Source organism: Anolis sagrei, chromosome 10 (genome assembly GCF_037176765.1).
Source record: "Anolis sagrei isolate rAnoSag1 chromosome 10, rAnoSag1.mat, whole genome shotgun sequence".
Lineage (NCBI taxonomy): Eukaryota > Metazoa > Chordata > Lepidosauria > Squamata > Dactyloidae > Anolis > Anolis sagrei.
The window spans coordinates 25087278-25366710 of NC_090030.1; the positions used below are offsets into that span (position 1 = coordinate 25087278).

A 279433-nucleotide genomic window follows, 5' to 3' on the forward strand; every position below is an offset into this window, starting at 1 on the left:
TAAACAGAGGCTGGATGGCCATCTGTTAGGGGTGATTTGAATGCAATATTCCTGCTTCTTGGCAGAATGGGGTTGGACTGGATGGCCCATGAGGTCTCTTCCAACTCTTTGATTCTATGATTCTATGATTGTAGGCGAACTATTAATCCCAGCAATTAAAACTCCCAAATGTCAAGGGCTATTTCCCCCAAACTCCACCAGTGTTCACATTTGGGCATATTGAGTATTCATGCCAAGTTTGGTCCAGATCCATCATTGTTTAAGTCCACAGTGCTCTCGGCTATAGGTGAACTACAACTCCAAAACTCAAGGTCAATGCCCATCAAACCCTTCCAGTATTTCCTGTTGGTCATGGGAGTTCTGTGTGCCATGTTTGGTTCAATTCCATTGTTGGTGGAGTTCAGAATGCTCCACCAACAATGGAATTGACTATAAATCCCAGCAACTACAACTCCCAAATGACAAAATCAATCCCCCCAACCCCACCAGTATCCAAATTTGGGCGTATCAGGTATTTGTGGCAAATTTGGTCCAGTGAATGAAAATACATCCTGCATATCAGATATTTACATTACGATTCATAACAGTAGCAAAATTACAGTTATGAAGTAGCAACAAAAATAATTTTATGGTTGGGTGGTCACCACAACAAGAGGAACTGTACTAAAGGGTCGTGGCATTAGGAAGGTTGAGAACCTCTGCCACAGATATATCAACCTCACTTGCCTAGTTTCCAACAGACGTCACAAGCTCTGAGGATGCTTGCCATAGATGTGGGCGAAACGTCAGGAGAGAAAGCTTCTGGAACATGGCCAGACAGGCCATGTTCACAGCAATCCAGGTTCTTGTGGGTTTTTCGGGCTATAGGGCCATGTTCTAGAGGCATTTCTCCTGACGTTTCGCCTGCATCTATGGCAAGCATCCTCAGAGGTAGTGAGGTCTGTTGGAACTAGGAAAATGGGTTTATATATCTGTGGAATGGCTGGGGTGGGGCAAAGACCTCTTCCCTGCTGGAGCTAGGTGTGAATGTTTCAACTGACCACCTTCATTAGCATTTGAAGGCCTGGCTGAGCCTGGGAAAATCTTTTGTTGAGAGGTGTTAAGATGTGCCTGGTTGTTTCCTCTCTGCTGTTTTGCTGTTGTAATTTTAGAGTTTTTTTAATACTGGTAGCCAGATTTTTGTTCATTTTCATGGTTTCTTCCTTTCTGTTGAAATTGTCCACATGCTTGTGGATTTCAATGGCTTCTCTGTCTAGTCTGACATGGTGGTTGCTGGTGTGGTCCAGCATTTCTGTGTTCTCAAATAATATGCTGTGTCCAGGCTGGTTCATCAGGTGCTCTGCTATGGCTGACTTCTCTGGTTGAAGTAGTCTGCAGTGCCTTTCATGTTCCTTGATGCGTGTTTGGGCGCTACGTTTGGTGATGCTAATGAAGGTGGTCAGTTGAAACATTCACACCTAGCTCCAGCAGAGAAGAGCTCTTTGCCCCACCCCAGCCATTCCACAGATATATAAACCCATTGTCCTAATTCCAACAGACCTCACTACCTCTGAGGATGCTTGCCATAGATGCAGGCGAAACGTCAGGAGAAATGCCTCTAGAACATGGCCCTATAGCCCGAAAAAACCCACAAGAACCTAGTGATTCCAGCCATGAAAGCCTTCGACAACTCACAGCAAACTATTTGCATATTGTTCAGTTTAACGAATATGTCCTTTTCAACTACAGAATGCAAACGAGGGCCCTCTGTACACAGTGAAACAGCTATAATTCCTTATTTGAAGGGAAGACGAGTGAACATTCATCCGGTTCGCTTGTGCAAAATTCGGCACGCAAATGAAAACATCTGATATATTTCACACATTCTACCATAACAGGATCTCCTCTAAGAGTATTTAACTTAATCTCTTGAAAACCAATTCTGGGCACTAAACATGGAGGTTGTTTGTTTGTGAGTCTTTCCAAAATATTCTTCAAATACTTGGTTGAAAGAGTAACACAAACAAGGACTGAATCTTAACGGACTGGATGAGTTCTTATCGATGGATGGATGGATGATGAGGGGTGTTCATTAAAGATAGAGTTACAAGCTGGGTAGATGCGGGGAATGCCGTGGATGTAGCATACCTGGATTTCAGTAAGGCCTTCGACAAGGTCCCCCATGACCTTCTGGCAAGGAAACTAGCCCAATGTGGGCTAGGCAAAGCTACGGTGAGGTGGATCTGGAATTGGTTAAATGGACGAACCCAGAGGGTGATTCTCCCCAATGCTTCCTCTTCATCCTGGAAAGAAGTGATGAGTGGAGTGCCACAAGCAGGGTTCCGTCCTGGGCCCAGTCCTGTTCAGGATCTTTATTAATGACTTTGATGAAGAGCTAGAAGGCAGGATCATCAAGTTTGCAGACGACACCAAATTGGGAGGGATAGCCAATACTCCAGAGGACAGGAGCAGGATTCAAAACGATCTTGACAGATTAGAGAGATGATTGGCCAAAACTAACAAAATGAAGTTCAACGATGACAAATGCAAGATACTCCACTTTGGCAGGAAAAACGAAATGCAAAGATACAGAATGGGGGACAATGGCTGGCTCGAGAGCAGTACGTGTGAAGAAGATCTTGGAGTCCTTGTGGACAACAAGTTAAACATGAGCCAACAATGTGATGTGGTGGCAAAAAAAGCCAATGGGATTTTGGCCTGCATCAATCGGAGCATAGTGTCTAGACCTAGGGAAGTAATGCTACCCCTCTATTAGACCACACCTGGAATATTGTGTCCAATTCTGGGCACAAGAGAGATATTGACAAGCTGGAATGTGTCCAGAGGAGGGCAACTAAAATGATCAAGGGTCTGGAGAACAAGCCCTATGAGGAGCGGCTTAAGGAGCTGGGCATGTTTAGCCTGAAGAAGAGAAGGCTTAGAGGAGACACGATTGCCACATGAGAGGAAGTCATAGGGAGGAGGGAGCAAGCTTGTTTTCTGCTTCCCTGGAGACTAGTACGCCTTTCAAACACTGCACCACAATTCAAGAGAGATATTGACAAGCTGGAATGTGTCCAGAGGAGGGCGACTAAAATGATCAAGGGACTGGAGAACAAGCCCTATGAGGAGCAGCTTAGGGAACTGGGCATGTTTAGCCTGAAGAAGAGAAGGCTGAGAGGAGATATGATAGCCATGTATAAATATGTGAGAGAAAGCCACAGGGAGGAGGGAGCAAGCTTGTTTTCTGCTTCCTTGGAGACTAGGACACGGAACAATGGCTTCAAACTACAAGAAAGGAGATTCCATCTGAACATGAGGAAGAACTTCCTGACTGTGAGAGCCGTTCAGCAGTGGAACTCTCTGCCCCGGAGTGTGGTGGAGGCTCCTTTTTTGGAAGCTTTTAAATAGAGGCTGGATGGCCATCTGTCAGGGGTGATTTGAATGCAATATTCCTGCTTCTTGGCAGGGGGTTGGACTGGATGACCCATGAGGTCTCTTCCAACTCTTTGATTCTATGATTCTATGAAGTTGGTCTGGGGAAAATCTTTAATGAACGCCCCTCGTAATTCGGATCCAACCTGCCAAAGTCTACCAATGAATAAAAATGAATGATTCTAAGGAAAAAGCATCCCTTGATTTCAAGAGGATAGAAATAGATATTGCAGCAGGTCTATTATTATTATTATTATTATTATTATTATTATTATTATTATTATTAAGGATGGGAGAAACTGAACACATTTTCCTGATTATCTGAGAAACGAAGTGCAAATTACCTTTGGTTTTTACCTGATTGTGATTCAAGAAACCATTCCTTCCCACACGCCCTCCCCATCAATAAATAAAGTCAAAGGCATCGAAAAGAATCAAGAAAAGGAAAAAGGAAAGGCAGAGAAAAGCTTTTCTTTCTTTTTTTGCATTTCCTGTGAAGTTTCCACTCTGCAATCTTCACCCAGAACAGCAAAAGTCCATATTCCTAGAAGAAGGTGCACTGAAGTCACGGAAGTTTGAATGACTCAAAGGGGCGGAAGTGGAATATTTGTTATCAAGCAACCATCACTGGTTACCACTGGTGTGGAAAACGGACTTCTTGAATGAGGCAAACGAAAGAGGAGCGCAGCCGTTGTCCTTCCTTTCTTGCTGGCAAACGAATGGAAACCAAACTCAGGAGCAAATAAAATGCACACACAGAGGCACACAAAAATATAAAGAGCGAGAGGCATCCAACGCTATGATCCGACTTCCTAGGAATACCTGCTTTCATGTCCAACCCGGCATTAAGAAATCAAGCCAGGACCGAAGATCTCCGGACGGTTTCATCCCGAACGCATTCATCCGTCTGCTTCAGCAACCGCCGAACCAACTTCTCCAATTCTTTCCTCGACTTCAGTTCTTCTTCCAAGCATTGCCGCATCCGTTTATTCTCCTACAGCACAGCAAAGAGAAAGGAACAAAACTAATCAAGGTGGTAAGTTGAAACATTCACACCTAGCTCCAGCAGACAAGAGTCCTTTGTCCCACCCTGGTCATTCCACAGATATATTCCCCAGGTTTCAGCGGTGACCAGGGGAGCATTTGCACAGCTTAGGCTCGTGCGCCAGCTGCGCCCGTACCTCGGGAAGTCTGACTTGGCCACGGTGGTACACGCTCTGGTCACATCCCGCCTTGACTACTGCAACGCTCTCTATGTGGGGCTGCCCTTGAAGATGGCCCGGAAGCTCCAGCTAGTCCAGCGCGCGGCAGCCATGTTACTAACAGGAGCGGGACGCAGGGAGCATACAACGCCCTTGTTGTTCCAGCTCCACTGGCTGCCAATCTGCTACCGGGCCCAATTTAAGGTGCTGGTGTTATTCTACAAAGCCCTAAACGGTTCCGGCCCAAAATACCTTTCGGACCGCATCTCGGCCTATGAGCCCACGAGGGCCTTGAGATCGTCTGGGGAGGCCCTTCTCTCGATCCCGCCTGCTTCACAGGCACGTCTGGCGGGGACGAGAGAGAGGGCCTTCTCGGTGGTGGCCCCCCGGCTGTGGAACACCCTCCCTGTTGACATCAGACAGGCGCCCTCCCTTATGTCTTTCCGTAAGAGCCTAAAGACATGGCTATTTGAGAAGGCATTTAACTGAGTGCTACATTAATTGGTAATGACAACTGGAACGGAATATGGATTATGAGATTGGTTATGATTCTACGATGAGATGGAGCGGATTATTTAGTGTAATTATATTATTGTGTATTAGTGATATGTTGATTTTTCGTTATGCTTTATTGTAAATTGTCTTTTATATGTTGTACACCGCCGTGAGTCGCCCTAGGGCTGAGAACGGCGGTCAACAAATGCAGCAAATAAATAAATAAATAAATATATAAACCCATTTTCCTACTTCCAACAGACCTCACTACCTCTGAGGATGCTTGCCATAAATGCAGGCGAAACGTCAGGAGAAAATGCCTCTAGAACAGTGGTTCTCAACCTTACTAATACCGCGACCCCTTAGTACAGTTCCTCATGTGGTGGTGACCCCCAACCATAACATTATTTTCGTTGCTACTTCATAACTGTAATTTTGCTACGGTTATGAATCGTAATGTAAATATCTGATATGCAGGATGCACAAATGCCCAATACACCAAAATTTGATTACTGGTGGGGTTGGGGGGATTGATTTTGTCATTTGGGAGTGTTGGAGTTGCTGGGATTTATAGTTCACCTAAAATAAAAGAGGCTTCTGAACTCTACCAGTGATGGAATTGAATCAAAGTTGGCACACAGAATTCCCATGACCAACAGAAAATACTGGAAGGGTTTGGTGGGCATTGACTTTGAGTTTTGGAGTTGTAGTTCACCTACATCCAGAGAACACTGTGGATTGAAACAATGATGGATCTGGACCAAACTTGGCATGAATACTCAATATGCCCAAATGTGAACACTGGAGGAGTTTGAGGAAAATAGACCTTGACATTTGGGAGTTGTAGTTGCTGGCACCTATAGTTCACCCACAATGAAATAACATTCTGAACCCCACCAACGATAGAATTGGACCAAACATTCCACACAGAACCCCCATGACCAACAGAAAACACTGTGTTTTCTGATGGTCTTTGGCGACCCCTCTGACACCACCTCGCGACCCCCACAGGGGTCCCGACCCCCAGGTTGAGAAACACTGCTCTAGAACATAGCCATATAGCCCGGAAAATCCTACAACAACCCAGGAACAAAACTGTTGCAACTCAGGGTAGTTTTCACCTTGCTCAAGACACCAGCTCTCACCAGGACTGTAGGTTTTGTAGTTTATTGAGAAAAAGCAATATCAAAACAGAGAAATAGAAATGCAAAGTTCCATAGGCAAAACAGAGTCTTAAATGTAAAGGCAAACTTCCCAAGATTCAAAAGCAAAACCATGAAGCATAATCCCTAAGCAACGGTCAAACAAGAGTCCATGGTAAACAGGTACAAACAGGAACAAGATCCAAGTCTCAAGAAGCCAGAGGCATGCTGCCAAAAGCCAAGGTAAATCCACAGAAGTTAACATGGGAAGAGTAACGTTGGACTGACAGGGATTGCCTGTCGGCTGCATCATTAAATAGTTTTCCCAAACATAAAAGCATTGCGCTGACCTTTGGCTTCACGCTTGCTGGCCAGACGTGAACTTCTACGGACTCTTAATTGAATTTTTAAATTTATTTCGTAATTGTTTTGTAATTGTTTCGTAATCGGTTCGAAATCGTTTCGAAATCGTTTCGAAATCGTTTCGAAATCGTTTCGTTATTATTTCCGTATGTCTGGTGCAAGTTTTATAGTTGTTGTTTGTTTTATCAGTGATAAAAAAAAATAAATTATCACACCAACAGTCAACAACAGAGGGAGAGGGAAGCTTCAGAAGTTCCCCCTGTCCCATTTGAAGGGTTTTTTAATGTATTGCGCAATCGTGTCCGCCATTAATGAATCGATTCGTAATTGTTTCGTAATTGTTTCGTAATTTACGAAATTTCGTATATTTCGAACTTTTTTAAAGAAAAATTTCGGAATTCTTTTAAAAAACGAAATGCAAAAACCCCCTAAAAACGAATCGAGTTTAGAAACAAATTTTTCTGTGGTTGCCCAGCCCTACTATTTTCCCCAAACACCATCAGTGTTTACATTTGGGCATATTGAGGATTCGTGCCAAGTGTGGTCCAGATCCATCATTATTTGAGTTCACAGTGCTCTGTGGATGTAGGTGAACTACAACTCCAAAGCTCTAGGCCAATGGCCACCAAACCCTTCTGGTATTTTCTGTTGGTCATGGGAGTACTGTGTTCCAAGATTGGTTCAATTCCATTGTTGGTGGAGTTCAGATGCTCTTTGATTGTAGGTAAACTATAAATTCCAGCAACTACAATTCCCAAATGACGAAATCAATCCTCCCCACAACCCCATCAGTATTCAAATTTGGGTGTATCGAGTATTTGTGTCAAATTTGGTCCAGTGTATGAACATACATCCTGCATATCAGATATTTATGTGACAATTCATAACAGTAGAAAAATTAGCAGTTATGCAGAAGCAAAAAAAATAATTTTATGGTTGGGGGTCACCACAACATCAAGAACTGTATTAAGGGGTCGCGGCATTAGGAAGGTTGAGAAACACTGCTATAGTTGAACATGGATTTGCACCCAAGTCTTCTCAATCCTGTTGCAGTACTTTAACTAACTATACTGAATGGCTCATTTAGAAACAAACCAAATCTGGGTATCCTGTCATTTGGTGCCCATTATAATATTCTGGTTTGTGCATAATGGTTTTGTTGGGTATATTGGGGATACTTTCGATTACCTGCTTCAGTTCCTTGACCTCATCTTTCAGTGCATAGACAGTGTCCACGAGGCTCCTAAAAAAAAAAGCAGATGGTACAAATATAATAAACATACAGTGGAAATAAATCCTTGCACTTCAAAAACTGTGAACTAAAATCTCATCCCTTTGATCTTTGGCTCTATCTAGCCTAGAAATCTGGTCCTTGAGTCTCCCATTCTTGATTTGAAGACCATCCTATGCCTTAGACCAAATGTGGTGAGTCTGAAGGGCTGTTTGGGGTAAGCTCTGTAGAAAGCTCTCCCTAAAGAGGCTCACTTGGCACCTTCATCGAGGTCTTCCTGGCACCAGCTAAATGTTGTAGTTCAGCCTGTGACTGTCTGATGTTCATGATGGTAATGGTTTTTCAGGCACTGGGAATGAGAGTTTTCCTGGTCCCGAGTTAAGCCCAGGCAAGAGACCTGAGGTGTCTTATGAATGGAGCGTTTCTCCTGCAGATTCACAAGGTCACATTCCTAAGAGGGTCCCCCTTGAATGTGGGGTCCCTCAGGGGGCTATCCTTTCCCCCTGTTGTTTAACATCTCTATGCGACCACTTGCCCAACTGGTGCGAGGTTTTGGACTTGAGTGCTATCAGTATGCTGATGACACTCAACTCATTCTGAGGATGGAAGGCCGACCAGACTCCATACCCAATAATTTCCATCAATGCCTTGAGGGCGTTACTGGATGGTTGCGTGCCAGCAGGATAGGCAACCGCCAGGGCAGGCAACCGCCATCCAGGGTAGGCAACCGGATCACTCCTCCGTCTGGGCGACCCAACCAAAGGATCTCCGTCTTGCTGGATTCACCAATCCAGCAAGACGGAGATCCTTTGGTTGGGTTGCCCGGATGGAGGATTGATCTGGTTGCCTACCCTGGATCCTTTTAGACCCTCTGCTGACGATGGAGGCCCAGGCCTCCGCTGCGAGCAGAGTTGTATTTTTCCATCTGCATCAGGCTAGGTGTCTGGCTCCCTATCTGTCCAGGGATGACCTGGCCACAATGATCCAAGCTATGGTCATCTCAAGGTTGGACTACTGTAATGCCGTCTACATAGGCTTGCCTTTATCGGTGATCCGGAAACTTAAACTAGTGCAAAATGCTGCTGCCTGGTTTCTCGCAGGGGTCCCAGAGAAGTGTTATATCACTCCAATCTTGCAGCAACTGCACTGGTTGCCGATCGAGCACCAGATTACCTTCATGAGGAAGAACTTCCTGACTGTGAGAGCCGTTCAGCAGTGGAACTCTCTGCCCCGGAGTGTGGTGGAGGCTCCTTCTTTGGAAGCTTTTAAACAGAGGCTGGATGGCCATCTGTCAGGGGTGATTTGAATGCAATATTCCTGCTTCTTGGCAGGGGGTTGGACTGGATGGCCCACGAGGTCTCTTCCAACTCTTTGATTCTATGATTCTATGATTCAAAGCGCTGATTCTTACCTTTAAGGCAGTGGTTCTCAACCTGGGGTCCCCAGATGTTTTGGCCTACAACTCCCAGAAATCCCAGCCAGTTTACCAGCTGTTAGGATTTCTGGGAGTTGAAAGCCAAAAAACATCTGGGGACACCAGGTTGAGAACCACTACTTTAAGGTCTTATATGGCCTGGGGCCGGAGTACCTGAGGGATCGCCTCACCCCCTACCAACCCCCGAGATCACTCCGTTCAGACAATCAGAATCTCCTTGAAGTTCCCAATTTTAGGACCTTTCACCTGATGTCTACTAGGCGTGGAGCCCTCACAGTGGTGGCTCCTTACCTGTGGACTGCCTTGTCAGCGGAAACACGAGCTCTCAGAGACTTACTATCTTTTCGTAGAGCTTGTAAAACTTATTTATTTAGGCTGGCATTTGAATCTTGCTGATAGAAATTCTTCTTTGATTTTAAATGTAATGTTTCGCATATGTATATTGTAAACCGCTCCGAGCCTTCGGGGAGTGGCGGTATATAAAATTGATTAATAAAATAAATAAATAAATAAATTTATTGGAAACCAGCAGAACTTTTACCACAACTCAACTCACTTTTCTTCTGTGACGGTTTGCCCGTTGCTTCGTGTTTCCTCAATGATGATTTTCTCTTCTTCTGGAAGCAGGACTTGGGCAACGGAGTCTTTACGGGAACCTGAGCGGAAGGAGAATATGTTTTCACAATAAGAATGTAAAGACATCTCAGTCCTTCCCTTGAGTACAGCATGCATTTTCCTACATCTTGGCCTTCAATTCAAGAGTCAAGGACTAGCAATAAAAGAGACGTCATTTGACAAAACCCCCACATATCTTCCTCTATCTGGGTGCAATTTTTTTTAATGTACCATCTCAACATCTCCAACAAACGCTTGTCTCTCTGTTCCATCTCTTCAGAAGATGTTTACGCCTCACCCAGGAAGCTGCTTCTCTGAAAGGTACGGCAGATGAAGTGATAGCATATTTTGGGCTTCCTATCCAAAGCTCAAATCACATCCTGAGATTACTATCAGTTTTACTCTCAGTGAGTTGAGAAGGAACTGAGTAAGAAGGTTCTGTTTTCACTCCTCCACTTCCTCCATCTCCTTTGTGACCATTTGGCCTGCTCTTTCTAGGACCGTTTTCAGACACTGGACCTTTTCAAAACCCTGGGCTTTGTCCCACCAGAGTCCAAGGGCAGTTGGCTACATATCAAAATAAAACAAACTACCGTATGTACTTGAAGATAAGCCGAGTTTTTTCAGCCCTTTTTATTATTGGAGCTCCTGGTGGCACAATGGATTAAACCCTTGTGCTAGCAGGACTGAAGACCAATGGAATACAGAACCAGAAGGAGAAAAAAACTATATGAGAAGATGATCAGAAACTATGGGAAAAACAATTAAAAAAGAAAAACGGAAAGAAATATGGAAAACAAAAATCAAATACACACAAGCAACTGATCTCAAAGAAAATTGGATTAAAGTCGCACATAGATGGTACACGACACCCCAGAAACTTGGAAAATGTTATAAAAATATAAATATTAAATGTTGGAAATGCGGAAAGATAGAATTTACGTACTTCCATATGTGGTGGTCGTGTACCAAGGCTAAGATATATTGGAGAAATATACAGAAGACAGTACAGGAAATATTAAATATAAGAATTCCATTTGAACCAGAAATATTCCTATTAGGAATAATAGACCAAGAAATAGAGAAGAATACAGATAAAATTCTCTTTCTGCTAAATACAGCAGCGAGAATTTGCTATGCAAAACTATGGAAAAAAGAAGACATACCAGAAATTAGCGATTGGATAGAAAAAGTGGTAGATATCAAAAACATGGACAGGTTAACATATTTAATAACAAAAAATAAAGGGACCCCAATAAAAGAGACCGACTGGACAAAGGTAACAAACTACCTAAAACAGAGAAATGGGTACACAATAATATGAAGGGAAGAGAAAACAAGACTGAAGAATGAGAGAAGAAAGAAAGAAGAGGGAAAACCACCAGAAAGTTACTCAGGAAGTCAACAAAGGAGCCATAACATTCTGCTCCTATTTTTAGCTCTACTTTTTTTCTTTTTTTTTGTATTTGTCTATTTGTCTTTTTCCTATTTTCATTTCTTATTTGTTTGTTTGTTTTTGCACTATTTTTTGCACTATTTTTTCTCTGCACAAAATGGAAAAAAAATCTGTTTTTCAATAAAGATGATTATTAGGGCTGGGCGGTTTCGTTCGTTAATTTCGTAATTCATTAAAAAATTCGTTAATTTTTCAATTACAAAACGATAACGAACCAGTCTGGAGCAATTTAAAAAAAAAACACGAATTTTTAAATCGTTTCATAAATGTTTTGTATTTTGTTATTGTATTCGTTTCGTTATCGTTTTGAGGTCGTTTTGTTATTATTTCCGCATGTCTGGGGCAAGTTTTATAGTTGTTTTTGGTTTTCTAAGGGTTTTATAGTTGTTTTTGCTTTAATTAAGCTTCAGAAGTTCCCCCTGTCCCATTTGGAGGTTTTTTAGCGTATTGCGCAGTTGCGTCCACCATTAACGAATCGATTCGTTATTGTTTTGTAATTTTTTACCATTTACGAAATTTCGTAAATATCGAACTTTTTAAAATTAAAATTTCGGAAATATTTTAAATATCGAAACGCAAAAAACCCCAAAAAACGAATCGATTTTGGAAACAAATTTTTCCGTTGTTACCCAGGCCTAATGATTATATATAAAAAAGAAAAGACCAACAGGTCGGAAGTTTGAATCTGGGGAGAGCGTGAATGTCATTATCTCCTGTCTAGATCTTCCCTAGATCTAGACAGGAGATAATGCTTCTCGAACATGGCCATACAGCCCAGAAAAATAAACAACAACTCACCCCATGTTCAGTTTCTACCATACACAGTTGATGCATTTAAGCCACCAACCTGAACTCAAAGTCTGCTGAAAGCTTGCGCCGGTGCAATAAGCCTCAATCACTTTGAGAATTTGCGCATCTTCCTCCAAGGCAGCAGTACCTGGAAAAACATTAACTTTTGAATAGCGAAAAGGTTGGAAAGTACTTCAAAAATCCATATTGCTCAAGTGAAATTTTCACAATCCAGGACTGATTCTATGCAAAATTCGCACGGGATTATTTTGCACCGAAAATAGCATTTTCTGCACAGGAAACTTTTGCACACAAAAAGTGAGGATACGTAGGTTTCTTGGGATGGAAGACATACTTTTCCTAATGACAAATTCCTCATCGGACGGTTTCCTCTCCGTTTTCCTCTTGGGAAGAAATTTCTTCATCGTTTTTGGGCTCTTGCTGGAATCCTACATAAACAAAGAGAACTGACTTAAGGCCCATTGGTAACTGAAGGAAGTTTCAAAGAAGCAAAGATAGGAATGTGTTGTTAAACAAAATCTGAACTGTTTCCCAAGTGAGTAATTGTTGATATACTTTCCTAATATGTTTTCTGTCCGTCTTTAGGATTTTCTCACATACTGTGTCTTCAGTTTCGAATCCTAGTTTTTTATCTGAGTTATAACTTTCTTTAATCTGATGGTATTGGAACCATGAAAGCTTGGAATGATATACTTTTAGTTCTTCCTGGGATTTGAGTGTGGGTCCTAGCGGTGAGTTTTTTAATATGTCTTTGTACGTTAACCAGTCTTCCCTCGGGACTCCCCTAATTTGGCTGGCTTCGTTAGGTGAAAACCATAGCGGTGTTTTTTGGTAGAGTTTTTAGGAGGGGGTCACGGACAAAGTGATTTTTAAAATTGCTCTCTCCCTTCGCATTTCCCCTCCACAGGTAATTATGCCATCCTTGCATCTCTCTACAGCGGCCAGAATAAAACTGGCGCAACTTTGGAAAACTAATGAAATACCAACACTAGAGCAGTGGACTCTGAAGGTTTATGACCTGATGAACATGGATTTATTGACACAAAGACTTTCAAGCAATAATGACAAGAAAAAAATACGAACTGGGACAGGTTCCTGAATTATTTTAAGAATATAAAGATTTAAAGGTAAAGAATGATTAACATTGCTTAAAGAAGATTAAAACCCGGACTAATGTTCGAGTTACGAAGAGAATTTGCACATACCAAGCTGCACAGACCAACCTGGAAGTTCTTCTACCCCCTTTACCTCCACTATCCCCCCCACTCCCCTTCCCCCGCCCTGGTTGAAAGAAGAGGTGAATGGCACCAGAAGTGAATGTTAGAAGGAGCGAGTGCACCCCAGCATCTCCCCCCCCTCTTTTCCTCCCCTCCCCAAGATTTTTATGTGTACATTTAAAAGCTTAATAAAAACATTTATTAAAAAAACAAAAACAAAATCTGAACTTAACTTAGGAAAATATTATTTGTGGGATGAGGTGGAATTTCCACCTCTTTTTTATTTAAGAAAGGAAGAGAATGTTGCAAGCTGAGGCTTACCTTCAAGATGTAAGACATCCGCTAGGAAGGAATATGAAAAGAAAAAGGAGACAAGTATGAGGGGAGGTGGTCAATGTTTGCCAAAGAACTCTACTATAGGTTGAAGGTTGCTTATCTAATGTTTCTGAAATACTCCAACCCTGTTTAAGAGAGTGACACCATTGCTTTCTGGTGCATTTTCTGCACAGGAAACTTTGTGTGTACAAACTTTGTGCGTACAAATGTGTACAAACTTTGATGCAAAATTATCAAAACGTGTAATACATTTACCTTTAGGCTATGCAGTATATCTATATAAATAAAAATGTAATGTTCGTTTGTGGGATTAACATAACTCAAAAACTACTGGACGAAATGACACAACATTTGGACACAACACCCCTAACAGACCAATGAGTGACCATCACTCATAACCCCCCCAAAAAAACAGTGGAAAGGACTTAAAACCCCCCAAAGGTTAAATGATGAAATGCTAAATGACGAAACAGAAAAAAGAAAGGAAGAGGGAGGGAGAGAGGGAAGGAAAACATGAAGGAAGGAAGGGGAGAAAGTAAGAAGGAAGAGGAGAAGGAAGGAAGGAAGGAAGGAAGGAAGGAAGGAAGGAAGGAAGGAAGGAAGGAAGGAAGGGGAAGGGAAGGATGAAAGAAAAGAGCGAAGGAAGGAAGGAAAGAGGTAGAGAAGAAAGGAGAGAAAGAGGAAAAGAAAAAGGGGGAAGGAAAGAAAAGGGTAGAGAAGGAAGGAAGGAGAGAAGGAAAAAAGGAAAGGAAGGAAAGAGGGAGCGAATGAAGAAGGGAAAGAAAGAGGGAGGGAAGGAATGACAGAAGGAAGGGTGGAAGCAAAAAGCAAATGAAGGAAGGAAAGAGGTAGAGAAGGAAGAAAAGAGAAAGAGGAAAAGAAAAAGGGTGAAGGAAAGAAAGGGGTAGAGAAGAAAGGAAGGAAAGAAGGAAAGGAAGGAAAAGGGAATGATGGAAGGAGGGAAAGAGGTAGAGAAGGAAGAAAGGAGAGAAAGAGGGAGGGCAGGAAAGACAGAAGGAAGGATAGAAGCAAAGAGCAAAGGAAGGAAGGAAAGAGGTAGAGAAGAAAGGAGAGAAAGAGGAAAAGAAAAAGGAGGAAGGAAAGAAGGGGGTAGAGAAGGAAGGAAGGAGAGAAGGAAAAAAGGAAAGGAAGGAAAGAGGGAGTGAATGAAAAAGGGAAAGAAAGAGGGAGGGAAGGAAAGACAGAAGGAAGGGTGGAAGCAAAAAGGAAATGAAGGAAGGAAAGAGGTAGAGAAGGAAGAAAAGAGAAAGAGGAAAAGAAAAAGGGGGAAGGAAAGAAAGGGGTAGAGAAGAAAGGAAGGAAAGAAGGAAAGGGAATGATGAAAGGAGGGAAAGAGGTAGAGAAGGAAGAAAGGAGAGAAAGAGGGAGGGCAGGAAAGACAGAAGGAAGGATAGAAGCAAAGAGCAAAGGAAGGAAGGAAAGAGGTAGAGAAGAAAGGAGAGAAAGTGGAAAAGAAAAAGGGGGAAGGAAAGAAAGGGGTAGAGAGAGAAGGAAGGAAGGAGAGAAGGAAAAAATGAAAGGAAGGAAAGAGGGAGTGAATGAAGAAGGGAAAGAAAGAGGGAGGGAAGGAAAGACAGAAGGAAGGGTAGAAGCAAAAAGCAAATGAAGGAAGGAAAGAGGTAGAGAAGGAAGAAAAGAGAAAGGGGGAGGGGGAGGAAAGAAAGGGGTAGAGAAGAAAGGAAGGAAAGAAGGAAAGGAAGGAAAGGGAATGATGAAAGGAGGGAAAGAGGTAGAGAAGGAAGAAAGGAGAGAAAGAGGGAGGGTAGGAAAGACAGAAGGAAGGATAGAAGCAAAGAGCAAAGGAAGGAAGGAAAGAGGTAGAGAAGGAAGGAGAGAAAGGGGAAAAGAAAAGGGGGGAAGGAAAGAAAAGGGTAGAGAAGGAAGGAAGGAGAGAAGGAAAAAAGGAAAGGAAGGAAAGAGGGAGCGAATGAAGAAGGGAAAGAAAGAGGAAGGGAAGGAATGATAGAAGGAAGGGTGGAAGCAAAAAGCAAATGAAGGAAGGAAAGAGGTAGAGAAGGAAGAAAAGAGAAAGAGGAAAAGAAAAAGGGGGAAGGAAAGAAAGGGGTAGAGAAGAAAGGAAGGAAAGAAGGAAAGGGAATGATGAAAGGAGGGAAAGAGGTAGAGAAGGAAGAAAGGAGAGAAAGAGGGAGGGCAGGAAAGACAGAAGGGAGGATAGAAGCAAAGAGCAAAGGAAGGAAGGAAAGAGGTAGAGAAGAAAGGAGAGAAAGAGGAAAAGAAAAAGGGGGGAAGGAAAGAAAGGGGTAGAGAGAGAAGGAAGGAAGGAGAGAAGGGAAAAAAGGAAAGGAAGGAAAGAGAGAGCGAATGAAGAAGGGAAAGAAAGAGGGAGGGAAGGAAAGACAGAAGGAAGGGTGGAAGCAAAAAGCAAATGAAGGAAGGAAAGAGGTAGAGAAGGAAGAAAAGAGAAAGAGGAAAAGAAAAAAGGGGAAGGAAAGAAAGGGGTAGAGAAGAAAGGAAGGAAAGAAGGAAAGGAAGGAAAGGGAACGATGGAAGGAGGGAAAGAGGTAGAGAAGGAAGAAAGGAGAGAAAGAGGGAGGGCAGGAAAGACAGAAGGAAGGATAGAGGCAAAAAGGAAAAGGAAGGAAAGAGGAAGAGAAGGAAGAAAGGAGAGAAAGGGAAGGAAAAGAAAAAGGGAGGAAGGAAAGAGGAAGGAGAGAGAGAAAGAAAAAAGGGAAGGAAGGAAGAAAAGAGGGAGCGAAGGAAGGAGGGAGAGAAGGAGAGAAAGAGGGAGGGAAAGTTGGCTACAGCAACGCGTGGCATTTTATATAAATAAAAATGTAATGTTCGTTTGTGGGATTAACAGAACTCAAAAACCACTGGACGAATTGACACCAAATTTGGACACAAGACACCTAACAACCCAATGTATGTCCTTCACTCCAAAAATTGACTTTGTAATTTGGGAGATGTAGTTGCTGGCATTTAAAGTTAACTTACAATCAGAGAGCATTCTGAACTCCACCAATGATGGAACTGAACCAAACTTGGCACACAGAACTCCAATGACCAACAGGAAATACTGAAAGGGTTTGGTGGGCCTTGACATTGAGTATGGGAGTTGTAGTACACCTATATCCAGAGAGCACTGTGGACTCAAACAATGATGGATCTGGACCAAATTTGGCACGAATATTCCATATGCCCAACTAGGAACACAGATGGAGCTTGGGAAAAATAGACTGTGATATTTGGGAGTTGTAGTTACTGGGATTTATAGTTCACCTACAATCACAGGGCATTCTGAAGTCCACAAACGATAGAATTGGAGCAAACTTCTCACACAGAACCCTGATGACCAATAGAAAATACTTAAGGCTATCCAGTCCAACCCCCTTCCCCAGGGCAAGAAAACATAATCAAATACTGTTTACACACAATCATAAAGAAATTACTAGTAAGTGAATAAAAGTTTTTGGAGAGACAGAGCACCCAGCAGTGTTGCCTTTCAAACACTGCACCACAATTCAAGAGAGATATTGACAAGCTGGAATGTGCCCAGAGGAGGGCGACTAAAATGATCAAGGGACTGGAGAACAAGCCCTATGAGGAGCGGCTTAGGGAACTGGGCATGTTTAGCCTGAAGAAGAGAAGGCTGAGAGGAGATATGATAGCCATGTATAAATATGTGAGAGGAAGCCACAGGGAGGAGGGAGCAAGCTTGTTTTCTGCTTCCCTGGAGACTAGGACGCGGAGCAATGGCTTCAAACTACAAGAGAGGAGATTCCATCTGAATCTGAGGAAGAACTTCCTGACTGTGAGAGCCGTTCAGCAGTGGAACTCTCTGCCCCGGAGTGTGGTGGAGGCTCCTTCTTTGGAAGCTTTTAAGCAGAGGCTGGATGGCCATCTGTCAGGGGTGATTTGAATGCAATATTCCTGCTTCTTGGCAGAATGGGGTTGGACTGGATGGCCCATGAGGTCTCTTCCAACTCTTTGATTCTATGATTCTATGATTCTACGGGCTTTAAATAGGACAGGCGTGCCCGTGACACAATTTAAAGAGAAAGGAGAAGGCACAAAGAGTGTGGGCAAGCTGTTTTTGTGATGCTTCCTGAAAGCGGTCAGTGGCAGGAAGAGAAACGCCTCCTTCACAAAGCGTTGGATGGCCTCCCAAGTTGCTACAACCAGAGGAGGACCTGAAAGAAGTGTTTCCTACTAGAAGCAAATCTTCTGAATTGTCAAAAAGGATCAAAAGGTTGATTTTGTTGGTTGTTGCATTGCTCTGGCGTTGCGATGCCAGCTTCCTGTATGATGCAAACCCAATTTCCTGTGGGTTATGATTTGAGTAATGGTGCATTTTGAGACAACGCGGACTGATGTAAGTAAAGGAGAAAGCAGTTAAACTATCTCTACCATAAACACGGCTTCTAGAAGAACTAAGAAAAACCTAACAACCCCGAAGATGAAAGGTTTCAAGTTGGCAATTTGCTGACGAGTGGATTTTTTTTTTTTAGAAGTGTGGCTTTCATGGGTTGTTGTAGGTTTTTTCGGGCTATATGGCCATGTTCTAGAGGCATTCTCTCCTGACATTTCGCCTGCATCTATGGCAAGCATTGTGCTGGTACAGCTGTACCAGAAGCTCCTACTTTATTTGCTTTGTATTAAGTCAGTGGTTCTCAACGTTCCTAATGCCGCGACCCCTTAATACAGTTCCTGATGTTGTGGTGACCCCCAACCATAACATTATTTTCGTTGCTACTTCATAACTGTCATTTTGCTCCTATTATGAATCATAATGTAAATATCTGATATGCAGGATGTATTTTCATTCACTGGACCAAACTGGGCACAAATACCCAATACACCCAAATGTGAATGCTAGTGGGGTTGGGGGAGGATTGATTTTGTAATTTGGGAGTTGTAGTTGCTAGGATTTATAGTTCACTTATAATCAAAGAGCATTCTGAACTCCACCAGCAATGGATTTGAACCAAACTTGGCTCCCATGACCAATGGAAAACACTGGAAGGGTTTGATGGGCATTGACCTTGAGTTTGGGAGTTGTAGTTCACCTATATCCAGGGAGCACTGTGGACTCATGCAATGGTGGATCTGGACCAAACTTGGCACAAATATTCAATATGCCCAAATGTGAACACTGGTGGAGTCTGGGGAAAATAGATCTTGTCATTTGGGAGTTGTAGTTGCTGGGATTTATAGTTCATTACAACCAAAGAGCCCCCGGTGGCGCAGTAGGTTAAAGCACTGAGCTGCTGAGCTTGTTGATCGAAAGGTCGCAGGTTCGATCCCAGGGAGCGGCGTGAGCTTCCGCTGTCAGCCCTAGCGTCTGCCAACCTAGCAGTTCGAAAACATGCAAATGTGAGTAGATCAATAGGTACCACTCCGGCAGGAAGGTAACAGCGCTCCATGCAGTCATGCCGGCCACATGACCTTGGAGGTGTCTACAGACAACGCTGGCTCTTCAGCTTAGAAATGGAGATGAGCACCACACCCCAGAGTCAGACATGACTGGACTTAATGTCAGGGGACAACCTTTACCTTTTTACAACCAAAGAACATTCTGAACTCCACCAATGATAGAATTGGCTCAAACTTCCCACATGGAATCCCCATGACCATCAGAAAAAAACTGTGTTTTCTTAAGGTCTTTGGCGACCACTCTGACACCCCCTCGCGACCCCCTCAGGGGTCCCGACCCCCAGGTTGAGAAACACTGTTCTAGAGGCATTCTCTCCTGACATTTTGCCCACATCTATGGCAAGCAATGTGCTGGTACAGCTGTACCAGAAGCTCCAACTTTATTTGCTTTGTATTAAGTGTTTGCTTGCAGCCCAAGGCTTGGGATTCTGCAGAAGGGTGGCTTCCTGTTGAAGTTTGCAGTTATAGGGCAGGCCCCCTGTCCATCATCGTTAAGTTTGGTTCCGCCCCCTGTTCAGGACAATTGAGAAGGGAAGGGAGCCATTTTCAGTCAGTCTCAGCAAGGAAAATCAGTGTACAGGACGTATACAGACTTCTCCTGTACAAAGGCTTCAACCCTTAAGACTTCCCAGGGGAGAACAGTCTTAAGAGCATCTAAAGATTCCCAAAGGTTCCCAGGGAAACAGCCTTACATCCCCGAGGAATTTTGGAGGGAATAACAGCTTTAAACATTAAGAACTCCAGCTAAGTAACTACAGGCCTACTGGTAGGTCCACTCGGTTTTGAGACGCAGTTCAGCCCGGTAGTGGATCCGCATCAGTTAGGTTTAGGTTCACAGTTAGCCTGGGAGAAGTTTGGAAAGGGATTTTCCTTTAGAGTAAAAGTAACAGTTAGAAGCCACCAGTTGCACAAAAGACTAGAAGCATTGGTTTAACCTTTTGAAGACAAAAGAAGTTTCTGTTGCTTGTTCATCAATAAAAGACTTTGTTATATTTTACAAGCCCTCTAGAGACTGTTTATGGTGAAAATCCTTAAGAATTTCTCTTCGGGCCCCCTGGCTTCCCGCTGGGCTAAAGTTGCACGTCCTGTTTTAAAAGGAATTCGTTTCAAGCCCAGCGCGCGACAGAACAAGCATCTTCAGAGGTAGTGAGGAGGCTTGCCATAGATGCAGGTGAAACATCAGGAGAGAATGCCTCTAGAACCTGACCATATCGCCCGAAAAAACCTACAACAACCCAGGGATTCCGGCCATGAAAGCCTTCGACAATTCATTGTGGTTTTCATGTTCATAAGAAGCGAACATTAGCCAATGCTTGTTTATATGATGGCACAACGGGTTAAACCATTGAGCTGTTGAATCTGCCTACCTAGAGGTTGGCAGTTCAAAGCCATGGGTCATGGTGAGCTCCCGTTGTTAGTCCCTGCTCCTGCCAACCTAGCAGTTCCAAAACATGCGAATGTGAGTAGATCAATAGGTACCCCCAGTGGCGCAGTGGGTTGAACCCCTGTGCTGGCAGGACTGAAGACCGACAGGTCGCAGGTTCGAATCCGGGGAGAGGCGGATGAGCTCCCTCTATCAGCTCCAGCTCCTCATGCGGGGACATGAGAGAAGCCTCCCACAAGGACGATAAATAAGGTTTGAATCCAGGGAGAGAACGGATGAGTTTCATCTATCAGCCCCAGCTCCTCATGCGGGGACATGAGAGAAGCCTCCTACAAGGATGATAAAACATTTGGGTATCCCCTGGGCAACGTCCTTGCAGACGGCCAATTCTCTCACACCAGGTAAATAGGGCCAGAGCCATTTAGGGATTTATAGGTCAACACCAGCACTCTGAATTGTGCTCGGAAGCTGATTGGCAGCCAGTGGAGCTGGCGCAACAGAGGAGTAGTATGCTCCCTGTACTCCGCTCCTGTTTGTAATCTGGCTGCCGCTCGTTGTACTAGTTGTAGCTTCTGGGCAGTCTTCAGAGGCAACCCCACGTAGAGAGCGTTGCAGTAGTCTATACGGGATGTAACCAGAGCATGTACCACCGTGGCCACCGTGCCTTGGTCCTTTCACTAGTGGCTGTGACTTCCCAGCGGATGTCAGGTAGCAGCCAATAGTGAAAGGACCAAGGCAGCGACATCTCCAGCTCATCCCCTGTTTGGTTATCAGCCAGCACGTCAATGGCATACATCAAGAAATAGTTTTCTAAGATCTACAGAGACACTCACTGGAACACCTCAGCAAGCGAGAGTCGAAAAGTGGCAGGCTCAAACCCAGAACCTCAATCCATGGCTGATACCAAATGAGACTCCCCCCTGGGCACACAGAAGACTGGGCGACTTGGAAGGCGCTGAACAGACTGCGCTCTGGCACCACGAGATGCAGAGCCAACCTTCAGAAATGGGGCTACAAAGTGGAATCCTCAACATGTGAGTGTGGAGAAGAGCAAACCACTGACCACCTGCTGCAATGCAACCTGAGCCCTGCCACATGCACCATGGAGGACCTTCTTGCGGCAACACCAGAGGCACTCCAAGTGGCCAGGTACTGGTCAAAGGACATTTAATCAACTACCAAGCTTGCAAACTTTTTGTTTTGTCTGTCTGTTTGTTTGTTTTGTCAAAAATGTAGTACAAATGTCTGGTTGCTCCTGGTTGACACAATAAATAAATAAATAAATAACCTCCCCATGGCCAGAGTTGAGCACCATCTCCAAAAAGCCGGAGATGAAAAGAAAAGCCTTTACCTTTGTTCTGTGTATTTGTGTGTCATTGTTATTCCACTGCATTAAAAAGCACTGAATGTTTGCCTATCTGTGTATGTTGTAATCCGCTCTGAGTCCCCTCGGACTGTTTTATTATTATTATTATTATTATTATTATTATTATTATTATTTACACAAAAGCACAGTATGTCACAGCAAACGAGATCTATATGCTGGATTTCGTATCACAAAATCACAAGTCGAACACTTCCCAAGCGTCTAGGACTGAAAATAATAATAATAATAATAATAATAATAATAAATATACTGATTATTATTATTATTATTATTATTATTATTATTATTATTACTACTAGCTGTTCCCTGGCAGGCATTGCTATGGCTCAGTCTGGTGATCTGGAAAATAAAGTAATGAGAAAGTGTTGATTTCTAATATATGTAATGTCTTGATGCTTGTGGGTAAACAGTATTTCTTGCTGTTTCTTTGTCAGTGTTGATGTGGAGATTGCCTGGTTTGCCTAGGCAACATAGAATTATCCTTCTTTAGGGGTCCCTTTCCAATCTATGATACTATATCTGTGTGTGTGTATCATATATATCTATCTACATCTTCATAGACTTGTCAGCAGCCTATGATACTGTGAACCACCGCCTCCTCCTGAGAAAAATGTATCATATCACAAAGGACTACCACCTCACCTGCCTCATAGGAAACCTGCTACAAAACAGGAGCTTTTTGGTTGAGTTCCAGGGACAGAGAAGCAGATGGCGGAAACAGAAAAATGGCCTGCCTCAGGGGAGCGTGCTTGCTCCATCCATGTTCAACATCTACACAAATGACCAGCCACTGCCAGAAGGGACAGAGAGTTTCATCTATGCTGATCCCCAGGTATTGCCATTACTGCTCAAGCAGGGAGCTTTGAGATGGTTGAAAAGAAGCTCTCCGAAGCTCTAGGTGCTCTTACTGCCTATTTCAGGGGAAACCAACTGATCCCTAATCCATCTAAAACACAGACATGTGCCTTTCACCTTAAGAACAGACAAGCATCCCGAGCTCTGAGGATTATTACCTAGGAAGGAATCCCACTGGAGCATTGCAACACACCCAAATACCTGGGAGTCACTCTGGACCATGCTCTGACTTACAAGAAGCACTGCCTGAACATCAAGCAAAAAGTGGGCACTAGAAACAACTTCATAAGAAAGCTGACTGGCACAACCTGGGGATCACAACCAGATACAGTGAAGACATCTGCCCTTGCGCTATGCTACTCTGCTGCTGAGTATGCATGCCCCACGCTAAAACAGTAGATGTGGCTCTTAATGAGACATGCCGCATTATTACGGGGTGTCTGCGCCCTACACCACTGGAGAAATTACACTGTTTAGCTGGTATTGCACCACCTGACATCCGCTGGGAAGTGGCAGCCAATAGTGAAAGGACCAAGGCAGAGACATCTCCAGCTCATCCCCTGTTTGGGTATCAGCCAGCATGTCAACGACTTAAATCAAGACATAGTTTTCTTAGATCTACAGAGACACTCGCTGGAACACCTCAGCAAGCGAGAGTCCAAAAGTGGCAGGCCCAAACCCAGCACCTCAATCCATGGGTGATACCAGATGAGAGACTCCCCCCTGGGCACACAGAAGACTGGGCGACTTGGAAGGCGCTGAACAGTCTGCGCTCTGGCACCACAAGATGCAGAGCCAATCTTAAGAAATGGGGCTACAAAGTGGAATCCACGGCATGCGAGTGCGGAGAGGAGCAAACCACTGACCGCCTGCTGCAATGCACCCTGAGCCCTGCCACATGCACAATGGAGGACCTTCTTGCAGCAACACCAGAAGCACTCCAAGTGGCCAGATACTGGTCAAAGGACATTTAACCAACTACCAAGTTTGCAAAATCTGTTTTTTGTTTTTTTTAATCTGTGTGTTTGTTTTGTTCTGTTAGAAATGCAATACAATGGTATGGTTGCTGATGACACGATAAATAAATATCTACATCTATGGCTAGATGTTTCTTTGTCAGAAGGGCTTTGATTATGTTTTCTTGCCCTGGTGAAGGGAGTTGGACTGGATGGCCTTAAGTATTTTCTGCTGGACATGGGGATTCTGTGTGGGAAATATGGCCCAATTCTATTGTTGGTGGAGTTCGGAATGCTCTTTGATTGTAGGTGAACTATAAATCCCAGCAATGACAACTCCCAAATGTCAAGGTCTATTTTCCCTAAACTCCATCTGTGTTCACATTTGGGTACATTTGAGTATTCATGCCAAACTTAATCCAGATCCCCATTGTTCGAGTCCACAGTTGTAGATGAACTACAACTCCCAAACTCAAGGTCAATGCCCACCAAACCCTTCTAGTGTTAGGTTCTTGTGGGTTTTTTCGGGCTATAGAGCCATGTTCTAGAGGCATTTCTCCTGACGTTTCGCCTGCATCTATGGCAAGCATCCTCACTACCTCTGAGGATGCTTGCCATAGATGCAGGCGAAACGTCAGGAGAAATGCCTCTAGAACATGGCTCTATAGCCCGAAAAAACCCACAAGAACCTAGTGATTCCAGCCATGAAAGCCTTCGACAATACCTTCTAGTGTTTTCTATTGGGCATGGGAGTCCTTTGAACCACATTTGGTTCAATTCCATAATTGGTAGAGTTCAGAATGCTCTTTGATTGTAGGTGAACTATAAATCCCAGCAACTACAACTCCCAAATGACAAAATCAGTTGTTTGAGTGAAGGACATAAATTGGATTGTTAGGTATCTTGTGTCCAAATTTGGTGTCCATTCGCCCAGTGGTTTTTGAGTTCTGTTAATCCCACAAATGAACGTTACATTTTTATTTATATAGATTATTATTATTATTTGCCTTGTGATCCTTACCTCCTTGTAGCTGAGTGCCACCGAAGGTCGGAGCGGCGGTGCAGGTCGGAGGCAGCTTAAGGTCCAGGGCTTGAGGATTTTGGGGGGCTCCAGTGGGCCTCGTGATTGTCCAAGGGAGCTGAAAGTCTGATAAAAATGACACATTTGTTTATTCATTGGGACCTTTCGTTTCAGTTCTGCCCTAGTAAGCTAAAGGCATTCAAATGGTTCGGGTCTCCCCTATCTCCCCTATCTCCGGGATCGCTAACAAATTGAAATTGAATCCAGACAAGACAGAGGTCCTACTGGTCAGTTGTAAGGCCGAACAAGGTATAGGGTCACAGCCTGTGTTAGACGGGGTTACACTTCCCCTGAAGACGCAGGTTCGCAGCTTGGGAGTGATCCTGGACTCATCTCTGAGCCTGGAAGCCCAGGTCTCAGCGGTGGCCGGGAGAGCTTTCACACAATTAAAACTTGTGCGCCAGCTGCGCCCGTACCTTGGGAAGTCAGATCTGGCCACGGTGGTCCACGCACTTGTCACATCCCGGTTGGATTACTGCAACGCACTCTACGTGGGGTTGCCTTTGAAGACTGCTCGGAAACTCCAACTAGTCCAGCGAGAAGCAGTCAGACTGCTCACCGGAGCGTCATACATGGAGCATACCACCCCTCTGCTATGTCAGCTCCACTGGCTGCCGATCCAATTCCGAGCACAATTCAAAGTGCTGGTTTTGACCTACAAAACCCTATACGCTTCCGGCCCAGTGTATTTGTCCGAACGGATCTCCCTCTACATCCCATCTCGAAGTTTAAGATCTTCTGGGGAGGCCCTGCTCTCGACCTCGCCACTGTCACAAGTGAGGCTGGCGGGCACGAGGAGCAGGGCCTTCTCAGTGGTGGCCCCTCACCTGTGGAACTCACTCCCCGGGGAGATTAGATCGGCGACTTCCCTTCTGGCGTTCAGGAAAAAACTGAAGACCTGGATATGGGACCAAGCCTTTGGACAGTCTGGTAGTTAAAATAAAGATCTGACGATAGACAAGGACAATTGGAATGGAATGGATAATGGAATCTGAACTCTGAGCATGAGATTGTTTTATTATTTTTTCATGTATTGATGTTTTAATGTGTTAACTGTTTGAATTGCTTTTGTATTGTTTGTTAATTGATTTGGCATCGAATTGTGCCTTCCTCTGTAAGCCGCCCTGAGTCCCCCCCGGGGTGAGAAGGGCGGGGTAGAAGTAAGTGAAATAAATAAATAAATAAATAAATAAATCTCCTTCTACGAACCAGTGCGAGCTCTAAGATCTTCCGGGGAGGCCCTCCTCTTGGTCCCACTACCGTCTCAAGCGCGGTTGGCAGGGACGAGAGAGAGGGCCTTCTCAGTGGTGGCCCCCCACCTCTGGAATGCCCTTCCAAGAGAAATAAGACAGTCCCCATCCCTCCCCTCCTTTCGTAAGAGCTTGAAGACCTGGTGGTTTCAACAAGCCTTTGAAAATGACCAGTTCTAACTCATCCCCACACATTGTCGAATATGGCCTTATTCTTCCTACCAATTATCCAATTTTTGGGCTTGCACAATTTATTTAAATTGCCTTGAACAGGCAGGATTACTTTTAATATATGTGTGTTATGGCTACAATTTTTATGCATATTTTGTTTTGTTAATCTTATGGTTCTGTTGTTTTTACTTTGTATGTTCTGTGATTTTTACCTGGGAACCGCTCTGAGTCCCCTTGGGGAGATAGAGCGGTATATAAATAAAGTTATTATTATTATTATTATTATTATTATTATTATTATTAAGTGGCCAAGAACCATGTTAAAACAGCGAGACCTTTGTATCCAAATTTTCAGTTTTGGTTATCCCTCTGGAAAACTTTTGGGCTGGAATGAAATACAAATAAATAAATTGATCTATCTATCTACCTAAGCTTGAAGAAGTAACCTTTTTGATCTCTAAATCTCTCTCGTTCAAAACAGAGACAGGCGAAAACTGCCCTTCGAATAACCAGGTTTTTTTTTTTGTCGTGTCAGGAGTGACTTGAGAAACTGCAAGTCGTTTCTGGTGTGAGAGAATTGGTCGTCTGAAAGGACGTTGCCCAGGGGACGCCCGGATGTTTTTGATATTTTATCATCCTTGTAAGAGGCTTCTCTCATGTCCCCGCATGAGGAGCTGGAGCTGATAGAGGGAGCTCATCTGCGCTCTCCTGGATTCGAACCTGCGACCTGTTGGTCTTCGGTCCTGCCGGCACAGGGGTTTAATAATAATAATAATAATAATAATAATAATAATAAAAAACTTTATTTATACCCCGCTACCATCACCCCAAGGGACTCGGTGCGGCTTACATGAGGCCGAGCCCGCAATACAACAATAATAAAGCAATACCAAGCAAACAATACAAAACAATTAAAATATAACTCATAAACCAAAATAATAATAGGCAAAATAACCCACTGCACCACCGGGTGAGAGATCAGCATTGCTAGCATCTTGATCCTTTTCGAAGGATCTCTGAGGATAAGGTCAATATCATCAGCGATTTGATTAGATTTTGGTAATCCTTCTAGAGAACTTTTGTGGTTGAATGAATTACAAATATACATAATACACACAATACACATAATAAAAGTCAAAATATGTATGTATGTGGCTGTTAGGAATTGTAAGAATTTGCCCATATCTACCCTAAAAGATATTTATTATATTTATTTCTCTTCTACCCTGCCCTTCTCACCCCCCGAGGGGGGACTCAGGGCGGCTTACAAAAGGCACAATTCGATGCCAACACAACAATAGGATAAAAATAAAACATATATAAACAGTAATTAAAACAATCCATTATACATCATAATCCATAAAAACCAATCTAGTGCTCAACATTTGCCAACTCAGAGTCCGTAAATTCAATTCCACATTGTCAAATCCTATCAATTCTAGTTGTCGCTTGTCCCTTGTCTATCTGCCAGATTACCCAAAAGCCTGGTCCCAAATCCATGTTTTTAATTTCCTTCTAAAAGAGAGGAGGGATGTCGATGACCTAATTTCCCCGGGGAGTGAATTCCACAGGTAAGGGGTCACCACCGAGAAGGCCCTGCTCCTCGTCCCCACCAATCTCACTTGTGATAGAGGTGGAGCCGAGAGCAGGGCCTCTCCAGAAGATCTTAAACTCCGAGGTGGGACGTAGAAGGAGATGCATTTGGACAGATATGCTGGGCCGGAACCATATAGGGTTTTGTAGATCAAAACCAGCACTCTGAATTGTGCTCGGAACTGGATCGGCAGCCAGTGGAGCTGACATAGCAGAGGGGTGGTATGCTCCCTGTATGATGCTCCGGTGAGTAATCTGGCTGCCACCCGCTGGACTAATTGAAGTTTCTGAACAGTCTTCAAAGGCAACCCCACGTAGAGTCCGTTGCAGTAATCTATTCGGGATGTAACAAGAGCGTGGACCACTGTAGCCAGATCAGACTTCCCAAGATACCGAGGACTCATTGTAACAGGAGAGAAAAAGAAGAGGAAGAGGAAGGAAAGGGTGGTCAAAGCGAATGGATGGTTGGGCCGGACCTTTAGAAGATTAGGGTCGTAGTGAAACGATGAGAGAGAGAAAGGTGCCTTCCTAAGAGGCTGCGGACTTACAGAATGGGGGCTCCAAGAGTGCGTCTTGGAGAGAGTGCTGCTCGGAGCCGCTCCTCGCATCAACCTTTGCAAATGGTCAAGCCACTCGTGCAAGTCATGGCTGTTGTTGCAATATACCGTGATCCGGTCTATCATGCCTCCTGGAAGAAGGGAAAGAAGCACAGCATTAAATTGAGAAATCACATCCCAGCAACCCAGCGAGATTCTTCAAGAGCGATGAAAAGATGTATTTTGGATGTTGGTGGCTGGAATATCAACTCCAGTGAGCCCTAGCCAAGATGCTTGATGTCTAGCTTTTGGGAACGGAAGTCCAAAATTTCTAGAAGATGGAAAGATAACCATTGGATATGCGGAAATTGGAGACTAGTGGGACCTTCAAATTATCAGAGGACCACATTCTGTTACAAATATAAATAAGGGACAGAGAGTTTCATCTATGCTGATGATCGTGCCATTACTGCTCAAGCAGGGAGCTTTGAGATGGTAGAACAGAAGCTCTCCGAAGCTCTAGGTCAGTGGTTCTCAACCTGGGGTCCCCAGATGTTTTTTGCCTTCAATTCCCAGAAATCCTAGCAGTTGGTAAACTGGCTGGGATTTCTGGAAGTTGTAGGCCAAAAACATCTGGGGACCCCAGGTTGAGAACCACTGCTCTAGGTGCTCTTACTGCCTATTACAGGGAAAACGAGCCGATCCCTAATCCATCTAGAACACAGACATGTGCTTTTCACAAGAACAGACAAGCATCCCAAGCTCTGAGGAATACCTGGGAAGGAACCCCACTGGAGCATTGCAACGCACCCAAATACCTGGGAGTCACTCTGGACCGTGCTCTGACCTACAAGAAGCACTGCCTGAACATCAAGCAAAAAGTGGGCGCTAGAAACAATATCATACGAAAGCTGACTGGCACAACCTGGGGATCACAACCAGACACAGTGAAGACATCTGCCGTTGCGCTATGCTACTCTGCTGCTGAGTATGCATGCCCAGTATGGAACACATCTCACCACGCTAAAACAGTGGATGTGGCTCTTAATGAGACATGCCACATTATCACAGGGTGTCTGCGCCCTACACCACTGGAGAAATTACACTGCTTAGCCGGTATCGCACCACCTGACATCTGCCGGGAAGTAGCAACCAATAGTGAAAGGACCAAGGCAGTGACATCTCCAGCTCATGATCTGTTTGTGTAACAGCCAACACGTCAATGACTTAAATCTAGAAATAGTTTTCTAAGATCTACAGAGACACTCACTGGAACACCTCAGCAAGGGAGAGTCCAAAAGTGGCAGGCTGAAACCTCAACCAATGGCTGATATCAAATGAGAGACTCCTCCCTGGGCACACAGAAGACTGGGCGACTTGGAAGGCGCTGAACAGACTGTGCTCTGGCACCACGAGATGCAGAGCCAACCTCAAGAAATGGGGCCACAAAGTGGAATCCACGACATGTGAGTGTGGAGAAGAGCAAATCACTGACCACCTGCTGCAATGCAACCTGAGCCCTGCCACATGCACAATGGAGGACCTTCTTGCAGCAACACCAGAAGCACTCCAAGTGGCCAGATACTGGCCAAATGGCATTTAATCAACTACCAAACTCACAAATTTTGTATTTTGTCTGTTTGTTTGTTTGTTTTGTTCTGTTAGAAATGTAACACGACAAATAAATAATGTTATAAATATTTCCCAAAAAACGCATACATTTCAGACCTTGATGATCCACTGACCACATCTATTCATGACCGTACATCTGGCATTGTGTCCCCATCTATGGAGACCAGTGACCCTAAGTATTTAAGTTCATTTTCCGGTCCCAATTCAAGGTGCAGGTTCTTACCTACAAAGCCCTGAACGGTTTGGGACCCGCCTACCTACGTGACCGCATTTCTGTGTACGAACCCACACGATCTCTTCGATCATCTGGAGAGGCCCTACTCGCGTTTCCACCTACATCGCAGGTGCGATTGGTGGGGACGAGAGAGAGGGCCTTCTCGGTGGTGGCTCCTCGACTCTGGAACTCACTTCCTAAGGACATCAGGCATGCCCCAACTCTGGCAGTCTTTTGGAGGAGCTTGAAAATGTGGTTGTTCCAGTGTGCCTTCCCAGAATAAGGAAACCTTAGCACTTTGTCCTCCAAAAGCACTTTATACTGATTTAGGCCTGCTTGTATCTCTCCACTAATGCCCCACTTCCTTAGCTTGTCCATGTCCAGCATTATTTTTAAATTTCGATGACATTTGGCCTAGCCACAGATTTTAAAGGTGTATTGTGCTATTATTAATGTTTATGCTATCTGTGTATGTGATTTATTTTAATTGCTTGTATTGTTGTTGTTATTGCTTTTATTGATGTATTGTGGGCTCGGACTCATGTAAGCCACACCGAGTCCCTTGTGGAGATGGTAGTGGGGTATAAATAAAGTTTTATTATTATATTTGAAGAAGATTGGGTTAGTATTTTGTGTAGTATTCAGGGTAGCTATTGAGTAGATAGCTAGAATACTGTTTTGTGGAACAGTACCCCGTTAGTGGTCTGTTCAATTCCTAAGGAAGTCTAGTTCAGGATTTTTGGCTAGATTCCTAAGGGGCATTTTTGGGAGTTACTATCAGAGATACATTTCCTGAAGTAATTTTCTGTGGTGGAACTTTGAAGACTTGCAACCCAGAAGTTTTTAAGATCTTTACTCTAACGCAACCACAAGCTTTTTATGCCAGTATTTTACTGAAACCATTAAGCATTTGTACCTGAATATTTCAAGCCTGTTCAATTAACGTTCTTGCTATTTTTATCAACTTATACCAGCCTCAGTGTGAATACCTTTGTGGTCAAAGTATTACAAAAGTCAGCTTCACAACAGCTTCTAAGAAACTATAGTGGCACGGGGTGTGTTACAGAACAGACTCTCAATATTACCTCAGCCTGAATAATATTGAAATGATGGCAGCAGAAATCTTTTGAAGAATCATTTTAAGTCTCTCAGTTCTAGTGGTTTACAGTTCCTAACTTTTAAAAAAATGCAGGAAGCAAGGCTACATTGGTACGGCTAGATAATGAGAAGAGAATCAACATCAGGAGCAAAACAGCACTGCATCTGGAGATTGCAGGACGACGACCACAAGGCTAAAGAAAAGATGGACACCATCAACGAAGACATGCATGATGCCAACCTGGCACCTGAGGATACCCAAAACAAAGCCCCGTGGAAATGGCACTCACAATGCTCACCCCTCCATTGGGAAAATAGCTTAGAAAGAAGGAGGAGGAGGAGGAGGAGAGAAGGAGAAGGAGAGAAGAAGGAGAGAAGGAGAAGGAGAGAAGGAGAAGGAGAACGAGAGAAGGAGAAGGAGAAGGAAAAGGAGAGAAGGATAAGGAGAGAAGGATAAGGAGAGAAGGAGAAGGAGAGAAGAAGAAGGAGAGAAGGAGAAGGAGAGAAGGAGAAGGAGAGAAGGAGAAGGCGAGAAGGAGAAGGAGAGAAGGAGAAGGAGAGAAGGAGAAGGAGAAGGAGAAGGAGAGAAGGAGAAGGAGAAGAAGAAGGAGAAGGAGAGAAGGAGAAAAGGAGAAGGAGAAAGGGAGAAGGAGAAAGGGAGAAGGAGAAGGAGAAAAGGAGAAGGAGAGAAGGAGAGAAGGAGAAAAGGAGAAGGAGAAAAGGAGAAGGAGAAAGAGAGAAGGAGAAAGAGAGAAGGAGAAAGACAGAAGGAGAAGGAGAGAAGGAGAAGGAGAAGGAGAAGGAGAGAAGTTGATCCACTGACCTGAAATCTCAAAGGAGTGCTCAGTCCCGTCCGCATCTTCTAGTTTAGTCACCACCATCCCCATTAAAGGGAGCTTTCCCTATTCTCCGAAAAGGAAAACATCATAATACAGCCATGATATCAACAATACTACGATCATCACCGACTGATGTTTGTCTGAATTTTCCAATGAATCACTTCATTGACTGAAAATGCATCTACACCAGGCATGGGCAAACTTTGGCCCTCAAGTGTTTTGGTCCTCCTACTGGCTGTTAGGAACTGTGAGAGTTGAAGTCAAAACACCTGGAGGGCCAAAGTTTGCCCATGCCCAATCTACACCGTTGAATCAATGCAATTCGACACCACTTTAACTCCTTGGCTTAATGCTATGGATTTCTGGGAATGACAGTTCGGTGAGACACCAGTACATTTTAGCAGAGAAGGTCTTGCAAAACTACAGCTCCCATGATTTTAGCATTGAGTCGTGGTACAAAACTGCATTAATCCCACAGTAGAAAAAGACGGAAGAAAGGAAATTAAATTCATAGAATCATAGAATCAAAGAGTTGGAAGAGACCTCATGGGTCATCCAGTCCAACCCCATTCTGCCAAGAAGCAGGAATATTGTATTCAAAACACCCCTGACAGATGGCCATCCAGCCTCTGCTTAAAACTTCCAAAGAAGGAGCCTCCACCACACTCCAGGGCAGAGAGTTCCACTGCTGAACAGCTCTCACAGTCAGGAAGTTCTTCCTCATGTTCAGATGGAATCTCCTTTCTTGTAGTTTGAAGCCATTGTTCCACTGAGTCCTAGTCTCCAAGGAAGCAGAAAACAAGCTTGCTGCCTCCTTCCTATGACTTCCTCTCACGTATTTATACATGGCTATCATGTCTCCTCTCAGCCTTCTCTTCTTCAGGCTAAACATGCCCAGCTCTTTAAGCCGCTCCTCATAGGGCTTGTTATCCTGACCCTTGATCATTTTAGTCGCCCTCCTCTGGACACATTCCAGCTTGTCAGTATCTCTCTTCAATTGTGGTGTCCAGAATTAGACACAATATTCCAGGTGTGGTCTCACCAAGGTGGAATAGAGCATGGGGAGCATGACTTCCCTGGATCTAGACACTATGCTCCTATTGATGCAGGCCAAAATCACATTGGCTTTTTTTTGCCGCCACATCACATTTTTGACTCATGTTTAACTTGTTGTCCACGAGGACTCCAAGATCTTTTTCACACGTACTGCTCTTGAGCCAGGCATTGTCCCCCATTCTGTATCTTTGCATTTCGTTTTTTCTGCCTAAGTGGAGTATCTTGCATTTGTCACTGTTGAACTTCACATTGTTGGCTAAATTATGCAATAGTATATCTGATTTAGTGACCAATAAATGGAAGAATCTTTATTGGAAGCATTTCAAAAAAGCCAGATTCCTGTTCATTTTAAGTGGGATCTACTCACCTGATACAGAAACCCACTCATTCGGGGACTTGCTGAAAGCATCAGCAGAACGTTTGAAAACAACATGAAATATCTTTCTTCCTTCTCCTAAAAGAAAAAAACAAAACAAAAATTCTTACGCTGGCCACAGAAAGTAATCTCTCCAACAACAACAACAACAGCATTTATTTACACCCCACTTTTCTCTCTTAATTAAGACCCAAGTCTAGAAAGGAAGCAAATAGTCATTTCACAAATGAATATCGAAACATAAATGTAAATGTATAGTTGGATTGATTGGTTATTTATAGGTGTCAATCAATGTTGTTTGCACCAGTTAAATTGCTCCTCCTGCTTCATTGTTTGACCCCACCTCTTCCTAGAGAGCAGGACAGTGTTTCCTTTTACATTCCACCATCAAACTTTCTATCAGATGGACATGAGAGAGAGACTTGGCTCCGAAGTCCTTGATTGAGTTACCTCTCAGCACCAATTCTGAGGTTCTTACCCTTGAGACTTATGCTTCATGTTCAGATCAACCTGGACGGCACTGAGAAGTCTCAAGCGTCTTCAAACCAGTTCTTTGGCACCAGAGGAAGGCTTTGTGCCTTCAAAATATAGGTCATTGGAACTGGGGTTGTGATTATTCCAATATTCACAGCCATTGAGAAAGAGGGACCTGGAAAAGCTTCTCAGCTGCAAAACTCCTTTACCCCTTTGAAACGTACAGTTTCTTGCCTTAAAGGGATAACTCTTTGTGAACAATTAAACCTATTTTGAGTTATCTACAGTGTTTTGGTCCCTGGGAATTCCAGTTTTCCTAAAGGAGGGCAAGAAGCAATCCCCTGAGAGAAAGATGTCATGCCCATGCCTCTTTCACTAAGAGTCATAGCCCCCAAGCGCGACGGCACAGCGCAGGTGTTTGAGAGTCAGCTGCATTAAGATTACTATTGACCAAAAGGTCATTAGTTGGAAGCCTGCCTGGGTCAGAGTGAGCTTCCCGCCAATTTTTGTAGCTTGCTGTCGACCTTTGCAGCCTGAAAGACAGTTGCATCTGTCAAGTAGGAAATTTAGCTACCGCTTATGCGGGGAGGCTAATTTATGGTGCCATAAAAATCTCCAGCAAGCATACAAAGAATGAGGAAGTACTTTATCAATGTCACAAATGGACAGTGAAGTGACAGCTCCCCTGGTGGCCAGAATACCCTCATGAAAAGCTGGAATGTTAAATACCCTCTGTGTGTCAGTCTATATATGTTGTGTGTCTATGGCATTGAATGTTTGCCATGTATATGTACATTGTAATCCGCTGCTGAGAGATCCAAGAGAACCAGCAGATGAAATCCCATCTTCCTTACCTCACTTCCTCCATATTGGACCATGACTTGGGACATGTAAAGTACGCTGCCCAGGGACTTTATATCGTCGCCTTCCCATCCTTGAATGGATTCGGAAAGAATCTGGAGCTCGAGCTGTTTTCGCTTCCTCATCTCTTGACATTGGGACTGTCAAAAAAGAGACAACGCTTTGGTTAAATTAGATCACCAGATCACAAACAAAAATAAAATCACCAAAATCTAGGGATTCGGACAAAAATATTGAATCCAGGTATCAAGTGGGCTGACTTGGATGGACACAGAAGACATTCAAAGAGCAGGAAGTGTCTGGGTCCTACTCAAGGGTGCATCTACACTGTTAGAAGTTGGATACTAATTGAGCTGCCATGGCTCAATGGTATGGAATAATGAGAGTTGTAGTTTTACAAGGTCTTTAGCCTTTTCTGCCTGGATCTACGCTGCCAAATAACACTGTGGCCAGGACAGAGCACTCCACTCATTACTTTTTGGATGGAAGAATGGGTGAGCACCCTTTGGGTTCGTTCACTTAACCAATTGCAGATCCAGCTAACTATACTTTTGCCTAGCCCACATTGGACTGGTTTCCTTGACAGAAGGAATTGTTGTTTGGGCTTGGCCTCATGTAATTGTTGTCTGGCCTTGGCGTCATGTAAACCGCTCCGAGTCCCCATTGGGGAGATGGTGGTGGGATATAAATAAAGATTATTATTATTATTATTATTATTATTATTGTATTGTTGAAGGCTTTCATGGCCGGAATCATTGGGTTGTTGTAGGTTTTTTTGGGCTATATGGACATGTTCTAGAGGCATTTTCTCCTGACGTTTCGCCTGCACCTATGGCAAGCATCCTCAGAGGTAGTGAGGTCTGTTGGAACTAGGAAAATGGGTTTATATATCTGTGGAAAGACCAGGGTGGGACAAAGGACTCTTGTCTGTTGGGGCTACGTGTGAATGTTTCAACTGACCACCTTGATTAGCATTTGATGGCCTGGCAGTGCCTGGGGCAATCTTTTGTTGAGAGGTGAATAGATGTCCCAGAATGTTTCCTCTCTGTTGTTATGCTGTTGATATGCCATCAAATGCTAATCAAGGCGGTCAGTTGAAACATTCACACCTAGTTCCAGCAGACAAGAGTCCTTTGTCCCACCCTGGTCATTCCACAGATATATAAACTCTTTTTCCTAGTTTCAACAGACCTCACTACCTCTGAGGATGCTTGCCATAGATGCAGGCAAAAAGTCAGGAGAGAATGTCTCTAGAACATGGCCATATAGCCCGAAAAAAACCTACAACGACACAATTATTGTTGTTGTTGTTGTTGTTGTTGTTGTTGTTATTATTATTAGATCATGGGGGACCTTGTCAAAGGAATGCCTTCCTGAAATCCAGAAATGCTACATCCATGGCATTCCCTGCATCTACCCAGTTTGTAACTCAATCAAAAAAAGAGATCAGATGAGTCTGGCATTACTTCTTTTTTATTTATTTATCATGTCATCAGTAACCATATCATTGTACACATTTCTAACAGAACAAAACAAACAGACAGACTTTTTTTTTTACAAATTTTGCAAACTTGGTAGTTGATTAAATGTCCTTTGACCAATATCTGGCCACTTGGAGTGCCTCTGGTGTTGCCGCAAGGAGGTCCTCCATTGTGCATGTGGCAGGGCTCAGGGTGCATTGCAGCAGGTGGTCAGTGGTTTGCTCTTCTCCACACTCGCATGTCGTGGATTCCACTTTGTGGCCCCATTTCTTAAGGTTGGCTCTGCATCTCATTTTGCCAAAGCGCAGTCCATTCAGCGCCTTCCAAGTCACCCAGGGGGGAGTCTCTCATCTGGTATCACCCACGGATTGAGGTGCTGGGTTTGAGCCTGCCACATTTGGATTCTCGCTTGCTGAAGTGTTCCAGTGAGTGTCTCTGTAGATCTTAGAAAACTACTTCTTGATTTAAGTCATTGACGTGCTGGCTGAAACTCAAACAAGGGATGAGCTGGAGATGTCTCTGCCTTGATCCTTTCACTATTGGCTGCTACTTCCCGACGGATGTCAGGTGGTGCAATACTGGCTAAACAGTGTAATTTCTCCAGTGGTGTAGGGCGCAGACACCCTGTGATAATGTGGCATGTCTCATTAAGAGCCACATCCACTGTTTAGTGTGGTGCTGCATACTCAGCAGCAGAGTAGCACAGCGCAAGGGCAGATGTCTTCACTGTGTCTGGTTGTGATCCCCAGGTTGTGCCAGTCAGCTTTTGTATGATATTGTTTCTAGCGCCCACTTTTTGCTTGATATTCAGGCAGTGCTTCTTGTACGTCAGAGCACAGTCCAGAGTGACTCCCAGGTATTTGGGTGCGCTGCAATGCTCCAGTGGGATTCCCTCCCAGGTGATAATCCTCAGAGCTCGGGATGCTTGTCTGTTCTTCAGAAGAAAGGCTTCTTGATGACTGCATTCCTTTCTAAGTGCTTGCAGACCATTTCCTTAAATATCTTTTCCAGAATCTTGCCTGGTATCGACATGAGGCTGACCAGACAGTAACTGTTTCCTTTTTTCATCCTTTTTTCCCTTCTTGAAGACAGTTAGGCACCATATTGGCCCTCCTCCAATCTTCTGGAACTTCTCCCGTTCTCCAAGAGCTCTCAAAGATGGTTCCGAAATGACTTCTGCTAGTTTCTTCAATACTCTTGGGTGTAACTGATCTAGTCCTGGGGACTTGAATTGGAGGGCATGAAATAGTAGGACGTGATCTAATGGGGCTACATTTCAGGGAAAGGCCTTTCAATTGAACGTGGTAGTAAGAGGAGTTTAGGAAGAATTGGCCGAAGGCTCTTTCTCCCACCAGAGGCCTTTTAGAAGAAATTGGAGAACCATCTGCTTAGCAACGGATCTGCAGTGACAGGAAGAGATAGTCTTCAAGCCTCCTGCCAAGTCCATGATTCTAATAATTATCCCATATGTCTTGGCCGCCGGAAGGAAGGAGACAATTAGACAAATTCAAAGCGAGACAGAAAGATGGAGAGGCAGAAAGAACGCTTAGGGACAGAATCTCAGCAAGATCTTAAAACAGCCTCAAAGTTGCCAACACAGTAGTTTCAAAAAGTCCTCTGGGGAAGTCACTTTGAAGGAACGCAGTAGATCTGCGTTCCTTCGTCCTCGTGGACAACAAGCTAAACATGAGCCAACAATGTGATGTGGCAGCAAAAAAAGCCAATGGGATTTTGGCCTGCATCAATCGGAACATAGTGTCTAGATCTAGGGAAGTCATGCTCCCCCTCTATTCTGCTCTGGTTAGACCACACCTGGAATATTGTGTCCAATTCTGGGCACCACAATTGAAGAGAGATATTGACAAGCTGGAATGTGTCCAGAGGAGGGCGACTAAAATGATCAAGGGTCTGGAGAACAAGCCCTATGAGGAGCGGCTTAAGGAGCTGGGCATGTTTAGCCTGAAGAAGAGAAGGCTGAGAGGAGATATGATAGCCATGTATAAATATGTGAGAGGAAGCCACAGGGAGGAGGGAGCAAGCTTGTTTTCTGCTTCCTTGGAGACTAGGACGCGGAACAGTGGCTTCAAACTACAAGAGAGGAGATTCCATCTGAACACGAGGAAGATCTTCCTGACTGTGAGAGTCGTTCAGCAGTGGAACTCACTGCCCCGGAGTGTGGTGGAGGCTCCTTCTTTGGAAGCTTTTAAACAGAGGCTGGATGGCCATCTGTCAGGGGTGATTTGAATGCAATATTCCTGCTTCTTGGCAGGGGGTTGGACTGGATGGCCCATGAGGTCTCTTCCAACTCTTTGATTCTATGATTCTATGATCCATTGCGACCTTAAATAAAGATGCAGAAGGATGGTAGGGTATCAAGAAAGAAGTTTGGGAAGAAAAAAGAGGAGGGAAAGGAAAAAAATGGAAGAAAAAGAAATGTGTAATGCTATTTGGACAAGCTGGAATTTTACAAAATTAGAAATAAGTGATTCCTGAAAAGGTTAAATATGAGATGCATCCACACTGCACCATTGGAGCTGATTTGCACCACTTCCAGGCCTTCATCCTATGGGTATGGCACCCATATTATATTTGTTAAAATAGTTCTTCATTTTAATTATTGCAATGGGTTAAACCAGGGGTCCTCAAACTACAGCCCGCGGGCCAGCCCCGGCCCCCTGAGGGTATTTATCCGGCCCGTGGGGTGTGGAGAAGGGTGAGAGGCGGCGGGCAAAGTGGCTTCAGGGCCGCTTCACCCGCCGCTTCCCTGGGCCCAGCCTGCTCTTTTCCTGCCTAAGGAACGTGGCCTCACCACATCCCGAAGGCAGGAGAAGGGGGAGAAGCGGTGGGCGAAGCAGTTTTGGGGCCACTTTGCCCGCCGCCTCCCTGGATCCAGCCTGCTCTTCTCCAGCCTTCGGAACGTGGCCTCACCACATCCTGAAGGCAGGAGAAGGGGAAGAAGTGGTTGGCGAAGTAATTTTGGGGCCGCTTCACCCACCGCCTCCCTGGGCCCAGCCTGGTCTTCTCCTGCCTTCAGGAGCAGCCTCGCCACATCCCGAAAGCAGGAGAAGGGGGGAGGTGGCGGGCAAAGCAGCTTTGGGGCCGCTTCACCCGCTGCCTCCCTGGGCCCAGCCTGCTCTTCTCCTGCCTTCGGGATGCGGCCTCACCACATCCCGAAGGCAGGAGAAGGGGGAGAGGCAGTGGGTGAAGCAGTTTTGTGGCCGCTTCACCCGCCACCTCCCTGGACCCAGCCTGGTTTTCTCCTGACTTCAGGACACGGCCTCGCCACATCCCAAAGGCAGGAGAAGGGGGGAAGTAGCGGGCAAAGCAGCTCTGGGGCCGCTTCGCCCGCCGCCTCCCCAAGTTTATATTTGTTAAAATGGTTCTTCATTTTAATTATTGTATTGTTTTGAAGTGTTTTTTTGGACTACAAATAAGAAAGGTGCAGTGTGCATAGTAATTCATTCATGTTTTTTTCAAATTATAATCCGGGCCTCCAACAGTTTGAGGCCTATTCCCCGGTGGCGCAGTGGGTTAAAACCTTGTGCCGGCAGGAATGAAGACCATCGCAGGTTCAAATCCGGGGAGAGGCAGGCGAGCTCCCTCTGTCAGCTCCAGCTCTTCATGTGGGGACATGAGAGAAGCCTCCCACAAGGATGATAAAAACATCAAATCATCCGGGCGTCCCCTGGGCAACGTCCTTGCAGACGGCCAATTCTCTCACACCAGAAGTGTACAGAAGTTATTGAAACTATGTATATGTTTAACTGTAAGAATATATTTGTTTTGGTAACAGTAGCTGAAAGCTAGAGTTAACTGGTTGTCTCCACAGGAGGTTGCCAAGGAGACCAGGCAGGAGAGAGAGAGAAGTGGGCAGAGCCTAGTAAGAAAGTGTTATCTGCATTTTAAAAAGAAGAGTCAGTTGGGGGGTTGGAGTCGGAGTTAGCAGTTGAGAGAGAGAGAGAGTGGGAAGCAGAGAGGCAGTGTTTGTGAATAGTCAGAGGTTTCTTCAGTCTAGGAAGGCTGAAGGGGGAAACCTAATTAGTTTCATTAGTCAGAGAGGACTAAGGGAAGCTTGTTTAGATCACTAGTTAGAAAAGAACTAGAGATCTGGGGTTTGATCACGAAGAGATCAAACCAGAAGGCTATTCACCTCAGGAAACATTGTTTAAGAAAGTGCTTCACCACAGTAAAAGTAAATTACAAGTTGTATCATCCAGAAGTGTGGACTGTATTGCAAACCAAGTTACATTTAAAGTTCTACAAGTTCTCTAAGTTATTCCAAGTAAAGCAACAGCCTGCAACCATACACTTTGTACAAAATAAACTTATTAACTTTTGTTTGAAGACCGTGTCATCTCCATCTATCTGCGTCTGGGGAACTAGTTCTCATCGGCAAGACCTCACGTTGGTAGCAGTTACCTGAATTAAATCTATAATCATCCAGACCTATTTAACTGGTAGCAGAATTTAAGAACAGTCTTTACATTTGGTGACAGAGGGTGGGTACTTTAAAGTTAAAAACCCTGTACCCTGGTTGTTGTTGGAATTGCAGCACCTTCGCAATTAGCACAATTGTACAACTGGTGCGTGCAGACTTCGCAAACTGGTGGTAGCCCTGTACAACTGGTGCACAACCTTTACAATAGGGTTAGCATCTCTGCAAGAAGCAACTTGCAGTTTCTCGTCGCTCCTGACACGACAAAAAAACAAAAACCAAAACCAAACCCCCAGATTCCAATGAAATGCCCTTGCCCCCTTTGCTTCAACCGCTCCACTTTCCCACTCCAATTTTGGCATCCTTCTTCTGCTGAGGAAGGAAGCACTCTTTTCTGGTCACAAACAAAAGCGAGAGGAGAAATGGAGAAAAATAAACCCTTTCCTTTCTGAAACAGTTTGCTGGAGGAACAGCCCCTCCTGGTGGACACTTACTTTCCCACCTCTGAGACCTACCACAAGTGTCTTGAAGGATGTGACTGCTTTCAAGACATCTTCATGGTCCGGATGTGCCTCCTGGAAATAGGAGGAAACTGGAATCAGTTTGGAAGAGAAGTGGAAAGGAATCAGAATTGCAGAAACTCACCCATCTCTAGAGGGTGCCAACAACATGGCATGTAACATAGGCAGTAAGATCACCTAAAGCAGTGGTTCTGAACCTGGGATCCCCAGATGTTTTTGGCCTACAACTCCCAGAAATCCCAGCCAGTTTACCAGCTGTTAGGATTTCTGGGAGTTGAAGGCCAAAGCATCTGGGGACCCACAGATTGATAACAAATTTTCTACAAATTTTCAGTTTTTCTCAGTTATGGAAACGAAATGTGCCGTTTCTTAATAAATTTAACATGCTGAATTCAAATATAATAATTAAATGTGTTAATTGGCTCTGGTTTTTATGCAACAGCTATTTCAATTTTGATAATGCGCCTAACCTTACTGATAATATTATGAAAATGCGCCTAACCTTACTGCATGTTGTAACGCCAGGGAAGGAGGACACCAGTTTGTTAAAGAAGCATGCACCTATGTGCAGTCTTCTGTCAAAGCTTTAATAGCTGACTTGCTATGAGTGTTATAAAGCAGAAGCCTCTTGGCTTGGAATCACAAGCTTGAGTCTCTCTTGTATGAAACAAAGTAACAAGTTTATTTAAACATTCCAAGCTCCAAACGATTGTGGTTACAATTACTATTTTTGTTGCAAACTTGAGTTTCAGTCACTTATAATATACTTGTTGCACTTTCCTGAAATAGGCTTTCAATGTTTCTCATTTATCAAGATGATATTTGCTTTACACATACAGGACTAAAATTACTTTCTGATTCAAGCACCACTGGCTTTTCTTTAGGTTCTCAAAACTTGTACTCTATTTGACTAGCGGCTTACTTTCCTAACAGGATTTATTAACTACCATTCATGAACAGGAGTCCCTAACTCTCTGTCCTTCACAAACTGCAATCCCTACTCAACTCACTCTCTTTTCTTTTAAACTCTGTTCCCAACTCCCCTCCTTTTTGAACTTAACTCCGCCCCTTTAGAATGTTCGGCCCTGCTCTTCCCAACTGTCATTTTGTCTCCCAACCTTTTGAAATCCTGGGGCTATGCTAATCTGCATATGACCAATCAGCCTCCATATGCAAATAAATCCGGTCCCTCTGTTGCTATCCTCTCCTGTCTATAATCTTCCTTATCTGCCCCCTGCGAACATAGATCTATACACTAAAATTTTATTATAGAGTAACAAATTCGCTACATACGCCCCTTCCCTATAAAAATATTGCTGGAGGTGAGTGTTTTTAACCTCATCGAAAGCAATATTGTTAACTTATACCTTATCTAACAATTCTATATTAAATTCACTTTTAAAAACATACATTTAAATACTTACATTTTTATCCTATACCACATGAAAACATTCTTTAATAATGATACTATACAGTTACTCTACCAATACAATTATATATAAACACACATATTATATATCTTAACAACATATATCACTAATATACATTACCAATAGTCATCTTCTTGCATTCATTTATTCTTCTGTTTCCTGTTGCTCATCCTTTCCTGGAATTCTAGAGAGCGCATCCGCCACAATGTTTTCTTTTCCCTTAATATGTCTTACATCAAACTGATAATCTTGCAGCATTAGGCTCCACCTTATCAGTTTGCTATTGGTGTTTTTTACTTGATTCAACCACCTCAGTGGAGAATGGTCTGTATATATTAGGAACTCTCTTCCCCAAAGATAAGGTCTTAATTTGTCAATAGCCCAAATTATGGCTAGACACTCCCTTTCAATCACTGCTAGATGTTGCTCTCGCTCCAATAACTTTCTACTTAGATATAATATAGGCCTTAGGTCTCCATTTATATCTACTTGACTCAACACCGCTCCTAGTCCTATCCTTGATGCATCTGTGGTGAGTATGAACTGTTTATCAAACTCAGGTACCTTTAATATGGGTTCATTTACCAATGCATTCTTTAACTCATCATAGGCTTTTTGACACCCTTCATTCCATTTAATTATATTAGGTTTGTCTTTTTGTAGACACTCAAATAAAGGAGAAGCGATAGCGCTAAAATTAGGAATAAACTTCCTATAAAAGCCTACCACTCCTACAAATGCTCTAATTTCTTTTTTAGTTCTAGGCCTTGCCCAATTCCTAATAGTTTCTACTTTGTTCCATTCAGGTATTATTTCTCCACTACCAACTACGTGTCCTAAATATTTAACCTTTGTTTTTGCTAATTGGCATTTTGCAGCTTTTACTGTTAACCCAGTTTCTTTAATTCTTTGTAACACTTTAGAAATATGTCCTAAGTGCATTTACCAATCGGTACTGTAAATTGCAATGTCATCAATATAAGCCTGAGCAAACTCTCTTAAACCTACCAACATTTTGTCAATTAATCTTTGGAAACTCGCTGCGCTATTTTTTAACCCAAAAGGTAAACGTGTGAACTCATGTAATCCCTCTTTTGTCACGAAAGCTGTTTTACACTGATCCTTAGGATCCATCCCCACTTGCCAATATCCTTTGGTTAAATCTAAAGTTGTTATAAATTTCGCTGCCCCAATGGTCTCCAATAATTCATCAATTCTGGGCATCGGGTATACGTCAGACACAGTTACCGCATTTACTTTCCGATAGTCCACACAAAATCTCATGGTGCCATCCTGTTTCGGTACTAACACTACAGGGGATGACCATGGACTTTCTGATGGTACTATCAATCCCAACTCTAACATTTCTCTAATTTCTTTTGAGATGATTCGAGCTTGTTCTCCTGTTGCTCTATACGGGTGTGAAGTTATGGGTTTTGCATCACCCGTATTGATCTTATGAGTTACCAGCTCCGTTTTTCCTGGCACATCCTTAAATACATCCTGATGCTTTATCAATACATCTCTCAGTTGACATCTTTGACTTTCTGACAATTCTAAACCCTTAGACACATCAGGTATGATACTTTGTTCCCTTAATTCTCCCCATTCTGTTACTGAATATGCTTTTGCTTCTTTTGTTACTACCCTAAAAATCAAATTTGTTCTCACATAATAGGGTTTTATCCTATTAACATGCACACGCTTATATTTTCCTTCCTCCCCTACTTTCATTATCAGATAGTTCACATCAGACAGTTTCTCAAATATTACATAGGGACCTTCCCATGCCATGTCCATTTTCTTATGGGATTTAGGCTTGAGTAACAGCACTCTGTCTCCTTCTTTAAAATTCCGATGTTTGGCCTTCGCATCTCGACTTCCTTTCTGTTTTCGTTGAGCTGACTCCAGATTTCTTGATGCCTCACCACGTACAATGTCTATATGTTCCTTTAGTTTCTCTATATAGTCCATAATATCTTCCTCCTGGATCTCCTCATCACCAGTCCAACTTGCACTTATGATGTCCATGGGTCCTCGCACTTTTCTACCAAACAGAAGTTCAAAAGGGCTATATCCCGTGCTCTCCTGTGGGACTTCTCGATATGCAAATAAAAGATGTTGTAACTGTCTATCCCAGTCATTAGGGTTTTTGTTGACATATGTCTTGATCATATGTTTTACTGTCTTATTAAAGTTTTCAATTAATCCATTGCTCTGCGGATGATATGCCGTTGTGTTGTGATGTACAATGCCACAGCCTTTAAATAATTCTTTGATCAGCTTGGACATAAAATAAGTTCCTAGATCTGTCACAATTTCCTTGGGAAATCCCACTCTGGCAAAAATATTAAGTAGTCCATCAGCTACTGTTTTAGCTTGTAAGTCTCTTAAAGGTATTGCCTCTGGATACCTCGTAGCATAGTCAATGGCTGTTAAGATGTACTTATTTCCTTCTTTAGTGGCTTTGGATATGGGACCTATGATGTCAATTCCCATCTTCTCAAAGGGCGTTGTTACCACAGGCACCGATTGTATAAGTCCTTTAGTTTTATCGTTGGCTTTCCCAATTAGCTGGCACACTTGGCAGGACTGACAATATGCTTTGACCTCCTTTCCAATATTAGGCCAATAAAATTTTTCTTGAATTCTTGCCTTCGTCTTTTTAATTCCCAGATGTCCTCCGAATGTTGTGTCATGGGCCATCTTTAATATTCTTAATCTGTACTTCTCTGGTACTACTAGCTGTTTGTTCACTTCAACACTATCACCACTCTTCCTCCTTCCGACAACTCTATACAATCTTTCATTTATAACTTGGAAAGAACTAGACCTTTCAGCTAATGGTCCACCAGCCTCACTTCTGGCCTGTTCCCATGACTCTCCTAAAGATTTATCTTTCTTCTGTTCCTTTAAGAACACTTCAGTCTGCTTATCTGAGAATTTCATTTGCATAAGTTCACCACTCTCTTCGTTGTCTCGTGAAGTACTTGCTTCATCAGAATCACCGTCCATCTCCTCTGTTTCTGTTCTTCTAGTAATTACATTGACTCTTTGGCATTCTTCATATAGGTCATTTCCTATAATGAATGGAACTTCCAATTCCTTCATCACTCCAACTTGCCACATTCCTTTGTATTTTTTATAAGTTACAGGGATTTCTGCTACCGATGTTTCGAATGCTGGCCCATAGATTCCTTTTAATAGATATTTCTTATCAGGCACTATCTGCTCCGGGTTTATTAGTTGACTTTGGATTAGGGACACTTGAGCTCCTGAGTCTCTTAATCCCAATATTTTTCTTCCATTTATTATTATCTCCTCTCTATAGTCATACTCTTCAACCTCTCTCACTTTCCACACTCGGAATACTTTACTGGTCTCATCTGTGGACTTCATTTCACTCTTAACCTCCTCTGTATAGTGACCAGTCCCTTTATCTTTCTGTACCAGACGAATGTTTCTTAGAGGTGAAGTAACACTCTTTTCATTCCTCAACCTAGGGCACCTTGCTCTTATATGCCCTGGCTCTTGGCAATGGTAGCATATGATCTTCACATCACCCGGTCTTGTTACTTGCTTATTATAGTAATTACTCTTTCTCCCATATTGTTGGTCTGCCTTGTCCCTCCCTTCTTGGTCTTTACTTTTCCATAATGGCTGTGAGGGACTTGTAGCATTTTTGTATATATATTTGTTTCCTTTTTCCTCATACGATCTCTTATACGCCATGCCCAAGTTTTTCATTTCGTAATCAGTTTCCAGTTCATCAAGGACAACAGCCACTTGGGACACACTCTCAATTTTTTTATCTTTGACATACCAGCGCATGTTTAGGGGCACCATTTTATAAAACTGTTCCAACGCCACCAGATGTTTTAGCTGTTGGAATGTGCTAACCCGACTTCCTTCTATCCACTGGTCAAGGGCTTTGTCTAATCGGGCTCCCAGCTGGACATATGTTTCACCATTTCTTCTTTTTATCTCTCTAAAGTTCTTCCTGCACTGTTCAGGAGTGATCCCAAACCTAACTTTAACTCTTGACTTAAACAATCTATAATCATTTATCTCATCATCCCTCATATCAGCCAATATCTGATTTAGCTCGCCAGATATTAAAGGCTTTAGATATGACATTTTACTTTCTTCTGGAATCTCTAGTTCCAAAGAAGTTCGTTCAAATGCCAGAAGGAATGCTTCTACGTCGTCTCCCTTTTGGTACTTAGCAAATCTCTTCACTTTGGCAGAGAAGTCATTGTAACTATGTAGACTAGTATTTTCACTGGTTCTATCTCTTTCTTGCATTCTTAACTGCATCATCAGTCTTTCATGTTCTCTGGCCTTCTCTCTTTCCTCAGCCGCTCTCTCTCTCTCTCTTTCTTCAGCCTCCAACTTAGCTAACTGTAACCTTTCCTGTGATTCCATTCTGCTTATTTCAAACTGAATTTGTAATCTTTGCAGTTCTACTGATGTAACTGTCTGCTCCTGCCTTTCCTCACGTTCTTGTGCTCCCTCCTCTACCACTTCTCCTTCAGTTCCAGCTTTCTTGCCCTTGGGAGGAGCCATTTTTTCTTACTTTTTTTCTTTATGAGGTAAATTTTGTCTCTTTCCGATGCACTGGACCAGATATATTCTACTTATCCCTCAGCTTTCTGAGGCACTAGATTAGATGTATTCTACGCATCCCGCAGCTGCCACCAATTATGTAAGGCCAGGGAAGGAGGACACCAGTTTGTTAAAGAAGCATGCACCTATGTGCAGTCTTCTGTCAAAGCTTTAATAGCTGACTTGCTATGAGTGTTATAAAGCAGAAGCCTCTTGGCTTGGAATCACAAGCTTGAGTCTCTCTTGTATGAAACAAAGTAACAAGTTTATTTAAACATTCCAAGCTCCAAACGATTGTGGTTACAATTACTATTTTTGTTGCAAACTTGAGTTTCAGTCACTTATAATATACTTGTTGCACTTTCCTGAAATAGGCTTTCAATGTTTCTCATTTATCAAGATGATATTTGCTTTACACATACAGGACTAAAATTACTTTCTGATTCAAGCACCACTGGCTTTTCTTTAGGTTCTCAAAACTTGTACTCTATTTGACTAGCGGCTTACTTTCCTAACAGGATTTATTAACTACCATTCATGAACAGGAGTCCCTAACTCTCTGTCCTTCACAAACTGCAATCCCTACTCAACTCACTCTCTTTTCTTTTAAACTCTGTTCCCAACTCCCCTCCTTTTTGAACTTAACTCCGCCCCTTTAGAATGTTCGGCCCTGCTCTTCCCAACTGTCATTTTGTCTCCCAACCTTTTGAAATCCTGGGGCTATGCTAATCTGCATATGACCAATCAGCCTCCATATGCAAATAAATCCGGTCCCTCTGTTGCTATCCTCTCCTGTCTATAATCTTCCTTATCTGCCCCCTGCGAACATAGATCTATACACTAAAATTTTATTATAGAGTAACAAATTCGCTACACATGTATATAAACCGTGAATATTTACTAAATTTTTGTCAAATTATATTGCCAATAGCTTATACATGAGAAATATTTATTTAGTTAGTCTATTGTTTATGTTTGTGCAGCAAGAAACTATCTTAGTAGGCCTAATGCAGTTGAAAAGTCTGAAAGTTTAAATGTCGCTTTAATCGTGACTTTAGTTTATATCCTGTTTGCTTCTCTTGACCTTTCTTTTGTATTCAAGGAAAGGATTGTCTCTTACAATGCTCCAGCAGTAGTCTGACAGCATTGACGGAGTCCATTGGCCTTGATCTCTTTTTTCCATAGTGCTTTATTTACACACGTGCGAGGCAGAACTACAGTAAAAAGAACAATGCAAAACAATGTTTAACGATACTGTCTCGTTCTTCAACTGACTGACCCTCACCGTTCAAAAGTCTGGCCTTATATAGGGCTTTCTGGCTTTTGCACACGGCACTAATACTGCATCATCAAACTTTCTAGAGTATTCTAGAATCTTCCATAGTGTAAGTCGCAACATGCATTTTTTCAACCATACGTGATCACGTGATTGCTTATATCATAAAAACTAGAGCCAATATACATTTTTAAATGTCATTTTCATTTTCAGCACCCCAAAATCATAAAAGAACAACTATTTTCAGGCCTGCAACTTTTTCTCCGTTGAACAGTGTAACCACTGATCTAAAGCTTTGGAGAGCTTCTGTTTAACTATTTCAAAGCTGCCTGCTTGAGCAGTGATGGCACGATCGTCAGCATAGATCAAGAAGAAAGACCAGACGATACGATTATTCTGTTACTAAATGTGTTGGTGAAGTGCAACCATCTGAGACCCAAAATGTATTAGGCCTTAGCATATTCAGAGACGAAGGGTTAAATTCATCGAAACAAAGTGAAGAACATCAACATGTCAAGATGGGACCAATCTGGGACTTCTTTTGCTAATAGACCAGACTTCCTTACCTCCATGTGTCGCTCGAGTTCTTGCAGAAGGGAAGTGTATTTATCCAGGCGGGTGAAGGGTTTGCTGAGGCTCATGGTTAAGGTCAAGATCCCTGAGCAGGTGGCCCCTTGAAGCTCCATGAACTTCTCCAGTTCATCGCTGGAAGAGGAATGAACATTCCATTTCAATCATTGACCAGCACTACAATGGAAGGCAAAGACACGGCAAGATATGGACTTGGAGAGAACAATAGGGCCACCTTTGTGTGGTCTCATGGTGGCCATTTTGGACATCGGAGCTACATTATGGACCTAATGTAAGAAGGTCAAAAACAAGACAACAGCAGTCCCTGACAGATGGCCATTCAGCCTCTGCTTAAAAGCCTCCAAAGAAGGAGCTTCCACCAGACTTCCAGGCAGAGTTCTACTGCTGAACAGCTCTTCTTATGGTCAGGAAGTTCTTCCTAACGTTCAGGTGGAATCTCCTTCCTGGTTGTAGCGAATGTGTTGATCTATGTTAAATTTTTGATGTATAGCTCTATGTTGCAATGTGGCAGAATTGGCAGAAATAGGGTAGCAACAGTAGAGGTAAGATAAATTTGCATACGTGCAGCCAATTGGTCATATGCAGATGAGTGTGGGTCAGGATTTGAAAGGGTCACTAGCCAGAATGGCAGTTGGGGGGAGAAAGCTGAACATTCCAAAGGGGCAGAGTTAAGTTTAAAAATAGGCAGTTAAAGAGTCAGAAAAGTGGAGTTAGGGATTCCTGTTTGTGAAGGACAGTTAGGAACTTCTGTGAGAGAAAAGCAGTTAGGAAAATGGAGCTTAAGTTTTAAGGAAAATAAAGAAGTGCTGGTGTGGTTTAAGGCGGGATATAGTTCTGTCAAGAGTGTATAAAAAAGTAACATAGTTGTTGATGTGAAACAGTGGAAGTTTGATAGGAAAGTTAACTAAGTGAATGATATTGAATGTAAGACTCAAGACTGTAACAGAACAAACGAATGTAACCATAAGCGTTGGAGCCAGAAACTATAAATAAACTTTGTTACTTCATTTACTACAAGAGTGTCTCAAGCCTGTAATATAAAAGCCTCAACGTAAAAGCTCACAAGACCGCCCCAGCCAATTTAAAAAGGGGAAAATATATCAATACAAGGCAGTAAAAAGATTTAAAATAAAATATTTTTCCCCTCACATTGTCACACATAAAAAGACACCTGTAAAAGGACTGAAGTAGTGAAAAGTCGTCCCACCGGTCATTTGAACCCATGGCTCCATTGAGTCCTAGTCTTCAGGACAGAGGAACAGAAGCCTTGCTCCTCTTCCTTTCAGATATTTGAACATAGCTCTCATGTCCTCTTCTCTCCACCTTCTCTCCTGAGGCTAAAAAGACCCAGCTCCTCTTTAGGCCACTTCTCAGAGGGTTTCATTCATGGTCTCCCTTCGATCTTTTTAGTTACCCTTCTTTAGAGTCAATATCCCTCTTGACTTGCTTTGTCCAGAACTGGCCACAGGGCTATTATTCCAGGTGAAAAGGTCTAACCAAAGCAAAATAAAGGGGCACTATGACTTCCCTTGGTCTGGACACTACACTCCTTTGGATGCAGCCAAGAATCCCATTGGCCCTTTTAGTTGCTGCATTCCATTGTTGGCTCGTGTTCAGCTTGTGGCCTACTAAGACTCCAAGGTCCCTTTCCCATGTAACACTGTGGAGCCTGGTGTCACCCATCCTGTATTGAGGCATTTCATTTTTCTGCCCCAAAAAGTATCTCACATTTCTCCTTGTTGACATTGGCCAATCAGCTCTCTCATCCATGAAGGTCATTTTGGATCCTGACTCTGTTTCCTGGCGTTGTAGTTCTCCCTCCTAATTTGGTCCCATCAGCAAACCTGATAAGAAGCATCCCCTCAAGATCTTCCTCCATGTGTTTAATAAAGACCCAGGACAGGACCCTCTTTATGGCTCCCAAAGAGTCCCTTCTTTCCAGGATGGAGAGGAGGAACCATTGGGGAGAGCACCTTTGGGTTTGGTTGCTCAACCCATTGCAAATCCACCTCATGGGAGTATTGTCCAGCCCAGATTTTACTCCTTCGTGAGCTTTCTCTGCCAAAGTGGGCTGGTGCCTCTCCAAACTACAACTCCCAGGATTCCATACCATGGAGCCATGACAGTTTAAAGTGGTGTCAAACTGCATTGATTCGCCCAGAGACAACACTACAAGTAGAATAAGTCAACCAAGGAAGGCACTGCGTTTGCAAGACTTGAGCAGACCAGTTGAGGATCTGCTTGCTGTAAGTTGAGGACAAACTGATGCCAGGTAACAAAAAAAGTGTTGTTTCTACCTGTGTTGGGTCAAGACATTGACAGCGGAAGGGTGGTTTGCACAGTAGGCAAGGTACAACATCCGGAACTGCGGCATCAGGTTCATGAAGCAACCTCCGACTTTTTGCAAATGCTCTGGAAGCCTATGGAAGGAGAGAGAAAATTCCAGTTTAAGTCATACAGAACATATTGCATAGGGTTTCAGAGAAATGTCTCTCAACATTTAAGTCTCCCAGTGTTGTGACTCAGTCTGAGCCTGAGTCTGAACTGTCTGGGCCTTTTGCTGGGCCTTCTGAGCCTGACTTTCTGCAGGATGACGAGGAGGCTGATGGGTTACAGATTTCTGTACATGTTCCAGACAGGGCTGATAGTGTGGCTTCTGAGGAAGAAACAGCAAGTCTGTTCCCCAGAGAAAGGAATGTGCCTTTAGATAAAGATAGTGAAACTCCACAAGTGCAGGTGGAGACTCCTTTTGGTTCCCTGGGTGATCAGGCCCAGCTGGGCCAAGATAATGAGTTGTCCAGCCTTGAAGATAATAGTGAATTAATGAGTAGACAGGATCGTTTACAATTAAGAGTTCACAGAAGCACACGCCTTGCCAACAAGCGTGAAGCCAAAGGTCAACGCAATGCTTTCATGTCAGGAAAACTTATTTAATGATGAAGCCGATAGGCATTTCCTGTCACTTCAATGTTGCTCTTTTCCTGCTAACTTCTGTGGAATTACCTTGGCTTTTGCGGAACGCTTCTGGCTTCTTTGAGACTTGGATTTTGATCCTGATTTTACCTGTCTACCATGGGCTCTTGTTTGACTATTGCTAGGGGATTATGCTTCATGTCATTTGCCTTTGGATCTTAGGAACTTTGCCTTTGCATTTAAGACTCTGTCTTGCCTATTGAACTTTTGCATCTTTATTTCTCTGTTTTGATTTTGCTTTTTCTCAATAAACTACAAAAGCTACAGCCTTGGTGTGTGGTGGTGCTTTGAGCAAGGTGAAAACTACCCTGAGTTGCGACACCCAGATGCTTTGAACTCCCAAATAGATTTTAATATGATAAAGGATATCCCTGGGTGTGTCTACAATGCAGAATTAACACAGTTTGACCCCAATGGCTCAGTGTTATGGAACCATGGGAGTCTGAGAAGCTCTTTAGCCTTCTCGGTCAAAGAGTGCCAAACTACAACTCCTATGTTTCCATAGCATTGAGTCATTGCTGTTAAAGTGGTATTGAACTGCATTCATTCATTAGTGTAGATGCACCCCAACACTTTGCTAATTTTCTAGATCCTCCATGGTAAAAGTATTCAAATGCAATAGAAGACTGTCTCAACTTACTTAGCAATTTCTTCCAGAGCTTGGTTGAGATTTTGTTGAAAGGTACAGATCTCATCCACATTTCCGAGTAACAAGGCGATGTCCCCAGCGCTCAGCCTAGAGGGATTAAAATAAAAATCATGAAGATCTCTCTGGCCGACACTACAATCCATGAGACGGCCAATATCATAGCAATAGCCGGGCTTTAGCACAACAGGTTCACCACCAGCTGCAATAAATCTTGCTAATCAAAAGGTTGGCAGTTCAAAGCCCGGGTTGGGGGTTAGTGCCCAAACTTCAGCCCAGATCACTGCCCACCTAGCAGATCGAAAATAGCAGTGAGTAGATGAATAAGTACCACTTAAGTGGGAAGGTCAGCATCCTCCAAGACGCCAAAGATGGAAAAAGCCTATATACCTCTATCTGTGTACTGTGTCTGTCCTGTTAGTGTATAACAGCACTGAATGTTTGCCGTGTATGTGTTCTGTGATCCACCCTGAGTCTCCTTCGGGGTGAGAAGGGCAGAATCTATATAAATAAAAATGTAATGTTCGTTTGTGGGATTAACAGAACTCCAAAACCACTGGACGAATTCACACCAAATTTGGACACAAGACACCTAACAACCCAATGTATGTCTATCACTCAAAAAATTAATTTTGTCATTTGGGATTTGTAGTTGCTGGGATTTATAGTTCACCTACAATCAAAGAGCATTCTGAACCCCACCAACGATGCAATTGAACCAAACTTGGCACACAGTTTTCCCACGACCAACAGAAAATACTGGAAGGGTTTGGTGGGCAGTGTCCTTTGGTTTTGGAGTTGTAGGTCACCTACATCCAGAGATCACTGTGGACTCAAATAATGATGGATCTTGACCACACTCTACACCAATACTCAATATGCCCAAATGTGAACACAGATGGAGTTTGGGGAAAATAGAATCTTGACTGGGATTTGTAGTTCACCTACAATCACAGACCAATCACAGAACCCCCATGACCACCAGAGTGGGCCAAAGCAACCTTTCAATCTTTTTAAACTCCTGCCTACACTGCCATATAAAATCCAGATTATCTGCTTTGAACTGGATTATATGGCAGTGTAGGCTCATATACTGTATATACTCAAGCATACGCCTAGTTTTTCAGCCATTTTTTTAAGCTGAACAAGTCCCCCTTGGCTTATACTCGAGTCAAGGTTATTTATTATTTTACTCTATTATTATGATTGATTTCTATCTAGGGAATTACTTTCCATCCAGAATTACTTTCTAATCCAAGAAAATGGAGGGACTTTTAGAAATGTTGCTCTTACCTGTCATAGGACTGGAGCGGCCTCAGGTAGGTACTTAAAAGAGAGTGCAGTTCCTTGGCGTAATCCCGCTCTGTTTCCAAAATATTCTGAAGTACCTGAAACAGGTGAGGAAGAGACACCAACTCAGCTCATGGTGCATTACAGACTGAAATGGGTGCATCTCCACTGCAGAATTGATGCAGCGGCTCAGTGCGATGGAACCCTGGGAGCTATAGCCTGACATCCGTAGGGAGACCAAGCTATAAAGCTATTGTCCTCCCAACCCTGCTATATGCCTGTGAAACGTGGACTGTCTACAGACATCACATGCAACTCCTGGAACGATTCCATCAGCGCTGCCTCCGGAAAATCATGCAAATCTCTTGGGAAGACAGGCGGAGAAACGTCAGCGTGCTGAAAGAAGCAAAGACCACCAGCATTGTAGCAATGGTCCTCTGCCATCAACTCCGCTGGACCGGCCATGTTGTCCGGATGCCCGACCACCATCTCCCAAAGCAGTTGCTCTGCTCCAAACTCAAGAACGGAAAATGGAATGTTGTTGGGAGGAAAAGAGATTTAAAGATGGGCTCAAAGCCAACCTTAAAAACTCTGGCATAGACACTGAGAAGTGGGAAGCCCTGGCCACAATTACAATGATTCATAAAGAAAACTCAGATGGAACTGATGTTAGGAACTACCGTCCAATTTCTCTGCTGAATGTCGATTACAAGTTCTATGCATATATATTGGCAGAAAGATTAAAACAACTAATAAAAGTTGGGTTGTTGTAGGTTTTTCCGGGCTATATGGCCATGTTCTGGAGGCAATTTTTCTCCTGATGTTTCATCTGCATCTATGGCAAGCATCCTCAGAGGTAGTGAGGTCTGTTGGCAGTAGGAAAAATGGGTTTATATATCTGTGGAATGCCCAGAGTGATACAAAGGACTTTTGTCTGCTGGGGCTAGCTGTGAATGTTTCAGCTGATCACCTTGATTAGCATTCAATGGCTTGGAAGTGCCTGGGGGGAATCTTTTGTTGAGAGTGATTTTATGTGCCTGTTTGTTTCCCCTCTGTTTTTTTGCTGTTTTAATTTTTGAGTTTTTTAATACTGGGAGCCAGATTTTGTTCATTTTCATGGTTTCTTCCTTTCTGTTGAAATTGTCCACGTCAACAGAAAGGAAGAAACCATGAAAATGAACAACGTTGCCTCCAGAACATGGCCATACAGCCCGGAAAAACCTACAACAATCCAGTGATTCCGGCCATGAAAGCCTTCGACAATACAATACAACTAATAAAAGATTGGATCAAAGAGGAACAATCAGGATTTCTCCCCCAGCGCCAAATTAAGGATAATGTAATAACTATAGTAAACATCGACGAATACTATGAAAAAAAACGATAAAGAATGTGCCTTACTAGCATTAGACGCCGAAAAGGCATTCAATATGCCAAACTGGGATTTTTTCCTCGCACTTATGCAGGTCAAGAATAGGGCTCCACAGCCACCTACAGACCCACCGCCAGGACACCGAACTTGGAGGACCATTATCCTCGGACTACGAGGGATCGCCTAAATAAGTAAGTAAGCCTGACAAGGCTGTTACTCCCCCCCCCCCCCCAAACTGCAGCTCCTGGGATTGCATAGCATTGAGCCACAGCAGTGTCAAACTGGGTTAGTTCCAAAGTGTAGATGCGCCCTCTAACCGATCCCATCTAATCGTGGATACTTCTCCATGTTGTGCAATCTGTCCATTGAAAGCGGAGGAAAAGTTGACTCATTCTCCTCCGCCAAACTGGGAAGGATCCCAGCTGCAGAGTCACAAAGGAAGGAGGGATTCTGTCAGTCAAGGAACGGACCCTTTCATCTCAGCTGCTAATAATAAAACCTTCCCCACCCCCCACCCCCCCAAAAAAAACCCAGAAGAAAGGCATTTAGCCCTCAACATCCCAATGCAGTGAACTCTCTTCTGCTGCCAGCATTTTGGCTTCGGAAATGAAGGACACACTATTTAGGTCTTTTGTCCTTTTTTCTGGCATTATTTCATGCAGTTTTCCCTTCATTCTGATTCAGAAGAGTGATGATTACACCGGAAATGCCAAGAAGCGGAAATCAAGATTTGCAGATTCCAGACATCCAAATGTTTGCAAGGTTTGCTCCATTCTCTAGCTGGAGTAGTTCTTGCCCCCAGGTTTAGCAATCCATTCTGTAATATATGTTGCTGTTGTTGCTGCTGCTGCTATTATTATTATTATTATTATTATTATTATTATTATTATTATTTCTATCCCCTAAAAGAAACTCAAAGTGCCGTCAGCTTCTTCTTCCTTCCCTTCCTTTTCTTCTTTCTCCTCTTCTTCCTCTTTCTCTTCTTCTTCCGCTCCTCCTCTTTTTCTTCTTCAGCTCGTCTTCTTCATCATTTCTTCCTCCTCTCCTCCTCTTTTTCTTCTTCAGCTTGTCTTCTTCATCATTTCTTCTTCCTCGCCTCCTCTTTTTCTTCTTCAGCTCACCTTCTTCATCATTTCTTCTTCCTCTTCGTCTCCTCTTTTTCTTCTTCAGCTCCTCTTCTTCATCATGTCTTCTTCCTCTTCTCCTCTTTTTCTTCTTCAGCTCGCCTTCTTCATCATTTCTTCTTCCTCTCCTCCTCTTTTTCTTCTTCAGCTCGTCTTCTTCATCATTTCTTCTTCCTCTCCTCCTCTTTTTCTTCTTCAGCTTGTCTTCTTCATCATTTCTTCTTCCTCGCCTCCTCTTTTTCTTCTTCAGCTCACCTTCTTCATCATTTCTTCTTCCTCTTCGTCTCCTCTTTTTCTTCTTCAGCTCCTCTTCTTCATCATTTCTTCTTCCTCTCCTCCTCTTTTTCTTCTTCAGCTCGCCTTCTTCATCATTTCTTCTTCCTCTCCTCCTCTTTTTCTTCTTCAGCTTGTCTTCTTCATCATTTCTTCTTCCTCGCCTCCTCTTTTTCTTCTTCAGCTCACCTTCTTCATCATTTCTTCTTCCTCTTCGTCTCCTCTTTTTCTTCTTCAGCTCCTCTTCTTCATCATGTCTTCTTCCTCTTCTCCTCTTTTTCTTCTTCAGCTCGTCTTCTTCATCATTTCTTCTTCCTCTCCTCCTCTTTTTCTTCTTCAGCTCTTCTTCATCATTTCTTCTTCCTCTTCATCTCCTCTTTTTCTTCTTCAGCTCTTCTTCTCCTTCCTCTTCCTCCTCCTCCTCATTCCCACTTGCCTCCAGCAGACAAGCGTTCTGGGTTGTTGTGTGTTTTCTGGGCTGTATGGCTACATTCCAGAAGCATTCTCTCCTGATGTTTTGCCTGCATCTATGGCAGGCATCCTCAGAGGTTGAGAGGTCTCTTTTTCCCACCCTGGACATTCTACAGATATATAAACCCCACTTGCCTAGTTTCCAACAGACCTCCCAACCACTGAAGATGGCTGCCGTAGATGTGGGTGAAATGTCAGGAGAGAATGCTGCTGGACGGAGCTGCCCTAGGTAATTTTCAATGGTAAGCAAACAGTATTTTGCCCCCCCCCCCACCCACCCACCACCACCACCACCACCAATCACTGATATATATTTCCTGTTTGTCGTGGGAGTTCTGTGTGCAGAGGCGGCTCATCCATTACGCAAAGTAAGCGGTTGCGGTACACTTTTTTTTGCCAGGGGCGCAGAGGCGCCTCTGTAAATACCCCTCGACTGCCACTTGAGGAGGGCGTAATGGGTTTACCGCCCTTGCTGCTGGAACATGGCCATACAGCCCGGAAAACTCACAGCAACCTAGTGATTCCGCCATGAAAGCCTTCGACAACACAATAATAATACTAGTCAACAAAACCAGGTAATAAACCAAGCGCATCCCACGTACCACTGCATAGTAATTCTTGGTAAGTTGGGGGCTTTCCGCATTTTTCAAAGCTTTCGGAGAGAGAGGTTTATCTGGAGGAGAAAAAGAGGAAGCGGTTATACAAAACTGCCCTTATTCTGTCAAGGGAGGGAAAGAAGACATGTTGGCATCTCGGGCAAAATGTAAACAATCGCGGCGACAAGAAAGGCATCTCAATTGCAAAGCAGAAGAGACGTTTTGGTTGCTTCTAAGAGAGGTGTTAAACCACCTTTGTTGCTCTGGGAATGGTGGGGTATAAAAATTAGTAAATGAATGAATAAATAAACAAACCCAGGCGCATCTATAGTGTATAACTGATGCAATTTGATGCCACTTTCATTGCAGTGGGTCAATAGTTTAGAATCGTGAGATTTCCATGACTTTTTCCCAGAGTAGACTGGCCCCGGTCCTGTTCAACATCTTTATTGATGAAGGGTTAAAAGGCCTGATCATCAAGTTTGCAGACGACACCAAATTGGGAGGGAGAGACAATACTCCAGAGGACGGGAGCAGAATTCAAGACAATCTTGACAGATGAGAGAGATGATTGGCCAAAACTAACAAAATGAAGTTCAAGAGGGACAAATGCAAGCTACTCCACTTAGACAGAAAAAACGAAATGCAAAGATACAGAATGGGGGACAATGCCTGGCTCGAGAGCAGTACGTGTGAAAAAGATCTTGGAGTCCTCGTGGACAACAAGTTAAACATGAGCCAACAATGTGATGTGGCGGCAAAAAAAGCCAATGGGATTTTGGCCTGCATTAATAGGTGCATAGTGTCTAGATCTAGGGAAGTCATGCTCTATTCTGCCTTGGTTAGAGCACACCTGGAATATTGTGTCCAATTCTGGGCACCACAATTGAAGGGAAATGTTGACAAGCTGGAATGTGTCCAGAGGAGGGCGATTCAAATGATCAAGGTCTGGAGAACAAGCCCTATGAGGAGCGGCTTAAAGAGCTGGGCATGTTTAGCCTGTAGAAGAGAAGGCTGAGAGGAGACATAATAGCCATGTATAAATATGTGAGAGGAAGCCACAGGGAGGAGGGAGCAAGCTTGTTTCCTGCTTCCCTGGAGAGTAGGATGCGGAACAGTGGCTTCAAACTACAAGAAAGGAGATTCCATCTGAATATGAGAAAGAACTTCCTGACTGTGAGAGCCGTTCTGCAGTGGAACTCTCTGCCCCGGAGTGTGGTGGAGGCTCCCTCTTTGGAAGCTTTTAAATAGAGGCTGGATGGCCATCTGTCGGGGGGTGATTTGAATGCAATATTCCTGCTTCTTGGCAGAATGGGGTTGGACTGGATGGCCCATGAGGTCTCTTCCAACTCTATAATTCTATGATTCTATGTTTCGAAGACTAAAGACCCTGTCAAACTACATAGGTATTAAATGAAGAAGCACAGACAAGCGAAGAGAGGGTGCAGCAGTATGCTTTTGCCTGAGCTGACTGGAGAGGGCAAGGTTGCGCTTCCTGCTTCCCTCTCCTTGCTAAGCAAACTATTCTTGCAGTCGGAACTATAGAAGAGGAGCGTGGAAATCACAGATGGAAGCAGGGAAGACGCTTCCGTTTCCGGTCCTGCCTCTTTCCCCCCTTTCCTCCCTCCTCCTTGTCTTGCCGTTTTCCCTTCTTGGGAATGGAGAGAGGGTCGGGGAGCGCTCCTTTAATTGAATGAGAAATGCTGGAGGAAAAGAGGGGCATCAGATAAGATGGAATGTCGGATAAGCGAAGGTCGGATAAAAGAGACTATGCTCAACAGGAAGATGGTGCAGCTGGCTTTGAGTCAGATGCATTAAGATCACTACTGACCGAAAGGTCATGAGTTCGAAGCCAGCCTGGGTCGGAGTGAGCTTCCAACCAAATTTGTGTAGTTTGTTGTCGAATTTTGCAGCCTGAAAGACAGTTGCATCTGTTTTTTGTTTTTTTTTTGTCGTGTCAGGAGCGACTTGAGAAACTGCAAGTCGCTTCTGGTGTGAGAGAATTGGCCGTCTGCAGGGACGTTGCCCAGGGGACGCCTGGATGATTTGATGTTTTTATTATCCTTGTGGGAGGCTTCTCTCATGTCCCCGCATGAGGAGCTGGAGCTGATAGAGGGAGCTCATCCGCCTCTCCCCGGATTCGAACCTGCGACCTGTCGGTCTTAGTCCTGCCGGCACAGGGGTTTAACCCACTGTGCCACCGGGGGCTCCAGTTGCATCTGTCAAGTAGGAAATTTAGGTACCACTTTGTGGGGAGGCTAATTTAACTAATTTACGAGGCCATAAAAATCTCCAGCAAGCATGCAGGGAAATGAGGAAGTATTTCATCAGAGTTGCGGATGGATGGTGAAGCAACGGATCAGTGTTGCGGATGGATGGTGTTGCGGATGGTGGCCAGAAACAGTTGGAATGTTGAATACCCTCTGACTGTATGTCTATATATGTTGTGTGTTTATGGCATTGAATGTTTGCCATGTATATGTACATTGTAATCTGCCCTAAGTCTCCTGCGTTTGTTTGTTTTTTGTCGTGTCAGGAGCGACTTGAGAAACTACAAGTCGTTTCCAGTGTGAGAGAATTGGCCATCTGCAAGGACACTGCCCAGGGGACGCCTGGATGATTTGATGTTTTTATCATCCTTGTGGGAGGCTTCTCTCATGTCCCCGCATGAGGAGCTGGAGCTGATAGAGGGAGCTCATCCGCCTCTCCCCGGATTCGAACCTGCGACCTGTCAGTCTTCAGTCTTGCCGGCACAGGAGTTTAACTACTGCGGCAACGGGGGCTCCAGTTGCATCTGTCAAGTAGGAAATTTAGGTATCACTTTGTGGGGAGGCTAATTTAACTAATTTACGAGGCCATAAAAATCTCCAGCAAGCATGCAGGAAATGAGGAAGTATTTAATCAGTGTTGCGGGGTGAGAAGCATGGAATATAAATACTGTAAATAAATAAATAAGATAAGATAAGATAAGATAAAATAAAGTGGGATATAAATAAAGTGTATTATTTGGGTTGTCTGGTGTGACGCAACGGAGGCCAAGAGGGCTCTGCATCAAGCTGTCTGACACTCACCGGTGGGTTTGATCTCCCTGACGTAGTTGCTGGGGAACCAACCGGTCTTGCCGTTGAGGGTCCCTTCCCACCAGCCGCCTTCCTCGACGCGGGTGACACAAATGACGTCCCCTTTGTTGATGGACAGCTCGTCCTCATTGGTCTGCTTGAAGTTGAACCGGGCCCGGACCACCAGCTGGTGACCGCCGTTCTCTGTCATGTCCTGAGAAAGAAAGGCACGGGAGAGGGACAAAGGACCATATAGAATCCTGAAAGAGAACCCAAGGGTTATCTAGTCTAACCTCCTTCTTTTTGCCATACAGGAAAAGCACAATTAAAGCATCCCCAACAGATGGCAATCCAGCCTCCAAAGAAGAAGCTTTTACTCAGAAGACTCAGAGGCTTCTAGAGATCATCTAAGCCAGGCCTGGGCAAACTTCAACCTTCCAGGTGATCAACTCCCATAATTCCTAACAGCCTCAAGACCCTTCCTTTCCCCCCTCAGCCACTTAAGCCTGATCTAGACTATAGACATAATGCACTTTGATACCACTTTCCTTGTCATGGCTCAAAGCAACTGAATCCTGGTAAGTAGATGTATGCCATCTATTGCTGTGTCTCCCTGAAACTATGACTCCTAAGGTTACCCTAACATTGACCCTATGGTCAACTTACACCAGGGAGTTGTACTGAAGGACATACAATTTTTGCATTTTTCAAAACAGCTTACCACTGCTTTGGACTGCCTGCGCAAGGCTCTGGGAGACTTGGGAGACGTAGTTTGCCTGGAAGGAGGGCAGTCCTCCGACGGGGATCTAGCAGACGACAGGCGGGAACATGGCCTGGCAGATGGTTGATCTGTTTGGAGACAAAACGAAAACACGTTGCTTCAGAACAAAGAACATCAGAGCAGTTCAACTAGCCAGCAAGGCAGTCTGCTTTCCTATATCTTCCAAAGGAAACTCACTGCACTTGAAGTCAACATATTGTTGGACTACAACTTCCACAATCCCCCCGCCACAGGTCAAGCTATGGTTCAGGAGTCACCCCTTGACTTGCCATGGCGGAATGAGAGTGAGAAGGGCAGAATATTAGTACTGTATGTGACAGCGCGAGTGGCGCCACCTATATGTATAACTGTTAGTTGCAAGATTTAAACTGTTGTATCATGCTTAATCCTGCCTTTTTACCCTGCCTATGTATAGTTGGATTGATTGGTTATTTATAGCTGTCAACCAATGTTGTTTGCACCAGTTGAACTGCTTTCTCAGCTCAATTGTTTGGCTCCACCTCTTCCTGGAGGAGGGGAGTGCTTCCCTTTTTCATTCCACCATCAGATTTTCTACCAGATGGACATGAGTAAGAGACTTGGCTCTAAAAGCCCCTGATTAAGTTACCTCTCAGCACCAATTCTGAGGTTCTTAACCTTGAGACTTATGCTTCATGTTCAGATCAACCTGAACGACGTTGATCTGAACAAACCAGTTCTTTTGGCACCAGAGGAAGACTTTGTGTCTTCAAACATAGGCCATTTGGACTGGGGTTGTGGATTGCTCCGGCATTCAGAGCCATTGAGAAAGAGGGACATGGAAAAGCTTCTCAGCTGCAAAACTCCTTGGACCCAAGACAACCAGAGACTGTAATGTATGTTTTCCTTCACCCTTTTGAAACTTCCAGCTTATTGCCTTAAAGAGATAACTCTTTGCGAACAAAAAAACCTATTTTGAGTTATCTATAGTGTTTGGGTCTTTGATAGTTCCAGTTTCCCGAAAGGAGGGCAAGAAGCAAAGATGTCACGTAAATGCCTCTTTCACTAAGAGTTATAGTCCCCAGGCGCAACGGCACACTGTAAATAAATATATAAATAAATAATCTGGATTATACAGCAGTGTAGAAGGGCCCTATGTCTCCAATGTTTGACTCTCTTTACGGCCATAGCTTTTCTCCTCCGTCTGCCTTCCCTTACATCAGAATTTCTCAACCTGAGTGTTGGGAAGGGTCACCAAAGACCATTAGAAAACACAGTATTTTCTATTGGTCGTGGGAGTTCTGTGTGGAAAGTTTGGCCCAATTCTATCATTGGTGGGGTTCAGAATGCTCTTTGATTGTAGGTGAACTATAAATCCCAGCAACTACAACTCCCAAATATCAAGATCTATTTTCCCCAAATTCAACCAGTGTTCACATTTGGGCATATAGAGTATCTGTGCCAAGTTTGGTCCAGATCCATCATTGTTTGAGGAGCCCTTGGTGGCACAGGGGGTTAAACCCCTGTGTCGGCAGGACTGAGGTTCAAATCCGGGGAGAGGCAGATGAGCTCCCTCTATCAGCTCCAGCTCCTCATGCGGGGACATGAGGGAAGCATCCCACAAGGATGATAAAAACATCAAATCATCTGGGCGTCCCCTGGGCAACGTCCTTGCAGACGGCCAATTCTCTAACACCAGAAGTGACTTGCAGTTTCTCAAGTTACTCCTGACACGACAAAAAATAATAATTGTTTGAGTCCACAGTGCTTCCTGGATGTAGGGGAACTGCAACTCCAAAACTCAAGGTCAATGCCCACTAAAACCCTTCCAGTATTTTCTGTTGGTCATGGGAATTCTGTGTGCCAAGTTTGATTCAATTCCATCGTTGGTGGAGTTCACAATGCTCTTTGATTGTAGGTTAACTATAAATCCCAGCAACTACAACTCCCAAATGACAAAATCAATCCTCCCCTAACCCCACCAATATTCACATTTGAGTGTATTGGGTATATGTGCCAAATTTGGTGGAGTGAATGAAAATACATCCTGCATATCGGATATTTACATGATTATTCATAACAGTAGCAAAATTACAGTTATGAAGTAGCAACGAAAACAATGTTATGGTTTGGGATTGGAAATCATAAACATTTCTGCTACCTTGGCAGCCACCTCTCTACCACAATCAACATTGACACCGAAATACAACACCGCCTGAGCTCTGCGAGTGCAGCATTTTTCTGAATGAAGCAGAGAATGTTTGAGGACCGGGACATCCGTAGGGATACCAAAGTGCTTGTTTATAAGGCTATTGTCCTCCCAACCCTGTTGTATGCCTGTGAAACATGGACTGTCTACAGACGTCACATGCAACTCCTGGAACGATTCCATCAGCGCTGCCTCCGGAAAATCCTGCAAATCTCTTGGAAGACAAGCGGACAAACGTCAATGTGCTGGAAGAAGCAAAGACCACCAGCATTGAAGTGATGGTCCTCTGCCATCAACTCCACTGGACCGGCCACGTTGTCCGGATGCCCGATCACTGTCTCCCAAAGCAGTTGCTCTACTCCGAACTCAAGAACGGAAAACAGAATGTTGGTGGACAGGAAAGGAGATTTAAAGATGGGCTCAAAGCCAACCTTAAAAACTCTGGCACTGAGAACAGGGAAGCCCTGACCCTTGGGCGCTCCAGCTGGAGGTCAGCTGTGACCAGCAGTGCTGCAGAATTTGAAGAGGCACGAATGGAGGGTGAAAGAAGGAAACGTGCCAAGAGGAAGGCTCGTCAAGCCAACCCCAACTAAGACCGCCTTCCACCTGGAAACCAATGCCCTCACTGCGGGAGACGATGCAGATTAAGAATAGGGCTCCACAGCCACCTACAGACCCACCGCCAGGACACCGAACTTGGAGGACCATCATCCTCGGACTACGAGGGATCGCCTAAGTAAGTAAGTAGTAAGTATGGTTTGGGATCACCACAATGTAAGGAACTGTATTAAGGGGTCATAACATTAACATTAATGATATAAGACAAACACATTCAAGCATATTGAGTATTCATGCCAAATGTGGTCCAGGTCTATCATGGTTTGAGTCTACTGTGCTCTCTGGATTTAGATGAACTACAATTCCAGAACTCAAGGTCAATGCTCACCAAACCCTTCCAGTATTTTCGGTTGGTTATGGGAGTTCTGTGTGCCACGTTTGGTTGAATTCCATAGTTGGTGGAGTTCAGAATGCTCTTTGGTTGCAGGAGAACTATATCAAACCTTCTCCAGCAAGAACTTTGTAAAGGTAAAGGTAAAGGTAGTCCCCTGACATTAAGTCCAGTCATGTCTGACTCTGGGGTGTGGTGCTCATCTCCATTTCTAAGCCGAAGAGCCAGCGTTGTCCGTAGACACCTCCAAGGCCATGTGGCCAGCATGACTACATGGAGCACCATTACCTTCCCACCGGAGCGGTACCTATTGATCTACTCACATTTGCATGTTTTCAAACTGCTAGGTTGGCAGAAGCTAGGGCTGACAGCGGAAGCTCACGCCGCTCCCCGGAATCGAACCTGCGACCTTTCGATCAACAAGCTCAGCAGCTCAGTGCTTTAACCCACTGCGCCACCGAGGTCTCCAAGAACTTTGTAGCCAATCCATAATGTTTTTTGAGAAGAAACTGGAGTTTCGGTTCGGTTTGCTCACCCGCATGTCTATGTATCCGCTCCCCCCCCCCCCCCAATCAAAAAGGACCCTTCGCTTTCTGGCAGTACAACGGGTGCCACCGAAAACCCACACAAAGAGCTCAAAAACAGGCTGACATTTGATGCATGTTGTTGCCACAGCTGTTTTCGCTTTGCGGGCATCGAGGGAGGGATCGCAGCTTGGCACAGATGGAGTTTGGGTTTTTTTCCTCCGCTCCCTCCCTGACTTGATCAAGCAAAACACGTCAGCAAGGGAGACCCAGAGAGAGAATTTGACAGCACAACATCAAGAAGCCTAACCTTTTGCAGATTCGGGGGGAACGGGATCCGAAAAGGCCGAGCGCAACGCTTTCCCTGGCGCCTCGACGGAAAGAGTCGGACTCTGGCAAGACGTGGCTCACAGCCGCCTACAGCCTCCTCCTTGCTGCCAAAAAGGCAAGCTCGCCATACGATGCAGAAAGATGCACTAGCGAGCACAGTGCTTTCTGTTCCAAATGCTGGTTTTGAAAATTTTTATTTTAGGAGCTCAGGCTGTTTATTGTTTACCTGCGTCTTGGGAACAAGACTCAGGTGCCAGGCAGTTCCTCCGCTCTTTCGTGAATGTGCAAAAGAGTCATAGACTATATTGACTCAAGTCTAATGCGCCATCGAATCTAATGCGCACCCCAATTTTCAAAACCCTGAACCCAAATAATAATCTATATATATAAATTTGTTAGGGGCATCCAACGGAGCCACAAAACTCAAAAAAACCCCAACGAAACTTAACCAAAATTCCCATGCCCATAACACAACCCACAAGTTACAAACATATCTATTCAAAATGAAAAACAACACAACAACACACTCACAAAACGCAAAACAACTGAGCATGCGCATTGGCGCCCAGCCGCAACAAGGCCCAGGTGCCAGGCAGTTCCTCCGCTCTTTCGTGAATGTGCAAAAGAGTCATAGACTATATTGACTCAAGTCTGATGCACCATCGAATCTAATGCGCACCCCAATTTTCAAAACCCTGAACCCAAATAATAATCTATATATATAAATTTGTTAGGGGCATCCAACGGAGCCACAAAACTCAAAAAAAACCCAACGAAACTTAACCAAAATTCCCATGCCCATAACACAACCCACAAGGTACAAACATATCTATTCAAAATGAAAAACAACACAACAACACACTCACAAAACGGCAAAACAACTGAGCATGCGCATTGGCGCCCAGCCGCAACAAGGCCCAGGTGCCAGGCAGTTCCTCCGCTCTTTCGTGAATGTGCAAAAGAGTCATAGACTATATTGACTCAAGTCTAATGTGCCATCGAATCTAATGCGCACCCCAATTTTCAAAACCCTGAACCCAAATAATAATCTATATATATAAATTTGTTAGGGGCATCCAACGGAACCACAAAACTAAAAAAAAAACCCCAACGAAACTTAACCAAAATTCCCATGCCCATAACACAACCCACAAGGTACAAACATATCTATTCAAAATGAAAAACAACACAACAACACACTCACAAAATGGCAAAACAACTGAGCATGCGCATTGGCGCCCAGCCACAACAAGGCCCAGGTGCCAGGCAGTTCCTCCGTTCATTCGTGAATGTGCAAAAGAGTCATAGACTGTATTGACTCAAGTCTAATGCGCCATCGAATCTAATGCGCACCCCAATTTTCAAAACCCTGAACCCAAATAATAATCTATATATATAAATTTGTTAGGGGCATCCAACGGAGCCACAAAACTCAAAAGCCCCACAACGAAACTTAACCAAAATTCCCATGCCCATAACACAACCCACAAGGTACAAACATAGCTACTCAAAATGAAAAACAACACAACAACACACTCACAAAACGGCAAAACAACTGAGCATGCGCATTGGCGCCCAGCCGCAACAAGGCCCAGGTGCCAGGCAGTTCCTCCGCTCTTTCGTGAATGTGCAAAAGAGTCATAGACTATATTGACTCAAGTCTGATGCACCATCGAATCTAATGCGCACCCCAATTTTCAAAACCCTGAACCCAAATAATAATCTATATATATAAATTTGTTAGGGGCATCCAACGGAGCCACAAAACTCAAAAAAACCCCAACGAAACTTAACCAAAATTCCCATGCCCATAACACAACCCACAAGGTACAAACATATCTATTCAAAATGAAAAACAACACAACAACACACTCACAAAATGGCAAAACAACTGAGCATGCGCATTGGCGCCCAGCCGCAAGTTCCCTGGCGCGCGCACACGGCCTTCCGGCCAATGTTCCCTCTGCAGAAGCCATGCCCACTCCAAGCCCCGCCGTGCCGCTTCCCGCACACACACCCCCGCCGCACACACACACACAATCCAACGCTCTTTCACTCCCCCCCCCCCCCGCCACACGCACACACTCCCCACCGGTAAGACACGCCCCCTTCCTTCGCCTCCCACCCCTTCCCTCCCTGTGTCACTCCTTCCCTCCTCCCACTCCCCGCTGGTAAGACACGCCCCTCCCTCCCTTCCCCCCACCCCTTCCGTCCCTGTCTCACTCCTTCCCTCCTCCCACCCTCCGCTGGTAAGACACACCCCCTCCCTTCGCTGCGGCGGGCCCAATCACACTCACGCCGGTAAGACACGCCCCCTTCCTTCCCCCCCCACCCCTTCCCTCCCTGACTCAGGAAAGAGGTAAAGAAGGAAGGAGAAAAGGAAATAAAAAATGAAAGAAGGAAGGAAACATGGAGAGAAGAAAGGAGGCAAAGGAAGAAAGGGGGAGGGAATGAAGGAAAGAGAGAAGGATGAAACCAAGGAGCGAAAGAAGGAAAGAAAGAAAGAAAGAAAGAAAGAAAGAAAGAGGTAGAGAAGGAAGAAAGGAGAGAAAGGGGGAGAAAAACGGGGAAGGAATAGGTAGGTACCTCTCTTTCATAATACTCCAGATATCTACCTCTACTTTGAAAAAATTTCCTATAGGCCACAGCAACGCGTGGCAGGGTACAGCTAGTAATAATAATGATGATGATGATGTTCCGTCTTCCAGATGTGCTTATGGTCAAGCTAGGCAGCTCGGACAAGCCATTGTGAGTACTTACTTACCCTCTTGCCTTTGAAACTGGTGCTGAGCTCAGATAGGGGAAGACCTACTCTTTCTAATTTCTATTCTCAGCGCTGGGGCAGAGAATATCTCAGGATTTCCCTGCCATTGGGAGAGGCTCTATTACTTCACCCCCAAACTAACCTTGAGCTTAGATAGGGAAAGACCTGCAGCTCAGGGTTAGGGTAAAGAATCCCAGGATTTTTCTACCGCTGGGGGAAGTTAACTCAGCAGCTGAAGAAAAAGGGAAGGAACATCTATATAATTTCACAAGTTGACTGTTTGTGTTTGTAACTCCAACAAGCTGTGCCAAGTCTGTCAAGGACTTTGAGAAATAAATGTTCTGTTTGATGTTCAAATCTGGAGTGGCCTCAGTTGCTAAGAATCCTAAGCTTCTAAGTAAGGCACCCGCAGTTCGCCCAGATAAAGAGAGAAGCACATCAACAACTTAAATCAAGAAATAGTTTTCTTAGATCTACAGAGATACTCGCTGGAACACCTCAGCAAGAGAGAGTTCAAAAGTGGCAGGCTCAAACCCAGCACTTCAATCCGTGGGTGATACCAGATGAGAGACTCCCCCCTGGGCACACAGAAGACTGGGCGACTTGGAAGGTGCTGAACAGACTGCACTCTGGCACCACGAGATGCAGAGCCAATCTTAAGAAATGGGGCCACAAAGTGGAATCCACAACATGTGAGTTTGGAGAAGAGCAAACCACTGACCATCTGCTGCAATGCACCCTGAGCCCTGCCACATGCACAATGGAGGACCTTCTTGCGGCAACACCAGAGGCACTCCAAGTGGCCAGATACTGGTCAAAGGATATTTAATCAACTACCAAGTTTGCAAAATTTGTGGGTTCTTTTTATCTGTCTGTTTGTTTTGTTCTGTTAGAAATGTAATACAATGTTCTGGTTGCAGATGACACGATAAATAATAAAAAATAAATCTTAGTTTTAACTTTATAGGGTCTGGGTGTGTCAGCACAAATAATAATAATAATTGCTGCTGAACGTGTGCCACAAATACCATCCGCCTGCGACAAAGAACTGGTGGGATCACAAGCTGGAAAAAGTTACAGAAAATGAACATGCTAAACTCCTCTGGGACTTCCGGATTCAGACAGACAGAGTTTTGGAGCACAATACTCCTCACCTCACGATCGTGTTAAAAAACAAAGTATGGATCATCACTGTCGCAATCCCAGGTGACAGCAGGATTGCAGAGAAATAACTGGAATAGCTGACATGATATGAGGATTTAAAGATCGAACTGCAAAGACTCTGGTACAAACCAGTAAAGGTGGTCCCAGTGGTGATCGGCACACTGGGTGCAGTGCCTCAAGACCTTGTCCAGCACTTAAACACAATCGGCTGACAAAATTACTATCTTCCAGCTGCAGAAGGCCACCTTACTGGGATCTGCACGCATTATTCGCCAATACATCATACAGTCCTAGACACTTGGGAAGTGTCCGATGTATGATCCAATTCAACAGCCAGCAGAGTGTCTGCTGTGGTCTCATCTTGTTGTGTTTCAAATAATATTAATTGCTGCTGAATGTAATTCACTAAAAGCAATCAAAGATACGCTCTGTAATTTGGCCAAAATAAGGTGTGCATGGCAGCTGTTGCTAGTATCTGTGGGTAAACTGTGATCCCTGGGGGTACTATTATTGTTGTTGTTGTTACATGTACACAGCAACAGAGCACACATACGCACATGCACATTAGGTCCAGGTGTTTGGGATTCATCTCTGATTCGTCTAGGCTTTTCCCAAGCACCTAGGATATTGGAGATACCGTATATACTCAAGTATATGCCGAACCGAATTTAAACCGAGACACCTAATTTTACCACAAAAAACTGGGAAAACATATTGATTCGAGTATAAGCCGAGGATGGGAAATACAGCAGCTAATGGTAAATTTTAGAATGAAAATAGATACCAATTAAATTCCATTAACTGAGGCATCAGGAGGTTAAATGTTTTTGAATATTTACATAAAACTGTAATTTAAGATAAGGCTGCCCAACTCTGATTAAACTATTATTCTAACCTTCTTCAATGTAAATGTGCTTACGTATCCTTCCAATAATAATAAAGCGAGTAAAAAAATAAATATAATAAAGTCAAATAATAAATATAATAACAATAATAAATAGAGTAAAATAATAAATGTAATGATAATAATAAAGTAAAATAATAATAATAATAATAATAATAATAATAATAATTTTTGTCATGTCAGGAGCAACTTGAGAAACTGCAAGTCGCTTCTGGTGTGAGAGAATTGGCCGTCTGCAAGGACGTTGCCCAGGGGACGCCTGGATGATTTGATGTTGTTATCATCCTTGTGGGAGGCTTCTCTCATGTCCCCGCATGAGGAGCTGGAGCTAATAGAGGGAGCTCATCCACCTCTCCCCGGATTCGAACCTGTGACCTGTCGGTCTTCAGTCCTGCCGGCACAGGGGTTTAACCCACTGCGCCACTAGGGGCTCCTAATAATAATAATAATAATAATAATAATAATAATAATAAATGTAATAAAATAATAATAATGTCAGAGTAAAATAATAAATAACCTTGACTCAAGTATAAGCCAAGGGGTACTTTTTCAGCTTAAAACAGGGGTTGAAAAAATAGGCTTATACTCAAACATATAGATTATTATTATTACTATTACTATTATTATTATTATTATTATTATTATTATTATTATTATTATTTGAAGCATAACAAAATTAGTACACAGAAAACAAGGTCACTCTGCTGGCTGTTGTATTAGATCACACGTCAGACACTTCCCAAGTGCCTAGGACTGTGTGATGTATCGGCGAATAATGTGTGCAGATCCCAGTAAGGTGGCCTTTTGCAGCTGGCAGATTGTAATTTTGTCAGCGCTGATTGGGTTTAAGTGCAGGCCAAGGTCTTTAGGCACTGCACCCAGTGTGCCCATCACCACTGGGACCACCTTTACTGGCTTGTGCCAGCGTCTTTGCAGTTCGATCTTTAAATCCTTGTATCATGTCAGCTTTTCCAATTATTTCTATTCAATCCTGCTGTCAACTGGGACTGCAACGTTGACAATCCATACTTGGTTTTTTAACATGATTGTGAGGTCAGGAATATTATTAGTATTATCATTATTATCATTATTATGCTTTTCCTGCATGGCAGAAGGGATTTGGACTGGATGATGCCTGGAGTTGTTCCTGTTATTATTACTTTAGATCAGGGTTTCTCAACCTTCCTAATGCCACGACCCCTTAATAGAGTTCCTCATGTTGTGGTGACCCCCAACTATAAATTATTTTTGCTATATAATATTATATAGATCTAGATCTAGATCTAGATAGAGATTATATATATATATATATATATATATAATAAAATATAAATATAAATTATAGTTGCTGGGATTTATAGTTCACATACAAACAAAGTGCATTCAGAACTCCACCAATGATGGAATTGAACCAAATTGGAACACAGAACTCCCATGACCAATAGAAAATATGGGAAGCTTTTGGTGGGTATTGACCTTGAGTTTTGGAGTTGTAGTTCACCTACATCCAGAGAGCACTGTGAACTCAAACAATGATGGCTCTGGACCAAACTTTGCGCAAATACCCAATATGCCCAAATGTGAACACTGGTGGAGTTTGGAGGAAACAGACCCTGACATTTGGGAGTTGCAGTTGCTGGGATTTATAGTTCACCTACAATCAAAGAGCATTCTGACCTCCACCAATGATGTAATCAAACCAAACTTGGCACGTAGAACTCCCATGACCAACAGAAAATAAGGGAAGCTTTTGGTGTGCAATGACCTTGAGTTTTGGAGTTGTAGTTCACCTACATCCAGAGAGCACTGTGAACTCAAACAATGATGGCTCTGAACCAAACTTTGCACGAATACTCAATCTACCCAAATGTGAACACTGGTGGAGTTTGGGGGAAACAGACCCTGACATTTGGGAGTTGTAGTTGCTGGGATTTATAGTTCACCTACAATCAAAGAGCATTCTGACCTGCACCAATGATGTAATCAAACCAAACTTGGCACATAGAACTCCCATGACCAACAGAAAATATTGGAAGCTTTTGGTGTGCAATGACCTTGAGTTTTGGAGTTGTAGTTCACCTACATCCAGAGAGCACTGTGAACTCAAACAATGGTATGGAGCAAACTTTGCACAAATACCCAGTATGCCCAAATGTGAACACTGGTGGAGTTTGGAGGAAACAGACCCTGACATTTGGGAGTTGCAGTTGCTGGGATTTATAGTTCACCTACAATCAAAGAGCATTCTGAACCCTACCAATAGAATTGGAGCAAACTTCCCACAAAGAACCCTTACGACTAATAGAAAATATTGTGTTTTCTGATGGCCTTTGGTGACCCCTCTGACACCCCCTCACGTCCCGACCCCCAGATTGAGAAACGCTGCTATAGGTGCTCGATGGCCATCTGCTGGGGGTTCTTTGATTGTGCCTTTTCACACAGCAGAAGGAGGTTGAACTGGATGGCTGGTAAGTTGATGTAGACTGAACTCATTTTTCTGGACCATATTGCTTCAGAGAGGCTTCCCCTGAGGCTGAGAGAGTGAGACTTCCCCAAGGTCAACCCATAGGTTTGGGTGGCTCAGCAGGGATGATTCAAAGCCAGGTCTCTTGGTAGTTTCAGTCTCTGTTCCATATTTATTAAACCTGCTTTGGAGATATTACTGTTCAAAATGCGAACACAAACACAGCACTTTTTGCCTTACCTTCAGTGGCTTTGCAGATGGCTGCAAGGGTATTCAGCACCTGGGGGAAGTTGTCTCCGGCGTAGAGATCATGTGCATCAAACAGCTGCGCAAAGAGACAAGGAAAAGCCCTGCGTCAGTCTTCACAGTGCACGGAAAAAGAGATCGGGAGAGAAGGACAAAGATAAGGCAAGCGGAGAGCTCAGATCAATGTATAGAAGAGGGTGAGTGGATGGACTGATTGGATATGTTAAGACTCAAAGCAGCTTGCAATATAATTTCAAGTACAACATCCAAAGCAATACGTTCAGCCAAGTCCTGGGCCTTCTCTGCCAAAGAATGCTTGTGCTTTACTGTACTAAATATCCCAGGATTCCATAGCATTAAGCCATGACAGTTAAAGAGGCATCAAACTGGATTCATTCAACAGTATAGATCAGTATTTCTCAACCTGGGGGTCGGGATCCCTGGGGGGGTCACCAGGGGGTTTCAGTGGGGTTGCCAAAGACCATTAGAAAACATATATTTCTGTTGGTCTTAGGAGTCCCTTTGGCAGAGAAGGCTGAAGATCTCTCCTCCTGCCCTTCTCTTCCTTTTTGGAAACAGACAGCAAATCCTCCTACCGAAAGCACTCCTCCACTGTGATTGGTCAGCCCCTCAGCCAACTGTGCTATAAAATTCAAAAGAGACATGCACAAGAACTGGAAAAAGGGAGAAATCACCAAAGAAGAATTCAAACAAATAGCCAACTCCTGTAGGAAAAAGGTTTAAAAGGCTAAAGCAAAAAATGAGCTCAGGCTTGCCAAGGACATTAAAAACAATAAAAAGGGGCTGTGACTGGCCAGTTCCTCAGCCAAGGGGAGGGCTGTTTCCGAGACTCCAAGCAAGGAGGGGAGAGCAGGCATGCTTTGCGTATGGCAGCATAGTACGCATGCATGCGTGAGGGAGAGCATGCAAGGCTGGAGGGAGGTTCATGCCAGCGAGTCCCTTCAAGGCATGAGGGTTCTGTTGGGAAGTTTGGCCCAATTCTATCATTGGTGGGATTCAGAATGCTCTTTGATTGTAGGTGAATCCCAGCAACTACTCACGGCACAATTGCAAACAGTACCAACAAAGAGAAAAAAATAGGACAAGTGCAAAGAAGCAAGAATGGATGTCCAAAGAACTTCTAACTGTGCTATAAGATTCAAAAGAGACATGCACAAGAAGTGGGAAAAGGGAGAAATCACCAAAGAAGAATTCAAACAAATAGCCAACTCCTGTAGGGAAAAGGTCCGCAAGGCTAAAGCACAAAATGAGCTCAGGCTTGCCAGGGACGTTAAAAACAATAAAAAGGGGCTGTGATTGGCCAGCTCCTCAGCCAAGGGGAGGGTTGTTTCTGAGACTCCAAGCAAGGAGGGGAGAGCAGACATGCTCTGCACATGGCAGCGTGGTACGCATGTGTGCGTGAGGGAGAGCATACAAGGCTGGAAGGAGGTTCATGCCAGTGAGTCCCTTCAAGGAATGAGGGTTCTGTTGGGAGATTTGGCCCAATTCTATCGTTGGTGGGATTCAGAATGCTCTTTGATTGTAGGTGAATCCCAGCAACTACTCAAGGCGCAATTGCAAACAGTACCAACAAAGAGAAAAAATAGGACAAGTGCAAAGAAGCGAGAATAGATGTCCAAAGAACTTCTAAATGTGCTATAAGATTCAAAAGAGACATGCACAAGAAGTGGGAAAAGGGAGAAATCACCAAAGAAGAATTCAAACAAATAGCCAACTCCTGTAGGGGAAAGGTCCGCAATGCTAAAGCACAAAATGAGCTCAGGCTTGCCAGGGACATTAAAAACAATAAAAAGGGGCTGTGATTGGCCAGCTCCTCAGCCAAGGGGAGGGTTGTTTCTGAGACTCCAAGCAAGGAGGGGAGAGTAGGCATGCTCTGCGCATGGCAGCGTGGTACGCATGTGTGCATGAGGGAGAGCATACAAGGCTGGAAGGAGGTTCATGCCAGTGAGTCCCTTCAAGGAATGAGGGTTCTGTTGGGAGGTTTGGCCCAATTCTATCGTTGGTGGGATTCAGAATGCTCTTTGATTGTAGGTGAATCCCAGCAACTACTCAAGGCGCAATTGCAAACAGGGCCAACACAGAGAAAAAATAGGACATGTGCAAAGAAGCCAGAATGGATGTCCAAAGAATTTCTAACTGTGCTAAGACTCAAAAGAGACATGCACAAGAAGTGGAAAAGGGGAGAAATCACCAAAGAAGAATTCAAATAAATAGCCAACCCCTGTAGGGAAAAGGTTCGCAAGGCTAAAGCATAAAATGAGCTCAGGCTTGCGCTACTGAGGGCCAGATTCAGTCCCTGGGGCTTGAGATGTCCCACTTTGGTTGCAAAAAAAAAAAGTCATGAAAGCAAGAAGCTGGCCCAGAAGTCTCTTGATTTGCAAAACAAAACTTGTGGGATAGAAACTTTCTCTCTCGAGTCAGCAGTTGTGCAGCCGAACCCATGAACTGCCAAACATCTCTTTGTGGTTTCTTTTGCAAAGAGCAAATGCCACATGGAGGCCTCTCAGCAGCGACACACATCCTGCAGAATGTGTCCCGATGCACATTCTCTCTGTCCCTCTTTAGCAACAACAGAGCTATAATTTAGACCGAAAAGGCAAGGGAGTCGTTTCCAGGGCCCTCCATCCGCTGCAGGGTCAGCCGTAAACTCATCCATGAATCACACAGCATGCGAACTGGGTAATTTGTGCTCTGCCTTCTCCTTGTCAGAAAAGGTTTGTTTCATTTAGAGCATCTGCTGAATCCACGCAGGCAATTTACAGTCCTGGACTTACCAGCTCAGGCACTCTGCGCATGCCTAATGCCCTGCAGTCTTTAGCTGGGAGGGAGCAATGCAATGCGACTGGCTGCAGTTATGAAAGTAATTTATCTCCCTTCCTCTTTTCCATGCTTTCAAGGATATACGACACAGGCGGCGACACATAAACATGGTCGTAAATATGAGTAACACCAATGAAGTCAAATTGGGGAAGTGATGAATTGAAAACCAAGAGATGAACAGAAAGAAAGCCAGGTTGATGTGAGTTTTCCAGGCTGTATGACCATGTTTCAGAAGCATTCTCTCCTGACATTTCACCCACATCTATGGCAGGCATCCTCAGAGGCAGGAGCCCATGGTGGCGCAGTGGGTTAAACCCCTGTGCTGGCAGGACCGAAGACCAACAGGTCGCAGGTTCGAATCCAGGGAGAGGCGGATGAGCTCCCTCTATCAGCTCCAGCTCCTCATGTGGGGACATGAGAGAAGCCTCCCACAAGGATGATAAAAACATCAACTCATCCAGGTGTCTCCTGGGCAACATCCTTGCAGACGGCCAATTCTCTCACGCCAGAAGCAATCTGCAGTTTCTCAGGTCGCTCCTGACACGACAATAATAATAATAATAATAATAATAATAATAATAATAATCCAGAGAGCACTGTGGACTCAAACAGTGATTGATCTGGACCAAACTTGGCATGAATACTCTATTATATATATATATAATCAGAGGCTGTGAGGTGTGTTGGAAACAAGGCAAGTGGGGTTTATATATCTGCAAAGTGACCAGGGTGGGAGAAAGAACTCTTGTCTTTTTGAGGCAAGTGTGAATTTTGCAATTCCTATTGCTGCTTTATTGCCCTGTCCCGAAAGCTTGGTCCCACAGCCAAGTTTTGACCATCCTTCTAAAGGACAGGAGGGATGGGGCCGACCTGATCTCACCAGGAAGGGAGTTCCATAGCTGGGGAGCAATCACCGAGAAGGCCCTGTCTCTCATCCCCACCAATCGCACCTGTGACAATGGCAGGAAGGAAAGCAGGGGCTCCCCAGAGGATTTTAATCTCCGTCATGGTTCATAGGGGGAGATGCGTTTGGACAGGTAATTTGGGCCGGGGCCGTTTAGGGCTTTATAGGCCAAAGCCAGCACTTTGAATTGTGCCTGGTAGCAAACTGGCAGCCAGTGGAGCTGGCGTAATATGGGAGTTGTGTGCTCCCTGAATGCCGCCCCAGTTATTAACATGGCTGCCTCTCGTTGGACTATTTGAAGCTTCCGAGCAGTCTTCAAAGGCAACCCCATGTAGAGTGCACTGCAGTAGTCTATCCTAGATGTAACAAGAGCGTGGACCACTGTGGCCAAGTTTAACTTCCCAAGGTACGGGCGCAACCGGAGCACAAGTTTTAATTGTGCGAACGCTCCCCTGGCCACTGCTGCAACCTGGGATTCCTGGCTCAGTGATGATTCCAGGAGAACTCCCAAGCTGCGAATCTGGGCCTTCAAGGGGAGTGTAACATGCCACATTATCACGGGGTGTCTGTGCCCTACACCACTGGAGAAATTACACTGCTTAGCCGGTATTGCACCACATGACATCCGCCGGGAAGTAGCAGCCAATAGTGAAAGGACCAAGGCAGAGACATCTCCAGCTCATTCCTTGTTTGGGTATCAGCCAGCACGTCAACGACTTAAATCTAGACATAGTTTTCTAAAATCTACAGAGACACTCGCTGAAACACCTCAGCAAGCAAGAGTCCAAAAGTGGCAGGCTCAAACCCAGAACCTCAATCAATGGCTGATACCAAATGAGAGACTCCCCTCTGGGCACACAGAAGACTGGGCGACTTGGAAGGCGCTGAACAGACTGTGCTCTGGCATCATGAGATGCAGAGCCAACCTTCAGAAATGGGGCCACAAAGTGGAATCCACGACATGCGAGTGTGGAGAAGAGCAAACCACTGACCACCTGCTGCAATGCAACCTGAGCCCTGCCACATGCATCATGGAGGATCTTCTTGCAGCAACACCAGAGGCACTCCAAGTGGCCAGCTACTGGTCAAAGGACATTTAATCAACTACCAAACTCACAAATTTTGTATTTTGTCTGTTTGTTTGCATTGTTCTGTTAGAAATGTAATATAATTGACTGGTTGCCCTGACACGACAAACAAACAAAGGGGAGTGTGACCCCGTCCAGCACAGGTTGTGACCCTATACCCTGTTCGGCCTTGCGAGTGACCAGGATTCAACTCGCCCTCATCCAGACCATCTCAGCAGTCAGGACTTGGACAGCCTCCTTCTAGTGGAAATTAGTGATAGAGTTGGACGTCATCTACGTAAAGATGGCATCGAACTCCAAAACTCCGGATGATCTCACCCAGCGGCTTCATGTAGATGTTAAACAACATGGGGAACAATATTGAGCCCTGTGGGACCCCACAGGACAATGGCTGTGGGGCCGAGTCGGACATCTTCTGGGTACGACCCTCCAGGAAGGACTGGAGCCACTGCAGAACCGGACCTCCAAGACCCATCCCTGCAAGGCGCCCCAGAAGGATACCGTGATCTAAGGTATCGAAGGCCGCTGAGAGGTCCAGGAGAACCAACAGGGACACACTCTCTCCGTTGAGCTCTCTGCGGAGATCATCCACTAAGGTGACCATGGCTGTCTCAGTTCCATGTCCCGGTCTGAAACCCGACTGCGACGGATCCAGATAATCAGTTTTGTCCAAGAATCCCTGGAGCTGCGAGGCAACCACACATTCCAAGACTTTGCCCAAAAAGGGGAGATTCAAAAACAATCACCACTCCAAAGGCCAGATAGGTAGGTAGTCCCCTGACATTAAGTCCAGTCATGTCGGACTCTGGGGTGTGGTGCTCATCTCCATTTCTAAGCTGAAGAGCCAGAGTTGTCCGTAGACACCTCCAAGGTCATGTGGCCGGCATGACTGCATGGAGCGCCGTTACCTTCCCGCCAGAGCGGTACCTATTGATCTACTCACATTTGCATGTTTTCGAACTGATAGGTTGGCAGAAGCTAGGGCTGACAGCGGAAGCTCACGCCGCTCCCCGGAATCGAACCTGTGACCTTTTGATCAACAAGCTCAGCAGCTCAGTGCTTTAACCCACTGCGCCACCGGGGGCTCATACTGGGATTTATAGTTCACCTAAAATCAAAGAGCATTCTAACTCCACCAAAAATGGAACGGAACCAAACTGGGCACACAGAACCCCATGATCAACAAAAAATACTGGAAGGATTTGGTGGGCATTGACCTTGACTTTTGGAGTTATAGTTTGCCTATATCCAGAGAGCACTGTGGACTCAAACAATGATAGATCTCGACCAAACTTGGCACGTATACTCAATATGCCCAAATGTGAACACTGGTGGAGCTTGGGGAAAATAGACCTTGATTTCTTGGGAGTTGTAGTTTGCGTATATCCAGAGAGCACTGTGGACTCAAACAATGATAGATTTCGACCAAACTTGGCACAAAAACTCAATATGCCCAAATGTGAACACTGGTGGAGCTTGGGGAAAATAGACCTTGATTTTTGGGAGTTGTAGTTTGCCTATATCCAGAGAGCACTGTGGCCTCAAACAATGATAGATCTCGACCAAACTTGGCACAAAAACTCAATATGCCCAAATGTGAACACTGGTGGAGCTTGGGGAAAGTAGACCTTGACTTTTGGGAGTTATAGTTGCTGGGATTTATAGTTCATTACAATCAAAGAACATTCTGAACTCCACCAACGATAGAATTGGCTCAAACTTCCCACATGCAGTACAAAACGTAATGGGTATTTTCCCCTGATACCAATGAGCGGGAAGATGCCCCGTGAGGAAGGTATGTCTTTAAAATCCTCCACATCGAGGCTGGTTCGGGCTTGAAAGGTTAAATCGTGCCCTGAGCGATTGCTCCACGCTGCTATAAAAATATCTCGTGGTTTTTTTCATCTCTCTTCCAGGTTTTCCAGCCAGAAATTTGCCACGGGGAGGTTTCTGGAACGGTTCCTACAGAGCGAGGATGGGCACGAGCCAGCTCACATGGCAGCATTTTCCCAGCCCTTTTCAAAAACTATTTTTACCCAACAGCTCCAGCCAACTTGGCTTTGGATGTGCCAGTTGAGGGATTCTGGGCACTGTCGTCCCAGGAGAGCAGGAATTTTGAACAGGAAAAACCTTGGGTTCCTGATATCTCCAAAACAGATTGGAAACGTTTTCTGAAACACTGCCAAGGAGACCAATTTCCCATGGCAGTGGCTCTGGAGGAGGCTTCACGTTGTAGTCTGAACTTCAGAGGAACTATCCAAGGTACTGAACCCAACAAGAAGGTTCAAATGCCTAGATCAGTGTTTCTCAACCTAGGGGTTGGGACCCTTGGGGGGGGGGTCATGAGGGGGTTTCAGAGGGGTCACCAAACACTATTAGAAAACATATACTGTATATACTTGAGTATAAGCCTAGTTTTTCAGCCCCTTTTTTAGGCTGAAAAAGCTCCCCTCGGCTTATACTCGAGTCAAGGTTATTTATTATTTTATTCTGTTATTTGTATTATTTTTATTTCATGTATTATTTTACTTTCTTTATTATTATTACATTTACAGTATTTTACCTTATTATTATTATTACATTTATTATACTTTATTATTATTGCATTTATTATTTTACTCAATTATTACATTTACTATTTTGCTCTATTATTACTGATAGTATTGCATTTCCATTATTTTACTCTATTGTTATTATTACATTTATTATACTTTATTATTATTGCATTTATTATTTTACTCAATTATTACATTCACTATTTTGCTCTCTTATTACTGTTATTATTGCATTTCCATTATTTTACTTTATTGATATTAGAATTAGATTTATTATAACTTATTATTATTGCATTTATTATTTTACTCAATTATTACATTCACTATTTTGCTCTATTATTACTGTTCTTATTGCATTTCCATTATTTTACTTTATTGTTATTATTATTACATTTATTATACTTTATTATTATTGCATTTATTATTTTACTCAATTATTAAATTCACTATTTTGCTCTATTATTACTGTTCTTATTGCATTTCCATCATTTTACTCTATTATTATTATTATTACATTTATTATACTTTATTATTATTGCATTTATTATTTTACTCTGTTATTACATTTATTATTTTGCTCTATTATTACCGTTATTATTGCATTTCCATTATTTTACTCTATTGTTATTATTATTACATTTATTATACTTTATTATTATTGCATTTATTATTTTACTCTATTATTACATTGATTATTTTGCTCTATTATTACCATTATTATTGCATTTCCATTATTTTACTCTATTGTTATTATTATTACATTATACTTTATTATTATTGCATTTATTATTTTACTCAATTATTACATTCACTATTTTGCTCTCTTATTACTGTTCTTATTGCATTTCCATTATTTTACTTTATTGTTATTATTATTATTACATGTATTATTTTATTATCTTTATTATTGTTGGAAGAATGTGCAAGTATATTTCCACTGAAGAAGGTTAAAATAATGATTTCATCAGAGTTGGCCAGTCTTATCTCAAATTATAGTTTTATATAAATATTCAAAAATATTTCACCTTCTGATGCCACAATTAATGTAATATTATTGGTATTTATTTTTATTTTGATATTTACCCGTAGCGACTGCATTTCCCACCCTCGGCTTATACTCGAGTCAATATGTTTTCCCAGTTTTTTGTGGTAAAATCAGGTGCCTCAGCTTATATTCGGGTCGGCTTATACTCGAGTATATATGGTATTTATGATGGTCTTAGGAACCCCTTTGGCAAAGATGGCTAAAGATCTCTCCACCTGCACTTCTTCTCCTTTTTGGAAACAGTCGGTGAATCCTCCCACCAAAAAGCCCTCCTTCACTCTCAGGTGGCCTCTCAACCAAGGGAAGAGCTTTTTCTTAGACTCCAAGCCAGGGTGGGAGAGCAGGCGTGCTCAGTACATGGCACATGTGCATGTGCTGGCAAAGGAGAGCATGTGAGGCTGGAGTGAGGCTTGCGCCAGCAAGTCCATTCAAAGCATGAGGGTTCTGTGTGGGAAGTTTGACCCAATTCTATCACTGGGGTTCAGAACTCTCTTTGATTGCAGGTGAACTATAAATCACAGCAACTAGAACTCCCAAATGTCAAGGTGTATTTCCCCCAAACTCCACTAGTGTTCACATTTTGCCCTATATTTGTTTGTTTATTTATTTACGACATTTATATGCCGCCCTTCTCACCCCGAAGGGAACTCAGAGCAGCTTACAAGATATATAAACATACAATATATTATATTATTCGCATAGTACAAAATCAGTTTTACATATTGCTATATTGCACTATACTAATTATATTGTAATGTTATTAGTAATATTACATGTAAATAAATATTATATATACCTATATATATAAAAATGCTCGGTGCATAATGAGTACCTTAAAAACAAACCAATGAACCAAATTTGGCAACAAAACATCTCACAACACAAGGAGTGACCATCACTCAAAAAATTATGATTTTGTCATTTGGGAGTTGTGGTTGATGGGATTTATAGTTCACTATAGTTTGCAGCTTCAAAGCCTGGGGGAATCATTTGTTGGGAGATGTTAGCTGGCCCTGGTTGATTTTTCTGTAACATGGCCATACAGCCTGAAAACTCACAGTAACCCAGTGATTCCGGCCACTTCGACAACACATTGAATCACACATCCTCCATATGTCAGAAATGGCCTGAAGGTGCACGACAACACAGCTGCTCAAAACTGATCTGGTTTCATTGGCAGGAAGACGTGAGGTTGATAGGACTTTGGCCAGCAAGCCATCACTGCTCTTGGATGCTCTGGAGCTTTGCCCACTTCTGTGGTTGCATTGTACAACGGATACAATTTGTCACCACTTGAACTGCCATGGTTCAGTGCTATGGAACCTCAGGAGTTGTAGTTTCCAGGCCGAAAACCTTGCAAAACTATGACGGACCTGGATGAAACTTGGCACTCCCTAAGACCAACAGAAAATGTTGGAGATGTTTGGGGGACATTGACCTTGATTTATGGTCGATATAGTTCACCTGCATTCAGAGAAACTATGACCCTCATCGACAATGAACTAGGACCAAACTTGGCATAGAGAACCCCCATGACCAACTGAACATACTACTGCAGTTTGTGGGAATTGACCTTGATTATAAGTTGTAGTTCACCCTTATTCAGAGAGCAATCCATTGAGCCGACGTTAGATCTGGACCAAACTTGACACACAGACCCAACATAGGCAACTGGGCATATAGGCAAGAGTTGGGGTGACTGCTCTGGGAATCTGGGAGTTGTAGTTCACCCTTATCCAGACAGCATTAAACCCAGCTGAAGATGGATCTCAACCAAACTTGACACACAGACCCAACATAGGCAACTGGGCATATAGGCAAGAGTTGGGGGTGACTGCTCTGGGAATATGGGAGTTGTAGTTCACCCTTATCCAGACAGCATTAAACCCAGCTGAAGATGGATCTGGACCAAACTTGACACACAGACCCAACATGGCCAACTAGGCATATAGGCAAGAGTTGGGGGTGACTGCTCTGGGAATGTGGGAGTTGTAGTTCACCCTTATCCAGACAGCATTAAACCCAGCTGAAGATGGATCTCGACCAAACTTGACACACAGACCCAACATAGCTGACTGGGCATATAGGCAAGAGGTGGGGGGTGACTGCTCTGGGAATCTGTGAGTTGTAGTTCACCTGCATCCAGAGAGCACTAAACCCAGCCGACGATGGATCTGGACCAAATTAAAGTGATATTACTGATCACCCCAAAATAAACAATGCATTCTTCTAATAACCTGGGTACCACTGGGTCCCCAAGATAGTGTGTGTGTATGAAAATACGTATGTATGTATGTTTCTATCTATTTTCTAAGATGGCACCCACTTTCAGAGAGCCCTGCAAACAACGAATCGGGACCAAACTTGGCACACAGACCCAACATACCCAACTTTAATCGTTGGCAGTGTTTGGGGTGGGGGGGCAGATCTGGGATGATGGGAGCAGGGGTGGCTCAACCATTACGCAAAGTAAGCATTTGCAGTATAGTTGATTTTGCCCAGGGGCGCTCTTGAGGCGCTCTTGGGGGAAAATAGACCTTGACATATGCGAGTTGTAGTTACTGGTGTGTATAGTTCACCTAAAATCAAAGAGCATTCTGAACTCCACCAATGATGGAATTGAACCAAATATGGCACACAGAACTCCCACGACGAACAGAAAATATATATCAATGATTGGTTTTGGGGACAAAATATTGTTTGCTTACCGTTGACAATTACCTAGGGCCACCTCTGGATGGGAGTTGTAGTGAACCACTCATCAAATCCAAAAACAAGCAAAGATTTCTCCTAGTATCACAAATGACCTAACCCAGGCATTGCTGGATATCTAAGTTAGTAAACAATGTCTTGTACAACAGAGAATGCCTCTTCGAAAACAGTGTTAGCAAGGATTTGATTCAGGCACAACGGCACACATATAGGCACCAGATCTCATCTGATTTTGGAAGCTAAGCAGAGTCAGTTCTAGTTGTACTTGGATGGCAGAACGTCAATGAACACTGGGCGTTCTAGCCTCCATTTCAGAGGAAGGAACTGGCCAAACCACCTCTTGAGGAACCCTTGCCTAAGAAAACCCTACGAAATCCATGCAGTTGCCATAACACAACAGAAAGGCGTGCACTGACACTGACATACATGATTCCTTGATTAAGCGAGGTGCCTTTTTAATCTAAGTTGGGATCATGTGACCCATATTGTAGGATTGCAAGTCCCAACATTCCCTATCTGGCTGGGTGTTGGCAGTTCAACAACTACCACTAGGTTGCAGATTTCGCACTCTGGATCAAAATGTTTCCCAAACAAGCCATGAGAGTCAAGACAAGGATCCACCCAGAGGAAAAGTGTTCTTGCCAGACATCAAGGGAACCACTGACCACAGAGGGAAGCTGATGAGGAAACACAACATCCAAACTATCTACAGACCCACTGTTCTGTCGCCGCTGGACCTGAAATGAAGTGTCTTTAAGAGAGGATGTATGGCTTGGATCCAGCCTTTAGAGAAATTTCCCTTATTAAACAGTCTTTATGAGGCTTGAGCTTAAATATAACAGTCTTTTATTGATCAACAAACAGGAATTGTAAAACTTTCTTAACAATCTCTTGGCTCTTGCAATCTTGTTCACAGGGAACAGGCACCATCTTCAAAAACCTTGTTTAAAGGAAAATTCCCCTTTCTAGCTCCTCCCAGGCTGCTGTGAACCTAAACCTTATTGATGTGGATTCACTACTGGGCTGAACTACGTCTCAACGCCGAGCGAACCTATCAAAAGGCTTGTAATCACTTAGCTCAGTGGTTCTCAACCTTCCTAATGCTGCGACCCTTTAATACAGCACCTCATATTGTGGTGACCCCCAACCATAAAATAATTATCGTTGCTACTTCCTAACGGTAATTGTGTTATGAATCATAATAAAAATATCTGAAATGCAAGATGAATTTTCATTCACTAGACCAAATTTGGCACAAATACCCAATAATGGAGCTCCATGCAGTCATGTCGGCCTTGGAGGTGTCTATGGACAACACCAGCTCTTCGGCCTAGAAATTGAGCACCAACCCCCAGTCTTGGACATGACCGGATTTAATGTCAGGGGAAAACTTTTACCTTACCTTACCCAATATGCCAAATTTCAATACTGTTGGGGTTGGAAGGGTTGGAAGGAGAATTGATTTTGTCAATTGGGAGTTGTAGTTACTGGGATTTATAGTTCACCTACAATCAAAGAGCATTGTGAACCGCACCAATGATGGAATTGATCAAAACTTGGCGTATAGAACTCCATGACCAAGAGAAAATACTGGAAGTGTTTGGCAGGATTGACCTTGAGTTTTGGAGTTGTAGTTCATCTGCATCCAGAGAGCACTGTGGACTCAAACAATGATAGATCTGGACCAAATTTGGCATGAATATGCAATGTGCCCAAATGTGAACACCGGTGGATTTTGGGGAAAATGGTCCTTGACATTTTGAGAGCTGTAGTTGCTGGGATTTATAGTTCACCTACAATCAAAGAGCATTCTGAACCCCACCAATGACAGAATTGGGCCAAACTTCCCACATAGAACCCCCATGACCAACAGAAAATACTGTGTTTTCTGGTGGTCTTTGGTGACCCCTCTGACACACCTTCATGACCCCTCCAGGGGTCCCGACCCCCAGGTTGAGAAACACTGTTCTAAACCATCTCTTGGCTCTTGCAATCTTGTTCACAGGGAACAGGCACTATCTTCAAAAACCTTGTTTACAGGAAAATTCCCCTTTCTAGCTCCTCCCAGGCTGCTGTGAACCTAAACCTTATTGATGTGGATTCACTACCGGGCTGAACTACGTCTCAATGCCGAGCGAACCTATCAAAAGGCTTGTAATCACTTAGCTGCTTTGATGGTTAGAGCTGTTATTCCCTCCGGAATTCCTCAGGGCTGTAAGGCTGTTTCCCAGGAATCTTCAGATGCTCTCAAGACTGTTCTCCCCCAGAAAGTCTTAAGGGACGAAGACTTTGCACAGGAGGACGTCTGTATACATCCTCTGCATTGACTTCCTTTTCTGAGACTAACTGAAAAATGGCCCCTTCCTTCCAAAAATCCCAGGGGGGGGGGGGACCAGGGATCCTAACTATTATTAACAGGTGGCTTGCCCTATGAATGCAGCCAAAGGAAGCCACCTATTTGCAAAGTCCCTGCAACTTAGGACTATGAACAAACACTCAGTGCAAAGCACACAATTGGAGCCCCTGGAACAGCCGTTCCAGAACACCCACCAAGGAAATCCAACAAAAGCTACGTTCAGCAAAGGACAAGAGGGATCCTCTCACTTCTGCAGGAGTCTACCGTGTACCATGCAGCTGTGGACAAGTCTACAGAGGGACCACCAAACGCAGCAGCATTGACCAAACACGAATCAAGGAACACGAAAGGCATTGCAGACAACTTCAACCAGAGAAGTCAGCCATAGCAGAGCACCTGATGAACCAACCTGGACACAGCATATTATTTGAGAACACAGAAATGCTGGACCACTCTCATAACCACCATGTCAGACTACACAGAGACGCCACTGAAATCCACAAGCAAGTGGACAATTTCAACAGAAAGGAGGAAACCATGAAGATGAACAAAATCTGGCTACCAGTATTTAAAAAAACTCTAAAATTACAACAGCAAAACAGCAGAGGGAAAACAATCTGGGACATCTAATAACCTCTCAACAAAAGATTGCCCCAGGCACTGCCAGGCCATAATAATAATAATAATAATAATAATAATAATAATCCTTTATTTGTACCCCGCTACCATCTCCCGAAGGACTCGGTGTTTCTTACATGAGGCCGAGCCCAAAAACAACAATAAAACAACAACAATAATACAGCAAAATAAAGCAAAAACAAGCAATAACATTAACAACACACAATGACACAGTTAAAAACAATGGCCGGGCCAAATGTAATAATTAAAATTAAAATTAAAAAGTGCTGAGCATGACAGGTGGGTTGTTTGAAGGGGGGTGGGCATGCAGATATCCTAGATCTCTGAATAAAGTGCGTTGGGACATAATGCTAGGAGTTTCCTTATTCTGGAAAGGCACACTGGAACATCCATGTTTTCAAGCTCCTCCTAAAGATTACTAGTGACGGGGCCTGCCTGATATCCTTAGGGAGAGAGTTCCAGAGTCGAGGGGCCACCACTGAGAAAGCCTTATCCCTTGTCCCCACCAATCGCGCCTGCGATGCCGGTGGGATCGTAAGCAGGACCTCTCCAGATGATCGAAGGGAACGTGTGGGTTCGTACACTGAAATGCAGTCATGAATCATTTAGGGCTTTGTAGGTAAGCACGTGCACCTTGAATTGGGGCTGGAAAATGAATGGCAGCCATCAAGGTGGTCAGTTGAAACATTCACACCTAGCTCCAGCAGACAAGAGTTCTTTGTCTCACCCTGGTCATTCCACAGATATATAAACCCCTTTTCCTAGTTCCAACAGACCTCACTACCTCTGAGGATGCTTGCCATAGATTCAGGCGAAACGTCAGGAGAGAATGCCTCTAAAACATGACCATATAGCCTGAAAAAACCTACAACAACCCAGTTTTCCAAACCATTTTTATTTTGTTCGACGAGGCAGTGCAACCATGTCAACCTAAGAACAAAATGTGAAACTGAAGACTGAAACTTAAGACAGATCGGTTCAAAGGCACCAGGAGGATTGCAAGGAGGAGGAGGAGGAGGCAAGAGTATCTGGTGATCTTGTAGGTGAAATATCACAACCCCCAACTTGTTTTACTCTATAACTTCATGCTAAAGGTATATCATTATTTTTTTGAGTAATGAAACAGAAGATAGGATTTTAGCAAGAAGAGAGGAAAAAAACACTATTTTGCTGTCTCTGGATGGAAAGGTGAAAGGGGATGCAGAACAGGAATGGCAGGTGATGTGGATATAATGCAGGCATGGGACAACTTGGGCCCTCGGGGTGTTTTGGACTTCAGCTCCCACAATTTCTAACAGCCTCAGGGCCTTTCCTTTCCCCCCTCCGCTGTTTAACCTGCTGCACCACCAGGGGGCCTGCAACGATGACAACAACAACAACAACAACAACAACAACAACAACAAATCCAGTCCCTGAAATCTAGTCATTGACCAACATGGTCAGAATCTTCGCGCTGACATCAGTATTGAGTTCGGCCTAGACCAGTGTTTCTCAACCTGGGGGTCGGGACCCCTGTGGGGGTCACGAGGGCGTATCAGAGGGGTCGCCAAAGACAATTAGAAAACACAGTATTTTCTGTTGGTCATGGGGGTTCTGTGTGGGAAGTTTGGCACAATTCTATCGTTGCTGGGGTTCAGAATGCTCTTTGATTGTAGGTGAACTATAAATCCCAGCAACTACAGCTCCCACATGTCAAGGTCTATTTTTTCCAAACTCCACCAGGGTTCACATTTGGGCATATTGAGTATCCGTGCCAAGTTTGGTCTTGATCCATCATTGTTTGAGTCCACAGTGCTCTCTGGATGTAGGTGAACTACAACTCCCAAACTCAAGGTCCATGCCCACCAAACCCTTCCAATATTTTCTATTGGTCATGGGAGTTGTGTATGCCAAGTTTGGTTCCATTTCATCATTGGTGGAGTTCAGAATGCTTTTTGATTGTGGGTGGACTATCAATCGCAGCAACTACAACTCCCAAAATCAATTCGTCTGAACCCCACCAGTATTCAAATTTGGTCGTATTGGGTATTTGTGCCTAATTTGGTCCAGTGAATGAAAATACATCCTGCATATCAGATATTTACATTACAGTTCATAACAGTAGCAACAGTTGTGAATTAGCAACAAAAAATAATTTTATGGTTGGGGGTCACCACAACATGAGGAACTGTATTAAGGGGTTGCAGCATTAGGAAGGTTGAGAAACACTGGCCTAGACAAATGTGCTATAGTGGCATTAAAGAAAGGGGAAATTACAGCAAGGGCACAGAGATGCCAAATGGCCAAACCATAAAAGACTATCAGCCTGAAGCTTAAAAATATCTGGGCATACTACAGTTGGACAATATCAAGCCTGGGCATGTGAAATAGGTGGTCAGCAAAGAATATGGCCAAAGAGTCAGAAAGGTTTTGAAGAGCAAATTAAATGGCAGAGGCTATCATTGCCTGGGCCATCCCCATCATTAGATACACTGTTGGAATTGTGAACTGGACACACACAGAGCTGGATGATCTGGACAGAAAAACAAGAAAACTGATGACAATCCACTCCTCCTGACATCTGCATAGTGATGTCAACAGACTTGACCTGCCCAGAAAATCAGGAGGCAGAGAGAGGGCTTCTGCAAGTGACACAAACGGTAGAAGAAGAGAAACACCACTGGCAGATGATGGGAAAGGCAGTCCAGAACCAACAATGAGGGAAGTCAATAGTAGTAAACTGCTTCAAGTGCAAAAGACAAAGAGTGAATATCATAAAAACACAATCCAGAGCAGAAGAGAAAACTGGCCAAAGAAGGCTCTCCATGGACAGTTTCTGGGAAACATTGAGAACCAAATTGACAAAGAAAAAACATGGCTGTGGCTCATAAGTGGAACTTGGAAAAAGGAGACAAAGGAGGGCCTGATTCTGGCACCCCAAGAACAAGCCATTAGAACCAAGGCCATCAGAGCCAGAATTGAAAAGTCGGTAAAAGATCCCAAGTGTAGACTCTGCAAGGAAACAGATGAAACAATAGATCACATCCTCAGCTGCTGCAAGAAAATCGCGCAGACAGACTACAAGCAGAGGCACAACACCGTTGCTCAGATGATTCATTGGAACTTGTGCCACAAATACCATCTGCCTGCAACAAAGAACTGGTGGGATCATAAGCTGGAAAACGTTACAGAGAATGAACACGTCAAGCCACTCTCGGACTTCTGAATTCAGACAGACAAGAGTTTTGGAGCACAATACTCCTGACCTCACAGTTGTGTTAAAAAACAAAGTATGGGTCATTGATGTTGCAATCCCAGGGGACAGCAGGATTGAAGAGAAACAACTGGAAAAGCTGTCACGATATGAGGATTTAAAGATCGAACTGCAAAGACTCTGGCACAAGTCAGTCAATGTGGTCCCAGCGATGATCGGCACACTGGGTGCAGTGCCTAAAGACCTTGGCCTGCACTTAAACACAATGGGCACTGACAAGATTAGCATCTGCCAGCTGCAGAAGGCCACCTTACTGGGATCTGTACACATTATTCACCGATACATCACACAGTCCTAGACACTTGGGAAGTGTCCGACGTGTGATCCAATACAACAGCCAGCAGAGTGTCTGCGGTGGATTCATCTTGTTATGTTTCAAATAATAATTATAATAATATAATAATAATAATAGAAGGAAAAGCTGACAAAGGAAAAGACTTGGTTATGGCTCACAAATGGAACCCTGAAGAAGGAGACAGAAGGCTGATTCTTGCAGTCCTGGAGCAAGCCATTAGAACAAATGCAATTAAGACCAGGATCGAAAAATCAGCTGATGACCCAAAATGCAGATTGTGCAAGGAAGCTGATTGAAACCTGAACATAAGGAAGAACTTCCTGACTGTGAGAGCCATTCAGCAGTGGAACTCTCTGCCCCGGAGTGTGGTGGAGGCTCCTTCTTTGGAAGCTTTTAAACAGAGGCTGGATGGCCATCTGTCGGGAGTGCTTTGAATGCAATTTTCCTGCTTCTTGGCAGGGGGTTGGACTGGATGGCCCATGAGGTCTCTTCCAACTCTATGATTCTATTATTCTATATATCTCTCATTTGCTGTGTCATACTTCGTTTTTGTGTCAGATTTATTTATAACCCACCCTTTCTTCCTGAGGAGACTGTAGTATGTTATCCTCAATTTGATTTTGTTGTCTGCTGCTTTGCGATCTTGGGATGTAGGGAGGCATTCAGTGTTTTCATAAATGGTTGCATTGTTGCTGTGTGCCTTCAAGACATTTCTGTCATATGATGGCCCTGTCATGGGGCGTCCTTGGCATAATTGGTTCATAGAGTGTTGCCTTTGAGGTTGAGAGAGTGTGACTTGCTCAGGGTTCCATGGCTGAGTTGGATTTGAGCCCTGCCCAATGCTCAAACCACCATGCCCTGCTGACTCTCATTACAATGTGACATTATAGCAGGCATGGGCAAACTTGGGCCCTCCAGGTGTTTTGGACTTCAACTCCCACAATTTCTCACAGCCTCAGGCCCTTTCCTTTCCTTCCCCTCAGCTGCTTAAGCAGTTCGAAAACATGCAAATGTGAGTAGATCACATGTGGCGCTCCATGCTCCATGCAGTCATGCCAGCCACATGATCTTAGAGGAGTCTATGGACAACGCCGGCTCTTCAGCTTAGAAATGGAGATAAGCACCAACCCCCAGAGTTGGACTCAACTAGACTTAATGTCAGGGGGAAACCTTTACCTTTACTAACAATACAGTAAATAAATAATTACTGTATATATTCGAGTATAAACCTAGTTTTTCAGACCTATTTTTTAGGCTGAAAAAGTCCCCCTCTGCTTATACTCGAGTCAAGGTTATTTATTATTTTACTGTGTTATAAATACATAATAAATGCATTATTATATTATTATTATTATTATTATTATTATTACATTTATTATTTTACTTTATTGTTGTTATTATTGCATTTATTATTTTACCCTATTTATTATTATTGTTAATATTACATTTCCATTCTTATTATTATTATTACCTATATTATATTATATTATATATCTCATATATTTATATTTTATATATTTTATAACATATTATATTATATTATATTATTATTTTATATTATATTATTATTACCTTTATTATTTTAATCTATTTATTATTATTTTTACCTTTATTATATTATATTATTATATTTTATATATTTTATTATATTATATTATTATATTATTATATTATTATTTTATATTATTATTACCTTTATTATTTTAATCTATTTATTTTTATTGTTAATATTACATTTCCATTATTAGTATTATTATTACCTTTATTATATTATATTATATTATTATATATATCTTATATATTTTATTATATTTTATATATTTTATTATATATTATATTGTATTATATATTATATTATATTATATTATATTATATTATATTATATTATATTATATTATAGGAGCCCCCGGTGGTGCAGTGGGTTAATCCCCTGTGCCGGCAGGACTGAAGACCGACAGGTCGCAGGTTCGAATCCGGGGAGAGCATGGATGAGCTCCCTCTGTCAGCTCCAGCTGCTCATGCGGGGACATGAGAGAAACCTCCCAGAAGGATGATAAAAACATCAAATCATCCGAGCGTCCCTTGGGCAACATCCTTGCAGACGGCCAATTCTCTCACATCAGAAGCAATTTGAAGTTTCTCAGGTTGTTCCTGACACAACAAAAAAAATATTATATTATATTATATTATATTATATTATATTATTATTATTACCTTTATTATTTTAATCTATTTATTATTATTATTATATTTATTATATTATATAATATTATATTTTATATATTTTATATATTTATATTTTAAATATTTTATTATACTTTACATTATAATATTATATTATATTATAATTTTATATTATATTATTATTACCTTTATTATTTTAATCTATTTATTTTTATTGGAAGGATACACAAGCACATTTACACTGAAGAAGGTCAGAATGATTTAATCAGAGTTGGGCAGTCTTATCTTAAATATTCAAAAACATTTCACCTCTTGATGACTCAATTAATGTAATTTTATTCGTATCTATTTTTATTTTGAAATTTACCAGTAGCTGCTCCATTTCCCACCCTCAGCTTATACTTGAGACAATCAATTTTCCCAGTTTTTTGTGGTAAAATTAGGTGCCTCGGCTTATATTCGGGTCGGCTTATACTCGAGTATATACGGTAGGTAGCAGGGAAAACCTTTACCTTTACCTGACAGGTCTTCTTTGGCCTTCTTGGCTACAGAGTGCTGATGCCTCACTAAACTACAACCCCTGGGATTACTTGGTATGGAGTTATGGCAGCTCAAGAGGTGTCAAGCTGGATTAATTCCACAGTGTAGATCAGGCCTGGACACACTTTGGCCCTCCAGACAGGGGCGGCTCATCCATTACGCAAAGTAAGCGGTCACAGTAAACTTATTTTTGCCAGGGGCGCAGAGGTGCCTCTGTAAATGCCCCTCGACCGCCACTTGAGGAGCGCCCCCTCAGCTCACAACAGCCCTAGCAGTCCGGGGGAAGCCTCAGCAACCTATTACGCAAAGTAAGCATTTGCAGTATAGTTGATTTTGCCCAGGGGCGCTCTTGAGGCACTTTTGGGGGAAAATAGACCTTGACATATGCAAGTTGTAGTTACGGGGATGCATAGTTCACCTACAATCAAAGAGCATTCTGAAGTCCACCAATGATGGAATTGAACCAAATATGGCAAATAGAACTCCCACGACGAACAGAAAATATATATCAGTGATTGGTTGGGGGGGGGGGGGGCGCTAAAATACTTTTTTCTTACCATTGAAAATTACCAAGGACCGCCTCTGCATGGAATTATGGCAGGTCAGGAGGTGTCAAACTGGATTAATTCCACAGTGTAGATCAGGCCTGTACAAATTTTAGCCCTCCGGATGTTCTGGACTTCAACTCCCACAATTCCTAACAGCCTACCGGCGTAGATGCACTCTAAACTTCACTGCGCATAGAGAGAGAGAGAAAAAGTATGGGGAAGGTGTGGGTTGATCCCAAAACAGACTATAACCAGAGACGGCTCATCCATTACACAAAGTAAGCGGTCACAGAACACTCTTTTCAGGAGAAGAGGTGACTTTTGGTGCACACACCAGGGTCTTCAGGCACGCCTCCGGACCCAAAGCGGGCCAGGCAAAGGAGCAAGTGCGGCAAGTGTAGTTACTGGGATGTATAGTTCACCTACAATCAAAGAGCATTCTGAACTCCACCAATGATGGAATTGAACCAAATATGGCACACAGAACTCCCACGACGAACAGAATATATATATCAGTGATTGGTTGGGGGGGGGGGGGGGGCACCAAAATATTTTTTGCTTACCGTTGAAAATTACCTAGGACCGCCTCTGCATGGAATTATGGCAGGTCAGGCGGTGTCAAACTGGATTAATTCCACAGTATAGATCAGGCCTGTACAAACCTTGGCCCTCCAGATGTTCTGGACTTTAATTCCCACAATTCCTAACAGCCTAGTGGCGTAGATGCACTCTAAACTTCACTGCGCAGAGAGAGAGAGAAAAAGTATGGAGAAGGTGTGGGTCGATCCCAAAACAGACTATAACCAGAGACGGCTCGTCCATTACGCGAAGTAAGGGGTCGCAGAACACTTTTTTTGCCAGGGGCACAGAGGCGCCTCTGTAAATGCCCCTCGACCACCACTTGAGGAACGCCCCCTCAGCTCACAACAGCCCCAGCAGTCCGGGGGGAGCCTCGGCCTTCCTCCCTCGCTGCCGGGCAATCCTCTTCCCAAAGGGGCCGGGCCCTTGAGCCTCGCCTCGCCCCTCTCGTTCCTGTTCCACCTGGCCACCAGGTGCGCGAGCAGAGCCGGTGCTCAATCGTTCTCTGCGTTCGATCCCTTCCCCATGACCGGCTCCCTTTCCCGATCCCCCAGAGCTCCACCCGCCTCCTCTCCTCTCCCCAATCCGCGGGTGGGCCAAGGGGCGGAGCCGCCGTTCCTGGCCCGCTTTGGGTCCAGAGTCATGTCTGAAGACCTCAGCGTGCGCACCAAAAGCCGCCTCTTCTCCTGACTTTCTCTTCAGCCATTGGGACCGAGAGAGAGAGAGAGAGAGAGACCCTCCGGCTGGAGGTATCTCCCACCTCCGCTCCCTCCTTTGTTTTTGCATCTACCTTCACTGGCGTAGATGCACTCTAAACTTCACTGCACAGAGAGAGAGAGAGAAAGTATGGGGAAAGTGTGGGTCGATCCCAAAACAGACTATAATTATGGCAAATCAAGCGGTGTCAAACTGGATTAATTCCACAGTATAGATCAGGCCTGTACAAACTTTGGCCCTCCAGATGTTCTGGACTTCAACTCCCACAATTCCTAACAGCCTGCTGGCGTAGATGCACTCTAAACTTCACTGTGCAGAGAGAGAGAGAGAGAGAGAGAAAGTATGGGGAAGGTGTGGGTCAATCCCAAAACAGACTATAACCAGAGGCGGCTCGTCCATTACGCGAAATAAGCGTTCGCAAAACACTTTTTTTTGCCAGGGGGGCAGAGGTGCCTCTGTAAATGCCCCTCGACTACCACTTGAGGAGCGCCCCCTCAGCTCACAACAGCCCTAGCAGTCCGGGGGGAGCTTCGGCTTTCTTCCCTCGCTGCCGGGCGATCCTCTTCCCAAAGGGGCCGGGCCCTTGAGCCTATATCAGTGATTGGTTGGGGGGGGGGCACCAAAATACTATTTGCTTACCATTGAAAATTACCTATGGCCGCCTCTGCATGGAATTATGGCAGGTCAGGTGGTGTCAAACTGGATTAATTCCACAGTGTAGATCAGGCCTGTACAAACTTTGGCCCTCCAGATGTTCTGGACTTCAACTCCCACAATTCCTAACAGCCTACTGGCGTAGATGCACTCTAAACTTCACTGTGCAGAGAGAGGGAAAAAGACTCAAGTATGGGGAAGGTGTGGGTCATCCCAAAACAGACTATAACACTGTGGAATGAATAGGGTGGAATGACAGTGGCTCAATGCTATGGAATCCCAGGAATTATAGTTTGGGGAGGTGCCAGCTTTCTTTGGCAGGGGAGAGGGAAGACCTTGTGAAACTACAACTCCCATAATTCCATAACACTGAGCCGTAGCAGCTCAAGTGGTGTCACAAGGCGTCAAAACCACAGCAGGGGGGTTCCCCAGAAACGTTTGGATTAGGGGAGCAAAAAGGCGCAGGAGGAAAAACTGAGGTTGGAGAGGGGCGCATTGGAGAGGCACAAGAGCGGCTCAGGAAGGGCACAAGAGGTCCAAAGAGTGGGGGGATCTGGGGGAGGAGGGTCAGATGGATCCAGTGGATGGGGGGTCAAAATGGGGGTCAAAAACAAAAGACTTGGAGACAAGAAGGGAGCCCCAAAGGGAAAGCGTCTCCGGGTTGGCGCGGTGCGTAAAAGCGCGACTCTCTTTTACGCACGGGGTTTCTCCTCTTTTGGGGACCAAAAAACCCACGGATTTGGACCAAGGGGTCGCAGAAAGGGTCCCAGAAGCCACCCCACTGAGGCTGGAGTGGAGAAGAAAGGAAAAAGGGTATGGACAAGGGGAGAAATGGAGAAGAAGCAGGGAGAAAGAAGAAGGAGATGAGGCTCTCCTTACCAGGGCGCAGGCTCTTCTTCTCCTTCTCCTTTTCTTCCTCCTCCTCCTCCTCCGCGTCCCATGGCAGGAAGGGGGCGAGAAGCTTGGAAGGAGACCCACGCAGGAGTGGAGTGGCCGAGGGCCCGGGTTGGGAGCCTCTGACCCGGAGCCGGATCGCGCGAGAAGGGGAAGTGACAGGCAGCGGCTGCCTGCAAAGGCTGCAAGGCTGGCGAGGTTGGGGCTCCGGAGCGCCTCCCCTCTCCGCCACGCTGGGAGTTCCCTGGGGCTCAAAGGGAAGGAAAGAAGGAAGGAGAGGAAGGAGAGGAAAGAGGAGGGAGCACGGCCGGGGAAGACACCCTCTCCATCCTTGGTCGTTCCGCAAATCCTTCTCATCCCACGGAAACTCCGAGAAAGTGCTTTCCTGGTTCTCTTTGGATGACATTCGATGAAATTCCCAGACAATAGGGAATCACCTCTCAACAAAAGATTGCCCCAGTTCAGACCTCTCCATTTCATAGAATCATAGAATCAAAGAGTTGGAAGAGACCTCATGGGCCATCCAGTCCAACCCCATTCTGCCAAGAAGCAGGAATATTGCATTCAAATCACCCCTGACAGATGGCCATCCAGCCTCTGCTTAAAAGTTTCCAAATAGGGAGCCCCCACCACACTCCAGAGCAGAGAGTTCCACTGCTGAATGGCTCTCCCAGTCAGGAAGTTATAGAATCATAGAATCAAAGAGTTGGAAGAGACCTCATGGGCCATCCAGTCCAACCCCATTCTGCCAAGAAGCAGGAATATTGCATTCAAATCACCCCTGACAGATGGCCATCCAGCCTCTGCTTAAAAGCTTCCAAAGAAGGAGCCTCCACCACACTCCAGGCAATTGGGAATCACCTCTCAACAAAAGATTGCCCCAGTTCAGACCTCTCCATTTCATAGAATCATAGAATCATAGAATCAAAGAGTTGGAAGAGACCTCATGGGCCATCCAGTCCAACCCCATTCTGCCAAGAAGCAGGAATATTGCATTCAAATCACCCCTGACAGATGGCCATCCAGCCTCTGCTTAAAAGCTTCCAAAGAGGGAGCCTCCACCACACTCCGGGGCAGAGAGTTCCACTGCTGAACGGCTCTCACAGTCAGGAAGTTCTTCCTCATGTTCAGATGGAATCTCCTCTCTTGTAGTTTGAAGCCATTGTTCCGCGTCCTAGTCTCCAAGGAAGCAGAAAACAAGCTTGCTCCCTCCTCCCTGTGGCTTCCTCTCACATATTTATACATGGCTATCATATCCCCTCTCAGCCTTCTCTTCTTCAGGCTAAACATGCCCAGCTCCTTAAGCCGCTCCTCATAGGGCTTGTTCTCCAGACCTTTTATCATTTTAGTCGCTCTCCTCTGGACACATTCCAGCTTGTCAATATCTCTCTTGAATTGTGGTGCCCAGAATTGGACACAATATTCCAGATGTGGTCTAACCAAGGCAGAATAGAGGGGTAGCATTACTTCCTTAGATCTAGACACTAGGCTCCTCTTGATGCAGGCCAAAATCCCATTGGCTTTTTTTGCCGCCACATCACATTGTTGGCTCATGTTTAACTTGTTGTCCACGAGGACTCCAAGATCTTTTTCACACGTACTGCTCTCGAGCCAGGCGTCCCCCATTCTGTATCTTTGCATTTCATTTTTTCTGCTATATTTGTATCCCGCAACCAGAGGCAGCCCTAGGTAATTTTCAAAGGTAAGTGTAAAGAGGTTGTTAAACTGCTGCCACCAATTGTAAAGAAGACCGTATTAATGCCACCGAATGCCACCAAATGTGAAGGTGCGAGTGGTAAAACACCCACTGCCACCTAATCTATGAGGGAAGCCGGGCAACGATCAATATCAGCCTAGGAACTATTTTATAAAGGGACTGTTTCTGGCTGACTTTGTTATTGCAGGCTGTTCAACTTAGAAGAAACTGTATCAGGCAAGGCTTGAGGAGAACAGTAACAAGTTTATTTTAACAGCAGTATAATAAGTTTAACTGTTTCTTCAAAAGAGGCACAAATCTTGATGGTTACAATAGTAATGTTTCATGAGTAATCTCAGGCACAGTCTTCAAGAAGTTTCTTTAAGCAGATGTAACCCTTCTGGACAACTGCCCTAATATAACAACTAAGCTAAAAGGCTTATTTTCACAGAATTCCCTATAGCACACTGGCTACAGACACATTCCCTGAATCTCCACCTAGAGACTCAGTGTTCTCTCAGTAGCTCTCCGGCCACTGACTAACTCCCTGTTTCTCCCACTAGAGAAATCAGGCCCTTCCTGTAGCTCACCGGCTTACAACTACATTCCCTGAATCTCCACCCTGAGACTCAGTGTTCTCTCAGTAGCTCTCCGGCCACTGACTAACTCCCTGTTTCTCCCACTAGAGAAATCAGGCCCTTCCTGTAGCTCACCGGCTTACAACTACATTCCCTGAATCTCCACTCTGAGACTCAGTGTTCTCTCAGTAGCTCTCCGGCCACTGACTGATTTTTTAAAACACAGCTGCCTCATGAAGAGGCAGTTGGCTCCGCCCCTGTTGCTATGGCAACTCAGCTAACACCAAGCCACCCTCTCCCACAAAACATAATCTCCCATACTTACCATCCCTAAGCCACTGTCCAAACTACACATAACCAAAGAAATAAAACTTACACATCGTCACAGTAAGCAAACAGTATTTTGGCGCCCCCCCCCCAACCAATCATTGATATATATCAGAGTTTCTCAACCTGGGGGTCGGGACCCCTGGGGGGGTCACGAGAGGGTGTCAGAGGGGTCGCCAAAGTCCATCAGAAAACACAGTATTTTCTGTTGGTCATGAGGGCACTGTGTGGGAAGTTTAACCCAATTCTATAGTTTGTGGGGAATGCTCTTTGATTGTAGGTGAACTATAAATCCCAGAAACTACAACTCCCAAATGTCAAGGTCTATTTTCCCCAAACTCCACCAGTGTTCACATGTGGGCATATTGTGTATTTGTGCCAAGTTTGGTCCAGATCCATCATTGTTTGAGTCCACAGTGCTCTGTGGATGTTGGTGAACTACAACTCCAAAACTCAAGGCCAATGCCCACCAAACCCTTCCAGTTAGTCATGGGAGTTCTTTGTGCTAAGTTTGGTTCATTTGTTCAATTTCATCGTTGGTGAAGTTCAGAATGCTCTTTGGTTGTAGGTGTACTATTAATCCCAGCAACTACAACTCCCAAATGACAAAAACAATGCCCTCCAACCCCATCAGTATTCCAATTTGGGTATATTGGTCATTTGTGCTAAATTTGGTCCAGTGAAAATAATTTTATGGTTGGGGTCACCACAACATGAGGAACTGTATTAAGGGGTCACGGCATCAGGAAGGTTGAGAACCACTGATATATATTTTTTGTTCGTCGTGGGAGTTCTGTGTGCCATATTTGGTTCAATTCCATCATTGGTGGAGTTCAGAATGTTCTTTGATTGTAGGTGAACTATACATCCCAGTAACTACACTTGCCGCACTTGCTCCCTAGTCTGTTTTGGGATCGACCCACACCTTCCCCATACTTTCTCTCTCTCTCTCTCTGCGAGCAGACCTAAAAAATGTAAAGTGCTTTGGAGGACAAAGTGCTATGGAATCAATTATTCCGGGAAGGCACACTGGAACAACCACGTCTTCAAGCTCCTCCTAAAGACTGCCAAAGTTGGGCTGATGTCTTTAGGGAGTGAGTTCCAGAGTCGAGGGGCCACCACCGAAGAGGTCCCCGGTGGCCGGGGGGGGCATTCGCACAGTTAAAACTTGTGCGCCGGCTGCAACCATAGCTCGTGAAGTCTTACTTGACCACGGTGGTCCACGCCTTAGTTACCTCTAGACTGGATTACTGTAATGCACTCTACGTGGGGCTACCCTTGAAGATGGCCCGGAAACTACAACTTGTCCAAACTTCGGCAGCCAGACTGGGGCTAGCTATAGGGAGCGGTCAACTCCCATGTTTAAGGAGCTCCGCTGGCTGCCATTTATTTTCCGCGCCCAATTCAAGGTACATGTTATCACCTAAATGGTTTGGGACCCGTCTACCTTCATGACCATATCTCTCTCCATGTACCAACCCGGGCCCTTCGATCTTTGGGGGAGGTCCTCCTTTCACCCCTACCAAACTCACAAGCTCATCTTGTGGGCATAAGGGAGAGAGCCTTCTCCTTTGTGGCTCCCCGACTCTGGAGCTCATTACCTGGAGAGATCAGGAAAGCCCCTTCACTAGAAACGTTTAAAAAGGACCTTAAAACCTGGCTCTTCCACTGCGCCTTTGGCGAGTAGGTGCACAACATGACACTATTGCTCTCCTTTACACTTTCACCACTGGAGTACACGCCCTCCAAATGGGAAGTTTAGTTCCACAACTCTGTGTGTTTTTATGAGGTCCCTGCAAATAACTGCTCCTATTTTTATCTCATCAGTGTTTTTAATAATTTTATCCTGTACAGAAATCACTGTTATCGTGATTGTGTTTATTGGAATGTTTTTTTTTTTACTGTGTTTATACTTTTTTTCCTATGTAATTTTGATGATGTTGCTTGTTGTTTATGTTCTGGTTTTATTTTGCTGTAATATGTTGTCCGGGCTTGGCTCCAAGTAAGCCGCTCCGAGTCCCCATTGGGGAGATGGTGGCGGGGTATAAATAAAGATTATTTATTATTATTATTATTAATAATAATAATAATAATAATAATATATCTGTGGAATAATGGCCAGGGTGGGAGAAAGAACTCTCCCAGAATCATTGGGTTGCTGTGAGTTTTCCGGGCTGTATGGTCATGTTCCAGAAGCATTCTCTCCTGACATTTTACCCACATCTATGGCAGGCATCCTCAGAATGTTATTGGAATGTTATTTTTTACTGTGTTTATACTTTTTTTCCTATGTAATTTTGATGATGTCGCTTGTTGTTTATGTTCTGGTTTTATTTTGCTGTTGTCCGGGCTTGACCCCATGTAAGTTGCTCTGAGTCCCCATTGGGGAGATGGTGGCGGGGTATAAATAAAGATGATGATGATGATGATGATTTTTGTCATGTCAGGAGCGACCTGAGAAACTGCAAGTCACTTCTGGTGTGAGAGAATTGGCCGTCTGCAAGGACGTGGCCCAGGGGATGCCCTGATGATTTTTTGATGTTTTATCATCCTTGTGGGAGGCTTCTCTCATGTCCCCGCATGAGGAGCTGGAGCTAATAGAAGGAGCTCATCCGCCTCTCCCCGGATTCGAACCTGCGACCTGTCGGTCTTCAGTCCTGCCGGCACAGGGGCCACAGATATTATTATTATTATTATTATTATTATTATTATTATTATTATTATATCTGTGGGATAATGTCCAGGGTGGAAGAAAAACCTCTTGTCTGCTTGAGGCAAGTGTGAATGTTGCCATTGACCAGCTTGACTAGAACTGAATGGCCTTGCAGGCAGGAAGCAGCCAGGCTTTGAAACTGCAAGGCTATTCAATGCTGTCTGGAGGTTTCCATTATCCTTGCATGTTTGACAACACCTGGAGCTCGGGGAAATTCTTGCTTTCAATCCCAGAATCCCCAGGTTAGATCATTGCACTTTCCAAAGTCCCCAGCCAACATAGTTGGGGGTAAAAGTGTGGAAACTTGGCAAGAATGATGGGAAGGGGAGAACAACAAGAGACAATCTATGGCACGCCACTTGGCGCAGCCGTTTTGACATTCCATGTGGTTCTCTCCCCGAGCTGCCAAAGCACCCACTTGAACGACAGCCGGAGAAACGCCAGACATCTGTTTCCATTTTTTCCTCGGGTCTTTGCCTTGGTGCAGAGATCTGGGAGGATAGTTTTGCAAGAGCAAGCACATACCACGCTGCTCAAGCGGTCTTCCCACCCCCCTGCTTGGGAAAAGCATTGTGGGCCTTCCTCGTGTGGCAAGGCTACCGCTTGTCGTCTCTTTCCTGCTCCTTATTTCCTCCCTTTCTCTCCTTGTCTTTGCCACCATGCCTGCCAAAACAGCCTCTCTCAAGGGAGAGAAAGACAGCGCTGGGATGTTGCAATGTATTTGTCTAAAAAGGGAAACCTGTAATTCTGGATTTCACGTCGCCGGACCAAAGAGGCCAGGAATCCTTTATTTGCAATGCTGCAGTTTGCCGGTTTCTTCCACTGAGCTGTCACGAAGAACATCACAAGGGCTCCAACTCAGGCAGAGCGGGCACATATCTATTGACCTAAAGGTCAAAAGCAGACTGGCTATGAGCATTGTGTTTACTTGTTTATGGGAATACTTATATACTAGCACAATGTTTCTCAACTTTCCTAATGCTGCAACCAGGGCCGTAGCCAGAAAAAAATTTCGGGGAGGGTTGACAATTTTGGGGGGGGGGGGGGGGTTGACAATTGGGGGGGGGGGGGGTTGACAATTTTGGGGAGGGTTGAAAATTTCGGGGCGGGGGGGGGGGTTGAAACCTGCCTCCTAGCTCATGCTGAAGCAAAGAGCACAGCAGAGGGCAGAGCAACCTTCAATAGCCTGCAGCTCCACCCCTGTCAACCACCTCCACCAAGTCTGGCCTCCTTAATGAGTTGCTTGGTTGCTTCAGTACATCGGCTATTGCTGCAAGTAATGACAGTGTGAATAAATTGTCAATATTTGCTTGAGATAGTGTTTACAGTTCTGGAGGAACTCTTAATTTTTTGCTTCTCATAGACTTAGCATGGGGATTTGGTTAGCCAGTTAAAATTCATGAGTAAACCAGGTTTTTTAAAAAAAATCTGAAACATTTCGGGGGGGGGAGGGTTGAACCCCTAAAACCACCCCCTCGCTACAGGCCTGGCTGCAACCCCTTGATACAGTTCATTATGACCGCCACCCCCCCCCCCCCCATAAAAGATAGTAACTTATAGTTTTGCTAAGGACAAGGACACCAGAATGGATAATAAGGGTTAAGCCTTGGCCAATTTGCCAAGACACTAACAACAACAAGGACCCTTCCCATGTTAGATAGTGTGTACATTTAAACAAGGTTTTATGCCCTAGGTTTCATATATAGCAGAAGGTAGCATGTTTATTACTGAGAAACCACCTCCTTTTACACTTATGTGCTCTCTTGAACTTTTGTGGGACTCTGGTGGGAGGGATAATAAATAATAATAATAATAATAATAATAATAATAATAATATTGTCGAAGGCTTTCATGGCTGGAATCACTAGGTTCTTGTGGGTTTTTTTCGGGCTATAGAGCCACGTTCTAGAGGCATTTCTCCTATATGTCTACCGTGTACCATGCAGCTGTGGACAAGTCTACATAGAGACCACCAAACGCAGCGCCCAGACACGCATCAAGGAACATGAAAGGCACTGCAGACTACTTCAACCAGAGAAGTCAGCCATAGCAGAGCACCTGATGAACCAACCTGGACACAGCATATTATTTGAGAACACAGAAATGCTGGACCACACCAACAACCACCATGTCAGACTACACAGAGAAGCCATTGAAATCCACAAGCATGTGGACAATTTCAACAGAAAGGAAGAAACCATGAAAATGAACAAAATCTGGCTACCAGTATTAAAAAACTCTAAAATTACAACAGCAAAACAGCAGAGAGGAAACAACCAGACACATCTTAACACCTCTCAACAAAAGATTTTCCCAGGCTCAGCCAGGCCTTCAAATGCTAATGAAGGTGGTCAGCTGAAACATTCACACCTAGCTTCAGCAGAGAAGAGCTCTTTGCCCCACCCCAGCCATTCCACAGATATATAAACCCATTTTTCCTACTTCCAACAGACCTCACTACCTCTGAGGATGCTTGCCATAGATGCAGGCGAAACGTCAGGAGAAATGCCTCTAGAACATGGCTCTATAGCCCGAAAAAACCCACAAGAACCTAATAATAATAATACTTTATTTGTACCCCGCTACCATCTCCCCAAGGGACTCGGTGAGGCTTACATGAGGCTGAGCCCACAATACAACAATAAACAATAACAGCAATAATACAAAAACAATACATAAACTCATAAACAAAATAAGCAAAAAAAACATTAACAATAACACAACGCATATAAAAACCTATGTAATAATTAAATTTTAAAAATAATGCTGGGCATGAACAAGTGACATGTAATTAGGATAGAGGTTTTGGAGAGGGAAGAAATGTGCAGACAATCTTAAATCATTATTAAAGTGCGTTTAAGGACATATTGCTGGAGTTTCCTTATTCTGGGAAGGCACACTGAAACAGCCACGTTTTCAGGCTCCTCCTAAAGACTGCCAGAGTTGGGGCTTGCCTAATGTCCCTGGGGAGTGAGTTCCAGAGTCGAGGGGCCACCACCGAGAAGGCCCTCTCCCTCGTCCCCACCAATCGCGCTTGCGATCAACAGGGCCTCTCCAGTTGATCGAAGAGATAGTGTGGGTTCGTACACAGAGATGCGGTCACGCAGGTAGACGGCTCCCAAACCGTTTAGGGATTTGTAGATAAGCACCTGCACCTTGAATCGGGACCGGTAAATGAACGGCAGCCAATGGAGCTCCTTAAATTAGTGGAGTTTGATTTTGTCATTTGGGAGCTGTAGGTGCTGGGATTTATAGTTCACCTACAATCAAAGAGAATTCCCAACTCTCTAGATTCATAGAATCATAGAATCATAGAGTTGGAAGAGACCTCGTGGGCCATCCAGTCCAACCCCCTGCCAAGAAGCAAGAATATTGCATTCAAATCACCCCTGACAGATGGCCATCCAGCCTCTGTTTAAAAGCTTCCAAAGAAGGAGCCTCCATCACACTCCAGGGCAGAGAGTTCCACTGCTGAACGGCTCTCACGGTCAGGAAGTTCTTCCTCATGTTCAGATGGAATCTCCTTTCTTGTAGTTTGAAGCCATTGTTCCATTGCGTCCTAGTCTCCAGGGAAGCAGAAAACAAGCTTGCTCCCTCCTCCCTGTGGCTTCCTCTCACATATTTATACATGGCTATCATATCTCCTCTCAGCCTTCTTTTCAGGCTAAATATGCCCAGCTCCTTAAGCCACTCCTCATAGGGCTTGTTCTCCAGATCCTTGATCATTTTAGTCGCCCTCCTCTGGACACATTGATAGGATTGGGCCAAACTTGGCACACAAACTCCCACAGGAGGGTTGACCGCTCCCTGTAAGGAGCTCCAGTTAACAACCTGGCCACCGCTCGTTGAACTAGTTGGAATTTCTGTGGGTATGTTTTCTAGAACATGATTTCTGTATTTCTGTATTCCTCCCTGTGTATCTGACCTTTTCCTGACCCTTTTGCCCAATCCCCCTTTATTGAAAAATGTATAAAATTACAAGGCAGCCACCCCTGCATGACCCTGGAAAGAAGGAAATCTCCAGTTGAAAAAGACCCTTATCAAAAGATGCTATTTGCATGGACAATAACAAAGGACTGTGACCTCTGGGCTCGGAGTTGGTCCCCCAGAGGAAGTGGTCATTTGGCAATTATGATCATGTCTCAATAGGATGGAGGGGGCCTTTGGAAAGCCGCACCTCATCCTAATCTGTCGCCCATTCAACTTTTCTTTCACTAAAGACTTCAGCCAAAGTTCCCCATTGTTCCCATATCCGCACTGGAAAAATCCAGATCTTGGCAGGATCACCAAACATCAATGTTTATTGCAGCCACTTAATGACAATAGGAATGGCTGGCTCGCAGGCCCCAGGACTCGCTGGCCGCATGGACATTTCCTACCTCCATAATCCTCTCAAGAATCCATTGTTTCCCTCTCGTCCCGTCTCCCTCTCTCCTGGAACATATCTCACTATGCTAAAACAGTGGATGTGGCTCTTAATGAGACATACCGCATTATCACGGGGTGTCTGCACCCTACATCACTGGAGAAATTACACTGTCTAGCCGGTATTGCACCACTTGACATCCGCTGGGAAGCAGCAGCCAATAGTGAAAGGACCAAGGCAGTGATATATCCAGCTCATCCTTTGTTTGGGTATCAGCCAGCACGTCAACGATTTAAATCAAGAAATAGTTTTCTAAGATCTACAGAGACACTCGCTGGAACATCCCAGCAAGCGAGAGTCCAAAAGTGGCAGGCTCAAACCCAGAACCTCAATCAGTGGCTGTTACCAAATGAGAGACTCCTCCTTGGGCACACAGAAAACTGGGCGACTTGGAAGGCGCTGAACAGACTTCACCACGAGATGCAGAGCCAACCTTCGGAAATGGGGCCACAAAGAGGAATCCACGACATGTGAGTGTGGAGAAGAGCAAATCACTGACCACCCGCTGCAATGCAACCTGAGCCCTGCCACATGCACAATGGAGGACCTTCTTGGGGCAACACCAGAGGCACACCAAGTGGCCAGATACTGGTCAAAGGACATTTGATCAACTACCAAGCTTGCAAACTTTGTGTTTTGTCTGTTTGTTTTGTTAAAAATATAATACAACTGTCTGGTTGCTCCTGACACGATAAATAAATATGATGGCAATGATGATGGAGTGGTGCTGTCTCCAGTTCAGGGAGCTTCTGGTCAGAGAGTGGGATTAATTAATTAATTAATTAATTAATCGATTGATTATTGTTAACTGCATTTACTCACTTCCCATGCCCTGCCAGCTACCTTTGTTTTCGCTCTCTCCTTCTGTCGAAATGCAGAGCCAAAGGACCTTGGGGCAAGGAAATGTTTGTTTTGGGGCTTACGTAACTCTGCAAAATGCCATGTCCATCAATGTCACTCAGGACTGTCTTACAGTCTCTGAACAGATATCCTAAGGGGCATATAGGATGTTTCGAACGAGAGAGGCCTCGAAAAAGAGATCTGACCTTGTCAATCAACAGCCCCGACATCTTGTTTCTATGTCTGCAAACCTTCGTTTCACCATTATCTGGAATGCCCTTCAATAAACTACGAGAGTCCTGAATCCAGAGGCGATACGTTACCAGATTTGGCAGAGAGATGCACAATTGCGGACGATAGTGAATCATATTGAAATGAAGCCCCTCTGGCCCAAAAATTCATGCTGGAGGACCAGAGGTGGCTCTAGGTAATTTTCAACGGTATTTTGGCGCCCCCCCCCCCCCAACCAATCACTGATATACATTTTCTGTTCGCCATGGGAGTTCTGTGTGCCATATTTGGTTCAATTCCATCATTGGTGGAGTTCAGAATGCTCTTTGATTGTAGGTGAACTATACACCCCAGTAACTACAACTCGCATATGTCAAGGTCTATTTTCCCCCAAGAGCACCCCTGGGCAAAATCAACTATACTGCAAATGCTTACTTTGCGTAATGGTTGAGCCGCCCCTGTGGAGGACCAAGTAAATGCCTAGTGAGGGCATATTTTGTCAGATGTGGGTACATTAGACCGTGGTTTGTACTGATCTCATGGGTTAGGCTCTATAAGGGAACCCAATGAAGGCCTTTTCCTGTTAGATGGCTCCACTGCCATCCTTTTCAACATTTCTCAACCTACTGAACCCTCTCATGAGGTCTCCAAGGGCTGCCCGTAAACAAAAATACATTGCAGTAGTCAAGCTGCAAGCATTTCCTATGAGACCACAACTTGGAAAGACCTCTTTGCTTGAAATCTTGAAAAGGCGTCAATGCTTTATGGATAGTCAAAGGTGTGATTGGATCCTATCTTAGAGTACATCTACATTGTAAAATTGTTGTGGTTTGACACCACCTAGAAATGCCACAGCTCTGTACAATGGGAATCCTGAGATTTGTAACCTGAGAAGGCACCAGCAGGCAGAGAAGTAGTAGTGTCCTCTCCCCAATCCGCGGGTGGGCCAAGGGGCGGAGCCGCCACGCCTGGCCCGCTTCGGGTCTGGAGGCGTGTCTGGAGACCCCAGTGTGTTCACCAAAAGTCGCCTCTTCTCCTGACTTTCTCTTCAGCCATTGGGACCAAGAGAGAGAGAGAGAGAGAGAGAGAGCCCCTCCGGCTGGAGGTATCTCCCACCTCCGCTCCCTCCTTTGTTTTTGCGCCTACCTTCAGGAAAGGTGGGCATCTCCACCTCTGTCTCTGTCTCTCTCTCTCTTGGTCCCAATGGCTGAGGAGAAAGTCAGGAGAAGAGGGGACTTTTGGTGCACACTCCGGGGTCTTCAGGCATGCCTCCGGACCCAAAGCGTGCCAGGCAAGGGAGCAAGTGCGGCAAGTGTAGTTACTGGGATGTATAGTTCACCTACAATCAAAGAGCATTCTGAACTCCACTAATGATGGAATTGAACCAAATATGGCACACAGAACTCCCATGACAAACCGAAAATATGTATCAGTGATTGGTTGGGGGGGGGGGGCAAAATACTGTTTGCTTACCGTTGAAAATTACCTAGGGCCGCCTCTTGTCATTTGGGAGTTGTAGTCGTCGGGATTTATAGTTCACCCACAACAATATAATAATAATATATAGAAATTATATATAGAAATTGAGCCCCCGGTGGCGTAGTGGGTTAAAGCACTGAGCTGCTGAGCTTTTTGATCGAAAGGTCGCAGGTTCGATTCTGAGGAGCGGCGTGAGCTTCCGCTGTCAGCCCTAGCTTCTGCCAACCTAGCAGTTCGAAAACATGCAAATGTGAGTAGATGAATAGGTACCGCTCCGGCGGGAAGGTAACGGCGCTCCATGCAGTCATGTCGGCCACATGACCTTGGAGGTGTCTACGGACAACGCTGGCTCTTCGGCTTAGAAATAGAGATGAGCACCACACCCCAGAGTCAGACATGACTGGACTTAATGTCAGGGGACTACCTTTACTTACATATATATATATATATATATAGATAGATAGATAGATATATAGATATATAGATATATAGATATATAGATATAGATATAGATATATATAGATAATATAAAATATAAATATAAATTATAGTTGCTGGGATTCATAGTTCACACACAAATAAAGTGCATTCAGAACTCCACCAATGATGGAGTTGAACCAAATTGGAACACAGAACTCTCATGACTAAAAGAAAATATGGGAAGCTTTTGGAAGGTGTTGACCTTGAGTTTGGGAGTTGTAGTTCACCTACATCCAAAGAGCACTGTAGACTCAAACAATGATGGATCTGGACCAAACTTAGCACGGATACTCAATATGCCCAAATGTGAATACTGGTGGAGTATGGGGAAAATAGACCTTGACATTTGGGAGTTGTAGTTGCTGGGAGTTATCGTTCACCTACAATCACAGAGCATTCTGAATCTCCACCAACGATTGAATAGAACCAAAATTAGCAAACAGCACTCCCATGACTAACAGAAAATACGGGAAGGGTTTGATGGGCACTGACCTTTAGTTTGGGAGTCGTAGTTCACCTACATCCAAAGAGCACTGTGGACTCAAATAATGATGGATCTGGACCAAACTTGGCACGGATACTCAATATGCCCAAATGTGAATACTGGTGGAGTTTGGGGAAAATAGACCTTGACATTTGGGAGTTGTAGTTGCTGGGATTTATAGTTCACCTACAATTAAAGATAATTCTGAACCCCACCAACGATAGAATTGGACCTATTTTCCCACACAGAGACCCCCATGACCAACAGAGAATACTGTTTTCTGATGGTCTTTGGTGACCCCTCTGACACCTCCTCACGACTCCCCGAGGGGTCTCAACCCCCAGGTTGAGAACCACTGTTGTAGAGGATCTGACTTGGTATCGAGAGCGTTGATCGGATGGGACTTACCTCCACTTTCAGCGCTGCGCACCCGCTCAGGAAGGCCTTGATGTTGGCAACACAGTCAGCTTCTGTCTTGGGCTCTGGGCAATGCTAAAAGAAATCAAAAGCCGGTAGGAAACATGAGCTCCTTGACAGCTTCCATCAAGAAGAGCTTGTTTTGTTCTCCTCTGCCAGAAGCAGCAGCCGGGCTGGAGATATTAGACCGTCATGTGTGTGTAATGCTGAATGAGGATGAGACAGCTTGGGGGTGGGTCGCTCCTTGCAAGAAAGTGGGATGGGAAGTGGGAGGCTGGTGGGGACAAGGAGGGAGGGAGGGAGGCAAGCTGTCATCCCATGGAGAGGAAAGAACAGCCCAAAAAGAAGAAGGAGGAGGAGGAAGAGGAGGAGGAAGAGTAGGAGGAAGGAGGAGAAGAAGAAGGAGAAGGAAAGGAGGAGAAAGAGAAGGGAAAGGAGGAGGAAGGAGGAGAAAAAGAGGAAGAAGAAAGAGGAGAAGGAGGAGGAAGAGGAAGTAGAAGGTAGAAGAGGAAGAAGAGGAGATGGAAAAGAGGAAGAGGAGAAGGAGGGAGAGGAAAAGTAGAAGGTAGAGGAGAAGGAGGGCGAAGAAGAGTATGAAGAAAGAGGAGGATGAGAAGGAAGAAGAAGAAGAGAAGGGAAGAGGAGGAAGGAGAAGGAGGGCAGAGGAGGAGAAGAGGAAGAGGAGAAGGAGAGAGGCGAAGAGAAAGAAGAGGTGGAAGAGAAAGAAGGGGATGTGAAAGAAAAGTAGGAGGAAGAGAAGAAGGAGGGAGAAGAAGGAGAAGAAGATGACGAAGAAAGAGGAGAATGGGAAGGAGGAAGAAACAGAAGGGAAGAGGAGAATGGGAAGGAGAAGAAGAAGGAGGGCAGAGGAGAAGAGGAAGAGGAGGAGGAGGAGGAAGAAGAAGAAGAAGAAGGACAGGCGAAGAGAAAGAAGAAGAGGTGGAAGAGAAAGAAGATGTGAAAGAAAAGTAGGAGGAAGAGGAGAAGGAGAAAGAAGGAGAATAAGTGGAAAAAGAAAGGGGGGAAGGAGGAGGAGGAGGAGGAGGAGGAGGAGGAAGAGGAGAAGGGAAAGGAGGAGGAAGGAAAAGGGAAGGAGGAGGAAGAGGTGGAAGAATAAGACGTTGAAGAGGAAGAAAAGGAGGAGGAGGAGAAAATGTAGCAGTGTAGAAGAAGGGAGTCTAGGAACTTCACTTTGAATGACCTACAGCCAGGACTCAATGCGAAGGGAACCTAGAAGTTGTAGTTCGGCAAGGCACCAGCATTTTTTGGTAGAGTAGGCTAAAGTCCTTGCAAAAACAACAACTGCTAGGATCCACAGCATTGAGCCAATGGCAGTTCAAGTGGTGTCAAAGTGCATTAAGCCTAGAGTGTAGATGCACCCCTGTGAAATGCTGGGGGATGTGAAGCCCTTTTGCTAGGTTGTTGTAGGTTTTTTCGGGCTATATGTCCATGGTCTAGAGGCATTCTCTCCTGACGTTTCGCCTGCATCTGTGGCAAGCATCCTCAGAGGTAGTGAGGTCTATTGGGTTTTGCTAAGCTTTGCTCCAGGCCTTGAGCCTTGCAAGCGTATGCCGAAAAGCACGCAGGCTCTGCATGATGAAATCTCAGAAACCGAAAGCATTGCACAATGCGATCCGCCTGCTTTCCTTGGGCGAAAGGCTTATCAGAAGCAGCACAAAGGAAGCCACAAAATAGACACCAACTTAGAACTCCAGAATGTCTACTCATTGGATTTGTATCCTGACAATAGCACATTTTGGCACAGTTTTCCAATGAATATTTCAACCTATTCCACCTAGTTTGTGACAGGCACAAAAATGCATTTTCTTGAGTAGAACAACTACTTTCAAAAAGTAAGGACCACACAATTAAATACTGTATATACTCGAGTATAAGCCTAGTTTTTCAGTCCCCTTTTTCGGCTGAAAAAGTTCCCCTCGGCTTATACTCGAGTCAAGTTCATTTATTATTTTACTTTGTTATTATTATTATTTTATTACATGAACTATTTTGAATATATTAATTATTATTATCCTATTTACATTACTTTATTGTTATTTTATTACATGTATTATTTTACTCTATTTATTATTAGTATTATTATTTATTTACTCTATTATTATTACATTTATTATTTTACTCTATTTATTAGTATTATTATTTATTTACTCTATTATTATTACATTTATTATTTTACTCTAATTATTAGTATTATTATTTATTTACTCTATTATTATTACATGTATTATTTTACTCTATTTATTATTAGTATTATTATTTATTTACTCTATTATTATTACATTTATTATTTTACTCTATTATTAGTATTATTATTTATTTACTCTATTATTATTACATTTATTATTTTACTCTAATTATTAGTATTATTATTTATTTACTCTATTATTATTACATGTATTATTTTACTCTATTTATTATTAGTATTATTATTTATTTACTCTATTATTATTGCATTTATTATTTTACTCTATTTATTATTAGTATTATTATTTATTTACTCTATTATTATTACATGTATTATTTTACTCTATTTATTAGTATTATTATTTATTTACTCTATTATTATTACATGTATTATTTTACTCTATTTATTATTAGTATTATTATTTATTTACTCTATTATTATTACATGTATTATTTTACTCTATTTATTATTAGTATTATTATTTATTTACTCTATTATTATTACATTTATTATTTTACTCTATTTATTATTAGTATTATTATTTATTTACTCTATTAGTATTACATTTATTATTTTACTCTATTTATTATTAGTATTATTATTTATTTACTCTATTAGTATTACATTTATTATTTTACTCTATTTATTATTAGTATTATTATTTATTTACTCTATTATTATTACATGTATTATTTTACTCTATTTATTATTAGTATTATTATTTATTTACTCTATTAGTATTACATTTATTATTTTACTCTATTTATTATTAGTATTATTATTTATTTACTCTATTAGTATTACATTTATTATTTTACTCTATTTATTATTAGTATTATTATTTATTTACTCTATTATTATTACATTTATTATTTTACTCTATTTATTATTAGTATTATTATTTATTTACTCTATTAGTATTACATTTATTATTTTACTCTATTTATTATTAGTATTATTATTTATTTACTCTATTATTATTACATTTATTATTTTACTCTATTTATTATTAGTATTATTATTTATTTACTCTATTAGTATTACATTTATTATTTTACTCTATTTATTATTAGTATTATTATTTATTTACTCTATTATTATTACATTTATTATTTTACTCTATTTATTATTAGTATTATTATTTATTTACTCTATTAGTATTACATTTATTATTTTACTCTATTTATTATTAGTATTATTTATTTACTCTATTAGTATTACATTTATTATTTTACTTTATTTTTATTGTTACTGCATTTATAATTTTACTCTGTTATCACTGTTATTACATTTCCATTCTTTTACTCTATTATTATTATTATTATTATTATTATTATTATTATTATTATTATCCTGACACAAAAACACAGTATGCTGGATTTCATTATTATTATTATTATTATTATTATTATTATTATTATTATTATTATACTATCTTTAGTGTCAGCTCCAGCTTCCCATGTGGAAATGTGAGAGAAGCCTCCCACAGGATGGTAAAACATCTGGGTGGCCCTTGCAGACAGCCAATTCTCTCACACCAGAAGCAACTTGCAGTTTCTCAATTTGCTCCTACCACAAAAAAACAAAAAACAAAAAAACCAAACACAAACATTTCAACCACAGACCTCACAACCTCTGAGGATGCTTGCCATAGATGCAGGCGAAACGTCAGGAGAGAATGCTTCTAGCACATTACCTTGACCATTTAGCCCGAAAAACCTACAACAACCCATTTCAACCACAGTCGCCCAAAGCTATGGAATCATTGGAAATAATAGTTTGTAAATAATAAATGGTAAAACATCCGGGCGGCCCTTGGGCAACGTCCTTGTAGACAGCCAATTCTCTCACACCAGAAGCAACTTGCAGTTTCTCAAGTTGCTCCTACCACACACACACAAATAAACAAAACAAAACAAAAACAAAAACATTTCAACCACAGACCTCACAACCTCTGAGGATGCTTGCCATAGATGCAGGCGAAACGTCAGGAGAGAATGCTTCCAAAACATGGCTATATATATCCCGACAAACCTACAACAACCCATTTCAACGACAGTCGCTCAATGCTATGGAATCCTTGGAAATAATAGTTTTTCCAAGTTTTTAGCCTTTCTCTGCCTCAAGAGGATTGGTGCCTCAGTAAACTACGACTCCCAGGTTCTCTAAGTGGCGCCAAACTGCAAAAGCCATTCTCCAGTCTAGAATGAATGAGATTTATAGATTCGCGGGGCACTTCTGCTCTGTCTTGAGAAACATATAGCACTGCCCTCCTTCAAATACAAACCCCAAGAGGCAGTGAAAGCAGAACTAAACAGAGTTATAGTTCTGGAGTCTCGAAGCATGCAAACAGAGCTTGGAACGCCTTCCACTGCAAGGTAAGAGAGCTCTTATTACGTTAATGAATGAGAGGAAAGGGAAGCCAAACAATAGAGAAACCCCCAGTTTGCCTCCGTCCTTCCCGCCTCTCTCTTGCATGGCCTTTTATGGAATGGCTCTAGCGCAAGGCTAGCCAATCTGAGCCCTGTTTCGCAGGTTTAAACACTTCCTCTTTTCTTTTTGAAAGAGCCAGCAGAAGAACACAGGAAAGGAGCAGGAGAGATTTGCTTTCCATCTCCATTAATGCCCCAGTTCCTCTTTTCGGCCACGTTCCTGCTCTCTCTGGCCTCCTTTCGACAAGACAAATATATTGTTGAGCATCCCATCTCCAAAACACTTGAGTGCTTTGGAATTTTGGAATCTCGGTATCTGCATATAATGAAATCACGATGTCCCCTCTGCCTCGGAGTCTTGTGGAAGCTCTGGCCATTTGTTGGGGGTGCTTTGTGTTCTTCCTGCCTGGAAAAATGGGGTTGGACTAGATGGCCTCTGGGGTCTCTTCCAACTCTAGGAGTCTATGATTCGGCTATGCCTTTGAGTCCTTCCTGACCTAAGGTCACCCCAAGGTTGAAGTCGAGCATGTCCCCCCCCCCAAAAGGGATGGTAACTTATAGTTCTGCAAAGGGGTTAAGTCTTGGTCAATTTGCCAAAACACTAACAACAACAAGGACCCCATGAAGCTTTCAGGGAAGAGCCTGGCCTTGAGGTCCCAGTTCTTGGAGGGAGTTATAGTTTCCCAAGGACTAAGGACCAGCTTGATCTTGGTGCTGCAAGAATCCCTTCCTTGGCTCAATGGAAATCATCAAGCACCCTTTTGTGACTTTTGGACTTTCTTCAAATTATTTTTGGCTCTAATTAACTCATTTTCACATCTGAACTTTCCCAGTATGAACTATGGACACATGTTTTATTAAAATTATTATTTTAATCCATTTCTCTGGCGGGCGGGGGGTGAGCAGGGATGCTTAATATGAATTTCTTGGGATTCCTATATTTCCCCATGTATTCTTCCCTCATACTTCCCTGACCTGGCTCTGAATTCCTTGCTCCTTTCCCCCTCCCCTTGGGGAAATCAATCAAGAAGCTGCCAGCTGAGTGGAAAGGATAATTAGCAATCACAAAGAACTCTTATCATGATAACTCGTGCATGGAAGACATGGAATTGAAATCCTTAAGTTGGGGCTCGGAGTCGGTCCCCCCGATGAAAGGATTTCTTTGGCAAACTTTGATCACTTCCCATCGGAATTGACATATTCTTTCAAAACTTGTCACAACGGACATTCACCCCAGTCTCTCCTTTGTATCATATCTGATGGCGACAGGAAAGCCCGGATAAAGCAATCTACAAGACCCATCAAAAGACAATAGACTGGCATCCTCTGCAGGTTGGAATTCTCAGAACTCAGGACCCCCTGGGCATGAAATCCATTAATCCACTCATGAACCCATTGTTTCTTCCTCGTCCCGCCTCCCTCCTCCTGATTCGCTAGAGCGCTGAGGCGGTAGGAGCTCTCCCATTGGTTCCTGAGCAGCGGAGGAGCTCTGTGATTGGCTCTGACACAGGGCAGGCAACCAAGCCTCCTCCCAGCTGTTATCGCGTCAGCCAATCCCCTGTGAGCCGGGCAGAGGGCGGGGATTTTGAAACTTCTAAGCCTGTTTTTCCTATAAAAATGTCTCTGATCCCTGTAACCACATGCTCTGTAAGCGAATGATTGCTACATTGCATCCTTTTCAGCTGAATCGCAAATAAACCACCTCGGTGCCGCTTCTTCAACTTTGGTGAGATTTATTTGGAATTTTTAAAGAAATAAAAGTTGTTGAAATCAGGCTTCTCCTAGCTCACCAAAGTAGCGATCCCTCTTTGGTGGGGTCTCACTTCACTTCACTTCACTTTATTTCTTAATTAGTCGTTCTCCACCAAGGTGCTCCGAGTCGTCATTTTCAGACCAAATGAGATGGCTCGAGAAATATGCTGCCTACCGGGGGCAAAAATACACCATATCACTCAGAGGCTCACCAGGCTCCTCAAGCCCCATCACCATCTTCCCCTCATGTTGATTCATGTAGGAAGCAATGATACTGCTAGGCATACTTTTCAAAAGAACACAAATAATTCTTGAGCTCTTGGAACAAAGCTAAAACAATGTAATGTACAGGTGGTCTTTTCAGCCCTCCTCACAGTTGTAAGACACGGTCCTACAAGGGCCAAAAAAATAGTACAGGTCAATGACTGGCTTAGAAAATGGTGTCAGGAGGAACGCTTTGGCTTTCTCGACCATGGCCTGCTTTTCCAGGAGGACGGCCTACTGACAAGGGATGGGGTGCATCTCACACAAGTAGGAAAACACCTTTTTGCTCACAGACTCGCAAACCTCATTAGGCGTACTTTAAACTAGGTTCACCGGGGGAGGGGGACAACAGCCTTGCGAACAGTACTTTACCCACAATGTCAGGGAACCGCCATAAGGCTAAACAGAGGGCTGCACAAACACAACAAGGACCAAGTACCGAAAGCAAAATAATCCTAAATAAACAGCTCAGGGGAAAACCTCAGGGCCTCACATGTCTTTACACTAATGCACAGGGCATGGGAAATAAACAAGACGAACTCCAACTTTTAGCACAACACCACAAATATGATGTCATAGGCTTCACTGAAACCTGGTGGGATGACTCCTATCGCTGGAATGTAGACATGGAGGGCTATGACCTCTTTCACAGAAACCGAACAAAGGGGAGAGGAGGCGGAGTAGCCTTATATGTCAAAAACTGTTACGCTGCAGAAGAGATGCAAGACAGCATTCCGGGAAACCAGCTTGAAAGCATCTGAATAAGAATCAGGGGAACTGGGACTCAAAAAGATCTTATTGTAGGCGTCTACTACAGACCTCTAAGCCAGGAGGAAGAACTTGATGAAGTCTTCTGCCAACAGTTGACCAAACAGGCACAGAGAAGAGATGTAGTAGTCATGAAATTTCAACTATCCCGATATTTACTGGAAAACAAACTCGGCCAAGAGTACAAAGTCCAACAAATTCCTCACTTGCCTTGCAGACAATTTCATGGTTCAGACGGTAGAGAAAGCAACAAGGGGGTCGGCTACTCTTGATCTCATCCTAACAAATGCGGAGGAACTGATCGATGCGGTTGAAGTGGTTGGATCCTTAGGGGCAAGTGACCATGTGCTCCTGCAATTTGAGGTACAAAGGAAGGCCGAAACGAAGACAAGTCAAACCTGCATTTTGGACTTTAGGAGAGCTGATTTCCGAAAAATGAAGGAAACACTGAGCAGCATTCCGTGGGCACAGATACTAAAAGACAAAGGAGTTACAGATGGATGGGAGTTTCTCAAGAGTGAAATACTCAAGGCGCAATTGCAAACAGTGCCAACAAAGAGAAAAAAATAGGACAAGTGCAAAGAAGCCAGAATGAATGTCCAAAGAACTTCTAATGGTTATAAGACACAAAAGAGACATGCACAAGAAGTGGAAAAAGGGAGAAATCACCAAAGAAGAATTCAAACAAATAGCCAACTCCTGTAGGGAAAAGGTCCGCAAGGCTAAAGCTCAAAACGAGCTCAGGCTTGCCAGGGACATTAAAAACAATAAAAAGGGCTTCTTTTCTTATGTCAGTAGAAAAAGGAAGAACAAGGAGGCGATAGGGTCTCTTCGAGGAGAAGATGGGGCAATGCTGACAGGGGATAGGGAAAAGGCAGAACTACTTAATGCCTTCTTTGCCTCAGTCTTCTCACAAAAAGAAAGTCATCTTCAACCTCAGCAAGATGGAATGGATGAGGGATTAGAGGACATCCAGCCCCAAATTGGGAAACAAGTCGTCCAGGAATACCTGGCCACTCTAAATGAGTTCAAGTCCCCTTTCAGGGCCAGATCAACTACACCCGAGAGTATTGAAGGAACTAGCAGAAGTAATCTCGGAACCATTGGCAATCATCTTTGAGAGTTCTTAGAGAACGGGAGAAGTTCCAGCAGATTGGAGGAAGGCCAATGTGGTCCCAATCTTCAAGAAGCAAAACAAGGATGACCCAAACAATTACCATCCGGTCAGCCTCACGTCGATACCAGGCAAGATTCTGGAAAAGATTGTTAAGGAAGTGGTCTGCAAACACTTAGAAACAAATGCGGTCATCGCTAATAGTCAACATGGATTTATCAAAAACAAGTCATGCCGGACGCATCTGATCTCTTTTTTCGATAGAGTTACAAGCTGGATAGGTGCGGGGAATGCCGTGGATGTTCTTTCAAGGTGCTTGGCGATTTATGATGACTCTAAGGCAAATATTCATAAATATTGTTTAGAGGCAAATGGCTTTCCCTTTCCTCTGAGGCTGAGAGAGTGTGACTTTCCCGATGGATTTCTGCGGCCAAGTAGGAATCATAGAATCATAGAATCCTAGAGTTGGAAGAGACCTCATGGGCCATCCAGTCCAACCCCCTGCCAAGAAGCAGGAATATTGCATTCAAAGCACCCCTGACAGATGGCCATCCAGCCTCTGGTTAAAAGCCTCCAAAGAAGGAGCCTCCACCACACTCTGGGGCAGAGAGTTCCACTGCTGAACAGCTCTTACAGACAGGAAGTTCTTCCTCATGTTCAGATGGAATCTCCTTTCTTGTTGTGGTGACCCCCAACCATAACATTATTTTCATTTCTACTTCATAACTGTAATTTTGCTACTGTTATGAATCATAATGTAAATATCTGCTATGCAGGATGTATTTTCATTCACTGGACCACATTAGCACAAATATCTGATGCATCCAAATTTGAATGCTGTTGGGGTTGGGGGAGATTGATTTTGTGATTTGGGAGTTGGAGTTGCTGGGATTTATAGTTAACCTGTACTCCACCAACGATAGAATTGAACAAAACTTGACACACAGAACTCCCATGACGTACAGAACATACTTGAAGGTTTGGTGGACATTGCCCAAACGTGAATACTGGTGAAGTTTGTAGAAAATAAACCTTGACATTTGGGAGTTGTTGCTGGGATTTATAGTTCACCTACAATCAAAGAGCATTCTGAACTCCACCAACAATAAAACTGAACATAACTTGACACACAGAACTCCCATGACCTACAGAACATACTCCAAGGTTTGGTGGACATTGCCCAAACGTGAATACTGGTGAAGTTTGGAGAAAATAAACCTTGACATTTGGGAGTTGTTGCTGGGATTTATAGTTCACCTACAATCAAAGCGCATTCTGAACTCCACCAACAATAGAATTGAACAAAACTTGACACACAGAACTCCCATGACCTACAGAAAATACTCAAAGGGTTTGGTGGACATTGCCCAAACATGAATACTGATGAAGTTTGGAGAAAATAAACCTTGACTTTTGCGAGTTGTTGCTGGGATTTATAGTTCACCTACAATCAAAGAGCATTCTGAACTCCACCAATGATAGAATTGGGCCAAACTTCCCTCACAGAAGCCCCATGAACAACAGAAAATATTGTGTTTTCTGATGGTCTTTGGCGACCCCTCTGACATCCCCCTCGCGCAGAGGCGGCCCTAGGTAATTTTCAACGGTATTCAAACAGTATTTTGGCGCCCCACCCCACCCCACCCACCCACCCAACCAATCACTGATATATATTTTCTGTTCGTCGTGGGAGTTCTGTGTGCCATATTTGGTCCAATTATATCATTGGTGGAGTTCTGAATGCTCTTTGGTTGTAGGTGAACTATACATCCCAGTAACTACAACTTGCATATGTTAAGGTCTATTTTCCCCCAAGAGCACCTCAAGAGCACCCCTGTGCAAAATCAACTATACTGCAAAGGCTTACTTTGCGTAATGGTTGAGCCGCCCCTGTGGAGGACCAAGTAAATGCCTAGTGAGGGCATATTTTGTCAGATGTGGGTACATGAGACAGTGGTTTGTACTGATCTCATGGGTTAGGCTCTATAAAGGAACCCAATGATGGCCTTTTCCTATTAGATGGCTCCACTGCCGTCCCTTTCAACACTTCTCAACCTACTGAAGCCTCTCACGAGGTCTCCAAGGGCCGCCCGTAAACAAAAATACATTGCAGTAGTCAAGCCACAAGCATTTCCTATGAGACCACAACTTGGAAAGACCTCAAGGTCTATTTTCCTCCAAGAGCGCCTCAAGAGCGCCCCTGGGCAAAATCAACTATACTGCAAAGGCTTACTTTGTGTAATGGTTGAGCCGCCCCTGTGGAGGACCAAGTAAATGCCTAGTGAGGGCATATTTTGTCAGATGTGGGTACATGAGACAGTGGTTTGTACTGATCTCATGGGTTAGGCTCTATAAAGGAACCCAATGAAGGCCTTTTCCTGTTAGATGGCTCCACTGCCGTCCCTTTCAACACTTCTCAACCTACTGAAGCCTCTCACGAGGTCTCCAAGGGCCGCCCGTAAACAAAAATGCATTGCAGTAGTCAAGCCACAAGCATTTCCTATGAGACCACAACTTGGAAAGACCTCAAGGTCTATTTTCCCCCAAGAGCGCCTCAAGAGCGCCCCTGGCCAAAATCAACTATACTGCAAAGGCTTACTTTGCGTAATGGTTGAGCCGCCCCTGCCCTTGCGACCCCCAGGTTGAGAAACGCTGCCTTACCTTCTCTATAGATCCTGGAAGGAGTCGGAGAAGGAGTTTGCACAAGACGACTCCATCTTTGAGGGACGTTTTGAGGAATTGCAGGGGGTCCCCGACCTTCATTTTCGGGGAGTTCAAGGCTCCCAGTGAAATCAACCAGGTCACAATTTGCTCTTCGGGGTTCATGCTGGTAGGGTTTCTCCGTCTCGATGAAAAGGCCGAGCCACCTCCACAACACTGCCTTCCTGCTTCTTCTGGGCCAAACCGCCCTGAGATGTCACAGATTGCCCTGCGCTGAAAGCCACTGTCCTTTTCTCTTTTTTTTTCCGGTTTACAAAGTCACCAGAAACTGACTTCCCTCTTGACTAGAGGAACGGGTTTGTGCGCATTTGCACACATGGCTTCTCGTCTGCAGAAGTGCCAAGGAGGGAAGCTTCTGGGGCTAGAAGTCGTGCCGTAAACACGGATTTCCTGTGTCGCTGAAAACAGAAACTTCGTGCATCGATAGCTTTCTACATCCTTCCTTCATCTTCAAGGATAGAAGCCTTGGTTACACCTGGAGAATGAGTTGGGACAGGGGCGGCACAATCCAGTACGCAAAGTGAGATGGCAACTACAGATTACTGAAGTCGAACATGACCCCCCCCCCCCCATAAAAGATAGTAACTTATAGTTTTGCTAAGGACAAGCACATGAGACTTGATAATACGGGTTTGTGGCGCAGCTGGCTGAGTGTCAGCTGCATTAAGATCACTCTGACCAAAAAGGTCATGAGTTCGAAGCCAGCCCGGGCTGGAGTGGGTGTCCAGCCATTGTGTAGCCCGTTGTCGACCTTTGCAACCCGAAAGACAGTTGCATCTGTCAAGTAGGAAAATAAGGTACCACCTTGTGTGGGAGGCTAAATTTAACTAATTTATGAGGCCATAAAGAAAAAAGACTCCGGGGAATGTGGAATGCGGAAGAACTTCATCGGTGTTGTTGATGGATGATGAAAAGCAGCAACTCCCCTGGCGGCCAGAAAAAAGTTAAATAGCCTCGGTGTATTTGTCTGTTAAATGTTGTTTGTCAAACTGGCATTGAATGTTTGCCATATATGTGTTTACTGTAATCCGCCCTGAGTCCCCTGCGGGGTGAGAAGGGCGGAATATAAGAACTGTAAATAAATAAATAAATAAATAAATAAATTTATTTATCGTGTCATCAGCAACCATACCATTGTGTTACAATTCTAACACAACAAAACAAATACACAGATTAAAAAAAAACCCACAGATTTTGCAAACTTGGTAGTTGGTTAAATGTCCTTGGACCAGTACCTGGCCACTTGGAGTGCCTCTGGTGTTGCCGCAAGGTGGTCCTCCATTGTGCATGTGGCAGGGCTCAGGGTGCATTGCAGCAGGTGGTCAGTGGTTTGCTCTTCTCCGCACTCGCATGCCGAGGATTCCACCCTGTAACCCCATTTCTTAAGATTGGCTCTGCATCTCGTGGTGCCAGAGCGCAGTCTGTTCAGCGCCTTCCAAGTCGCCCAGTCTTCTGTGTGCCCAGGGGGGAGTCTCTCATCTGGTATCACCCATGGATTGAGGTGCTGGGTTTGGGCCTGCCACTTTTGGACTCTCGCTTGCTGGGGTGTTCCAGCGAGTGTCTCTGTAGATCTAAGAAAACTATGTCTTGATTTAAGTCGTTGACGTGCTGGCTGATACCCAAACAGGGGATGAGCTGGAGATGTCTCTGCCTTGGTCCTTTCACTATTGGCTGCTACTTCCCGGCGGATGTCAGGTGGTGCAATACCGGCTAAGCAGTGTAATTTCTCCAGTGGTGTGGGGCGCAGACACCCCGTGATAATGCGGCATGTCTCATTAAGAGCCACAGCTACTGTTTTAGTGTGGTGAGATGTGTTCCACACTGGGCATGCATACTCAGCAGCAGAGTAGCATAGCGCAAGGGCAGATGTCTTCACTGTGTCTGGTTGTGATCCCCAGGTTGTGCCAGTCAGCTTTCGTATGATGTTGTTTCTAGAACCCACTTTTTGCTTGATGTTCAGGCAGTGCTTCTTGTAGGTCAGAGCACGGTCCAAAGTGACTCCCAGGTATTTGGGTGTGCTGCAATGCTCCAGTGGGATTCCTTCCCAGGTAATCCTCAGAGCTCGGGATGCTTGTCTGTTCTTAAGGTGAAAGGCGCATGTCTGTGTTTTAGATGGATTAGGGATCAGTTGGTTTTCCCTGTAATAGGCAGTAAGAGCACCTATAGCTTCTGAGAACTTATCTTCAACCATCTCAAAGCTCCCTGCTTGAGTGGTAATGGCACGATCATCAGCATAGATGAAGCTCTCTGTCCCTTCTGGCAGTGGCTGGTCATCTGTGTAGATGTTGAACATGGATGGAGCAAGCACGCTCCCCTGAGGCAGGCCGTTCTTCTGTTTCCGCCATCTGCTTCTCTGGCCCTGAACTCAACAAAAAAGCTCCTGTTTTGTAGCAGGTTTCCTATGAGGCGGGTGAGGTGGTAGTCCTTTGTGATATTATACATTTTTCTCAGGAGGAGGCGGTGGGTTAAGCCTTGGTCAATTTGCCAAGACACTAACAACAACAAGGACTCTTCCCATGTTAGATAGTGCGTACATTTAATCAAGTTTTTATTCCCTAGGTTTCATATATAGCAGAAGGTAGCACATTTATAGTGGAGCCCCTGGTGGCGCAGTGGGTTAAACCCCTGTGCCGGCAGGACTGAAGACCGACAGGGGAGAGGCAGATGAGCTCCCTCTATCAGCTCCAGCTCCTCATGTGGGGACATGAGAGAAGCCTCCCACAAGGATAAAAACATCAAAATCATCCAGGTGTCCTTGGGCAACGTCCTTGCAGACGGCCAATTCTCTCACACCAGAAGTGAGTTTCTCAAGTCGCTCCTGACACAACAAAAAAAAGCACATTTATTGCTGAGAAACCACCTCCCTTTACACTTATGTGCTCTCTTGAACTTCTATGGGACTCTGGTGGGAGGGATAAGTGGGTATGCTTTCTATAACATGATTTCTATTTTTATATATTCCTCCCTGTGTATCTGACCTTTTCCTGACCCCTTTGCCCAATTCCCCTTTATTGAAAAATGTATAAAAATATAAGAAGCCACCCCTGTGACCCTGGAAAGAAGGAAATCTCCAGTTGAAAAAGACCCTTATCAAAAGACACTATTTGCATGGACAATAACAAAGGACTGTGACCTCTGGCCTTGGAGTTGGCCCCCCAGAGGAAGCGGTCACTTGGCATTTATGATCATATCTCAACTTGGCATTTATGATCATATCTCAATTTGTCCTATTCTGTTACTGATTCAACTTTTACCCACTGAAACCACAGCCAAAATTCCCTCATTGTTCCTGTCTCTCAGCACTGGAAAAATCCGGATTATGGCAGGCTTGCCAGACAATCAACGTTTCTCAATGACAATAGGAATGGCTGGCTCGCACGCCCCAGGACTCGTTGGCCGTTTGGACATTTCCTACCTCCATAATCCTCCCAAGAATCCATTGTTTCCCTCTCGTCCCGCCTCCCTCCTGATTTGTCAGGATGCCAAGACGGCAGAAGCCCAGCGATTGGCCCAGGTGCTCAGGAGGTGGCCAAGCCTCCTCCCAGCTGTAGAGCGCCAGCCAATCATCGTCGAGCCGGCAGAGGGGCGGGGAATGGGAGATTCAAACCTGGCAGCTCTGTTTTATGTATAAAAAGGCCTTTATTTTTGTACACTGTATGCTCAGCTTGGTGAAATATTGCTGCTTTGCATCCTTTTCAGCTGAATCGCCATAAAATGATCTTGGTGGCACTTCCTTCAACTTTGGTGAGATTTCTTTTGGGAACTTAGGAAAAACCTTTTAAATTGGGCTTCTCTTTGCTCACCATTGTAGCGAACCCTCTTTTTTGTGGGTCCGCAGGGTCTCTCCTTCAGGGCCAGACCCTTTTAAATTCCTCCATGATTTCAATAGTGCTATAAGAGGTCGGATTATACAAAACACTGGGGAATTTCTGTGGGGTTCAGCATGAACTTTAAAGGCTGGGTAAAAACAAATGTATTTTCATTACAATAGTTATTTAACTGGCCAACAGCACCACCTACTGGTAGCTTCACTTTACTCTATCTATGGATTGAATCCATAATTATGAATGCCACAGAAAATCTGTTCTGGTTGCTAAGTTACCACTATGTAACAAAATTTCAAAAAAATATGTTCCTTGTTTGAAAATGTTGAAGTGTGTTACTTAATTGCTAATATTGAACAGACAGAGGTCAGTGTATGGAGATTCAGTGACCGCATTTCTGTGTATGAACCCACACGATCTCTTCGATCATCTGGAGAAGCCCTGCTCACGCTCCCACCTCCTTTGCAGGCGCGATTGGTGGGGACGAGGGAGAGGGCCTTCTTGGTGGTGGCTCCCCGACTCTGGAACTCACTTACCAGGGACATCAGACATGCCCCAACTCTGTCAGTCTTTAGGAGGAGCCTGAAAACATGGTTGTTCCAGTGTGCCTTCCCAGAATAAGGAAAACTCTCCGCAATATGCCCTCAAAATGCACTTTACCATTGATTTAGGATTGACTGCGTTCCCTCATTTCTCTCTGTAAATCCTATCCCAGTTATATCCTACCTTGTTCACATCAGCATTATTTTTAATTTTTAATCTATTACATTTGGCCTGGCCATTGGTTTTAAATGCTTATATGTCACTGTTGATTGGTTATTGCCTTTTTAATGTGATTTATACGATTTGTATTGTATTGATTGTTTTATTGATGTTTTGTTTATTGATGTATTGTGGGCTTGGCCTCATGTAAGCCTCACCGAGTCTCTTGGAGAGATGGTAGTGGGGTACAAATAAAGGTTATTATTATTATTATTATTATTATTATTATTATTATTATTATTATTATTATTATTATTCTGAAGCCACCCCTAAGCTTACAGCAATGTATCCTGTCTTTGAAGTGTTGCAAAACTTTTTACACAACTAAAATAGTCAAGATTGGTATGTTTATACTTTGACTTAGGCGATCCCTTGTAGCTTGAGGATGATGGCCCTTCAAGTGTCGTGTCTTGGCGGTGGATACGTAAGTGGCTGTGGAGCCCTATTCTTGATCTTCTGCAGTGAGGACATTGGTTTCCAGGTGGAAAGCGGTCCCTGTCAGGGTTGGCTTGATGCACCTTCCTTTTGGCATGTTTCTCCCTTTAGCCCTTCATTCGTGCAGCTTCGAATTCCGCAGCACTGCTGGTCACAGCTGACCTCCAGTTAGGGCGCTCAAGGGCCTAATTTGTGTCTATACCAGTTTTTAAGGTTAGCTTTAAGTCCATCTTTGAATCTCTTTTCCTGTCCAACATCATTCCATTTTCTTTATTTAGAGTTTATTTATTTATTTATTTGTTTGTTTACTTTATTTATATACCGCTTTTCTCAGCCCTCAGGCGACTCAGCTGGGAGTAACTGCTTTGGGAGATTGTGATCTTTGGGCATTTGGACGTGCCAGTTCAGTGGAGTTGGTAGTATAGGAACATCGCTTCAATGCTGGTGGTCTTTGCTAATTAAGATAGGTAAGGTAGGTTTCCCCGACATGAAGTCCAGTCGTGTCCGACTCTGTGGTGTGGTGCTCATCTCAATTTCTAAGCCGAACAGTCGGTGTTGTCCGTAGACACCTCCAAGGTCATGTGGCCGGCATGAGTGCTTGGAGTACCGTTACCTTCCTGCTGGAGTGGTACCTATTGATCTACTCACATTTGCATGTTTTCGAACTGCCAGCATTGTGTACAACCCGTTTCCAACGATGTGGAAGTTGTAGGACACCTGTTGCAGCATCTGTTCTGTTGATAGTTTGAAAGGAGCGGTCTACTGCTGCAAAAATCTCTGGAATAGTTCTGAAGCGAATGCCACAAAGTGGTTCCTTCATCTTAGGAATTAAGTCAAAGTCACAGGGAGTATGGTGGATGATACAGCACTTCCCCCTCTCATCCCTTTTTAGAGCTTCCCAGTTGTCTGATATTTGTTATTAGCCACCCCCCCTATTTTAGATTCATACATGCACTTTAAACTGTAAGTTTAGCCTGTTTTATTTTTTTAATTTGTCTCTTTTATAACATGTTTTTAATCTGCTTTTATACTTGACTTGGGAACTGTGATTCCCTTCCTTGGGCACTGGTGCCCCATTCTATACTGTGCTGGTCAAAGACCGTAATAAATCATTGATAGATAGATTGAGCATTCCCCAGCCCCATCGATCGAGCAAATCAGCCACAGCTTACGCTGCATGTGGCCAAGCATTGTCATGCAAAATGATAGGGGCGTTCTGCAGAAAGTGTCGGCATTTTTTCTCAAAGCTGGTCTGAGATGGCGTTCCAAAAATGAGCAGTAATACTGCGCATTGATGGTCTGACGTGGAGGAATGGTATGCGTTAGGATGACACCATCACAGTCGTACACGAGAATCACAACTTCTGGGGTTCTGACAAAATGTCAAACTTCGTGGTGACCCGTAATGACACCATTCATTCGATTGGCGTTTCAGCTCTGGCTGGTATGGTATAAAGATTTCAATATAATATCCCACCAGTTGACGCCACTACAAAGAAATTCTTGTAATATCACAGCACAAGCCACCAGTATAAAGGAATCAAGCCCCAGCTGATCTATATTATGGTAGCGATATGGTGTTATATATTATATGTAATGGTAGAGTGCAAAGTACTTGTCTTATATTTATATGCTGCCACCAATCCAAGCTGTCTTAGGATCTTTGAAATGCCGCTCTGAGGTAAACCTTTCCCTCTTCTCACTACCTCTGAGAATGCTTGCCATAGATGCAGGCGAAACGTCAGGAGAAATGCCTCTAGAACATGGCCCTATAGCCCGAAAAAACCCACAAGAACCTACTTTCCCTCTTCTGCCACCACTGCCCTTCCTTTTACTCCAAACAAAGGATTGTCAGGGTAAGAGTTCTTTTTGTGATATCAGGATGTTGAACTGCCTGCAATTTCTGCTCAAGGATTACTGGTAAAATGAGTAACAATAGAGGCTTCTTAAAAGTCAAACAGAGAAAAGATTTATTTATAAAAAACAGACAACTGATTCCTTCTTTTAAGAGGCACAAACGCTTGACTTGTTACTATAGCACAATATCTTAATGGTTGATTAAAAAGAGTTTCTTGGCTTGGTTACAAACAGAGCTTATCTCAGAGATAGAACTACTGGTTACAAAAAAAATCCCTCACTCTACTTCAGTGAAATAGCAATGAGTTCTTGACTAACCTATCCCAGGCTGTCTTCTGAGTAATTAGCTAACTCTCCCCAGAGTCCTTATAGCGAACTTACTCAAACTAGAGAGCAAATCCCTTGTGTTGTCTCCCACAAGTAATCAGGATGCTGCCTGACCTTTCTTGTCAGCTATTCAGCCCTGCCCTGACACAACTCTCTCTCTCATAAATACCCAGCCTCCAAATCACTTCTTCTCCCTCCAGTTCCCAAATCTCTTCTCTCTCAGAAGCTGAAATTCTTTTCCCTCCCAAGACTTGGCTCCTCCTCCTCTGCTCTAGCCAATCCCAGAAGACCTCCAACTCCTCCCATCTTCTATCTATCCTCCCTCAAGATGGCCGCTTTACTGGCAGACATAAAGATCGGATAAATCAAATCTCTGTATCCTTAAATCAGATCTCACTCGCTGCCACCAATTATAATATACCGGATCACTAATGGATCCCACTAGCTGCCAAATTAAATAATAAAGCTTCACAGACCAGTTATGTATGCTGTAAAACAATATAATGGATCCAATCAATCCACTGACACCAATATGTAGAGCAGCCACCAATTGACAAGGGTTAACCAAATTTTAAAAGGCTTATTGCGAAGCAGGGAGCTGAGGGATAATTTATTGTTGCCACCAATTTGATAGGAACCAGTATTCAGGAGATTTTTTCCCAGTTCCCACTTTTAAAAAGAACTGGCCGATTTGCAATGGAGGTTGCTGATTAGGAACCAAATTTACTATCAAGTTGGAAGGGAGGCTGTTCAATCGCACCTCCTCCTTTATTAGGAATGTAATAACTTAGTAATAATTACACTGTATATATTGTAGCGTGACTGGAGAGAAGAACATAGATTTATTTGGTTACTTTCCCCTGGCGTTTCTGCCACCACGTGAGGTAAGATGTATTATTGTGAGAAATGGCACACTGGACACAGAATTGATGGAGATGAGGCAGTCTTCAAACTAAAGTTAATAAGTTTATTTTGAACAAAGCGTATGGTTGCAGGCGGTTGGTTTACTTGAAATAACTTAGAGAACTTGTAGAACTTTAAATGTAACACGGTTTGCAATACAGTTCACACTTCTGGATAATACAACTTGTAATTGACTTTTACTGTGGTGAAGCACTTTCTTAAACAATGTTTTCTGAGGTGAATAGCCTTCCTTATTTATTTATTACTTGCACTTGTTAACCGCCGCTCTCAGCCCTAGGGCGACTCGTCCTTTCTTGATCCTTTCTTGATCAAACCCTAGATCTCTAGTTCTTTCCCAACTAATGATCTAAACAAGCTTCACTTAGTCTTCTCTGACTAATGAAACTAATCAGGTTCCCCCCTTCAACCTTCCTAGATTGAAGAAACCTCAGACTATTCACAAACACTGCTTCTCTACTCCCCCTCTTCTCTCTTGACTGCAGACTCTGAACTCCAAACCCTAACTAACTGCTTCTTTTTAAAACGCAGATGGATTTCTTTTGCTAGGCTCTGCCCACTTTCCACTCTCCTCTGCCTGGTCTCCTTGGCAACGCCACAATGGATACAACCAGTTATTTCTAGCTTTCAGCTACTGTTACCAAACAAATAGTTAAACAGTTCAAATACATATACCTAGTTTCAATAACTTCCTTACACTTATTTACTTTGAAAGGAACTATTCTTATCTTTAACAGGGAGAAATACTAACTGTAAGTTTTTACTGTATAATGGGTAATGACTGAACATTATTGAAACCGTTTCTTCTAGCCTGGCTGATGCTGCTAAATTTTTATTTTCAGGGCTGAGGGAAACCACGTACCACACTTCTTTGTGATACAATGCTGTTGAATTCTTCAGAGCAGTTATATTCTTATCTAATATATCCACACACAGTCTGTGGTAGTGTGAAAATTGAACTTTATTAAACAATCTTGAAAAAAAATATTTCAGGCACAAAAAAAGCTTGTCCGTTGCATTCAATAGTACAGTGCTTGGATTCAGTTACGGTCACAACTTTAAACTGGGAATTTACTTTCCCCTCAACAAAGATTTCTTCACTACAAACAGCCCAATACACAGGGTCTGCCTAAAAAATAGTCCTTCCTCTGAAGTAACTATCTAAAGTCTATTTTCAAGTTAAACTTCTCACTAACTCTTCACTGCTCCTTCAACTACAACTGCTCTAACTCTTCATTCCAACTCCTCTCTAGCACACAAGCCTCACTCTCCTTTTAAAATGCTATTTTTTTCCTCTCAGCTTCTCCTAAACTCCTCCCCCTTTCTCTACACCAATCCTGGCCATTCCCTGCTGTCTAATGCCTAGGACACGCTCCCCTGCTCTGAACTACACTCAAGATGGCGTCTCCCTTCTCCAAAATGGCCGCTGATGCTTCACCTTGCCCATTCCCTATCTTTCTAGTCTTACAGGCTTTTCCTGGCCCTGCATCCTGGCTGTAACTAAGGTAAGGGTTCTTCACAGCAGACACTCTCAAAATTGAGGTTTCTCCTCCTGTCTTCTATTCTGGCCTATTAGGTAAGAATCATTACACCCCCCTAGTGCTGCATCACTGCACTTGTTTCCCCAAATTCAAAATACTCAGTGTCAGGCTTCTGCAATAACACCTTACATGCTACCACGATATCTTAATGAATTGAGGACTCTGAAACGTCTTCTCTGAACTTTGCTGTCATATTTCCTCAGATCTCTCAAAAGACATCCTCTCTTCTCATTCTCGTCGCCATGAACCTTGCACCTGAAAGACAAAGAGATGTATCCTCAGCACAGTGCATTGGAAGAGGTAGTCAGAAAAATCTTGACCTGCTTAGGGTGTTAAGTCATGGTTAGATTCACTTTCTCGTGGATACAAACATCAAAGGTCTAAATTGTATATGAGAAATAAAACAATCAGGTTAAGTCAGCCTTCAATGAAAAACAAATACACGTAAAACCTTCTGCAGACCACCAACTGAAAGTGGTCTTTCAAAAAGCCTCCAGGGATGAGTTTAGAACAGGAGTCCTCAAACTTTTTAAAGAGAAGGCCAGGTCACAGTGCCTCAAACTGTTAGAGGGCCAGATTATAATTTGAAAAAAGCATGAATGAATTCCTATGCACATTGCACATATTTTATTTGTAGTGCAAAAACACATAAAAGCAATACAATAATTAAAAAGAACAATTTTAACAAATATAAACTTATTAGTATTTCAATGGGAAGTGTGGGCCTGCTTTTGGCTGCTGAGATATGATTAAATTTTTTTATTATTTTATCATAGTTAATACATTTGTTATACATTTGTTTTACAGCAGATACATATTATTCAATACACCTAACATACTTTGGCATCTAGTATTCTTATTCTGCTTAAACATATTTTCTATTCCTCACCGCTGTGCTCCCCCCCCCCTCAAGCCACAACCTTTACATGTTGTCTGTCCAAAATCTCAATTCTTCTTGTGGTGGTAACTTTCCTTCTTTATTTTTTAATCCTTTTACAATAAATTTTCTCCATACATCATCAAAATCACGTTTCCATATACCTCTTTTAACTTTTAATATACATGTCAGCTTATCATTTATTGACAGTTTCCATACTTCCTTGTACCACTCCTCTATTTGTATATTTATTTCTTTTTTCCAATTCCTTGCTATAAGCAGTCTTGCTATTGTTAATAAATTTGTTATCGCTTCTTTATCCTCTTTTTTCAATTGTTTATTGCTATATAATGATAATAAAGCTATACTAGGACTTCTCTCTATTTTAGTATTCATTATATCTTCTATTTCTCTAAATACTTTCCCCCCAAAATTATTTACATATTTACATTGCCACCACATATGTATATATATTCCTGGTTCTTGACACCCTCTCCAACAATTTTTTGAATAATCTTTATGTGTGCTAATTTTACTGGTGTTAGATACCATTTCCATATTAACTTATAATAATTTTCTTTAACCCATATTGATAAAATTTTTTTATATGTCTTTGTCTCCATAATTGTTGCCACTCTATTTCATTTATTTTTATCCCTAAGTCTTCTTCCCAGACTTCCTTGAGGGTGTTATTTTTTGTGTTTCCTTCTTTTATTTCAATTATTATCTTATATATTTTACTAGTTATTCCTTTTACATTTTCATGCTCTTCTACAACCCTTCCATTCTGTATTATTTGTTCAAATTGATTAAGCTTGCTTCCATTTTTGTTATTTTTCCCCCAATGTTTAAGCCATTGTTCTAATTGTATACAATGGAACCATGTCAATTTTATTTCTCTAAATTCTTCCATAATCGTTTCCTTCTTCATTCCTGAGATAGGATTGTTGTATGCTTTCAAGTTGTTTCAGACTTAGGTTGATCCTGAGTGAGGGCTGGGTAAATGACCTTGGAGGGCCGCATCTGGCCCTCGGGCCTTAGTTTGAGGACCCCTTTGTTTAGAACAATTTGACACACACTATCAGTGGTTCTCGACTTGTAGGTCACCAGATGTTTTGGCCTTCAACACCCAGAAATCCAAACAGCTGGTAAACTGGCTGGGATTTCTGGGAGTTGTGGGCCAAAACACCTGGGGATCCATAGGTTGAGAACCACTGATTGATGAAGTATGAATAATAATAATGATGATGGTGAGATGAAATTCCCTGCCCACCTTTGCAGTTTGAGGTGGGATACACGATAAAACAGAACACTATTTAAAAAAAAACATGCAGTGTCTACATAGAAAGGATTAGAAGGCCTCAGTGGGGGAATCCATCCCATAAGAAGGTATTATTTATTTATTTACCTTACTTATATACCGCTGTTCTCAGCCCGAAGGCGACTCACAGCGGTTCACAACAAATAAGAACAGCAAAAATTCAATGCTACAGTGTAAAAACAGTTAACAACCTAACACATTACACAAGGTAAGCAATTAATAATTAATAATATTAATTATTATTTATTATTATTAACTTTATTTGTACCCCGCTAACATCTCCCGAAGGACTCGCTAACATCTCCCGAAGGACTCGGTGCAGCTTACAAAGGCCAAGGCCCTCAACAACATAACAAAACAACAATAAAACTCAAAGAGCAAACCAATAAACATTAATTAATAATCAATTTATATTTTGGAACCACGATGTGTGCTTGCACCTTGCTCTGAGGCTGAGACACTGACTGCCAGGAAAAGACCCAGCATGAGGCCTTGATTGAGACAGAAAGATCACAGCCTTGAACCTCTTCACTAGTCAAGGAAACCATCAATGTATTACAACTTATTTTAAATTATTATTATTATTATTATTATTATTATTATTAACTTTATTTGTACCCCGCTAGCATCTCCTGAAGGACTCGATGCAGCTTACAAAGGCCAAGGCCTCAAAACACAACATAACAATACAAAACCTAAAGCAAATTAAAAACAATTAAAGCAATATTAAACAACAAGCAATAAACAATACACCAAGACACTATAAAACTGGGCTGGGCCAGAGTAATGGGTACAGGATTAAAAGGGCTGATGTGACAGGTGATATGTAAGGATTATAGGGTAAGTGCAGTGTGCGGATGGGGATGTGATGATAAAAGTCAGGCTGAGAGAGTGACTCAAAGACAAAAAAGTGTGACCAATGTAGACATTTATTTAAAAGGAAATTGTCTGCATAATGAGCAGCAGCTTAAAGAGCTGTTTAGTCTCCAGAAAAAAAGGCTGAGATGGGATATGAAAACCATGTTTAAATATCTGAAGGGCTATCAAAAGGAAGAAGGAAAGGGCTTTGTTCTCTGCTGCAGTGGAGACTGGGACTTGATGGAGCCATGGGTTCGAATCACAGGAAAGGAGATTCCACCTGAACACTAGGAAGAAAGTCTTGACTATAAAGCTGTTCAGCAGTGGAACTCTCTGCTTCAAAGTCCCCTGGCTTTGGAATGCCCTCCCAAGGGAGATCAGGGTACCCTCCAAACTTTCTGCACACAATTAAAGACCTGGCTTTTCTGACAAGCCTTCGACCATGTTTAGATTCTCCAATAATATAAAAGGTAAAGTTTTTCCCTTGACATTAAGTCCAGTCATATTTGACTTTGGGGGTTGCTGCTCATCTCCATTTCGAAGCCGAAAAGCCAGCGTTGTCCATAGACACCTCCAAGGTCTTGTGGCCGGTATGACCACAGGGAGATTTATTTATTTGGATGCTTTTAAACAGAGGCTTGGGGGGGGGGGGGGAAATCTATTAATAATAATAATAATAATAATAATAATAATAATATCAGTTGAAACATTCACACCTAGCTCCAGCAGAGAAGAGCTCTTTGCCCCACCCCAGCCATTCCACAGATATATAAACCCATTTTCCTAACTCCAACAGACCTCACTACATCTGAGGATGCTTGCCATAGATGCAGGCAAAACGTCAGGAGAAAATGCCTCTAAGAACATGGCCATATAGCCTGAAAAACCCCACAAGAACATAATAATAATAATAATAATAATAATAAATCCCACTTTTCTCCCTCACAGGACCCAAAGCGGCTGACAACATATTAAAATCATGCAAACAACAATCCAGATACATCAATAATAAATATAAAACATAACAATTTAAAACAACAATATACATTTACATTTTTGTGGCATTAAGGAAAGTTTGATTGTACTTTTCCTGCCTGGCAAAATAAAGGGGGGCTGCACTGGATGAACTCAGGGGTCCCTTCCAATTCTGTAAATCCTATCCCAGTTATATCCTACCTTGTTCACGTCAGCATTATTTTTAATTTTTAATCTATTACATTTGGCCTGGCCATTGGTTTTAAATGCTTATATGTCACTGTTGATTGGTTATTGCCTTTTTTGTTTATGTGATTTATATGATTTGTATTGTATTGATTATTTTATTGATGTTTTGTTTATTGATGTTTTGTTTATTGATTGTGGGCTTGGCCTCATGTAAGCTGCACCGAGTCCCTTGGGGAGATGGTAGCGGTGTACAAATAAAGACTCTGGAGCCATCTAAAGTGTATGCCAATATTTCCTGATGTAGAGTATTGCAAAACTTTTTACACAACTAAAATAATAAATGTTGGGAAGTTTATACTGTCAGAAACATTAAAAATTAAAATTAAATATTAATAATTTAAAAAGCACTGAAAGAGTTAGCATGCGTTAGAATCAGTAAGCAAAAGCTAGTGTTGTCCTGAGGAGAGCGAGTAGGCTGAAGAATGTTAAAAGTTAGTGAGCCAAAGCTAGTGGATTTACAGAGAGGCCACATGACCTTGGAGGTGTCTATGGACAACGCTGGCTCTTTGGCTTAGAAATGGAGATGAGCACCACACCCCAGAGTCAGACATGACTGGACTTAATGTCAGGGGACTACCTTTACCTTTTTTCTTTTTTTTTTACTAATGCAATACAATATACTAGTAATAATAATTCAATATTATAATTATAATTATGTATTTACATTACATGTAATATTACTAATAATATTACAACATAATGGTATAGTGCAATATAGTAATATATACTGATATTGTACTATGCTAATAATATAATATATTGTATGAAAATATATATTGTAAGCCGCTCTGAGTCCCCTTCGGGGTGAGAAGGGTGGCATATAAATGCCGTAAATAAATAAATAAATGGTATTACTAGTCTTTGCTTTTCTTTGAAATATTTTTTTAAAATAATTTTTATTGAGGGTTTTTTTTATAGTGGGGAGAATTACAGAGACAGACTTGGAAATAAACAAAGAAAAACTTCTCAACTACCTAATAACTGCAGCCCGTATCTGCTATGAGAGATTTTGGAGAACTAAGGAGATCCCTACACAGGAACAGTGGTTACTTAAGATAACTGACATGAACATGGACAGATTGACCCACCTGATGAAGGCGAATCAAAAGATGAAGATAACAAGAACAGATTGGTCCCCAGTAAGAAACTACTTAATTCAAAAAAACTATAAATGGATGATAAAAATATAAAAAACAAGCCAAAATACAAAGATACAACAAGATAAGATGCAAGCGGGTCAGCCACCTACTATTTGAATACTCAAACAAAGAGACCAGAAGCCAAAGATGGAGACAACTAGTCTTTGCTTTTCTTGACATAAGAGACACATACCTAGGATTTCCCGGTTTCTCCTTCTGCAGCTCTTATGTGTGTTGCTCATTCTATCTCAGCCCATACTGTGTCCCAGGGGCCACATCATCTTAAAGGCAAGGAATGGGCCATCCTGCAACAACAAAGAGAGGTATGAATGATCCTGCCGACCCAAGTTACCCAAACCCCGCCACCACTCCCCCCAGAAGCACACTCATCCACTTGGGCTTGCCGATTTAATCAAGTTTCAAGCTAACCGTTTAGTTTTGAGAGGTGGAAGGTTCACTGGAATGAACTGGAATGGCTTAGTGACAAGTCTCGTATGGCTTATGGATTCTTATTTTCCTTTCCAATGGTGCTCTTTCATGGTAAATCCATTAGCTTGACTGGCAAAATATGGCTTTTTTTGGAGGATTACAGTAGAACTTTAGTTGGAGATCTTCGAGTTTTACTACATTTGCAAGCACATCTTTGGAATTTCCCAGCTGCCCCTGGGTCATAACAACTGGTTCTGCTATTTGCGCCAGAACTCCCCAGACAAAAGACTATATACATAAAGGGGGAAAAAGTGGAAGAAAAGCCAGGCATCTAAACATCAGATTTGCATTACGGCTTGGCTTCACATTAAGTTGGTATAGACTTTGGCCAATTAAGCCATTTCTGATTACGGTTTTTAAAAAAATATATAGTACAGAATGCCTTTTACTTTAAAAAAAAGTATCTTCCTTTGATAAACAATGGGCAAAAAAAGCCATCCCTCCCAACCATTTACTGAAAAACTGGTCTAAAGTGAGCGGATTTCTTAGGATGACTTTTCAAAGGTTATGTGCCATACACACTTTCATCCAAGACATGGTTAGGTTGAATTTAGAAGGCTATCCAGCACAGTTTTTTCCATTGAGTGCTGCTTTACAATCTAGATAGAACTTCGGTTGTTATGACGGACAGTATTATGGACGGCATTTTTTTTTTTTTTGGTTTCACGTTTTGACTTAGACTGAAAAACTAGTTTGCTTTTGCTTACCATCTTTGCTGTTTTCACACAGGCATTGGGTGCTTTAAATCTGTGGTGGAATGCTGAAAGTTTTCACTTGTTACTATTGAAGCCATAAGCCTTTCAGAGGCTGGAGAGAGAAAGACTTCTTTGCTTAGCGCTATTTTCTCCATTTTGCCTTTGGGCGTTCAAAGCTGTTCCTTTAAAAATGAGACACTACAGGGTTGCAAAAATTGGAAACAGTAAGAGCAAGTACCGTTTTGTTTGTGCAGCTTCTTTGGATGGACCTAGACAAACCTCGTACTTACAGAACTCTGTAGCCTTCCTGCTACAGGTTCGACACGTTACTGGGGAGACCGAGGTTGTTGCAAATTCCCAAATGAAACAGGTGGATAGGTACCATTGTACAGCCATTTGTTGGATATTACAGGGTTGCAAAAATTGGAAACAGTAAGGGCAAGTACCGTTTGTGCAGCTTCTTTGCATGGACCTGGTCAAACCTCGTACTTACAGAACTCTGTAGCATTCCTGGCTACAGGTTCGACATGTTACTGGGGAGACCGAGGTTGTTGCAAATTCCCAAATGAAACAGGTGGAAAGGTACCATGTACAGCCATTTGTTGGATACTACAGGGTTGCAAAAAATGGAAACAGTAAGAGCAAGTACCGTTTGTGCAGCTTCTTTGCATGGACCTGGTCAAACCTCGTACTTACAGAACTCTGTAGCATTCCTGGCTACAGGTTCGACACGTTACTGGGGGAGACCGAGGTTGTTGGAAATTCCCAAATGAAACAGGTGAAAAGGTACCATTGTATAGCCATTTGTTGGATACTACAGGGTTGCAAAAATTGGAAACAGTAAGGGCAAGTACCGTTTCTGCAGCTTCTTTGCATGGACCTGGTCAAACCTCGTACTTACAGAACTCTGTAGCATTCCTGGCTACAGGTTCGACACGTTACTGGAGTGCCGAGGTTGTTGCAAATTCCCAAATGAAAGAGGTGGAAAGGTACCATGTACATTCAGCAATTATCCATTTGTCGTTCTGATTAAATGACTGAATGGTATCCTGATTTTTTTTTTAAAAAAACACACAAGACTGGTAAAATTTGTGTAACTAGGAGAATTGTGTGCATTTCAGGATTACAAGAGAACATTTAAACCTTTTCTGAGTTTGGCACACATCCCCAAAACACCACCCTCCATTAGCTAAACATGGTTTTGGCCTCAAAAGAAGGCACTTTTCTCATGAGTAGAGGGATCCATGGCCATTTTAGACGGCTCTGCGTTGTATGGGGAGGAGGCTTTTAGGGCTTTGCCGGTCTCATTGATGAGGTGAGAAGCGTGGCATTTTTCAGGGTTAACGCTTTACTCGGAAAAAGGTTACAACACTAGTAGGTACACAGGCTAAAAAGGTCATACATTAACATTGGCTTATTAACAATTTTGAAATGAAATTAAAACATGTTTACGTTTTCCTCACCAAAAAAAAAATACCGATCAGTAATGGAAGGGAACTTTTAACAAGCAACAATAAAAAAGGGGTAAAAACAATGTGTCGGTAGTCCTCTTGGGAGTGAAGGTAAAACTTCCACGCTCGTTTTTTGTTGAAGGAACAAAAAAAAAAGATATATGACTGATTTGGTCCAAAGTTTTGTTGCCGGGGTTCCTTTCAGTATCGGCTTCGGCCCCCGCCCCTGTCGGAGCGGCTTCCTCCACGGCCTCCGCCCCTGGGGCCCCCGCGGCTGGAGTTGCTGTAGGAATCGCGGGGAGGTGGGTAGCCCCTTTCCATGGAGGGGGGCAGGCCTCGGTCTTGCCTCCCGACCCGGTCACGGCCGCTTGAGTAGACATCGCTCCTGCTGCTTGAGTAACTGTCCCGGCTCCCGCCGTACCCATCCCGGGCGCTCCCGTAATCATCATAGCGACTGCTTCCACCATAAGATGGCGGGGGGCCTCGTGCAGGTGGAGCACTACGTGAGTTACCTGCAGGTTCAATGGTCAGGTAATAGGGCAACACTATAAATCATATCACCACAATTCTCTTTTTTTACATCTGTGTTTTTTTTAAAGTACTGAATCAATGGCTTCTCTGTTAACTCTTTTTTTGTTCTAAGATTTTAAATATTATATCTCACATCTTGGGGGCATTTGGAAGTATCAGGCAGTGAACGAAACAAATAAGCTGTTTGAAGACGCTGGTTTGTTTGTTTTTTCTCAAGGCAGCAGCTCTTTTTGGGGTTTATTCCAGAACAGCTTGCTATTTTACAGAAGAAATTCAGCCATTTTTCCAGTGATAGATGCAATTCAGAATGGTTGAACTTTTTTGCTTCCTTAGGTTATAGGAACTGTAATTCAATCGTTTTGTTAAAAAAAATAAGGTAACAATGTTTTCTCACTGCAATGGGCAAGCCCAGCATACTATTCCCCCCTTTAAATAAAAGCAGTCTAGCAAATCAAACATGAGAGATACTTGCTTATATTCTCTAAAGCCCACAAAATAACCACTTACCATAACTCTCATAAGAATCTCGGTAAGAGCCTCCGCTCGGGTGATCCGAGTAATCTCGGTCACGGCCTCCATAGCCATCCCGATCGTTGTAAGAGGAGTAGCTGCTGGGATTTAAATATTAGATCAAGACTAATTTTTAAGGCCATCTTTTCTTTAGAGAAGAAACCAACAAAACCTTCCCTAAGAAAACACTATGAATTTCATGGAGTCAGATGGACAGCTAGAACGTTCACACACGCCAAGGCGTTCTTTTGAAAAATGATGTGGCTCCCTTCCAGATAGATTAAGGGTAAAATTGTCCCACTGTTTTTTTTGGAGCGACCTGAGAAACTGCAAGTCGCTTCTGGTGTGAGAGAATTGGCTGTCTGCAAGGACGTTGCCCAAGGGACGCCCAGATGATTTGATGTTTATCATCATCCTTGGGAGGCTTCTCTCATGTCTCTGCATGAGGAGCTGGAGCTGATAGAGGGAGCTCATCCGCCTCTCCCCGGATTCGAACCTGTGACCTGTCGGTCTTCAGTCCTGCCGGCACAGGGGTTTAGCCGTAACATGGCCTAAATCAGTAGTTCTCAACCTGTAGGTCCCTAGTTGTTGTGGCCTAAAACCTCCAGAAATTTCAGCCCGTTTATTTATTTACTTTACTTATATATTTTTAATTTGTAACTGTTTTAATTGCTTTTATATATGTATATGTGATAAAGGCATCGAATTGTGCCTTCCTCTGTAAGCCGCCCTGAGTCCCCCCTTGGGGGTGAGAAGGGCGGGGTAAAAGTGACGGAAATAAATAAATAAATAAAATACTGCTGTTCTCAGCCCGAAGGCGACTCACAGCGGTTCACAACAAATAAGAACAGCAAAAATTCAATGCAGCAAATAACAGTAAGTAAAGAACAATACTAAAAAACAGGGGAATTCTAGACAAGAAATAATCAGATCCAGCTAATCACCTCCCAATAAAGGATCCCCCAGGCAGTAAGAAGCCACCCCATGAAACTGCCAGGTCATTAAATGCTAATCAAAGTGGTCAATTCAAACATTCACACCTACCTCTAACAGACAAAGAGTTCTTTCTCCCACCCTGGACATTCCACAGATATATAAAACCCATTTTCCTAGTTTCAAACAAATCTCACAACCTCCGAGATTGCCGGCCATAGATGCAGGCGAAATATCAAGAGAAAATGCTTCTGGAACATGACCATACATCCCGGAAAACTCACAACACCCCAGTTTGCCAGCTGTTAGGATTTCTGGGCGTTGGAAGGCCAAAACAGCTGGGGACCCACAGGTTGAGAACCACTGATCTAAATACATGTACTGTATTGTACTTGTATATTTATGTGTGCCCCAATTTCTTTATAAATTCTGCTAAGCTCCTTTGTCAAGCATAATGTACACTAACAGTGAATTCATAAACACACAGTAACAAATGTGTCATCACTGAAATATGTCCTATATATCTTTCAGAGAACTGATTTATGACATTTCATCAAAGATGTTTTCTAACATGAACCACCATGAAAGGCAATAAAGATTAAGTTGAGCCCCCCTCATTCCATAACTTGGATGTCCAACTGCCAATGCAATTATACTACTTTATTTGTTTTCTGATTATTAATATAATAATTATAGTAACAATGCTTTGAGTCTCCTTGTGCAGACAAAAAGCAGGATATAAACAAATATAATAACAATAACATTTTTTTATTCATTGCTTGCCTCTCCTTATGGCTCAAGGTATATAGTTAAAAATATATCACAATTATATATCTATCTACCTCTCTCTCATGTATCTGTATTTCTATTTTTCAAGATATCACCAGGGAGCACTGATTCCTGCCAATGATGGATCTGGACCAAACGTAGTGCGCCCCCCCCCCATGACCATCTTAGACTCAAGTTGGGGTTTGGGGGCAATGAAAGAGGATAAAGGGAGTTATAGTTTATAGCTCCACCATGACCAATGTTCAGTACAGGCATGGATTGGTTGGGCGGGGGGCAAAAATAGAGGATGATGGCAGTTATAATTTTAAAAGGTAAAGGTGGTCCCCTGACATTAAGTCCAGTCATGTCTGACTCTGGGGTGTGGTGCTCATCTCCATTTCTAAGCCGAAGAGCCAGCGTTGTCCGTAGACACCTCCAAGGTCATGTGGCCGGCATGACTGCATGGAGCGCCGTTACCTTCCCACCGGAGCGGTACCTATTGATCTACTCACATTTGCATGTTTTCAAACTGCTAGGTTGGCAGAAGCTAGGGCTGACAGCGGAAGCTCACGCCGCTCCCCGGAATCGAACCTGCGACCTTTTGATCAACAAGCTCAGCAGCTCAGTGCTTTAACCCACTGCGCCACCAGGGGCTCCTAGTTATAATTTACCCATATGCAAAAAGCAATGTGAACTCCACCAGTGATGGATTTGGACCAAACCTGGCCCAGAAAACCATGACCAAAGTTAAGTACAGGCATGGTTTGGGGAGCAATGACACAGGATGGCATTTTTTAGTTGTATTTTATTTTATTTTGTCTTTTTGTAATTGCTTGGGCATGGCCCTGTGTTAGCCACCCTGAATCCCTTCGGGGAGATGGTGGCAGCGTACAAATAAAGTTGTTGTTGTTATTATTATTATTGTTGTCTTTTTTATGGGAGTTAACAGTTCACCCATATGCAAAGTGAACTGCGATCAATCAAAGATAGATCTGGACCAAACTTAGCACACAGATACAACATGACCAACTTTAAATACTGGTGGGGTTTTGTGGCAATGGGGAATGATGATGGGCATTGTAGTTTACCCACATCCTTATTGATTTTCTAATGAATCCATTTATAAAATCCAATAACAAAGTGACTTTTTCTAATACACCTTACCCAATCATTGCGGGGTACCCAAGCTAGTACTAAAACATTCCATAAAAGGACATATTAAAACATACATACATGAAACAAATATTAAAACACATGTAAATACACTTTGGTATGATTGAGTGCCAGTGTGCATACACCGATGTGCACACATGATCTTTCCTATATTAATTTATTCCCACAACATGTTATCCCATCTTTTTTTAAAATAAAAGAAAACTCTACCAAAATCTATTAAATACAATTTTATAGCTACATGGCTTCTCTACGTTATCCAGTCTTACTTAAATATCAACCAATCAAAGATCAGTTGCTGGCATCACATTTTTTTTGGTTCCATCTCATTATTAGCAACTACCCGCCATGCACTGCTGTGGCCAACCTTCTCTCCCGCTTTCTCTCCTTCCTTCCCTCTTTTTCTTGCCCTAATTCTCTTCTTTCTTCCATCTCTACCTCTTTCTTTCCTCCCCTTCTTTGCTCTTTGGTTACATCCTTCCTTCTCTCCTTCCTTCCCTCCCTTATCTTTCGTTCTTTCTCTCTTTCTTTCTCTCACTTTTTCCTTTCACTTTTTTACTTCCTTCCTTGCTTCTCTACCTTTCTTTCCTTCCCTCTTTCCCTCCTCTCATTACTTCTTGGCTGTCTCATTTAATATTGAATTTATATCTTACATAGAAAGAAGGAAAGGAAGAAGGATGGAGGGACAGAAAGGAAAAAGAAAGGTAGAGAGGGAGGGAGGGAAAGAAGGGAAGGAAGGAAAAGAAAGGAAGCACAGGAAGGAAGGGAGAGAAGAGAAGGAGAATGAAGGAAGAAGGAAGGGAAAGGAAGGAAGGGGATGAGGAAAGGAGGGAGGGAAGGAAATGAAGGGGACGAAAATAAAGAAAGGGAAAAAAGGAGGAAAGGAAGGGAGGGAAAGAAGGAAAGGAAGGAGGGACAGGAAGGAAGGAAAGGAGTGAAAGGAAGGAGAAGGACGAAAAAGGAATGAAAAGGAGGAAGGAAGGAGAGGGAGGAAAGAAGGGAAGGGAGTGAGGGAGAGAAGGAAGGTCCTTCACTCAAACACCATCGACCTTCCTCGCCTCTTCCCTTCTTCCTTGCCTGGGGGCTCCACTGCCGCCGCCACCACTCATCCATCCCTTCCTCTTCCAACAGGGAAAGGAGGAGGAGGAGACCGCCCTCCTGACATAGCAGGGAAAGAGAAGGGGCTCCATGCGGCAAGCCTCCACCTCCACTCCCATGGTGCCCACTCTCATTTGTGTGTGTGTGTGGCTGTGCATGTGCGCCTGGCTCCTCATACTTTAATGGCTAGCTGTTTCCCTGCGAGGAGGGGGCATGGCCATGGGTCTCTTTGAGGACATGCAGTTTAGAAGTCTTTTCCGCTTTTTGTTTTTGTTTTCTTTTTTTTTTGAGTGAAGGACATACATTGGCCTGAGAGGTGTTTCATGTCCAAATTTGGTGTCAATTCCCCCAGTGGTTTTTGAGTTCTGTTAATCCCACAAACGACCATTACATTTTTATTTATATAGATGTATTTAAAAGAAAACAAAGCTCCAGATACCTGTAACCTCTTGAGGGATACTCATCGCGAGAACTGGAGTGGCCGTAATCACGGTAGGCATAATCCCTTGGGGGTGGAGCATAATCACGGGTGTCCCTGGAATTCGGGTAGTCTCGACTCGAATAACTAAGGAGGTAAAGATGACATTACTTTGAATACTCAAAAGCAGTGGCAGAAAATTCAAGAATATCGCAGGTTCTCAATCAGATAACCTTCAACAGGATCAGAGCATACCTGTCTTTAGTACTATAGCCATCATCTCTAGGAGACAAGTAGACATCCCTTCGTGATGGAAGCGGCTCTCTGCGTGGAGGTCCGTAACTGTCTCTGCCACGTGACAGGGGCGCTGAAGATGAGCACAAAATAAAAAAAAAGGTGAAACCAATGAGTTTTACCAAGCTACAAAAACACAGTGCATGACGGAGGGAAAGTAATACATCTGCTATATCAGCAAGTTGATGAAGCAGAAAGGCTAATCAAAGGGAGATAAAAATCACTGCAAATGAAAGAGATATATCGGATAGGGACTACTTCGTTCATGTTCTGTGACAAAGGACTTGTTTAACTGTGAATAAGCATGTGATTTTTTTTCATGGCATAGTGTGTGGGGCAGTGGTTCTCAACCTTCATAATGCTGCGACCCCTTAATACAATTCCTCATCTTGTGGTGACCCCCCAACTATAACATTCTTTTTGTTGCTACTTCATAACTGTAATCTTGCTACTGTTGTGAATTGTAATGTATATCTGATATGCAGGATGTATGAGGGTGGATCAAAACGTTTTGCCTCCTCTATCATAAAAACATTCGAAATGAGCATAGAACAGCAGAAATTGCTACAGATCATAGCCTAAACTATCTTCTACACCAGTGGTTCTCAACCTTCCTAATGCCGCAACTCCTTAATAGAGTTCCTCATGTTGTGGTCACCCCCAACCATAAAATTATTCCCCTTGCTACTCCATAACTGTAATTTTGCTAGTGTTATGGATTTATTTATTTACTGTATTTGTATACCGCTCTTCTCAGCCCTCAGGGCAACTCAGAGGGGTTCACAATAGCAAATACAATACTTAAACATGATAAAGACAGTTAATAACAATGTAAAAGAATAACATTGTAACAATCAATAAACATCATAATATCTTTTGTGATGTAAATATCTGATATTCAGGATGTATTTTCATTCACTGGACCAAATTTGGCACAAATACCCGGAAAGCCCATATTTGAATACTGGTGGGTTTGATTTTGTCATTTGGGAGTTGTAGTTGCTGGGATTTATAGTTCACTTACACCCAAAGAGGACTCTGAAGTCCACCAACGATAGAATTGAGCCAAACTTGGCACACTGAACTCTCATGAAAATACTGGAAGGGTTTGGTGGGTATTGACCATTGATGGATCTGGACCAAACTTGGCATGAATACTCAGTATGCCCAAACATGAAAACTGGTGGAGTTTGGGGAAAATAGACATTGACATTTGGGAGTTGTACTAGTTGCTGGGATTTATAGTTCACCTACACTCAAAGAGCGCTCTGAATCACACCAACAACAGAATTGGGCCAAACTTCACACACAGTACCCCCATAACTGACAGAAAATACTGGAGGAATTAGGGATGAACTGACAGTGATTTAGGGGAGATGTACACCTACATCTAGAGAGCAGTGTGAACCCAAACGGCTATGCCAAAGGGATTCTTAAGACCATCAGAAACATGTGTTTTCTAATGGTCTTTGGCGACCCCTCTGAAATCCTCTTGTGACCCGATCCCCCAGGTTGAGAAACACTGTTCTGCACAAAACTACAGTTAAAAATAGTCACCATCAATTTGTACACATTTGCACCATCATTTAACCCAGGCATCAAACCCATTTTGGAAAAATTCAGGGTTTTGCTTCGTGACCCATGATTTCAAAGCTGTATTAACGTCATTCAATGTCAGACTACACAGAGAACCCAGAGATCCTCTGAAAGACAACCAACAGGGTTTCAGATTCAATGACTTGGAATGGCATCAAAGGAAGAGAAGAGATTGCCAGCCTTCTCTGCCAAAGGGGTTCCTAAGACCATCACAAATATGTATTTTCTGATAGTCTTTGGCAACTCCTCTGAAGTCCCCCTTGTGACCCACAGGCTGAGAAATGATTGTGTGGGGAGTGTGGTTTACTGGCAAGATTATGCAACAGCACCAAGGACTTTGGAATCTATGTATGTTTTATTTATCACATGCATTTGTGAGGCCTGTCCTGTCAATTCTGAGGAGAAAAGGATTCCCCCACCTTAGTATAATGCTCTTGAAAGCAATGATGTTTCACTGTAGTAGTCAGGAGTAGCAGAATCAGGGGCAACTGCGAGAACTCAGAACTTGTGCACTTCTGCTACAGACAAGCTGAAGAAGTAACTGAGCTCTTCTTAGTTAGCTTACACATTGAGAAGCCCTTGGTATCGAGTGCTTGAGGGAAAAACCTTACCTCTGCCACCCATTCCACTGCTGCTACGCACAGGCCCTGAAGGAGTGGGTCTTTTAGGTGGTGGGCCCCCACTGCGGGGCGGTGGGCCTCTCTTCATGGGCAGAGGGCCTCTAGAGGAACCTAGGACAATGGGAATCCATAGGTCAGACTTCCACTGCTATAACAACTTCAGCAAGCAAAGTGTCATGTAAAGACACCCCCACTCAAACAGAATTAAGAAGCTCATTTGTTTAATACAAGGTTGCAGAGATCCAAAGAAAATGACAAATAACTAGGAGGTAATTACTTGTAACAGTTTGCTGCATTTACAATTAAAATGTCCACTGAACATCTTTTAGCACAAAGGAGGCTTGTTTTAAAACTCTTCTCTTGTTCTTTGTTCGGCTGGCTTTTTCTCATGTAAAACATAATGTGCTGATTACAATTAATGTCTTATATAACTAATCCAAAACGACCCATTATTATTCTAGTTGAAACCCCAAAATCCAAGCAAGCAACAGACTATATACGCCTTCTGAACTAGGTCCTCTCCATGTGTTTGGAGCTTCAACCTCCACTAGACTAATTAACAAGAAAACTAATTCAGCCTGTTGAAAAATAAAAGCAAAATATTCCACTTTGGCTGCTCAATATTCCAAAGCTGCTTACTAATATGGATTTAAAGTGGGTAATTTTAAGTGGATATTCTGTGAACGTTCCAAGAAATATACTGTATATACTCGAGTATAAGCCAACCCGAATATAAGCCGAGGCACTTATCACAAAAACTGGGAAAACGTATTGACTAGAGTATAAGCTGAGGGTGGGAAATGCATCCACTATGGATCAATTTCAAAATAGATAATAAAATTACACTAATTGAGGCATCAATAGGCTAAATGTTTCTGAATATTTACATAAAACTGTAATTTAAGATAAGACTGCCCAACTCTTATTAAACCATTATTCTAACTTCCTTCAATGTAAATGAAGTTATTATTAAAATAATAAATATAATAAAAATGCAATAAAAACAGTAATAGAGCAAAATAATAAATGTAGTAATAATAGGGTAAAATACTGTAAATGTAATAATAATAATAATAATAATAAATGTAATAATAATAATAATGTAAATACTGTAAAAGTAATAGAGCAAAATAATAAATAGAATAATAGAGCAAAAGAATGTAAATATAATTTTTTTTTTTGGTCGTGTCAGGAGCAATCGCTCCTGTTGTGAGAGAATTGGCCATCTGCAAGGACGTTGCCCAGGGGACGCCTGGATGATTTTTGATGTTGTTATCATCCTTGTGGGAGGCTTCTCTCATGTCCCCGCATGAGGAGCTGGAGCTAATAGAGGGAGCTCATCCGCCTCTCCCCAGATTCGAACCTGCGACCTGTCGGTCTTCAGTCCTGCCGGCACAGGGGTTTAACCCACTGCGCCACTGGGGGCTCCATGTAAATATAATAATAGAGTAAAATAATAAATGTAATAATATAATACCAGTGACAGAATAAAAGAATAAATAACCTTGACTCAAGTATAAGCCGAGGGGAGCTTTTTCAGCCTAAAAAAGGGGCTGAAAAACTAGGCTTATACTCGAGTATATACTGCAAACCGTTTAGAACTTGTATACCCAAGAGTTGCAGGATTTCAATGTAAGAAACTGCAATTTGCCTGATCAAAAGAGGCCAAATGAGGAAGCAAATACTGCATCAGTTCTTTGTGTTGTTTAAGGAATGCTGCAAAGTCGTCACACTCTTTAGCCAGATTCAAGAGCTCAGTTAATGCAAGAACAGTTTTTACTCTTTTAAAGGAGATACAAACAGAGCAATCACCCCACAAGTTTTTCCCCCATCAGAGTTGATCATTTGTATTGTGCCTGGTGCTCACCGCCTCCATATGCTGCCCATGAGAATACAAACATACCCAAGTGACTCCCTCTGGAAGGAGGCCCCCGTGTTCCACTTCCGCCTCTTCCACCTCTAAGACCTCTTGGAGGACCTCTGCTCCTTGGAGGGGGTAAGGGCCCTCGTCTACCGGTTTCAAAGGTTGGCTTGGTAGCTTGTTCAACTTTAATAGCTTTTCCATCTAAAGACTGAACAAAGGAAATGCCTACATTCAGGATAGAGGTCCTCTAAAACCAGGTTATCTAAGGCAGTTGTATCTACCATCATGAAGTATGAAAATTGGACTGGCTCCTTGTGGAACAAACTGAACAACCAGCATTGGGACATTTTCAAAATGATACAGGCTAAAAGGATCAGTAAGATAACTATTGTGGGACAATTCACAACTCTGTTTGCTCTTTCAGCCTGCTTTGTGAAATTCCTCACTGATTTTCATTCAAATATTTTTCTGAACTACCCTTTCTGCACTAATGTTAGCAGATGTTTTTGATTGGATGACTGCTTATTTTGGAAATTAAAATTGAAGCTTTGGACATTAGTGTTATAATAAATCACCAAGCTTTCCTTATCTATATAAAAAAAATGTAATGTTCGTTTGTGGTATTCACAGAACTCAAAACCCACTGGATGAATTGACACCAAATTTGGACACAAGACACCTAACAACCCAATGTATGTCCTTCACTCAAAAAAAAAAACAAAAAAAAAAAAAAAAACACCCCTGATTTTGTCATTTGGGAGTTGTACTTGCTGGGATTTATAGTTCACCAACAATCAAAGAGCATTCTGAACCCCACCAACGATGGAACTGAACCAAACTTGGCACACAGTTCTCCCATGACCAACAGAAAATACTGGAAGGGTTTGATGGGCAGTGTCCTTTGGTTTTGGAGTTGTAGTTCACCGACATCCAGAGATCACTGTGGACTAAAACAATGATGGATCTGGACCAAACTCTACACAAATACTCAATATGCTCAAATGGGAACACTGGTGGAGTTTGGGAAAATAGAATCTTGACATTTGGGGGTTGTAGTTGCTTGAATTTATAGTTCACCTACAATCACAGAGCATTCTGAACCCCACCAACGGTAAAATTGGGTGAAACCTCCCACACAGAACCCCCATGTGGGCCACAGCAACGCGTAGCAGGGGACAGCTAGTTGATGGAATAAAAACAACACTGGAGCAGAAACCCAGAAGCCAAGCTCAGCTTCACAAGCTGCAACAAACAGAGTTCAACACATCAGTCTTCCTACCTTTCCATTCATATCTCTGGCAGCATCCTTGGCATCTACTGGGCTCTCAAAGGTGACAAAAGCAAAGCCTCTTGACTTGTTGGTTTCACGATCTTTCATGAGGAGAACTGAAAAGAGAAAGAAGTGTCAGCCAATTCTTAACCCATGGTAGCTCATCCCAGCTTTCACAAAGACCTGCTCAGAACTTCTTAGAGGACACATGAGCCCTATCACTTCAGCTGATCAAGGCTGTTACATTCATCACAGCAGACCCAAAAATACACAATTCATTTTAAGATACTTTAAGCTTACCTTCCACTATGCGACCATATTTGCCGAAGACAGCTTCAAGAGCCTTCTCATTTGTCTCAGTGTTTAGGCCACCAATGAACAGCTTCCCTGGACGATCTGCTTCAACCATTTTGACAATGTTTGGGATCTAGAAAACATATTTTAACTCAAATCAGTGGAGGAAGTGGAAACATTTCCATACTAGTCACATACTTTTGAGATTTTACACTTGAAATATCCTGTCCTGATGTGATAACACCAACACTACCCAAGTTTGTCCTATCCATCAACACTAAGGCACCATTCTTTGTTGCAAAAAAGATGCTGCAAGAACAAAGCTCCCAAGAATGATTGTCGATTGCTTCCCTGCCAATCGAGACAATGGAAATAAAAAAGTATGTCAGGATCAATAATAATACCTAGTCCAAGCAAACTGAAAAAGGTAAGTATCGTGAGGAATAATTTTTCAGGGAGAATGTATTTTCTACTCAAAGTACTTCATCACACTTGAGAATGGATCCACTTCAAATCCACTGTCTGCCTTCTGCAGAATTCTGGGGTTTGTAATTTAGTGAGGCTGTTAAAATCTCCTCCCTAAACTACAAAACCCAGAATTCTGCAGGAGGCAGCAACCAGATTTAAAGTGGATTCATTATCTAGTGTGATGAGGTCCAAAGTCTCAAATAAGAGAAATATTCAATAGGGTGGAATGTTAAGACAGATAGTTGCCCGCTTCCCATAGGGAGAACCTAGTCCCACCCCCTGGATTTTCAGCTTCAACTCCTTAAAATAGAGGAAGAAACTGAAGCCATCGAGTTGTGATGTTTAATTAAGAAGCCATGCATTGCAGCTCATAAAACCGACAACCAAGCTCTCTACAAGACAAAGCCATCAAAGCCCCATATCCCCCATGTTTTGATCACTCAGAAACATCCCCTGACCTATCTTCCAAGCCCATTACAGATATAAATTAAAAACCAAATTGAAACTGTAATTATTCACATCCCCACAGAAACAGGAACTCAAAGCAGTTCAGTTTTACAAATCAAAATTAAAGCCAGACACAAATTAAACATTTACAACAGGACTTACAGTATTAAAAGAATTCATTTCCAAGTAAAAGATTAAAATGCAATTAATAAAAAGAATAAAGAGGTCATACGCAGTTCAGTTAAATGATACAACTTATAATTGTTTTATCTAATTTATTATATTATTATATAATTTATTATATAAACAATTATTTATTTTATTATTTTAGGTGATTGAATACAGGATCCCAGTCTGTTCTTTAAAAAACCCTGGTGGGCAACTACTCAAAAGATCTTGGCGCATCCATATCTGTGTATATGCACCTTCAGTTCTCCCCTCTCCCAATATTTTAATTATTTTTAAAAACAACAAAGGAAAAACAGTATTTATGCATGCAATCATGCACATACTTAAATTACATAATAAAGTAGACAACATGTATCTCTATTCAAATTACAATTAAAATTTGATTTAAAACAGAATTTTCTGCTTCCTTTTAATCAGTGTCTCTATAAATTAACATTTTTTTCATCCATCTTATAGCCAAGAAGTTGCTTATTTCTAGTTTTAACCAACACATGAATGCTCCAACAATTTATATTCCTAAACAATGAATTTTTACTTTAAATTTGTGTTTTAATTTTGGCTCTGTGTATTGGAATACATGTGTTTTAATTGTATTATGTTTCATCTGTGTTGTAACCCACCTTGAATTGTGTGGATATTTTGTATTATTTACAAATTTATTATTTAAAGATTATTATTTTTAAAAAATCTACATTTTTATATATTATTTTAATAATTTTTGAATTTATCATTTAATGCTCAATTTATTATTTTTAAATTTAATTTTTTATTTTGTTTTACTTAATTCTTGATTTTCTATTAATTCCTGAATTTATTATTGAATACTTAATTTATTATTTTAATTTTCATCATTTTGTTTTAATAATTTTTGAATTTATTATTTAATGATTAATTTATTTTTAAATTTAAATTTTATTCATTATTTTAATTAATTCTTGATTTACTATTTATTTTTAAATTTTAATTTTGTTATTATGATTAATTATTTGATTATATTATTATACAACTTGTAATTGTTTTATATAACCAATTCTTTATTATTTAATATTAATAAAACAAAATGATAAAAATTAAAAATAATAAATTAAGTGTTCAATAATAAATTCAAGAATTAATAGAACAAAATCATAATAAAATAACAATGAAAAAGCATGCATTAATATTAAACAATAAAGAATTGGTTATATAATAAATGAGATAAAACAGTTATAAGTTGTATAATCAAACCATCAAATAATTAATCATAATAACAAAATTTAAAAATAATAAATATTTAATATTAATTTATATTTATCTAATTTATTATATAACCAATTCCTTATTATTTAAAATTTAAAAATAAATTATTAATCATTACATAATAAATTTAAAAATTATTAAAACAAAATGATAAAAATTAAAAATAATAAATTAAGTGTTCAATAATAAACTCAAGAATTAATAGAACAAAACCATAATAAAATAACAATTAAAAACTATACAATAATATTAAATAATAAAGAATTGATTCTATAATAAATGAGATAAAACAATTATAAGTTGTATAATTAAATAATTAAATAATAATAACAAAATAAATAAAATTAAAAAATAATAAATAGTAAATCAAGAATTAATTAAAACAAACTAATAAATAAAATTAAAAAATAATAAATTCAAGAATTAATACAACAAAATCATAATAAAATAACAATTAAAATTATACATTAATATTAAATAATAAGGAATTGGTTATATAATAAATTAGATAAATATAAATTAGATAAATATAAATTAATATTAAATATTAAATATTTATTATTTTTAAATTTTATTTATTTTGTTATTATGATTAATTATTTGATGATTTGATTATACAACTTATAACTGTTTTATCTCATTTATTATATAACCAATTCTTTATTGTTTAATATTAATGCATGCATTTTAATTGTTATTTTATTATGATTTTGTTCTATTAATTCTTGAATTTATTATTGAACACTTAATTTCTTATTTTTAATTTTCATTATTTTGCTTTAATGTTTTTTGAATTTATTATTTAATGATTAATTTATTTTTAAATTTAATTTATTAGTTTGTCTTAATTCTTGATTTACTATTTTTAAATTTCATTTATTTTGTTATTATGATCAATTATTTGGTTGATTATATTATACAACTTACAATTGTTTTATATAACCAATTCTTTATTATTTAATATTAAGTTATAATTTTTCATTGTTATTTTATTATGATTTTGTTCTATTAATTCTTGAATTTATTATTGAATACTTAATTTATTATTTTGTTTTAATATTTTTTGAATTTATTATTTAATGATTAATTTATTTTTAAAGTATTAGTTTGTCTTAATTAATTCTTGATTTACTATTTTTAAAATTTATTTATTTTGTTATTATGATTAATTATTTAACTGATTATTTGATTATACAAATAATTATAATTGTTATTATCTAATTTATTATATAATCAATGACTTATTGTATTATTTTTAGGTGATTGAGGCCTACCCAATAGCCAGCCCCAAGCCATAACGTGATCAATAATCCCATGCGCATGCGTGGCTTGAACAAGCGGAAAGCCCAAAACGGTCGGTTGGCTGGCTGGCGCATGCGCAAAACGCCCCTCTCCTTCGAGAGCCTGTAAAAACGGCCACAAAATGGCGGCTCCTTCAGGCACCGTCTGGAGAGCAACCCTGAAGCGAAACGTTGCGCCTAGACCACAAACGCTGCTCAAAATGGCGGCTCTTTCAGCCAAGGGGGAGGAAAAAAGGAAGGCCTACGAATAGGACACATTTGGATTATGAAAGTATTTGTATCATAACAGGGAGAGGAATCCACTGTCTCTTTGCCCGTCTCGATTTATATATGCACAGCCCTCTCTTCCCCTCTTTCTCTTTCCTCATTCCTTCCTTCCTCGCCCGCTATGCTTACCTCAACCCGGCCGGCAGAAGACCCACGACGCACTGAGGAGGAACAAAGGCGCGGAGGGCCTTTATATAGGTGACGTCAGCGCGCTTGAACGCAGCCCGAGATGCCCGGATGGAAGTGCGAACAAAAGGGAAAGGGAGCTGAGAATTGAAAGGAGGAGTGACGTCACGCGCCGCGGGAACCAATCAAAGGGCGTTCATAGGACTCAATCTGCCTAGCAAAGTGGGCCTGCCAGGTGTTTTGGACTTCAAATCCCACAATTCCTAACAGCCGGTAGGCTGTTAGGAATTGTGGGAGTTGAAGTCCAAAACACCTGGCAGGCCCACGTTTGCCCAAGTCTGATATATATACTATAATAATATACAGAAATAATTTCATTGTAATGTAAAAATACTAATCATCTATCTATCTATATTAATAATAATATAATGTTAATTTGTGGGATTTTATTTGTCGTGTCAGAGCAACCAGACCATTATATTACATTTCTAACAGAACAAAGCAAAGAAACAGATAAAATACAAAATTTGTGAGTTTGGTAGTTGTTTAAATGTCCTTTGACCAGTATCTGGCCACTTGGAGTGCTTCCGGTGTTGCCGCAAGGAAGTCCTCCATTGTGCATGTGGCAGGGCTCAGGTTGCATTGCAGCAGGTGGTCAGTGGTTTGCTCCTCTCCGCACTCGCATGTCGTGGATTCCACTTTGTGCCCCCATTTCTGAAGGTTGGCTCTGCATCTTGTGGTGCCGGAGCGCAGTCTGTTCAGCACCTTCCAAGTCGCCCAGTCTTCTGTGTGCCCAGGGGGGAGTCTCTCATCTGGTATCACCCACGGATTGAGGTGCTGGGTTTGGGCCTGCCACTTTTGGACTCTCGCTTGCTGGGGTGTTCCAGCGAGTGTCTCTGTAGATCTAAGAAAACTATGTCTTGATTTAAGTCGTTGACGTGCTGGCTGATACCCAAACAGGAGATGAGCTGGAGATGTCTCTGCCTTCTTCCTTTCACTACTGGCTGCTACTTCCCGGCGGATGTCAGGTGGTGCAATACCAGCTAGGCAGTGTAGTTTCTCCAGTGGTGTGGGGCACAGACACCCCGTGATAATGCGGCATGTCTCATTAAGAGCCACATCCACTGTTTTAGTGTGGTGAGATATGTTCCACACTGGGCATGAATACTCAGCAGCAGAGTAGCATAGCGCAAGGGCAGATGTCTTCACTGTGTCTGGTTGGGATCCCCAGGTTGTGCCAGTCAGCTTTCGTATGATATTGTTTCTAGCACCCACTTTTTGCTTGATGTTCAGGCAGTGCTTCTTGTAAGTCAGAGCACGGTCCAGAGTGACTCCCAGGTATTTGGGTGTGCTGCAATGCTCCAGTGGGATTCCTTCCCAGGTAATCCTCAGAGGTCGGGATGCTTTTCTGTTCTTAAGGTGAAAGGCACATGTCTGTGTTTTAGATGGATTAGGGATCAGTTGGTTTTCCCTGTAATAGGCAGTAAGAGCTTCGGAGAAATACTAATCTTCTATCTATCTAATAATATAATATATATTATATATATATATATATAGAGAGAGAGAGAGAGATAATATATATTATATATAATAATATAATATATATTATATATAATAATATAATATATATTATATATAATAATATAATATATATTATATATATATTATATATATATATTATATAATATACTATATATTGTCATATAACATATGACAACTGGGATCATAGGTAAGCATGGTCTGGGAGAACAAAATGAAGTGGGACGCAGGCTTCTCTTGATCTCTTCAGCTTCTGTTAGGTCCCTGCCATCTTTGTTTCTTATCATACCAATTTTTGCCTGAAATTTACCTCCAATGTTTCTAATTTTCTGGAAGAGGTCTCTTGTCCTTCCTATTCTGTTGTCTTCTTCCACTTCCATGCATTGCTTATTTAAAAATAGTTCCTTATCTCTTCTGGCTAACCTCTGGAATTGCGCATTTAACTGGGCATATCTCCCCTTTTCACTGTTTCCTTTTGCTTTCCTCCTTTCTTGGGCTACTTCCAGTGTCTCAGCAGACAACCATTTTGCCTTCTTGGTTTTCTTTTTCTTTGGGACGTACTTTGTTGCCGCCTCCTGAACAATGTCGCGGACTTCTGTCCATAGTTCTTCTGGGACTCTGTTTACTAAATCTAGTCCTTCAAATCTGTTCTTCACTTCCACTGTATATTCGCTAGGAATGTTAGTGAGATCATATCTAACTGGTCTGTGTATTTTCCCTGATCTCTTTAGTTTTATTCTAAATTGGGCAATAAGAAGTTCGTGATCTGAGCTACAGTCAGCCCCAGGTCTTGTTTTCACCGACTGGATGGATGTCCGCCACCTTTGGCTGCAAAGGATGTAATCAATCTGATTTCGGTGTTGACCATCTGGTGAGGTCCATGTATAAAGCCGTCTTTTAGGTTGTTGGAAGAGAGTATTCATTATACACAGCGAGTTTTCCTGGCAAAATTCTATCAGCCTGCGTCCTGCTTCATTTTGTTCTCCCAGACCATGCTTGCCTGTGATCCCTGTTGTCATTTGACTTCCCACCTTGGCATTCCAGTCTCCTGTAATGAAGATAATGTCTCTTTTTGGTGTATTATCCAGTAGGTCCTGCAGATCCTCATAGAACTGATCTACTTCTGTTTCTTCAGCAGCTGTGCTTGGGGCGTATATTTGGATCACTGTGATGTTGAAAGGCTTTCCTTGCACTCGAATTGAGATCATTCTGTCATTTTTTGGGTTGTATCCAAGCACCGCTTTAGCGAATTTCTTATTAATTATGAAGGCTACTCCATTTCTTCGATGTTCCTCTTGTCCGCAGTAGTAGATCTGGTGGTCATCTGATGTGAAGTATTTATTTATTTACTTTATTTGTATACCGCTGTTCTCAGCCCTTAGGCGACTCACAGCGATTAACAACAAGAACAGCAAAAATTCAATGCTACCATCACATGGTATAAAAAACAGTTAACATCATAACATATTATAGAAAAGTATACAATTAACAACAATATACAATTAACACCAATAGCCATTCTCTAGCGCAGTGTTTCCCAACCTGGGGGTTGGGACCCCTTGGGGGGTCGCGAGGGGGTGTCAGAGGGGTCACCAAAGACAATCAGAAAATAGTATTTTCTGTGTGGGAAGTTTGGCCCAAATCTCTCATTGGTGGGGTTCAGAATGTGCTTTGATTGTAGGTGAACTATAAATCCCAGCAATTACAACTCTCAAATGTCAAGGTCTATTTCCCCCAACCTCCATTACTGTTCATATTTGAACATATTGTGTATTCGTGCCAAGTTTGGTCTATCATTGTTTGATTCCACAGTGCTCTCTGGATGTAGGTGAACTACAACTCCAAAACTCAAGGTCAATGCCCACTAAACCCTTACAGTATTTTCTGTTTGTCAAGGGAGTTCTGTGTCAAGTTTGGTTCAGTTCCATCATTGGTGGAGTTCAGAATGCTCTTTGATTGTTGGTGAACTATAAATCCCAGCAAATACAACTCCCAAATGTCAAGATCTATTTCCCCCAAACTCCACCAGTGTTCACATTTCGGCATAATGCATATTCGTGCTAAGTTTTGTCCAGATCTATCATTGTTTGAGTCCACAGTGCTCTCTGGATGTAGTTGAACTACAACTCCAAAACTCAAGGTCAATGACCACCAAATCCTTGCAGTATTTTCTGTTGGTCACAGGAGTTCTGTGTGCCGAGTTTGGTTCCTTTCCATCATTGGTGGAGTTCAGAGTGCTCTTTGATTGTAGGTGAACTATAAATCCCCCAGAAACTATAACCCCCAAATCGGCCAATAGGCCAATCAATAAAACGTACGTAAACGTATCTATAACCCCCAAATTACAAAATCAATCTGCCCCCCTCCCCCAACACCACCAGTATTCAAATTTGGGCGTATCGGGTATTTGTGCCAAATTGGGTCTAGTGAATACATCATGCTTATCATATATTTACATTATGATTCATAACAGTAGCAAATCTACAGCCGTGAAGTAGCAACAAAAATAATGTGATTGTTGGGGGTCACCACCACATGAGGAACTGTATGCAGGGGTTGTGGATTTGGAAGGTTGAGAACCACTGCTCTAGCGTCTCATCACTAAAAACATGATCCAGATCCGTTATCCATTGTTCCATTCCTATGTTCTTTACATTCATTGCACTGACTATTCGAACGCCTGCTCAAACAACCAGGTTTTCACTTTTTTGCGGAATACCATTAATGACGGAGCTAGTTTAATGTCCGTGGGAAGGGCGTTCCACAGCCGCGGGGCCACCACCAAGAAGGCCCTATCTCTCGTCCCTGCCAGCCGAGCTTGAGAAGCAGGCGGGATTGAGAGCAGGGTCTCCCCGGAAGATCTCAAAGTCCTAGTGGGTTCATAGGCAGAGATGCGGTCGGATAGGTAGCTTGGGCTGGAACCGTTTAGGGCAGTGTTTCTCAACCTTCCTAATGCCGCGACCCCCTAATACATTTCCTCATGTTGTGGTGACCCAACCATCACATTATTTTGCTACTTCATAACTGTATTTTTGCTCTTGTTATTAATTGTAATGCGATTATCTGATAAGCAGGATGTATTTCCATTCACTGGACTGAATTTGGCACAAATACACAATATGCCCAAAATTGGATTGAGGTGGGGTTGGGGGGGGGGGGGGGGTTGATTGATTTTGTCATTTGGGAGTTGTAGTTGCTGGGATTTATAGTTCACCTATAATCAAAGAGCATTCTGAACTCCACCAACGATGGAATTGAACCAAACTTAGCACACAAAACTACCATGGCCAACAGAAAACACAGGAAGGGTTTGGTGGGCATTGACCTTGAGTTTGGAGTTGTTGTTCACCTACATCCAGAGAGCACTGTGGATGTATGATGGATCTGGACCAAACTTGACATGAATACTCAATATGCCCAAATGTGAACAATTGTGGAGTTTTGGGGAAATAGACCTTGACATTTGAGTTGTAGTTGCTGGGATTTATAGTTCACCTACACTATTTGTGTCTTAATACAAGGTTAGTCAAAATGAATAGGCCAATAAGAAAATTAATTTTAGACGAATGTATGTTTATTGTAACCAAACTACAGCTACGTATCGACAGATAAATTATCAAAGTTTTGTCTCACCTTCAGAGATGTTCAATATGGGCGCCCCGTGTGACACGGCAGACGTCCAAGCAATAGTCCAGTTCATTCCACATCCGTTGCAGCACATCCGCCGTAATGGCATCGAATGCAGCACATATGCGCTGTTTTAAGTCGTCCAAGGTCAGCGGTAATGGAGGTCGGAACACAGTGTCTTTCACATATCCCCAGAGAGAAAAGTCGCATGGTGTGAGGTCGGGGGACCTGGGGGGCCACAGGAGGAATGGAAGATCAGTCACTCCAGCACGGCCAATCCAACGTCTGGGAAGGTGTTCGTTGAGGTACTCGCGTACACTGTTGTGCCAATGCGGAGGGGCACCGTCCTGTTGGAATACGAAATCGGGCACTTTCTCTTCTAACTGTGGCATCAACCATTCAGACAACATGTCAGCGTACACTATGCCTGTTACGGTTTTCTCCGCGAAAAAGAATGGGCCAAACACGTGACGGTTGGTTATTGCACAGAAAACGTTTACCTTCGGCGAATCCCTTACATGTTCCAATACGGCATGAGGATTTTCAGATCCCCAAAAGCGGAGATTATGCCTATTGACCTTCCCGCACAGGTGAAACGTTGCCTCGTCACTGAAGACCAGTCTGTTGCCAAAGCCTTCCTCCTCTAGTCTTCGCTGCATTGATTCGCAAAAATCGTGTCGTTTCGAATAGTCACCTTTTTTCAAAGCCTGCACCATTTGCAATTTATACGGCTTGAACTGCAAACGTTTGCGTAACACGCGCCACACAGTTTTTTGCGGAACGTTCAATTCCATGGAAACACGATTTGTCGACTTCTGGGGACTTCGTTGAAAGGATGCACAAATGGATTCCACTGTGTCTTCGGAGACACGCGGTCGTCCTGTGGTTTTACCCTTGCATAAGCAGCCCGTCTCCTCAAATTGCTTTACCCACCTCGCAATGGAATGTCGATGAGGTGGTTCCTTGCCATACTTGGCTCGAAATTCTCGCTGGACCGTAATTACTGACATTGTTTTAGCAAATGTCATCACACAAAACGCCTTCTCTTTGCCTGATTCCGCCATTTTGAAAACAGCGACTCCTGGCGACGCCTAGCGGCATTAACGTACATGTGTGTTGCTCAAAAAAAACCTTTGATAGTTTATCTGTCGCTACGTAGCTGTGGTTTGGTTACAGTAAACACACATTCGGCTACAATTAATTTTCTTATTGGCCTATTCATTTTGACTAACCCTGTATTTGCACTAAAATGTGCGATGCAAGGCCAGAAAGTTATTTCTGTTCTTTACAATATGTTCTGTCTACTTGATCTTTATGAAACAAATTGCATATTTTTGTTCTTTACAATATGTTCTGTCTACTTGATCTTTATGAAACAAAGAGCATTCTGAACCCCACTAACAATTGAATTGAACCAAACTTCCCACACAGAAACCCCATGACCAACAAAAATACTGTGTTTTCTGGTGGTCTTTGGCAATCCCTCCGACACTCCCTGGCGACCCCCGCAGGGGTCCCGACCCCCAGGTTGAGAACCACTGGTTTAGGGCTTTAAAGGCCAACGCCAGCACCTTGAATCGAGCCCGGTAGCAAATCGGTAGCCAGTGGAATTGGCGCAACAGGGGGGTTGTATGCTCCCTGCGCTCTGCTCCTGTTAGAATCATGGCTGCCGAGCGTTGGACTAGTTGAAGCTTCCGAGCCGTCTTCAAAGGCAACCCTATGTAGAGAGCGTTGTAGTAGTCTAAAGGGGATGTAACCAGAGCGTGGACTACCGTGGCCAAGTCCAGAATTGGCCCATTCCAGTCCATTTCACCTCTGCCTATGAACCCACCAGGACTTTGAGATCTTCCAGGGAGACCCTGCTCTCGATCCCGCCTGCTTCTCAAGCTCGGCTGGCGGGGACGAGAGATAGGGCCTTTTCGGTGGTGGCTCCTCAGCTGTGGAACACCCTTCCTACGGACATTAGACTAGCACCATCTCTAATGATATTCCGCAAAAAAGTGAAGACCTGGCTGTTTGAGCAGGCGTTCCAATAATTAGTGCACTGATTGGTTAATGAACACTGGAATGGAACAATGGATGACGAATCTGGAACATGTTTTTGATGACGAGATGACAGTGAATGGGTATTGTAGTAACTGTTTATTAATTGTGTAATGTGTTAGGTTGTTAACTGTTTCTATACTGTAGCACTGAATTTTTGCTGTTTGTATTTGTTGCGAACCGCTGTGAGTCGCCTTTGGGCTGAGAACAGCGGTATATAAGTAAGGTAAATAAATAATAAATAAATAAATGTCAGTTCGCTGATCCCCAGAATGTCTATCTTTATTTATTTATTGGCTTTATTTCTATACCGCATTTTTCAGCCTAAATCGGCGACTCAATGCGGTTTACACAGTACAAATTATCATAACAATAACAAGTGATTAAAACACACAATATACAACAGACAAACAACAATCAATTATCCTATCAACGCCTCAATAAAATCAGAATCCGTTCTCAAAATCCTTATACCATTCCTATGTTCGATTATACCGTCTTCCTGAGTTTAGTTGCACTGTTTAACCAAACGCTTGTTCATAGAGCCACGTCTTGACCTTCTTCCTGAACGCCAGCAACGAAGGGGCCTGTCTGATGTCAATGGGTAGGGCATTCCATAGCCGAGGGGCCACCACCGAGAAGGCCCTGTCTCTCGTCCCCGCCAGGCGCGCTTGTGACGCAGGCGGGACCGAGAGCAGGGCCTCTCCGGATGATCTTAATGTCCTAGTCGGTTCATAGGTGGAGATACGTTCGGAGAGGTAGGTGGGGCCGGAACCGTTTAGGGCAGTGGTTCTCAACCTTGCTAATGCCGTGACCCCTTAATACATACCCTCATGTTGTGGTGACCCCCAACCATAATATTGTTTTCGTTGCTACTTCATAACAGTCATTTTACTACTGTTATAAATCATAATGTAAATATCTGATATGCAGGGTGCATTTTCATTCACTGGGCACAAATACCCAATGTACCCAAATGTGAATGCTAGTGGGGTTGGGAGAGGATTGATTTTGTAATTTGGGAGTTGTAGTTGCTGGGATTTATAGTTCACTTATAATCAAAGAGCATTCTGAACTCCACCAGTGATGGATTTGAACCAAACTTGGCTCCCATGACCAATGGAAAACACTGGAAGGGTTTGATGGGCATTGACCTTGAGTTTGGGAGTTGTAGTTCACCTATATCCAGAGAGCACTGTGGACTCATGCCATGGTGGATCTGGACCAAACTTGGCATGAATACTCAATATGCCCAAATGTGAACACTGGTGGAGTCTGGGGAAAATAGATCTTGACATTTGGGAGTTGTAGTTGCTGGGATTTATAGTTCATTACAATCAAAGAATATTCTGAACTCAACCAACAATAGAATTGGCTCAAACTTCCCACATGGAATCCCCATGACCATCAGAAAATACTGTGTTTTCTTATGGTCTTTGGCGACCCCTCTGACACCCCCTCGCGACCCCCTCAGGGGTCCCGACCCCCAGGTTGAGAAACACTGGTTTAGGGCTTTATAGGCTAAAGCCAGCACCTTGAATCTTTAGTCTTGACATCTCACCAATAACAACATCCAATTTGCCCTGGCTCATAGATCTTACATTCCAGGTTCCTATATAGTCTTCTGTATAGCCTCGCCACCTTCTGGTATAGATGAATATGCCTAGTATAGAAGTATGTGTGTCTATCTTTGTTTTGTAAAGCCTGGCAATGGGATAGACACCTTGCCCTCACCCAACATGGCGCCACGGGAGCCTTGTGTGGGTCACGCGGTCCCCGATGCGGCTTCTCAGAAAGCCCTGACACGTTGCCCTTTCCCAAGATGGCGTCGCCTCCTCCGCCTCCTTTCGAGTCACGTGTTCTCTGTGAGGCCCAGGCGATTGTGACGACGCGGAAGCGATTCGCGCCGCCTTCTGCCTCCTTCCTTCCTTCCTTCTTTCCTTCCTTCCCGGCGGCTGAGGGCCCTCAAAAAGGAAGAGGACGACGACGAGAAGGAGGAGGAGGAGGAAAAGGACCCACCGCGGCCGCCATGGCGAGGCCTTCCTGCCGGCTGCTGTTGCTGCTGGATCTCTTCTTGGGCCTGGCCGGCGCCTTCTACCTGCCGGGCCTGGCCCCCGTCACCTTCTGCCAGCCCGAGGCCCGGGAGGCTCAGGCAGGACAGGCCGAGGCTGCAGGGTGCAAGGTAGGCCGCGACAAGGCATAATAGCACCACCACCTCTCTCTCTCTCTCTGTCGCTCCCTTTCTGTCATCTAGCACTGTGTCAGGCTGGGGCCAAATTGGGCCCTCCAAGTGTTTTGGACTTCTACTCTCACAATTCCCAACAGCCTCCTGGCAGATCTCTCTCTCTCTCTATCTTTCTATAATCTGTCTATCTTTATAACTGTCTATCACTTTCTATATATCTATCACTCCCTTTCTATCATATATCACTAGCTATATCTATCTATCTATCTATCATCGGTCTAAAATGATGAAGGGTCTGGAGAACAAGCCCTATGAGGAGCGGCTTAAGGAGCTGGGCATGTTTAGCATGAAGAAGAGAAGGCTGAGAGGAGATATGATAGCCATGTATAAATATGTGAAAGGAACGAAATGCAAAGATACAGAATGGGGGACGATGAGGCCTGGCTCGAGAGCAGTACGTGTGAAAATGATCTGGGAGTCCTCGTGGACAACAAGTTAAACATGAGCCAGGAATGTGATGTGGCGGCAAAAAAAGCCAATGGGATTTTGGCCTGCATCAATAGGAGCATAGTGTCTAGATCTAGGGAAATCAAGCTGCCCATGCTCTATTCTGCCTTGGATAGACCACACCTGGAATATTGTGTCCATTTCTGGGCACCACAACTGAAGAGAGATATTGACAAGCTGGAATGTGTCCAGAGGAGGGTGACTAAAATCATCAAGGGTCTGGAGAACAAGCCCTATGAGGAGCGGCTTAAGGAGCTGGGCATGTTTAGCCTGAAGAAGAGAAGGCTGAGAGGAGATATGATAGCCATGTATAAATATGTGAGAGGAAGCCACAGGGAGGAGGGAGCAAGCTTGTTTTCTGCTTCCCTGGAGACTAGGACGCAATGGAACAATGGCATCAAACTACAAGAAAGGAGATTCCATCTGAACATGAGGAAGAACTTCCTGACTGTGAGAGCCGTTCAGCAATGGAACTCTCTGCCCCGGAGTGTGGTGGAGGCTCCTTCTTTGGAGGCTTTTAAGCAGAGGCTGGATGGCCATTTGTCAGGGGTGATTTGAATGCAATATTCCTGCTTCTTGGCAGGGGGTTGGACTGGATGGCCCATGAGGTCTCTTCCAACTCTTTGATTCTATGATCTATCATCTATCACTTGCTATATCTATCTGTCATTTGCCTATATATTAATCCCTTTCTTTCACCTATCACTAGCTATGTCTATCATCTATCTGTCAATCTGTCTACTTTCTATATCTACTTGTCACTATCTATATATCTATCTATCACTTCCTTTCTATCATCTGTCACTAGCTCTATCTATCTATCTATCTATCTATCCATCTATAACTGGCAGATCTCTCTCTCTCACACACACAAACTATCTTTTTCTATCATCTATCACTACCTCTCTATAATCTGTCTATCTTTATAACTGTCTATAACTTTCTATATATCTACCACTCCCTTTCTATCACATATCACTAGCTCTATTTATTTATTTATTTGGTATGCTTGTATACCGCTAATATCTCAGCCTGTGCGGCGACTCATTGCGGTTTACAACATGTTAAAATATACAATGTTAAAAATACAATTCACTTAAGCATATAAAATTAAAATTAAGAATACATACAAAAAACATACGCAGTATTGGGCCACCAATACAGATCGGGACATCTCATAGTTAAAATCGTCATCCAATTCGTTGTCTTGATTGCTAATCCATGGTCAGATAAAACATCACGACGAAGGTCAATTGAAGACTTGCTCGAACATCCAGGTTTTTAGTTTTTTCCTAAATGCCATTAGCGAGGTCGCTGATCTTAATTCAGTAGGGAGGGCATTCCAAAGCCGGGGGGCCACCGCAGAAAAGGCCCTATCCCTCGTTCCCACGAGCCGCACCTGTGAAGCAGGTGGGATAGAGAGAAGGGCTTCTCCTGAAGATCTAAGGGTCCTGGTGGGCTGATAGGCCGAGATACGTTCGGATAGGTATGTAGGGCCAGAACCGTTTAGGGCTTTAAAGGTCAAAACCAGCACTTTGAATTGGGCTCGGTAGCTAATCGGTAGCCAGTGAAGCTGGTACAGCAGAGGAGTTGTGTGCTCCCTGCGCCCAGCCCCTGTTAATACCATGGCTGCCGCCCGTTGGACTAGTTGGAGCTTCCGGGCCGTCTTCAAAGGCAGCCCCACGTAGAGAGCGTTGCAGTAATCAAGACGGGATGTAACCAGAGCGTGGACTACCGTGGCCAAGTCAGACTTCCCAAGGTACGGTCGCAGTTGGCGCACGAGTCTTAACTGTGCGAATGCTCCCCTGGTCACCGCCGAAACCTGGGGCTCCAGGCTCAGCGATGAGTCCAGGATCACACCCAAACTGCGAACCTGTGTCTTCAGGGGGAGTGCGACCCCGTCTAACACAGGCTGTAACCCTATACCCTGTTCGGCCTTGCGACTGACCAGGAGCACCTCTGTCTTGTCTGGATTCAATATATATATATATCACTTCCTTTCTCTCACCTATCACTAGCTATGTTTATTATCTATCTGTCTATCTAATAATAATAATAATAATAATCTTTATTTATACCCCGCTACCATCTCCCTAATGGGGACTCGGAGCGGCTTACATGGGGCCAAGCCTGGACAACATATTACAACAAAATAAAACCAGAGCATAAACAATAAACAGCATCATCAAATTACATTAAAAAACCCCACACTAAATTTTCTATATCTAATTGTCACTATCTATCTATCTATATGAGCTTCCGCTATTAGCCCCAGCTCCTGCCAACCTAGCAGTTCGAAAACATGCAAATATGAGTAGATCAATAGGTACTGCTCCATCGGGAAGGTGATGGCGCTCCATGCAGTCATGCCGGCCACATGACCTTGGAGGTGTCTATGGACAACACCGGCTCTTTGGCTTAGAAATGGAGATGAGAACCACACCCCAGAGTCGGACATGACTGGACTCAATGTCAGGGGAAAACCTTTACCTTATATATGTATCACTTCCTTTCTATCATCTGTCACTAGCTCTATCTATCTATCTATCACTTTCTGTATCTATCTATCTATCTATCTATCTATCACAGTCTGTCTATTGCTTCATTTCAGTCATCTACAGCTAGCAATATCACTCTCAAAATCTATCACTACCTTTCTTTTTCTATAAACTATCACTATCTTTCTATCATCTATCTGTCTGTCTCACTTTCTATATCACTATCTATTTATCACTCTTTTTCTGTCATCTATCACTATCTTTCTATTATCTATCTACCTGCTATCAATCACTTTCAATATCTATCACTGTTTGTCTAGATTATCACTCCCTTTCTATCATCTACTTATCTCTCTTTATATACCTATCACTCCTTTTCAATCATCCATAACTAACAATATTTATCTCTAACTTTTTATATCTATCTGGCACTGTTTGTCTATATATCTTTCCCTTTCATCTATTTAACTCTCTGTCTATATATCTTTCGCTCCCTTTCTATCATCTATAATTAAATCTATCACTCCCTTTCTATCATCTATGTCATTCTCTGTCTATATATCTATTGCTTCCTTTCTATCATCTATCACTATATCACTCCCTTTCTATCATCTAATTAACTCTCTCTGTCTATATATCTATCGCTCCCTTTCTATCACCTATACTAGCTATAGCTATCACTATCATCTATTCTTTCTATCTGTCTATCAGTATCTTCCTTTCTATCATCTATCACAATCTTTCTATTTTCTATCTATAAATTTCTTCATCTATCACTGCCTGTCTATATATGTGTCACTCCCTCTCTATCATCTATTTAATTCTTTCACTGTCTTTATCACTCCTTTTCTATAATCTATCACCAGCTACATCTATCATTCTTTCTATCTGTCTGTCACTGTCTGTCAATATATCTATCACTTCCTTTCTATCATCTATTTAACTCTCTTTGTCTGTATATCTATCTCTCCCTTTCTATCATCTATCACTAGCTCTATCTATCTATCTATCTATCGTTATCTCTCTTTTCCTATCGTCTATTTATTTATTTTATTTGTTTATTTACAGCTTTTTATATTCCGCCCTTCTCACCCTGCAAGGGACTCAGGGCGGATTACAGTGTACACATATATGGCAAACATTCAATGCCAATTTTTGACATACAAACATACAGACATAGACAGAGGCCATTTAACTTTTTCTGGCCGCCAGGGGAGCTGTCGCTTTCATCATCCATCTGCAACGCTTATGAAGCACTTCCGCATTCCCCGCATGCTTCCCTGCTGGAATGCTTTGCTGGAGTCTTCTTTATGGCCTCATAAATCAGTTAATTTAGCCTCCCCACACTTTAAGGTGGTACCTTATTTTCCTACTTGACAGATGCAACTGTCTTTCAGGTTGCAAAGGTTGACAACAGGCTACACACAATTGGTTGGAAACCCACTCCAACCCGGGCTGGCTTCGAACTCATGACCTTTTTGGTCAGAGTGATCTTAATGCAGCTGACACTCAGCCAGCTGCGCCACAATCCCGGTTTCCAGGATTTCTATTACCTATATATCCACTATAACTTTCTATATCAATCTATTACTATCTGTATGTCTGTCACTCCCTTTCTATCACCTGTTCAAACTCTTTCTCTTTCTAGTATCTATCCACTCCCTTCCTCTCATCTATGTATCGTTCTCTTTTTACCTATGTATGTCTCATCTATCTATCAATCTATCTATCTGTCTGTCTATCTCAGTGGTTCTCAACCTGGGGTCCCCAGATGTTTTTGGCCTACAATCCCAGAAACCCCAGCCAGTTTACCACCTGTTAGGATTTCTGGGAGTTGAAGGCCAAAAACATCTGGGGACCCCAGGTTGAGAATCACTGATATCTATCTATCTATCTATCTATCTATCTGTCTGTCTGTCTGTCTGTCTCTTTCTATTGCTTATCTAGCACCTAACCATCATTTATCTGTCATCTGCCTCTCCATTTTGTCTATCCATCTTACAAACATTTATCATCTATCTCTCCTTGTGGATAAGGGATAGTTAATCTATGTATATGTACGTGTGTATGTGTATATATAAAGAGAGGGCGGGATGATACAAATATGTAGCATTTCTGGTAAGTGCTACTAAACCCATCTATTTTTCTTTCTTCCCCCATCTCCCCTCCCTTCCATCTCCCTTCCGTCCTTCCTTCCTTCCTTCCTTCCTTCCTTCCTTCCTTCCTTCCTTTTCTCCTGTTCCTTTTCTCCATCTCTGAAAAGGTCTACCTCACAGTGTCAACATGGCAACACCCCTTCCTTCCTTCCTTCCTTCCTTCCTTCCCTCCTTCCCTCCTTCCCTCCTTCCCTCCTTCCCTTCATACACATTAGAGAGGGCCACTTCACCTAGCAACAGGTGATATTTCCCATACACAGAGATATTTCAAAGTTGTGGAATCTGTGGATGCAGAAACTGTAGAAATGGAGGAATGATTAAAGGTTTAATATTTTGGATGTGAGGGCATAATAATTTTTAGTAACATTTTCTTAATTTTCAGGGCCACTGACTTGTCACCTAGAAACAACCTTTGTGGTATATATATATATACACACACACACACACACACACATACACACACACACACACACACACATACACACACAGAGAGACATACACACACACACACACACATTTTTGTATATAATATTTTCAGATAAGGGATACTCTGTCTTCCTAACATTTCTGATCAGGAATGCTTAACCTGTGCGCGCGTGCACACACACACATGCTCCCCACACACATACATTATATAAGTATACATCTATATAAATAAAAATGTAATGTTCGTTTATGGGATTAACATAACTCAAAAACCACTAGGTGAATTGACACCAAATTTGGACACAAGACACCTATCAGGCCAATGCGTGACCATCACTCATCCCCCCCCCCAAAAAAAAACAGTGGAAAGGATTAAAAAACCCCAAAAAGCTAAATGACGAAAAGCTAAATGATGATACGGGGGTGGAAAGAGAAAGAGAGAGAAAGAAGCATGGAAGCAAAGAGCGAAGGAAGGAAAGAGGTAGAGAAGGAAGAAAGGAGTGAAAGAGGAAGGAAAAGAAAAAGAGGGCAGGAAAGAAAGCGGTAGAGAAGGAAAGAGAGAAGGAAAGAAAAAAGAAAGGAAGGAAGGAGGGAAAGAAGGAGAGAAAGTGGGAGGGAAGGAAGCAAAAAGTGACGGAAGGAAGATAGAGAAGGAAGAAAGGAGAGAAAGAGGGAGGGAAGGAAAGAAGGAAAGACAGAATGAAGGATGGAAGCAAAAAGGGAAGGAAGGAAAGAGATAGAGAAGGAAGGAAGGAGAGAAAGGGAAGGAAAAGAAAAAGGGGGAAGGAAAGAGGTAGAGAAGGAAAGAAGAAAAGGGAAGAAAGGAAGGAAAGAGGGAGTGAAGGAAGGAGGAAAAGAAGGAGAGAAAGAGGGAGGGAAGGTTGGCCACGGCAACACGTGGCGGGTACACCTAGTACAAATATATATACACACACACACACACACACATGTCTGCATGCACATGCATATATATGTCGGAGTTTGTACCACAAAGGTTATTACTAGGTGAAGTGGCCTTCTGTGGTGTCACTGGGAAAGAAAGATGCCTGAAGGGACAAGAGGGATAGAAGGAAAGAGCTACAAAGAGAACCATGTTTTTCTTTTTCAAACCATGTGATTGAGGTGCAAGGCCATTAGAAGAGAATCCAACTGGCACATTATGAAACATGAAGCAAAACTGCAGCATACCTTGTGAGAAAGGAAAGAAAGAAAGAGAAAAAGAAGTGAAAGAGGAAAAAAAGGAGGGAAGGAGGAAAGAGAAACAAAAAAAGCATCAGGGGATCCTGTTCAGGATCTTCATTAATGACTTAGATGAAGGGCTAGAAGGCATGATCATCAAGTTTGCAGACAACGCCAAATTAGGAGGGAGAGCCAGTACTCCAGAGGACAGGAGCAGGATTCAAAACGATCTTCAGAGATTAGAGAGATGATTGGCCAAAACGAACAGAATGAAGTTCAACAGGGACAAATGCAAGATACTCCACTTTGGCAGGAAAAAAGAAATGCAAAGATACAGAACGGGGGACAATGCCTGGCTCGAGAGCAGTATGTGTGAAAAAGATCTGGGAGTCCTCGTGGACAAGAAGTTAAACATGATCCAACAATGTGATGGGATGGCAAAAAAAGCCAATGGGATTTTGGCCTGCATCAATAGGAGCATAGTGTCTAGATCCAGGGAAATAATGCTACCCCTCTATTCTGCTTTGGTTGGACCACACCTGGAATATTGTGTCCAATTCTGGGCACCACAATTCAAGAGAGAGATTGACAAACTGGAATGTGTCCAGAGGAGGGCAACTAAAATGATGAAGGGTCTGGAGAACAAACCCTATGAGTAGCGGCTTAAGGAGCTGGGCATGTTTAGCCTGAAGAAAAGAAGGCTGAGAGGAGATATGATAGCCATGTATAAATATGTGAGAGGAAGCCACAGGGAGGAGGGAGCAAGCTTGTTTTCTGCTTCCTTGGAGACTAGGACATGGAACAATGGCTTCAAACTACAAGAGAGGAGGTTCCATTTGAACACAAGGAAGAACTTACTGACTGTGAGAGCTGTTCAGCAGTGGAACTCTCTGCCCCGGAGTGTGGTGGAGGCTCCTTCTTTGGAAGCTTTTAAACAGAGGCTGGATGGCCATCTGTCAGGGGTGCTTTGAATGCAATATTCCTGCTTCTTGGCAGGGGGTTGGATGGCCCACGAGGTCTCTTTCAACTCTTTGATTCTATGATTCTATGATTGCCCCAGGCACTGCCAGGCCATCAAATGCTAATCAAGGTGGTCAGTTGAAACATTCACACCTAGCTCCAACAGACAAGAGTCCTTTGTCCCACCCTGGTCATTCCACAGATATATAAACCCACTTTCCTAGTTCCAACAGACCTCATTACCTCTGCTTCTTGGCAAGGGGTTGGACTGGATGGCCCATGAGGTCTCTTCCAGCTCTAGGATTCTATGATTCTATGAAAATGAATAGTGGAGTTGGGTGTCATCTGCGTAGAAATGACACCGTACTCCAAAACTCCGTACCTTGGGAAGTCGGATCTGGCCACAGTGGTCCACGCTCTTGTTACATCCCGATTAGATTACTGCAACGCACTCTACGTGTGGTTGCCTTTGAAGACTGTTTGGAAACTTCAATTAGTCCAGCGGGAGGCAGCCAGACTGCTCACCGGAGCGGCATACAGGGAGCATACCACCCCCCTGTTGTGTCAGCTCCACTGGCTGCTGATCCAATTCCGATCACAATTCAAAGTGCTGGTTTTGACCTACAAAACCCTATATGGTTCCGGCCCAACGTATCTGTCCGAACGGATCTCCCTCTACGTCCCACCTCGGAGTTTAAGATCTTCTGGGAAGGCCCTGCTCTCGGCCCCGCCTCTATCACAAGTGAGATTGGTGGGGACGAGGAGCAGGGCCTTCTCGGTGGTGGCCCCTCACCTGTGGAATTCACTCCCTGGGGAAGTTAGATCAGCGACATCCCTCCTTTCCTTTAGAAGGAAATTAAAAACATGGATTTGGGACCAGGCGTTTGGGCAATCTGGCAGATAAATAAAGGACTACGACGACTGATAGGAATAGACAATGTAGAATGAAATATGGACTCTGAGTTGTCGAACGCGGAGCTTGAGATTGGTTTACTGCCTGTGAAATATATTGATTGTTTTTAACTGTTATAAGTGCTGTTTTTATACGTTTATCTGTATTATTGTGCAGGCATCGAATTGTGCCTTTTTGTAAGCCGCCCTGAGTCCCCCCTCGGGGGTTGAGAAGGGCGGGGTAGAAGTACACGAAATAAATAAATAAATAAATGACCTCTCCCAGCGGTTTCATGTAGAAGTTAAAAAGCATGGGGGACAGAATGGATTGTTGCGGGACCCCACAGGTCAATGGCCAGGGGTCCGAGCAGGAGTCCCCCAGCTTCACCGACTGGGAACGACCCTCCAGGAAGGACCAGAGCCACAGAAGAACATGAAACATGAAGCAAAACTGCAGCATACCTTGTGAGAAAAGAAAAAAAGAAAGAGAAAAAGAAGTGAAAGAGAAAAAAAGGAGGGAAGGAAGGAAGAGAAAGAAAAAAAAGCATTAGGGGAGGGATAGATAAAGAAGGAATGAAAACAAGTGGGTGGCAGCCCCTCCAACACCCGGACAGCATATAGCTAGGATCCGTTATTTGGAATGCTCCAGAATTGCCCATAGCAGGTGGTGAATCAAAGCGACACTTTGACAGGCTTTGTCCCATGCAGTTGTTCTGCAGTTGCAGGGCTTCCATTGTCAGCCTGGGCCTGATTGAAGAATTCAAGAGCTCCAGTAAACTATACAGTAAACCATGCCAGCACAAAGCCAGCCTGTTGCCTTAAAACAATTCCTTTTAAGCCTCTCATTCTTCAGGGGTAAATATTTTCCACTGAACACACGTTTACGTGGCGGATCCCTTTTCACCTAGCAATGAGATAGCTCTATACTAGGCTATGCACTTGTAGCAGGAAGTGCCAGTGGAAAATGAACAAGTGAAAACCCAGAACAAAGCACCCAGAATCTTCTTGTTCTCGACACCAGTGCAACTAGTTTTTCCAGCTAAATGGCTCTTGTAAAAGTTTTTATTGAGCACATCCTACTTTGAAGGATCTTGCCACTGTGTAGTACAGGACAGGGGATGTTTGCTGAACGTGGAACTTGTGACCTGTCCAACAAGCATGCACATTTCCTGAATTATTATTTTTTGTTGTGTCAGGAGCGACTTGAGAAACTGCAAGTTGCTTCTGGTGTGAGAGAATTTGCCGTCTGCAAGGACATTGCCCAGGAGACACCTAGAATCATAGAATCAAAGAGTTGGAAGAGACCTCATGGTCCATCCAGTCCAACCCCCTGCCATGAAGCAGGAATATTGCATTCAAATCACCCCTGACAGATGGCCATCCAAGCTTCCAAAGAAGGAGCCTCCACCACACCTGGATGACTTGATGTATTATTATCCTTGTGGGAGGCTTCTCTCATGTCACCACATGAGGAGCTGGAGCTGATAGAGAGAGCTCATCTACCTCTCCCCAGATTCGAAACTGCAACCTGTCGGTCTTCAGTCCTGCCGGCACAGGGGTTTAACCCACTGCGCCACTGTGGGCCCCTATTTCCTGAATGAGAAACTAGCTTTTGAGTAAGTTACTGTATGGCCATGTTCCAGAAGCATTCTCTCCTGACATTTCACCCACATCTATGGCAGCCATCCTCAGAGGTTTAGGGATTTGTTGGAAACTAGTCAAGTGAGGTTTATATATCTGTGGAATAATGTTCAGAGTGGGAGAAAGAACTCTAGTCCGCTTGAGGCAAGTGTGAATGTTGCAAATGACCACTTTGATTAGCATTGAATGGCATTGCGGCTTCAAAGTCTGACTGGTTGCTGCCTGAGGGAATCCTTTGTTGGGAGGTGTTAATAATAATAAATAATAAACTTTATTTCTACCCTTCCACCATCTCCCCAATGGGGACTAGGAGCGCCTTACATGGGGCCAAGCCCGAACAACATAATACAGCAATTTTTTTTGTCGTGTCAGGAGCAACTTGAGAAACTGCAAATCGCTTCTGGTGTGAGAGAATTGGCCGTCTGCAAGGACGTTGCCCAGGGGACACCTGGATGATTTTATGTATTATCATCCTTGTGGGAGGCTTCTCTCATGTCACCGCATGAGGAGCTGGAGCTGATAGAGGGAGCTCATCTGTCTCTCCCCGGATTTGAACCTGCAACCTGTCAGTCTTCAGGCCTGCCGACACAGGGGTTTAACCCACTGCGCCACAAGGGCTCCTATTTCCTGAATGGGAAACTAGCTTTTAAGTAGGCTGAGTTACTATATGGCCATGTTCCAGAAGCATTCTCTCCTGACATTTCACCCACATCTATGGCAGCCATCCTCAGAGGCTTAGGGATCTGTTGGAAACCAGGTTTATATATCTGTGAAATAATGTTCAGGGTAGGAGTCCCCGGTGATGCAGTGGGTTAAACCCCTGTGCCGGCAGGACTGAAGACCAACAGGTCACAGGTTCGAATCCGGGGAGAGCACAGATGAGCTCCCTCTGTCAGCTCCAGCTCCCCATGCGGGGACATGAGAGAAGCCTCCCATAAGGATGGTAAAACATAAAAAAAATCCTGGTGTCTCCTGGGCAACGTCCTTGCAGACGGCCAATTCTCTCACACCAGAAGCGACTTGCAGTTTCTCAAGCCGCTCCTGACACAACAAAAAAAAATGTTCAGGGTGGGAGAAAGAACTCTAGTCCACTTGAGGCAAGTGTGAATGTTGCAAATGACCACCTTGATTAGCATTGAATGGCATTGCAGCTTTAAAGCCTGATTTGTTGCTGCCTGAGGGAATCCTTTGGGAGGTGTTAAATAACAATAAATAATAAACTTTATTTCTACCCTGCCACCATCTCCCCGATGGGGACTCGGAGCGGCTTACATAGGATGAAGCCTGGACAACATAATACAGCAATAAAATCAAAGCATATACAACAGACAACAACAACATTATCGTCGAAGGCTTTCATGGCCGGAATCACTGGGTTGTTGTAGGTTTTTTCAGGCTATATGACCATGTTCTAGAGGCATTTTCTCCTGACGTTTCGCCTGCATCTATGGCAAGCATCCTCAGAGGTAGTGAGGTCTGTTGGAACTAGGAAAAAGGGTTTATATATCTTATATAACATTATCAAAATGACATTAATAATAATAATAATAATAATAATAATAATAAACATTCCAATAGACACAATCACAATAGAGATGACAATGGGCGGGCGACATATTCCGAATAAAAACAATTAACAAACTATGATGAGATAAAATAGGAGCAGGACATTAAATGAGGTTAACTGGACCTAATGATGATGATGATGATTATTAAATCTATCATAGGCAGGAAAGTTATTATAATGGGTAAAAGGGATCTCCACTGAAGCTTTTTCACAAATCTTTGGTTCCACAACAAGCCAAATTTCTCAAAATTTAATTATCACAGGGACGGAAATTGAAGTAAGCTCTTCTGAACAGAGGCACAGACAGCAAAGGATTAGCATTGAATGGCGTTGCAGCTTCAAAGCCTGACTGGTTGCTGCCTGAGGGAATCCTTTGTTGGGAGATGTTAACTGGACCTGATGATGATGATGATGATTATTAAATCTATCATAGGCAGGAAAGTTATTACAATGGGAAAAAGGGACCTCCACATAAGCTTTTCTACAAATCTTTGGTTCCACAACAAGCCAAATTTCTCAAAATTCAATTATCACAGGGATAGAAATTGAAGTAAGCTCTTCTGAACAGAGGCACAGACAGCAAAGGATTAGCATTGAATGGCGTTGCAGCTTCAAAGCCTGACGGGTTGCTGCCTGAGGGAATCCTTTGTTGGGAGGTGTTAACTGGACCTGATAATTAATATGATGATTATTAAATCTATCATAGGCAGGAAAGCTATTATAATGGGGAAAAGGGATCTCCACAGAAGCTTTTCCACAAATCTTTGGTTCCACAACAAGCCAAATTTTTCAAAATTCGGTTATCACAGGGATAGAAATTGAAGTAAGCTCTTCTGAACAGGAGCACAGACAGCAAAGGAAACCCCACAGGGGTGTTCACCCTTCCTTATGTGACCCAAAGCTTAGATAGATAGATAGATAGATAGATAGATAGATAGATAGATAGATAGATTTAGCTGGAGTTACACTTTAAAATGTACATATTCCAACTTACATACAAAATTCAACAAACCTACAGACACTATCTTGTTCAAAACTTGGGGACTGCCTGTATAACCGGAAGATAAATTTGATGCACTATCTTTTTAATCATTTTGCCTTTGAAGATGGCCCGGAAACTGTAGTTGGTGCAAAGGTCGGTGGCCAGGTTGTTAACAGGAGCAAATTACAGGGAGCGGTCAACCCCACCTATTCATACAGCTCCGCTGGCTGCCGATAAGTTTCCGGTCCCAGTTCAAGGAGCAGATTATCTATCTATCTATCTATCTATATAATAAAAGTCAGTGTTTGTATGCGGAGGATGGGAAGTGTATGTGGCAGCGTTCTGATTGGCTGCTACTGTGGTACTATTTGCATATGGTCTCTGATTGGCCACCAGAAAATTCCGAGGTAGCAGAGGGAAAAGGAAAGGGGCCTGAGGCTGTCATGGTTAGAGTTGAAGTCCAAAACATCTTGTGGCCCCCAACAATGACAGAACAAGACCAAACCTGGCACACAGACCCCCCCCCCCTTCAAGACCCACTCAACATCCTGGTGCAGTTTGAGGGAGGATGGACCATGGATGACGGGACTTGCAGTACTTTAACTTACTTCCTTAGAGCACTGTGGTCCACACCAAGGATGGATCAGGACCAAACTTGGCACACAGAGGCCCAATGGCCCACTTTACAACCTGGTGTGATTTAGGGCAGGATGGGCCATGAATGATGGGATTTGCAGTACCCTCACCCAATTCACTTCCCACAGAACATTGTAGCCCCTACAAATTACAGACCAGATCCAAACTTGGCACACAGAGTACTCATGACCCACTCTACATCCTGGTGCAGTTCTAAGGGGGATGGATCATGTATGATGGGACTTGCAATACCTTTATTCACTTACTGAAAGCACTGCAACCCTCATCCAATGACTGATCAAGACCAAATTGGCACAAAGAGCCCCCATGACCCACTCTACATCCTGCTGCAGTTTGGAGGAGGGTGAACCATGGATGATGGGACTTGCAGTACCTTCACTCAATTACTGAAACCACTGCGACCCTCATCGAATGACTGATCAAGACCAAACTTGGCACTCAGTGCCCCCATGACCGACTCTATATCCTGCTGCAGTTTGGAGGAGGGTGGACCATGGATGATGGGCCTTGCAGTACCTTCACTCAATTACTGAAACCACTGCGACCCTCATCGAATGACTGATCAAGACCAAACTTGGCACACAGTGCCCCCATACCGACTCTATTTCCTGCTGCAGTTTGGAGGAGGGTGGACCATGGATGATGGGACTTCAAGTACCTTCACTCACTTCCTGAAAACAATGCAACCGTCATCCAGTGACCAATAAAGACCAAACTTGACATACAGAACCTCCATTACCCACTTCCTCTAATAGCCCGGGCAGCACCAGGTTCCCAAGCTAGTTACATATAAAACCCTAAATGGTTTGGGACTGTATTTTTCCTTAAGAACTTGCATGATCTCTAAGATCTTCTGGGTAGGCTCTTCTCTCACTCTCACCCCTGTCACAAGCACAGTTGGTGGGGACGAGAGAGAGGGCCTTATCTGTGGTGCCCCCCTGGCTCTGAAAGATTAAACTAGCACCCACCCTGTCCATCTTCTGCAAAGAGCTAATAACGTGTATGTTCCACTGTGCTAGAGAATCCCCCAGACAATCTTGGGACCATTCAGGACCTTGCACTTTACTACGGTTCTGTACCCAAAGTTATAATGCTCCATCTTATATTGCCTTCTATCTCTAATATTGCCATTTGACTTATGCAATTTATCCATCAGCCCTATAATCACAATTGATTTGCACTAGTCTACCCACTCGTACCCAGAAATGGATTATTATTGCAGGTTTCATGGTTGCTCTTATATGCGGTTATAATGTTATTTTATTCTTTTATGCTCTTGTCTGTGTATTTTAATGTGATATTTTAACTATGTATGATCAGGTTTGTCCTCATTTAAGCTGCCCCGAGTCCCTCTGAGGAGATGGAGGAGGGGTACAAAAACAAAGTTGTTGTTGTTGTTGTTGTTGTTGAATTTAGTTCAAAACATTTACAGTGTTTTCCCATTCTTCTAGTCACAAATTGAGTTGTTTGTGAACCGCTTGGACTCAGTTGAATCAGTTCTGCCATATGAATATGACGCGTAAGTATATCACTTTATTCCAGTCTTCATGTTTTGTATTAAAATATTTTCTTAAGCTAAGTGATGTCCAATTTGCAATGCCCAAAATGCTTGATAACAGAAAGGCTTATAGATGTGCATCTATATCTGGATCATGCATAATTGTTTGTTTACATATGGCAGATAGGGAAGAATAGGCACAGACAGGGTAGCAACAGCAGAAATAGGATTCATTTGAATATGTGAAGCTGATTGGTCATATGCAGATTAGTGTAGGCCCAGGATTTGAAAAGGCTGCTAGGCCAAAATGACAGTTGGGGAGAGCAGAGCTGAACATTCCAAAGGGGCGGAGCCAAGGTTCTGAAAGAGGCAGTTAGAGTGAGGGAGTTTGAAAATGACAGTTAGGAATCTGTGTGTGAAGAAGAGAGTTGGTTTTTGAGTACCTGATAGAAATAAACAGTTATGAAGTTGTGTTAAAGACTTCTGATATAGAGAAGCAGTTAGTTAAATAGAGCACGAGCTTTAAGGAACAGAAAGAAGGCTAGTGTTGCCTTAGTTCAGAATATAATTCAGGCAAGAGTGTGTGAAGCAAGTAACATGTTTGTGAATGTGAAACATTGATAGTTTATTCAGAAAAGTTAACCAAGTAAATAATACTGACTGTAAGCCTAAAGATTGCAACAAAATACAAATGTAACCACAAGCGTTGGAGCCAGAAGTTATAAATAAACTGTGTTACTTCGTTATACACAAGAGTGTTTCATTGCCTGCGATATAAAGTACAAAGGTTTAACAGCACACAGAAAGTCCCAGCCAATATAAAAGAAGAAACTGAATCAGTATAAGGCAGCAAAGAGGTTTTTAAAGAGGAAATAGTCTCTCTCCCTCGCCTCACAGACGAAAGGATTGCCTCAGTTTCTGAAAGCTCTGCCTCTGCTTATTAAAACTTCACTTTCTGGCCAAGGTTTCACTATCTTCGCCCTCATTAGCCTCTACACCTGGCAAATCAATCTCAGCATCATTTTCAGACAGTTGCTCTGAGAAAAGCGGTGAAAGGTTACTCCCAGGCCTGGAGCCTTGGGAAACATCTCAGGCATTTGTTCTGAACTTTACTCACGCCCATGCAAACAGTCAACCCCAGGCCCATCATCAGGACCAGCATTCCTATCATGAACATCAACATGACCATCATTCTCATCAGGAACATCAACATGAACATCAGACACAATCAGAGGCTGAAAGTAACTAGAAAACAACTCTTTGATACAAAACATTTCGCCTGTATTTAGCTACATATTTAGGATTTAACTGGTTACAAGTGTAGCTGTTCTAATGTTAATGTCAATTTAAGCGAGAAACATTGATCTTATTTCTTTGTTCCTAGTTTTGATTTCTGTCAAGACGCAACAGAAAAAAGGCCTTCAGAAAACCTTGGACAAGTTTTGTTTGGCGAGAGAATAGCTTCGTCACCCTACAAGGTAAGGGCCACTTTTTGTTACTGTTTGGAGGGCTGTTTTCTGTGGTTTTGTTGGTCTTGTTTTCAATCAACCGCACACAGTTTCTGCCTGATAATGCTTTGCTGCAAATGCTGGATAGTGTGGTAGGTTCACTCAGGTACTTTTGAAATAATAGTCCATGCAAATTGGTCTGAGGCACAAGTCCATTTGCCACTGTTTGTATTGGAATGCTGTGCTCACAATGATTCAGCAGGGTATGGATTTGCCATGCAATAAATGGTACGTAGAACTAAGTAGTGTACATTCCTAGTCCTGTGGTTCTTTCGTTACTTCCTCAGTTTCTCCCATACACCTTTTTCTCCTCATTTTCCTTTCTTTCTTTCCTTTATATACCTTCCCCATGTGCTTTCTTTCTTTTCTCTCTCTTCCTCTTTTCTCTCATCTGTCTCTCCTCCCTTCCTTTCTTTTCTTTCTCTTCTTTCCCTTTTCTTCCTTTCTCTTCCTTCCTTTGCCTTCCTTCCTTCTTCCTTCCTTCCTTCCTTCCTTTGTTTCTTTCTTTCCTCCACTCCCTTCATACCATTTCCACTTTGCCATCCCTCCTCTTTTTTTCTTCATTCCTCTTCTCCTTCCCTCCCTCCCTCCCTTCCTTCCTTCCTTCCTTCCTTCCTTCCTTCCTTCCTTCCTCTTTCTTTCTTTCTTTCTTTCTTTCTTTCTTTCCTCCACTCCCTTCATACCATTTCCACTTTGCCCTCCCTCCTTTTTTTTCTTCATCCCTCTTCTCCCTCCTTTCCCCTCCCATCCATCCGTCCTTCTTCCCTTCCTTCCTTCCTCTTTCTTTCTTTCTTTCCTCCACTCCCTTCATACCATTTCCACTTTGCCCTCCCTCCTTCTTTTTTCTTCATCCCTCTTCTCCCTCCCTTCCCCTCCCGTCCGTCCGTTCGTCCTTCTTCCTTCCTTCCCTTCCTTCCTTCCTTCCTTTCTCTTCCTTCCTTCCTTCCTTCCTTCCTTCCTTTCTTTCCTCCACTCCCTTCATACCATTTCCACATTGCTCTCCCTCCTCATTTTTCTTGATCCCTCTTCTCCCTCCCTTCCCCCCTCCCTTCCCTTCCCCCCTCCCTCCCTTCCTTCCTTTCTTCCTTTCTCTTTCTTTCTTTCTTTCTTTCTTTTTCTTTCTTTCTTTCCTCCACTCTCTTTGTATCATTTCTACTTTGCCCTCCCTCTTCCTTTTTTCTTCATCCCTCTTCTCCCTCCCTTCCCGCCCTTTCCTTTCCTTCCCTTCCATCCTTCCTTCCTTTTTCTTTCTTTCTTTCTTTCTTTCTTTCTTTCAAATGTCAAGGTCTATTTCCCCCAAACTCCATCTGTGTTCATATTTGGGCATATGTAATATTTATGCCAAGTTTGGTCCACATCCATCATTGTTTGAGTCCACAGTGCTCTTGGATGTAGGTGAACTACAACTCCCAAACTCAAAGTCAATGCTCACCAAACCCTTCTAGTATTTTCTGTTGGGCATGGGAGTCCTGTGTGCCAAGTTTGGTTCAATTCCATCGTTGATGGAGTTCAGAATGCTTGTTGATTGTAGGTGAACTATAAATCCCAACAACTACAACTCCCAAATGACAAAATCATAATTTTTGAGTGATGGTCACTCCTTGTGTTGTGAGACGTTTTGTTGCCAAATTTGGTCTGATTTCGTTCATTGGTTCTTTTGTTTTTAAGGGACTCATTATGCACAGAGCATTTATAGATAGATAGATAGATAGATAGATAGATAGATAGATAGATAGATAGATGTGTCTTTGGAATCGGGATTTTTTTTTTAAAAAAATCTCACCCTGTGTTTGTATTTATCCTAGTTTACATTTAACAGAGAGGAGAAATGCAAGGCAGTTTGCATAAAATCTTACGATCCAACGAAAGCGGAAGACAAGAATAAGCTGAGTTTTTTGAAAAAGGGAATGCAACTGAATTATCAGCATCACTGGTAAGTTCTCTAATAATCCTGTTCTTTTCGAGGATTGAATCAGTTCAAATCATTCTTTATTCCTGGCCATAACTCATTAATTAAAATTATTTTCCCTCCTTCTTTTGCTCCCTCTTTCCTTCCTTCCCTTTTTTCTTTTCTTCTCTCCTTCCTTCGTTCTCTACCTCTTTCCTTCCTTCCCCCCTTTTCCTTCCCCTTTTTTTCCTTTCTTCCTTCTCTGCCTCTTTCCTTCTTTCTTTCTCTCTTTCCTTCCTTCCTTCCTTCAAATCATTCTTTTTTTCCTGTCCATGACTCATTAATTAAAATTGATTTCCCTCATTCCTTTGCTCCCTCTTTCCTTCCTTCCCTTTTTTCTTTCCTTCTCTCCTTCCTCCCTTCTCTACCTCTTTCCTTCCTTCCCCATTTTTCCTTTCCCCTTTTCTCCTTTCTTCCTTCTCTACCTCTTTCCTTCTTTCTCTCCTTCCTTCCTTCCTTCCTTCCTTCAAATCATTCTTTTTTTCCTGTCCATGACTCATTAATTAAAATTAATTTCCCTCCTTCCTTTGCTCCCTCTTTCCTTCCTTCCCTTTTTCTTTCCTTCTCTCCTTCCTTCCTTCTCTCTTTCCTTCCTTCTCCTTTTTTTCCTCCCCCCTTTTCTCCTTTCTTCCTTCTCTACCTCTTTCCTTCTTTCTCTCTTTCCTTATTTCCTTCCTTCAAATCATTCTTTTTTCCTGCCCATGACTCATTAATTAAAATTACTTTCCCTCCTTCCTTTGCTCCCTCTTTCCTTCCCTTTTTTCTTTCCTTCTCTCCCTATCTTCTCTACCTCTTTCCTTCCTTCCCCCCTTTTTCCTTTCCTTCCCCTTTTTCTCCTTTCTTCCTTCTCTACCTCATTCCTTCTTTCTCTTTCCTTAGTTCCTTCCTTCAAATCATTCTTTTTTTCCTGGCCATGACTCATTAATTAAAATTACTTTCCCTCCTTCCTTTGCTCCCTCTTTCCTTCTTTCCCTTTTTTCTTCCCTTCTCCCCTTCCTTCCTTCATTTTCTACCTCTTTCCTTCCTTCCCCCTTTTTCCTTCCCCTTTTTCTCCTTTCTTCCTTCTCTACCTCATTCCTTCTTTCTCTTTCCTTAGTTCCTTCCTTCAAATCATTCTTTTTTTCCTGGCCATGACTCATTAATTAAAATTACTTTCCCTCCTTCCTTTGCTCCCTCTTTCCTTCTTTCCCTTTTTTCTTCCCTTCTCCCCTTCCTTCCTTCATTTTCTACCTCTTTCCTTCCTTCCCCCTTTTTCCTTCCCCCTTTTCTCCTTTCTTCCTTCTCTACCTCTTTCCTTCTTTCTCTCTTTCCTTATTTCCTTCCTTCAAATCATTCTTTTTTCCTGTCCATGACTCATTAATTAAAGTGGATGAGCAAGGTGAGGAATTAAAGGATTAACATTAACAGTCCCGTCAGGATTCCAGGGATAATAAATGTGGGAAAAAGCAAAAAGTGTTATGATAAGAATGAGAAGTTATTGTGTAAAAAGTATTTTCAAAGTTATAGAGCAGCTCTGAAGCTAGAATGACTGGTTCAATGTTGTTCTTATTCAGGATTATTGATAACATGCCGGTGACCTGGTGTTATGATGTGGAAGATGGGCAGAAATATTGCAATCCAGGATTTCCAATTGGATGCTTTGTGGCTTCGGATGGCCGAGCAAAAGATGCCTGCATTATTAGCGTAAGTGGTCAAAGCAAACTGCTTCGGTATTTTTGGGTGTTAGATACAAACCTTCACCATTGTGTTGAAACATATTGTTGCAATAGAATGTCAAACAATTATTATTATTATATGTTATTTACAACATTTATATTCTGCCCTTCTCACCTCGAAGGGGACTCAGAGCGGCTTACAAGTAAAAAGTAAATACAATATATTATATTATTATCATAGCACAATATTAATATTATATATTACATTGTAGTATAACATTATACTGTAATATTATAAGTAATATTACATTTAATATAAAATATATAATTATCATATCATATTATTAGTAGTAGTTGTATATTGTATTACATAATAATATTATCAATATTATATGTATATACAATATATTATATTATATGCTTTTGGCACATGAAATTTTGGGTTTGTTTTGCTTCTGGAGATGGGGCATATGTTGGGAAAGAAATCACTTTAATGCCTTTTGCGCACTGGTAAATTACCATATATACTCGAGTATAAGCCCCCTTTTAAGGCTGAAAAAGCCCCCTCGGCTTATACTCAAGTCAAGGTTATTTATTCTTTTACTCTGTTATTGGTATTATTTTATTACATTTATTATTTTACTCTATTATTATTTTATTTATATTATTTTGATCTATTATTCTATTTATTATTTTGCTCTATTATTACATTGACAGTATTTTACCCTATTATTTATTTATTTATTTATTTTTATTTATTTCGTGTACTTCTACCCCACCCTTCTCAACCCCCGAGGGGGGACTCAGGGCGGCTTACAAAAGGCACATCTTGGTGCCTACACAAATACAATAACATATAAAACCAGCAATTAAATGGTCAACAATTAAAACAATTAAAAACAACAATATATCACACAATCAATAGCCAATCTCAGACACAGCGTTCGCCAACTCAGAGTTCATATTTCGTTCCACCTTGTCCAATACCTATCCATCGTCACAGTCCCTTATTCATCTGCCAGATTGCCCAAACACCTGGTCCCACATCCACGTCTTTAATTTCTTTCTGAATGAAAGGAGGGATGTTGCTGATCTGATCTCCCCGGGGAGTGAATTCTATTTATTTATTATTTTAATCTATTTATTATTGTTATTATTATTATTATTATTATTATTATTACATTTACAATATTTTACCCTATTATTACTACATTTATTATTGTACTCTATTATTTCTGTTTTTATTGTATTTTCATTATTTTACTGTATTATTATTATTATATTTACATTATTTTGCTCTATTATTATTCTATTTATTAATTTGCTCTATTATTATTACATTGACAGTATTTACCCTATTATTACATTTATTATTTTCATCTATTTATTATTATTATTATTATTATTATTATTACGTTTACAGTATTTTACCCTATTATTACTACATTTATTATTTTACTCTATTATTACTGTTTTGATTGCATTTTCATTATTTTACTCTATTATTTTACTCTATTATTTTTATTATTTTAATAATAAATACATTTACATTGAAGGAGGTTAGAATAATGGTTTAATAAGTGTTGGGCAGTCTTATCTTAAATTACAGTTTTATGTAAATATTCAGAAACATTTAGCCTATTGATGCCTCAATTAATGTTATTTTATTGGTATCTATTTTTATTTTGAAATCGATCCGTAGTGGATGCATTTCCCACCCTCAGGATATACTCGAGTCAATATGTTTCCCCAGTTTTTTGTGATAAAATTAGTGCCTCGGCTTATATTTGGGTCGGCTTATACTCGAGCACATACGGTAATTTAATTGGTATCTATTTTTATTTTGAATGTTACCTGTAGTGGCTGCATTTCCCACTCTTGGCTTAAACTCGAGTCAATATGTTTCCCCAGTTTTTAAGCGGTAAAATTAGGTGCCTCGGCTTATACTAGAGTATATATGGTATTTATATAAGTACATTTCCGTTACCATTAGCAATTGGCAAGTGCTTATTGCTGAAAAAATGAAAAAAAAAAAAGCTTTTGGGACTGTTTAATTGTAATTTTAAATATCTTTCAGTCAGAGTTCAACAAGAAGAATACCTTCTACCTCTTCAACCATGTGGATATCATAATCACGTATCACAGTGGGAAGGATGAGAACTGGCCCGGTGCCCGTCTGGTCACAGCTCGTCTGGAACCAAAAAGGTAATTTAGGGCTTCTGCTAGTCCATACTCAGGAAATAAAGCCCGACTCCTCATTGGAGGGAAGGATAGTAGAGGCCAAGATGAAGTATTTTGTACACATAATGAGAAGACAGGAAAGCTTAGAGAAGACAATTATGCTGGGGAAAATGGAAGGAAAAAGGAAGAGGGGCAAGATGGATGGATGGTATCCTTGAAGTGACCAGCTTGACCTTGAAGGAGCTGGGGGTGGTGACGGCCGACAGGGAGCCCCTGCATGGGCTGGTCCATGAGGTCACGAAGAATCGGAAGTGACTGAACGAATGAACAACAACCAGCCACTTTAAGACTGCATTCATTGTTAGTTCTAGACCAGTGTTTCTCAACCTGGGGGTCGGGACCCCTGGAGGAGTCACAAGAGGGTGTCAGAGGGGTCACCAAAGACCACCAGAAAACACAGTATTTTCTGTTGGTCATGGAGGTTCTGTGTGGAAAGTTTGACCCAATTTAATTGTTAGTAGGGTTCAGAACGCTCTTTGATTGTAGGTGAGCTATAAATCCCAGCAACTACAACTCCCAAATGTCAAGGTTTATTTTCCCCAAACTCCACCAGTGTTTACATTTGGGCATATTGTGTATTTGTGCCAAGTTTGGTCCAGATCCATCATTGTTTGAATCCACAGTGCTCTCTGGATGTAAGTGAACTACAACTCCCAAACTCAGGGTCAATGCCCACCAAAAACTTCCAGTATTTTCTGTTGGTCCTGGGAGCTCTGGGTGCCAAGTTTGCTTCAATTCCATCATTGGTGGAGTTCAGAATGCTCTTTGATTGGAGGTGAACTATAAATCCCTGCAACTACAACTCCCACAGGACAAAATCAATGCCATAAATAAATAAATAAATATCATCAGTATATCCCTGGAAAAGAGGACCACAAGGGGCACAATAACATCTAGCCAGGGTTCCAAGATTACAGGAGACAGGTCAGGATACAGAAAAATCCAACAGACCTGGGGGGGAAAACCAGCAGCACCCACCACCAAAATACAACAGATACTTTTCTCCCAAAGATTAGTCTCAAGGTTAGCTCCTTAAATCCAGTAACACCAACTGCAACCCATCTCCTGCACACCTCCACCCCTAATTACTTTCACCCATGAACTCCTACTTACAGATTACCAAACCCCTCTAGAACTAATACTCACATTAACCCTTCCATCACCATCACCATCTACTGCAGAACATATGACAGTTCTGTATGGGAAGTTTGGTCCAATTCAATCGGTGGGGTTCAGAATGATCTTTGATTGTAGGCGAACTATAAATCCCAGCAACTACACCTCCCACAGGACAAAATCAATGCTGCAAATAAATAAATAAATATAATCAGTATATCCCTGGAAAAGAGGATCACAAGGGGCACAATAACATCTAGCCTTACATCCCAATTTCTTTGATATCTGTCTTACGTATTTGAAAAAAAGACTATGGAGTTTAGAGTGATTGGGTTGCTGTGAGTTTTCCAGGCTGTATAGCCATGTTGCAGAAGCATGTATTACTGGTATTACACTACTTCCAGATTTGGATAAAGCGGCTGTGCATTGCTCAAACTTGTGCATAATGTTGCTATTTTATTTTGTCGGGTTTTTTTGGGGGGGGGGGATATGTTGCCGAAAGGGCCATGATGGTGCAGCGGGTTAAACCGCTAAGCTGTTGCACTTGCTATCGGAAGGTCGGCCATTCAAATCCACAGATGGGGTGAGCTCCCATTGTTAGCCCCAGCTTCTGCCAACCTAGCAGTTTGAAAACATACAAATGTGAATAGATCAATAGGTATCACTTTGGCGGGAAGGTTATGGTGCTCCATGTGGTTGTGCCAACCACATGACCTTGGAGGCATCTAGGAAGGTTTAGAAATTGAGATGAGCACCACTTCCCAGAGTCAGACTTAATGTCAAAATCAGACTTAATGTCAAAAGGAAACTATGCTGTCAAATTCCTTAGTCTTTTGCTTCTGGTGCGGTTTTTTCTCCCTCCGCTAGATGGCCCTGAAGGACCTTATAAAAGTAAGCTGCTCCTTTACACTGAAAAATATGTAGGAGCTTTTAAAAGTGTTACCCTGCCCCTTCTCTTCTATATGAGCTTAGCTTGGCCCATATTTTGAATCTCCAGATGGCACTGAAGTGCCCCTGAAGACTATTTTTAAGGCTTCTTAGTTCAAAGAAAAGGTTTTTCTTCAAACACACTATGATACTCAGCATCAAAATGTTGGTCAAAGGAATATATATATATATATATATATAGTCACAAGTGTATGGTGTGTTTACGCATTTTCAGAGATTTACATTGATGTGTGTATTATTGATTGAATAATCCAGTGTATAATGCTCTCCTGGTGGCACAATGGGTTAAATTATAGTGCCGGTAGGACTGCCTACTGAAAGGTCAGTGGTTCATATCCGGAGAGTGGGGTGAGCTCCCGTCTGTCAGCTCCAGCTTCCCATGCAGGGACATGAGAGAAGCCTTCCACAGGATGGTGAAACATCTGGGCGTCCTTTGGGCAACGTCCTTGCAGACGGCCAATTCTCTAACGCCAGAAGCAACTTGCAGTTTCTCAAGTCGCTCCTGATACGGAAAAAAAAAATCTGTATTGTGGTCTTTCCCATCCTATTGGGCATTCAACTCACCAATTTGAAAATCCTTACATTTTTGTGTGTGTATATGTGTCAGGAGCGACTTGAGAACCAGCAAGTCACTTTTGGTGTGAAAGAATTGGCCATCTGCAATTATTTTGCCCAGGGGACGCCCAGATGTTTTTACCATCCTGTGTGAGGCTTTTCTCATGTCTCCAACTGAGAAGCTGGAGCTGACAGATGGGAGCTCACCCCGCTCCCTGGATTCAAACCATTGACCTTAAGGTCAGCAGCCCTGCTGGCACAAGGGTTTATAATCCATTGCGCCACCGGGGGATCCATCTTTAGGTACAGTAAAAAGAAATAATTGTGGAGGAAGGTCTTGGCATCATTGAGTAAGTGTGGCTATCTTTGCAGTTACAAACACACAGATATGAACAAGTTGACGTGTGAGGAGTCCCCAATGGAAATTCCTGCTGACTTCACCAGCAAGCTGGACCTGATCTATTCGTACTCCGTGAAATTTGAAGTAAGTGTGGTGAGGTTTGCAAATGCAATATCCTGAATAGCTGTTTCAAACAAGTAACAATTGTGTAGGCAAGTCAGTTTCCCAGAACAGTTTCCGGGCTCAATTCAAGGTTTGGGTTCAACCTGTCTTTGAGACTTCATCTCTTTCTATGAACTGTTGAGATCGGCGGGGTGGGGTGGGGGGGCTTCTCTTGGTCCAACCACCTTGTCAAGTGTGGTTGGTGGGGACGAGAGAGAGGGCCTTCTCTGTATTGGTTCCCTGTCTGGAAAATGTTACGTTAGCCCCCATCCTTGACTCATAGGATCATAAGAGTTGGAAGAGACCTTGTGGGCCATCCAGTCCAATCCCCTCTCAAGAAGCAGGACTCCTTCCAATCCAGCCTAAAAACATTTTAAGCAGACTTTCTGGCCTCGAGTAGGCTGAAATGGTCCCATATGAGGTTGACACTTTGGGACTTTAGTTTTGGGAGATGGTAGCAGGATATGTCGGAACCCAGATGCCTTAAAGAGCCAGACTCAAGAGTATGTCCAAAAGAATAGTTTATTAATACAAAGCAAAAGGGACTCAGAGACACTTACTTCAGTGTCCCTGGTCAAAACTCAAAAGTAGCAGCAAATTTCATCTTAAAAAGCAAACTAAAGCAATAATCCGGATTATCCAGGGAAAAGATCCGGATTAAACTGAATTGCTTCCAAAGTCACGCAAAACAACACAGCAAATGAAGGACGAACGAACAAAGAGCCGTGAAGCAGGAGCTGTAGTCAAATGAAGTCCGAGGTCGAAGAAAACCAAGTCCGAAGTTGCGAGGTTCTAAAGTCCACGTAGGCAGCGTCGTCGTCAAAAGCAGTCCGAAGTCAAGGAAGGGGAAATCCGCACTCACGAGAATCCAAGCCGAGTTGTAACATAAACGGAAGCAGCAACCTACAGATCCAGGACCCAAGCCCTACATGAAAGCAGCAGCGACAAAACCCAAGGCACGAGACCAACACTTTGCCTTCTGCAAAGATCTTTCATTTCAGTGTCTACTTTTATCTTACACATCATCCGATGATGAGCTGCCCTCCACCCCGTTGATATCCCTTTCAGCTGACTTTGCTTCTGCACCTGAACGCCAACGCCCATCCCTCCAACTCTTCCACCTCTTGTCAAGACTTAGCTCTCCCCAAGACTCCACAGTATTTCCCGATTCCCAATCCCCACCACCAGAAAACCCCACGTGTCACTAGACATTGGCTGAGTACATACATCTCGAACCTCTTGCTCCTTGGTCCAATCCAGTGTGTCATCCCCATCACTCCCAGACCCATCACTCCCAGAGAAACCCATGGAAGCCTCCTCGTCTGTGGGAGCAGTAAGTATATCCCGGATCTTCTTCCTCTGTCGGTCCTCATCCGATTCCTGCTCCTGAGTAACCCTCTTAGTTCCTCTATTCACATCCACTGTATCTCCTTCCTCCTCCTCACTCATTGACCCTTCGCTCTCAGAAAACCCTTCGAAGGAATCCTCGTCAGTAGGTGACATAAGTATCTCCCGGATCCTTTTCCTCTGTTGTTCCTCATCTAACTCTTGAACACTCCTTTTCCCTCTTCTGACACCCATACTACCACTTGCAGTGTTATCAACAGGCTCTACTACAACAGGATATAAATAAAAATTATTATTATTATTATTATTATTATTATTATTATTATTATTACTGCTGTGGCCCATATGGGGGTTCTGTGTGGGAGGTTTGGCCCAATTCTATCATTGGTGGGATTCAGAATGCTCTGTGATTGTAGGTGAACTATAAATCCCAGCAACTACAACTCCCAAATGTCAAGATTCTATTTTCCCCAAACTCTACCAGTATTCACATTTGGACATATTGAGTACCTGTGTAGAATTTTGTCCAGATCCATCATTGTTTGAGTCCACAGTGCTCTCGGGATATAGGTGAACTACAACTCCAAAACCAAAAGACGCTGCCCATCAAACCCTTCCAGTATGGGAGAACTGTGTGCCAAGTTTGGCTCAATTCCATCGTTGGTGGGGTTCAGAGTGCTCTTTGATTGTAGGTGAACTACAAATCCCAGCAACTACAACTCCCAAATGACAAAATCATTTTTTTGAGTGAAGGACATACATTGGGTTGTTAGGTGTATTGTGTTCAAATTTGGTGCCAATTGTCCCAGTGGTTTTTGAGTTCTGTGAATACCACAAACAAACATTACATTGTTGTTTATATAGATTATTATTGATTACCCCAAACCAGTGGCTTTAATATGTGTATTGTTTTTGTCATTGCCCATTTTCAGTGGGTCTTGAGCTTTCCTTGTGGAAGAAGAGAACAAGGCAGCCTGTCAATGTGTAGATGCTCAGGACCCAGATTCAGGTCTCTTTAGAGTTCGAGTCTGGTGGTTTTGAGCTTCTCATTTGATGCAGATATTATTGCATTTCTATTTTCATTGTGGGCCCAAACCAGTCTATAGTAAGACCCCTGTAACCATGGAACCCATATCCGCAGGGGAACCACAGGGAAAATTGTCTTTCTAGGAATTTGCTGGGTCCTTCAGGTATGTTATGCTTTCCTTGGAAGTGACTGTAGAATGGTATTGGAAGACCTAGCAAATCCCAAATCTAATGGAACTGGAATTCTATAGTACACTAGGACTAGTCAGTTAATTTAATAGCATTTGATCAGATTTATGATTTCAGGTGTAATAAAATCCATGCCAACTGATATTTTGAGTTTTCCTTGGACCTCAAGAAAGCGTGGGGTGGCCCAGCACCGTGTTCAGCCTTGGTGAACTGAAATGCATGAGCGCATGGCTCCTGCAGACCCTTGTAGCCACGAGTACTGGGTTTGTGCAACAACTTTAGTTTCAGCTCCTGTTTCTTTTTGCTGCAGGAGAACAACAATATCAAGTGGGCCTCAAGGTGGGACTACATCTTGGAATCCATGCCTCACACCAACATTCAGTGGTTCAGGTAAAACAGCGTTTCTCGACCTGGGGGTCGAGACCCCCGGGGAAGGGGGTTGTGAGGAGGTGTCAGAAAACACAGCATTTTCTGTATTGTCGAAGGCTTTCATGGCCAGAATCACTGGGTTGTTGTAGGGTTTTTTTGGGCTATATGGCTGTGTTCTAGAGGCATTCTCTCCTGACGTTTCGCCTGCATCAATGGCAAGCATCCTCAGAGGTAGTGGGGTCTGTTGGAAGTAGGAAAATGGGTTTATATATCTGTGGAATGAACAGGGTGGGACAAAGAACTCTTGTCTCTTGGAGCTAGGTGTGAATGTTTCAACTGACCACCTTGATTAGCATGTTGTAATTACAACAGCAAAACAACAGAGAGTAAACAATCAGGGACATCAAATCACCTCTCAACAAAAGATTGCCCCAGGCACTTCCAGGCCATCAAATGCTAATCAAGGTGGTCAGTTGAAACATTCACACCGAGCTCCAGCAGACAAGAGTCCTTTGTCCCACCCTGGTCCAGGAACCTGTTTAATTCTTCTTCTCCATGGCTCCAAATAATGAAAGTGTCATCCACATATCTGAACCATATAGTGGGCTTTTCTGATGAACCAACCTGGACACAGCATATTATTTGAGAACACAGAAATGCTGGACCACTCTCACAACCACCATGTCAGACTACACAGAGAAGCCAATGAAATCCACAAGCATGTGGACAATTTCAACAGAAAAGAGGAAACCATGAAGATGAACAAAATCTGGCTACCAGTATTAAAAAAACTCTAAAATTAAAACAGTAAAACAGCAGAGGGAAAACAATCAGGGACATCTAATCACCTCTCAACAAAATATTGCGCCAGGCACAGCCAGGCCATCAAATGCTAATCAAGGTGGTCAGTTGAAACATTCACACCTAGCTCCAGTGGACAAGAGTCCTTTGTCCCACCCTGATCATTCCACAGATATATAAACCCTTTTTCCTAGTTCCAACAGACCTCACTACCTCTGAGGATGCTTGTCATAGATGCAGGTGAAACGTCAGGAGGGAATGCCTCTAGAACATAGCCATATAATTATTTATTTATTATTTATTTATTTACAGCTTTTATATTCCGCCCTTCTCACCCCGCAGGAGACTTAGGGCGGATTACAGTGTGAGCCCCCGGTGGCACAGTGGGTTAAACCCCTGTGCCGGCAGGATTGAAGACCGACAGGTCGCAGGTTCGAATCCGGGGAGAGGCGGATGAGCTCCCTCTATCAGCTCCCGCTCCTCATGCGGGGACATGAGAGAAGCCTCCCACAAGGATGATTAAAACATCAAATCATCCAGGTGTCCCCTGGGCAACGTCCTTGCAGACGGCCAATTCTCTCACACCAGAAACGACTTGCAGTTTCTCAAGTTGCTCCTGACACGACAAAAACAAAACAAAACACACAAACAAAAAACCCCCCAAAAACAGTGTATACATATATGGCAAACATTGAATACCAATTTTGAGATACAACATATACAGACATAGGCATAGACAGAAAAGGTAGTGAGGTCTGTTGGAACTAAGAAAAAGGGGTTTATATATCTGTGGGCCCCCTGGTGGCGCAGTGTGTTACAGCACTGAGCTGCTGAGCTTGTTGACCAAAAGGTCGCAGGTCCGATTCCAGGGAGCGAGGTGAGCTTCCGCTTTCAGGCCTAGCTTCTGCTAACCTAGCAGTTCGAAAACATGCAAATGTGAGTAGATCAATAGGTACCGCTCCGGCGGGAAGGTAACGGCGCTCCATGCGGTCATGCTGGCCACATGACCTTGGAGGTGTCTACAGACAACGCTGGCTCTTTGGCTTAGAAATGGAGATGAGCACCACACCCCAGAGTCAGACATGACTGGACTTAATGTCAGGGGACAACCTTTACCTTTAACCTTTACTATATCTGTGGAATGACCAGGGGAGCTGTCGCTTTCATCATCCATCTGCGACACTGATTAAGTACTTCCGCATTCCCCACATGCTTTTTTGCTGGAGTGCTTGCTGGAGTCTTTTTTATGGCCTCATAAATTAGTTAATTTAGCCTCCCCACACTTTTAAGGTGTAATTTTCCTACTTGACAGATGCAACTGTCTTTCGGGTTGCAAAGGTCGACAACAGGCTACACAATTAGTTGGAAACCCACTCCAACCCGGGCTGGCTTCGAACTCATGACCTTTTGGTCAGAGTGATCTTACTGCAGCTGATGCTCAACCAGCTGCACCACAATCCCAGTGCCCGAAAAAACCTACAACAACCCATTAGAAAGAGCTTCCTGACTGTGAGATCTGTTCAGCAGTGGAACTCTCTGCCCCAGAGTGTGGTGGAGGCTCTTCCTTTGGAGGCTTTTAAACAGAGGCCGGATGGCCATCTGTCAGGGGAGCTTTGAATGCAATTTTCCTGCTTTTTGGCAGAATGGGGTTGGACTGGATGGCCCACGGGATCTCTTCCAACTCTATGATTCTGACCATCTCCTTCTGCTATAAGAGCCAGTCTTCTTTGCAATGTTGCTGCTAATGACGTCTTGCCTTGTTGGTGACTTTTTCTCACAAATGTAAGGAACTGTGTCTGTTATTGGGGTCGGGGTTACATGGTTGGTGTAAAACCTGTACCTGTGCCTTCCTTGGCAGCATCATGAACTCCCTTGTGATTGTGCTCTTCCTGTCTGGGATGGTGGCGATGATTCTCCTGAGGACGCTGCATAAGGACATTGCGAGATACAACCAGATTGACTCCTCGGTAAGTCAAACAAAGCCCTCCTAAAATCAAGAGGATAGAGCTATAGGATTTTTCTTATCCTAAAAGAGAGACATGCCTCTTGTAATTCTTTATTTCTGACAGTAAATGATTTAAGCTGAGACAAGCAGGTATTTTAAGGCCCACTCTTTGGCCTTCAAGAACATCTTTGAAGGCCTTTAGGCTTTAGTCCCACCTTTAGATGGACTACTAGGAAGGAAGAGGTGTGTTTGGTTCCTTATTTTATTGGTTTCTTTACTCAGGTTGTGTAAATAATGCTATTCGGCGAGCAGGTGGCACAATGGGTTAAAGCAGGGGTCCTCAAACTTTTTAAACAGAGGGCCAGGTCACCGTCCCTCAAACTGTTGAAGGGCCGGATTATAATTTGAAAAAAAAAAAGAATTAATTCCTATGCACACTTCACATATCTTATTTGTAGTGCAAAAGACACAAAAACAATACAATAATTAAAATGAAGAACAATTTTAACAAATAAACGGGGTTACATCCCGTTTAGATTACATCCCGTTTAGATTACATCCCGTTTAGATTACATCCCGTTTACATTACATCCCGTTTACATTACATCCCGTTTAGACTACTGCAACGCCCTAAGCAGAAAATACAAGCTGAAAAAACAAAAGGAACTAGACATCAACAACAAAATAGAGAAACTAGAGAAAGAACTTAAAAGGCACCCAAAGGATGAAAAAATCAAATTAGAGCTGGAACTGCAGAATAAACAAAAAGAAAATATGGAGCTAGAACAAATGGCAAGAAATCTGGCCTTTCTAAAACAAGACCACTTTCAAAACGCGAACAAGGCCGGAAAGTGGCTCTCCAAGAGAATTAAGAAGAAGAAAAGTAAGCAGAACATCGTACAAATTGAAGAAAGAAACAAGATCTATACAAAAGACGAGGAGATAGCGGCCCAGTTCCATAAGTTCTATAAGAAATTATATAGGAAAGACCCGATAAGCAGGGAAAAAATTAATGAATATCTGGGCAAACAAAAAATAACAAGAATATCGGAACCCCAGAGAGAAGCCTTAAATAAGGAGATCACGACAGAAGAACTAGAAGGGGCAATAAAGAGACTCAAGGCAGGGAAAGCACCTGGCCCAGATGGCCTTCCTATGCTATACTACAAAAAATTAAAGGAAATTATAATACCACAACTCAAAAGGGTAATGAACAACATCCTACAAAACGGAACGATACCAAAAACCTGGAAAGAGGCCAGCATAATTGTGTTGCACAAGGAAGGCACGGACCCTCTTGGTGTAAGGAACTATAGACCAATCTCGCTATTAAATAGCGATTACAAGATCTTTACATCAATCCTAGCAGAACGATTAAAAAGCTTCTTAGTAACATGGATAAAGGAGGAGCAGACTGGCTTTCTGCCAAACAGAAAAATGAAAGATAATGTCCGAAACATCCTAAACATCATTGAATATTTTGAAAATCATAACGAGAAGGAACTGGCGATACTAGCGGTCGACGCGGAAAAGGCGTTCGACCACCTAAGTTGGTCCTTCTTCAAATCGATACTTAGAGAAATGGACATAGGGTTTAATTTCATGAATGCCGTAAATTCCATTTATGCTGACCAAAGCGCAACCATCAAGATAAACGGGCACGAATCAGAAAGATTTATAATAGAGAAAGGCACGAGACAAGGCTGCCCCCTCTCGCCGCTAATTTTCATCTTAGCGCTAGAAATCCTACTAAACGAGATCAGGGAGGATAACAGACTGACAGGAGTAACAATACAGAAGGAATCCTTTAAACTAAGAGCGTTCGCGGACGACCTTATCTGCACAATACAAGACCCCCTAAGTAACATCAACCTATGGATAGAAAAAATAGAAGATTTTGGCAAGGTCTCAGGCCTTAAAATTAACAAAACAAAATCAATGATTCTCACTAAAAACATCTCAAGGGAAAGGAAAGAAAGACTGACAGCCCTTACAGGCCTACAAATAACAACGAAAATTAAGTACCTAGGTATATATATCACGGCGAAGAACTCTCAGTTATTAAAAAACAACTATGAGGTAAAATGGAGACAGATTAAAAAAGATCTAAAAGACTGGCAATACCTGAAACTCTCTCTCATGGGCAGAATAGCAGTGGTAAAATCTAATATACTCCCCAAAATGTTGCACTTATTCCAAAATATACCAATAATAAGAAAGAAACAACTATTCGTAGATTGGAACAGAGACATCTCAAGATTCATTTGGAATAATAAAAAACCCAGAATTAATTTCACCAATTTAACAGACGCAAGAACAAGAGGCGGCCTAGGTTTACCAGACCTCAGGTTGTATTTTGAGGCCAGCTGTATGGAGTGGATCATAGATTGGATCAGACTGCAGAATAAAAAATTATTAATGTTGGAAGGCCACGATTTAAGATCTGGGTGGCATGCCTATATATGGGACAACAAGGCAAAGGTGGAAAAAAACTTCCGAAATCACTTCATACGTGCGGCCCTCCTAAAAGTTTGGGATCAGTATAAGGGGAGAATATACCTGAAAACGCCACTATGGCTCTCCACCTTGGAAGCTCATCAAAGGAGAGAGATAGGCTGGAGAACATGGCCCACGTATAAAGACCTGCTTGTAAAGACAGGAAAGGAAGAAAAAATGAGATCATTAGAAGATCTAAAAGAAAAATACAACAATCTAACATGGCTTCAACATTGGCAACTGAAAGAGTACTTCAAAAAAGACAGACAAATAGGCTTCATGGAAAACATATCCGCCTGGGACAGACTAATAGAAAAACCAAGTAAGTTTATTACCAAAGCATATAAGCTGCTGCTCGAATGGTCTACGGAGGAGGAAAGAATCAAAGAATATATGATTAAATGGGCAAGACTGATAGGAAGAACAATATCATTAGAAGAATGGAACATCATCTGGAATATAAAAACAAACTATTCATATGCCTACGAGATAAAAGAACACTGGATTAAAATGGTACACCAGTGGTACCTAACGCCATCCAAGATTGCCAAATTCTCGAAAAACATGTGCAATAAATGTTGGAAATGCGGGCAAGAGGAGGGAACATACAAACACATGTGGTGGACCTGTGCGAAAGTAAAAGCTTACTGGAAAACAATCCAAGAAAACTGCCAAAAAATATTAAGAAAAAACATCCCCTTAAAGCCAGAGATATTCCTATTGGGTTTAACAGAAAAAATATGGGACAATAAGACCGACAAACTATTCGTCTATCTGGTCACGGCGGCTCGCATACTCCTTGCCAAAGTCTGGAGAAAAAAGGAAATACCATCGGAAGCAGATTGGATCAACAAAATAGTGGACATAAAGAATATGGATCACTTATCATATATTCTTTCAACTACACGAAATATACCGGTTGCAGAGACAAACTGGTCACCGATTGAGGAGTGGTTGGAGGAAAAAAAGTTAAAACTGTAAATGGGTAAATACCACCCCCATAGCTATGGCTCTAACCGCCGCTCATTTTTGGCAAATACGTTAATTCAGAGGTTTATTTGTAGGTTTTATATGTTATCCATTCTCTTTGTTTTTCTTTCTCTCTACAAGTACGGAGTACAATCTTCTTCAAGTGCCGCAAACCAAAATACATGAAGCAAATTTCCAGTTAACACTCTTAATTAAATATCAAACACCACATTAAAAAATAAAGCAACGTAGATCAGGAAAAGAAGCAAGGCAAAAGTTAATGGGCGGAAAGGAACACAGGGAATGAAATGAACTAGCGAGAAGTAAAGGGAAACCATAAGTTAGGAAAACATGAATACCTCCAAAGATAGGATAACAAGGATATTTACACGAAAGTTTCTGAAGTATGAAGAACAATACCGAATATATCCACACAAGAATTAAGTACTGGAGAAAATACATACATTTCTACATAAAAATGAAGACTGTAAACGATGTTAAAGAGAAAATCCACTAGAGTGGGCGAGAGGAGGTCCTGCCAACTGTGGTTGGCTAAGCTTTTAACGTTTATGTTTGTTTGTTTGTGTGTGTATTTGTACTTTGTCATATATGTAATCAGCTGTTTGTTTCTGTGAGCGCTTTGTGTGTCTTTTTTAAAATTGTAAAATAAAAAAAAAAAAAAAAAAGACTACTGCAACGCCCTCTACGTGGGGTTGCCTTTGAAGACTGCTCGGAAGCTTCAACTGGTTCAACGTTCGGCAGCCATGATACTAACAGGAGCGGCACTAAGGGAGCATACAACCCCCTTGTTGCGCCAGCTCCACTGGCTACCAATTTGCTACCGGGCACAATTCAAAGTGCTCGCGTTGGCCTATAAAGTCCTAAATGGTTCTGGCCCAAGTTACCTATCCGAATGCATCTCCGCCTACGAACCCACTAGGACAGTGTTTCTCAACCTGGGGGTCGGGACCCCTGGAGGGGTCGCAAGGGGGTGTCAGAGGGGTTGCCAAAGACCATCAGAAAACACAGTATTTTCTCTTGATCATGGGGGTTCTATGTGGGAAGTTTGGTTCAATTCTATCATTGGTGGGATTCAAGGGGCTTTTTGATCGTAGGTGAACTATAAATCCCAGAAACTATAACTCCCAAATATCAAGGTCTAATTTCCCCAAACTCCACCAGTGTTCGCATTTGGGCATATTGAGTATTAGTGCCAAGTTTGGTCCAGATCCATCATAATTTGAATCCACAGTACTCTCTGGATGTAGGTGAACTACAACTCCCAAAACTCAAGATCAATATCCATCAAACCTTCCAATATTTTCTGTTGGATATGGGAGTTCTGTGTGCCAAGTTTGGTTCAATTCCATCGTTGGTGGAGTTCAGAATGCTCTTTGATTATAGGTGAACTATAAATCCCAGCAACTACATCTCCCAAATGACAAAATCAATCCCCCAACCCCACTGGTATTAAAATTTGGGCATATTGGGTATCTGTGCCTAATTTACCCCAGTGTACAAAATACATCCTGCATATCAGATATTTACATTATGATTCATAACAGTAGGCAAATTCCAGTTATGAAGTAGCAACGCAAAAAAAAAGTGTTTGGGGGTCACCACAACATGAGGAACTGTATTAAGGGGTCACAGCATTAGGAAGGTTGAGAAACACTGCACTAGGACTTTAAGATCTTCTGGGGAGGCCCTGCTCTCGATCCCGCCTGCAACACAGGCACGGTTGGCGGGGACGAGGGACAGGGCCTTCTCAGTGGTGGCCCCTCGGCTGTGGAACGCCCTTCCCACAGACATTAGATCGGCCCCCTCACTAATGGTATTTCGGAAAAAAGTGAAAACCTAGTTATTTGAACAGGCGTTTGAATAGGCAGTGCAATGAATATAGGATAACGGAACTACGGATGACGAGCTGGATCATGTTTCTAGTTATGAGACGCTAATGAGTTGTTTACTGATGTGTAATTTACTTAGTATATTATTGTGTTAATTGTTTTTAAATGGTTTGTATGATGCTTGCATTGAATTTTTGCTGCTGCTGTTGTTAACCGCGTTGAGTCACCTAAGGGCTGAGAAACAGTGGTATACAAATAAAGTAATTAAGTAAATAAATAAATATAAACTTATTAGTATTTCAGTGGGAAGTGTGGGCCTGTTTTTGGCTGATGAGATAGGATTGTTGTTGTTGTTATGGCCCAGGAATTCAACAAAAAAGCTCCTGTTTTGTAGCAGATATTCTATGAAGCGGGTGAGGTGGTAGTCCTTTGTAACATTATACTTTTTTTTACATCAGGGGTCCACAAACTTTTTAAACAGAGGGCCACGTCACAGTCCCTCAAACTGTTGGAGGGCCGGATTATAATTTGAAAAAAAAAAAAGAATTAATTCCTATGCGCACTTCACATATCTTATTTGTAGTGCAAAAAAATAAATAAAAACAATATAATAATTAAAATGAAGAACAAATTTAACAAATATAAACTTATTAGTATTTCAATGGGAAGGGTCTGGAGAACAAGCCCTATGAGGAGCGGCTTAAGGAGCTGGGCATGTTTAGCCTGAAGAAGAGAAGGCTGAGAGGAGACATGATAGCTACAGTATATTCTGGCGTATAAGACTACTTTTTAACCCAAGAAAATCTTCTCAAAAGTCAGGGGTCGTCTTATACGCAGGTGCAGTCTTATGCATGGGAGTCGTCTTAACTCTATATTTTAACTGGAAAAGTTGGGGGTCGTCTTATACGCCCAGTCGTCTAATATGCCGGAATATACGGTATGTATAAATATGTGAGAGGAAGCCACAGGGAGGAGGGAGCAAGCTGGTTTTCTGTTTCCTTGGAGACTAGGACGCGGAACAATGGCTTCAAACTACAAGAGAGGAGATTCCATCTGAACATGAGGAAGAACTTCCTGACTGTGAGAGCCGTTCAGCAGTGGAACTCTCTGCCCCGTAGCGTGGTGGAGGCTCCTTCTTTGGAAGCTTTTAAATAGAGGCTGGATGGCCATCTGTCAGGGGTGATTTGAATGCAATATTCCTGCTTCTTGGCAGGGGGTTGGACTGGATGACCCATGAGGTCTCTTCCAACTCTTTGATTCTATGTTTCTATGATTCTAAGTGTGGGCGTTCTTTTGGCTGATGAGATAGGATTGTTGTTGCTGTTGTTGTTGCTGTTGTTGTTGTTGTTGTTGTCATTTCAGACTTAGGTTGACCCTGAGCAAGGGCTGCGTAAATGACCTTGGAGGGCCGTATCCCCCCCCCCCCCGGGTCTTAGTTTGAGGACCCCTGGGTTAAACCCTTGTGCAGGCAGGACTGAAGACCAACAGGTTGGAGGCTCGAATTTGGGGAGATCACGGATGAGCTCCCTCTGTCAGCTCCAGCTTCCCATGAGCGGACATGAGAGGAGCCTCCCACAAAGATGGTAAAACCCCTGGGCAACGTCCTTGCAGACGGCCAGTTCTTTCACACCAGAAGTGACTTGCAGTTTCTCAAACCGCCCCTGACACGAAAAAAAAAAGGTAGTGAAGAGCTCTCCCTTTGCTTAGTTTGTGCACTTCCTTGAGAAGCTTTGAGTACAATATTCCTCACCGTTTTACTTTGTGAATCTTTCCTTTTGCCTTTCTTCAAGGAGCTACAGGTGGTCTGTGCGGCAAATAGCCCCCATTTTTCTGCCTTAGCATAGCGCTCTTAAAACTTTGGTCAAATAGACCATATTTGCCTAGCTAATTAAAACAAAAGTCTGCCAAATACAGTTGTCGTTTGAAAGTAATGAACAGGCTTTACAGAAATCCTACTTCCCCATGGAAAACAAATGAAGGGCTCAGCCACGGAGGCTTGCTTAGGATGGCAGAGAGGAACTGGAAGATACATCACAGCCCTATTTCAGCATAGTTTGGGGAGGTGGGCAAGGCGAATGGCTTCCAAAGGCCGAAACTTTTTATTTTTGAATATCTAAGGGTCAGTAGGGCCCCCTGGTAGTCCAGCGGATTAAACCGCTGAGCTGCTGAACTTGCTAACTAAAAGATCGGTGGTTTGAATCCGGGGTGTTGGGAGAGCTCCCGCTGTTAGCCCCAGCTTCTACCAACCTAGTAGTTCGAATATGAGTAGATCAATAGGTACCGCTCAGGCGGGAAGGTAACGGCGCTCCATGCAGTCATGCCAGCTACATGACCTTGGAGGTGTCTATGGATAACGCCGGCTCTTTGTCTTAGAAATGGAGATGAGCACCACACCCCAGAGTCAGACATGTCTGGACTTAATGTCAGGGGACAACCTTTACCTTTACTAAGGGTCAGTAGGGCCCCCTGGTGGTCCAGCGGGTTAAACCGCTGAGCTGCTGAACTTGCTAACTGAAAGATTGGCAGTTTAAATCCGGAGAACTGGGTGAGCTCCTGCTGTTAGCTCCAGCTTCTGCCACCCTAATAATAATAATAAACTTTATTTCTACCCCACCACCATCTCCCTGATGGGGACTCAAAAGGGATCTTTGCAGAAGGCAAGGTGTTGGTGAATGTGTCAGGAGCAGACCAAACAGTTGCATTGCATTTTTTAACAAACAAACAAACAGAACACAAAGTTTGCAGGCTTGGTAGTTGATTAAATGTCCTTTGACCAGTATCTGGCCTCTTGGAGTGCCTCTGGTGTTGCTGCGAGAAGGTCCTCCATTGTGCATGTAGCAGGGCTCAGGTTGCATTGCAGCAGGTGGTCAGTGGTTTGCTCCTCTCCACACTCGCATGTCGAGGATTCCACTTTGTAGCCCCATTTCTTGAGGTTGGCTCTGCATCTCGTGGTGCCAGAGCACAGTCTGTTCAGCGCCTTCCAAGTCGCCTATGTGCCCAGTTTCCTATGTGCCCAGCGGGGAGTCTCTCATTTAGTATCAGCCATTGATTGAGGTTCTGGGTTTGAGCCTGCCACTTTTGGACTGATTAAATCATTATTTTAATTTTCAATGTAAATGTGCTTATGTATCCTTCCAATAATAATAAAGATAGTAAAATAATAATAATAATAATAATAATGAAATCCAGCATATATACCTTGTTTGCTGTGTCATACTGTGTTTTTGTGTCAGGATAATAATAATAATAATAATAATAATAATAATAATAATATAATATAATGTAATAATAATAATAGAGTAAAATAATGGAAATGTAATAACAGTGATAACAGAGTAAAATTATAAATGCAGTAACAATAAAAATAAAGTAAAATAATAAATACTTCTTGGGAGGAGAGCAATGTCCAGTCTCAATAAAATAGTAAAGAGTAGAGACATCAGACTGGCAACAAAGATCCGCCTAGTCAAAGCCATGGCATTCCCTGTAGTCACCTAAGGATGTGAGAGCTGGACCTTAGGGAAGGCTGAGCGAAGGAAGAGAGATGCTTTTGAGCTGTGGTGTTGGAGGAAAGTGCTGAGAGTGCCTTGGACTGCGAGAAGATCCAACCAGTCCATCCTCCAGGAAAGAAAGCCCGGCTGCTCACTGGAGGGAAGGATACTAGAGACAAAGTTGAAGTCCTTTGGCCACATCATGAGGAGACAGCAAAGCCTAGAGAAGACAATGATGCTGGGGAAAGTGGAAGGCAAAAGGAAGAGGGGCCGACCAAGGGCAAGATGGATGGATGGCATCCTTGAAGTGAGTGGACTGACCTTGAAGGAGCTGGGGGTGGTGACGGCCGACAGGGAGCTCTGGCGTGGGCTGGTCCATGAGGTCACGAAGAGTCGGAGACGACTGAACGAATGAACAACAACAAAATAATAAATGTAATAATAATAATAAAGAGTAAATAAAAATAATACTAATAACAAATAGAGTAAAATAATAATTTTAATAAAATAATAATAGAGTATAGCAGTGGTTCCCAACCTGTGGGTCCCCAGGTGTTTTGGCCAACAACTCCCAGAAATCCCAGCCAGTTTACCAGCTGTTAGGATTTCTGGGAGTTGAAGGCCAAAAACATCCGGGGAACCCCAGGTTGAGGACCACTGGAGTAGAGTAATGTAAATATGATAACAATAATTAATATATTAAAATAATTCATGTAATAAAATGATACTAATAACAAAGTAAAATAATAAATAACCTTGACTCGACTATAAGCCAAGGGGAACTTTTTCAGCCTAAAAAGGGGGCTGAAAAACTAGGCTTATACTCGAGTATATACAGCATATACCTGCAAAATAAGGTAGTTTATAGCCTAAAGTGGCTGTGATTGATCGTGTTCCTGCCTTGTTGTGTGGCCGATGTCACTGACAAAGAGTTCTTTCTCCCACCCTGGACCTTCCACAGATATATAAACCTCCCTTTGTTGCGTTTCCAACAGACCTCAACCTCTGAGAAAAGATGCCATAGGTGTGGGTGAAACATCAGGAGAGAATGCTTCTGGAACATGGCCAGACAGCCCAGAAAACTCACAGCAACCCAATAATAATGGTTGTTTCATCTTCTCAAGATCAGCGTTTCTCACTGCGTTGGCCCCCTTCTCTTTGCCACTGACCGACCATCCAGGAGGGAGTTATAAAACTAGCGAGTTATAATGGAGCTAATGAAATTAGTCCCTTTTAGGAAGAAAGGCAGGAAGATAATCAGGCCAAGGGAAAAGCAAAACTTCATGTCTGGCTCGGGCAAATGCGCCGTCGCTTGATGGATGTCTAATAAAGATGTAATTGCAGGAGGATGCCCAGGAGGAGTTTGGGTGGAAGCTGGTCCACGGAGACGTCTTCCGTCCTCCTCGGAAGGGGATGCTCCTCTCGGTGTTCTTGGGCCAAGGGACCCAGATTTTCATCATGACGTTTATCACTTTGTGTAAGTACCCAAGGAAGGTAAGGGGGACAGGCTCTTGCTGCAAGCGGGTCGCAAAGGAGAGAAAGAAAGGAAGGCAGGACCGAGCCATTTGTGAAATGTAACAACGAGTTTCATGGTAATTTGATATGGGATTTGCAAGCGCAGGGTAATTGCGATTTCCCTTTGGAAACGTAGCGGTAATGAGAATACAGCGGCCCAAGCCAATATGACTCCGCTGGAAATTAATGTTTCCTGGAGCCAGAATCTTGCCTAATTTCCTGCCCATGTTGCCGCTAATTCCTTGCCAGCCTCAAGCTTAACAGTCCCTTAGTGCAAACGCAGTGGCTCGCCTTTGGTCCCAGCTGGGCGCCTGGTGGCAGTGGCAGATGGCACCATCTGAGAAGGGCAATGATTTGACATGACCCAATGGCGTGTCATCACCAGCCAGCATTCAGTTCATGATCTGGCATCCCTCACACTTCCATCTTGTTTATCAAATGGGAAGCTTCCGTTCCTTGGCTTCCATTTGCTCCCAAGAAACCAGCATTTATTCCTGGGTTTGGGGAAAGGGAGCAAACCTACCGTATATACCTGAAGCTAAACCGAGTCTTGCATGGGGGAATGCACACACACAAATATATATATATATATATATATAGAGAGAGAGAGAGAGAGAGAGAGAGAGAGATGTCTAGATAGATATGAATATAGATATATAGGGCTTGCAAATATTGCAGGGGGGAAATGCACACACACATATAGATATATGTAGATAGATATGAAGATAGATATATCGGGCTTGTAAATATTGCAGAGGGGAATGCACACACAAAGGTATATAGACATATCTAGATAGGTATGAATATAGATATATAGGGCTTGCAAATATTGCAGGGTGGAATGCACACACACACACACACACACACACACATATATATAGAGAGAGAAGGGTCTAGATATGAATATAGATATACAGGGCTTGCAAATATTGCAGGGTGGAATGCACACACAAATACATATATATATATATATAGAGAGAGAGAGAGAGAGAGAGAGAGGTCTAGATAGGTATGAATACAGATATATAGGGCTTGCAAATATTGCAGGGTGGAATGCACACACAAATATATATATATATATATATATATAGAGAGAGAGAGAGAGAGAGATGTCTAGATAGATATGAATATAGATATATAGGGCTTGCAAATATTGCAGGGGGGAATGCACACACACACACACACACACATATATATATAGAGAGAGAGGTCTAGATAGATATGAATATAGATATATAGGGCTTGCAAATATTTCAGGGGGAAAATGCGCACACACACACATATATAGACATGTCTAGATAGAGATGAATATAGATATATAGGGCTTGCAAATATTTCAGGGGGAAAATGCACACACACACATATATAGACATGTCTAGATAGATATGAATATAGATATATAGGGCTTGCAAAAATATTGCAGGGGGAATGCACACACAAATATATATAGACATATGTAGATAGATATGAAGATAGATATATATTGGGCTTGCAAATATTGCAGGGGGAATGCACACACAAAGATATATAGACATATCTAGATAGATATGAATATAGATATATAGGGCTTGCAAATATTGCAGGGGGGAAATGCACACACAAATAGACATGTCTAGATAGATATGAATATAGATATATAGGGCTTGCAAATATTGCAGGGGGAAAATACAAATAGACATGTCTAGATAGATATGAATATAGATATATAGGACTTGCAAATATTTCACACACACACACACATATAGAGAGAGAGAGATAAAGACATGTCTAGATGTAAACATAGATATATAGGGCTTGCAAATATTGTAGGAGGGGAATGCACATAGAGAGCATTTGCAGACGCTTCAAGGGGAAAATGTATATGTGAAATTAGTACATATAATTATAGATCTATAGCTACATCTGGAGTTTTTTAAGGATAGGGAACACTAATGTTCCGGTATCGTCCCAATGCCTTTGTGTTTCCTTTTTCAGTCCTGGCCTGCCTCGGATTCCTTTCGCCGGCCAACCGAGGGGCCTTGATGACCTGTGCGGTTGTCCTTTGGGTCTTGCTGGGGACCCCAGCAGGCTATGTGTCGGCGCGGATGTACAAAAGTAAGTGCGATCCGCGCATAAGGAGGGATTGGGAGCCTGCTTGTGATTGACTGGAACTGCAGGAGTCACGCTGGCCAATGGCGAGCTGCGCGCCGTTAATTGTCGAGATTTGAACAAGATTAGAAATAACAAAGCCACGGGAAATTGAAAAGGTTTCTCAGAGGGCTCTGTACAAAGAGTGTGATCCAGAGCATTATCAGAAAAGCTAACACGGAAAGTTAGATTAGCTGGAGGAGAAATTAGCGAAGGCGTATTTGAAGAAATTCAGAGGCCGTTATTTGTATGACTCATGCAAACGCTGGATTTAAATCGCGGCTTGTTCAAACATGTTGCTGGAAGAGTGCATTTGGAAGAAATGAATTAGCATGAAGAAGATTGTCAGGGGTTGCGGTGGTTTTTCGTTTGAATATGTATTGATTAATTTTTAACTGAATTTTTTAATAGCAGTGATATTAAATTCTGCGTTGTCAAAGGCTTTCATGGCGGGAATCACTGGGTTTCTGTGAGTTTTCCGGGCTGTATGGCCATTTTCCAGAACCATTCTCTTCTGATGTTTCACCTGCATCTATTTATTATTTATTTATTTATTTACATTATTTATATCCCGCCCATATCAGCCCGCAGGCGACTCAGGGTGGTCTACATATCGGCACAATTCGATGCCATCAATACAATACAAAAGCAAAAACAATTAAGTGCATTTAGACAAAAAAGACAGTGCAATAACAATTTAAAAAGAGCTATATCCTCTCATTCCAATCCTCATCCGTTTCATCGTCTTGGCCGTTCCTGTGCCATTCTCCATCTCAAGCTTGACTATTCCAGGGTTCCGAATGCCTGCTCGAAGAGCCAGGTTTTCACTCTCTTATGAAAGGTCAGGAGGGAGGGGGCTGATCTAATATCCACAGCCGAGGGGCCACCACAGAGAAGGCCCTGTCTCTCGTCCCCGCCAAGCGTGCTTGCGAAGCAGACGGGATCGAGAGCAGGGCCTCCTCAGATGATCTTAACTTCCTGAAGAGTTCGCAGGAAGAGATGCGTTCAGATAGGTAGGCTGGGCCAGAACCGTTTAGGGCTTTATAGGCTAAAGCCAGCACTTTGAATTGGGCCCGGTAGCAAACTGGCAGCTAGTGGAGCTGATGCACCAGAGGAGTTGTGTGCTCCCTGAACGCCGCTCCTGTTAGCAACCTGGCTGCTGCACGCTGGACCATTTGAAGCTTCCAGGCCATCTTCAAAGGCAACCCCACGTAGAGCGCGTTGCAGTAATCTATGTGGGATGTAACCAGAGCATGGACTACCGTGGCCAAGTCAGACTTCCCAAGGTACGGGCGCAGCTGGCGCACAAGTTTTAGTTGTGCAAATGCTCCCCTGGTCACCGCCAAAACCTGGGGTTCCAGGCTCAGCGATGAATCCAGGGTCACACCCAAGCTGCGAACCTGCGTCTTCAGGGGGAGTGTAACCCCATCCAGCACAGGCTGTAACCCTATGCCCTGTTCGGCCTTTCGACTGACCAGGAGTGCCTCTGTCTTGTCTGGATTCAGTTTCAATTTGTTAGCCCTCATCCAATCTGATACAGTGGCCAAGCACCGGTACAGCACCTGAACAGCCTCCTTAGTATCAAATCAAAACATTTATTTCGGTCATTGACCAGCACAGGAAATAGTGTCACGTTTCCTTACAAACCTGGCATGTTTGGTACATTAAAAATATAAATACAACTACTAAAAACACAATATGGGTGAGGGAGCAGAAGGGGAAACAGGGTAAAAACATACAATGTCCAGATCCATCACCAAATTGTAGATTCAGGGAAGACGATTACTGGACACACAGTTGAGTTTTGGAACTAGTCATTCCCTGGCGGATTTTGTATGCTGCTGCACAAAACTTTGCGGCATTGTAGGTTGTAGCTGAATTAGTATCCGCAAGTAGCAGGGAGGTATAAAATTGTCCTGAATGGCCTGGGTGCTTGTCTATCAAGGGTAAGATAAGCCTGGCACGGGTATCCCTGTAGAATGGACACTGAAGGAGCACATGTTCTATTGTTTCCACATGACCCGAGTCACAGGGGCAGAGTCTCTCTGGGAAAGGGATCTTCCAGTAGCGGCCTTTGAGTACAGCTGATGGGAGAGCGTGGCATCGGGCCAGGGTGAAAGCCCTCCGATGAATAGGAACCTCTAAGTATGTTAAATATGCCTCCTTAGTAGTAGGTGGGAAGGAGTAACAGAGTTGGACATCATCTGCGTACAGATAACACCGCACCCCGAAACTCCGGATGATCTCCCCCAGCGGCTTCATGGAAATGTTAAACAACATGGGGTTGTAGTTTATCTACATCCAGAGAGCACTGTGGGCTCAAACAATGATGGATGTGGACCAAACTTGGCACAAATACTCAGTATGCCCAAATGTAAACACTAGTAGATTTTGGGGAAAATAGACCTTGACATTTGGGAGTTGGAGTTGCTGGGATTTATAGTTCACCTACAATCAAAGAGCATTCTGAACCCCACCAACAACGGAATCAGGGCAAACTTCCCACACAGAACCCCCATGACCAACAGAAAATACTTAAGGCCATCCAGTCCAACTCCGTTTACCAGGGCAAGAAAACGTAATCAAAGCCCTCCTGACAAAGAGCCTTCCAGCCATAGATATACATAGATAGATAGTTAGATAGATAGATAGATAGATAGATATGATTCACACACACACACAAATATAGTAGCATAGATTTGAAGCACAATTATATGTTGTCTGTTCCAGAGTAGGCAAACCAGACAAATCTCCACATCAACACTGACAAAGACACAGCAAGAAATACTGTTTACCCACAAGCAGAAATACTTTACATATATTAGAAACCAACACTTTCTCATTATTTTCCAGATCGGCAGACTGGGCCACAGCAATGTGTGGCAGTGGACGGCTAGTAATAATATTATTATTATTATTAATAATAATAAATCTTTATTTATACCCCACCACCATCTCCCCAAGGGACTCGGTGCAGCTTACATGAGGCCAAGCCCAAAATACATCAGTAAACAGAGGCAATAACAAGAACAATCAGTACAAAACAATTAATATAAATCACATAAACTAAAAAATAAATAATAACAATAACACACAAGCATTTAAAAATCTATGGCCGGGCCAAATGTAATAATTAAAATTTAAAAAATAATGCTGGGCATGAACAAGGTAGGATATGACTGGGATAAAGTTTTTCAAAGAAAGATCAGGGAATGCAGACAGTCCTAAATCCATAGTGCATTTTGAGGGTGTATTGCTGAGAGTTTTATTTATTCTGGGAAGGCACACTGGAACAACCACGTTTTCAGGCTCCTCCTAAAGACTGCCAGAGTTGGGGCATGTCTGATGCCTGCCATAGATGTGGGAGAAATGTCAGGAGAGAATGCTTCTGAAACATGGCCATACAGCCTGGAAAACTCACAGCAACCCAGGTATTTAATTCTGTTTAAATGTTTATATATGTGTAGATTTTAAATCGTACTGAAATGCTTTTAAGCTGCTTTGGGTCTCCTTGTGGTGAGAAAAAACGAGATATAAGTAAACAACAACAATATGGTCCCATCAGTAGTCTATATAGTGGAGCCTAGGTTCCTGCTGCGGTTTGGTTCCAGAGTGCACTGGGGTTCTGTTTAGATTCTCTAATTAGGGAAAATTCAGTGTGAGAGACAGAATTATGATAAACCAGTTGTACCATAATCCAAACTGGTTGCAACTGTACAGTTATGAAAACTGTGCTAAAATGTTGTACTTCTTCTCCCTTTTGCTTCTCAGCATTTAGAGGTGAAAAATGGAAGACCAATGTGTTACTGACTGCTCTCCTGTGCCCTGGGTTAGTATTCCTGCTTCTTTTCTTGTAGAGAACTCCTTTTTTGTATTGCCGCACCTCCAAACGTGTAAAGGCTTATGTTGCTTGTCAGAAATGAATTAACCGACGGTTCCTTAATTGTCATAACTGCTCTTGATTTTCACATGCAAGTAGCTATGAGAGAATGAGGAGTGGGTGTTGATTCCCAAACAAAGGTCTTTAGCCCCTTAAGGTTGTAACTCTTAGCTATCATTGGTTGTAAGCCATGATCTAACACTGTCATTTGAAGCCAGTATGCAAACCATACTGGCTTCAAATGACTTGAAGCCAGTAACAAACCATACTTGTTTGTTATTCTTGGTTAAATTATTTAGATCAGCGGTTCTCAACCTAAGGATCGCGACCGCCAGAGGGGTCACGTGGCCATTTCGGAGGGGTTGCAAGGCTGCCTCCCTTGGCAGTGTCTTTTGAACTGGGGCTTGAGTTTCCAGTTGGCCAGTGGGAGTTTTGGAAAGGGTAAAGAGAAGAAGGTTGGGTGTTAGCAAGAGCAATTTGGGTTTTGAAGAAGTTTGGGTCAGTCTTTTGGGTAGTATTCAGAATAGCTTTAGAACATATAGCTAGAATACTGAGGGGAAGCAATCGGGCACATCTAATCACCTCTCAACAAAAGATTGCCCCAGGCACTGCCAGGCCACCAAATCCTAATCAAGGTGGGCAGTTGAAACATTCACACCTAACTCCAACAAACAAGAGTTCTTTGACCCAACCTGGTCATTCCACAGATATAAAAACCCATTTTCCTAGTTCCAACAGACCTCACTACCTCTGAGGATGCTTGCCATAGATGCAGGCGAAACATCAGAAAAAATTCCTCTAGAACATGGCCTGACTTACTTAGGCGATCTCTCGTTGGACGAGTAAGATGGTCTTCCTTGATGACTATTTTTGTGGGTTTGTAGGTGGCTGTGGAGCCCTATTCTTGACCCGCATCTTCTCCCACAGTGAAGGCATTGGTTTCCAGGTGGAAGGTGGTCCCGGTCGGGGTTGGCTTGACGCGCCTTCCTCCTGGCACGTTTCTCTCTTTCACCTTCCACTCGTGCCTCCTCAAATTCTGCAGCACTGCTGGTCACAGCTGACCTCCAGCTGGAGCGGTCAAGGGCCAGGGCTTCCCAGTTCTCAGTGTCTATGCCAGAGATTTTAAGGTTGGCTTTGAGCCCATCTTTCAATCTTTTTCTGTCCACCAACATTCCGTTTTCCGTTCTTAAGTTCAGAGTAGAGCAACTGCTTTGGGAGACGGTGGTCGGGCATCCGGACAACGTGGCCGGTCCAGCGGAGTTGATGGCAGAGGACCATCGCTTCAATGCTGGTGGTCTTTGCTTCTTCTAGCACGCTGACGTTTGTCCACTTGTCTTCCCATATATAGCCTGAAAAAACCTAACAACCCAGATCTCATAACCTCTGAAGATGCCTGCCATAGATGCAGGCGCGACGTCAGGAGAGAATGCTTCTGGAATATGGCCAAACAGCCCTGAAAACACACAACCACCCAGTATAAATCTCACCCAGACAGCTATTTCCTGCTGCCATTTAGATGCCATCTTGGTAGAACACCAAACTGGCTGCTCGCATCAGTTCCAGAGTATAAATTCCATTTCACAGAAGTAGAGAACTGGGGGAGAGCAGCACAAAAATCAGAACAGATGTCTTGATTATGCCATGCTCGTCGAGCAAATTTGCATAATGTCATAAACAGCCTGCAGCAATTACCTACACCGTGGATTAATTTTGCGAATTGGTCGACGGGCAAGGTTATTTTCTACTTCCTGCCTCTCTCTCTGCAAAAGAATAAAGGGACAGTCCTGCTTTCCTTTCTTGACCAGGACTTTAGCTGAATGTACCATATATACTCGAGTATAAGCTGACCCAAATATAAGCCGAGGCACCTAATTTTACCGCAAAATCTGGGAAAACATATTGACTCAAGTATAAACCAAGGGTGGGAAATGCAGCTACTACAGGTAAATTTCAAAATAAAAATAGATACCAATAAAATTAGTATAAGCCGACCCGAATATAAGCCGAGGCACTAATTTTATCACAAAACACTGGGAAAACGTATTGACTCGAGTATAAGCCGAGGGTGGGAAATGCATCCACTATGGATTAATTTCAAAATAAAAATAGATACCAAATAATTTACATTAATTGAGGCATCAATAGGCTAAATGTTTCTGAATATTTACATAAAACTGTAATTTAAGGTAAGACTATCCAACTCTAAACCATTATTCTAACCTCCTTTGATGTAAATGTACTTATTATTAAAATAATAAATATAATAATAATAGAGTAAAATATTGAAAATGCAAGAAAAACTGTAATTATAGAGAAAAATAATAAATGTAGTAATAATAGGGTAAATACTGTCAATTTTTGTGTGTGTCAGGAGTGACTTGAGAAACTGCAAGTCGCTTCTGGTGTGAGAGAATTGGCCGTCTGCAAGGATGTTGCCCAGGGGACGCCCGGATGTTTTGATGTTTTATCATCCTTGTGAGAGGCTTCTCTCATGTCCCCACATGAGGAGCTGGAGCTGATAGAGGGAGCTCATCCGCGCTCTCCTCGGATTCGAACCTGTGACCTGTCAGTCTTCAGTCCTGCCATCACAGGGGTTTAACCCACTGTGCCACCGAGGGCTCCAATACTGTCAATGTAATAATAATAATAATAATAATAATAATAATAAATAGATTAAATTAATAAATGTAATAATAATAATAGGGTAAAATACTGTAAATGTAATAATAATAATAATAATAACAATAATAAATAGTTTAAAATAATAAATGTAATAATAATAGAGTAAATATTGTCAATGTAGTAGTAGTAGTAATAATAATAATAATAAATAGATTAAAATAATAAATGTAATAATAATAATAGGGTAAAATACTGTCAATGTAATAATAATAATAATAAATAGTTTGAAATAATAAATGTAATAATAATAATAGGGTAAAATACTGTCAATGTAATAATAATAATAATAATAATAATAAATAGATTAAATTAATGAATGTAATAATAATAATAGGTTAAAATACTGTAAATGTAATAATAATAATAGGGTAAAATACTGTCAATGTAATAGTAATAGAGCAAAATAATAATAAATAGATTAAATTAATAAATGTTATAATAATAGGGTAAAATACTGTCAATGTAATAATAATAGAGCAAAATAATAAATAGAATAATAATAGAGCAAAATAATGTAAATATGATAATAATAGAGTAAAATAATAAATGTAATAAAATAATACTAATAACAGAGTAAAAGAATAAATAATCTTGATTTGAGTATAAGCCGAAGGGAGCTTTTTCAGCCTAAAAAAGGGGCTGAAAAACTAGGCTTATATTTGAGTATATACAGTATATATTTATCTTTATTTCATTTGCTGGTTTACAAGACATTCTGATGAAAATTGGATGACATTTGTGCGTTAAATGGTCTGCTGGAACCTTTTGGGTGAGATGGGAGGCATTTTTCTCATGCAACTGGCTGCCTCCTTGGTTTTGGTCCAGTGTGGCATATAATGGAAGCACTTTCCGTGAATTTGGCTGTGAGAATGCTTGAGTATCAAGTCCCAGACTGCCGAGCCTTTCCCTGACCCTTCTGGATGGGCAGATGATGGTCCTTCTGTTCGCTAAACGGTGGCAGTTCTGGCTGTTGTGCCTTTCTAGGCAGATGGATGCCCCGCAGCAAAGCAGCAGCCTCTTTGGAAGATAGGATTTGTTAGTCCAAGGTTTGTGTGTATGTATGCAGGTGGAGGCCTTGGGTAGAAATGCATTCCATCCAATTACAGACAAAAAACACAAAGTTTGCAAGCTTGGTAGTTGATTAGATGTCCTTTGACCAGTATCTGGCCACTTGGAGTGCCTCTGGTGTTTCTGCAAGAAGGTCCTCCATTGTGCATGTCGCAGGGCTCAGGTTGCATTGCAGCAGGTGGTCAGTGGTTTGCTCTTCTCCACACTCACATGTCGAGGATTCCACTTTGTGGCCCCATTTCTTAAGATTGGCTCTACATCTCGTGGTGCCAGAGCGCAGTCTGTTCAGCGCCTTCCAAGTCGCCCAGTCTTCTGTGTGCCCAGGGGGGAGTCTCTCATTTGGTATCAGCCATTGATTGAGGTTCTGGGTTTGAGCCTGCCACCTTTGGACTCTCGCTTGCTGAGGTGTTCCAGCAAGTGTCTCTGTAGATCTTAGAAAACTATTTCTTGATTTAAGTCGTTGACGTGCTGGCTGATACCCAAACAAGGGATGAGCTGGAGATGTCACTGCCTTGGTCCTTTCACTATTGGCTGCTCCTTCCCGGCGGATGTCAGATGGTGCAATACCGGCTAGACAGTGTAATTTCTCCAGTGATGTAGGGCGCAGACACCCCGTGATAATGCGGCATGTCTCATTAAGAGCCACATCCACTGTTTTAGCGTGGAGAGATGTGTTCCACACTGGGCATGCATACTCAGCAGCAGAGTAACATAGTGCAAGGGCAGATGTTCACTGTGTCTGGTTGTGATCCCCAGGTTGTGCCAGTCAGCTTTCGTATCATATTGTTTCTGGCGCCCACTTTTTGCTTGATGTTCAGGCAGTGCTTCTTGTAGGTCAGAGCACGGTCCAGAGTGACTCCCAGGTATTTGGGTGTGTTGCAATGCTCCAGCAGGATTCCTTCCCAGGTGATCCTCAGAGCTCGGGATGCTTGTCTGTTCTTGGGGTGAAAAGCACATATCTGTGTTTTAGATGGATTAGGGATCATCTGGTTTTCCCTGTAATAGGTAGTAAGAGCACCTAGAGCTTTGAAGAGCTTCTGTTCAACCATCTCAAAGCTCCCTGCTTGAGCGTTAATAGCACGGTCATCAGCAACTAGGATGAGGCTGGTGTTAAACATGTCATGTGTCCAGTCTAGAGATGAAAACTTCCCCAAAAATACTGAAGCCATGGGATGCATGGCCCCTTTTCAATCATGGGCACAAAGGAGCAAATGGGAAAACCTGAAATATAAGTAGTACCAACTTCGTTATCAAGCCTAGGCTTATTTTCCTTTTTGATGGACATGAATAACATTATTAATTATCTGGCACAAAAGTCAAAGTATGCATGTATGTAGCCGGTCTGAGTCCCTCTACGGAGATAGAGAAGATCGGGATATAAAAGTTTTAAATCTATAGAAATAAAAATGTAATGTTAGTTTGTGGGATTAACATAACTCAAAAACTACTGGACGAATTGACATGAAATTTGGACACAATACACCTATCAGGCCAACGAGTGACCATCACTGATAAAAACATGGAAAAACACAGCAGAAAAGACTTTAAAAGCAAATACAAAACAAAAAAAATACAACGTAAACGCAAAACCACATATATACACATATACACAAATATATACACACACAAAACACATATACACAGATTGGGCCATAGCAATGCGTGGCAGGGGACGGCTAGTAAATAAATAAATATGTTTGCCTGTCTGGTTGTACCAGAAAGGCTGTTGCTAGGTGAAGTGGCCCTCTGTGATGTCAATGGCTTGGCTGTTACTAGGTGAAGGGTTTACTTTTGCTAGGTGAAGTAGCCCTCTGTGATGCCAATGGATTGGCAGTTGCTAGGTCAAGGTTTGACTGTTGCTAGGTGAAGTGGCCCTCTGTGATGTCCGTGGATTGGCTGTTGCTAGGTGAAGGGTTGAGTGTTGCTAGGTGAAGTGGTCCTCTGTGATGACAATTGATTGGCTGTTGCTAGTGAAGGGTTGACTGTTGGTAGGTGAAGTGGTCCTCTGTGATGTCGATGGGTTGTCTGTTGCTAGGGGAAGGGTTGACTGTTGCTAGGTGAAGTGGCCCTCTGTGATGTCGACGGATTGGCTGTTGCTAGGTAAAGGGTTGACTGTTGCTAGGCGGTGGCCCTCTGTGATGTCAATGGCTTGGCTGTTGCAAGGTGAAGGGTTTACTTTTGCTAGGTGAAGTGGCCCGCTGTTATGTGAATGCATTGGCTGTTGCTAGGTGAAGGGTTGAGTGTTGCTAGGCGAAGTGGCCCTCTGTGATGTCGATGGATTGGCTGTTGCTAGGGGAAGGGTTGACTGTTGCTAGGTGAAGTGGCCCTCTGTGATGTCAATTACTTGGCTGTTGCTAAGTGAAGGGTTGAGTGTTGCTAGGTGAAGTGGCCCTCTGTGATGTCTATGGATTGGCTGTTGCTAGGTGAAGGGTTGACTGTTGCTAGGTGAAGAGATTTTCTGTGATGCCAGTGGATTGTCTGTTGCAAGGTGAAAGGTTGGCTGTTGCTAGGTGGTGGCCCTCTGTGATGTCAATGGCTTGGCTGTTGCTAGGTGAAGGGTTTACTTTTGCTAGGTGAAGTGGCCCGCTGTGATGTGAATGCATTGGCTGTTGCTAGGTGAAGGGTTGAGTGTTGCAAGGTGAAGTGGCCTCTGTGATTTCAATGATTTGGCTGTTGCTAGGTGAAGGTTTGACTGTTGCTAGGTGAAGTGGCCCTCTGTGATGTCAATTGATTGGCTGTTGCTAGGTGAAGGGTTGACTGTTGCTAGGTGTAGTGGCCCTCTGTGATGTCAAAGGATTGGCTGTCGCTAGGTGAAGGGTTGACTTGCTAGGTGAAGTGGTCCTCTGTGATGTCAATGGATTGGCTGTTGCTAGGTGACGGGTTGACTGTTGCTAGGTGAAGAGGTTTTCTGTGATGCCAATGGATTGGCTGTTGCTAGGTGAAGGGTTGACTGTTGCTAGGTGAAGTGGCCCTCTGTGATGTCAGTGGATTGGCTGTTGCTAGGTGAAGGGTTGACTGTTGCTGGGTGAAGAGGTTTTCTGTGATGTCAGTGGATTGGCTGTTGCTAGGTGAAGTGGTCCTCTGTGATGTCAAAGGATTGGCTGTTGCTAGGTGAAGGGTTGATTGTTGCTAGGTGAAGTGGCCCTCTGTGATGTCGATGGATTGCCTGTTGCAAGGTGAAGGGTTGACTGTTGTTAGGTTAACTTGCAGGGAAGACAGCATAAGCTGGTTGCTCGGTCATATAAATACTTTAGTTTTGTGCAAGGAAAACTCTATTAATGTATCCAGGAAAGAGACCAAGCAAGCTATGGACTGCCTGCTCTTGCCACCTAAGCATATGTATATATGTGTTTGCTATGTGTGTCATTCCCTGTTTCCCCAGAATTGTCTTTGCGGACTTCTTCATCATGAACCTGATCCTGTGGGTGAAAGGATCCTCCGCTGCCATTCCTTTCGGGACCCTGGTGGCCATCTTGGCCATGTGGTTTGGCATATCTGTCCCACTGACCTTTATCGGGGCATACTTTGGATTTAAGGAAAAGGTAGGACGGGAGTGCTGTGCATGTTTATCATAAATCATTGATTTCCCATAAATAATTAATGTACAGTTTAAAAACCTTTGGAATGGAGGAACTAGCGGCCACTTTTTTCCATTCAGCGGTACCAGAAACAGATCTTGCGGTGCATTGATGCCACAGGCAACAATGGCAATGCTTTTGACCCTTTTTTACTGGCACTTTCACCCTTACGTCCCTCACTCTACTGTGTGACTATTTACTGTATATACTCGAGTATAAGCCTAGTTTTTCAGCCCTTTTTTTAGGCTGAAAAAGTCCCCCTCGGCTTATACTCGAGTCAAGGTTATTTATTATTTTACTCTGTTGTTATTATTATTATTATTATTATTATTATTTTCTTTTCATTTATTATTTTATTCTATTTATTATTATTACACTTATCATTTTACTCTATTATTACACATTTATTATTTTACTGCATAATTGTTGTTATTGCTACATTCATTATTTTACTCTTTTTATTATTGTTGTTATTACATTTATTACATTACTCCCCTTATTATTATTGGAAGGATACGTTGAAGAATATTGAAGAATGTAAATAATCATTTAATCAGAGTTGGACAGTCTTATCTTAAATTACCGTATATTCCGGGGTACAAAACGACTGGGGCTATAAGATGACTCCCCGTGAGACAACATTGTCTTGCGGGAGAAGAGGCACTTCTCGCGAGGCCTGGACAGGAAGGAGGAGAGCGGCCTGAGGAGTGCCGGAGGCCCTTCTGATCAGGGCGCTCTCCTCCTTCCTGTCCAGGCCTCGCACGAAGTGTTTCTTCTCCCGCGAGACGTCTCGCGGGAGAAGAAGCACTTCTTCCGAGTGTTGGGGTTCAGCCTCCTCCGTGTGATCCTGAGCCTCAATCTCTGTGTGAACCTGATTCTCTGAGTGTATTTCCTGATGCAACTGAGCAAGCCACTGAACATGTATCTTTCCCTGATAGTGTTGAAACTGTTGATGCTGAGGTCAGTGGCGGGGAAAGTGAAACTGAACAGCCTGATGAGAATGTTTTAGAATCAGGCCGTGATAGCTCTCCAGAGGGAATCACACCTGGGTTTTTTAATGAGGACCAAAGGGAACAGATTTGGAAAAACAGGAGTAAATCACAGTTTCTACGAAGGTCAAATAGATTACGGGAGAGGGAGGCTTCAAAGTCTGGAGGCGTTGCAAGAAATAGTTTCTTTGGTTTAAGGGGCCTCCCCCCGGTTGTCTCGTTAGATCAAGCAACGTTTTAGACTGAGGCAGCACCTTGGCAGTTTTCCTGTGTTCCATGGTCTGCATTCCCAGAGGCATCTAGTTTTCAAGTACGGTTAGTGATGCTAACAGGTTCCTGGTTTTTGTATTGTTGTTTTTGGAATTTTGCTCAAGTTCAAAGATTCTTCCTGACTGCTGAGTTTCTACTGTGGCTTCTTGACTTTGCATTTACCTTCTTTTTGTAACCATTTTTCATCAATAAAAAAGTGGTGGATTTAATCTTATGGTCTCGTTTCCTGATCTGGGATGCAAGACCGAGGCCTGGACAGGAAGAAGGGGAGCGGCCTGAGGAGCTCCGGAGGGCCTTCTGTTCAGGCCGCTCTCCTCCTTCTTGTGCAGGCCTCGTGCAAAGTGCCTCTTCTCTCGCGAGACGTCTCCCTCTTTCTCTACATTTTTCCCCTTCCTTTGCTCCCTCTTTTCTTCCTTCCTTTCCCTTTTTTCTTTCCTTCTCTCCTTCCTTCCTTCTCTAACTTTCCTTCCTTCCCCCTTTTTCTTTCCCCCCCTCTTTCTCTCCTTTCTTCCTTTTCTACCTCTTTCCTTCCTTCCTTCCTTTCTTCTCCCCGTCCCTCCCTCTTTCTTCCCTTTTTTCTTTATAGTTGTTTAGCTTTTTGGGGCTTTTAAAGTCCCTTCTGCTGTGTTTTTCAGTGTTTTTATGAGTGAAGGACAGACATTGGGTTGTTAGGTGTCTTGTGTCCAAATTTGGTGTTAGTTCCCCCACTGGTTTTTGAGTTCTGTTAATCCCATAAATGAACATTACATTTTTATTTATATAGCGGCTGCATTTCCCACCCTTGGCTTATACTCCAGTCAATCCGTTTTCTCAGTTTTTTGTGGTAAAATTAGATGCCTCGGCTTATCTTCGGATCGGCTTATACTCGAGTATACTTTGCATGCTTTTCGCTGGTTAATTGTGTTTAATTCCTCTCTGCAGCCCGTTGAGCACCCGGTGCGCACAAACCAGATCCCGCGGCAGATCCCAGAGCAGTCCTTCTTCACGAAGCCCCTGCCGGGGATCATCATGGGCGGCATCCTGCCCTTTGGGTGCATCTTCATTCAGCTCTTTTTCATTTTGAACAGCATTTGGTGAGTGGTGTTCAACCTAGTGCTTATATAATACTGGCCTTTCTAGCCTGGCCTAGTAATCACGGATGCTGAAAAGTGTAATGCAGAAACTCCTGGAAGGCTATATGCTCCCCATTTCTGGATAGAAGACTATAGTGTTTGACCCCAAAGGATTTATGCATGAAGGAGGTTATCTGCTGTCTTCCACCATCCGAGTACTTATTTATGTCTTGTGTCAGAAGTGAGTTGAGAGTATTTATTTATTTAGGACATTTATATGCTGCCCTTCTCACCTCGAAGGGGACTCAGAGCAGCTTACAAGGTATATATTACATACACTATATCATTAGCATAGTACAATATCAGTATTAAACATTGCTATATTGCACCATACCACTATATCATAATATTATTAGTAATATTACATGTAATATAAATATATAATTATAATATCATATTATTATATTGCATTATATTATTAAATACAGTTAAAATGCATTTAAAAAACACAAAGTTTAAAAAAAAACAACTTCCACACAGCTGTATAAAATCCACATTGAACTGGATTATATGGCAGTGTGTAATAGTAATAATTTATTTATTTATTTATTTATTTATCGTGTCAGTGCAACCAGTCGATTATATTACATTTCTAACAGAACAAAGCAAGAAAACACTCAAAATACAAAAATTGTTAGTTTGGTAGTTGATTAAATGTCCTTTGACCAGTATCTGGCCACTTGGAGTGGCTCTGGTGTTGCCGCAAGAAGGTCCTCCATTGTGCCTGTGGCAGGGCTCAGGTTGCATTGCAGCAGGTGGTCAGTGGTTTGCTCTTCTCCACACTCGCATGTTGCGGATTCCACTTTGTAGCCTCATTTCCTAAGGTTGGCTCTGCATCTCGTGGTGCCAGAGCGCAGTCTGTTCAGTGCCTTCCAAGTCGTCCAGTTTTCTGTGTGCCCAGGGGGGAGTCTCCCATTTGGTATCAGCCATTGATTGAGGTTCTGGGTTTGAGCCTGCCACTTTTGGACTCCCGCTTGCTGAGGTGTTCCAGCGAGTGTCTCTGTAGATCTGAGAAAACTATTTCTTGATTTAAGTCGTTGACGTGCTGGCTGATACCCAAACAGGGGATGAGCTGGAGATGTCTCTGCCTTGGTCCTTCCACTATTGGCTGCTACTTCCCGGCGGATGTCAGGGGGTGCAATACTGGCTAAGCAGTGTAATTTCTCCAGTGGTGTAGGGCGCAGACACCCCGTGATAATGCCGCATATCTCATTAAGAGCCACATCCACTGTTTTAGTGTAGATGAAGCTCTCTGTCCCTTCTGGTAGTCTGATCATTTGCGGAAATGTTATTGATGGAGCAAGCACACTCCATCTCGCCATCTGCTTCTCTTCAGTCCTTAAAACCATTTTATATTGCCTTTCCAAATGCTTGAAGTGGCTTCATTTTTTAAAAAAGGAACCAACAACGTCTATTTGGCCAAAATGGCTGGTATTTTCCCTTGAATAGGCTTAGCAGCTGATTGGAGGAAGCGCATAATAATAATAATAATAATAATAATAATAATATAAACCTTTATTTGTACCCCGCTACCATCTCCCGCAAGACTCAGTGCGGCTTACAAGAGGCTGAGCCCAAAGTACATCATTAACAAAAACACAACAGACAACAATACAATGCAACATTAAATAAGCAAGCAATAAAACAGTAACAAAAGCACGACACTTGGCCCTCCCAGGAGGAGGACGAGGGGAGAGTGAACCCAAAGACAAAAGGACCCCCAAATAATAATAATAATAATAATAATAATAATAATAATACTTTATTTATACCCCGCCACCATCTCTCCAAGGGGACTCAGAGCGGCTTACATGGGGCCAAGCCCAAACAACAATTACAGTAAAGAACAATCGAACGCAAATCAAAATGCAAACAATAAATAACAACATCATAATTACATAAAACATATTGAATATACGACAATATAAAATTACAGTAAACAGACAGTGACAATGGGTGGGCCACATGTAATGGTTAAAAGAAGAACTAATTAAAACTGGTTAAAAACTCGGGTGAGATAAAAGAGAAACAAATTATTTGTGGAGGAGGGCTCATTATAGTGGGAGTTGTGGAATCAAGCTTTCCCACGAGGGGGGGAAATGTATACTCCAATGACAGAACATTGCAAGTGAGCGATAATGTGGGATTGAATACCTATTCACCAAAGGCGCAACGGAAGAGCCAGGTTTTGAGGTCCTTTTTTAAAGTATTGTTGAAGGCTTCTTTTTTAAAATTTCTAGGGTAGGGGCTTTCCTAATTTCAAAGGGCAGAGATGTTGCCCGGGGATGCCCAGATGTGTTACCATTCTGTGGGAGACTTCTCGTGTCCCCACAAGAGAAGCTGGAGCTGACAGACAGGAGCTCACCCCGTCTCGTGGATTTGAACTGCCGACCTTCATGTCAGCAGTTCATCCGCCACCGCGGTTGATTCTTCAGGATTTCCTGGATTACGCTATGAATTTGTCTCCAGAATTTATTTTTAGCCTTTTCCCAGATCCAGATGGAAGAGGAGGGCTTGATTGTGCCTTAAACTGAACACATTCTTTCTCTCCCTCCCTCCAGGTCCCACCAAATGTATTACATGTTCGGGTTCTTGTTCTTAGTCTTCATCATCCTTCTGATCACATGTTCGGAGGCGACGGTTTTGCTGTGCTATTTCCATCTGTGTGCCGAGGTAAAACAGCATGTTCCTTTGTGGCCAGGGCTCATGTGCTGCTGGGTGGGATCCATCCGGAAGCTTGGGAGAGGGCCGCATCTAATGGTTTTTCAATAAAGAGAGTCATGGAGCTGTTGCTGCCAGCCTTGGAACGAGAAGTGAGTGATGCTCTCCCTTGGAAAGGCAGTCTCCTTTCCATGCAGTGAGCAATGGTTTGTCAGTATTGCTAGTGAAACAAGATATGAAAAGGGAAGGAATTTTTTTTTGTCTATTTGCTGTAGCCAACTTAACAGACTGCTGTATTTTTCAATGCCAAATCAACCTTCCTAATGTACCATCAATATGGAATTGGCTCTGCATAGCAGCATAGTACCATGGCTTGAGCATTGCACTGCTCTGTAAACCAGGGTTGAAATCCCAATTATTATTGTTATTAATAATAATAATAATAATAATAATAATAATAATCTTTATTTATACCCTGCCACCATCTCCCCTATCGGGACTCGGAGCGGCTTACATGAGGCCAAGCCCAAATGACAATTACAATAAAGAAAAACCAAAACCACAAACCGAAAACGCGAACAATAACAATAACATCATCTATATAAATAAAAATGTAATGTTCGTTTGTGGGATTAACAGAACTCAAAAACCACTGGACAAATTGACACCAAATTTGGACACGAGACACCTAACAACCCAATGTATGTCCTTCACTCAAAAAAATTGATTTTGTCATTTAGGAGTTGTAGTTGCTGGGATTTATAGTTCACCTACAATCAAAGAGCATTCTGAACTCTACCAATGATGGAATTGAACCAAACATGGCATACAGGACTCCCATGACCAACAGAAAAAACTGGAAGTGTTTGGTGGACATTGACCTTGAGTTTGGGAATTATAGTTCACCCACATCCAGAGAGCACTGTGGACTCAAACAATGATGGATCTGGACCAAACTTGGCACAAATATTCCATATGCCCAAATATGAACACAGATGGAGTTTGGGAGAAATAGACCTTGACATTTGGGAGTTGTAGTTACTGGGATTTATAGTTCACCAGTGTTTCTCAACTTGGGGGTCGGGACCCCTGGAGGGGTCACGAGGGGGTGTCAGAGGGGTCATCAAAGACCATCAGAAAACACAGTATTTTCTATTGATCATGGGGGTCCTGTGTGGGAAGTCTGGCCCAATTCTATCATTGATGAGATTCAGAGTACTCTTTGATTGTATGTGAACTATAAATCCCAGCAACTACAGTTCCCAAATGTCAAGGTCTATTTTCCCCAAACACCACCAGTGTTTACATTTGGGCATATTGAGGATTCATTCCAAGTGTGATCCAGATCCATCATTATTTGAGTTCACAGTGCTCTGTGGATGTAGGTGAACTACAACTCCCAAACTCAAGGTCAATGCCCACCAAACCCTTCCAGTATTTTCTGTTGGTCATGGGAGTTATGTGTGCCAAGATTGGTTCAATTCCATTGTTGGTGGAGTTCAGATGCCCTTTGATTGTAGGTAAACTATACATTCCATCAACTATAATTCCCAAATGACGAAATCAATCCTCCCTGCAACCCCATCAGTATTCAAATTTGGGTGTATTGAGTATTTGTGTCAAATTTGGTGCAGTGTATGAAAATACATCCTGCATATCAGATATTTATGTGACAATTCATAACAGTAGAAAAATTCCAGTTATGCAGTAGCAACAAAAATCATTTTATGGTTGGGGTGTCACCACAACATCAGGAACTGTATTAAGGGGTCGCGGCATTAGGAAGGTTGAAAAACACTGATCTAGACACAATGCTCCTCTTGATGCAGGCCAAAATCCCATTGGCATTTTTTGCCGCCACATCACATTGTTGGCTCATGTTTAACTTGTTGTCCACGAGGACTCCAAGATCTTTTTCACACGTACTGCTCTTGAGCCAGTACGTTTCTGTTTCTGTCCTCTTAAGGCCTGGTTTAACATTGATGTTCTCATTTTTGGAAATGTAGATCCCATCAGTGTGAAATCTTCCCTGCTTTGTTTTCACTGTATTGTCTTACAGCCTCTCTTGTGTTGTGTTTCCAGGATTACCACTGGTGGTGGAGATCGTTCCTGACCAGCAGCTTCACCGCGGTGTATCTCTTCATCTACGCCATTCATTATTTCTTCTCGAAGCTCCAGATCACAGGCACCGCCAGCACCATTTTATACTTTGGGTACACCATGATCATGGTCCTGATTTTCTTCCTTTTCACAGGTGAGTCGGTTTCTCATATATTTTGAGAATGTGATAGCACCTAAAACTTAGCAAGATAAAAGCACAGTCTTTCAGCCTTTGTGCTGGAGACAAAATGTCAAGGTACAGATGCCACAAAGTCAGTCCCAAGTGCAAAGTAACAACAGTTTATTGAAGGTGTAGCTTAAAAGAACCAATAATGCTTAACAGCAGCAAAATGGAATCCCCTAAACAAAACACAGACCAACTGATCAAAAGAGGCAAATCAGGTTTCCAGGTGGAAGGCGGTCCCGGTCGGGGTTGGCACATTTCTCTCTTTCACCCTCCACTCGTGCCTCCTCGAATTCTGCAGCACTGCTGGTCACAGCTGAGCTCCAGCTGGAGCGCTCAAGGGCCAGGGCTTCCCAGTTCTCAGTGTCTATGCCAGAGATTTTAAGGTTGGCTTTGAGCCCATCTTTCAATCTCTTTTCCTGTCCACCAACATTTCGTTTTCCGTTCTTGAGTTCGGAGTAGAGCAACTGCTTTGGGAGACGGTGGTCGGGCATCCGGACAACGTGGCCGGTCCAGCGGAGTTGATGGTGGAGGACCATCGCTTCAGTGCTGGTGGTCTTTGCTTCTTCCAGCATGCTGACGTTTGTCCGCCTGTCTTCCCAAGAGATTTGCAGGATTTTCCGGAGGCAGCGCTGATGGAATCGTTCCAGGAGTTGCATGTGACGTCTGTAGACAGTCCACGTTTCGCAGGCACATAGCAGGGTTGGGAGGACAAAAGATATTGTCCTTGTCTGTTCAAGGCATGTGTGAATGCTGCAATTGATCACCTTGATTAGCATTGAATAGCCTTGAAGCTTCAAGGCTTGGCAGATTCCTTCTTGGGGGAATCCTTTGTTGGGAGGTGTTAGCTGGCCGTGATTGTTTCCTGTCCGGAATTCCCTGTTTTCTGAGTGTTGCTCTTTATTTACTGACCTGAATTTAGAGTTTTTTTTAACACTGGTGACCAGATTTCATTCATTTTTATGGTGTCTTCCTTTCTGTTGAAATTGTCCACATACTTGTGAATTTCAGTGGCTTCTCTGTGTAGTCTGACATGGTGGTTGTTAGAATAGTCCAGCATTCCCATGTTCTCAAATAATATGCTGTGTCCAGGTTGGTTCATCAAGTGCTCTGCTATGGCTGACTTATCACGTTGAATTAGTCTGCTCCCAGTTTTTTTTAACCATATATACTCAAGTATAAGCCGACCTGAATATAAGCCGAGGCACATAATTTTACCACAAAAAAACGAGAAAATGGATTGACTCGAGTATAAACCGAGGGTGGGAAATGCAGCAGCTACTGGTAAATTGCAAAATAAAAATACATACCAATTAAATTACATTAATTGAGGAATCAGTAAGTTATATATTCTTGAATACTTACAAAAATGATAATTTATTATTATTATTATTATTATTTCATTTACTTATACCCCGCCCTTCTCACCCCAGGGGGGACTCAGGGCGGCTTACAGAGGAGGCACAATTAAATGCCTAAATCAATTGACAGTAATACAAAATACAAAAAAGCAATTCAACAGTTAAAATTAAACATCAGTGCATAATAAAATATTAAGACAATCTCATGCTTGGGTTCAGAGTCCATATATCCATTCCATTCCATTTGTCCTTGTCTGTCGTCAGATCCTTAATTTAGCTGCCAGTGTGTCCAAAGGCTTGGTCCCAAACCCAGGTCTTCAGTTTTTTCCTGAATGCCAGAAGGGAGGTCGCCGATCTAATCTCCCCGGGGAGTGAGTTCCACAAGTGGGGGGCCACCACTGAGAAGGCCCTGCTCCTCGTCCCCGCCAACCTCACTTGTGAGAGTGGCGGGGTCGAGAGCAGGGCCACCCCAGAAGATCTTAAGCTTCGAGGTGGGATGTAGAGGGAGATCCGTTCGGACAAATACACTGGGCCGGAACCGTATAGGGTTTTGTAGGTCAAAACCAGCACTTTGAATTGTGCTCGGAATTGGATCGGCAGCCAGTGGAGCTGACGCAACAGGGGGGTTGTATGCTCCCTGTACGTCGCTCCGGTGAGCAATCTGGCTGCTTCTCGCTGGACTAGTTGTAGTTTCCGAGCAGTCTTCAAAGGCAACCCCACGTAGAGTGCGTTGCAGTAATCCAACCGGGATGTGACAAGAGCGTGGACCACCGTGGCCAGATCAGACTTCCCAAGATAAAACTGTCCAACTCTGATTAAATGATTATTTACCTTCTTCAATGTAAATGTGTTTACGTATCCTTCCAATTATAATAAAGAGAGTAACATAAGAAATGTAATAACAACAATAATAAAAAGAGTAAAATAATGAATGTAGCAATAACAACAATTATACAGTAAAATAATAAATGTATAATAATAGAGTAAAATCATAAATGTAATAATAATAAATAGAATAAAATAATAAATGAAATGAAAATAATAATAATAATAATAACAACAACAGAATAAAATAATAAATAACCTTGACTCAGTAGCATAAATGTTTTTGAATATTTACATAAAACTGTAATTTCAGATAAGACTGTCCAGCTGATTGAATCATTATTCTAATCTTCAGTGTAAATGTGCTTATGTATCCTTCCAATAATAATAAATATAGTAAAATAATAATAATAATAATAATAATAATAATAATGAAATCCAGCATATATACCTCGTGGGCTGTGTACATATGTCCTGAATTTCCCTAACCTGAGTCCAGTCCAATTCCTCCTCCATTTCCCCATTACTGGCTTCCAGTTCATCTGAACTGGAATTTTCAGCTGTATCTTTAAGCCGTTTACTCATAGTTTCTTCATCACTATCAGACTCACTGGCAACCCGCTTTACTGCCCGGTAATCCAATTCCTCCAAATCCTTGGGTCCAAACTCTGCAAAATCTTCCATGTCGCTAGGTGCCAAAATAATATCTCGAATACGCTTCAGCTGACGCGGATCCAGCTCTGACTCAGTATCACTCCTCCTTCTCCTACAACCGGTAGTAGTTTCACTGCCAAGACGCTGGGCCTCAACACTCTCATACTATGTTTTTGTGTCAGGATGATGATGATGATGATGATGATGATGATGATGATGATGATGATAATAGAGTAAAATAATGGAAATGTACTAACAGTGATAACAGAGTAAAATTATAAATGCAGTAACAATAAAAATAAAGTAAAATAATAAATGTAATAATAATAGAGTAAATAAATAATATTAATAATAAATAAGGTAAAATAATAAATGTAATAAAATAATAATAGAGTAAAGTAATGTAAATAGAATAATAATAATATATTAAAATAATTCATGTAATAAAATGATACTATTAACTAAGTAAAATAATTGATAACCTTGACTCAAGTATAAGCCGAGGGGAACTTTTTCAGCGTAAAAAGGGGGCTGAAAAACTAGGCTTATACTCGAGTATATACAGTAATAACAAATAGAATAAAATAATAAATGAAATGAAAATAATAATAATAATAATAATAATAACGACAGAGTAAAATAATTGATAACCTTGACTCAAGTATAAGCCGAGGGGATCTTTTTCAGCCTAAAAAGGGGGCTGAAAAACTAGGCTTATACTCGAGTATATACAGTAATAATAAATAGAATAAAATAATAAATGAAATGAAAATAATAATAATAATAATAATAATAATAATAATAACAACAACAACAGAGTAAAATAATAAATAACCTTGACTCGAGTATAAGCCGAGGTGGACTTTTTCAGCCTAAAAAGGGGGCTGAAAAACTAGGCTTATACTCGAGTATATACAGTATGTCTTGTCTGTTTAAAATGGTTGGAAGCCAAATGTGGGGATTGGGGTTCCCAGCAGAACCTCCTGTTTCTCCCAACGGCTCTCCTATAATTCCCCCAAATAGAGATGAGCGGTTAGAAATGTCTCAGTTTTGAACTTGAAGCCGCACGCTTAATGCCTGTCTGGGCTCTAGCTTAGGTTAGCTGCCAATTTCGGTTTTGCTTGCATGATGTAAATTGCTAGAATTAGAAATATCCTTTTCATATAGGAAATGATAATTGAAATTGTCACAGCAGCTGCTGAAAGGGATTAAAATCTCCAGTTGTGTCGGCTCTCGTCTCCTTGAGATGAAGGGCAGCGAGGCCTGAGTGTGTCGTGGTAAAGTTTACTGTGGTTCGTTCTCACGTTGGTGTCCAGGGCGGATGACCAGGGGGTGGTGCTCATCTCCATTTCTAACCCGAAGAGCCGGTGCTGTCCGTAGACATCTCAGAGGTCATTTGGCCGGCATGACTGCAGGAAGCACCATTACTTTCCCACCTAAGTGGTACCTTTTCATCTACACAGTTAATAATAATAATAATAATAATAATAATAATAATAATAATAAGCTTTATTTCTACTCCACCACCATCTCTCCGATGGGGACTCGGAGTGGCTTACATGGGGCCAAGCCCAGACAACATAATACAGCAAAAAAAAAAAAAAATCAAAGTATATACATCAGACAACAACATTATCAAAATGGCATTAAAATAATAATAATAGTAATATTATTTGCATGTTTTTGAACTGCTAGGTTGGCAAAAGTTGGGCCTAACAGCGGGGGCTCACTCCAATTGCTGGATTCAAATCACTAACCTTTCGGTCAGCAAGTTAAGCGGTTTATGACAGGGTAACAAAAGAAATAAAAGTGACAAGGGGAATAAATAATAATAATAATAATAATAATAATAATAATATAATAAATAATAATAAAACTTTATTTATACCCCACCACCATCTCCCCAAGGGACTCAGAGCGGCATACATGAGGCCAAACCCAACAGTACATCAATAAACAAAAGCAATAAACAAAAACGATAAATACAATACAATTAATATAAATCACATATAAACAATCTATATATATATAAATGTTCTGTGTGTAATGAGTACCTTAAACACAAAAGAACCAATGAACGAAATCACACCAAATTTGGCAAGAAAACGTCTCACAACGCAAGGAATGACCATCACTCAAAAAATTATGATTTTGTCATTTGGGAGTTGTAGTTGCTGGGATTTATAGTTTACTTACAATCAAAGAGCATTCTGCACTCCACCAATGATGGAATTGAACCAAACGTGGCACACAGGACTCCCATGACAAGCACAAAACACCAGAAGGATTTGGTGGCCATTGACATTTCGTTCATTGGTTTTTTGTTTTTTTGAGTTTGGGAGTTGTAGTTCACCTACATCCAGAGAGCACTGTGGACTCAAACAATGATGGATGTGGACCAAACCTGGCACTAATATTCCATATGGCCAAATATGTACTCAGATGGAGTTTGGGGGAAATAGACCTTGACATTTGGAAGTTGTAGTTTATAGTTCCCCTACAATCAAAGAGCATTCTGAACCCCACCAACGACAGAATTGGGGGAAACTTCCCACACAGAACCCCCATGACCAACAGAAAATACTTAAGGCCATCCAATCCAACTCCATCAGGGCAAGAAAACATAATCAAAGTCCTCCTGACAAAGAGCCATCCAGTCATAGAGAGAGATAAATATATATGATTTACACACACACACATATATAGTATCATAGATTTGAAAGGGACCCCTAAAGAGGGACAATGATATGTTGCAAACCAGACACTCTCCACATCAACACTGACAAAGAAACAGCAAAAAATACAGTTTACCCACAAGCAGAAATAAATTACATATATTAGAAACCAATACTTTCTCATTACTTTATTTTCCAGATCAACAGACTGATCAAGAGAAAATATGGAAGGGTTTGGTGGGCACTGACCTTGAGTTTTGGAGTTGTAGTTCACCTTTATCCAGAGAGCACCGTGGACTCAAACAATGATGGATCTGGACCAAACTTGGCACAAGCACTCAATACGCCCAAATATGAACATTGATGGAGTTTAGGAAAAATATATCTTGACATTTGGGAGTTATAGTCTATTTCCCCCAAACTCCATCTGTGTTCATATTTGGGCGTATTGAGTGCTCGTACCAAGTTTGGTTCAGATCCATCATTGTTTGAGTCCACAGTGCTTTCTGGATGGAGGTGAACTACAACTCCCAAACTCAAGGTCAATGCCCACCAAACCCTTCCAGTATTTTCTGTTGGTCATGGGAGTTCTGTATGCCAAGTTTGGTTCAATTCCATCCTTGATGGAGTTCAGAATGCTCTTTGATTTTAGGTGAACTATAAATCCCAGCAACTACAACTCCCAAATGACAAAATCATAATCTTTTGAGTGATGGTCACTCCTTGTGTAGTGAGACGTTTTGTTGCCAAATTTGGTGTGATTTCGTTCATTGGTTCTTTTGTTTTTAAGGTACTCATTCTGCACAGAGCATTTTTATATATATAGATAGTAGGTAAAATGGATAAGATGAATATGGATAGGAAATCTAGTAGCGTTTCCAACTGAGATGGTCTTCCTGTGGGTTCTCATTACCCCAAACCGATTTGGTCTCGCGTCTCCCCTCCACCAAGCATTTATTGGTATTTTTGGTCGGGTTTCCCCCCACAGATCCCTAAATAGGGGTAATATGGGACCTTGTGATGCTGACCTTGCGTCACACTGTTTCCTGCAATTATTATTTTGTGGTGCTTGCGATTTGCGGTGGGATGTTCGAGGTAATAATATGGTAAGGGAATGAGTATGTGTTGAGCGTGGGATAGCTTTGTGATTACTGCCCTCCTTGCTGTCTCTCGGACCTGGGAGAAAATGAGGCGTTTAAGCAAAGCGCTTGGCTCCCTTGGACCCTCCGTTTTGCAATCATCATTTTCGCTTGTGAGCTAATGCCATTTTTCAAAATTGAGTTTTGATCTTCTGGCAAATTGTGTTCCAAATTCTAGATCCTGCACAAATCAACCATGGAGTGGTGATTGGAACCAGTATGACTCAAAACGTCCTCAGTTATGATATATATATATATAGCCAACCAGTGTGTAGGATGTATTCTTTTCTTTCTTTCCTGCAATCACTCTGTGCTTTGAATCACCTTTTCTTCATTAAATGATTCATGTGAGGTGAGGCTGGAGAAATGCGTGCCGTCTCCTTTTCATTATCTCGGCAGAACAATCCAGTGGATTTTCATACACATTTTAAGCAAGGGGTTAAATTTCCCCATTTCCCCCAGTTCATCTGGGATATTTTTATAGCACATACTAGCTGTACCCGCCACGCTTTGCTGTGGCTAACCTTCCCTCTTTCTCTCCTTCGTTCCCTCCTTCCTTCCTTCCTTCATTCCCTCCCTCTTTCTTTCCTTCCTTCCTTCCTTCCTTCCTTCCTTCCTTCCTTCCTTCCTTCCCCCTTTTTCTTTCCCTTCCTCTTTCTCACCTTCCTTCCTTCCCTCCTTCCCTCCCTCCCTTCCTCCCTCCTTCCTTCCTTCCTTCTCTCCCTTCCTTCCTTCCTTCCCGTCTTTCCTTCTCTTCTTCCTTCTCTATCTCTTTCCTTCCTTTCCTTCTTTTCTTTCCCTTCTGCTGTCTCTCTTTTCTTCCTTCTCTTTTTCCTTTTTTCCTTCCCTCCCTTTTTCTCTACATTCCCCCCTTCCTTCGCTCCCTCTTTCCTTCCATCTTTCCCTTTTTCTTTCCTTCTCTCCTTCCTTCCTTCTCTAACTTTCCTTGCTTCCCCTTTTTCTTTCCCTCCCTCTTTCTCTCCTTGGTTCCTTCCTTCCTTCCTTCCTTCCTTCCTTCCTTCCTTCCTTCCTTCCTTCCCGTCTTTTCTTCTTCCTTCCTCCTCTATCTCTTTCCTTCCTTTCCCCTTTTTCTTTCTCTTCTGCTGTCTCTCTTTCCCTCCTTCTTTCTTTCCTTCTTTCCTTCCCTCCCTTTTTCTCTACATTCCCCCCTTCCTTCGCTCCCTCTTTCCCTCCTTGTTTCTCCTTTTCTTTCCTTCTCTCCTTCCTTACTTCTCTAACTATCCTTCCTTCCCCCTTTTTCTTACCCTCCCTCTTTCTCTCCTTCGTTCCCTCCTTCCCTCCCTCCCTCCTTCCTTCCTTCCTTCCTTCCTTCCTTCCTTCCTTCCCGTCTTTCCTTCTCTTCTTCCTTCCTTCTCTATCTCTTTCCTTCCTTTCCCTCTTTTCTTTCCCTTCTGCTGTCTCTCTTTTCTTCCTTCTCTCTTTCCTTTTTTCCTTCCCTCCCTTTTCTCTACATTCCCCCTTCCTTCGCTCCCTCTTTCCTTCCTTCTTTCCCTTTTTCTTTCCTTCTCTCCTTCCTTACTTCTCTAACTTTCCTTCCTTCCCCCTTTTTCTTTCCCCCCTCTTTCTCTCCTTCCTTCCTTCCTTCCTTCCTTCCTTCCTTCCCATCTTTCCTTCTCTTCTTCCTTCTCTATCTCTTTCCTTCCTTCCCCCCTTTTCTTTCTCTTCTGCTGTCTCTCTTTTCTTCCTTCTCTTTCCTTCTTTCCTTCCCTCCCTTTCTCTACATTCCCCCCTCCCTTCGCTCCCTTTCTTTCCTTCTTTCCCTTTTTCTTTCCTTCTCTCCTTCCTTGCTTCTCTAACTTTCCTTCCTTCCCCCCTTTTCTTTCCCTCCCTCTTTTTCTCCTTCGTTCCCTCCTTCCTTTCCTCCCTCCTTCCTTCCTTCCTTCCTTCCTTCCTTCCTTCCTTCCTTCCTTCCCGTCTTTCCTTCTCTTCTTCCTTCCTTCTCTATCTCTATCCTTCCTTCCCCCCTTTTCTTTCTCTTCTGCTGTCTCTCTTTTCTTCCTTCTCTCTTTCCTTCTTTACATCTCTCCCTCTTTCTCTACATTCCCCCCTTCCTTTACTCCCTCTTTCCTTCCTTCTTTCCCTTTATTCTTTCCTTCTCTCCTTCCTTCCTTCTCTCTTTGCTTCCATGCTTCCTTCTCCCTTTCCTTCTTTCCTTCCCTCACTCTTTCTTTTCCTTCCTTCCTTCCTTCCTTCCTTCCTTCCTTCCTTCCCCTCACTTTTTCTTTTCTTTTCCTTTCTTTCTTTCTTTCTTTCTTTCTTTCTTTCTTTCCCTCACTCTTTCCTTTCTTTTCTTTTCTTTTCTTTTCTTTCTTTCTTTCCCTCACTCTTCCCTTCCTTCCTTCCTTTCTTTTCCCCTTCCCTCCCTCTTTCTTCCCTTTTTTCTGTATTGTCATTTAGCTTTTCATCATTTAGCTTTTTAAGTCCCTTCTGCTGTGTTTTTCAGTGTTTTTATGAGTGAAGGACATTCATTGGGTTGTTAGGTGTCTTGTGTCCAAATTTGGTGTCAATTCCCCCAGTGGTTTTTGAGTCCTGTTAATCCCACAAACGAACACTACATTTTTATTTATATAGATTAATCAAAAGTAGTTAGTGATCCATTGCATTATTGCCTTCAAAACGCTTTTGGAAGCGGACAAAAGATCAAAGGAATTACATTGGGAAATGCATTCGAGCGTAATAAAATGGGTCGGCCTTCTGAAAGAGCCATGCTTTGGTTTTGTGACATGAAACAACGACAGTGTCCAGTAATTTCAACCCCCCCCCTCCCCTGTGCCGGTTATGTAGAATTCCCAAAAAGGTTTTGTATTCGGGGAGACTGTGATATTGATGGTGTGCAACTTCAGTGGTTGCATTTTCCCCAGGATCATGAAGCAGCATTGAGGAAAGACATAATAATAATAATAATAATAATAATAATAATAATAATTTATTTATACCCCACTACCATCTCCCCAAGGGACTTGGTGCGGCTTACATGAGGCCGAGCCCACAATACATCAATAATAAAAGCAATAACAAACAACAAAACAAAACAAAATAAATCTCATAAACAAAAAATAAGCAATAAACATTGACAGTAGCACAACAAACATTTAAAAACCTATGGCTGGGCCAAATGTAATAATTAAAAATTTAAAAAATAATCCTGGGTATGAACAGATAAGATATAACTGGGATAGGGTTTTCAGAGAGGGATGGGGGCATGCAGGCAATCCTAAGTCAGTAATAAAGTGCATTTGGAGGACATAATGCTGAGGGTTTCCTTATTCTGGGAAGGCACACTGGAACAACCACGTTTTCAGGCTCCTCCTAAAGACTGCCAGAGTTGGGGCATGCCTGATGTCCTTGGGGAGTGAGTTCCAGAGTCGAGGGGCCACCACCGAGAAGGCCTTCTCCCTTGTCCCCACCAATCATGCCTGCGATGAAGGTGGGAGCGCGAGCAGGGCCTCTCCAGATGATCAAAGAGGTTGTGTGGGTTCGTACACACATAGGCAGGTCCCAAACCGTTCAGGGCTTTGTAGGTAAGAACCTGCACCTTCAATTGGGACCGGAAAATGAACAGCAGCCAGTGGAGCTCCTTGAACAGAAGGGTTGACCGCTCCCTGTAAGGAGCACCAGTTAACAACCTAGCTGCCGCCCGTTGAACCAATTGAAATTTCCGAGCTGTTTTCAAGGGCAGCCAAACGTAGAGTGCATTACAGTAATCCAATCTGGATGTGACTAAGACATGGACCACCCTGGCCAGATCCGACTTCACAAGGTACAGTCGCAGCTGGTAAACGACTCTTAATTGTGCGAAGGCCCTCCCGGCCACCACCGACACCTGAGCCTCAAGTGTAAGTGATGAGTCCAGGAGGACACCCAAACTGCGGACCTGTGACTTCAGGGGGAGTGCAACCCCGTCCAGCACAGGTTCCCACCCTATACCCCGATCCGGTTTACAATCGACCGGGAGGACCTCTGTCTTGTCGGGATTGATCTTCAGCTTGTTCCTCCTCATCCAGACAGCCACAGTGGCCAGGCACTCGTCTAGCACCCGAGGGGCTTCCTTGGAGTTAGGTGGAAACGAGTAGTAGAGTTGCATGTCATCTGCATAGAGGTGGCACCCAACTCCAAAACTACAGATGACCTCTCCCAGTGGTTTCATGTAGATGTTGAAAAGCATGCCAACTCTGCCTGCTCTGAATAGCTTACTTCTTCATCCTTATATCTTGCTTATATGCAAGAACTCTCTGCCCCAGAGTGTGGTGGAGGCTCCTTCCTTGGAGGCTTTTAAACAGAGGCTACATGGCCATCTGTCGGGGTGCTTTTTTATTATAGTTGACACATTGCAACAGCCTGTGTGTGAACGTCATTGGTATTTAAACCATCTGAGGAAAAATCAACACCATAGTAACACAGAAGGGTGTTACTAAGTATCCTCTCCACACATATAACTCAGCCTGAATATTAAGCAATAAGGTGGCAGCGTACCCCAATTGAAAAAACAGTTTCAAAATATCACAGTTCAGACATCATTCAAATATAGCTATACACAGTTATATCTTTCCCTGTTTTATCAATCTCCCTCCTGTGATATTCATTATAATTGGAGACACAGCGGTGTGATCCTTGGTGGGAAATTCCTTATAATTTGGTGAAGCAGCGTTGGAATTATTTTATATCTTTCCCTGTCTTCTCTACCACTCGGCCTTCTTCTTCCTGTGCTATTCTTATACCTGCCCTGGCAAATCTTCAGTTTTGTGCCCTTTGCTAACATGTATTAAGGATTGGAGCACCAAGAAGTGGCAGCTGAAGTTGTGGCTTGTGAAATGCTGTGGCTTGTGGCAACCTTATGGCTATGTCCTTTGGGGAAGAGGAAAGGGCGTCCTGCCCTCACAGGCTGTTGCTGTCCAAGTGATGCCTATAATGCAATAAAAAGGGGAAGGGGATCGGGATGTAATCCAAATGAGATTACCAGGCAGAGAATCTGCTACCAGATGTGTGCGTGTCTCCCAAGGCTGCCTTTAATTAGAGAAGTGGTTCCTATAAATACATCAGTTAGTAGAAATGGCTGGTTTCCTTCGCTCTCCGTAGATTGAGTTTATAGCACCGCAGTCACTTACAAAGCCCTTCTCATGCCATCTTCCAGTTGAAGTCATGTCCTGCTGTAAAAATAAGGATCTTAGTGGGTTGCAGATGGGGAATGACGCATTCAACAAGTTTAAATTAAATATTTAGGACTTCTGGAAAAGAAGACGTCACTGTATTGAAAAGGCCAATGGTCCATCCATCCTTTGATGTCAGTTGTACTATCCATATTTCAGAAGAAGCCATTACATTGTTTTAGCTTTGTTCCAAGAGCTCGAAAATCATTTATGATCTTTTGAAAAGTATGCCTAGCAGTATCATTGGTTCCTACATGAATCAACATGAGGGGAGGACGGTGATGGTGAGCCTCTGAGTGATATGGTGTATTTTTGCCCCCGGTAGGCAGCATATTTCTCGAGCCATCTCATCTGGTCTGGAAATGACGGCTTCCGTTCCTCTAAGGAGGGAGTCGCCTACTACCAAGACCTGTTTACTTTCAGGATTGACTGGGTCCCTTTTGTGCAATGTAGTGTGTATGTCCCCAGAAAAGCAATCCTGTTGCTGTAGATTGTGTAGGTGTAAAGTGTTGTCCTCCTCCTCGACATCCCTGGCGCATTAGTCAAGGACAATCCATTGAGATACGTCCAAGAGCCTGTGTGTGTGTGGCAAGCTATTCAACCTCAGCAGACTGAAAGCCAAAACCAAGGTTACAACAACATCTGTTATAGAACTCCAGTATGCTGATGACAATGTCGTCTGTGCGCATTCAGAAGATCTACAAGCCACTCTAAACGCCTTTGCAAAAGCATACGAGAAGCTCGGCCTGTCATTGAACATTGAAAAAACCAAGGTGCTGTTCCAGCAGACACCAGCCAACCCCTTTCCAGTGCCAGTGATACAGCTTAATGGTGTAACATTAGAAAATGTTGATCATTTCCGCTCCCTTGGCAGCCACCTCTCCACCAAAGTCAACATCGACACCAAAATACAACACCGCCTGAGCTCTGCAAGCGCAGCATTTTTCCGAATGAAGCAGAGAGTGTTTGACATCCGTAGGGAGACCAAGGTGCTTGTTTATGGAGCTATTGTCCTCTCAACCCTGCTATATGCCTGTGAGATGTGGACTGTCTACAGACGGCACATGCAACTCCTGGAACGATTCCATCAGCGCTGCCTCCGGAAAATCCTGCAAATATCTTGGGAAGACAAGCGGACAAACGTCAGCGTGCTGGAAGAAGCAAAGACAACCAGCATTGAAGTGATGGCCCTCCACCATCAACTCTGCTGGACCGGCCACGTTGTCTGGATGCCCGACCACCGTCTCCCAAAGCAGTTGCTCTACTCTGAACTCAAGAACGGAAAACGGAATGTTAGTGGACAGGAAAAGAGATTTAAAGATGGGCTCAAAGCCAACCTTAAAAACTCTGGCATAGACACTGAGAACTGGGAAGCCCTAGCCCTTGAGCGCTCCAGCTGGAGGTCAGCTGTGACCAGCAGTGCTGCAGAATTTGAAGAGGCACGAATGGAGGGCGAAAGGGAGAAGCGTGCTAAGAGGAAGGCGCGTCAAGCCAACCTCGACCAAGACCGCCTTCCACCTGGAAACCAATGCCCTCACTGTGGAAGAAGATGCAGAGCAAGAATAGGGCTCCACAGCCACATACGGACCCACAAGAACACTGGAAGACAATCCTCCTCGGAAAACGAGGGATCGCCTAAGTAAATAAATAAGTGTTCCGGTTGCACCTGGTCTATGGTTGGGGATGGTACACCTGCATGATTGTGTAAGTGTGAATGTTGTGAAGTGTTGTCCCAGTCAGGGCTATCCCCCGCACACTGATCAGTATCTTAAGCCATTCTGGTCTTCCTCAATATGTTGTGTTTCTTGGTCAGGTGTTAGTTGTGTGAGAATTTGGAACCTATTGTGTAACTGTAGCTGAGCAGAAGTATTCTGAGGAGGCTTCCGGGTCCTATGTCTCTTTCTAAGGGTGACATTCCTCCAAGCTTGAGGGTTGTCCACAGCTGAGGTGATCTCCTCTTGAGCCTTCCCATAATGTTGGTGTGATATGGGTTGCATGCCTAGGACAGTGTGCTGTGTGGTGTCTAAGAACAGCTCGAGTTCCTGAATGTTCTTAAGCGTCTTAATACGGTCCTCGAGTTGTTGGATCCTCTGTTCCATGTGCGTGATGTATTTACACTTTGGTCAGATGTAATTGAGTAATGGTTGCGTGAATGGTTGGTGAGATAAGCCCCAGGTTGAAAACCTTGTGTGTGAAACTCCAGTGTGAAGGCTGCTGTGTGTAAAAAGCTACTTTGTGAAGCTCCTGTTTAAGTTCATTGTGAGAGGAAGCTCAGTGAGATAGAAGCTGTTTATCTGCACGAGAAAGAAGCCCAGCATGGAAGCAAAGAAGGAAGTATAAAGAACTTTATTTGTGTTATGGAAACCTTGTTCTTGTAAATAGTGCATACATATTATTTTGCTATAAATTAAAGTCTCCTAAGGAAGAGATAACATTGGTCTGTAGGTTTTTGTTCTTTTTATCACTTTGGGCTACCGGTGCTGGGTCATATAGCTGTTAATAAGTTACTCTGCCATATGTTTATGAGGAAGATTTTTTGTTAATAAACCCACTTGCCCAACACAGTTCTCATTCTTGAGCAAAATGTGAAGCCGAGATCATTCCAGATGAGCTTGATTCATGCTTCTGTTTTCCACCTTCCTTCCTCCTTGTGCAACATAGCACTTTCTATTTTATTCCTTTCCAAAACCTCAATTGAAGGCAATATATTGTGCCAATCATCTCTGAATACTATGAAATGGAAAAAAAATCACTGCTCTCAGTTATTTTAGAGATGTGACAGTGGCCTAAGAATCCAGAGTGTGTTGTTCATTCTGTCAAATCTGGTCCCTAGTTTCTAGACCAGGGGTCCTCAAACTTTTTAAACCTGCCAAGGGAGGAGCAGCCCCGCGCGGCCAACTCACGCGTAAAGCACCTTGCGAGGTGCTTTACTCGCAAGTAGGCCATGCGGAGCAGCTGCCATTGGCTGGCTCACGCTGCCCATCGGGCCTGACGGATAGCGTGAACCTGCCAAGGGAGGAGCAGCCCCACGCGGCTTACTCGTGCGTAAAGCACCTTGCGAGGTGCTTTACGCGCGAGTAGGCTACGCGGAGCAGTTGCCCTTGGCTGGCTCACGCTGCCCATCGGGCCTGACGGATAGCGTGAGCCAGCCAAGGGAGGGGCACTGTATGGGGGGGGGGCGCTCCTCCGCGGGCCGGATAAGTGCCCTTGGCAGGCCGGAAGTGGCCCGCGGGCCGTAGTTTGGGGACCCCTGCTCTAGACCTGCAGTTCTCAACCTGGGGGTCGCAACCCCCAGGGGGGTCGCCTGGCCATTTGGGGGGGGGGTTGCTAGGCCGCATCCGTTGGCCCCGCCCCAAGGTTGCGGGCCAGGCAAGGTTTCCTTCACTCGAGGCCTGGCCTTGCGCAAAGCTCATCTGGCCTGCCTCGCACTCTCGCCATCCAGCGAGGGTGCGAGGCAGGGAAGGGTTCCTCCGTGCAAGGCCTGGCCTCGTGCAAAGGCCGCCTGGCCTGCCTTGCTCTCTCGCCATCCGGCGAGGGGGCGAGGGGTCCTCCGCGCAAGGCCTGGCCCTGCGCAAAGCCCGCCTTGCTTAGCTCGCTCTATTGCCATCCGTCGAGGGGGCGAGGCAGGCAAGGGGTCCTCCGTGTGAAGCCTGGCCCCTCGCAAAGCCCGCCTTGCCTGCCTCGCTCTCTCACCATCCAAGAAGCAAGGCAGACAAACAGCTGAGACAGCGAAAGAAGTGAAAGAGCGAAGGAACAGTGTGAGAGAGGAGAGCAAAGGGAAGAGCAGAGGCGGCAAGGTTGCGAGGCGAGAGAAGGAACAGAGTGAAAGAGGAGAGCGAAGGGGAGAGAAGAGAAGAGGCTGCGAGGAGCAAGGCAGAGAGAATCAGCTGTGATGGTTAGTAACGAACGAGTGAAGGAACAGAGTGCGAAAGGAGAGTGAAGGAAAGAGAAGAGGCTGCAAGGAGCGAGATTAATCATGATGCTTTAATTATGTTTATTTATTTATTTATTTACTGTATTTGTATACCGCCTCTCTCAGCCAATCGGCAACTCAAGGCGGTTTCCAACGAAACAGTATGCATAGTATCAAATACAATATAAGCATTAAAATTACATAACACAACACCAATAAACGACATCATTGTCAAGCATTGTCCAATTCCATCGTCAGTCGTCCATTTCCTATGTCAATTACCTGTATCTGCTACTCTGTGTTTGTGAACGCTTGCTCAAACAGCCACGTTTTGACTTGTTTTTGAATCGTTAAGAGGAAGAGGGCAGAGCGAATCTCTCTAGGGAGAGTGTTCCATAACCGGGGGGCCACTGCTGAGAAGGCCCTGTCTCTCGTCCCCGCCAAACGTACCTGTGACAAAGGCGGGGCCAAGAGCAGGACCTCCTCGGACAATCTGAAGGTCCTAGATGGTTCATAAGGGGAGATACGTTCGGACAGGTAAGTTGGGCCAGAACCGTTTAGGGCTTTATAGGCCTTTGAATTGTGCCCGGTAGCAAACTGGCAGCCAGTGGAGCTGGCACAACAAGGGGGTTGTATGCTCCCTGAGAGCCGCTCCAACAATCTGGCTGCTGTCCACTGGACCAGTAGAAGCTTCCGGACAGTCTTCAAAGGCAACCCCACATAGAGAGCGTTGCAGTAGTCTATACGGAATGTAACAAGAGCATGGATGTTGAATTTGTAACAATGAAAATACATCCTTCGTATCAGATATTTACATTACGATTCGTAACAGTAGCAAAATCACAGTTATAAAGGAGCAATGAAAATAATTGTTATGGTTGGGGGTCACCACAACAGGAGGAACCATATTTAGGGGTATTAGAAAGGTTGAGAACCACTGTTCAAGACATTGAACGTCTCTCTCCCACCCACCCCCCGCCCTTTTTGGAGCCTTTCTAAAGGAAAAAGGAAAGATGTAGATAACCGTAAGGAAGTGATAATTCCTAAAGGAAGGCTCCGAGGCCCACAGAGGTTGACCCAGGGCCAGATTGGAGCCCCACACGACATGGGAAGGAGTGGGAACCAACTGCAGAGTGGAAATACTTTGAGATGTCAAGCCCGTGAAGGAATTAAAATTCCTTTTGTGGCCAGGCGTATGATCTCCTATCGAGCGCGGCAAATCTGCTGTCCCCCCACTGTTTGAGAGGATGATAATGGCAAACCCAGAGGCAGAGGGTAATCTGCGGCACATAATAGCGGGCTGTGGAAGGGAAAGGGTCTTAAAATAGGGGAAAAGAGAAGTGGGTGGAAGATCTCAGCCAGGTGTATGGCAGTAGGAGAGGAAAGCACAAAAGATGGGGAAGGAGACTCCCAGTCTCTTTTTCCTTGTTTTATTTGTGGTGTCTAACCCAGCCTAACTTGCAGTGATATGTATAGAAGCACAATAGTTCCATTGACTTGGTTGTGGTTCTCTTGCATGGAAAAGAGTAAGGAGTGCACTTGGAGACCATCTTTCATCTCGATGTATACAAACCAAAATCTGCCTGTCTATATCATAAAGGCTGTTGCTAGCCGAAGTGTATTGGACCAGTAGCCCAAAGTGATAAAAAGAACTAAAACACACAGACTAATGTTATCTCTTCCATAGGAGGGTTTTCTTTATAGCTAAATAATATGGTTGCATTATTTACAAAAACAAGGTTTCCATAACACAAGCAAAGTTTTTTATATTGTCGGAGGCTTTCATGGCTGGAATCACTGGGTTGTTGTAGGTTTTTTCGGGCTATATGGCCATGTTCTAGAGGCATTCTCTCCTGATGTTTCGCCTGCATCTATGGCAAGCATCCTCAGAGATAGTGAGGTCTATTGGAACTAGGAAAGTGGGTTTATATATCTGTGGAATGACCAGGGTGGGGCAAAAAACTCTTGTCTGTTGGAGCTAGGCGTGAATGTTTCAATTGACCACCTTGATTAGCATTTGATGGCCTGGCAGTGCCTGGGGCAATCTTTTGTCGTTATTGGGATTCAGAATGTTCTTTGATTGTAAGTGAACTATAAATCCCAGTAACTACAACTCCCAATTGTCAAGGTCTATTTTCCCCAAACTCCATCCGTTTTCACATTTGGGCATATGGAGTATTTGGTCGAGATCCATCACTGTTTGAGTTCACAGTGCTCCCTGGAATAAGGTGAACTACAACTTCCAAACTCAAGGTCAATGCCCACCAAACCCTTCTAGTGTTTTCTGTTGGTCATGGGAGTCCTGTGTGCAACATTTGGTTCAATTCCATCATTGGTGGAGTTCAGAATGCTCTTTGATTGTAGGCGAACTATACAACCCAGCAACTACAATTCTCAAATGACAAAATCAATTTTTTTGAGTGATGGTCACTCCTTGGGTTAGTAGGTGTCTTGTGGCCAAATTTGGTGTCAATTCGTCCAGTGGTTTTTGAGTTCTGTTAATCCAACAAACTAACATTACATTTTTATTTATATAGACTAGCCGTCCCATGCCACGCATTGCTGTGGCCCACATGGGGGTTCTGTGTGGGAGGTTTGGCCCTATTCTATGCTTGGCGGGTTTCAGAATGCTCTGTGATTGTAGGTTAAGTATAAATTCCAGCAACTACAACTCCCAAATGTCAAGATTAAATTTTCCGCAAACTCCTCCAGTGTTCACATTTGGGCATATTGAGTATTTGTGTTGAGTTTGGTCCAGATCCATCATTGTTTGAGTCCACAGTGCTCTCTGGATGTAGGTGAACTACAACTCCAAAACCAAAGGACACTGCCCACCAAACCCTTCCAGTGTTTTCTGTTGGTCATGGGAGTTCTGTGTGCCAAGTTTGATTCAATTCCATCATTGGTGGAGTTCAGAATGCTCTTTGATTGTAGCTGAACTATAAATCCCATCAACTACAACACCCAAATGACAAAAATCATAATTTTTGAGTGATGGTCACTCCTTGTGTAGTGAGATGTTTTGCTGCCAAATTTGGTGTGATTTCGTTCATTGGTTCTTTTGTTTTTAAGGTACTCATTGTGCACAGAGCATTGATAGATTAGATAGATAGATAGATAGATAGATAGATAGATAGATAGGCCTTGCTGAGTAAAACTCAAGCATTGAATTTACAATCAAACTTTCGTCCATAGCTTTGTTGCCAGCATACTTTGAACCAGACAGTATGAGTAGGCATGTCGGTCAATGACTGGCTAGCGTAAATGAAATACATTGGAGTGGAGGAAAGGGTCATTTGACATCTGCGTTGGGAAATGGAACACAAGCCCAGAGACCTTCCATAACAATAGCAGTTGGCTGAGTTTGCCTTCGTTGCAGGAGAAGATTAATAGTGAGCTCGTCTGTCAGTTGCTAATCTTCTCATTGAGGATCCCTTGATAAGCTTCTAAGAAATGCCAGGCTTCCTTTCAAAACACAGTTTTAAAAATGGCTGGGATGAGTAGTTGCATAGGAAAAAGGAAAAGATCTTCCACTTCTCCAAGACTGTCACGAACCTCACTGTATTGCAGTGTTTCTCAACCGTCCTAATGCTGCGACCCTTCAATACAGTTCTTCATGTAGTGGTGACCCCCCCAACCATAACATTATTTTTGTAGCTACTTCATAACTGTAATTTTGCTACTGTTATGAGTTGCAATGTAAATATCTGATATATAGGATGTATTTTCATTCACTGGACCAAATTTGGCACAAATACCCAATATGCCCAAATTTGAATATTGATGGGGTTAGGGGTTGATTTTGCCTTTTGGGAGTTAAAGTTGCCGGGATTTATAGTTCATCTACCATTAAAGAGCATTCTGAACTTCACCAATGATGGAATTGAACTGTTTAATCTTCCAGGAGCTACAGACCCAACAGCACCCTGGAAGTTAAACAGTATCAGAGTCTGCAAAGCCAGCCTGCAGGTCTTTTTGCAGCTATTGGTTTAGGAAAGTATCTCTTTGGGTCTAGGGACTGCCTTTTTTCCTGGGTTGAGAACTCCATTTTGGAATCTTCCCTGCTTTCAGTTGAGAAGAAAGCTTCAGATGTGCTGTTGGTCAGGCAGGTACTCTGAGAAAACCATTGTAAGAACTATTGAGTTATTTAGATAGAGAGGCTGATTAAGTTATTTAGATAGAGAAACTATTGAGTTACATAGATAAAGAAGCTGATTGAGAAATAGATAGAAAGATCAATTAACTGATTGATATACTATAGATTGAAATTGAGATATAGATACTGATTGAGATATAGATAGTAGTTGAGTTATAGCTAATTGAGTCTTAATTGAGTCTCATAGATAGATAGATAGATAGATAGATAGATAGATAGATAGATAGATAGATAGTAGGCCTGGGTAACAACGCAAAAATTTGTTTCTAACATCGATTTGTATTTGGGGTTTTTTTTTGTTTCGATATTTAAAATAATTACAAAATTTTCCTTTTAAAAAGTTTGATATTTACGAAATTTCGTAAATGGTAAAAAATTAACGAATCGATTTCCGAAACATTAACGAATCGATTCGTTAATGGCGGACGCGACCGCGAAATACGCTAAAAAACCTCCAAAAACTTCTGAAGCTTCCCTCTCCCTCTGTTCTTGACTGTTGGTGTGATATTATAATTTTTTTTCACTAATTAAACCATAAAACTGGCCCAGACATGCGGAAATAATAACAAAACGACCTCAGAACAATAACGAAACGAATACAATAACGAAATACGAAGCATTTACAAAATGTGTTTAAAAATTCGTTTTTTTAAAATAATTGCTCCAGAATGGTTCGTTATCGTTTTGTAATTGGAAAAATTAACGAATTATTAACGAATTACGAATTAACGAAACGAAACCGCCCAGGCCTAATAGATAGATAGATAGATAGATACTATCTATTAGATAGATAGATAGATAGATAGATAGATAAAGAGAGAGAGAGAGATAGGCTTATTGAGTCTTGATTGAGTTATAGATAGTAGGCTTGGGCGGTTTCGTTCGTTAATTTCGTAATTCGTTATTAATTCGTATTTAAATTAGCTTACGATCCAATATTGAGCCATGCAGGAATAGTGTGAGGAGTAATAAAGATTCGAAACAATTTTTTCAATTTATTTCGTAATTATTTTGAAATAAAGTTAATTGTATTGTTTTAATCTACTGCTGTAAACCGCTCCGAGCCAAATTGGGAGTGGCGGTATACAAGTCAAATAAATAAATAAAATAAATAAAAAATAATTGGTGCCAGTGGCGAGATTGATATCTATATATATAAAAATGCTCTGTGCATAATGAGTACCTTAAAAACAAAAGAACCAATGAACGAAATCACACCAAATTTGGCAACAAAATGTCTCACAACACAAGGAGTGACTATCACTCAAAAAATTATGATTTTGTCATTTGGGAGTTGCAGTTGCTGGGATTTATTGTTCACCTGCAATCAAAGAGTTTTCCGAACTCCATCAATGATGGAATTGAACCAAACTTGGCACACAGTTCTCCCGTGACCAACAGAAAATACTGGAAGGGTTTGGTGGGCAGTGTCCTTTGGTTTTGGAGTTGTAGTTCACCTACATCCAGAGAGCACTGTGGACTCAAACAATGATGGATCTGGACTAAACTCGACACGAATACTCAATATGCTTAAATGTGAACACTGGTGGAGTCTGGGGAAAATACAATCTTGACATTTGGGAATTATAGTTGCTGGGATTTATAGTTAACCTCCCGTGTCCAACAGAAAATACTGGAAGGGTTTGGTGGGCATTGGCCTTGAGTTTGGGAGTTGTAGTTCACCTACATCCAGAGAGCACTCAAACAATGATGGATCTGGACCAAACTTGGCACAAGCACTCAATACGCCCAAATATGAATACAGATGGAGTTTGAGGGAAATAGATGTTGACATTTGGGAGTTGTAGTCACTGGGGTTCACAGTTCATCTACAATCAAAGAGCATTCTGAACCCCACAAATGACAGAATCGGGGCAAACCTCCCACACAGGACCCCCATGACCAACAGAAAATACTTAAGGCCATCCAGTCCAGCTCCCTTCATCAGGGCAAGGGACACTTAAAGGGACCCTTAAAGAAGGACAATGATATGTTGCATGTTCCAGAGCAGGCAAACCAGACACTCTCCACATCAACACTGACAAAGAAACAGCAAGAAATACTGTTTACCCACAAGCAGAAAGACATTGCATAGATTAGAAACCAACACTTTCTCATTACTTTATTTTCCAGATCAACAGACTGAGCCACAGCAATGTGTGGCAGGGAAAAGCTAGTTTTTCATATTCGTTATAGCCTGCCTTACATGAAGTAGAAATTTGAGAAAAATAAGATTTCCATGCTCTGACACCGATGTTTTGTTTTGAAGAGCCTTCTTCTAATATCTCTTCTTTTGCCTCTTTTTCTCATTGTTTAGGGACGATCGGATTCTTCGCTTGCTTCTGGTTTGTTAGCAAAATATACAGCGTTGTGAAAGTGGACTGAAGACTCTCCTTGTTGCTCATGAACATATCTCCCTTCTGTCGCCGGAAGATATCTATATATATATATATATGAATATATATTTTTAATCATAAACCAAGGATCAACGTTACATCTTGGTGGCATAAGGCAGGCCTCAAAGGGAGCAGGGACCGTGGAACGTGGACAGCGAAGAAGAAGAACTTGACTTGAAGTGCTTTTTGCAAATGCCACCTTCATTTGTTTTTGTTTTGCTTTATTATTTGAAGCTGAGAGAATAAAACAAGTTCAACAGTACAGACGTGAGCATTACAGTCCCCTTTCCTCACTTGCCGAACCCTTCTTTCTGACTTTTCCCCTCTCGACCATTACTTGGTGATTGATTCTGTCATGGGGATCGGTCTGGTGAAATCTTGTGTTTAAAAAGAGAATGAAAACTTTTAAAAAATAAGTCCAACTCGGCATAATCTCCTTCTACAAATGTACAAGCACTTAATGTTGAGCGCAGACTTCTGGGGAAGGAAAACTTCCATCGACTTCGTTTTAAATAAAACTACAATTACAGTCGGTTGGTTTGTGTGGCTGTGTCCATTGCCTAGAGATTGGTTGGTGTTCCCAAAGATACGGAATACACTAAGATTTGAACTGTTTGCGTGCCTGTTAAACTGTATAAGTCAGATATGGGGAAACCCAGGCCTGTGGGATGAATGTGGCTCCTTGGACTCTTCTCTCAGGCCCCCTCTCTCATCATCGTATCCTTTCCTATCCCTCTTTCCTTCCCTCTTTCCTCCATTTTCCCTCTCTCTTTCTCTTTCCTTTCTTTCTTTCCTCTTTCCTCCATCCTTCCCTCTCTTTCCCCTCCCTCTTTCCTTCCCTCTTTCCTCCATCCTTCCCTCTCTCTTTCCCTTTCCTTCCTTTCTTTCTTTCCTCTTTCCTCCATCCTTCCCTCTTTTCCCCTCCCTCCCTCTTTCCTCCCCCTTTCCTCCATCCTGCCCTCTCTCTTTCTCTTTCCTTCCTTTCTTTCCTCTTTCCTCATCCTTCCCTCTCTTTCCCCTCCCTCCCTCTTTCCTTCCCCTTTCCTCCATACTTCCCCCTCTCTTTCTCTTTCCTTCCTTCCTTCCTTTCTTTCCTCTTTCCTCATCCTTCCCTCTCTTTCCCATCCCTCCCTTTCTTCCCCTCTTTCCTCCATCCTTCCCTCTCGCCTCCCTCTTACCTCTTTCCTCCATCCTTCCCTCTCTCTTTCTTCCTTTCTTTTCTCTTTCCTCCATCCTTCCCTCTCTTTCCCCTCCCTCCCTCTTTCCTTCCCTCTTTCTCCATCCTTCCCTCTCTCTTTCTCTTTCCTTCCTTTCTTTTCTCTTTCCTCCATCCTTCCCTCTCTTTCCCCTCCCTCCCTCTTTCCTTCCCTCTTTCTCCATCCTTCCCTCTCTCTTTCTCTTTCCTTCCTTTCTTTCCCCTTTCTTCCATCCTTCCCTCTCTTTCCCCTCCCTCCCTCTTTCCTCCCATCTTTCCTCCATCATTCCCTCTCTCTTTCACTTTCCTTCCTTCCTTCCCTCTTTCCTCCATCCTTCCCTCTCTCTTTCTCTTTCCTTCCTTTCTTTCCCCTTTCTTCCATCCTTCCATCTCTTTCCCCTCCCTCCCTCTTTCCTCCCCTCTTTCCTCCATCCTTCCCTCTCTCTTTCACTTTCCTTCCTTCCTTCCCTCTTCCCTCCATCCTTCCCTCTCCCCTCCCTCCCTCTTCCCTCCATCCTTCCCTGTCTTTCTCTTTCCTTCCTTCCTTCTTTTCCTCTTTCCTCATCCTTCCCTCTCTTTCTCTTTTCTTCCTTTCTTTCCCCTTTCCTCCATCCTTCCCTCTCTTTCCCCTCCCTCCCGCTTTCCTTACCTCTTTCTTCCATCCTTCCCTCTCTCTCTTTCCTTCCTTTCTTTCTTCTTTCCTTCTCTGTCAATGCCCACCAAACCCTCCCAGTATTTCCTGTTGGTCATGGGAATTCTGTGTGCCAAGTTTGTTCAATTTAATCATTCAGAATACTCCATTATTGTAGGTGATCTACAAATCCCAGCGACAACAACTCCTGGATGACAAAACCAATCCCCCCCCCCGCCCCCCCGACACACAAACCTCACCAGTATTCAAATTTGGGCGTATTGGTGTCAAATTTGGTCCAGTGAATCAGATTCATTACATTACGATTCATAACAGTAGCAACTTTAGAGTTATGAAGTAGCAACGAAAAAAATTATGGTTGCGGGGTCACCACAACATGAGGAACTGTATTAAGGGTTCGCAGCATAAGGAAGGTTGTGAAAGACTGATTTTGATAGTCCTCCAGTTGTCTAGAAATCTATAATTCCTCCATCATGACTGAAGCAAGTTGACCCTAAAGTCATTCTGGAGGATGTAGAGATCCCTAGGTATTGAAATCACGTGTTTAATGAAATCCATAAATAATCAAATCCTCAAAAGTGAAGTGGAGAGACGAGTGATCCATATTAAATGGAAAAATGCACCATGCCATTTGTTGGATGCCACGGATATTGCTGATCACAGCTATATAGGAAATGGCTGTAAACAGAGTTGGAGCGTTGTCCATCCACCTCAGTTGGTCCTAGGTGCTCTTACTGCCTATTACAAGGAAAACCAGCTGATCCCTAATCCATCTAAAACACAGACATGTGCTTTTCACCTTAAGAACAGACAAGCATTCTGATCTCTAAGGATGACCTGGGAAGGAATCCCACTGGAGCATTGCAGCGCACCCAAATACCTGGGAGTCACTCTGGACCATGCTCTTACCTACAAGAAGCACCACCTGAATATCAAGCAAAAAGTGGGTGCTAGAAACAATATCATATGAAAGCTGACTAGCACAACCTGGGGATCACAACCAGACACAGTGAAGACATCTGCCCTTGCGCTATGCTACTCTGCTGCTGAGTGTGCATGCTCAGTGTGGAACACATCTCTCCACGCTAAAACAGTGGATGTGGCTCTTAATGAGACATGGCGTATTATCACGGGGGTGTCTGCGCCCTACACCACTGGAGATATTACACTGCTTAGCCGGTATTGCACCACCTGACATATGCTGGGAAGTACTGGCCAATAGTGATAGGACCAAGGCAGTGACATCTCCAGCTCATCCCTTGTTTGGGTATCAGCAAGCACGTCAACGACTTAAATGAAGAAATAGTTTTCTAAGATCTACAGAGACACTCACTGTAACACCCCAGCAAGCGAGAGTCCAAAAGTGGCAGGCTCAAACCCAGAACCTCAACCAATGGCTGATACCAAATGAGAGACTCCTGGGCACACAGAAGACTGGGTGACTTGGAAGGCACTGAACAGACTGCGCTCTGGCACCACGAGATGCAGAGCCATTTCTAAGAAATGGGGCTACAAAGTGGAAATCTCGACATGCGAGCATGGAGAAGAGCAAACCACTGACCACCTGATGCAATGCAACCTGAGCCCTGCCACATGCACCATAGAGGACCTTCTTGCAGCAACACCAGAGGCACTCCAAGTAGCCAGATACCGGTCAAAGGACATTTAATCAACTACCAAGCTTGCAAACTTTGTGTTTTGTCTGTTTGTTTGTTTTGTTAAAAATGTAATGCAACTGTCTGGTTGCTCCTGACACGATAAATACATAAATAATAAATAGTTGGGCCTAATCTGGCGAGCATCTGCTCCCTCCACTTTCCAGGGAGCCGAAAGATGCCATCATTTGAAAACCTTCCATGTTTTGCAACTAGAATGCACTGCTTTCCTTCCGGAGCTGAGGCATTACAATCGGCATGAACATCTGTAGTAGCCAAGATAATTTATGGTCTGTTTGCTACCAGAGGAAAAACAGTTCCAAATCTGACTTGCGGCATTGAAAAACCCAGATTTATAGCCCTAATGGCCCCAACGGCCTGTGGGTGATTTTTGCTTGCCATAAAAAGCCAGATTCATCCGTCATACAAGCTGGCTTTATTTTGGTGTTATTGTTTGCTTCATCCTCTTGTGCTGCGTGTCGACATGCACCATCTATATAAATAAAAATGTAATATTCGTTTGTGGGATTAACAGAACTCAGAAATCACTGGATGAATTGACACCAAATTTGGACACAAGACACCTAACAACCCAATGTATGTCCTTCACTCAAAAAAAATTATGTTGTCATTTGGGAGTTGTCGTTGCTGGGATTTATAGTTCTCCTACAATCAAAGAGCATTCTGAACATCATCAACGAGGGAATTGAACCAAACTTGGCACACAGTTCTCCCATGACCAACAGAAAATACTGGAAGGGTTTTGGAGTTGTAGTTCACCTACATCCAAAGATGACTGTGGACTCAAACAATGATGGGTCTGGACCAAACTCTACAAGAATACTCAATATGCCCAAATGTGAACACTAGTGGAGTTTGGGGAAAACAGAATCTAGACATTTGGGAGTTGTAGTTGCTGGGATTTATAGTTCACCTACAATCACAGAGCATCCTGAACCACACCAATGATAGAATTGGGCCAAACGTCCCACACAGAACCCCCATGTGGGCCACAGCTGGACACAAGGCACCAACTAACCCAAGGAGTGACCATCACTCAAAAAATTGAGTTTGTCACTTGGGAGTTGTAGTTGCTGGGATTTATAGTTCACCTAAAATCAAAGAGCATTCTGAACTCCACCAACGATGGAATTGAACCAAACTTGGCACACAGGACTTCCAAGACCATCAGAAAACAGTAGAAGGGTTTGGTGGGCATTGACCGTTAGTTTTGGAGATATAGATTACTTACACCCAGACAGCACTGTGGACTCAAACAATGATGGATCTGGACCAAACTTGGCACAAATATTCCATATGCCCAAATATGAACATAAATGGAGTTTGGGGAAAATAGACCTTGATATTTGGGAGTTGTAGTTGCTGAGATTTATAGTTCACCTACAATCAAAAAGCATTCTGAACCCCATGAATGACGGAATTGGAACAAACTTCCCACACAGAACCCCCATGACCAACAGAAAATACTTAAGGCCACCCAGTCCAACTCCCTTCGCTAGGGCAAGAAAACATAATCAAAGTCTTCCTGACAGAGAGCCATCCAGCTATAGATTATTATTATTATTATTATTATTATTATTATTATTATTATAACTTTATTTGTACCCCGCTAGCATCTCCCAAAGGATTCGATGCGGCTTACAGTAGGCCGAAGCCCAAACAATACAACAATACAATACCTAGCAAACAAAAACAGTTAAGCAGAAAGCAAACAAATAGCAATATACATTATTAAGACATTATTAAAAACTGAGCCGGCCTGAGTGGGGTACAGAGTTAAAAGTGCTGATGTGTCGGAGGGATATGGGATTATAGTATATAAGTGCGGTGTGCAAAGTGCGGTGATCTTGGTTCTGCTAAAGTGCTTCTGGGATTTGGTGGTGGGGTTCCTAGTCTGAAAAGGCACATTGGAACAGCCAGGTTTTCAAATTCTTTCTGAAGACTGCCAATGTAGGGGCTTGTCTCAGGTCTTTCGGGAGGGTGTTCCAGAGGCAGGGGGCCACCACAGAGAAGGCCCTGTCACGCGTCCCAACCAAGCGCGCTTGTGACGCGGGCAGGATCACGAGCAGGGTCTCTCCCGATGATCGGAGTGAACGTGTGGGTTCGTAGACAGCGATACGGTCCCGCAGGTAGGGTGGTCCCAAACCGTTCAGGGCTTTGTAGGTAAGCACCTGCACCTTAAATTGGGTTCGGAAGACAAACAGCAGCCAGTGGAGCTCCTTGAACAGGAGGGTTGACCTCTCTCTGTAATGGGCCCCAGTTAACATCCTGGCTGCTGCCCGTTGGACTAATTGGAATTTCCGAGCCGTTTTTAAGGGCAGCCCCACGTAGAGCGCATTGCAGTAATCCAGTCTAGAGGTGACTAAGGCATGGACCACCCCGGCCAGATCAACCTTAGCGAGGTACGGGCGCAGCTGGCGCACGAGTCTCAGTTGTGCAAAAGCCCTCCCGGCCACCGCCGACGCCTGAGCCTCAAGCGTGAGCGATGAGTCCAGGAGGACTCCCAAGCTACGGACCTGTGGCTTCAGGGGGAGTGTAACTCCGTCCAACACAGGTTGCCACCCTATACCCCGGTCTGGCTTACGATCGACCAGGAGGACCTCTGTCTTGTCGGGATTGATCTTCAGCTTGTTCGTCCTCATTCAGATGGACACAGCGGCCAGGCACTCGTCTAGCACCCGAGAGGCCTCCTTGGAATTAGGTAGAAAAGAGTAGTGGAGTTGCGCGTCATCTGCGTAGAGATGGCACCCAACTCCAAAACTCCGGATGACCTCTCCCAGCGGTTTCATGTAGATGTTAAAAAGCATGGGAGATAGAATAGAACCTTGCGGGACCCCACAGGTCAAAGGCCAGGGGTCTGAGCAGGTGTCTCCCAGCTTCACCATCTGGGTTCATCCCTCCAGGAAGGACCGGAGCCACGACAGAACCGTGCCCCCGAGACCCATCCCAGAGAGGCGACCCAGAAGGATACCATGGTCGATGGTATCGAAACCGCTGAGATGTCCAAGAGGACCAGCAGGGTCACACTCCCCCTGTCCAGTCCTCTACGGAGGTCATCCACCAAGGCGACCAAGGCTGTCTCGGTGCCATGACCAGGCCTGAAGCCAGACTGTGCCTGATCTAGGTAATTGATGTCATCTAGGAAGCCCTGAAGCTGGAGGGCGACCACCCGCTCCAGCACCTTACCCAGAAAAGGGAGGTTGGAGATCGGCCTGTAATTGCTCAGCACCGTAGAGTCAAGGGAAGACTTCTTAAGGAGTGGACGAACCACAGCCTGTTTTAAGTTAGATGGAAAAATCCCTTGCTCCAACGATGCGTTAATGATCAACACAAACCAATCAACCAACCCCTCTTTGGCAGCTTTTATAAGCCAGGATGGGCAAGGGTCTAGGGCCGAAGTGGTCGCCCTCACAGCCCCAAGGACCTCCTCCACAGTCTCAGGAAGAACAAGCCGAAAAGAATCCCACAAAGTTGGACAAGCAGATGCCTCAGTCACCTCCTCTGGCACTGCGATGAAATTGGAGTCGAGCTCAAGACGTATCTTGGCAACTTTGCCTGCAAAGTGGTGTGTGAAATTGCAACACCGAGCTGCTGGGTCGTCAGAGGTCTCCTCCACCCCAGGCGGGTGAAGGAGCTCCCCGACAACCCGGAACAGCTCTGATGACCTATTTGCTGCAGACGCTATACGGGTGGTCGTGAAAGATTCCCTGGCCACCTGTATAGCCACGAAGTATGGCCTAAGAGAGGCCCTAGCCCGTGCTTGATCAGATACGTCCCGAGATTTTCTCCACTTGCGCTCTAGCCCCCTTCTCATGTGCTTCATCACAGCCAACTCCTCGGTGAACCATGGAGACGGCCTGTCATGGCGCAGCGAGATGGGGCGTTCGGGAGCAATCGTATTTATTGCCCTGGACATCTCCTTGTTATAGAGATCGACCAAGGCGTCAACAGGATCATCAGGCTCCATGGCAGGAAGAACCCCAAGATTCCTCAGGAATTCATCTGGATCCATCAGTCTCCTGGGGCGGACCATCTTAATTTGTCCTCCACCCCTGCGAAGGTTGGGGGTCGCAGCAAGTCTAAAACTGACCAGATAGTGATCAGACCATGACACTGGAAGGATGTTTTGTTCTTCCACTCTGATCATTTCACTATCCGCCACAAAAACTAGGTCAAGAGTATGTCCAGCCTGATGGGTGGGTCCTGATATAATTTGTGACAGTCCCATGGTCGTCATGGCGGCCATAAAGTCCTGAGCTGCGCCAGATAAAGAGGTCTCAGCATGAATGTTAAAATCTCCCAGCACCACCAGGGGCTGGGAGACCAGGGCCGAATTAGAGACCACTTCCGCTAGCTCAGACAGGGAACCTGCTGGGTCGCGGGGTGGGCGGTACATAGATATATTTCACACACACATATAGTATGGGAGGAGGGAGCAAGCTTGTTTTCTGCTTCCTTGGAGATTAGGATGCGGAACAATGGCTTCAAACTACAAGAAAGGAGATTCCATCTGAACATGAGGAAGAACTTCCTGACTGTGAGAGCCGTTCAGCAGTGGAACTCTCTGCCCCGGAGTGTGGTGGAGGCTCCTTCTTTGGAGGCTTTTAGACAGAGGCTGGATGGCCATCTGTCAGGGGTGATTTGAATGCAATATTCCTGCTTCTTAGCAGGGGGTTGGACTGGATGGCCCATGAGGTCTCTTCCAACTCTTTGATTCTATGAATCTTTGATTGTAGGTGAACTACAAATCACCGTGATTGTGGCGCAGCTGGCTGAGTGTCAGCTGCATTAAGATCACTCTGACCAAAAGGTCATGAGTTCGAAGCCAGTCCGGGTTGGAGTGGGCTTCCAACCAATTGTGTAGCCTGTTGTCGACCTTTGCAACTTGAAAGACAGTTGCATCTGTCAAGTAGGAAAATTAGGTACCACCTTAAAGTGTGGGGAGGCTAAATTAACTGATTCATGAGGCCGTAAAGAAGACACCAGCAAAGCATTCCAGCGGGGAAGCATGCGGGGAATGCGGAAGTGCTTCATCAGCGTCGCAGATGGACGATGAAAGCGACAGCTCCCCTGGCGGCCAGAAAAAGTTAAATAGCCTCTGTGTATGTCTGTATGTTTGTATGTCAAAAATTGGCATTGAATGTTTGCCATATATGTGTACACTGTAATCCGCCCTGAGTCCCCTGCGGGGTGAGAAGGGCGGAATATAAAAGCTGTAAATAAATAAATAAATAAATAAATAAATAAATAACAGCAACTCCAACTCCCAAATGTCAAGGTCTATTTTTCCCAGACTCAACCAGTGTTCACATTTGGGCATATGGAGTATTCGTGTCAAGTTTGATCCAGATCCATCATTGTTTGATTCCATAGGGATCTCTTGATGTAAGCGAACTACAACTCCAAAACTCAAGGTCAATGCCCACCCAACCCTTCTAGTAATATATACAAAGGTTTTAGAGCCCTTGTCAAAATGCCTCGGCTCTATACGGGTCAGAGATTGTATAGATATGTTTACACTGAGGCAGTGCTCCTTATTTCCTTTGAGCACCAGCTATCAGGCAAAACGCACAGAGTGAAGAAGGCTCTCGTCGAAATGGGAAGGTCTTTTGTGAAGCTTGCCTTACAGTTAAATTGCAGAAAATGATAGTCCTGGAGTGAAAGTAGCCATTTAATAGTAATATTGTGTTCTCAGAAATCTTGAGTGTTACTGTCACCCAAGGGCACCCACGCAAATAGGTAAATATACCACCGCTTTGCTTCTGGTGCCAATTGAGGAAGAGGGGAAAAAAAAGAATCCCAAAGGTTAAGTTTCTGGACAATTTGGTACAAGAAAAAGAGTCAGTTTTCTTCACTCATTCAAAGTGGCAGTGTTTTCAGGCTAATAGAAAGACAAATGGAGCAATGCCTCCTTTGTGGCTTGGAAAAGTGATAGAAGACACACAACCACAACATGGAAGCTGAGGGAAGCATGATAGGAGATGCTGATCCTGAAAGCATGATGAAGGTGAGCTTTTGAACATTGAAAGAGCTCTCCAAGGTGCTGAAACGTAACCTTTAAATAGATCCAGCACCTTGGGGGGAAACAAGTGAATTTTCCACCCCATTCTTGTTGGCGTTAGCAGAGTATCGCAGAAGCTCAGAATAATGGACTCTGGAGTCTCCGGTAAAAGCAGGTAATCAGCTTTACTTAAGCAGCTCAAAATGGACAACATACACCATCAGCGGACAGATGTGAAGAAGAACAAACCGAAAGAAATAGGAACTAATACAAACTGCAGCTGAAAAAAAGTTTATCTCTGGCACTCCCTAATCTTTCACAGAGCAAGAACTCAGGGTCACATTCTCACAGCTTGTTACTTTGCTGTTTAACCCTTCTGTGTCAAAATACATCCTGGCAATACAATTCTATTACAATCTCAATCCTATTACATAAAATTACATTTAAACATACATCCAGGGGCGGCTCATCCATTACGCGAAGTAAGCGGTCGCAGAACACTTTTTTTTGCCAGGGGCGCCGAGGTGCCTCTGTAAATGCCTCTCGGCTGCCACTTGAGGAGAGCCCCTCGGCTCACAACAGCCCTACCTGTCCGGGAGGAGCCTTGGTTTTTTGCCTCGCTGCCGGGCGATCCTCTTCCCAAAGGGGCTGGACCCTTGAGCCTCGCCTAACCCCTCTCGTTCCTGCTCCACCTGGCCACCGGGTGCACGAGCAGAGCCGGTGTTCAATCGTTCTCCGTGTTCAATCCCGTCCCCATGACCAGCTCCCTTTCCCAATCCCCTGGCGCTCCACCCACCTCCTCTCCTCTCCCCAATCTGCGGGTGGGCCAAGGGGTGGAGCCGCCGAGCCTGGCCCGCTTTGGGTCCGGAGGCGTGTCTGAAGACCCCAGCGTGCGCACCAAAAGTTGCCTCTTCTCCTGACTTTCTCTTCAGCCATTGGGACCAAGAGAGAGAAAGAGAGATTGGCTATGTCTGGTGTACGAGGTTTAGCACTGAAATGGTTCAGTTCGTTCCTCCGACACCGGAGACAGAGGGTGGAGTGGTTAGGCCAAAGCTTGGAAACCTCCTGCCTTTGCTGTGGAGTTCCCCACAGTGCTATCCTCTCGCCCCTGTTATTTAACATCTACGTCCGGCCACTTGCTGGACTGGTGCAGACAGGAGCGGCTCGTCCATTACGCGAAGTAAGCGGTCGCAGAACACTTTTTTTTGCCAGGGGCGCAGAGGCGCCTCTGTAAATGTCCCTCGACCGCCACTTGAGGAGCGCCCCCTCAGCTCACAACAGCCCTAGCAGTCCGGAGGGAACCTCGGCTTTCTTGCCTCACTGCCGGGAGATCGTCTTCCCAAAGGGTCCGGGCCCTTGAGTCTCGCCTAGCCCCTCTCGTCCCTGCTCTACCCGGCCACCGGGTGCGCGAGCAGAGCCAGCACTCAATCGTTCTCCGCTTTTGATCCCTTCCCCATGACCGGCTCCCTTTCCCGTCCCCCCGGCACGCCACCCGCCTCCTCTCTTCTCCCCAATCCGCGGATGGGCCAAGGGACAGAGCTGCTGTGCCTGGCCTGCTTTGGGTCCGGAGGCATGTCTGAAGACCCCAGCGTGCGCACCAAAAGTCACCTCTTCTCCTGATTTTCTCTTCAGCCATTGGGACCAAGAGAGAGAGAGAGAGAGAGATAAAGTCCCTCCAGCTGGAGGTATCTCCCACCGCTCCCTCCTTTGTTTTTGCGCCTACCTTCAGGAAAGGTGGTCATCTCCACCTCTCTCTCTCTCTCTCTCTCTCTGTCTCTCTTTTGGTCCCAATGGCTAAGGAGAAAGTCAGGAGAAGAGGTGACTTTTGGTGTACACACCGGGGTCTTCAGGCACGCCTCCGGACCCAAAGCGGGCCAGGCAAGGGAACAAGTGCGGGAAGTGTAGTTACTGGGATGTATAGTTCACCTACAATCAAAGAGCATTCTGAACTCCATTGAAATGAGCATCGTTTCAATATTTGGGATACATGACTCAGATCCCTCGAGTCTGGAGATGATCTCCATTCTTAGCAAACCCTTTTCTTTACAAAACAACCGGGAAAATATCCTTTTGTTAAAGCCGAGCTTGTTAAAAACGGCTAATTCTCAGCGAGGAAAAAAGGGACTTCCTGTCTCACCTGCGGCAGGCGCCGCAAAGCTGGATGTGTGACATAATTTCGATGGCGGCCCGCTGTGATTTCATAAGCGCAGGAGGGTGATTATAGCGCCAGATCAAGGTGATGCCGGATTGTGGAGGCAAAAAAAAAAAAAATAATAAAGAGAGAGAGAAAGAGAGAGCTCCCATTCAAATGCAAATGTTCCAGTAATAGCAAAAGAGATGTGACAAATTGTGGGCAATTTCTTTTATTTGTGAATAAGCGGCCCATTCTACTCTCAGCCTTCTCTCCAATGTTGGAGCTTTTAGATCCATCTGCGGCTTTGTAAGTAATATAAATAAAAGGAAGGAAAGAGGGAAAGGCGGAAGGGACGGAAATAAAACATTTGTTGTTGTTCATTCGCTCAGTCATCTCCACCTCTTTGTGACCTCATGGACCAGCCCACGCCAGAGCTCCCTGTCGGCCGTCACCACCCCCAGCTCCTTCAAGGTCAGTCCAGTCACTTCAAGGATGCCATCCATCCATCTTGCCCTTGGTCGGCCCCTCTTCCTTTTGCCTTCCACTTTCCCCAGCATCATTGTCTTCTCTAGGCTTTGCTGTCTCCTCATGATGTGGCCAAAGGACTTCAACTTTGTCTCTAGTCTCCTTCCCTCCAATGAGCAGCGGGGCTTTATTTCCTGGAGGATGGACTGGTTGGATCTTCTCGCAGTCCAAGGCACTCTCAGAACTTTCCTCCAGCACCACAGTTCAAAAGCATCTCTCTTCCTTCGCTCAGCCTTTCCTAAGGTCCAGCTCTCACATCCGTAGGTTACTACAGAGAATACCATGGATTTGACTATGCAATGGATCTTTGTTGCCAGTGTGATGTCTCTGCTCTTTACTATTTTACCGAGACTGGACATTGCTCTCCTCCCAAGAAGGAAGCGTCTTCTGATTTCCTGGCCACAGTCTGCATCTGCAGTCATCTTTGCACCTAGAAATACAGTCTGTCGCCTAGAAATACAGTCTCCTGAGCTCCTCCTCGCTTTCGGCCATCAGAGTGGTGTCATCTGCATATCTGAGGTTGTTAATGTTTCTTCCAGCAATTTTCACCCCAGCTTTGCATTCATCCAGCCCCGCACATCGCATTATGTGTTCTGCATACAAGTTAAAAAGGTTGGGTGAGAGGATGCAGCCTTGCCGTACGCCTTTCCCAATCTTGAACCAGTCTGTTGTTCCGTGGTCAGTTCTGACTGTTGCTACTTGGTCCTTGTACAGATTCCTCAGGAGAGAGGGAAGGTGGCTTGGGATGCCCATCCCACCAAGAACTTGCCACCATTTATTATGATCCACACAGTCAAAGGCTTTAGAATAGTCAATGAAGCAGAAATAGATGTTTTTCTGAAACTCCCTGCCTTTCTCCATTATCCAGCATCTGGATATTGGCAATCTGGTCTCTCGTTCCTCTGCCTTTTCTGAACCCAGTTTGAACGTCTGGCAACTCTCGCTCCATGTATTGCAAGAGTTGCCAGACGTTCAAGCTGGGTTTAGAAAAGGCAGAGGAACGAGAGACCAGATTGCCATAGTGCGTCTCAATGAGGGGAGATGGACATTTCACCCCTCAATGTGCTAAGGGAGTTGTGGCTTGCAAAGACTTTTGCCTCCTTTGACAAAGGATCCTGGTGCCTCACCAAAGTCCAATACAGCAATCAGTCGTGGAAATTAATGCGGCATCAAACTGCAGTAATTCTGCAGTGTAGATCAGGGCTTCTCAACCTTCCTAATGCCACGACCCCTTAATAGAGTTCCTCATGTTGTGGTGACCCCCAACCATAAATTATTTTTGTATATAAATTATGTATAAATTATATATAAATTATTAATATATATATATATTAGTTGCTGGGAGTTATAGTTCACATACAAAGTGCATTCAGAACTCCACCAACGATGGAACTGAACCAAATTGGAACACAGAACTCCCATGACCAACAGAAAATATGGGAAGCCTTTGGTGGGTGTTGACCTTGAGTTTTGGAGTTGTAGTTCACCTACATCCAGAGAGCACCATGAACTCAAGCAATGATGGGTCTTTGCACAAATACTCAATATGCCCAAATGTGAATACTGGTGGAGTTTGGGGGAAACAGACCCTGACATTTGGGAGTTGTAGTTGCTGGGATTTATAGTTCACCTACAATCAAAGAGCATTGTCCCAGGTTCAAGACGCAGGAGTAGCTGGGTATCATCTGCATACTGGTAGCACTCTATGCCAAAGCTCTGCACCCAGAGGCGGCCCTAGGTAATTTTCAACGGTAAGCAAACAGTATTTTGCCCGCCCCCCCCCCCAACCAATCAATGATATATATTTTCTGTTCATCGTGGGAGTTCTGTGTGCCATATTTGGTTCAATTCCATCATTGGTGGAGTTCAGAATGCTCTTTGATTGTAGGTGAACTATACATCCCAATAACTACACTTGCCGCACTTGCTCCCTTGCCTGGCCCGCTTTGGGTCCGGAGGTGTGCCTGAAGACCCCGGCGTGTGCACCAAAAGTCACCTCTTCTCCTGACTTTCTCCTCAGCCATTGGGACCAAGAGAGAGAGAGAGAGAGGTGGAGATGCCCACCTTTCCTGAAGGTAGGCGCAAAAACAAAGGAGGGAGCGGAGGTGGGGGATACCTCCAGCCGGAGGGGCTCTCTTTCTCTCTCTCTCTTGGTCCCAATGGCTGAAGAGAAAATCAGGAGAAGAGGCGACTTATGGTGCGCACTCTGGGGTCTTCAGACACGCCTCCGGACCCGAAGTGGGCCAGGCACAGCAGCTCCGCCCTTGGCCCATCCGCGGATTGGGGAGAGGAGAAGAAGCGGGTGGAACGCCGGGGGATCGGGAAAGGGAGCCAGTCATGGGGAAGGGATCGAACGCGGAGAACGATTGAGTGCCGGCTCTGCTCGAGCACCTGGTGGCCGGGTGGAGCAGTAACGAGAGGGGCTAGGCGAGACTCAAGGGCCCGGCCCCTTTGGAAAGAGGATCGCCCGGCAAGAAAGCTGAGGTTCCCCCCGGACTGCTAGGGCTGTTATGAGCTAAGGGGGCGCTCCTCAAGTGGCAGTCGAGGGGCATTTACAGAAGCGCCTCTGCGCCCCTGGCAAAAAAAGTGTTTTGCGACCACTTACTTCGCGTAATGGACGAGCCGCCCCTGTCCGCACCAGTCCAGCAAGTGGCCGGATGTAGATGTTAAATAACAGGGGTGAGAGGATAGCACCCTGGGGAACTCCACAGCAAAGGCAGGAGCTCTCCGAGCTTTGGCCTAACCACTCCACCCTCTGTCTCCAGTCCCGGAGGAACGAATTGAACCCTTTCAGGGCTAATCCTCGTACACCAGACATAGCCAATCGATGAATCAGCAAGTTAGTCATCCCTTCAACCCCACCAGTGTTCAAATTTGGGCATTTTGGGTATTTGTGCCAAATTTGGTCCAGAGAATAAAAATATATCCTGCATATCAGATATTTACATGACGATTGATAACAGTTGCAAAATTACAATTGTGAAGTAGCAATGAAAGTAATGCTATGGTTGGGGGTCACCACAGTATGAGGAACTATTAAGGGGTCACAGCATTAGGACGGTTGAAAAACATTGATCTAGAACGACCTGGCATGTTGTCACCTTTCTGAGGTGCCAAGCTTATTATTCTTGGAAATAATTCATCCAAAATAAATGCAATGCTCTTTTGTTTGATTTTTCAAGTTGCTTTTTAAATTACTCATCGTGAGTGATGTCAGTGAGTTGAGCAACAACAATGGATATTTCCATGTTGTTTTAATCAGTTGGGATAGAGTCTTCCCAGTCATTTAAATAATTTATCTTTTTAGGGGTGTGTGTGTGTATGTGTGATATTGGTGATGTGTTATTAATGCAACAAATCAACGTTATTGTTTCTGCTCAAATGATTAACGCCAACAGAATGGAGGATTTTTAATCCTCCTAAAATTAATGTACGAGCAATGTTTGAGTTTTCGTGCCAATATTTTTAGACTCTGTCCTGTAGATTCATATCTGTTGTTATTAGATTGTACTCCTTTGGCAAATACACCCATTTTAATGTATATTGATGGCATTATATCATTGGTTTTGCAGTCTTACCAGTTATTACTCTTGGGTGTAGTTGATCTGGCCCTGGGGACTTGAACTCATTTAGAGCGGCCAGGTATTCCTGGATGACTTGTTTCTCAGTTTGGGGTTGGATGTCCTCTAATCCCTCATCCACTTCATCTTGCTGAGGTTGAAGATGACTTACTTTTTGTGAGAAGACTGAGGCAAAGAAGGCATTAAGTAGTTCTGCCTTTTCCCTATCCCCTGTCAGCATTGCCCCATCTTCTCCTCGAAGAGGCGCTATCACCTCCTTGTTCTTCCTTATTCTACTGACATAAGAAAAGGAGCCATTTTCATTGTTTTTAATGTCCCTGGCAAGCCTGAGCTCGTTTTGTGCTTTAGCCTTGTGGACCTTTTCCCTACAGGAGTTGGCTATTTGTTTGAATTCTTCTTTGGTGATTTCTCCCTTTTTCCATTTCTTGTGCATGTCTCTTTTGGGTCTTAGCACAATTAGAAGTGTTTTGGACCTCCAATGATACAGATTTAAAGTACCTCCATTCGCTTTCTGAGACCGTTGCGACCCTCATCCAATGACTGAACAAGACTAAACTTGGCACATATAACCCCCATGACCCCTTTTACATCCTGGTGAGGTTTGGGGAGGGTAGACAATGTATGATGGGATTTATAGTACTTTACAACACTTCGGTTCCCAGAGACCACTGAGGCTCCCAAAAATGACCAATAAAGACCAAACTTGGCACACAGAGCACCCATGAACCATTCTACATCCTACTGCAGTTTGGAGGAGGATGGACCATGAATGATTGGACTTGAAGTACCTCTACTCATTTCTCGAGACCGCTACGACTCTCATCCAATGACTGATGAAGACCAAACTTGGCACACATAACCCCCATGACCCAATCTACAACCTAGTGCAGTTTGGAGGAGGATGGACCAAACTTGGCATACAGAGTCACCATGAACCACTCTACATCCTTGTGCAGTTTGGAGGAGGGCAGACCATGGATGTAGGGACTTGAAGTACCTTCAGTCACTTCCCAAGACAGCTGCGAACCTCATCCATTGACTGATCAAGATCAAACTTGGCACACAGAACCCCCATGACCCCTTCTACATCCTGGTGCAGTTTTGAGGAGGACGGACCATGGATGATGGGACTTGAAGTACCTCCACTCACTTCCTGAGACCGCTGCAACCTAATCCAATGACTGATCAAGACCAAACTTGCCATACAGAGTCCCCATGACCCACTCTGCATCCTGGTACAGTTTGGAGGAGGGCAGAATGTGGATTATGTGGTGGATGATGGGACTTGAAGTACCTTGACTCACTTCCCAAGACCTCTGCGAACCTCATCCCATGACTGATCAAGACCAAACTTGGCACACAGAGCCCCCATGCCCCGCTCTATATCCTGGTGCAGTTTGGAGGAGGATGGATCATGAACGATGGGACTCGCAGTACCTTCACTAACTCCCTGAGAGCACTGTGAGCCACATAAATAACTGATAAAGACCAACCTTGACACACAATGCATTTCTCAAATAACCTGGGCAGCGCCGGGTCCCCAAGCTCGTGTATATAATAAAAGTCAGTGTTTGTATGTGGAGGGAGGGCGGTGTATGTGGCAGCTTTCTGATCGGCTGCCACTTTCACAGGCCACTGTGACCTGCACAGGTGACGGACCTGGACCAAACTTGGCACACATTTTTATGTCCTGGTGTGGTTTGGGGGAAGTGGGCACAGATTATGGGATTTGTAGTACTTTCAAACGCTTTGGTTCCCACAGACCACTGTGGTCCCCACCAATGACAGATCAAGACCAAACTTGATACACAGAGCCCCCATGACCCACTCTACGTCCTGGTAAGGATTGTGGGAGGACAGACCATGGATGATGGGACTTGAAGTACTTTCATCCACTTCTCGAGACTGCTGCAACCTTCATCCAATGACTGATCAAGACCAAACTTGGAACACAGAGCCCCCATGACCCACTCTACATCCTGGTGCAGTTTTGAGGAGGAGAGACCACAGATGATGGGATTTGAAGTACTTTGACTCACTTCCCGAGACCACTGTGACTCTCATCCAATGACTGATCAAGACCAAACTTGGCACACAGAGCCCCCATGACCCATTCTACATCCTGGTGCAGTTTGGAGGAGGAGGAACCACGGATGATGGGACCTGCAGTGCCTTCATTCACTTTCAGAGACCACTGAGACCCTCATTCAATGACTGATCAAGACCAAACTTGGCACACAGAGCCCTCATGACCTACTCTACATACTGGTGCAGTTTGGAGGAGGATGGACCATGGACAATGGGACTCACAGTACCTTCACTAACTTTTCAAAACCACTGCAAGGCACATAAATAACTGATAAAGACCAACCTTGGCACACAATGACTTTCTCAAATAACCCGGGCACCACCGGGTCCCCAAGCTAGTGTGTATATATATATATGTGTGTGTGTGTGTGTGTGTATGTATATGTATATATATGTATATGTATACACACACACAATAAAGGTGAAAATATGTGTGTATGTGGATGTGGTGCCCTTTTCCACAGACAGGCTTCCACTTCCACAAACAGCTTTAACCCACAGTGCTGAGGAGCTACCAAAAGCCCTCCATCCAATGACATTTCAGGTGATAGCTGGAGCTATGAACATGTAGCAATCAAATAGCACTCTGGACCCCACCAACAATGGCCCTGGACCTCACTTGGCACACAAAACCACCATTACTGAAAATACTGGAGGGGTTTGGAGGGAACTGGCCTTCATTTCTGGAAGTTGTAGTTCATTTTCATCCAGAGACACTGTGACCATCACAGATGACGGATCTGGACCAAACTTGGCACACAGAACTCCTATGACCAGCTGAACCTGCTGGAGGGATTTGAGGGGTCTGACCCATCATGGTGGGAGCTGTAGTTTATCCTGCAGCCAGAGATCACATTGAACCCTACCAATGATGCAAACTTGCCCAACATGACAATCTTTCAGGAGGTTCACCTGGCATGATGTGAGTTGTAGTTCACCCACAATAAATAATAACTTTTTCAAATAACTTGGGCAACGCCGGGTACCCAAGCTAGTATGTGTGTGTGTGTATATATATATATATATATATATTACCCATAAAAGGTAAAGGTTTCCCCTGACATTAAGTCTAGTCATGGGGATGTTGGCCTGCATCAATAGGAGTCTAGTGTCTAGATCTAGGGAAGTCACGCTCCCCATGCTCTATTCTGCCTTGGTTAGACCACACCTGGAATATTGTGTCCAATTCCGGGCACCACAATTCAAGAGAGATATTGTCAAACCTCCTCCCTGTGGCTTCCTCTCACATATTTATACATGGCTATCATATCTCCTCCACCATTACCTTCCACCATTACCTTCCAGCCGGAGCAGTACCTATTGATTTACTCACATTTGCATGTTTTGAATTGCTAGGCTGGTAGAAGCTGGGGCTAACAGTGGGATCTCACTCTGTTCCCTGGATTTGAACTTGCGACCTTTTGGACAGCAATTTCAGCAGCTCAGCGCATTAACCTGCCGCACCACCAGGAGCTCCGTATATTCCTCAAACAGTCTGTATTTATTTCATTGTTCCTTAAAGTTTTCTCACTTCGATATCACCTGGGAGTCACTCTGGACCATGCTCTGACCTACAAGAAGCAGTGCCTGAATATATCAAGAAAAAGGTGGGTGCTAGAAACAATATCATACGAAAGCTGACTGGCAAAAACTGGGGATCACAACCAGACACAGTTAAGACATCTGCCCTTGCGCTATGCTACTCTGCTGCTGAGTATGCATGCCCAGTGTGGAACACATCTCACCACACTAAAACTGTGGATGTGGCTCTTAATGAGACATGCCACATTATCACGGGGTGTCTGCGCCCTACACCACTGAAGAAATTACACTGCTTAGCCGGTATTGCACCACCTGACATCCGCTGGGAAGTAGCAACCAATAGTGAAAGGACCAAGGCAGAGACATCTCCAGCTCATCCCCTGTTTGGGTATCAGCCAGCACGTCAACGACTTAAATCTAGAAATAGTTTTCTAAGATCTACAGAGATACTTGCTGGAACACCTCAGCAAGCGAGAGTCCAAAAGTGGCAGGCTCAAACCCAGCACCTCAACCAATGGCTGATACCAAATGAGAGACTCCCCCCTGATGTGGCTCTTAATGAGACATGCCTCATTATCACGGGGTGTCTGCTCCCTACACCACTGGAGAAATTACACTGCTTAGCCGGTATTGCACCACCTGACATCCGCCGGAAAGTAGCAGCCAATAGTGAAAGGACCAAGGCAGAGACATCTCCAGCTCATCCCTTGTTTGGGTATCAGCCAGCACGTCAACGACTTAAATCAAGAAATAGTTTTCTAAGATCTACAGAGATACTCGCTACAACACCCCAGCAAGCGAGAGTCCAAAAGTGGCAGGCCCAAACCCAGCACCTCAATCCATGGGTGATGAGAGATGAGAGATTCCCCCCATGGCACACAGAAGACTGGACGACTTGGAAGGCACTGAACGGACTGCGCTCTGGCACCACGAGATGCAGAGCCAACCTTAAGAAATGGGGCTACAACGTGGAATCCACGACATCCGAGTGTGGAGAAGAGCAAACTACAGACCACCTGCTGCAATGCAACCGGAGCCCTGCCACATGCACAATGGAGGACCTTCTTGCCAGAGGCACTCCAAGTGGCCAGATACTGGTGAAAGGACATTTAATCAACTACCAAGCTTGCAAACTTTGTATTTTGTCTGTTTGTTTGTTTTGTTCTGTTAGAAATGTAATACAATTGACTGGTTGCCCTGACACGACAAATAAATCACAAAAATACAATACAACCCCCATATCCTTTGGATTATACATTCGCAGGCTTCATTTGGATATGCTGAATCATGGATACGACTGAAAATGAAGAAGCTGCAATGAAGGATAAGCTACTTTGCAAATGCGTCTCCAAATGCCTAGGTAGATCCACACCAGGAAGGCCATTGCGTGCCCATTGACGCCTGTCCAGGTTACGGCACCGGAGCGCGCAAGATTTATTTATTTGTCCCAAAGAGGCTAGCATTTAAAGAGTTTAACGTGGGATTAAACTAATAGCTCCACTTAAATGCACACACACACACACATGCCCACGGATGCACCTCACACTATTCCTTTTGCAGCTGCTAGCCTTAGGACGGGAAAGATTTGTGTGCGGGGGGATCAATGCAGTCCAGGAGGCAGATGGCCCTTTGGATTTGAGTGGCTTCCTGCCAAGGGGATGCCATTTGGAGATCGAGTAAAGTCGTCACGCGAAGAGGAGGAGGAGGAGCCCACACTCCCCACCTTTTTGCTCTCCTCTCATCCAACCTGGCTTTGCTTTTCGCAAAGACGGACATCAGTGTGCCTTTTAGTGCGCTATGTAATGTCCAGCCAGGAATGGAGACACAGTCTGGGTCTCTTCTTCAAAGAAAGGCAAAGGGAACAATCAGATTCTGGGCACATCTACACCGGCTACTTAGGTCAGGGCTCCTCAAACTTCTTAAGATGATCACTTAGTTCACAATCTCTCTGACTGTTGGGGGGGAAAATGAACGAATTCCTATGACCACTGCACATATCTTATTTGTAGCACAACCAACATAATCTTACTAGTATTTCAATGGGAAGCATGAGTCTGACAAGATAGTGAAGTTAATGAGGATGGTTGTTGTTGCATGCCGTCAACTTGTTTCAGACATCGAGCGATCCTCAGTCTAAAGTTTAGTTATGTTAAAGGATGGTTGAGCATACTATTGACAAGGTATAGAAGGAAGCTTGGATGTTAAGGTAGGTTTGGGGTGGTCAGGTTGGAAGATGGATCTTAGCTATGGTCTTGTAGTCATGTGCCTCATACAGTCTGGGCATACTTAACCTACTGAACAGAAATACTCAAGTTTGGATAAGGAAGACTCAACCTACTCTCCTTTGGATAAGGAATACTCAACCTACTCTCCTTTGGATAAGGAATATTCAAACTACTCAACTTCAGATAGGAAATACTCAACCTACTCAACTTCAGATAAGAAATTCTCAACCTACTCAACTTCAGATAGGGAATACTCAACCTACTCAACTTCAGATAGGGAATACTCAACCTACTCAACTTCAGATAGGGAATACTCAACCTGCTCAACTTCAGATAGGGAATACTCAACCTACGCAACTTCAGATAGGGAATACTCAACCTACTCAACTTCAGATAGGGAATACTCAACCTGCTCAACTTCAGATAGGGAATACTCAACCTACTCAACTTCAGATAGGGAATACTCAAACTACTCAACTTCAGATAAGGAATACTCAACCTACTCAACTTCAGATAGGGAATACTCAACCTACTCAACTGTATAAGGAATACCCACTCAATATACTCTACTTTGAATAAGGGACATTAAACCTATTCAACTTTGGATAAGGAATACTCAACATACTCTCCTTTAGATAAGGAATATTCAACCTACTCAACTTCAGATAAGGAATACTCAACCTACTCAACTTCAGATAGGGAATACTCAACCTACTCAACTTCAGATAGGGAATACTCAACCTACTCAACTTCAGATAAGGAATACTCAACCTACTCAACTTCAGATAGGGAATACTCAACCTACTCAACTGTATAAGGAATACCCACTCAATCTACTCTACTTTGAATAAGGGATAATAAACCTATTCAACTTTGGATAAGGAATATTCAACTTTGTATAAGGAATACTCAACCTACTGAACTTTGAATAAGGTATACACAACTTGCTCAACTTCATATAAAGAATACTCAATCTATTCTACTTTGAATAAGGAATACTCAACCTACTTTCCTTTGGATAAAGAATATTCAATCTACTGAATTTCGGATAAGCAATACTCAACTTACTCTACTTTGAATAAGGAATTTTCAACCTACTGAACTTTGGATAAGGAATACTCAACCTGCTTAACTTTGTATAAGGAATACTCAACCTACTCTCCTTTGGATAAAGAATTTTCAACCTACTCAACTTCAGATAGGAAATACTCAACCTACTCTACTTTGAATAAGGAATTTTCAAGCTACTGAACTTTGGATAAGGAAAAGTCAACCTGCTCAACTTTGGGTAAGGAATACTCAACCTACTGAATTTTGGATAAGGAATACTCAACCTACTGAATTTTGGATAAGGAATACTCAACCTACTGAACTTTGGATAAGGAATACTCAACCTGCTCAAGTTTGGATAAGGAATATTCAACCTACTGAACTTTGGATAAGGAATACTCAACCTACTGAACTTTGGATAAGGAATACTCAACCTACTGAACTTTGGATAAGGAATACTCAACCTACTGAACTTTGGATAAGGAATATTCAACCTACTGAACTTTGAATAAGGAATACTCAACCTACTGAACTTTGAATAAGGAATACTCAACCTGCTCAAGTTTGGATAAGGAATACTCAACCTACTGATCTTTGGATAAGGAATACTCAACCTAATGAACTTTGGATAAAGTATTTTCAACCTACTCAACTTCACATAAGGAATATTCAATCTACTCTACTTTGAATAAGGAATTTTCAACCAACTGAACTTTGGATAAGGAAAACTCAACCTACTCAACTTTGTATAAGGAATATTCAACCTACTCAACTTCGCATAAGAAATACCCAACCTACTCAACTTCGCATAAGGAGTACTTAACCTATTCTTCCTTGAATAAGGAATACTCAGCTTATTCAACTTCGGATAGGGAATACTCAACCTACTCAACTTTGGATAAAAAACACTCAACTTTGTATAAAGAATACTCAACCTACTGAACTTCGGATAAGGAATACTCAACCTACTCTACTTTTTATAAGGAACATTCAACTTATTCAACTTTGTATATGTAATACTGAACCTACTCAACTTTGAATAAGGAATTCTTAAATTTGGTTGGCATTTTCCAAGGCTATTATAATGTCATAAGTTAGGCCCAGGACCTCATACCGTTTCCTTACACTGAATCTTGGAAGGGCAGGCATATCTTCAATTCTGGTCAAGCAACTGTTACTGCCAAGGCATGGCCTAAAAGAAAGGGATCTCAGCAAATGAATTACAAAAGGTGCACATATGGGAAGAAGATGCTTTCTGGAAATTAGAGTCTTACAAATCCCAGCGGGGTGGGGGAGCATGGGGGGTGGTCCCGTAAGAAGATTACCCGGCATCGGCACCTAATCGCAATGATCCAGGAGCTCCCTGCACCAAGCTGACCTTCAGGAGCACTGTTCCTTGGACAAAGACCCCCCCCCCTTCTTTCAAGAGCATTGCAAAACATTAGCTCCTCAAGTTTAAAGAGATATATCACTGAATGTCGAAGTCAGATCAACCAGGCCATGTCAGTGGATGGAGGTGAAAGCTTGACAGCCAAGAAAATTGACAAAGAAGACAATCAACAAATGGCCCAAAAGAAAAATAGACCAAGAGCAAAACAAGCCCGGCTGTTGTACTTTGGACAATTTGTGGGATGATGTGACTCAACGGAAAAGACGATAATGCCAAGGGAAGTGGGAGGAAGTAGGAAATGAGAAGAGCTATGGACAGAGTCAATCAGGATTTGAACCACTAGGAAAGGAGATTCCACATGAACATTAGGAAGAAATTCCTGACCATAAGAAGAGGTGTTCAACAGTGGAACTCTCCGTCTCAGAGTCTGGTGGATATTTTTAAAAAGAGGCTGGATGTCCATCTGTCGAGGGCACTTTGTGCTTTTCCTGCATGAAGGCAAAAGGGGGTTGGACTGGATGGCCATTGGTGTCTCTTCCAACTCTATGATTCTATGAAATGGAAAACCTGGGGTGGAATCTCTATACCAAGTCCAGGATTGTCTAATAAACAGCAGCTGGATAAAGGAATGGATCTGCCAGAAATGTTGTGAGTTTTAGGGCTGAATTTGGCTCCTATGTGATCCCAGGAAAGCCTTTGGAGCTTCCCCATATGTCTCCAAAATGTTCTACACCAGGCATGGGCACAAAGGCAACATCATTTTAGGCATGTAAGCTCTTTTACTCTAGAGGAGAGGCACTCAGCTTCAGACAGATGCATGCTTTAAGGAAGCTTCTTACCTGTTTCTACTCTAGAGGATAGGCGCTTGGATGCAGGCAGGCATGCATGCTATCTCTCTTGGTCTTGGATGCCACACATGTACTCTTTCCAAGGCAAGGAAGCAAGTTCTGTTTCTTACTCTAGAGAAGGTGCTCAGCTGCAGCCAGGTGTATGTGTTTTCTGGGCCTGCACGCCACACACACTCTTCCCAAGGCAAGGAGGCAAGTTTTGTTTCTTACTCTAGAGGAGGTGTTCGACTTCAGGCAAACATATGCGTTTTCTGGGCCTGCACACCACACACACACTCTTTCCAAGGCAAGGAGGCAAGTTCTGTTTCTTACTCTAGAGGAGGTGCTCAGCTGCAGTTAGGTGTATGTGTTTTCCGGGCCTGCACGCTACATACACACTCTTTCCAAGGCAAGGAGGCAAGTTCTGTTTCTTACTTTAGAGGAAGCGCTTTGCTGCAGGCATCATATGCATTTTTTAGGCTTGCATGTGACACACACACTCTTTCCAAGGCAAGAAGGCAAGTTCTGTTTCTTACTCTAGAGGAGGCACTCTGCAGGCAGGTGTATGCGTTTTCTGGGCCTGCATGCCATACACACACTCTTTCCAAGGCAAGGAGGCAAGTTCTGTTTCTTACTCTAGAGGAGGTGCTTGGCTGCAGGAAGGTGTAATGTGTTTTCTGGGCCTGCATACCACATACACACTCTTTCCAAGGCAAGGAGCAAGTTCTGTTTCTTACTCTAGAGGAGGTGCTCAGCTGCAGGCAGGAATATGTGCTTTCTGGGCCTGCAAGTGACACGCACACTCTTTCCAAGGCAAGGAGGCAAGTTCTGTTTCTTACTCTAGAGGAGGCACTCTGCAGGCAGGTGTATGTGTTTTCTGGGCCTACATGACATACACACACTCTTTCCAAGGCAAGGAGGCAAGTTCTGCTTCTTACTCTAGAGGAGGCGCTTCGCTGCAGGCAAGGGTATGCGTTTTCTGGACTTGCACACCACACACACACTCTTTCCAAGGCAAGGAGGCAAGTTCTGTTTCTTACTCTAGAGGTGGTGCTCGGCTGCAGGCAGGTGTACGTGCTTTCTGGGCCTGCACACCACACACACACTCTTTCCAAGGCAAGGAGGCAATCATTGTTTTTTACTCTAGAGGAGGTGTTTGACTTCAGACAAGTATATGCGTTTTCTGGGCCTGCACACCACACACACACTCCAAGGCAAGGAGGCATATTCTGTTTCTTACTCTAGAGGAGGTGCTCGGCTGCAGGCAGGTGTATGCGCTTTCTGGGCCTGCACATCACATATGCACCCTTTCCAAAGCAAGAGGGCATGGAGCACCACGTGCTCACAAAAATCAGTCAAGGAGCCAGGATTGGCTCCCACTTACTTTCATGTTGAGCTGATTTTCGTATTGGGGGGGAGCCTTTCCGTTACGTGCTACCGAAGGCAACGAAAGTAACGAAAAAATGGATGTAATGAAGGAAAATGGTTCCAAACACAACTCTACCAGAAAACAAAGGTGTATTTCCATTGGACAATGTACCATTTTGGAGTGTTTTTTGGATTTCAGTATTCTGGATACAGGATTCTCCATCTGTATCTTAAAATCAAAACAGACCAAACATAGATTAGAGCCTTTTCGCTCATGGCTGTCTCCCTCCTGGCTTCCATTCCTCTCCGAGCAGGGCTGCCTTTGTGGATTACAAACTCATTAAAGGCACAGGGCCAAGCGCTAACGTGTTTGCTTCAACAAACCGTTAACCTAATTATACCCGAAATATATATGATGAGTTACGCGATTTCTCTGGAGTTTCTGGAGAGAAGGAGAATTGCTGTCTTTGGTCAGCGGAGGGCAGTGTTTCAATAGGAAAGAGAACACACAACTTCTCCCCTTGAGACTGGATCTGATTAGACCCCAGCTTTGACCAAGTGTGCATCTACACATGAGAATTATTTATTTCTTATTTATTTCTTGCATTTATTAACCGCCGCTCTCAGCCCTAGGGCGACTCGTGGCGGTGTACAATACAAAAAGACACTTTACAAAGCAATCAGGACAACAAACTAACATCACTAATACACAACATTTAAATTACACTAAAAATCCGCTGCGTCATATTATGGAATCATAATCAATCTCGTAGTCGTAAATTCATTCCGGTTGTCATTTCCAGTAACATAGCACTCAGTTGAAAGCCTGCTCGAAGAGCCACGTCTTCAGGCCCTTACGAAAGGCCATGAGGGAGGGCGCCTGTCTGATGTCAGCAGGGAGGGAGTTCCACAGCCGGGGGGCCACCACCGAGAAGGCCCTCTCTCTCGTCCCCGCCAGACGTGCCTGTGAGGCAGGCGGGATCGAGAGAAGGGCCTCCCCAGATGATCTCAAGGTCCTCGTGGGCTCGTAGGCCAAGATGCGGTCCGTAAGGTATTTTGGGCCGGAACCGTTTAGGGCTTTGTAGGATAACACCAGCACCTTAAACTGGGCCCGGTAGCAAATCGGCAGCCAGTGGAGCTGGAACAACAAGGGCGTTGTGTGCTCCCTGTGTCCTGCTCCTGTTAACAACATGGCTGCCACGCGCTGGACGAGCTGAAGCTTCCGGGCCGTCTTTAAGGGCAGCCCCACGTAGAGAGCGTTGCAGTAGTCAAGGTGGGATGTGACCAGAGCGTGCACCACCGTGGCCAAGTCAGACTTCCCAAGGTACGGGCGCAGCTGGCGCACAAGCCGAAGCTGTGCAAATGCTCCCCTGGTCACCGCTGAAACCTGGGGATCCAGGCTCAACGATGAATCCAGGATCACACCCAAGCTGCGAACCTGCGCCTTCAAGGGGAGTGCGACCCCGTCCAGCACAGGCTGTAACCCTATACCCTGCTCGGCCTTGCGACTGACCAGGAGTACCTCTGTCTTGTCTGGATTTAATTTCAGTTTGTTCGCCCTCATCCAGACCGTCACAGCGGCCAGGCACCGGTTCAGGACTTCGACAGCCTCCTTAGTAGCAGGTGGAAAGGAGTGACCCCTATTTACCCAAATCTAAGATTTTGAATTATTGGAAGTTGTAGCTTTCCAAGGGGGCCTGGGAACTATAAAGCCCAAGATTCCAAAGCTTTCAGCCTTTAAAGCAATGGTTCTCAACGTTCCTAATGCCGCGACCCCTTAATACAGTTCCTCATGTGGTGGTGACCCCCAGCTATTAAATTATTTTCATTGCTACTTCATAATTGTAATTTTGCTACTGTTATGAATTGTTATGTAAATATCTGATATGCAGGATGTATTCTTATTCACTGGACCAAATTTGGCGCAAATACCCAGTATGCCCTAATTTGAATACCGGTGGGGTTGGGATGGGAGGATTGATTTTGTCATTTGGGAGTTGTAGTTGCTGGGATTTATAGTTCACCTACATTCAAGGAGCATTCTGAACTCTACCAACGATGGAATTGGACCAAACTTGGCACACAAATCTCCCATGACCAACGGAAAATACTGGCAGGGTTTGGTGGGCATTGACCTTGAGTTTGGGAGTTGTAGTTTGCCTACACCCAGAGAGCACTGGGGATTCAAACAATGATGGATCTGGATCAAACTTGGCATGAATATTCAATATGCCCAAATGTGAACAGTGGTGAAGTTCAAAGAAAATAGACCTTGACATTTGGGAGTTGTAGTTGCTGGGATTTATAGTTCACCTACATTCAAGGAGCATTCTGAACTCTACCAACGATGGAATTGGACCAAACTTGGCACACAAATCTCCCATGACCAACGGAAAATACTGGTAGGGTTTGGTGGGCATTGACCTTGAGTTTGGGAGTTGTAGTTTGCCTACACCCAGAGAGCACTGGGGATTCAAACAATGATGGATCTGGATCAAACTTGGCATGAATATTCAATATGCCCAAATGTGAACACTGGTGAAGTTCAAAGAAAATAGACCTTGACATTTGGGAGTTGTAGTTGCTGGGATTTATAGTTCGCCTACAACCAAAGAGCATTCAGAAGCCCACCAATGATAGAATTAGGCCAAACTTCACACACAGAACTCCCATGACCAACAGAAAATACTGTCTGCGATGGTCTTTGGTGATCCCTCTGACACCCCCTTGCGACCCCTCCAGGGGTCCCGACCCCCAGGTTGAGAACCACTGCTTTAAAGTGTGATGCAATTTGAACTCTCCGAGTCCCATTTTCCCCATCCATTCCAGTTCCAAACCCGCTGATAAAGCAAGATAACGGGTGAAAGATTAACATAATTAGCCCGAAAGATAAGGGTTTCCTCTCTAATAGCATTTCATTGCCGTTTATCCGTTGGAACAATATTCCAAATTAAAGTACAAGGAAAAAAGAAAGACAGAAAAAGAAACAGAGACGGCAAAGCGAGCGAAAGATGAAGCTTTCTTTCCTGGCAGACTGCTGTCAGAGTTTATGGGTATTCATTAAAATCCCCTCCTAATTGCTCCCTCATCAGCTATGAATTTTAAGAAGCTTAGCGACTAAGTGCTTAAATTCCGTTTATTGACAGAAAATAGAATATCCGCTAATGACTACAGGGCGATGAGTCACGATTATCGCTACACACTGCTTGTTTTACACACCCGTACAAAAGGCGTCTGCGGCTTTCTCTAATGGAAGACATAGCCTTGAGTCATCAGAATCTTGGTTTGCCCAGGCGGTTGGGTCTCCAACTCCCAGAATCCCAGACCATTGAACAAGTTGGTTACATCCCGCATAGATTACTGCAACGCGCTCTACGTGGGGTTGCCCTTGAAGACTGCCCGGAAGCTTCAGATGGTCCAGCGCTCGGCAGCCAGGTTGCTAACGGGAGCGGCACTCAGGGAGCATACCACTCCTCTGTTGAGCCAGCTCCACTGGCTGCCAATTTGCTACTGGGCACAATTCAAGGTGCTGGCTTTAGCCTATAAAGCCCTAAATGGTTCTGGCCTTATTTATTTATTTATTTATTTATTACTTCACTTGTAGACCGCCGTTCTCAGCCCTAGGGCGACTCACGGCGGTGTACAACATATAAAAACAGTTTACAAAAATATCACAATATCACAACAACAACAACATCACTATCAATAATACAATTACACTAACTCCTTCGCGACGTCTCATCATAGAATCACAATCCAATCTCGTTATCCATATTCCGTTCCAGTCATCATTGCCAATTGTTGTAGCACTTAATCAAACGCCTTCTCAAACAACCACGTCTTTAGTCTCTTGCGAAATGTTAAAAGGGAGGGCGCCTGTCTGATGTCTACAGGGAGGGTGTTCCACAGCCGGGGGGCCACCACCGAGAAGGCCCTATCCCTCGTCCCCGCCAGGCGTGCTTGTGAGGCTGGCGGGATCGAGAGGAGGGCCTCCCCGGACGATCTCAAAGTCCTCGTGGGCTCATAGGCCGAGATGCGGTCAGACAGGTATTTTGGGCCGGAACCGTTTAGGGCTTTGTAGGCCAACACCAGCACCTTGAATTGGGCCCGGTAGCAGATCGGCAGCCAGTGGAGCTGGGACAACAAGGGCGTTGTGTGCTTCCTGCGTCCCGCTCCTGTTAATAACATGGCTGCCGCGCGCTGGACTAGCTGGAGCTTCTGGGCC

General features: G+C 43.2%; 3 protein-coding genes and 1 non-coding gene across 7 annotated transcripts; 1 reads left to right on the forward strand and 3 right to left on the reverse strand.

The window, feature by feature from the left end:
• Positions 1-3339: 3339 nt before the first annotated feature.
• ARHGEF6 (Rac/Cdc42 guanine nucleotide exchange factor 6) lies at positions 3340-122297 on the reverse strand. 3 transcript variants are annotated; one of them, XM_060756427.2, is made up of 22 exons: positions 122003-122297; positions 110797-110880; positions 73325-73409; positions 61759-61886; positions 61050-61251; positions 57985-58055; positions 54146-54240; positions 52847-52942; positions 51531-51653; positions 49209-49347; positions 41326-41385; positions 34888-35034; positions 33551-33637; positions 32112-32190; positions 28357-28496; positions 24735-24860; positions 13702-13722; positions 12498-12591; positions 12201-12290; positions 9839-9938; positions 7805-7859; positions 3340-4408 (listed from the first exon to the last, which is right to left on the reverse strand). In XM_060756427.2, the coding sequence occupies exons 1-22, from the start codon at positions 122165-122167 to the stop codon at positions 4268-4270; spliced, it is 2328 nt and encodes a 775-aa protein (XP_060612410.2). In that variant the 5' UTR covers positions 122168-122297; the 3' UTR covers positions 3340-4267. The 3 variants fall into 3 exon arrangements, with proteins under 3 accessions (XP_060612410.2, XP_067327750.1, XP_067327751.1); XM_067471650.1 differs by lacking the exons at positions 110797-110880; positions 122003-122297 and adding an exon at positions 97120-97377 and having other exon boundaries at positions 3343-4408; XM_067471649.1 differs by lacking the exons at positions 61759-61886; positions 110797-110880; positions 122003-122297 and adding an exon at positions 97120-97378 and having other exon boundaries at positions 3342-4408.
• Positions 122298-139897: 17600 nt separating this feature from the next.
• On the reverse strand, positions 139898-155301 carry RBMX (RNA binding motif protein X-linked). 2 transcript variants are annotated; one of them, XM_060756429.2, is made up of 9 exons: positions 155193-155301; positions 151159-151285; positions 150868-150974; positions 149628-149796; positions 147716-147835; positions 145470-145581; positions 145236-145361; positions 140822-140922; positions 139898-140295 (listed from the first exon to the last, which is right to left on the reverse strand). In XM_060756429.2, exons 2-9 carry the CDS (start codon positions 151265-151267, stop codon positions 139985-139987), a joined length of 1155 nt encoding a protein of 384 aa, XP_060612412.1. In that variant the 5' UTR covers positions 151268-151285; positions 155193-155301; the 3' UTR covers positions 139898-139984. The 2 variants fall into 2 exon arrangements, with proteins under 2 accessions (XP_060612412.1, XP_060612411.1); XM_060756428.2 differs by having other exon boundaries at positions 140822-140925.
• LOC132763241 (small nucleolar RNA SNORD61) lies at positions 151042-151114 on the reverse strand. Its single transcript, XR_009630241.1, has one exon. It is a non-coding gene; the product is annotated as a small nucleolar RNA SNORD61 (small nucleolar RNA).
• Positions 155302-164228: 8927 nt separating the features above from the next.
• Positions 164229-249488, forward strand: LOC132763074 (transmembrane 9 superfamily member 2-like). Its single transcript, XM_067471651.1, has 17 exons — positions 164229-164580; positions 179499-179566; positions 180930-181023; positions 182859-182986; positions 184555-184684; positions 186734-186861; positions 189889-190000; positions 192891-192970; positions 195609-195717; positions 205846-205978; positions 207991-208110; positions 211915-211972; positions 219156-219315; positions 221532-221683; positions 224284-224395; positions 226466-226637; positions 248876-249488. Exons 1-17 carry the CDS (start codon positions 164428-164430, stop codon positions 248941-248943), a joined length of 1977 nt encoding a protein of 658 aa, XP_067327752.1. The 5' UTR covers positions 164229-164427; the 3' UTR covers positions 248944-249488.
• The last annotated feature ends 29945 nt before the right edge of the window (positions 249489-279433 follow it).

Excerpts from the sequence above, each read along its gene's own strand:
- ARHGEF6 (XM_060756427.2), bottom strand. The coding sequence starts at position 122,167 with ATGAACCCCGAAGAGCAAATTGTGACCTGGTTGATTTCACTGGGAGCC. Across the intron at positions 51,654-52,846 it reads GCTCTGGAAGAAATTGCTAA|GCTTCCAGAGCATTTGCAAA; the intron begins GTAAGTTGAGAC and ends CTCCTTCCATAG. Across the intron at positions 9,939-12,200 it reads TCAGCAGACTTTGAGTTCAG|GTTCCCGTAAAGACTCCGTT; the intron begins GTTGGTGGCTTA and ends CCTTCCGCTCAG.
- RBMX (XM_060756428.2), bottom strand. The coding sequence starts at position 151,267 with ATGGTTGAAGCAGATCGTCCAGGGAAGCTGTTCATTGGTGGCCTAAAC. Across the intron at positions 140,926-145,235 it reads TATCCCTCAAGAGGTTACAG|CAGCTACTCCTCTTACAACG; the intron begins GTATCTGGAGCT and ends TTTAAATCCCAG. Across the intron at positions 140,296-140,821 it reads AGATTCTTATGAGAGTTATG|GTAACTCACGTAGTGCTCCA; the intron begins GTAAGTGGTTAT and ends TTGAACCTGCAG.
- LOC132763074 (XM_067471651.1), top strand. The coding sequence starts at position 164,428 with ATGGCGAGGCCTTCCTGCCGGCTGCTGTTGCTGCTGGATCTCTTCTTG. Across the intron at positions 182,987-184,554 it reads CTGAATTATCAGCATCACTG|GATTATTGATAACATGCCGG; the intron begins GTAAGTTCTCTA and ends GTTCTTATTCAG. Across the intron at positions 190,001-192,890 it reads CGTACTCCGTGAAATTTGAA|GAGAACAACAATATCAAGTG; the intron begins GTAAGTGTGGTG and ends TTTTTGCTGCAG.